Raw genomic sequence first — 288,358 nt, forward strand, 5'->3', positions numbered from 1 at the left:
CTGCTGCGTTTATGCCCCTGTACACATGCTTGATTCTCTTTCGGAGACATAGCAATCCATAGGTTTTAAGATACTTACTAGTCAGGTACATTCTTAGACGTTTAATATGCGGTGTTGAGTCCATTTCGTTGAGCAAGGAGTAGCTCTTGTCTATTCCATATTTGACTTAAGGAACTTTATCTGTGCTCATTTCAATCTCTGGTTTTATGCAGCACCCCAACTCACCTTTCCCCTTAAGCAAGCATAAGTTGGTTTTCTAAATTTGAGACCCTGTTCTGTTCTGTAATTCAGTTCCTGTGTAGCCAAGTTTACATTCCGTGTATTACTGATATCTTATGATGTTTCTTTTTCTGTGTGACTTACTTCGGTTAGAATCATCATACCTGAATCCACTCATTGTGCTGCTAAGGGCCTGATGACACAGATTTCATTGCTGAGTGATATTGCTTTGTAAGTAAATACCACAACTTCTTTCCATTTGTCACTTTCTGCGATGTTGAACTTGTACTGTAAACGAGGTTCTTGCAAACAGAGCCGTTCCAAACTTTGGGGTGGCTGTGTCTTTTTGATTTTAATTTCCCTAAGCTATAGGACCATAAGTGGAAGTGCCCTAGGTTCTGTTGCTTTGTTTTTTAGATGTTTCAGGAAACACCATACACTTCTCCCGAGTGGTTGTTGGCAATTTACATCCCGCCCATCAGCATAACAAGGCTCCCAGTTCTCCATGGCCTGTCCTGCCTTTCTGGATTTTACAATTTTTTCAGATGGCCCTTTTGACCGGGGGGAAGTGAGACTTCATTGTAGTGCAGATTTCCTTTGCAAGCTTGCTTGGTTGGCCAAAAAGGGCGTATGTGTTTTTTCCTGAATATATTCAGGAAAAAACGCATACGCCCTTTTTGGCCAAGTGCATCATTGTGGACGTTCTGCCTCTTTTCCTATGCTTTCAATGCAATTCCAGTCTACCTCCTGAAATCGGTTTCCTGCAATTCTGCCCCGCATTCAAGTCCTCTTGGCAGCCTTACTTCAGTCTATTTTTGGACGATAGCTGTCATTTATAACTCTGCAGGTTTGAGAATTACAGTGCCCCTGAGCTCCTTTCTTCAACTCGCTTTCTTGTGACCTGGCCGCAACACCGCAGGATGGCTTCAGGCCCTAATCTGGTTCCGGTACGGCACGCTGAGCCTTTGGTTATTTCCTCTTCCTGGTGGGAAATGAGAGTTAAATTTGCCCGTCCAGACACCTCCAGCTAGTCTCTCATTGGTTCTCGCTATTTCTGTTCATCTTCCGCAGAAATTGCAAACTGGGCCAAACAGGAGGTTAAAGGCGCTGACTCTCCAAGTGGGGAGAGTGTTAGTAAAGCGTCTGGAATGTTGCACCCGAGTACCAGGGGAGGAAAACTGAGACATATTTGAACACGTCTCCCGTTCACATGGTTGATCATACTTGGGTTCCACATGCATGTTTTAGCTGAAGGAAGAATACCTTAAACCTGGAGAGTTGAGACCCGTGTAATGGGTACCATGCAATATGACTTCAAAGGGTCTTCATTTGCTCACCGAACCTCTCCAATCCTATCACTGCTGCGTTTATGCCCCTGTACACATGCTTGATTCTCTTTCGGAGACATAGCAATCCATAGGTTTTAAGATACTTACTAGTCAGGTACATTCTTAGACGTTTAATATGCGGTGTTGAGTCCATTTTGTTGAGCAAGGAGTAGCTCTTGTCTATTCCATATTTGACTTAAGGAACTTTATCTGTGCTCATTTCAATCTCTGGTTTTATACAGCACCCCAACTCACCTTTCCCCTTAAGCAAGCATAAGTTGGTTTTCTAAATTTGAGACCCTGTTCTGTTCTGTAATTCAGTTCCTGTGTAGCCAAGTTTACATTCCGTGTATTACTGATATCTTATGATGTTTCTTTTTCTGTGTGACTTATTTCAGTTAGAATCATCATACCTGAATCCACTCATTGTGATGCTAAGGGCCTGATGACATAGATTTCATTGCTGAGTGATATTGCTTTGTAAGTAAATACCACAACTTCTTTATCCATTTTTCACTTTCTGCGATGTTGAACTTGTACTGTAAACGAGGTTCTTGTAAACAGAGCCGTTCCAAACTTTGGGGTGGCTGTGTCTTTTTGATTTTAATTTCCCTAAGCTATAGGACCATAAGTGGAAGTGCCCTAGGCTCTGTTGCTTTGTTTTTTAGATGTTTCAGGAAACACCATACACTTCTCCCGAGTGGTTGTTGGCAATTTACATCCCGCCCATCAGCATAACAAGGCTCCCAGTTCTCCATGGCCTGTCCTGCCTTTCTGGATTTTACACTTTTTTCAGATGGCCCTTTTGACCGGGGGGAAGTGAGACTTCATTGTAGTGCAGATTTCCTTTGCAAGCTTGCTTGGTTGGCCAAAAAGGGCGTATGCGTTTTTTCCTGAATATATTCAGGAAAAAACGCATACGCCCTTTTTGGCCAAGTGCATCATTGTGGACGTTCTGCCTCTTTTCCTATGCTTTCAATGCAATTCCAGTCTACCTCCTGAAATCGGTTTCCTGCAATTCTGCCCCACTTTCAAGTCCTCTTGGCAGCCTTACTTCAGTCTATTTTTGGACGATAGCTGTCATTTATAACTCTGCAGGTTTGTGAATTACAGTGCCCCTGAGCTCCTTTCTTCAACTCGCTTTCTTTTGAGCTGGCCGCAACACCGCAGGATGGCTTCAGGCCCTAATCTGGTTCCGGTACGGCACGCTGAGCCTTTGGTTATTTCCTCTTCCTGTTGGGAAATGAGAGTTAAATTTGCCCGTCCAGACACCTCCAGCTAACCTCTCATTGGTTCTCGCTATTCCTGTTCATCTTCCGCAGAAATTGCAAACTGGGCCAAACAGGAGGTTAAAGGCGCTGACTCTCCAAGTGGGGAGAGTGTTAGTAAAGCGTCTGGAATGTTGCACCCGAGTACCAGGGGAGGAAAACTGAGACATATTTGAACACGTCTCCCGATCACATGGTTGATCATACTCTGGGTTCCACATGCATGTTTTAGCTGAAGGAAGAATACCTAAAACCTGGGTAATTGAAACCCGTGGAATGGGTACCATGCAATATGACTTCAAAGGGTCTTCATTTGCTCACCGAACCTCTCCAATCCTATCACTGCTGCGTTTATGCCCCTGTACACATGCTTGATTCTCTTTCGGAGACATAGCAATCCATAGGTTTTAAGATACTTACTAGTCAGGTACATTCTTAGGCGTTTAATATGCGGTGTTGTGTCCATTTCGTTGAGCAAGGAGTGGCTCTTGTCTATTCCATATTTGGCTTAAGGAACTTTATCTGTGCTCATTTCAATCTCTGGTTTTATGCAGCAACCCAACTCACCTTTCCCCTTAAGCAAGCATAAGTTGGTTTTCTAAATTTGAGACCCTGTTCTGTTCTGTAATTCAGTTCCTGTGTAGCCAAGTTTACATTCCGTGTATTACTGATATCTTATGATGTTTCTTTTTCTGTGTGACTTACTTCAGTTAGAATCATCATACCTGAATCCACTCATTGTGCTGCTAAGGGCCTGATGACACAGATTTCATTGCTGAGTGATATTGCTTTGTATGTAAATACCACAACTTCTTTATCCATTTTTCACTTTCTGCGATGTTGAACTTGTACTGTAAACGAGGTTCTTGTAAACAGAGCCGTTCCAAACTTTGGGGTGGCTGTGTCTTTTTGATTTTAATTTCCCTAAGCTATAGGACCATAAGTGGAAGTGCCCTAGGTTCTGTTGCTTTGTTTTTTAGATGTTTCAGGAAACACCATACACTTCTCCCGAGTGGTTGTTGGCAATTTACATCCCACCCATCAGCATAACAAGGCTCCCAGTTCTCCATGGCCTGTCCTGCCTTTCTGGATTTTACACTTTTTTCAGATGGCCCTTTTGACCGGGGGGAAGTGAGACTTCATTGTAGTGCAGATTTCCTTTGCAAGCTTGCTTGGTTGGCCAAAAAGGGCGTATGCGTTTTTTCCTGAATATATTCAGGAAAAAACGCATACGCCCTTTTTGGCCAAGTGCATCATTGTGGACGTTCTGCCTCTTTTCCTATGCTTTCAATGCAATTCCAGTCTACCTCCTGAAATCGGTTTCCTGCAATTCTGCCCCGCTTTCAAGTCCTCTTGGCAGCCTTACTTCAGTCTATTTTTGGACGATAGCTGTCATTTATAACTCTGCAGGTTTGTGAATTACAGTGCCCCTGAGCTCCTTTCTTCAACTCGCTTTCTTTTGAGCTGGCCGCAACACCGCAGGATGGCTTCAGGCCCTAATCTTGTTCCGGTACGGCACGCTGAGCCTTTGGTTATTTCCTCTTCCTGGTGGGAAATGAGAGTTAAATTTGCCCGTCCAGACACCTACAGCTAGTCTCTCATTGGTTCTCGCTATTTCTGTTCATCTTCCGCAGAAATTGCAAACTGGGCCAAACAGGAGGTTAAAGGCGCTGACTCTCCAAGTGGGGAGAGTGTTAGTAAAGCGTCTGGAATGTTGCACCCGAGTACCAGGGGAGGAAAACTGAGACATATTTGAACACGTCTCCCGTTCACATGGTTGATCATACTTGGGTTCCACATGCATGTTTTAGCTGAAGGAAGAATACCTTAAACCTGGAGAGTTAAGACCCGTGTAATGGGTACCATGCAATATGACTTCAAAGGGTCTTCATTTGCTCACCGAACCTCTCCAATCCTATCACTGCTGCGTTTATGCCCCTGTACACATGCTTGATTCTCTTTCGGAGACATAGCAATCCATAGGTTTTAAGATACTTACTAGTCAGGTACATTCTTAGACGTTTAATATGCGGTGTTGAGTCCATTTTGTTGAGCAAGGAGTAGCTCTTGTCTATTCCATATTTGACTTAAGGAACTTTATCTGTGCTCATTTCAATCTCTGGTTTTATGCAGCACCCCAACTCACCTTTCCCCTTAAGCAAGCATAAGTTGGTTTTCTAAATTTGAGACCCTGTTCTGTTCTGTAATTCAGTTCCTGTGTAGCCAAGTTTACATTCCGTGTATTACTGATATCTTATGATGTTTCTTTTTCTGTGTGACTTATTTCAGTTAGAATCATCATACCTGAATCCACTCATTGTGATGCTAAGGGCCTGATGACATAGATTTCATTGCTGAGTGATATTGCTTTGTAAGTAAATACCACAACTTCTTTATCCATTTTTCACTTTCTGCGATGTTGAACTTGTACTGTAAACGAGGTTCTTGTAAACAGAGGCGTCCCAAACTTTGGGGTGGCTGTGTCTTTTTGATTTTAATTTCCCTAAGCTATAGGACCATAAGTGGCAGTGCCCTAGGCTCTGTTGCTTTGTTTTTTAGATGTTTCAGGAAACACCATACACTTCTCCCCAGTGGTTGTTGGCAATTTACATCCCGCCCATCAGCATAACAAGGCTCCCAGTTCTCCATGGCCTGTCCTGCCTTTCTGGATTTTACACTTTTTTCAGATGGCCCTTTTGACCGGGGGGAAGTGAGAGTTCATTGTAGTGCAGATTTCCTTTGCAAGCTTGCTTGGTTGGCCAAAAAGGGCGTATGCGTTTTTTCCTGAATATATTCAGGAAAAAACGCATACGCCCTTTTTGGCCAAGTGCATCATTGTGGACGTTCTGCCTCTTTTCCTATGCTTTCAATGCAATTTCAGTCTACCTCCTGAAATCGGTTTCCTGCAATTCTGCCCCGCTTTCAAGTCCTCTTGGCAGCCTTACTTCAGTCTATTTTTGGACGATAGCTGTCATTTATAACTCTGCAGGTTTGTGAATTACAGTGCCCCTGAACTCCTTTCTTCAACTCGCTTCCTTTTGAGCTGGCCGCAACACCGCAGGATGGCTTCAGGCCCTAATCTGGTTCCGGTACGGCACGCTGAGCCTTTGGTTATTTCCTCTTCCTGTTGGGAAATGAGAGTTAAATTTGCCCGTCCAGACACCTCCAGCTACCCTCTCATTGGTTCTCGCTATTCCTGTTCATCTTCCGCAGAAATTGCAAACTGGGCCAAACAGGAGGTTAAAGGCGCTGACTCTCCAAGTGGGGAGAGTGTTAGTAAAGCGTCTGGAATGTTGCACCCGAGTACCAGGGGAGGAAACCTGAGACATATTTGAACACGTCTCCCGTTCACATGGTTGATCATACTTGGGTTCCACATGCATGTTTTAGCTGAAGGAAGAATACCTTAAACCTGGAGAGTTGAGACCCGTGGAATGGGTACCATGCAATATGACTTCAAAGGGTCTTCATTTGCTCACCGAACCTCTCCAATCCTATCACTGCTGCGTTTATGCCCCTGTACACATGCTTGATTCTCTTTTGGAGACATAGCAATCCATAGGTTTTACGATACTTACTAGTCAGGTACATTCTTAGGCGTTTAATATGCGGTGTTGAGTCCATTTCGTTGAGCAAGGAGTAGCTCTTGTCTATTCCATATTTGACTTAAGGAACTTTATCTGTGCTCATTTCAATCTCTGGTTTTATGCAGCACCCCAACTCACCTTTCCCCTTAAGCAAGCATAAGTTGGTTTTCTAAATTTGAGACCCTGTTCTGTTCTGTAATTCAGTTCCTGTGTAGCCAAGTTTACATTCCGTGTATTACTGATATCTTATGATGTTTCTTTTTCTGTGTGACTTATTTCAGTTAGAATCATCATACCTGAATCCACTCATTGTGATGCTAAGGGCCTGATGACATAGATTTCATTGCTGAGTGATATTGCTTTGTAAGTAAATACCACAAGTTCTTTATCCATTTTTCACTTTCTGCAATGTTGAACTTGTACTGTAAACGAGGTTCTTGTAAACAGAGGCGTCCCAAACTTTGGGGTGGCTGTGTCTTTTTGATTTTAATTTCCCTAAGCTCTAAGACCATAAGTGGCAGTGCCCTAGGCTCTGTTGCTTTGTTTTTTAGATGTTTCAGGAAACACCATACACTTCTCCCGAGTGTCTGTTGGCAATTTACATCCCGCCCATCAGCATAACAAGGCTCCCAGTTCTCCATGGCCTGTCCTGCCTTTCTGGATTTTACACTTTTTTCAGATGGCCCTTTTGACCGGGGGGAAGTGAGACTTCATTGTAGTGCAGATTTCCTTTGCAAGCTTGCTTGGTTGGCCAAAAAGGGCGTATGCGTTTTTTCCTGAATATATTCAGGAAAAAACGCATATGCCCTTTTTGGCCAAGTGCATCATTGTGGACGTTCTGCCTCTTTTCCTATGCTTTCAATGCAATTCCAGTCTACCTCCTGAAATCGGTTTCCTGCAATTCTGCCCCGCTTTCAAGTCCTCTTGGCAGCCTTACTTCAGTCTATTTTTGGACGATAGCTGTCATTTATAACTCTGCAGGTTTGTGAATTACAGTGTCCCTGAGCTCCTTTCTTAAACTCGCTTTCTTTTGATCTGGCCGCAACACCGCAGGATGGCTTCAGGCCCTAATCTGGTTCCAGTACGGCACGCTGAGCCTTTGGTTATTTCCTCTTCCTGGTGGGAAATGAGAGTTAAATTTGCCCGTCCAGACACCTCCAGCTAGCCTCTCATTGGTTCTCGCTATTCCTGTTCATCTTCCGCAGAAATTGCAAACTGGGCCAAACAGGAGGTTAAAGGCGCTGACTCTCCAAGTGGGGAGAGTGTTAGTAAAGCGTCTGGAATGTTGCACCCGAGTACCAGGGGAGGAAAACTGAGACATATTTGAACACGTCTCCCGTTCACATGGTTGATCATACTTGGGTTCCACATGCATGTTTTAGCTGAAGGAAGAATACCTTAAACCTGGAGAGTTGAGACCCGTGGAATGGGTACCATGCAATATGACTTCAAAGGGTCTTCATTTGCTCACCGAACCTCTCCAATCCTATCACTGCTGCGTTTATGCCCCTGTACACATGCTTGATTCTCTTTTGGAGACATAGCAATCCATAGGTTTTACGATACTTACTAGTCAGGTACATTCTTAGGCGTTTAATATGCGGTGTTGAGTCCATTTCGTTGAGCAAGGAGTAGCTCTTGTCTATTCCATATTTGACTTAAGGAACTTTATCTGTGCTCATTTCAATCTCTGGTTTTATGCAGCACCCCAACTCACCTTTCCCCTTAAGCAAGCATAAGTTGGTTTTCTAAATTTGAGACCCTGTTCTGTTCTGTAATTCAGTTCCTGTGTAGCCAAGTTTACATTCCGTGTATTACTGATATCTTATGATGTTTCTTTTTCTGTGTGACTTATTTCAGTTAGAATCATCATACCTGAATCCACTCATTGTGATGCTAAGGGCCTGATGACATAGATTTCATTGCTGAGTGATATTGCTTTGTAAGTAAATACCACAAGTTCTTTATCCATTTTTCACTTTCTGCGATGTTGAACTTGTACTGTAAACGAGGTTCTTGTAAACAGAGGCGTCCCAAACTTTGGGGTGGCTGTGTCTTTTTGATTTTAATTTCCCTAAGCTATAAGACCATAAGTGGCAGTGCCCTAGGCTCTGTTGCTTTGTTTTTTAGATGTTTCTGGAAACACCATACACTTCTCCCGAGTGTCTGTTGGCAATTTACATCCCGCCCATCAGCATAACAAGGCTCCCAGTTCTCCATGGCCTGTCCTGCCTTTCTGGATTTTACACTTTTTTCAGATGGCCCTTTTGACCGGGGGGAAGTGAGACTTCATTGTAGTGCAGATTTCCTTTGCAAGCTTGCTTGGTTGGCCAAAAAGGGCGTATGCGTTTTTTCCTGAATATATTCAGGAAAAAACGCATACGCCCTTTTTGGCCAAGTGCATCATTGTGGACGTTCTGCCTCTTTTCCTATGCTTTCAATGCAATTCCAGTCTACCTCCTGAAATCGGTTTCCTGCAATTCTGCCCCGCTTTCAAGTCCTCTTGGCAGCCTTACTTCAGTCTATTTTTGGACGATAGCTGTCATTTATAACTCTGCAGGTTTGTGAATTACAGTGCCCCTGAGCTCCTTTCTTCAACTCGCTTTCTTGTGACCTGGCCGCAACACCGCAGGATGGCTTCAGGCCCTAATCTGGTTCCGGCACGGCACGCTGAGCCTTTGGTTATTTCCTCTTCCTGGTGGGAAATGAGAGTTAAATTTGCCCGTCCAGACACCTCCAGCTACCCTCTCATTGGTTCTCGCTATTCCTGTTCATCTTCCGCAGAAATTGCAAACTGGGCCAAACAGGAGGTTAAAGGCGCTGACTCTCCAAGTGGGGAGAGTGTTAGTAAAGCGTCTGGAATGTTGCACCCGAGTACCAGGGGAGGAAACCTGAGACATATTTGAACACGTCTCCCGTTCACATGGTTGATCATACTTGGGTTCCACATGCATGTTTTAGCTGAAGGAAGAATACCTTAAACCTGGAGAGTTGAGACCCGTGGAATGGGTACCATGCAATATGACTTCAAAGGGTCTTCATTTGCTCACCGAACCTCTCCAATCCTATCACTGCTGCGTTTATGCCCCTGTACACATGCTTGATTCTCTTTTGGAGACATAGCAATCCATAGGTTTTACGATACTTACTAGTCAGGTACATTCTTAGGCGTTTAATATGCGGTGTTGAGTCCATTTCGTTGAGCAAGGAGTAGCTCTTGTCTATTCCATATTTGACTTAAGGAACTTTATCTGTGCTCATTTCAATCTCTGGTTTTATGCAGCACCCCAACTCACCTTTACCCTTAAGCAAGCATAAGTTGGTTTTCTAAATTTGAGACCCTGTTCTGTTCTGTAATTCAGTTCCTGTGTAGCCAAGTTTACATTCCGTGTATTACTGATATCTTATGATGTTTCTTTTTCTGTGTGACTTATTTCAGTTAGAATCATCATACCTGAATCCACTCATTGTGATGCTAAGGGCCTGATGACATAGATTTCATTGCTGAGTGATATTGCTTTGTAAGTAAATACCACAAGTTCTTTATCCATTTTTCACTTTCTGCAATGTTGAACTTGTACTGTAAACGAGGTTCTTGTAAACAGAGGCGTCCCAAACTTTGGGGTGGCTGTGTCTTTTTGATTTTAATTTCCCTAAGCTATAAGACCATAAGTGGCAGTGCCCTAGGCTCTGTTGCTTTGTTTTTTAGATGTTTCAGGAAACACCATACACTTCTCCCGAGTGTCTGTTGGCAATTTACATCCCGCCCATCAGCATAACAAGGCTCCCAGTTCTCCATGGCCTGTCCTGCCTTTCTGGATTTTACACTTTTTTCAGATGGCCCTTTTGACCGGGGGGAAGTGAGACTTCATTGTAGTGCAGATTTCCTTTGCAAGCTTGCTTGGTTGGCCAAAAAGGGCGTATGCGTTTTTTCCTGAATATATTCAGGAAAAAACGCATATGCCCTTTTTGGCCAAGTGCATCATTGTGGACGTTCTGCCTCTTTTCCTATGCTTTCAATGCAATTCCAGTCTACCTCCTGAAATCGGTTTCCTGCAATTCTGCCCCGCTTTCAAGTCCTCTTGGCAGCCTTACTTCAGTCTATTTTTGGACGATAGCTGTCATTTATAACTCTGCAGGTTTGTGAATTACAGTGTCCCTGAGCTCCTTTCTTAAACTCGCTTTCTTTTGATCTGGCCGCAACACCGCAGGATGGCTTCAGGCCCTAATCTGGTTCCAGTACGGCACGCTGAGCCTTTGGTTATTTCCTCTTCCTGGTGGGAAATGAGAGTTAAATTTGCCCGTCCAGACACCTCCAGCTAGCCTCTCATTGGTTCTCGCTATTCCTGTTCATCTTCCGCAGAAATTGCAAACTGGGCCAAACAGGAGGTTAAAGGCGCTGACTCTCCAAGTGGGGAGAGTGTTAGTAAAGCGTCTGGAATGTTGCACCCGAGTACCAGGGGAGGAAAACTGAGACATATTTGAACACGTCTCCCGTTCACATGGTTGATCATACTTGGGTTCCACATGCATGTTTTAGCTGAAGGAAGAATACCTTAAACCTGGAGAGTTGAGACCCGTGGAATGGGTACCATGCAATATGACTTCAAAGGGTCTTCATTTGCTCACCGAACCTCTCCAATCCTATCACTGCTGCGTTTATGCCCCTGTACACATGCTTGATTCTCTTTTGGAGACATAGCAATCCATAGGTTTTACGATACTTACTAGTCAGGTACATTCTTAGGCGTTTAATATGCGGTGTTGAGTCCATTTCGTTGAGCAAGGAGTAGCTCTTGTCTATTCCATATTTGACTTAAGGAACTTTATCTGTGCTCATTTCAATCTCTGGTTTTATGCAGCACCCCAACTCACCTTTCCCCTTAAGCAAGCATAAGTTGGTTTTCTAAATTTGAGACCCTGTTCTGTTCTGTAATTCAGTTCCTGTGTAGCCAAGTTTACATTCCGTGTATTACTGATATCTTATGATGTTTCTTTTTCTGTGTGACTTATTTCAGTTAGAATCATCATACCTGAATCCACTCATTGTGATGCTAAGGGCCTGATGACATAGATTTCATTGCTGAGTGATATTGCTTTGTAAGTAAATACCACAAGTTCTTTATCCATTTTTCACTTTCTGCGATGTTGAACTTGTACTGTAAACAAGGTTCTTGTAAACAGAGGCGTCCCAAACTTTGGGGTGGCTGTGTCTTTTTGATTTTAATTTCCCTAAGCTATAAGACCATAAGTGGCAGTGCCCTAGGCTCTGTTGCTTTGTTTTTTAGATGTTTCTGGAAACACCATACACTTCTCCCGAGTGTCTGTTGGCAATTTACATCCCGCCCATCAGCATAACAAGGCTCCCAGTTCTCCATGGCCTGTCCTGCCTTTCTGGATTTTACACTTTTTTCAGATGGCCCTTTTGACCGGGGGGAAGTGAGACTTCATTGTAGTGCAGATTTCCTTTGCAAGCTTGCTTGGTTGGCCAAAAAGGGCGTATGCGTTTTTTCCTGAATATATTCAGGAAAAAACGCATACGCCCTTTTTGGCCAAGTGCATCATTGTGGACGTTCTGCCTCTTTTCCTATGCTTTCAATGCAATTCCAGTCTACCTCCTGAAATCGGTTTCCTGCAATTCTGCCCCGCTTTCAAGTCCTCTTGGCAGCCTTACTTCAGTCTATTTTTGGACGATAGCTGTCATTTATAACTCTGCAGGTTTGTGAATTACAGTGCCCCTGAGCTCCTTTCTTCAACTCGCTTTCTTGTGACCTGGCCGCAACACCGCAGGATGGCTTCAGGCCCTAATCTGGTTCCGGCACGGCATGCTGAGCCTTTGGTTAATTCCTCTTCCTGGTGGGAAATGAGAGTTAAATTTGCCCGTCCAGACACCTCCAGCTACCCTCTCATTGGTTCTCGCTATTCCTGTTCATCTTCCGCAGAAATTGCAAACTGGGCCAAACAGGAGGTTAAAGGGACTGACTCTCCAAGTGGGGAGAGTGTTAGTAAAGCGTCTGGAATGTTGCACCCGAGTACCAGGGGAGGAAAACTGAGACATATTTGAACACGTCTCCCGATCACATGGTTGATCATACTCTAGGTTCCACATGCATGTTTTAGCTGAAGGAAGAATACCTTAAACCTGGGTAGTTGAAACCCGTGGAATGGGTACCATGCAATATGACTTCAAAGGGTCTTCATTTGCTCACCGAACCTCTCCAATCCTATCACTGCTGCGTTTATGCCCCTGTACACATGCTTGATTCTCTTTCGGAGACATAGCAATCCATAGGTTTTAAGATACTTACTAGTCAGGTACATTCTTAGGCGTTTAATATGCGGTGTTGAGTCCATTTCTTTGACCAAGGAGTAGCTCTTGTCTATTCCATATTTGGCTTAAGGAACTTTATCTGTGCTCATTTCAGTCTCTGGTTTTATGCTGCACCCCAACTCACCTTTACCCTTAAGCAAGAATAAGTTGGTTTTCTAAATTTGAGACCCTGTTCTGTTCTGTAATTCAGTTCCTGTGTAGCCAAGTTTACATTCCGTGTATTACTGATATCTTATGATGTTTCTTTTTCTGTGTGACTTACTTCAGTTAGAATCATCATACCTGAATCCACTCATTGTGCTGCTAAGGGTCTGATGACACAGATTTCATTGCTGAGTGATATTGCTTTGTAAGTAAATACCACAACTTCTTTCCATTTTTCACTTTCTGCGATGTTGAACTTGTACTGTAAACGAGGTTCTTGCAAACAGAGCCGTTCCAAACTTTGGGGTGGCTGTGTCTTTTTGATTTTAATTTCCCTAAGCTATAGGACCATAAGTGGAAGTGCCCTAGGTTCTGTTGCTTTGTTTTTTAGATGTTTCAGGAAACACCATATACTTCTCCCGAGTGGTTGTTGGCAATTTACATCCCGCCCATCAGCATAACAAGGCTCCCAGTTCTCCATGGCCTGTCCTGCCTTTCTGGATTTTACAATTTTTTCAGATGGCCCTTTTGACCGGGGGGAAGTGAGACTTCATTGTAGTGCAGATTTCCTTTGCAAGCTTGCTTGGTTGGCCAAAAAGGGCGTATGCGTTTTTTCCTGAATATATTCAGGAAAAAACGCATACGCCCTTTTTGGCCAAGTGCATCATTGTGGACGTTCTGCCTCTTTTCCTATGCTTTCAATGCAATTCCAGTCTACCTCCTGAAATCGGTTTCCTGCAATTCTGCCCCGCATTCAAGTCCTCTTGGCAGCCTTACTTCAGTCTATTTTTGGACGATAGCTGTCATTTATAACTCTGCAGGTTTGAGAATTACAGTGCCCCTGAGCTCCTTTCTTCAACTCGCTTTCTTGTGACCTGGCCGCAACACCGCAGGATGGCTTCAGGCCCTAATCTGGTTCCGGTACGGCACGCTGAGCCTTTGGTTATTTCCTCTTCCTGGTGGGAAATGAGAGTTAAATTTGCCCGTCCAGACACCTCCAGCTAGTCTCTCATTGGTTCTCGCTATTTCTGTTCATCTTCCGCAGAAATTGCAAACTGGGCCAAACAGGAGGTTAAAGGCGCTGACTCTCCAAGTGGGGAGAGTGTTAGTAAAGCGTCTGGAATGTTGCACCCGAGTACCAGGGGAGGAAAACTGAGACATATTTGAACACGTCTCCCGTTCACATGGTTGATCATACTTGGGTTCCACATGCATGTTTTAGCTGAAGGAAGAATACCTTAAACCTGGAGAGTTGAGACCCGTGTAATGGGTACCATGCAATATGACTTCAAAGGGTCTTCATTTGCTCACCGAACCTCTCCAATCCTATCACTGCTGCGTTTATGCCCCTGTACACATGCTTGATTCTCTTTCGGAGACATAGCAATCCATAGGTTTTAAGATACTTACTAGTCAGGTACATTCTTAGACGTTTAATATGCGGTGTTGAGTCCATTTCGTTGAGCAAGGAGTAGCTCTTGTCTATTCCATATTTGACTTAAGGAACTTTATCTGTGCTCATTTCAATCTCTGGTTTTATGCAGCACCCCAACTCACCTTTCCCCTTAAGCAAGCATAAGTTGGTTTTCTAAATTTGAGACCCTGTTCTGTTCTGTAATTCAGTTCCTGTGTAGCCAAGTTTACATTCCGTGTATTACTGATATCTTATGATGTTTCTTTTTCTGTGTGACTTACTTCAGTTAGAATCATCATACCTGAATCCACTCATTGTGCTGCTAAGGGCCTGATGACACAGATTTCATTGCTGAGTGATATTGCTTTGTAAGTAAATACCACAACTTCTTTCCATTTTTCACTTTCTGCGATGTTGAACTTGTACTGTAAACGAGGTTCTTGCAAACAGAGCCGTTCCAAACTTTGGGGTGGCTGTGTCTTTTTGATTTTAATTTCCCTAAGCTATAGGACCATAAGTGGAAGTGCCCTAGGTTCTGTTGCTTTGTTTTTTAGATGTTTCAGGAAACACCATACACTTCTCCCGAGTGGTTGTTGGCAATTTACATCCCGCCCATCAGCATAACAAGGCTCCCAGTTCTCCATGGCCTGTCCTGCCTTTCTGGATTTTACAATTTTTTCAGATGGCCCTTTTGACCGGGGGGAAGTGAGACTTCATTGTAGTGCAGATTTCCTTTGCAAGCTTGCTTGGTTGGCCAAAAAGGGCGTATGCGTTTTTTCCTGAATATATTCAGGAAAAAACGCATACGCCCTTTTTGGCCAAGTGCATCATTGTGGACGTTCTGCCTCTTTTCCTATGCTTTCAATGCAATTCCAGTCTACCTCCTGAAATCGGTTTCCTGCAATTCTGCCCCGCATTCAAGTCCTCTTGGCAGCCTTACTTCAGTCTATTTTTGGACGATAGCTGTCATTTATAACTCTGCAGGTTTGAGAATTACAGTGCCCCTGAGCTCCTTTCTTCAACTCGCTTTCTTGTGACCTGGCCGCAACACCGCAGGATGGCTTCAGGCCCTAATCTGGTTCCGGTACGGCACGCTGAGCCTTTGGTTATTTCCTCTTCCTGGTGGGAAATGAGAGTTAAATTTGCCCGTCCAGACACCTCCAGCTACCCTCTCATTGGTTCTCGCTATTCCTGTTCATCTTCCGCAGAAATTGCAAACTGGGCCAAACAGGAGGTTAAAGGCGCTGACTCTCCAAGTGGGGAGAGTGTTAGTAAAGCGTCTGGAATGTTGCACCCGAGTACCAGGGGAGGAAAACTGAGACATATTTGAACACGTCTCCCGATCACATGGTTGATCATACTCTGGGTTCCACATGCATGTTTTAGCTGAAGGAAGAATACCTAAAACCTGGGTAATTGAAACCCGTGGAATGGGTACCATGCAATATGACTTCAAAGGGTCTTCATTTGCTCACCGAACCTCTATAATCCTATCACTGCTGCGTTTATGCCCCTGTACACATGCTTGATTCTCTTTCGGAGACATAGCAATCCATAGGTTTTAAGATACTTACTAGTCAGGTACATTCTTAGGCGTTTAATATGCGGTGTTGAGTCCATTTCGTTGAGCAAGGAGTAGCTCTTGTCTATTCCATATTTGACTTAAGGAACTTTATCTGTGCTCATTTCAATCTCTGGTTTTATGCAGCACCCCAACTCACCTTTACCCTTAAGCAAGCATAAGTTGGTTTTCTAAATTTGAGACCCTGTTCTGTTCTGTAATTCAGTTCCTGTGTAGCCAAGTTTACATTCCGTGTATTACTGATATCTTATGATGTTTCTTTTTCTGTGTGACTTATTTCAGTTAGAATCATCATACCTGAATCCACTCATTGTGATGCTAAGGGCCTGATGACATAGATTTCATTGCTGAGTGATATTGCTTTGTAAGTAAATACCACAACTTCTTTATCCATTTTTCACTTTCTGCGATGTTGAACTTGTACTGTAAACGAGGTTCTTGTAAACAGAGGCGTCCCAAACTTTGGGGTGGCTGTGTCTTTTTGATTTTAATTTCCCTAAGCTATAGGACCATAAGTGGCAGTGCCCTAGGCTCTGTTGCTTTGTTTTTTAGATGTTTCAGGAAACACCATACACTTCTCCCGAGTGTCTGTTGGCAATTTACATCCCGCCCATCAGCATAACAAGGCTCCCAGTTCTCCATGGCCTGTCCTGCCTTTCTGGATTTTACACTTTTTTCAGATGGCCCTTTTGACCGGGGGGAAGTGAGACTTCATTGTAGTGCAGATTTCCTTTGCAAGCTTGCTTGGTTGGCCAAAAAGGGCGTATGCGTTTTTTCCTGAATATATTCAGGAAAAAACGCATACGCCCTTTTTGGCCAAGTGCATCATTGTGGACGTTCTGCCTCTTTTCCTATGCTTTCAATGCAATTCCAGTCTGCCTCCTGAAATCGGTTTCCTGCAATTCTGCCCCGCTTTCAAGTCCTCTTGGCAGCCTTACTTCAGTCTATTTTTGGACGATAGCTGTCATTTATAACTCTGCAGGTTTGTGAATTACAGTGCCCCTGAGCTCCTTTCTTCAACTCGCTTTCTTGTGAGCTGGCCGCAACACCGCAGGATGGCTTCAGGCCCTAATCTGGATCCGGCCCGGCATGCTGAGCCTTTGGTTAATTCCTCTTCCTGGTGGGAAATGAGAGTTAAATTTGCCCGTCCAGACACCTCCAGCTAGCCTCTCATTGGTTCTCGCTATTCCTGTTCATCTTCCGCAGAAATTGCAAACTGGGCCAAACAGGAGGTTAAAGGGACTGACTCTCCAAGTGGGGAGAGTGTTAGTAAAGCGTCTGGAATGTTGCACCCGAGTACCAGGGGAGGAAAACTGAGACATATTTGAACACGTCTCCCGATAACATGGTTGATCATACTCTAGGTTCCACATGCATGTTTTAGCTGAAGGAAGAATACCTTAAACCTGGGTAGTTGAAACCCGTGGAATGGGTACCATGCAATATGACTTCAAAGGGTCTTCATTTGCTCACCGAACCTCTCCAATCCTATCACTGCTGCGTTTATGCCCCTGTACACATGCTTGATTCTCTTTCGGAGACATAGCAATCCATAGGTTTTAAGATACTTACAAGTCAGGTACATTCTTAGGCGTTTAATATGCGGTGTTGAGTCCATTTCGTTGAGCAAGGAGTAGCTTTTGTCTATTCCATATTTGGCTTAAGGAACTTTATCTGTGCTCATTTCAATCTCTGGTTTTATGCAGCACCCCAACTCACCTTTAACCTTAAGCAAGCATAAGTTGTTTTTCTAAATTTGAGACCCTGTTCTGTTCTGTAATTCAGTTCCTGTGTAGCCAAGTTTCCATTCCGTGTATTACTGATATCTTATGATGTTTCTTTTTCTGTGTGACTTATTTCAGTTAGAATCATCATACCTGAATCCACTCATTGTGCTGCTAAGGGCCTGATGACATAGATTTCATTGCTGAGTGATATTGCTTTGTAACTAAATACCACAACTTCTTTATCCATTTTTCACTTTCTGCGATGTTGAACTTGTACTGTAAACGAGGTTCTTGTAAACAGAGCCGTTCCAAACTTTGGGGTGGCTGTGTCTTTTTGATTTTAATTTCCCTAAGCTATAGGACCATAAGTGGAAGTGCCCTAGGTTCTGTTGCTTTGTTTTTTAGATGTTTCAGGAAACACCATACACTTCTCCCGAGTGGTTCTTGGATATTTACATCCCGCCCATCAGCATAACAAGGCTCCCAGTTCTCCATGGCCTGTCCTGCCTTTCTGGATTTTACACTTTTTTCAGATGGCCCTTTTGACCGGGGGGAAGTGAGACTTCATTGTAGTGCAGATTTCCTTTGCAAGCTTGCTTGGTTGGCCAAAAAGTGCGTATGAGTTTTTTCCTGAATATATTCAGGAAAAAACGCATACGCCCTTTTTGGCCAAGTGCATCATTGTGGACGTTCTGCCTCTTTTCCTATGCTTTCAATGCAATTCCAGTCTACCTCCTGAAATCGGTTTCCTGCAATTCTGCCCCGCTTTCAAGTCCTCTTGGCAGCCTTACTTCAGTCTATTTTTGGACGATAGCTGTCATTTATAACTCTGCAGGTTTGAGAATTACAGTGCCCCTGAGCTCCTTTCTTCAACTTGCTTTCTTGTGACCTGGCCACAACACCGCAGGATGGCTTCAGGCCCTAATCTGGTTCCGGCACGGCACGCTGAGCCTTTGGTTATTTCCTCTTCCTGGTGGGAAATGAGAGTTAAATTTGCCCGTCCAGACACCTCCAGCTAGTCTCACATTGGTTCTCACTGTTCCTGTTCATCTTCCGCAGAAATTGCAAACTGGGCCAAACAGGAGGTTAAAGGCGCTGACTCTCCAAGTGGGGAGAGTGTTAGTAAAGCGTCTGGAATGTTGCACCCGAGTACCAGGGGAGGAAAACTGAGACATATTTGAACACGTCTCCCGTTCACATGGTTGATCATACTTGGGTTCCACATGCATGTTTTAGCTGAAGGAAGAATACCTTAAACCTGGAGAGTTGAGACCCGTGTAATGGGTACCATGCAATATGACTTCAAAGGGTCTTCATTTGCTCACCGAACCTCTCCAATCCTATCACTGCTGCGTTTATGCCCCTGTACACATGCTTGATTCTCTTTCAGAGACATAGCAATCCATAGGTTTTAAGATACTTACTAGTCAGGTACATTCTTAGACGTTTAATATGCGGTGTTGAGTCCATTTCGTTGAGCAAGGAGTAGCTCTTGTCTATTCCATATTTGACTTAAGGAACTTTATCTGTGCTCATTTCAATCTCTGGTTTTATGCAGCACCCCAACTCACCTTTCCCCTTAAGCAAGCATAAGTTGGTTTTCTAAATTTGAGACCCTGTTCTGTTCTGTAATTCAGTTCCTGTGTAGCCAAGTTTACATTCCGTGTATTACTGATATCTTATGATGTTTCTTTTTCTGTGTGACTTATTTCAGTTAGAATCATCATACCTGAATCCACTCATTGTGATGCTAAGGGCCTGATGACATAGATTTCATTGCTGAGTGATATTGCTTTGTAAGTAAATACCACAACTTCTTTATCCATTTTTCACTTTCTGCGATGTTGAACTTGTACTGTAAACGAGGTTCTTGTAAACAGAGGCGTCCCAAACTTTGGGGTGGCTGTGTCTTTTTGATTTTAATTTCCCTAAGCTATAGGACCATAAGTGGCAGTGCCCTAGGCTCTGTTGCTTTGTTTTTTAGATGTTTCAGGAAACACCATACACTTCTCCCGAGTGGTTTTTGGCAATTTACATCCCGCCCATCAGCATAACAAGGCTCCCAGTTCTCCATGGCCTGTCCTGCCTTTCTGGATTTTACACTTTTTTCAGATGGCCCTTTTGACCGGGGGGAAGTGAGACTTCATTGTAGTGCAGATTTCCTTTGCAAGCTTGCTTGGTTGGCCAAAAAGGGCGTATGCGTTTTTTCCTGAATATATTCAGGAAAAAACGCATACGCCCTTTTTGGCCAAGTGCATCATTGTGGACGTTCTGCCTCTTTTCCTATGCTTTCAATGCAATTTCAGTCTACCTCCTGAAATCGGTTTCCTGCAATTCTGCCCCGCTTTCAAGTCCTCTTGGCAGCCTTAATTCAGTCTATTTTTGGACGATAGCTGTCATTTATAACTCTGCAGGTTTGTGAATTACAGTGCCCCTGAGCTCCTTTCTTCAACTCGCTTTCTTTTGAGCTGGCCGCAACACCGCAGGATGGCTTCAGGCCCTAATCTGGTTCCGGTACGGCACGCTGAGCCTTTGGTTATTTCCTCTTCCTGGTGGGAAATGAGAGTTAAATTTGCCCGTCCAGACACCTCCAGCTAGCCTCTCATTGGTTCTCGCTATTCCTGTTCATCTTCCGCAGAAATTGCAAACTGGGCCAAACAGGAGGTTAAAGGCGCTGACTCTCCAAGTGGGGAGAGTGTTAGTAAAGCGTCTGGAATGTTGCACCCGAGTACCAGGGGAGGAAAACTGAGACATATTTGAACACGTCTCCCATTCACATGGTTGATCATACTTGGGTTCCACATGCATGTTTTAGCTGAAGGAAGAATACCTTAAACCTGGAGAGTTGAGACCCGTGGAATGGGTACCATGCAATATGACTTCAAAGGGTCTTCATTTGCTCACCGAACCTCTCCAATCCTATCACTGCTGCGTTTATGCCCCTGTACACATGCTTGATTCTCTTTCGGAGACATAGCAATCCATAGGTTTTAAGATACTTACTAGTCAGGCACATTCTTAGGCGTTTAATATGCGGTGTTGAGTCCATTTCGTTGAGCAAGGAGTAGCTCTTGTCTATTCCATATTTGACTTAAGGAACTTTATCTGTGCTCATTTCAATCTCTGGTTTTATGCAGCACCCCAACTCACCTTTACCCTTATGAAAGCATAGTTGGTTTTCTAAATTTGAGACCCTGTTCTGTTCTGTAATTCAGTTCCTGTGTAGCCAAGTTTCCATTCCGTGTATTACTGATATCTTATGATGTTTCTTTTTCTGTGTGACTTACTTCAGTTAGAATCATCATACCTGAATCCACTCATTGTGCTGCTAAGGGCCTGATGACACAGATTTCATTGCTGAGTGATATTGCTTTGTAAGTAAATACCACAACTTCTTTATCCATTTTTCACTTTCTGCGATGTTGAACTTGTACTGTAAACGAGGTTCTTGTAAACAGAGGCGTCCCAAACATTGGGGTGGCTGTGTCTTTTTGATTTTAATTTCCCTAAGCTATAGGACCATAAGTGGAAGTGCCCTAGGCTCTGTTGCTTTGTTTTTTAGATGTTTCAGGAAACACCATACACTTCTCCCGAGTGTCTGTTGGCAATTTACATCCCGCCCATCAGCATAACAAGGCTCCCAGTTCTCCATGGCCTGTCCTGCCTTTCTGGATTTTACACTTTTTTCAGATGGCCCTTTTGACCGTGGGGAAGTGAGACTTCATTGTAGTGCAGATTTCCTTTGCAAGCTTGCTTGGTTGGCCAAAAAGGGCGTATGCGTTTTTTATTCCTGTTCATCTTCCGCAGAAATTGCAAACTGGGCCAAACAGTAGGTTAAAGGCGCTGACTCTCCAAGTGAGGAGAGTGTTAGTAAAGCATCTGGAATGTTGCACCCGAGTACCAGGGGAGGAAAACTGAGACATATTTGAACACGTCTCCCGTTCACATGGTTGATCATACTTGGGTTCCACATGCATGTTTTAGCTGAAGGAAGAATACCTTAAACCTGGAGAGTTGAGACCCGTGGAATGGGTACCATGCAATATGTCTTCAAAGGGTCTTCATTTGCTCACCGAACCTCTCCAATCCTATCACTGCTGCGTTTATGCCCCTGTACACATGCTTGATTCTCTTTCGGAGACATAGCAATCCATAGGTTTTACGATACTTACTAGTCAGGTACATTCTTAGGCGTTTAATATGCGGTGTTGAGTCCATTTCGTTGAGCAAGGAGTAGCTCTTGTCTATTCCATATTTGACTTAAGGAACTTTATCTGTGCTCATTTCAATCTCTGGTTTTATGCAGCACCCCAACTCACCTTTACCCTTAAGCAAGCATAAGTTGGTTTTCTAAATTTGAGACCCTGTTCTGTTCTGTAATTCAGTTCCTGTGTAGCCAAGTTTACATTCCGTGTATTACTGATATCTTATGATGTTTCTTTTTCTGTGTGACTTATTTCAGTTAGAATCATCATACCTGAATCCACTCATTGTGATGCTAAGGGCCTGATGACATAGATTTCATTGCTGAGTGATATTGCTTTGTAAGTAAATACCACAAGTTCTTTATCCATTTTTCACTTTCTGCGATGTGGAACTTGTACTGTAAACGAGGTTCTTGTAAACAGAGGCGTCCCAAACTTTGGGGTGGCTGTGTCTTTTTGATTTTAATTTCCCTAAGCTATAAGAACATAAGTGGCAGTGCCCTAGGCTCTGTTGCTTTGTTTTTTAGATGTTTCAGGAAACACCATACACTTCTCCCGAGTGTCTGTTGGCAATTTACATCCCGCCCATCAGCATAACAAGGCTCCCAGTTCTCCATGGCCTGTCCTGCCTTTCTGGATTTTACACTTTTTTCAGATGGCCCTTTTGACCGGGGGGAAGTGAGACTTCATTGTAGTGCAGATTTCCTTTGCAAGCTTGCTTGGTTGGCCAAAAAGGGCGTATGCGTTTTTTCCTGAATATATTCAGGAAAAAACGCATACGCCCTTTTTGGCCAAGTGCATCATTGTGGACGTTCTGCCTCTTTTCCTATGCTTTCAATGCAATTCCAGTCTACCTCCTGAAATCGGTTTCCTGCAATTCTGCCCCGCTTTCAAGTCCTCTTGGCAGCCTTACTTCAGTCTATTTTTGGACGATAGCTGTCATTTATAACTCTGCAGGTTTGTGAATTACAGTGCCCCTGAGCTCCTTTCTTCAACTCGCTTTCTTGTGACCTGGCTGCAACACCGCAGGATGGCTTCAGGCCCTAATGTGGTTCCGGCATGGCACGCTGAGCCTTTGGTTATTTCCTCTTCCTGGTGGGAAATGAGAGTTAAATTTGCCCGTCCAGACACCTCCAGCTAGCCTCTCATTGGTTCTCGCTATTCCTGTTCATCTTCCGCAGAAATTGCAAACTGGGCCAAACAGGAGGTTAAAGGCGCTGACTCTCCAAGTGGGGAGAGTGTTAGTAAAGCGTTTGGAATGTTGCACCCGAGTACCAGGGGAGGAAAACTGAGACATATTTGAACACGTCTCCCGTTCACATGGTTGATCATACTTGGGTTCCACATGCATGTTTTAGCTAAAGGAAGAATACCTTAAACCTGGAGAGTTGAGACCCGTGGAATGGGTACCATGCAATATGACTTCAAAGGGTCTTCATTTGCTCACCGAACCTCTCCAATCCTATCACTGCTGCGTTTATGCCCCTGTACACATGCTTGATTCTCTTTTGGAGACATAGCAATCCATAGGTTTTACGATACTTACTAATCAGGTACATTCTTAGGCGTTTAATATGCGGTGTTGAGTCCATTTCGTTGAGCAAGGAGTAGCTCTTGTCTATTCCATATTTGACTTAAGGAACTTTATCTGTGCTCATTTCAATCTCTGGTTTATGCAGCACCCCAACTCACCTTTACCCTTAAGCAAGCATAAGTTGGTTTTCTAAATTTGAGACCCTGTTCTGTTCTGTAATTCAGTTCCTGTGTAGCCAAGTTTACATTCCGTGTATTACTGATATCTTATGATGTTTCTTTTTCTGTGTGACTTACTTCAGTTAGAATCATCATACCTGAATCCACTCATTGTGCTGCTAAGGGCCTGATGACATAGAATTCATTGCTGAGTGATATTGCTTTGTAAGTGAATACCACAACTTCTTTATCCATTTTTCACTTTCTGCGATGTTGAACTTGTACTGTAAACAAGGTTCTTGTAAACAGAGCCGTTCCAAACTTTGGGGTGGCTGTGTCTTTTTGATTTTAATTTCCCTAAGCTATAGGACCATAAGTGGAAGTGCCCTAGGTTCTGTTGCTTTGTTTTTTAGATGTTTCAGGAAACACCATACACTTCTCCCGAGTGGTTGTTGGCAATTTACATCCCGCCCATCAGCATAACAAGGCTCCCAGTTCTCCATGGCCTGTCCTGCGTTTCTGGATTTTACACTTTTTTCAGATGGCCCTTTTGACCGGGGGGAAGTGAGACTTCATTGTAGTGCAGATTTCCTTTGCAAGCTTGCTTGGTTGGCCAAAAAGGGCGTATGCGTTTTTTCCTGAATATATTCAGGAAAAAACGCATACGCCCTTTTTGGCCAAGTGCATCATTGTGGACGTTCTGCCTCTTTTCCTATGCTTTCAATGCAATTCCAGTCTACCTCTTGAAATCGATTTCCTGCAATTCTGCCCCGCTTTCAAGTCCACTTGGCAGCCTTACTTCAGTCTATTTTTGGACGATAGCTGTCATTTATAACTCTGCAGGTTTGAGAATTACAGTGCCCCTGAGCTCCTTTCTTCAACTTGCTTTCTTGTGACCTGGCCGCAACACCGCAGGATGGCTTCAGGCCCTAATCTGGTTCCGGCACGGCACGCTGAGCCTTTGGTTATTTCCTCTTCCTGGTGGGAAATGAGAGTTAAATTTGCCCGTCCAGACACCTCCAGCTAGTCTCTCATTGGTTCTCGCTATTCCTGTTCATCTTCCGCAGAAATTGCAAACTGGGCCAAACAGGATGTTAAAGGCGCTGACTCTCCAAGTGGGGAGAGTGTTAGTAAAGCGTCTGGAATGTTGCACCCGAGTACCAGGGGAGGAAAACTGAGACATATTTGAACACGTCTCCCGTTCACATGGTTGATCATACTTGGGTTCCACATGCATGTTTTAGCTGAAGGAAGAATACCTTAAACCTGGAGAGTTAAGACCCGTGTAATGGGTACCATGCAATATGACTTCAAAGGGTCTTCATTTGCTCACCGAACCTCTCCAATCCTATCACTGCTGCGTTTATGCCCCTGTACACACGCTTGATTCTCTTTCGGAGACATAGCAATCCATAGGTTTTAAGATACTTAGTAGTCAGGCACATTCTTAGGCATTTAATATGCGGTGTTCGGTCCATTTCGTTGAGCAAGGAGTAGCTCTTGTCTATTCCATATTTGACTTAAGGAACTTTATCTGTGCTCATTTCAATCTCTGATTTTATGCAGCACCCCAACTCACCTTTACCCTTAAGCAAGCATAGTTGGTTTTCTAAATTTGAGACCCTGTTCTGTTCTGTAATTCAGTTCCTGTGTAGCCAAGTTTACATTCCGTGTATTACTGATATCTTATGATGTTTCTTTTTCTGTGTGACTTACTTCAGTTAGAATCATCATACCTGAATCCACTCATTGTGCTGCTAAGGGCCTGATGACACAGATTTCATTGCTGAGTGATATTGCTTTGTAAGTAAATACCACAACTTCCTTATCCATTTTTCACTTTCTGCGATGTTGAACTTGTACTGTAAACGAGGTTCTTGTAAACAGAGCCGTCCCAAACTTTGGGGTGGCTGTGTCTTTTTGATTTTAATTTCCCTAAGCTATAGGACCATAAGTGGAAGTGCCCTAGGTTCTGTTGCTTTGTTTTTTAGATGTTTCAGGAAACACCATACACTTCTCCCGAGTGTCTGTTGGCAATTTACATCCCGCCCATCAGCATAACAAGGCTCCCAGTTCTCCATGGCCTGTCCTGCCTTTCTGGATTTTACACTTTTTTCAGATGGCCCTTTTGACCGGGGGGAAGTGAGACTTCATTGTAGTGCAGATTTCCTTTGCAAGCTTGCTTGGTTGGCCAAAAAGGGCGTATGCGTTTTTTATTCCTGTTCATCTTCCGCAGAAATTGCAAGCTGGGCCAAACAGTAGGTTAAAGGCGCTGACTCTCCAAGTGAAGAGAGTGTTAGTAAAGCATCTGGAATGTTGCACCCGAGTACCAGGGGAGGAAAACTGAGACATATTTGAACACGTCTCCCGTTCACATGGTTGATCATACTTGGGTTCCACATGCATGTTTTAGCTGAAGGAAGAATACCTTAAACCTGGAGAGTTGAGACCCGTGGAATGGGTACCATGCAATATGACTTCAAAGGGTCTTCATTTGCTCACCAAACCTCTCCAATCCTATCACTGCTGCGTTTATGCCCCTGTACACATGCTTGATTCTCTTTCGGAGACATAGCAATCCATAGGTTTTAAGATACTTACTAGTCAGGTACATTCTTAGGCGTTTAATATGCGGTGTTGAGTCCATTTCGTTGAGCAAGGAGTAGCTCTTGTCTATTCCATATTTGACTTAAGGAACTTTATCTGTGCTCATTTCAATCTCTGGTTTTATGCAGCACCCCAACTCACCTTTACCCTTAAGCAAGCATAAGTTGGTTTTCTAAATTTGAGACCCTGTTCTGTTCTGTAATTCAGTTCCTGTGTAGCCAAGTTTACATTCCGTGTATTACTGATATCTTATGATGTTTCTTTTTCTGTGTGACTTACTTCAGTTAGAATCATCATACCTGAATCCACTCATTGTGCTTCTAAGGGCCTGATGACACAGATTTCATTGCTGAGTGATATTGCTTTGTAAGTAAATACCACAACTTCTTTATCCATTTTTCACTTTCTGCGATGTTGAACTTGTACTGTAAACGAGGTTCTTGTAAACAGAGCCGTTCCAAACTTTGGGGTGGCTGTGTCTTTTTGATTTTAATTTCCCTAAGCTATAGGACCATAAGTGGAAGTGCCCTAGGTTCTGTTGCTTTGTTTTTTAGATGTTTCAGGAAACACCATACACTTCTCCCCAGTGGTTGTTGGCAATTTACATCCCGCCCATCAGCATAACAAGGCTCCCAGTTCTCCATGGCCTGTCCTGCCTTTCTGGATTTTACACTTTTTTCAGATGGCCCTTTTGACCGGGGGGAAGTGAGACTTCATTGTAGTGCAGATTTCCTTTGCAAGCTTGCTTGGTTGGCCAAAAAGGGCGTATGCGTTTTTTCCTGAATATATTCAGGAAAAAACGCATACGCCCTTTTTGGCCAAGTGCATCATTGTGGACGTTCTGCCTCTTTTCCTATGCTTTCAATGCAATTCCAGTCTAACTCCTGAAATCGGTTTCCTGCAATTCTGACCCACTTTCAAGTCCTCTTGGCAGCCTTACTTCAGTCTATTTTTGGACGATAGCTGTCATTTATAACTCTGCAGGTTTGTGAATTACAGTGCCCCTGAGCTCCTTTCTTCAACTCGCTTTCTTGTGACCTGGCCGCAACACCGCAGGATGGCTTCAGGCCCTACTCTGGTTCTGGCCCGGCATGCTGAGCCTTTGGTTAATTCCTCTTCCTGGTGGGAAATGAGAGTTAAATTTGCCCGTCCAGACACCTCCAGCTAGCCTCTCATTGGTTCTCGCTATTCCTGTTCATCTTCCGCAGAAATTGCAAACTGGGCCAAACAGGAGGTTAAAGGGACTGACTCTCCAAGTGGGGAGAGTGTTAGTAAAGCGTCTGGAATGTTGCACCCGAGTACCAGGGGAGGAAAACTGAGACATATTTGAACACGTCTCCCGATCACATGGTTGATCATACTCTAGGTTCCACATGCATGTTTTAGCTGAAGGAAGAATACCTTAAACCTGGGTAGTTGAAACCCGTGGAATGGGTACCATGCAATATGACTTCAAAGGGTCTTCATTTGCTCACCGAACCTCTCCAATCCTATCACTGCTGCGTTTATGCCCCTGTACACATGCTTGATTCTCTTTCGGAGACATAGCAATCCATAGGTTTTAAGATACTTACTAGTCAGGTACATTCTTAGGCGTTTAATATGCGGTGTTGAGTCCATTTCGTTGAGCAAGGAGTGGCTCTTGTCTATTCCATATTTGGCTTAAGGAACTTTATCTGTGCTCATTTCAGTCTCTGGTTTTATGCTGCACCCCAACTCACCTTTACCCTTAAGCAAGAATAAGTTGGTTTTCTAAATTTGAGACCCTGTTCTGTTCTGTAATTCAGTTCCTGTGTAGCCAAGTTTCCATTCCGTGTATTACTGATATCTTATGATGTTTCTTTTTCTGTGTGACTTATTTCAGTTAGAATCATCATACCTGAATCCACTCATTGTGCTGCTAAGGGCCTGATGACACAGATTTCATTGCTGAGTGATATTGCTTTGTAAGTAAATACCACAACTTCTTTATCCATTTTTCACATTCTGTGATGTTGAACTTGTACTGTAAACGAGGTTCTTGTAAACAGAGCCGTTCCAAACTTTGGGGTGGCTGTGTCTTTTTGATTTTAATTTCCCTAAGCTATAGGACCATAAGTGGAAGTGCCCTAGGTTCTGTTGCTTTGTTTTTTAGATGTTTCAGGAAACACCATACACTTCTCCCGAGTGGTTGTTGGCAATTTACATCCCGCCCATCAGCATAACAAGGCTCCCAGTTCTCCATGGCCTGTCCTGCCTTTCTGGATTTTACACTTTTTTCAGATGGCTCTTTTGATCGGAAGGAAGTGAGACTTCATTGTAGTGCAGATTTCCTTTGCAAGCTTGCTTGGTTGGCCAAAAAGGGCGTATGCGTTTTTTCCTGAATATATTCAGGAAAAAACGCATACGCCCTTTTTGGCCAAGTGCATCATTGTGGACGTTCTGCCTCTTTTCCTATGCTTTCAATGCAATTCCAGTCTACCTCCTGAAATCGGTTTCCTGCAATTCTGCCCCGCTTTCAAGTCCTCTTGGCAGCCTTACTTCAGTCTATTTTTGGACGATAGCTGTCATTTATAACTCTGCAGGTTTGTGAATTACAGTGCCCCTGAGCTCCTTTCTTCAACTCGCTTTCTTGTGACCTGGCCGCAACACCGCAGGATGGCTTCAGGCCCTAATCTGGTTCCGGCACGGCACGCTGAGCCTTTGGTTATTTCCTCTTCCTGGTGGGAAATGAGAGTTAAATTTGCCCGTCCAGACACCTCCAGCTAGTCTCTCATTGGTTCTCGCTATTTCTGTTCATCTTCCGCAGAAATTGCAAACTGGGCCAAACAGGAGGTTAAAGGCGCTGACTCTCCAATTGGGGAGAGTGTTAGTAAAGCATCTGGAATGTTGCACCCGAGTACCAGGGGAGGAAAACTGAGACATATTTGAACACGTCTCCCGTTCACATGGTTGATCATACTTGGGTTCCACATGCATGTTTTAGCTGAAGGAAGAATACCTTAAACCTGGAGAGTTGAGACCCGTGGAATGGGTACCATGCAATATGACTTCAAAGGGTCTTCATTTGCTCACCGAACCTCTCCAATCCTATCACTGCTGCGTTTATGCCCCTGTACACATGCTTGATTCTCTTTCGGAGGCATAGCAGTCCATAGGTTTTAAGATACTTACTAGTCAGGTACATTCTTAGGCGTTTAATATGCGGTGTTGAGTCCATTTCGTTGAGCAAGGAGTAGCTCTTGTCTATTCCATATTTGACTTAAGGAACTTTATCTGTGCTCATTTCAATCTCTGGTTTATGCAGCACCCCAACTCACCTTCACCCTTAAGCAAGCATAATTTGGTTTTCTAAATTTGAGACCCTGTTCTGTTCTGTAATTCAGTTCCTGTGTAGCCAAGTTTCCATTCCGTGTATTACTGATATCTTATGATGTTTCTTTTTCTGTGTGACTTACTTCAGTTAGAATCATCATACCTGAATCCACTCATTGTGCTGCTAAGGGCCTGATGACACAGATTTCATTGCTGAGTGATATTGCTTTGTAAGTAAATACCACAACTTCTTTCCATTTTTCACTTTCTGCGATGTTGAACTTGTACTGTAAATGAGGTTCTTGTAAACAGAGCCGTTCCAAACTTTGGGGTGGCTGTGTCTTTTTGATTTTAATTTCCCTAAGCTATAGGCCCATAAGTGGAAGTGCCCTAGGTTCTGTTGCTTTGTTTTTTAGATGTTTCAGGAAACACCATACACTTCTCCCGAGTGGTTGTTGGCAATTTACATCCCGCCCATCAGCATAACAAGGCTCCCAGTTCTCCATGGCCTGTCCTGCCTTTCTGGATTTTACACTTTTTTCAGATGGCCCTTTTGACCGGGGGGAAGTGAGACTTCATTGTAGTGCAGATTTCCTTTGCAAGCTTGCTTGGTTGGCCAAAAAGGGCGTATGCGTTTTTTCCTGAATATATTCAGGAAAAAACGCATACGCCCTTTTTGGCCAAGTGCATCATTGTGGACGTTCTGCCTCTTTTCCTATGCTTTCAATGCAATTCCAGTCTACCTCCTGAAATCGGTTTCCTGCAATTCTGCCCCGCTTTCAAGTCCTCTTGGCAGCCTTACTTCAGTCTATTTTTGGACGATAGCTGTCATATATAACTCTGCAGGTTTGTGAATTACAGTGCCCCTGAGCTCCTTTCTTCAACTCGCTTTCTTGTGACCTGGCCGCAACACCGCAGGATGGCTTCAGGCCCTAATCTGGTTCCGGCACGGCACGCTGAGCCTTTGGTTATTTCCTCTTCCTGGTGGGAAATGAGAGTTAAATTTGCCCGTCCAGACACCTCCAGCTAGTCTCTCATTGGTTCTCGCTATTTCTGTTCATCTTCCGCATAAATTGCAAACTGGGCCAAACAGGAGGTTAAAGGCGCTGACTCTCCAATTGGGGAGAGTGTTAGTAAAGCATCTGGAATGTTGCACCCGAGTACCAGGGGAGGAAAACTGAGACATATTTGAACACGTCTCCCGTTCACATGGTTGATCATACTTGGGTTCCACATGCATGTTTTAGCTGAAGGAAGAATACCTTAAACCTGGAGAGTTGAGACCCGTGGAATGGGTACCATGCAATATGACTTCAAAGGGTCTTCATTTGCTCACCGAACCTCTCCAATCCTATCACTGCTGCGTTTATGCCCCTGTACACATGCTTGATTCTCTTTCGGAGACATAGCAATCCATAGGTTTTAAGATACTTACTAGTCAGGTACATTCTTAGGCGTTTAATATGCGGTGTTGAGTCCATTTCGTTGAGCAAGGAGTAGCTCTTGTCTATTCCATATTTGACTTAAGGAACTTTATCTGTGCTCATTTCAATCTCTGGTTTATGCAGCACCCCAACTCACCTTTAACCTTAAGCAAGCATAAGTTGGTTTTCTAAATTTGAGACCCTGTTCTGTTCTGTAATTCAGTTCCTGTGTAGCCAAGTTTACATTCCGTGTATTACTGATATCTTATGATGTTTCTTTTTCTGTGTGACTTACTTCAGTTAGAATCATCATACCTGAATCCACTCATTGTGCTGCTAAGGGCCTGATGACACAGATTTCATTGCTGAGTGATATTGCTTTGTAAGTAAATACCACAACTTCTTTCCATTTTTCACTTTCTGCGATGTTGAACTTGTACTGTAAACGAGGTTCTTGTAAACAGAGCCGTTCCAAACTTTGGGGTGGCTGTGTCTTTTTGATTTTAATTTCCCTAAGCTATAGGCCCATAAGTGGAAGTGCCCTAGGTTCTGTTGCTTTGTTTTTTAGATGTTTCAGGAAACACCATACACTTCTCCCGAGTGGTTGTTGGCAATTTACATCCCGCCCATCAGCATAACAAGGCTCCCAGTTCTCCATGGCCTGTCCTGCCTTTCTGGATTTTACACTTTTTTCAGATGGCCCTTTTGACCGGGGGGAAGTGAGACTTCATTGTAGTGCAGATTTCCTTTGCAAGCTTGCTTGGTTGGCCAAAAAGTGCGTATGCGTTTTTTCCTGAATATATTCAGGAAAAAACGCATACGCCCTTTTTGGCCAAGTGCATCATTGTGGACGTTCTGCCTCTTTTCCTATGCTTTCAATGCAATTCCAGTCTACCTCCTGAAATCGGTTTCCTGCAATTCTGCCCCGCTTTCAAGTCCTCTTGGCAGCCTTACTTCAGTCTATTTTTGGACGATAGCTGTCATTTATAACTCTGCAGGTTTGTGAATTACAGTGCCCCTGAGCTCCTTTCTTCAACTCGCTTTCTTGTGACCTGGCCGCAACACCGCAGGATGGCTTCAGGCCCTAATCTGGTTCCGGCACGGCACGCTGAGCCTTTGGTTATTTCCTCTTCCTGGTGGGAAATGAGAGTTAAATTTGCCCGTCCAGACACCTCCAGCTAGTCTCTCATTGGTTCTCGCTATTTCTGTTCATCTTCCGCAGAAATTGCAAACTGGGCCAAACAGGAGGTTAAAGGCCCTGACTCTCCAATTGGGGAGAGTGTTAGTTAAGCATCTGGAATGTTGCACCCGAGTACCAGGGGAGGAAAACTGAGACATATTTGAACACGTCTCCCGTTCACATGGTTGATCATACTTGGGTTCCACATGCATGTTTTAGCTGAAGGAAGAATACCTTAAACCTGGAGAGTTGAGACCCGTGGAATGGGTACCATGCAATATGACTTCAAAGGGTCTTCATTTGCTCACCGAACCTCTCCAATCCTATCACTGCTGCGTTTATGCCCCTGTACACATGCTTGATTCTCTTTCGGAGACATAGCAATCCATAGGTTTTAAGATACTTACTAGTCAGGTACATTCTTAGGCGTTTAATACGCGGTGTTGAGTCCATTTCGTTGAGCAAGGAGTAGCTCTTGTCTATTCCATATTTGACTTAAGGAACTTTATCTGTGCTCATTTCAATCTCTGGTTTATGCAGCACCCCAACTCACCTTTCCCCTTAAGCAAGCATAAGTTGGTTTTCTAAATTTGAGACCCTGTTCTGTTCTGTAATTCAGTTCCTGTGTAGCCAAGTTTACATTCCGTGTATTACTGATATCTTATGATGTTTCTTTTTCTGTGTGACTTACTTCAGTTAGAATCATCATACCTGAATCCACTCATTGTGCTGCTAAGGGCCTGATGACACAGATTTCATTGCTGAGTGATATTGCTTTGTAAGTAAATACCACAACTTCTTTCCATTTTTCACTTTCTGCGATGTTGAACTTGTACTGTAAATGAGGTTCTTGTAAACAGAGCCGTTCCAAACTTTGGGGTGGCTGTGTCTTTTTGATTTTAATTTCCCTAAGCTATAGGCCCATAAGTGGAAGTGCCCTAGGTTCTGTTGCTTTGTTTTTTAGATGTTTCAGGAAACACCATACACTTCTCCCGAGTGGTTGTTGGCAATTTACATCCCGCCCATCAGCATAACAAGGCTCCCAGTTCTCCATGGCCTGTCCTGCCTTTCTGGATTTTACACTTTTTTCAGATGGCCCTTTTGACCGGGGGGAAGTGAGACTTCATTGTAGTGCAGATTTCCTTTGCAAGCTTGCTTGGTTGGCCAAAAAGTGCGTATGCGTTTTTTCCTGAATATATTCAGGAAAAAACGCATACGCCCTTTTTGGCCAAGTGCATCATTGTGGACGTTCTGCCTCTTTTCCTATGCTTTCAATGCAATTCCAGTCTACCTCCTGAAATCGGTTTCCTGCAATTCTGCCCCGCTTTCAAGTCCTCTTGGCAGCCTTACTTCATTCTATTTTTGGACGATAGCTGTCATTTATAACTCTGCAGGTTTGTGAATTACAGTGTCCCTGAGCTCCTTTCTTCAACTCGCTTTCTTGTGACCTGGCCGCAACACCGCAGGATGGCTTCAGGCCCTAATCTGGTTCCGGCACGGCACGCTGAGCCTTTGGTTATTTCCTCTTCCTGGTGGGAAATGAGAGTTAAATTTGCCCGTCCAGACACCTCCAGCTAGTCTCTCATTGGTTCTCGCTATTTCTGTTCATCTTCCGCAGAAATTGCAAACTGGGCCAAACAGGAGGTTAAAGGCACGGACTCTCCAAGTGGGGAGAGTGTTAGTAAAGCGTCTGGAATGTTGCACCCGAGTACCAGGGGAGGAAAACTGAGACATATTTGAACACGTCTCCCGTTCACATGGTTGATCATACTTGGGTTCCACATGCATGTTTTAGCTGAAGGAAGAATACCTTAAACCTGGAGAGTTGAGACCCGTGGAATGGGTACCATGCAATATGACTTCAAAGGGTCTTCATTTGCTCACCGAACCTCTCCAATCCTATCACTGCTGCGTTTATGCCCCTGTACACATGCTTGATTCTCTTTCGGAGACATAGCAATCCATAGGTTTTAAGATACTTACTAGTCAGGTACATTCTTAGGCGTTTAATATGCGGTGTTGAGTCCATTTCGTTGAGCAAGGAGTAGCTCTTGTCTATTCCATATTTGACTTAAGGAACTTTATCTGTGCTCATTTCAATCTCTGGTTTATGCAGCATCCCAACTCACCTTTACCCTTAAGCAAGCATAAGTTGGTTTTCTAAATTTGAGACCCTGTTCTGTTCTGTAATTCAGTTCCTGTGTAGCCAAGTTTACATTCCGTGTATTACTGATATCTTATGATGTTTCTTTTTCTGTGTGACTTACTTCAGTTAGAATCATCATACCTGAATCCACTCATTGTGCTGCTAAGGGCCTGATGACACAGATTTCATTGCTGAGTGATATTGCTTTGTAAGTAAATACCACAACTTCTTTCCATTTTTCACTTTCTGCGATGTTGAACTTGTACTGTAAACGAGGTTCTTGTAAACAGAGCCGTTCCAAACTTTGGGGTGGCTGTGTCTTTTTGATTTTAATTTCCCTAATCTATAGGACCATAAGTGGCAGTGCCCTAGGCTCTGTTGCTTTGTTTTTTAGATGTATCAGGAAACACCATACACTTCTCCCGAGTGTCTGTTGGCAATTTACATCCCGCCCATCAGCATAACAAGGCTCCCAGTTCTCCATGGCCTGTCCTGCCTTTCTGGATTTTACACTTTTTTCAGATGGCCCTTTTGACCGGGGGGAAGTGAGACTTCATTGTAGTGCAGATTTCCTTTGCAAGCTTGCTTGGTTGGCCAAAAAGGGCGTATGCGTTTTTTCCTGAATATATTCAGGAAAAAACGCATACGCCCTTTTTGGCCAAGTGCATCATTGTGGACGTTCTGCCTCTTTTCCTATGCTTTCAATGCAATTTCAGTCTACCTCCTGAAATCGGTTTCCTGCAATTCTGCCCCGCTTTCAAGTCCTCTTGGCAGCCTTACTTCAGTCTATTTTTGGACGATAGCTGTCATTTATAACTCTGCAGGTTTGTGAATTACAGTGCCCCTGAGCTCCTTTCTTCAACTCGCTTTCTTTTGAACTGGCCGCAACACCGCAGGATGGCTTCAGGCCCTAATCTGGTTCCGGTACGGCACGCTGAGCCTTTGGTTATTTCCTCTTCCTGGTGGGAAATGAGAGTTAAATTTGCCCGTCCAGACACCTCCAGCTACCCTCTCATTGGTTCTCGCTATTCCTGTTCATCTTCCGCAGAAATTGCAAACTGGGCCAAACAGGAGGTTAAAGGCGCTGACTCTCCAAGTGGGGAGAGTGTTAGTAAAGCGTCTGGAATGTTGCACCCGAGTACCAGGGGAGGAAAACTGAGACATATTTGAACACGTCTCCCGATCACATGGTTGATCATACTCTGGGTTCCACATGCATGTTTTAGCTGAAGGAAGAATACCTAAAACCTGGGTAATTGAAACCCGTGGAATGGGTACCATGCAATATGACTTCAAAGGGTCTTCATTTGCTCACCGAACCTCTCCAATCCTATCACTGCTGCGTTTATGCCCCTGTACACATGCTTGATTTTCTTTCGGAGGCATAGCAATCCATAGGTTTTAAGATACTTACTAGTCAGGTACATTCTTAGGCGTTTAATATGCGGTGTTGAGTCCATTTCGTTGAGCAAGGAGTAGCTCTTGTCTATTCCATATTTGACTTAAGGAACTTTATCTGTGCTCATTTCAATCTCTGGTTTATGCAGCACCCCAACTCACCTTCACCCTTAAGCAAGCATAAGTTCGTTTTCTAAATTTGAGACCCTGTTCTGTTCTGTAATTCAGTTCCTGTGTAGCCAAGTTTACATTCCGTGTATTACTGATATCTTATGATGTTTCTTTTTCTGTGTGACTTACTTCAGTTAGAATCATCATACCTGAATCCACTCATTGTGCTGCTAAGGGCCTGATGACACAGATTTCATTGCTGAGTGATATTGCTTTGTAAGTAAATACCACAACTTCTTTCCATTTTTCACTTTCTGCGATGTTGAACTTGTACTGTAAATGAGGTTCTTGTAAACAGAGCCGTTCCAAACTTTGGGGTGGCTGTGTCTTTTTGATTTTAATTTCCCTAAGCTATAGGCCCATAAGTGGAAGTGCCCTAGGTTCTGTTGCTTTGTTTTTTAGATGTTTCAGGAAACACCATACACTTCTCCCGATTGTCTGTTGGCAATTTACATCCCGCCCATCAGCATAACAAGGCTCCCAGTTCTCCATGGCCTGTCCTGCCTTTCTGGATTTTACACTTTTTTCAGATGGCCCTTTTGACCGGGGGGAAGTGAGACTTCATTGTAGTGCAGATTTCCTTTGCAAGCTTGCTTGGTTGGCCAAAAAGGGCGTATGCGTTTTTTCCTGAATATATTCAGGAAAAAACGCATACGCCCTTTTTGGCCAAGTGCATCATTGTGGACGTTCTGCCTCTTTTCCTATGCTTTCAATGCAATTCCAGTCTACCTCCTGAAATCGGTTTCCTGCAATTCTGCCCCGCTTTCAAGTCCTCTTGGCAGCCTTACTTCAGTCTATTTTTGGACGATAGCTGTCATTTATAACTCTGCAGGTTTGTGAATTACAGTGCCCCTGAGCTCCTTTCTTCAACTCGCTTTCTTGTGACCTGGCCGCAACACCGCAGGATGGCTTCAGGCCCTAATCTGGTTCCGGCACGGCACGCTGAGCCTTTGGTTATTTCCTCTTCCTGGTGGGAAATGAGAGTTAAATTTGCCCGTCCAGACACCTCCAGCTAGTCTCTCATTGGTTCTCGCTATTTCTGTTCATCTTCCGCAGAAATTGCAAACTGGGCCAAACAGGAGGTTAAAGGCGCTGACTCTCCAATTGGGGAGAGTGTTAGTAAAGCATCTGGAATGTTGCACCCGAGTACCAGGGGAGGAAAACTGAGACATATTTGAACACGTCTCCCGTTCACATGGTTGATCATACTTGGGTTCCACATGCATGTTTTAGCTGAAGGAAGAATACCTTAAACCTGGAGAGTTGAGACCCGTGGAATGGGTACCATGCAATATGACTTCAAAGGGTCTTCATTTGCTCACCGAACCTCTCCAATCCTATCACTGCTGCGTTTATGCCCCTGTACACATGCTTGATTCTCTTTCGGAGACATAGCAATCCATAGGTTTTAAGATACTTACTAGTCAGGTACATTCTTAGGCGTTTAATATGCGGTGTTGAGTCCATTTCGTTGAGCAAGGAGTAGCTCTTGTCTATTCCATATTTGACTTAAGGAACTTTATCTGTGCTCATTTCAATCTCTGGTTTATGCAGCACCCCAACTCACCTTTAACCTTAAGCAAGCATAAGTTGGTTTTCTAAATTTGAGACCCTGTTCTGTTCTGTAATTCAGTTCCTGTGTAGCCAAGTTTATATTCCGTGTATTACTGATATCTTATGATGTTTCTTTTTCTGTGTGACTTACTTCAGTTAGAATCATCATACCTGAATCCACTCATTGTGCTGCTAAGGGCCTGATGACACAGATTTCATTGCTGAGTGATATTGCTTTGTAAGTAAATACCACAACTTCTTTCCATTTTTCACTTTCTGCGATGTTGAACTTGTACTGTAAACGAGGTTCTTTTAAACAGAGCCGTTCCAAACTTTGGGGTGGCTGTGTCTTTTTGATTTTAATTTCCCTAAGCTATAGGCCCATAAGTGGAAGTGCCCTAGGTTCTGTTGCTTTGTTTTTTAGATGTTTCAGGAAACACCATACACTTCTCCCGAGTGGTTGTTGGCAATTTACATCCCGCCCATCAGCATAACAAGGCTCCCAGTTCTCCATGGCCTGTCCTGCCTTTCTGGATTTTACACTTTTTTCAGATGGCCCTTTTGACCGTGGGGAAGTGAGACTTCATTGTAGTGCAGATTTCCTTTGCAAGCTTGCTTGGTTGGCCAAAAAGGGCGTATGCGTTTTTTCCTGAATATATTCAGGAAAAAACGCATACGCCCTTTTTGGCCAAGTGCATCATTGTGGACGTTCTGCCTCTTTTCCTATGCTTTCAAAGCAATTCCAGTCTACCTCCTGAAATCGGTTTCCTGCAATTCTGCCCCGCTTTCAAGTCCTCTTGGCAGCCTTACTTCAGTCTATTTTTGGACGATAGCTGTCATTTATAACTCTGCAGGTTTGTGAATTACAGTGCCCCTGAGCTCCTTTCTTCAACTCGCTTTCTTGTGACCTGGCCGCAACACCGCAGGATGGCTTCAGGCCCTAATCTGGTTCCGGCACGGCATGCTGAGCCTTTGGTTATTTCCTCTTCCTGGTGGGAAATGAGAGTTAAATTTGCCCGTCCAGACACCTCCAGCTAGTCTCTCATTGGTTCTCGCTATTTCTGTTCATCTTCCGCAGAAATTGCAAACTGGGCCAAACAGGAGGTTAAAGGCCCTGACTCTCCAATTGGGGAGAGTGTTAGTTAAGCATCTGGAATGTTGCACCCGAGTACCAGGGGAGGAAAACTGAGACATATTTGAACACGTCTCCCGTTCACATGGTTGATCATACTTGGGTTCCACATGCATGTTTTAGCTGAAGGAAGAATACCTTAAACCTGGAGAGTTGAGACCCGTGGAATGGGTACCATGCAATATGACTTCAAAGGGTCTTCATTTGCTCACCGAACCTCTCCAATCCTATCACTGCTGCGTTTATGCCCCTGTACACATGCTTGATTCTCTTTCGGAGACATAGCAATCCATAGGTTTTAAGATACTTACTAGTCAGGTACATTGTTAGGCGTTTAATATGCGGTGTTGAGTCCATTTCGTTGAGCAAGGAGTAGCTCTTGTCTATTCCATATTTGGCTTAAGGAACTTTATCTGTGCTCATTTCAATCTCTGGTTTTATGCAGCACCCCAACTCACCTTTCCCCTTAAGCAAGCATAAGTTGGTTTTCTAAATTTGAGTCCCTGTTCTGTTCTGTAATTCAGTTCCTGTGTAGCCAAGTTTACATTCCGTGTATTACTGATATCTTATGATGTTTCTTTTTCTGTGTGACTTATTTCAGTTAGAATCATCATACCTGAATCCACTCATTGTGATGCTAAGGGCCTGATGACATAGATTTCATTGCTGAGTGATATTGCTTTGTAAGTAAATACCACAACTTCTTTATCCATTTTTCACTTTCTGTGATGTTGAACTTGTACTGTAAACGAGGTTCTTGTAAACAGAGGCGTCCCAAACTTTGGGGTGGCTGTGTCTTTTTGATTTTAATTTCCCTAAGCTATAAGACCATAAGTGGCAGTGCCCTAGGCTCTGTTGCTTTGTTTTTTAGATGTTTCAGGAAACACCATACACTTCTCCCGAGTGTCTGTTGGCAATTTACATCCCGCCCATCAGCATAACAAGGCTCCCAGTTCTCCATGGCCTGTCCTGCCTTTCTGGATTTTACACTTTTTTCAGATGGCCCTTTTGACCGGGGGGAAGTGAGACTTCATTGTAGTGCAGATTTCCTTTGCAAGCTTGCTTGGTTCGCCAAAAAGGGCGTATGCGTTTTTTCCTGAATATATTCAGGAAAAAACGCATACGCCCTTTTTGGCCAAGTGCATCATTGTGGACGTTCTGCCTCTTTTCCTATGCTTTCAATGCAATTCCAGTCTACCTCCTGAAATCGGTTTCCTGCAATTCTGCCCCGCTTTCAAGTCCTCTTGGCAGCCTTACTTCAGTCTATTTTTGGACGATAGCTGTCATTTATAACTCTGCAGGTTTGTGAATTACAGTGCCCCTGAGCTCCTTTCTTCAACTTGCTTTCTTGTGACCTGGCCGCAACACCGCAGGATGGCTTCAGGCCCTAATCTGGTTCCGGCACGGCACGCTGAGCCTTTGGTTATTTCCTCTTCCTGGTGGGAAATGAGAGTTAAATTTGCCCGTCCAAACACCTCCAGCTAGTCTCTCATTGGTTCTCGCTATTCCTGTTCATCTTCCGCAGAAATTGCAAAACTGGGCCAAACAGGAGGTTAAAGGCGCTGACTCTCCAAGTGGGGAGAGTGTTAGTAAAGCGTCTGGAATGTTGCACCCGAGTACCAGGGGAGGAAAACTGAGACATATTTGAACACGTCTCCCGTTCACATGGTTGATCATACTTGGGTTCCACATGCATGTTTTAGCTGAAGGAAGAATACCTTAAACCTGGAGAGTTAAGACCCGTGTAATGGGTACCATGCAATATGACTTCAAAGGGTCTTCATTTGCTCACCGAACCTCTCCAATCCTATCACTGCTGCGTTTATGACCCTGTACACATGCTTGATTCTCTTTCGGAGACATAGCAATCCATAGGTTTTAAGATACTTACTAGTCAGGTACATTGTTAGGCGTTTAATATGCGGTGTTGAGTCCATTTCGTTGAGCAAGGAGTAGCTCTTGTCTATTCCATATTTGGCTTAAGGAACTTTATCTGTGCTCATTTCAATCTCTGGTTTTATGCAGCACCCCAACTCACCTTTACCCTTAAGCAAGCATAAGTTGGCTTTCTAAATTTGAGTCCCTGTTCTGTTCTGTAATTCAGTTCCTGTGTAGCCAAGTTTACATTCCGTGTATTACTGATATCTTATGATGTTTCTTTTTCTGTGTGACTTATTTCAGTTAGAATCATCATACCTGAATCCACTCATTGTGATGCTAAGGGCCTGATGACATAGATTTCATTGCTGAGTGATATTGCTTTGTAAGTAAATACCACAACTTCTTTATCCATTTTTCACTTTCTGCGATGTTGAACTTGTACTGGAAACGAGGTTCTTGTAAACAGAGGCGTCCCAAACTTTGGGGTGGCTGTGTCTTTTTGATTTTAATTTCCCTAAGCTATAGGACCATAAGTGGCAGTGCCCTAGGCTCTGTTGCTTTGTTTTTTAGATGTTTCAGGAAACACCATACACTTCTCCTGAGTGGTTGTTGGCAATTTACATCCCGCCCATCAGCATAACAAGGCTCCCAGTTCTCCATGGCCTGTCCTGCCTTTCTGGATTTTACACTTTTTTCAGATGGCCCTTTTGACCGGGGGGAAGTGAGACTTCATTGTAGTGCAGATTTCCTTTGCAAGCTTGCTTGGTTGGCCAAATAGGGCGTATGCGTTTTTTCCTGAATATATTCAGGAAAAAACGCATACGCCCTTTTTGGCCAAGTGCATCATTGTGGACGTTCTGCCTCTTTTCCTATGCTTTCAATGCAATTTCAGTCTACCTCCTGAAATCGGTTTCCTGCAATTCTGCCCCGCTTTCAAGTCCTCTTGGCAGCCTTACTTCAGTCTATTTTTGGACGATAGCTGTCATTTATAACTCTGCAGGTTTGTGAATTACAGTGCCCCTGAGCTCCTTTCTTCAACTCGCTTTCTTGTGACCTGGCCGCAACACCGCAGGATGGCTTCAGGCCCTAATCTGGTTCCGGCACGGCATGCTGAGCCTTTGGTTATTTCCTCTTCCTGGTGGGAAATGAGAGTTAAATTTGCCCGTCCAGACACCTCCAGCTAGTCTCTCATTGGTTCTCGCTATTTCTGTTCATCTTCCGCAGAAATTGCAAACTGGGCCAAACAGGAGGTTAAAGGCGCTGACTCTCCAATTGGGGAGAGTGTTAGTAAAGCATCTGGAATGTTGCACCCGAGTACCAGGGGAGGAAAACTGAGACATATTTGAACACGTCTCCCGTTCACATGGTTGATCATACTTGGGTTCCACATGCATGTTTTAGCTGAAGGAAGAATACCTTAAACCTGGAGAGTTGAGACCCGTGGAATGGGTACCATGCAATATGACTTCAAAGGGTCTTCATTTGCTCACCGAACCTCTCCAATCCTATCACTGCTGCGTTTATGCCCCTGTACACATGCTTGATTCTCTTTCGGAGACATAGCAATCCATAGGTTTTAAGATACTTACTAGTCAGGTACATTCTTAGGCGTTTAATATGCGGTGTTGAGTCCATTTCGTTGAGCAAGGAGTAGCTCTTGTCTATTCAATATTTGACTTAAGGAACTTTATCTGTGCTCATTTCAATCTCTGGTTTATGCAGCACCCCAACTCACCTTTAACCTTAAGCAAGCATAAGTTGGTTTTCTAAATTTGAGACCCTGTTCTGTTCTGTAATTCAGTTCCTGTGTAGCCAAGTTTATATTCCGTGTATTACTGATATCTTATGATGTTTCTTTTTCTGTGTGACTTACTTCAGTTAGAATCATCATACCTGAATCCACTCATTGTGCTGCTAAGGGCCTGATGACACAGATTTCATTGCTGAGTGATATTGCTTTGTAAGTAAATACCACAACTTCTTTCCATTTTTCACTTTCTGCGATGTTGAACTTGTACTGTAAACGAGGTTCTTTTAAACAGAGCCGTTCCAAACTTTGGGGTGGCTGTGTCTTTTTGATTTTAATTTCCCTAAGCTATAGGCCCATAAGTGGAAGTGCCCTAGGTTCTGTTGCTTTGTTTTTTAGATGTTTCAGGAAACACCATACACTTCTCCCGAGTGGTTGTTGGCAATTTACATCCCGCCCATCAGCATAACAAGGCTCCCAGTTCTCCATGGCCTGTCCTGCCTTTCTGGATTTTACACTTTTTTCAGATGGCCCTTTTGACCGTGGGGAAGTGAGACTTCATTGTAGTGCAGATTTCCTTTGCAAGCTTGCTTGGTTGGCCAAAAAGGGCGTATGCGTTTTTTCCTGAATATATTCAGGAAAAAACGCATACGCCCTTTTTGGCCAAGTGCATCATTGTGGACGTTCTGCCTCTTTTCCTATGCTTTCAAAGCAATTCCAGTCTACCTCCTGAAATCGGTTTCCTGCAATTCTGCCCCGCTTTCAAGTCCTCTTGGCAGCCTTACTTCAGTCTATTTTTGGACGATAGCTGTCATTTATAACTCTGCAGGTTTGTGAATTACAGTGCCCCTGAGCTCCTTTCTTCAACTCGCTTTCTTGTGACCTGGCCGCAACACCGCAGGATGGCTTCAGGCCCTAATCTGGTTCCGGCACGGCATGCTGAGCCTTTGGTTATTTCCTCTTCCTGGTGGGAAATGAGAGTTAAATTTGCCCGTCCAGACACCTCCAGCTAGTCTCTCATTGGTTCTCGCTATTTCTGTTCATCTTCCGCAGAAATTGCAAACTGGGCCAAACAGGAGGTTAAAGGCCCTGACTCTCCAATTGGGGAGAGTGTTAGTTAAGCATCTGGAATGTTGCACCCGAGTACCAGGGGAGGAAAACTGAGACATATTTGAACACGTCTCCCGTTCACATGGTTGATCATACTTGGGTTCCACATGCATGTTTTAGCTGAAGGAAGAATACCTTAAACCTGGAGAGTTGAGACCCGTGGAATGGGTACCATGCAATATGACTTCAAAGGGTCTTCATTTGCTCACCGAACCTCTCCAATCCTATCACTGCTGCGTTTATGCCCCTGTACACATGCTTGATTCTCTTTCGGAGACATAGCAATCCATAGGTTTTAAGATACTTACTAGTCAGGTACATTGTTAGGCGTTTAATATGCGGTGTTGAGTCCATTTCGTTGAGCAAGGAGTAGCTCTTGTCTATTCCATATTTGGCTTAAGGAACTTTATCTGTGCTCATTTCAATCTCTGGTTTTATGCAGCACCCCAACTCACCTTTCCCCTTAAGCAAGCATAAGTTGGTTTTCTAAATTTGAGTCCCTGTTCTGTTCTGTAATTCAGTTCCTGTGTAGCCAAGTTTACATTCCGTGTATTACTGATATCTTATGATGTTTCTTTTTCTGTGTGACTTATTTCAGTTAGAATCATCATACCTGAATCCACTCATTGTGATGCTAAGGGCCTGATGACATAGATTTCATTGCTGAGTGATATTGCTTTGTAAGTAAATACCACAACTTCTTTATCCATTTTTCACTTTCTGTGATGTTGAACTTGTACTGTAAACGAGGTTCTTGTAAACAGAGGCGTCCCAAACTTTGGGGTGGCTGTGTCTTTTTGATTTTAATTTCCCTAAGCTATAGGACCATAAGTGGCAGTGCCCTAGGCTCTGTTGCTTTGTTTTTTAGATGTTTCAGGAAACACCATACACTTCTCCTGAGTGGTTGTTGGCAATTTACATCCCGCCCATCAGCATAACAAGGCTCCCAGTTCTCCATGGCCTGTCCTGCCTTTCTGGATTTTACACTTTTTTCAGATGGCCCTTTTGACCGGGGGGAAGTGAGACTTCATTGTAGTGCAGATTTCCTTTGCAAGCTTGCTTGGTTGGCCAAATAGGGCGTATGCGTTTTTTCCTGAATATATTCAGGAAAAAACGCATACGCCCTTTTTGGCCAAGTGCATCATTGTGGACGTTCTGCCTCTTTTCCTATGCTTTCAATGCAATTTCAGTCTACCTCCTGAAATCGGTTTCCTGCAATTCTGCCCCGCTTTCAAGTCCTCTTGGCAGCCTTACTTCAGTCTATTTTTGGACGATAGCTGTCATTTATAACTCTGCAGGTTTGTGAATTACAGTGCCCCTGAGCTCCTTTCTTCAACTCGCTTTCTTGTGACCTGGCCGCAACACCGCAGGATGGCTTCAGGCCCTAATCTGGTTCCGGCACGGCATGCTGAGCCTTTGGTTATTTCCTCTTCCTGGTGGGAAATGAGAGTTAAATTTGCCCGTCCAGACACCTCCAGCTAGTCTCTCATTGGTTCTCGCTATTTCTGTTCATCTTCCGCAGAAATTGCAAACTGGGCCAAACAGGAGGTTAAAGGCGCTGACTCTCCAATTGGGGAGAGTGTTAGTAAAGCATCTGGAATGTTGCACCCGAGTACCAGGGGAGGAAAACTGAGACATATTTGAACACGTCTCCCGTTCACATGGTTGATCATACTTGGGTTCCACATGCATGTTTTAGCTGAAGGAAGAATACCTTAAACCTGGAGAGTTGAGACCCGTGGAATGGGTACCATGCAATATGACTTCAAAGGGTCTTCATTTGCTCACCGAACCTCTCCAATCCTATCACTGCTGCGTTTATGCCCCTGTACACATGCTTGATTCTCTTTCGGAGACATAGCAATCCATAGGTTTTAAGATACTTACTAGTCAGGTACATTCTTAGGCGTTTAATATGCGGTGTTGAGTCCATTTCGTTGAGCAAGGATTAGCTCTTGTCTATTCCATATTTGACTTAAGGAACTTTATCTGTGCTCATTTCAATCTCTGGTTTATGCAGCACCCCAACTCACCTTTACCCTTAAGCAAGCATAAGTTGGTTTTCTAAATTTGAGACCCTGTTCTGTTCTGTAATTCAGTTCCTGTGTAGCCAAGTTTACATTCCGTGTATTACTGATATCTTATGATGTTTCTTTTTCTGTGTGACTTACTTCAGTTAGAATCATCATACCTGAATCCACTCATTGTGCTGCTAAGGGCCTGATGACACAGATTTCATTGCTGAGTGATATTGCTTTGTAAGTAAATACCACAACTTCTTTCCATTTTTCACTTTCTGCGATGTTGAACTTGTACTGTAAACGAGGTTCTTGTAAAGAGAGCCGTTCCAAACATTGGGGTGGCTGTGTCTTTTTGATTTTAATTTCCCTAAGCTATAGGCCCATAAGTGGAAGTGCCCTAGGTTCTGTTGCTTTGTTTTTTAGATGTTTCAGGAAACACCATACACTTCTCCCGAGTGGTTGTTGGCAATTTACATCCCGCCCATCAGCATAACAAGGCTCCCAGTTCTCCATGGCCTGTCCTGCCTTTCTGGATTTTACACTTTTTTCAGATGGCCCTTTTGACCGGGGGGAAGTGAGACTTCATTGTAGTGCAGATTTCCTTTGCAAGCTTGCTTGGTTGGCCAAAAAGGGCGTATGCGTTTTTTCCTGAATATATTCAGGAAAAAACGCATACGCCCTTTTTGGCCAAGTGCATCATTGTGGACGTTCTGCCTCTTTTCCTATGCTTTCAATGCAATTCCAGTCTACCTCCTGAAATCGGTTTCCTGCAATTCTGCCCCGCTTTCAAGTCCTCTTGGCAGCCTTACTTCACTCTATTTTTGGACGATAGCTGTCATTTATAACTCTGCAGGTTTGTGAATTACAGTGCCCCTGAGCTCCTTTCTTCAACTTGCTTTCTTGTGACCTGGCCGCAACACCGCAGGATGGCTTCAGGCCCTAATCTGGTTCCGGCACGGCACGCTGAGCCTTTGGTTATTTCCTCTTCCTGGTGGGAAATGAGAGTTAAATTTGCCCGTCGAAACACCTCCAGCTAGTCTCTCATTGGTTCTCGCTATTCCTGTTCATCTTCCGCAGAAATTGCAATACTGGGCCAAACAGGAGTTTAAAGGGACTGACTCTCCAAGTCGGGAGAGTGTTAGTAAAGCGTCTGGAATGTTGCACCCGAGTACCAGGGGAGGAAAACTGAGACATATTTGAACACGTCTCCCGTTCACATGGTTGATCATACTTGGGTTCCACATGCATGTTTTAGCTGAAGGAAGAATACCTTAAACCTGGAGAGTTGAGACCCGTGTAATGGGTACCATGCAATATGACTTCAAAGGGTCTTCATTTGCTCACCGAACCTCTCCAATCCTATCACTGCTGCGTTTATGCCCCTGTACACATGCTTGATTCTCTTTCGGAGACATAGCAATCCATAGGTTTTAAGATACTTACTAGTCAGGTACATTGTTAGGCGTTTAATATGCGGTGTTGAGTCCATTTCGTTGAGCAAGGAGTGGCTCTTGTCTATTCCATATTTGGCTTAAGGAACTTTATCTGTGCTCATTTCAATCTCTGGTTTTATGCAGCACCCCAACTCACCTTTCCCCTTAAGCAAGCATAAGTTGGTTTTCTAAATTTGAGTCCCTGTTCTGTTCTGTAATTCAGTTCCTGTGTAGCCAAGTTTACATTCCGTGTATTACTGATATCTTATGATGTTTCTTTTTCTGTGTGACTTATTTCAGTTAGAATCATCATACCTGAATCCACTCATTGTGATGCTAAGGGCCTGATAACATAGATTTCATTGCTGAGTGATATTGCTTTGTAAGTAAATACCACAACTTCTTTATCCATTTTTCACTTTCTGTGATGTTGAACTTGTACTGTAAACGAGGTTCTTGTAAACAGAGGCGTCCCAAACTTTGGGGTGGCTGTGTCTTTTTGATTTTAATTTCCCTAAGCTATAAGACCATAAGTGGCAGTGCCCTAGGCTCTGTTGCTTTGTTTTTTAGATGTTTCAGGAAACACCATACACTTCTCCCGAGTGTCTGTTGGCAATTTACATCCCGCCCATCAGCATAACAAGGCTCCCAGTTCTCCATGGCCTGTCCTGCCTTTCTGGATTTTACACTTTTTTCAGATGGCCCTTTTGACCGGGGGGAAGTGAGACTTCATTGTAGTGCAGATTTCCTTTGCAAGCTTGCTTGGTTCGCCAAAAAGGGCGTATGCGTTTTTTCCTGAATATATTCAGGAAAAAACGCATACGCCCTTTTTGGCCAAGTGCATCATTGTGGACGTTCTGCCTCTTTTCCTATGCTTTCAATGCAATTCCAGTCTACCTCCTGAAATCGGTTTCCTACACTTCTGCCCCGCTTTCAAGTCCTCTTGGCAGCCTTACTTCAGTCTATTTTTGGACGATAGCTGTCATTTATAACTCTGCAGGTTTGTGAATTACAGTGCCCCTGAGCTCCTTTCTTCAACTTGCTTTCTTGTGACCTGGCCGCAACACCGCAGGATGGCTTCAGGCCCTAATCTGGTTCCGGCACGGCACGCTGAGCCTTTGGTTATTTCCTCTTCCTGGTGGGAAATGAGAGTTAAATTTGCCCGTCCAAACACCTCCAGCTAGTCTCTCATTGGTTCTCGCTATTCCTGTTCATCTTCCGCAGAAATTGCAAAACTGGGCCAAACAGGAGGTTAAAGGCGCTGACTCTCCAAGTGGGGAGAGTGTTAGTAAAGCGTCTGGAATGTTGCACCCGAGTACCAGGGGAGGAAAACTGAGACATATTTGAACACGTCTCCCGTTCACATGGTTGATCATACTTGGGTTCCACATGCATGTTTTAGCTGAAGGAAGAATACCTTAAACCTGGAGAGTTAAGACCCGTGTAATGGGTACCATGCAATATGACTTCAAAGGGTCTTCATTTGCTCACCGAACCTCTCCAATCCTATCACTGCTGCGTTTATGACCCTGTACACATGCTTGATTCTCTTTCGGAGACATAGCAATCCATAGGTTTTAAGATACTTACTAGTCAGGTACATTGTTAGGCGTTTAATATGCGGTGTTGAGTCCATTTCGTTGAGCAAGGAGTAGCTCTTGTCTATTCCATATTTGGCTTAAGGAACTTTATCTGTGCTCATTTCAATCTCTGGTTTTATGCAGCACCCCAACTCACCTTTCCCCTTAAGCAAGCATAAGTTGGCTTTCTAAATTTGAGTCCCTGTTCTGTTCTGTAATTCAGTTCCTGTGTAGCCAAGTTTACATTCCGTGTATTACTGATATCTTATGATGTTTCTTTTTCTGTGTGACTTATTTCAGTTAGAATCATCATACCTGAATCCACTCATTGTGATGCTAAGGGCCTGATGACATAGATTTCATTGCTGAGTGATATTGCTTTGTAAGTAAATACCACAACTTCTTTATCCATTTTTCACTTTCTGCGATGTTGAACTTGTACTGGAAACGAGGTTCTTGTAAACAGAGGCGTCCCAAACTTTGGGGTGGCTGTGTCTTTTTGATTTTAATTTCCCTAAGCTATAGGACCATAAGTGGCAGTGCCCTAGGCTCTGTTGCTTTGTTTTTTAGATGTTTCAGGAAACACCATACACTTCTCCTGAGTGGTTGTTGGCAATTTACATCCCGCCCATCAGCATAACAAGGCTCCCAGTTCTCCATGGCCTGTCCTGCCTTTCTGGATTTTACACATTTTTCAGATGGCCCTTTTGACCGGGGGGAAGTGAGACTTCATTGTAGTGCAGATTTCCTTTGCAAGCTTGCTTGGTTGGCCAAATAGGGCGTATGCGTTTTTTCCTGAATATATTCAGGAAAAAACGCATACGCCCTTTTTGGCCAAGTGCATCATTGTGGACGTTCTGCCTCTTTTCCTATGCTTTCAATGCAATTTCAGTCTACCTCCTGAAATCGGTTTCCTGCAATTCTGCCCCGCTTTCAAGTCCTCTTGGCAGCCTTACTTCAGTCTATTTTTGGACGATAGCTGTCATTTATAACTCTGCAGGTTTGTGAATTACAGTGCCCCTGAGCTCCTTTCTTCAACTCGCTTTCTTGTGACCTGGCCGCAACACCGCAGGATGGCTTCAGGCCCTAATCTGGTTCCGGCACGGCACGCTGAGCCTTTGGTTATTTCCTCTTCCTGGTGGGAAATGAGAGTTAAATTTGCCCGTCCAGACACCTCCAGCTAGTCTCTCATTGGTTCTCGCTATTTCTGTTCATCTTCCGCAGAAATTGCAAACTGGGCCAAACAGGAGGTTAAAGGCGCTGACTCTCCAATTGGGGAGAGTGTTAGTAAAGCATCTGGAATGTTGCACCCGAGTACCAGGGGAGGAAAACTGAGACATATTTGAACACGTCTCCCGTTCACATGGTTGATCATACTTGGGTTCCACATGCATGTTTTAGCTGAAGGAAGAATACCTTAAACCTGGAGAGTTGAGACCCGTGGAATGGGTACCATGCAATATGACTTCAAAGGGTCTTCATTTGCTCACCGAACCTCTCCAATCCTATCACTGCTGCGTTTATGCCCCTGTACACATGCTTGATTCTCTTTCGGAGACATAGCAATCCATAGGTTTTAAGATACTTACTAGTCAGGTACATTCTTAGGCGTTTAATATGCGGTGTTGAGTCCATTTCGTTGAGCAAGGATTAGCTCTTGTCTATTCCATATTTGACTTAAGGAACTTTATCTGTGCTCATTTCAATCTCTGGTTTATGCAGCACCCCAACTCACCTTTCCCCTTAAGCAAGCATAAGTTGGTTTTCTAAATTTGAGACCCTGTTCTGTTCTGTAATTCAGTTCCTGTGTAGCCAAGTTTACATTCCGTGTATTACTGATATCTTATGATGTTTCTTTTTCTGTGTGACTTACTTCAGTTAGAATCATCATACCTGAATCCACTCATTGTGCTGCTAAGGGCCTGATGACACAGATTTCATTGCTGAGTGATATTGCTTTGTAAGTAAATACCACAACTTCTTTCCATTTTTCACTTTCTGCGATGTTGAACTTGTACTGTAAACGAGGTTCTTGTAAACAGAGGCGTCCCAAACTTTGGGGTGGCTGTGTCTTTTTGATTTTAATTTCCCTAAGCTATAAGACCATAAGTGGCAGTGCCCTAGGCTCTGTTGCTTTGTTTTTTAGATGTTTCAGGAAACACCATACACTTCTCCCGAGTGTCTGTTGGCAATTTACATCCCGCCCATCAGCATAACAAGGCTCCCAGTTCTCCATGGCCTGTCCTGCCTTTCTGGATTTTACACTTTTTTCAGATGGCCCTTTTGACCGGGGGGAAGTGAGACTTCATTGTAGTGCAGATTTCCTTTGCAAGCTTGCTTGGTTGGCCAAAAATGGCGTATGCGTTTTTTCCTGAATATATTCAGGAAAAAACGCATACGCCCTTTTTGGCCAAGTGCATCATTGTGGACGTTCTGCCTCTTTTCCTATGCTTTCAATGCAATTCCAGTCTACCTCCTGAAATCGGTTTCCTGCAATTCTGCCCCGCTTTCAAGTCCTCTTGGCAGCCTTACTTCAGTCTATTTTTGGACGATAGCTGTCATTTATAACTCTGCAGGTTTGTGAATTACAGTGCCCCTGAGCTCCTTTCTTCAACTCGCTTTCTTGTGACCTGGCCGCAACACCGCAGGATGGCTTCAGGCCCTAATCTGGATCCGGCCCGGCATGCTGAGCCTTTGCTTAATTCCTCTTCCTGGTGGGAAATGAGAGTTAAATTTGCCCGTCCAGACACCTCCAGCTAGCCTCTCATTGGTTCTCGCTATTCCTGTTCATCTTCCGCAGAAATTGCAAACTGGGCCAAACAGGAGGTTAAAGGGACTGACTCTCCAAGTGGGGAGAGTGTTAGTAAAGCGTCTGGAATGTTGCACCCGAGTACCAGGGGAGGAAAACTGAGACATATTTGAACACGTCTCCCGTTCACATGGTTGATCATACTTGGGTTCCACATGCATGTTTTAGCTGAAGGAAGAATACCTTAAACCTGGAGAGTTGAGACCCGTGTAATGGGTACCATGCAATATGACTTCAAAGGGTCTTCATTTGCTCACCGAACCTCTCCAATCCTATCACTGCAGCGTTTATGCCCCTGAACACATGCTTGATTCTCTTTCGGAGACCTAGCAATCCATAGGTTTTAAGATACTTACTAGTCAGGCACATTCTTAGGCGTTTAATATGCGGTGTTGAGTCCATTTCGTTGAGCAAGGAGTAGCTCTTGTCTATTCCATATTTGACTTAAGGAACTTTATCTGTGCTCATTTCAATCTCTGGTTTTATGCAGCACCCCAACTCACCTTTACCCTTAAGCAAGCATAGTTGGTTTTCTAAATTTGAGACCCTGTTGTGTTCTGTAATTCAGTTCCTGTGTAGCCAAGTTTACATTCCGTGTATTACTGATATCTTATGATGTTTCTTTTTCTGTGTGACTTACTTCAGTTAGAATCATCATACCTGAATCCACTCATTGTGCTGCTAAGTGCCTGATGACACAGATTTCATTGCTGAGTGATATTGCTTTGTAAGTAAATACCACAACTTCTTTATCCATTTTTCACTTTCTGCGATGTTGAACTTGTACTGTAAACGAGGTTCTTGTAAACAGAGGCGTCCCAAACTTTAGGGTGGCTGTGTCTTTTTGATTTTAATTTCCCTAAGCTATAGGACCATAAGTGGCAGTGCCCTAGGCTCTGTTGCTTTGTTTTTTAGATGTTTCAGGAAACACCATACACTTCTCCCGAGTGTCTGTTGGCAATTTACATCCCGCCCATCAGCATAACAAGGCTCCCAGTTCTCCAAGGCCTGTCCTGCCTTTCTGGATTTTACACTTTTTTCAGATGGCCCTTTTGACCGGGGGGAAGTGAGACTTCATTGTAGTGCAGATTTCCTTTGCAAGCTTGCTTGGTTGGCCAAAAAGTGCTTATGCGTTTTTTCCTGAATATATTCAGGAAAAAACGCATACGCCCTTTTTGGCCAAGTGCATCATTGTGGACGTTCTGCCTCTTTTCCTATGCTTTCAATGCAATTCCAGTCTACCTCCTGAAATCGGTTTCCTGCAATTCTGCCCCACTTTCAAGTCCTCTTGGCAGCCTTACTTCAGTCTATTTTTGGACGATAGCTGTCATTTATAACTCTGCAGGTTTGTGAATTACAGTGCCCCTGAGCTCCTTTCTTCAACTCGCTTTCTTGTGACTTGGCCGCAACACCGCAGGATGGCTTCAGGCCCTAATCTGGTTCCGGCACGGCACGCTGAGCCTTTGGTTATTTCCTCTTCCTGTTGGGAAATGAGAGTTAAATTTGCCCGTCCAGACACCTCCAGCTAGCCTCTCATTGGTTCTCGCTATTCCTGTTCATCTTCAGCAGAAATTGCAAACTGGGCCAAACAGGAGGTTAAAGGCGCTGACTCTCCAAGTGGGGAGAGTGTTAGTAAAGCGTCTGGAATGTTGCACCCGAGTACCAGGGGAGGAAAACTGAGACATATTTGAACACGTCTCCCGATCACATGGTTGATCATACTTGGGTTCCACATGCCTGTTTTAGCTGAAGGAAGAATACCTAAAACCTGGGTAATTGAAACCCGTGGAATGGGTACCATGCAATATGACTTCAAAGGGTCTTCATTTGCTCACCGAACCTCTCCAATCCTATCACTGCTGCGTTTATGCCCCTGTACACATGCTTGATTCTCTTTCGGAGACATAGCAATCCATAGGTTTTAAGATACTTACTAGTCAGGTACATTCTTAGGCGTTTAATATGCGGTGTTGAGTCCATTTCGTTGAGCAAGGAGTGGCTCTTGTCTGTTCCATATTTGGCTTAAGGAACTTTATCTGTGCTCATTTCAATCTCTGGTTTTATGCAGCACCCCAACTCACCTTTACCCTTAAGCAAGCATAAGTTGGTTTTCTAAATTTGAGACCCTGTTCTGTTCTGTAATTCAGTTCCTCTGTAGCCAAGTTTCCATTCCGTGTATTACTGATATCTTATGATGTTTCTTTTTCTGTGTGACTTATTTCAGTTAGAATCATCATACCTGAATCCACTCATTGTGCTGCTAAGGGCCTGATGACATAGATTTCATTGCTGAGTGATATTGCTTTGTAAGTGAATACCACATCTTCTTTATCCATTTTTCACTTTCTGCGATGTTGAACTTGTACTGTAAACGAGGTTCTTGTAAACAGAGCCGTTCCAAACTTTGGGGTGGCTGTGTCTTTTTGATTTTAATTTCCCTAAGCTATAGGACCATAAGTGGAAGTGCCCTAGGCTCTGTTGCTTTGTTTTTTAGATGTTTCAGGAAACACCATACACTTCTCCCGAGTGTCTGTTGGCAATTTACATCCCGCCCATCAGCATAACAAGGCTCCCTGTTCTCCATGGCCTGTCCTGCCTTTCTGGATTTTACACTTTTTTCAGATGGCCCTTTTGACCGCGGGGAAGTGAGACTTCATTGTAGTGCAGATTTCCTTTGCAAGCTTGCTTGGTTGGCCAAAAAGGGCGTATGCGTTTTTTCCTGAATATATTCAGGAAAAAACGCATACGCCCTTTTTGGCCAAGTGCATCATTGTGGACGTTCTGCCTCTTTTCCTATGCTTTCAATGCAATTCCAGTCTACCTCCTGAAATCGGTTTCCTGCAATTCTGCCACGATTTCAAGTCCTCTTGGCAGCCTTACTTCAGTCTATTTTTGGACGATACCTGTCATTTATAACTCTGCAGGTTTGTGAATTACAGTGCCCCTGAGCTCCTTTCTTCAACTCGCTTTCTTTTGAGCTGGCCGCAACACCGCAGGATGACTTCAGGCCCTAATCTGGTTCCGGTACGGCACGCAGAGCCTTTGGTTATTTCCTCTTCCTGGTGGGAAATGAGAGTTAAATTTGCCCGTCCAGACACCTGCAGCTAGCCTCTCATTGGTTCTCACTATTCCTGTTCATCTTCCGCAATAATTGCAAACTGGGCCAAACAGGAGGTTAAAGGGACTGACTCTCCAAGTGGGGAGAGTGTTAGTAAAGCGTCTGGAATGTTGCACCCGAGTACCAGGGGAGGAAAACTGAGACATATTTGAACACGTCTCCCGATCACATGGTTGATCATACTCTAGGTTCCACATGCATGTTTTAGCTGAAGGAAGAATACCTTAAACCTGGGTAGTTGAAACCCGTGGAATGGGTACCATGCAATATGACTTCAAAGGGTCTTCATTTGCTCACCGAACCTCTCCAATCCTATCACTGCTGCGTTTATGCCCCTGTACACATGCTTGATTCTCTTTCGGAGACATAGCAATCCATAGGTTTTAAGATACTTACTAGTCAGGTACATTCTTAGGCGTTTAATATGCGGTGTTGAGTCCATTTCGTTGAGCAAGGAGTAGCTCTTGTCTATTCCATATTTGGCTTAAGGAACTTTATCTGTGCTCATTTCAATCTCTGGTTTTATGCAGCACCCCAACTCACCTTTACCCTTAAGCAAGCATAAGTTGGTTTTCTAAATTTGAGACCCTGTTCTGTTCTGTAATTCAGTTCCTGTGTAGCCAAGTTTACATTCCGTGTATTACTGATATCTTATGATGTTTCTTTTTCTGTGTGACTTACTTCAGTTAGAATCATCATACCTGAATCCACTCATTGTGCTGCTAAGGGCCTGATGACACAGATTTCATTGCTGAGTGATATTGCTTTCTAAGTAAATACCACAACTTCTTTATCCATTTTTCACTTTCTGCGATGTTGAACTTGTACTGTAAACGAGGTTCTTGTAAACAGAGCCGTTCCAAACTTTGGGGTGGCTGTGTCTTTTTTATTTTAATTTCCCTAAGCTATAGGACCATAAGTGGAAGTGCCCTAGGCTCTGTTGCTTTGTTTTTTAGATGTTTCAGGAAACACCATACACTTCTCCCGAGTGGTTGTTGGCAATTTACATCCCGCCCATCAGCATAACAAGGCTCCCAGTTCTCAATGGCCTGTTGCCTTTCTGGATTTTACACTTTTTTCAGATGGCCCTTTTGACCGGGGGGAAGTGAGACTTCATTGTAGTGCAGATTTCCTTTGCAAGCTTGCTTGGTTGGCCAAAAAGGGCGTATGCGTTTTTTCCTGAATATATTCAGGAAAAAACGCATACGCCCTTTTTGGCCAAGTGCATCATTGTGGACGTTCTGCCTCTTTTCCTATGCTTTCAATGCAATTCCAGTCTACCTCCTGAAATCGGTTTCCTGCAATTCTGCCCCGCTTTCAAGTCCTCTTGGCAGCCTTACTTCAGTCTATTTTTGGACGATAGCTGTCATTTATAACTCTGCACGTTTGTGAATTACAGTGCCCCTGAGCTCCTTTCTTCAACTCGCTTTCTTGTGACCTGGCCGCAACACCGCAGGATGGCTTCAGGCCCTAAACTGTTTGCGGCCCGGCATGCTGAGCCTTTGGTTAATTCCTCTTCCTGGTGGGAAATGAGAGTTAAATTTGCCCGACCAGACACCTCCAGCTAGCCTCTCATTGGTTCTCGCTATTCCTGTTCATCTTCCGCAGAAATTGCAAACTGGGCCAAACAGGAGGTTAAAGGCGCTGACTCTCCAAGTGGGGAGAGTGTTAGTAAAGCGTCTGGAATGTTGCACCCGAGTACCAGGGGAGGAAAACTGAGACATATTTGAACACGTCTCCCGTTCACATGGTTGATCATACTTGGGTTCCACATGCATGTTTTAGCTGAAGGAAGAATACCTTAAACCTGGAGAGTTGAGACCCGTGGAATGGGTACCATGCAATATGACTTCAAAGGGTCTTCATTTGCTCACCGAACCTCTCCAATCCTATCACTGCTGCGTTTATGCCCCTGTACACATGTTTGATTCTCTTTCGGAGACATAGCAATCCATAGGTTTTAAGATACTTACTAGTCAGGCACATTCTTAGGCGTTTAATATGCGGTGTTGAGTCCATTTCGTTGAGCAAGGAGTAGCTCTTGTCTATTCCATATTTGACTTAAGGAACTTTATCTGTGCTCATTTCAATCTCTGGTTTTATGCAGCACCCCAACTCACCTTTACCCTTAAGCAAGCATAGTTGGTTTTCTAAATTTGAGACCCTGTTCTGTTCTGTAATTCAGTTCCTGTGTAGCCAAGTTTACATTCCGTGTATTAGTGATATCTTATGATGTTTCTTTTTCTGTGTGACTTACTTCAGTTAGAATCATCATACCTGAATCCACTCATTGTGCTGCTAAGGGCCTGATGACACAGATTTCATTGCTGAGTGATATTGCTTTGTAAGTAAATACCACAACTTCTTTATCCATTTTTCACTTTCTGCGATGTTGAACTTGTACTGTAAACGAGGTTCTTGTAAACAGAGCCGTTCCAAACTTTGGGGTGGCTGTGTCTTTTTGATTTTAATTTCCCTAAGCTATAGGACCATAAGTGGAAGTGCCCTAGGCTCTGTTGCTTTGTTTTTTAGATGTTTCAGGAAACACCATACACTTCTCCCGAGTGTCTGTTGGCAATTTACATCCCGCCCATCAGCATAACAAGGCTCCCAGTTCTCCATGGCCTGTCCTTCCTTTCTGGATTTTACACTTTTTTCAGATGGCCCTTTTGACCGGGGGGAAGTGAGACTTCATTGTAGTGCAGATTTCCTTTGCAAGCTTGCTTGGTTGGCCAAAAAGGGCGTATGCGTTTTTTCCTGAATATATTCAGGAAAAAACGCATACGCCCTTTTTGGCCAAGTGCATCATTGTGGACGTTCTGCCTCTTTTCCTATGCTTTCAATGCAATTCCAGTCTACCTCCTGAAATCGGTTTCCTGCTATTCTGCCCCGCTTTCAAGTCCTCTTGGCAGCCTTACTTCAGTCTATTTTTAGACGATAGCTGTCATTTATAACTCTGCAGGTTTGTGAATTACAGTGCCCCTGAGCTCCTTTCTTCAACTCGCTTTCTTGTGACCTGGCCGCAACACCGCAGGATGGCTTCAGGCCCTAATCTGGTTCCGGCCCGGCATGCTGAGCCTTTGGTTAATTCCTCTTCCTGGTGGGAAATGAGAGTTAAATTTGCCCGTCCACACACCTCCAGCTAGCCTCTCATTGGTTCTCGCTATTCCTGTTCATCTTCCGCAGAAATTGCAAACTGGGCCAAACAGGAGGTTAAAGGGACTGACTCTCCAAGTGGGGAGAGTGTTAGTAAAGCGTCTGGAATGTTGCACCCGAGTACCAGGGGAGGAAAACTGAGACATATTTGAACACGTCTCCCGTTCACATGGTTGATCATACTTGGGTTCCACATGCATGTTTTAGCTGAAGGAAGAATACCTTAAACCTGGAGAGTTAAGACCCGTGTAATGGGTACCATGCAATATGACTTCAAAGGGTCTTCATTTGCTCACCGAACCTCTCCAATCCTATCACTGCTGCATTTATGCCCCTGTACACATGCTTGATTCTCTTTCGGAGACATAGCAATCCATAGGTTTTAAGATACTTACTAGTCAGGTACATTCTTAGGTGTTTAATATGCGGTGTTGAGTCCATTTCGTTGAGCAAGGAGTAGCTCTTGTCTATTCCATATTTGGCTTAAGGAACTTTATCTGTGCTCATTTCAATCTCTGGTTTTATGCAGCACCCCAACTCACCTTTACCCTTAAGCAAGCATAAGTTGGTTTTCTAAATTTGTGACCCAGTTCTGTTCTGTAATTCAGTTCCTGTGTAGCCAAGTTTCCATTCCGTGTATTACTGATATCTTATGATGTTTCTTTTTCTGTGTGACTTATTTCAGTTAGAATCATCATACCTGAATCCACTCATTGTGCTGCTAAGGGCCTGATGACATAGATTTCATTGCTGAGTGATATTGCTTTGTAAGTGAATACCACAACATCTTTATCCATTTTTCACTTTCTGCGATGTTGAACTTGTACTGTAAACGAGGTTCTTGTAAACAGAGCCGTTCCAAACTTTGGGGTGGCTGTGTCTTTTTGATTTTAATTTCCCTAAGCTATAGGACCATAAGTGGAAGTGCCCTAGGTTCTGTTGCTTTGTTTTTTAGATGTTTCAGGAAACACCATACACTTCTCCCGAGTGTCTGTTGGCAATTTACATCCCGCCCATCAGCATAACAAGGCTCCCAGTTCTCCATGGCCTGTCCTGCCTTTCTGGATTTTACACTTTTTTCAGATGGCCCTTTTGACCGGGGGGAAGTGAGACTTCATTGTAGTGCAGATATCCTTTGCAAGCTTGCTTGGTTGGCCAAAAAGGGCGTATGCGTTTTTTCCTGAATATATTCAGGAAAAAACGCATACGCCCTTTTTGGCCAAGTGCATCATTGTGGACGTTCTGCCTCTTTTCCTATGCTTTCAATGCAATTCCAGTCTACCTCCTGAAATCGGTTTCCTGCAATTCTGCCCCGCATTCAAGTCCTCTTGGCAGCCTTACTTCAGTATATTTTTGGACGATAGCTGTCATTTATAACTCTGCAGGTTTGTGAATTACAGTGCCCCTGAGCTCCTTTCTTCAACTCGCTTTCTTTTGAGCTGGCCGCAACACCGCAGGATGGCTTCAGGCCCTAATCTGGTTCCGGTACGGCATGCTGAGCCTTTGGTTATTTCCTCTTCCTTGTGGGAAATGAGAGTTAAATTTGCCCGTCCAGACACCTCCAGCTAGCCTCTCATTGGTTCTCGCTATTCCTGTTCATCTTCCGCAGAAATTGCAAACTGGGCCAAACAGGAGGTTAAAGGCGCTGACTCTCCAAGTGGGGAGAGTGTTAGTAAAGCGTCTGGAATGTTGCACCCGAGTACCAGGGGAGGAAAACTGAGACATATTTGAACACGTCTCCCGTTCACATGGTTGATCATACTTGGATTCCACATGCATGTTTTAGCTGAAGGAAGAATACCTTAAACCTGGAGAGTTGAGACCCGTGGAATGGGTACCATGCAATATGACTTCAAAGGGTCTTCATTTGCTCACCGAACCTCTCCAATCCTATCACTGCTGCGTTTATGCCCCTGTACACATGCTTGATTCTCTTTCGGAGACATAGCAATCCATAGGTTTTAAGATACTTACTAGTCAGGCACATTCTTAGGCGTTTAATATGCAGTGTTGAGTCCATTTCGTTGAGCAAGGAGTAGCTCTTGTCTATTCCATATTTGACTTAAGGAACTTTATCTGTGCTCATTTCAATCTCTGGTTTTATGCAGCACCCCAACTCACCTTTACCCTTAAGCAAGCATAGTTGGTTTTCTAAATTTGAGACCCTGTTCTGTTCTGTAATTCAGTTCCTGTGTAGCCAAGTTTACATTCCGTGTATTAGTGATATCTTATGATGTTTCTTTTTCTGTGTGACTTACTTCAGTTAGAATCATCATACCTGAATCCACTCATTGTGCTGCTAAGGGCCTTGTTACACAGATTTCATTGCTGAGTGATATTGCTTTGTAAGTAAATACCACAACTTCTTTATCCATTTTTCACTTTCTGTGATGTTGAACTTGTACTGTAAACGAGGTTCTTGTAAACAGAGCCGTTCCAAACTTTGGGGTGGCTGTGTCTTTTTGATTTTAATTTCCCTAAGCTATAGGACCATAAGTGGAAGTGCCCTAGGTTCTGTTGCTTTGTTTTTTAGATGTTTCAGGAAACACCATACACTTCTCCCGTGTGGTTGTTGGCAATTTACATCCCGCCCATCAGCATAACAAGGCTCCCAGTTCTCCATGGCCTGTCCTGCCTTTCTGGATTTTACACTTTTTTCAGATGGCCCTTTTGACCGGGGGGAAGTGAGACTTCATTGTAGTGCAGATTTCCTTTGCAAGCTTGCATGGTTGGCCAAAAAGGGCGTATGCGTTTTTTCCTGAATATATTCAGGAAAAAACGCATACGCTCTTTTTGGCCAAGTGCATCATTGTGGACGTTCTGCCTCTTTTCCTATGCTTTCAATGCAATTCCAGTCTACCTCCTGAAATCGGTTTCCTGCAATTATGCCCCGCTTTCGAGTCCTCTTGGCAGCCTTACTTCAGTATATTTTTGGACGATAGCTGTCATTTATAACTCTGCAGGTTTGTGAATTACAGTGCCCCTGAGCTCCTTTCTTCAACTCGCTTTCTTGTGACCTGGCCGCAACACCGCAGGATGGCTTCAGGCCCTAATCTGGTTCCGGTACGGCACGCTGAGCCTTTGGTTATTTCCTCTTCCTGGTGGGAAATGAGAGTTAAATTTGCCCGTCCAGACACCTCCAGCTAGCCTCTCATTGGTTCTCGCTATTCCTGTTCATCTTTCGCAGAAATTGCAAACTGGGCCAAACAGGAGGTTAAAGACGCTGACTCTCCAAGTGGGGAGAGTGTTAGTAAAGCGTCTGGAATGTTGCACCCGAGTACCAGGGGAGGAAAACTGAGACATATTTGATCACGTCTCCCGTTCACATGGTTGATCATACTTGGGTTCCACATGCATGTTTTAGCTGAAGGAAGAATACCTTAAACCTGGAGAGTTGAGACCCGTGTAATGGGTACCATGCAATATGACTTCAAAGGGTCTTCATTTGCTCACCGAACCTCTCCAATCCTATCACTGCTGCATTTATGCCCCTGTACACATGCTTGATTCTCTTTCGGAGACATAGCAATCCATAGGTTTTAAGATACTTACTAGTCAGGCACATTCTTAGGCGTTTAATATGCGGTGTTGAGTCCATTTCGTTGAGCAAGGAGTAGCTCTTGTCTATTCCATATTTGACTTAAGGAACTTTATCTGTGCTCATTTCAATCTCTGGTTTTATGCAGCACCCCAACTCACCTTTACCCTTAAGCAAGCATAAGTTGGTTTCATAATTTGAGACCCTGTTCTGTTCTGTAATTCAGTTCCTGTATAGCCAAGTTTACATTCCGTGTATTAGTGATATCTTATGATGTTTCTTTTTCTGTGTGACTTACTTCAGTTAGAATCATCATACCTGAATCCACTCATTGTGCTGCTAAGGGCCTGTTGACACAGATTTCATTGCTGAGTGATATTGCTTTGTAAGTAAATACCACAACTTCTTTATCCATTTTTCACTTTCTGCGATGTTGAACTTGTACTGTAAACGAGGTTCTTGTAAACAGAGCTGTTCCAAACTTTGGGGTGGCTGAGTCTTTTTGATTTTAATTTCCCTAAGCTATAGGACCATAAGTGGAAGTGCCCTAGGCTCTGTTGCATTGTTTTTTAGATGTTTCAGGAAACACCATACACTTCTCCCGAGTGTCTGTTGGCAATTTACATCCCGCCCATCAGCATAAGAAGGCTCCCAGTTCTCCATGGCCTGTCCTGCCTTTCTGGATTTTACACTTTTTTCAGATGGCCCTTTTGACCGGGGGGAAGTGAGACTTCATTGTAGTGCAGATTTCCTTTGCAAGCTTGCTTGGTTGGCCAAAAAGGGCATATGCGTTTTTTCCTGAATATATTCAGGAAAAAACGCATACGCCCTTTTTGGCCAAGTGCATCATTGTGGACGTTCTGCCTCTTTTCCTATGCTTTCAATGCAATTCCAGTCTACCTCCTGAAATCGGTTTCCTGCTATTCTGCCCCGCTTTCAAGTCCTCTTGGCAGCCTTACTTCAGTCTATTTTTGGACGATAGCTGTCATTTATAACTCTGCAGGTTTGTGAATTACAGTGCCCCTGAGCTCCTTTCTTCAACTCGCTTTCTTGTGACCTGGACGCAACACCGCAGGATGGCTTCAGGCCCTAATCTGGTTCCGGCCCGGCATGCTGAGCCTTTGGTTAATTCCTCTTCCTGGTGGGAAATGAGAGTTAAATTTGCCCGTCCAGACACCTCCAGCTAGCCTCTCATTGGTTCTCGCTATTCCTGTTCATCTTCCGCAGAAATTGCAAACTGGGCCAAACAGGAGGTTAAAGGGACTGACTCTCCAAGTGGGGAGAGTGTTAGTAATGCGTCTGCAATGTTGCACACGAGTACCAGGGGAGGAAAACTGAGACATATTTGAACACGTCTCCCATTCACATGGTTGATCATACTTGGGTTCCACATGCATGTTTTAGCTGAAGGAAGAATACCTTAAACCTGGAGAGTTGAGACCCGTGTAATGGGTACCATGCAATATGACTTCAAAGGGTCTTCATTTGCTCACCGAACCTCTCCAATCCTATCACTGCTGCGTTTATGCCCCTGTACACATGCTTGATTCTCTTTTGGAGACATAGCAATCCATAGGTTTTACGATACTTACTAGTCAGGTACATTCTTAGGCGTTTAATATGCGGTGTTGAGTCCATTTCGTTGAGCAAGGAGTAGCTCTTGTCTATTCCATATTTGACTTAAGGAACTTTATCTGTGCTCATTTCAATCTCTGGTTTTATGCAGCACCCCAACTCACCTTTACCCTTAAGCAAGCATAGTTGGTTTTCTAAATTTGAGACCCTGTTCTGTTCTGTAATTCAGTTCCTGTGTAGCCAAGTTTACATTCCGTGTATTAGTGATATCTTATGATGTTTCTTTTTCTGTGTGACTTACTTCAGTTAGAATCATCATACCTGAATCCACTCATTGTGCTGCTAAGGGCCTTGTTACACAGATTTCATTGCTGAGTGATATTGCTTTGTAAGTAAATACCACAACTTCTTTATCCATTTTTCACTTTCTGTGATGTTGAACTTGTACTGTAAACGAGGTTCTTGTAAACAGAGCCGTTCCAAACTTTGGGGTGGCTGTGTCTTTTTGATTTTAATTTCCCTAAGCTATAGGACCATAAGTGGAAGTGCCCTAGGTTCTGTTGCTTTGTTTTTTAGATGTTTCAGGAAACACCATACACTTCTCCCGTGTGGTTGTTGGCAATTTACATCCCGCCCATCAGCATAACAAGGCTCCCAGTTCTCCATGGCCTGTCCTGCCTTTCTGGATTTTACACTTTTTTCAGATGGCCCTTTTGACCGGGGGGAAGTGAGACTTCATTGTAGTGCAGATTTCCTTTGCAAGCTTGCATGGTTGGCCAAAAAGGGCGTATGCGTTTTTTCCTGAATATATTCAGGAAAAAACGCATACGCTCTTTTTGGCCAAGTGCATCATTGTGGACGTTCTGCCTCTTTTCCTATGCTTTCAATGCAATTCCAGTCTACCTCCTGAAATCGGTTTCCTGCAATTATGCCCCGCTTTCGAGTCCTCTTGGCAGCCTTACTTCAGTATATTTTTGGACGATAGCTGTCATTTATAACTCTGCAGGTTTGTGAATTACAGTGCCCCTGAGCTCCTTTCTTCAACTCGCTTTCTTGTGACCTGGCCGCAACACCGCAGGATGGCTTCAGGCCCTAATCTGGTTCCGGTACGGCACGCTGAGCCTTTGGTTATTTCCTCTTCCTGGTGGGAAATGAGAGTTAAATTTGCCCGTCCAGACACCTCCAGCTAGCCTCTCATTGGTTCTCGCTATTCCTGTTCATCTTTCGCAGAAATTGCAAACTGGGCCAAACAGGAGGTTAAAGACGCTGACTCTCCAAGTGGGGAGAGTGTTAGTAAAGCGTCTGGAATGTTGCACCCGAGTACCAGGGGAGGAAAACTGAGACATATTTGATCACGTCTCCCGTTCACATGGTTGATCATACTTGGGTTCCACATGCATGTTTTAGCTGAAGGAAGAATACCTTAAACCTGGAGAGTTGAGACCCGTGTAATGGGTACCATGCAATATGACTTCAAAGGGTCTTCATTTGCTCACCGAACCTCTCCAATCCTATCACTGCTGCATTTATGCCCCTGTACACATGCTTGATTCTCTTTCGGAGACATAGCAATCCATAGGTTTTAAGATACTTACTAGTCAGGCACATTCTTAGGCGTTTAATATGCGGTGTTGAGTCCATTTCGTTGAGCAAGGAGTAGCTCTTGTCTATTCCATATTTGACTTAAGGAACTTTATCTGTGCTCATTTCAATCTCTGGTTTTATGCAGCACCCCAACTCACCTTTACCCTTAAGCAAGCATAAGTTGGTTTCATAATTTGAGACCCTGTTCTGTTCTGTAATTCAGTTCCTGTATAGCCAAGTTTACATTCCATGTATTAGTGATATCTTATGATGTTTCTTTTTCTGTGTGACTTACTTCAGTTAGAATCATCATACCTGAATCCACTCATTGTGCTGCTAAGGGCCTGTTGACACAGATTTCATTGCTGAGTGATATTGCTTTGTAAGTAAATACCACAACTTCTTTATCCATTTTTCACTTTCTGCGATGTTGAACTTGTACTGTAAACGAGGTTCTTGTAAACAGAGCCGTTCCAAACTTTGGGGTGGCTGAGTCTTTTTGATTTTAATTTCCCTAAGCTATAGGACCATAAGTGGAAGTGCCCTAGGCTCTGTTGCATTGTTTTTTAGATGTTTCAGGAAACACCATACACTTCTCCCGAGTGTCTGTTGGCAATTTACATCCCGCCCATCAGCATAAGAAGGCTCCCAGTTCTCCATGGCCTGTCCTGCCTTTCTGGATTTTACACTTTTTTCAGATGGCCCTTTTGACCGGGGGGAAGTGAGACTTCATTGTAGTGCAGATTTCCTTTGCAAGCTTGCTTGGTTGGCCAAAAAGGGCATATGCGTTTTTTCCTGAATATATTCAGGAAAAAACGCATACGCCCTTTTTGGCCAAGTGCATCATTGTGGACGTTCTGCCTCTTTTCCTATGCTTTCAATGCAATTCCAGTCTACCTCCTGAAATCGGTTTCCTGCTATTCTGCCCCGCTTTCAAGTCCTCTTGGCAGCCTTACTTCAGTCTATTTTTGGACGATAGCTGTCATTTATAACTCTGCAGGTTTGTGAATTACAGTGCCCCTGAGCTCCTTTCTTCAACTCGCTTTCTTGTGACCTGGACGCAACACCGCAGGATGGCTTCAGGCCCTAATCTGGTTCCGGCCCGGCATGCTGAGCCTTTGGTTAATTCCTCTTCCTGGTGGGAAATGAGAGTTAAATTTGCCCGTCCAGACACCTCCAGCTAGCCTCTCATTGGTTCTCGCTATTCCTGTTCATCTTCCGCAGAAATTGCAAACTGGGCCAAACAGGAGGTTAAAGGGACTGACTCTCCAAGTGGGGAGAGTGTTAGTAATGCGTCTGCAATGTTGCACACGAGTACCAGGGGAGGAAAACTGAGACATATTTGAACACGTCTCCCATTCACATGGTTGATCATACTTGGGTTCCACATGCATGTTTTAGCTGAAGGAAGAATACCTTAAACCTGGAGAGTTGAGACCCGTGTAATGGGTACCATGCAATATGACTTCAAAGGGTCTTCATTTGCTCACCGAACCTCTCCAATCCTATCACTGCTGCGTTTATGCCCCTGTACACATGCTTGATTCTCTTTTGGAGACATAGCAATCCATAGGTTTTACGATACTTACTAGTCAGGTACATTCTTAGGCGTTTAATATGCGGTGTTGAGTCCATTTCGTTGAGCAAGGAGTAGCTCTTGTCTATTCCATATTTGACTTAAGGAACTTTATCTGTGCTCATTTCAATCTCTGGTTTTATGCAGCACCCCAACTCACCTTTACCCTTAAGCAAGCATAAGTTGGTTTTCTAAATTTGAGACCCTGTTCTGTTCTGTAATTCAGTTCCTGTATAGCCAAGTTTCCATTCCGTGTATTACTGATATCTTATGATGTTTCTTTTTCTGTGTGACTTATTTCAGTTAGAATCATCACACCTGAATCCACTCATTGTGATGCTAAGGGCCTGATGACATAGATTTCATTGCTGAGTGATATTGCTTTGTAAGTAAATACCACAACTTCTTTATCCATTTTTCACTTTCTGCGATGTTGAACTTGTACTGTAAACGAGGTTCTTGTAAACAGAGGCGTCCCAAACTTTGAGGTGGCTGTGTCTTTTTGATTTTAATTTCCCTAAGCTATAGGACCATAAGTGGCAGTGCCCTAGGCTCTGTTGCATTGTTTTTTAGATGTTTCAGGAAACACCATACACTTCTCCCAAGTGTCTGTTGGCAATTTACATCCCGCCCATCAGCATAACAAGGCTCCCAGTTCTCCATGGCCTGTCCTGCCTTTCTGGATTTTACACTTTTTTCAGATGGCCCTTTTGACCGGGGGGAAGTGAGACTTCATTGTAGTGCAGATATCCTTTGCAAGCTTGCTTGGTTGGCCAAAAAGGGCGTATGCGTTTTTTCCTGAATATATTCAGGAAAAAACGCATACGCCCTTTTTGGCCAAGTGCATCATTGTGGACGTTCTGCCTCTTTTCCTATGCTTTCAATGCAATTCCAGTCTACCTCCTGAAATCGGTTTCCTGCAATTCTGCCCCGCTTTCAAGTCCTCTTGGCAGCCTTACTTCAGTATGTTTTTGGATGATAGCTGTCATTTATAACTCTGCAGGTTTGTGAATTACAGTGCCCCTGAGCTCCTTTCTTCAACTCTCTTTCTTTTGAGCTGGCCGCAACACCGCAGGATGGCTTCAGGCCCTAATCTGGTTCCGGTACGGCACGCTGAGCCTTTGGTTATTTCCTCTTCCTTGTGGGAAATGAGAGTTAAATTTGCCCGTCCAGACACCTCCAGCTAGCCTCTCATTGGTTCTCGCTATTCCTGTTCATCTTCCGCAGAAATTGCAAACTGGGCCAAACAGGAGGTTAAAGGCGCTGACTCTCCAAGTGGGGAGAGTGTTAGTAAAGCGTCTGGAATGTTGCACCCGAGTACCAGGGGAGGAAAACTGAGACATATTTGAACACGTCTCCCGTTCACATGGTTGATCATACTTGGATTCCACATGCATGTTTTAGCTGAAGGAAGAATACCTTAAACCTGGAGAGTTGAGACCCGTGTAATGGGTACCATGCAATATGACTTCAAAGGGTCTTCATTTGCTCACCGAACCTCTCCAATCCTATCACTGCTGCGTTTATGCCCCTGTACACATGCTTGATTCTCTTTCGGAGACATAGCAATCCATAGGTTTTAAGATACTTACTAGTCAGGCACATTCTTAGGCGTTTAATATGCAGTGTTGAGTCCATTTCGTTGAGCAAGGAGTAGCTCTTGTCTATTCCATATTTGACTTAAGGAACTTTATCTGTGCTCATTTCAATCTCTGGTTTTATGCAGCACCCCAACTCACCTTTACCCTTAAGCAAGCATAGTTGGTTTTCTAAATTTGAGACCCTGTTCTGTTCTGTAATTCAGTTCCTGTGTAGCCAAGTTTACATTCCGTGTATTAGTGATATCTTATGATGTTTCTTTTTCTGTGTGACTTACTTCAGTTAGAATCATCATACCTGAATCCACTCATTGTGCTGCTAAGGGCCTTGTTACACAGATTTCATTGCTGAGTGATATTGCTTTGTAAGTAAATACCACAACTTCTTTATCCATTTTTCAATTTCTGTGATGTTGAACTTGTACTGTAAACGAGGTTCTTGTAAACAGAGCTGTTCCAAACTTTGGGGTGGCTGTGTCTTTTTGATTTTAATTTCCCTAAGCTATAGGACCATAAGTGGAAGTGCCCTAGGCTCTGTTGCTTTGTTTTTTAGATGTTTCAGGAAACACCATACACTTCTCCCGAGTGTCTGTTGGCAATTTACATCCCGCCCATCAGCATAACAAGGCTCCCAGTTCTCCATGGCCTGTCCTTCCTTTCTGGATTTTACACTTTTTCCAGATGGCCCTTTTGACCAGGGGGAAGTGAGACTTCATTGTAGTGCAGATTTCCTTTGCAAGCTTGCTTGGTTGGCCAAAAAGGGCGTATGCGTTTTTTCCTGAATATATTCAGGAAAAAACGCATACGCCCTTTTTGGCCAAGTGCATCATTGTGGACGTTCTGCCTCTTTTCCTATGCTTTCAATGCAATTCCAGTCTACCTCCTGAAATCGGTTTCCTGCTATTCTGCCCCGCTTTCAAGTCCTCTTGGCAGCCTTACTTCAGTCTATTTTTAGACGATAGCTGTCATTTATAACTCTGCAGGTTTGTGAATTACAGTGCCCCTGAGCTCCTTTCTTCAACTCGCTTTCTTGTGACCTGGCCGCAACACCGCAGGATGGCTTCAGGCCCTAATCTGGTTCCGGCCCGGCATGCTGAGCCTTTGGTTAATTCCTCTTCCTGGTGGGAAATGAGAGTTAAATTTGCCCGTCCAGACACCTCCAGCTAGTCTCTCATTGGTTCTCGCTATTCCTGTTCATCTTCCGCAGAAATTGCAAACTGGGCCAAACAGGAGGTTAAAGGGACTGACTCTCCAAGTGGGGAGAGTGTTAGTAAAGCGTCTGGAATGTTGCACCCGAGTACCAGGGGAGGAAAACTGAGACATATTTGAACACGTCTCCCGTTCACATGGTTGATCATACTCTAGGTTCCACATGCATGTTTTAGCTGAAGGAAGAATACCTTAAACCTGGAGAGTTAAGACCCGTGTAATGGGTACCATGCAATATGACTTCAAAGGGTCTTCATTTGCTCACCGAACCTCTCCAATCCTATCACTGCTGCGTTTATGCCCCTGTACACATGCTTGATTCTCTTTCGGAGACATAGCAATCCATAGGTTTTAAGATACTTACTAGTCAGGTACATTCTTAGGCGTTTAATATGCGGTGTTGAGTCCATTTCGTTGAGCAAGGAGTAGCTCTTGTCTATTCCATATTTGGCTTAAGGAACTTTATCTGTGCTCATTTCAATCTCTGGTTTTATGCAGCACCCCAACTCACCTTTACCCTTAAGCAAGCATAAGTTGTTTTTCTAAATTTGTGACCCAGTTCTGTTCTGTAATTCAGTTCCTGTGTAGCCAAGTTTACATTCCGTGTATTAGTGATATCTTATGATGTTTCTTTTTCTGTGTGACTTATTTCAGTTAGAATCATCATACCTGAATCGACTCATTGTGCTGCTAAGGGCCTGATGACATAGATTTCATTGCTGAGTGATATTGCTTTGTAAGTGAATACCACAACTTCTTTATCCATTTTTCACTTTCTGCGATGTTGAACTTGTACTGTAAACGAGGTTCTTTTAAACAGAGCCGTTCCAAACTTTGGGGTGGCTGTGTCTTTTTGATTTTAATTTCCCTAAGCTATAGGACCATAAGTGGAAGTGCCCTAGGCTCCGTTGCTTTGTTTTTTAGATGTTTCAGGAAACACCATACACTTCTCCCGTGTGGTTGTTGGCAATTTACATCCCGCCCATCAGCATAACAAGGCTCCCAGTTCTCCATGGCCTGTCCTGCCTTTCTGGATTTTACACTTTTTTCAGATGGCCCTTTTGACCGGGGGGAAGTGAGACTTCATTGTAGTGCAGATTTCCTTTGCAAGCTTGCATGGTTGGCCAAAAAGTGCGTATGCGTTTTTTCCTGAATATATTCAGGAAAAAACGCATACGCTCTTTTTGGCCAAGTGCATCATTGTGGACGTTCTGCCTCTTTTCCTATGCTTTCAATGCAATTCCAGTCTACCTCCTGAAATCGGTTTCCTGCAATTCTGCCCCGCTTTCGAGTCCTCTTGGCAGCCTTACTTCAGTCTATTTTTGGACGATAGCTGTCATTTATAACTCTGCAGGTTTGTGAATTACAGTGCCCCTGAGCTCCTTTCTTCAACTCGCTTTCTTGTGACCTGGCCGCAACACCGCAGGATGGCTTCAGGCCCTAATCTGGTTCCGGTACGGCACGCTGAGCCTTTGGTTATTTCCTCTTCCTGGTGGGAAATGAGAGTTAAATTTGCCCGTCCAGACACCTCCAGCTAGCCTCTCATTGGTTCTCGCTATTCCTGTTCATCTTTCGCAGAAATTGCAAACTGGGCCAAACAGGAGGTTAAAGACGCTGACTCTCCAAGTGGGGAGAGTGTTAGTAAAGCGTCTGGAATGTTGCACCCGAGTACCAGGGGAGGAAAACTGAGACATATTTGAACACATCTCCCGTTCACATGGTTGATCATACTTGGGTTCCACATGCATGTTTTAGCTGAAGGAAGAATACCTTAAACCTGGAGAGTTGAGACCCGTGTAATGGGTACCATGCAATATGACTTCAAAGGGTCTTCATTTGCTCACCGAACCTCTCCAATCCTATCACTGCTGCATTTATGCCCCTGTACACATGCTTGATTCTCTTTCGGAGACATAGCAATCCATAGGTTTTAAGATACTTACTAGTCAGGCACATTCTTAGGCGTTTAATATGCGGTGTTGAGTCCATTTCGTTGAGCAAGGAGTAGCTCTTGTCTATTCCATATTTGACTTAAGGAACTTTATCTGTGCTCATTTCAATCTCTGGTTTTATGCAGCACCCCAACTCACCTTTACCCTTAAGCAAGCATAAGTTGGTTTTCTAAATTTGAGACCCTGTTCTGTTCTGTAATTCAGTTCCTGTGTAGCCAAGTTTACATTCCGTGTATTAGTGATATCTTATGATGTTTCTTTTTCTGTGTGACTTACTTCAGTTAGAATCATCATACCTGAATCCACTCATTGTGCTGCTAAGGGCCTGTTGACACAGATTTCATTGCTGAGTGATATTGCTTTGTAAGTAAATACCACAACTTCTTTATCCATTTTTCACTTTCTGCGATGTTGAACTTGTACTGTAAACGAGGTTCTTGTAAACAGAGCCGTTCCAAACTTTGGGGTGGCTGTGTCTTTTTGATTTTAATTTCCCTAAGCTATAGGACCATAAGTGGAAGTTCCCTAGGCTCTGTTGCATTGTTTTTTAGATGTTTCAGGAAACACCATACACTTCTCCCGAGTGTCTGTTGGCAATTTACATCCCGCCCATCAGCATAAGAAGGCTCCCAGTTCTCCATGGCCTGTCCTGCCTTTCTGGATTTTACACTTTTTTCAGATGGCCCTTTTGACCGGGGGGAAGTGAGACTTCATTGTAGTGCAGATTTCCTTTGCAAGCTTGCTTTGTTGGCCAAAAAGGGCGTATGCGTTTTTTCCTGAATATATTCAGGAAAAAACGCATACGCCCTTTTTGGCCAAGTGCATCATTGTGGACGTTCTGCCTCTTTTCCTATGCTTTCAATGCAATTCCAGTCTACCTCCTGAAATCGGTTTCCTGCTATTCTGCCCCGCTTTCAAGTCCTCTTGGCAGCCTTACTTCAGTCTATTTTTGGACGATAGCTGTCATTTATAACTCTGCAGGTTTGTGAATTACAGTGCCCCTGAGCTCCTTTCTTCAACTCGCTTTCTTGTGACCTGGCCGCAACACCGCAGGATGGCTTCAGGCCCTAATCTGGTTCCAGCCCGGCATGCTGAGCCTTTGGTTAATTCCTCTTCCTGGTGGGAAATGAGAGTTAAATTTGCCCGTCCAGACACCTCCAGCTAGCCTCTCATTGGTTCTCGCTATTCCTGTTCATCTTCCGCAGAAATTGCAAACTGGGCCAAACAGGAGGTTAAAGGGACTGACTCTCCAAGTGGGGAGAGTGTTAGTAAAGCGTCTGGAATGTTGCACCCGAGTACCAGGGGAGGAAAACTGAGACATATTTGAACACGTCTCCCATTCACATGGTTGATCATACTTGGGTTCCACATGCATGTTTTAGCTGAAGGAAGAATACCTTAAACCTGGAGAGTTGAGACCCGTGTAATGGGTACCATGCAATATGACTTCAAAGGGTCTTCATTTGCTCACCGAACCTCTCCAATCCTATCACTGCTGCGTTTATGCCCCTGTACACATGCTTGATTCACTTTTGGAGACATAGAAATCCATAGGTTTTACGATACTTACTAGTCAGGTACATTCTTAGGCGTTTAATATGCGGTGTTGAGTCCATTTCGTTGAGCAAGGAGTAGCTCTTGTCTATTCCATATTTGACTTAAGGAACTTTATCTGTGCTCATTTCAATCTCTGGTTTTATGCAGCACCCCAACTCACCTTTACCCTTAAGCAAGCATAAGTTGGTTTTCTAAATTTGAGACCCTGTTCTGTTCTGTAATTCAGTTCCTGTATAGCCAAGTTTCCATTCCGTGTATTACTGATATCTTATGATGTTTCTTTTTCTGTGTGACTTATTTCAGTTAGAATCATCATACCTGAATCCACTCATTGTGATGCTAAGGGCCTGATGACATAGATTTCATTGCTGAGTGATATTGCTTTGTAAGTAAATACCACAACTTCTTTATCCATTTTTCACTTTCTGCGATGTTGAACTTGTACTGTAAACGAGGTTCTTGTAAACAGAGGCGTCCCAAACTTTGAGGTGGCTGTGTCTTTTTGATTTTAATTTCCCTAAGCTATAGGACCATAAGTGGCAGTGCCCTAGGCTCTGTTGCATTGTTTTTTAGATGTTTCAGGAAACACCATACACTTCTCCCAAGTGTCTGTTGGCAATTTACATCCCGCCCATCAGCATAACAAGGCTCCCAGTTCTCCATGGCCTGTCCTGCCTTTCTGGATTTTACACTTTTTTCAGATGGCCCTTTTGACCGGGGGGAAGTGAGACTTCATTGTAGTGCAGATTTCCTTTGCAAGCTTGCTTGGTTGGCCAAAAAGGGCGTATGCGTTTTTTCCTGAATATATTCAGGAAAAAACGCATACGCCCTTTTTGGCCAAGTGCATCATTGTGGACGTTCTGCCTCTTTTCCTATGCTTTCAATGCAATTCCAGTCTACCTCCTGAAATCGGTTTCCTGCAATTCTGCCCCGCTTTCAAGTCCTCTTGGCAGCCTTACTTCAGTATATTTTTGGACGATAGCTGTCATTTATAACTCTGCAGGTTTGTGAATTACAGTGCCCCTGAGCTCCTTTCTTCAACTCGCTTTCTTGTGACCTGGCCGCAACACCGCATGATGGCTTCAGGCCCTAATCTGGTTCCGGTACGGCACGCTGAGCCTTTGGTTATTTCCTCTTCCTGGTGGGAAATGAGAGTTAAATTTGGCCGTCCAGACACCTCCAGCTAGTCTCTCATTGGTTCTCGCTATTCCTGTTCATCTTCCGCAGAAATTGCAAACTGGGCCAAACAGGAGGTTAAAGGCGCTGACTCTCCAAGTGGGGAGAGTGTTAGTAAAGCGTCTGGAATGTTGCACCCGAGTACCAGGGGAGGAAAACTGAGACATATTTGAACACGTCTCCCGTTCACATGGTTGATCATACTTGGGTTCCACATGCATGTTTTAGCTGAAGGAAGAATACCTTAAACCTGGAGAGTTGAGACCCGTGGAATGGGTACCATGCAATATGACTTCAAAGGGTCTTCATTTGCTCACCGAACCTCTCCAATCCTATCACTGCTGCGTTTATGCCCCTGTACACATGCTTGATTCTCTTTCGGAGACATAGCAATCCATAGGTTTTAAGATACTTACTAGTCAGGTACATTCTTAGGCGTTTAATATGCGGTGTTGAGTCCATTTCGTTGAGCAAGGAGTAGCTCTTGTCTATTCCATATTTGACTTAAGGAACTTTATCTGTGCTCATTTCAATCTCTGGTTTTATGCAGCACCCCAACTCACCTTTACCCTTAAGCAAGCATAAGTTGGTTTTCTAAATTTGAGACCCTGTTCTGTTCTGTAATTCAGTTCCTGTGTAGCCAAGTTTACATTCCGTGTATTACTGATATCTTATGATGTTTCTTTTTCTGTGTGACTTATTTCAGTTAGAATCATCATACCTGAATCCACTCATTGTGATGCTAAGGGCCTGATGACACAGATTTCATTGCTGAGTGATATTGCTTGTAAGTGAATACCACAACTTCTTTATCCATTTTTCACTTTCTGCGATGTTGAACTTGTACTGTAAACGAGGTTCTTGTAAACAGAGGCATCCCAAACTTTGGGGTGGCTGTGTCTTTTTGATTTTAATTTCCCTAAGCTATAGGACCATAAGTGGCAGTGCCCTAGGCTCTGTCGCTTTGTTTTTTAGATGTTTCAGGAAACACCATACACTTCTCCCGAGTGTCTGTTGGCAATTTACATCCCGCCCATCAGCATAACAAGGCTCCCAGTTCTCCATGGCCTGTCCTGCCTTTCTGGATTTTACACTTTTTTCAGATGGCCCTTTTGACCGGGGGGAAGTGAGACTTCATTGTAGTGCAGATTTCCTTTGCAAGCTTGCTTGGTTGGCCAAAAAGGGCGTATGCGTTTTTTCCTGAATATATTCAGGAAAAAACGCATACGCCCTTTTTGGCCAAGTGCATCATTGTGGACGTTCTGCCTCTTTTCCTATGCTTTCAATGCAATTCCAGTCTACCTCCTGAAATCGGTTTCCTGCAATTCTGCCCCGCTTTCAAGTCCTCTTGGCAGCCTTACTTCAGTCTATTTTTGGATGATAGCTGTCATTTATAACTCTGCAGGTTTGTGAATTACAGTGCCCCTGAGCTCCTTTCTTCAACTCGCTTTCTTTTGAGCTGGCCGCAACACCGCAGGATGGCTTCAGGCCCTAATCTGGTTCCGGTACGGCACGCTGAGCCTTTGGTTATTTCCTCTTCCTCGTGGGAAATGAGAGTTAAATTTGCCCGTCCAGACACCTCCAGCTAGCCTCTCATTGGTTCTCGCTATTCCTGTTCATCTTCCGCAGAAATTGCAAACTGGGCCAAACAGGAGTTTAAAGGCGCTGACTCTCCAAGTGGGGAGAGTGTTAGTAAAGCGTCTGGAATGTTGCACCCGAGTACCAGGGGAGGAAAACTGAGACATATTTGAACACGTCTCCCGTTCACATGGTTGATCATACTTGGGTTCCACATGCATGTTTTAGCTGAAGGAAGAATACCTTAAACCTGGAGAGTTGAGACCCGTGGAATGGGTACCATGCAATATGACTTCAAAGGGTCTTCATTTGCTCACCGAACCTCTCCAATCCTATCACTGCTGCGTTTATGCCCCTGTACACATGCTTGATTCTCTTTCGGAGACATAGCAATCCATAGGTTTTACGATACTTACTAGTCAGGTACATTCTTAGGTGTTTAATATGCGGTGTTGAGTCCATTTCGTTGAGCAAGGAGTAGCTCTTGTCTATTCCATATTTGACTTAAGGAACTTTATCTGTGCTCATTTCAATCTCTGGTTTTATGCAGCACCCCAACTCACCTTTACCCTTAAGCAAGCATAAGTTGTTTTTCTAAATTTGAGACCCTGTTCTGTTCTGTAATTCAGTTCCTGTGTAGCCAAGTTTACATTCCGTGTATTACTGATATCTTATGATGTTTCTTTTTCTGTGTGACTTACTTCAGTTAGAATCATCATACCTGAATCCACTCATTGTGCTGCTAAGGGCCTGATGACATAGATTTCATTGCTGAGTGATATTGCTTTGTAAGTAAATACCACAACTTCTTTATCCATTTTTCACTTTCTGCGATGTTGAACTTGTACTGTAAACGAGGTTCTTGTAAACAGAGCCGTTCCAAACTTTGGGGTGGCTGTGTCTTTTTGATTTTAATTTCCCTAAGCTATAGGACCATAAGTGGAAGTGCCCTAGGTTCTGTTGCTTTGTTTTTTAGATGTTTCAGGAAACACCATACACTTCTCCCGAGTGGTTGTTGGCAATTTACATCCCGCCCGTCAGCATAACAAGGCTCCCAGTTCTCCATGGCCTGTTCTGCCTTTCTGGATTTTACACTTTTTTCAGATGGCCCTTTTGACCGGGGGGAAGTGAGACTTCATTGTAGTGCAGATTTCCTTTGCAAGCTTGCTTGGTTGGCCAAAAAGGGCATATGCGTTTTTTCCTGAATATATTCAGGAAAAAACGCATACGCCCTTTTTGGCCAAGTGCATCATTGTGGACGTTCTGCCTCTTTTCCTATGCTTTCAATGCAATTCCAGTCTACCTCCTGAAATCGGTTTCCTGCAATTCTGCCCCGCTTTCAAGTCCTCTTGGCAGCCTTACTTCAGTCTATTTTTGGACGATAGCTGTCATTTATAACTCTGCAGGTTTGTGAATTACAGTGCCCCTGAGCTCCTTTCTTCAACTCGCTTTCTTGTGACCTGGCCGCAACACCGCAGGATGGCTTCAGGCCCTAATCTGGTTCCGGTACGGCATGCTGAGCCTTTGGTTATTTCCTCTTCCTGGTGGGAAATGAGAGTTAAATTTGCCCGTCCAGACACCTCCAGCTAGCCTCTCATTGATTCTCACTATTCCTGTTCATCTTCCGCAGAAATTGCAAAGTGGGCCAAACAGGAGGTTAAAGGCGCTGACTCTCCAAGTGGGGAGAGTGTTAGTAAAGCGTCTGGAATGTTGCACCCGAGTACCAGGGCAGGAAAACTGAGACATATTTGAACACGTCTCCCGTTCACATGGTTGATCATACTTGGGTTCCACATGCATGTTTTAGCTGAAGGAAGAATACCTTAAACCTGGAGAGTTGAGACCCGTGTAATGGGTACCATGCAATATGACTTCAAAGGGTCTTCATTTGCTCACCGAACCTCTCCAATCCTATCACTGCTGCGTTTATGCCCCTGTACACATGCTTGATTCTCTTTCGGAGACATAGCAATCCATAGGTTTTAAGATACTTACTAGTCAGGTACATTCTTAGGCGTTTAATATGCGGTGTTTAGTCCATTTCGTTGAGCAAGGAGTAGCTCTTGTCTATTCCATATTTGACTTAAGGAACTTTATCTGTGCTGATTTCAATCTCTGGTTTTATGCAGCACCCCAACTCACCTTTACCCTTAAGCAAGCATAAGTTGGTTTTCTAAATTTGAGACCCTGTTCTGTTCTGTAATTCAGTTCCTGTGTAGCCAAGTTTACATTCCGTGTATTACTGATATCTTATGATGTTTCTTTTTCTGTGTGACTTACTTCAGTTAGAATCATCATACCTGAATCCACTCATTGTGCTGCTAAGGGCCTGATGACATAGATTTCATTGCTGAGTGATATTGCTTTGTAAGTAAATACCACAACTTCTTTATCCATTTTTCATTTTCTGCGATGTTGAACTTGTACTGTAAATGATGTTCTTGTAAACAGAGCCGTTCCAAACTTTGGGGTGGCTGTGTCTTTTTGATTTTAATTTCCCTAAGCTATAGGACCATAAGTGGCAGTGCCCTAGGCTCTGTCGCTTTGTTTTTTAGATGTTTCAGGAAACACCATACACTTCTCCCGAGTGTCTGTTGGCAATTTACATCCCGCCCATCAGCATAACAAGGCTCCCAGTTCTCCATGGCCTGTCCTGCCTTTCTGGATTTTACACTTTTTTCAGATGGCCGTTTTGACCGGGGGGAAGTGAGACTTCATTGTAGTGCAGATTTCCTTTGCAAGCTTGCTTGGTTGGCCAAAAAGGGCGTATGCGTTTTTTCCTGAATATATTCAGGAAAAAACGCATACGCCCTTTTTGGCCAAGTGCATCATTGTGGACGTTCTGCCTCTTTTCCTATGCTTTCAATGCAATTCCAGTCTACCTCCTGAAATCGGTTTCCTGCAATTCTGCCCCGCTTTCAAGTCCTCTTGGCAGCCTTACTTCAGTCTATTTTTGGATGATAGCTGTCATTTATAACTCTGCAGGTTTGTGAATTACAGTGCCCCTGAGCTCCTTTCTTCAACTCGCTTTCTTTTGAGCTGGCCGCAACACCGCAGGATGGCTTCAGGCCCTAATCTGGTTCCGGTACGGCACGCTGAGCCTTTGGTTATTTCCTCTTCCTCGTGGGAAATGAGAGTTAAATTTGCCCGTCCAGACACCTCCAGCTAGCCTCTCATTGGTTCTCGCTATTCCTGTTCATCTTCCGCAGAAATTGCAAACTGGGCCAAACAGGAGGTTAAAGGCGCTGACTCTCCAAGTGGGGAGAGTGTTAGTAAAGCGTCTGGAATGTTGCACCCGAGTACCAGGGGAGGAAAACTGAGACATATTTGAACACGTCTCCCGTTCACATGGTTGATCATACTTGGGTTCCACATGCATGTTTTAGCTGAAGGAAGAATACCTTAAACCTGGAGAGTTGAGACCCGTGGAATGGGTACCATGCAATATGACTTCAAAGGGTCTTCATTTGCTCACCGAACCTCTCCAATCCTATCACTGCTGCGTTTATGCCCCTGTACACATGCTTGATTCTCTTTCGGAGACATAGCAATCCATAGGTTTTACGATACTTACTAGTCAGGTACATTCTTAGGTGTTTAATATGCGGTGTTGAGTCCATTTCGTTGAGCAAGGAGTAGCTCTTGTCTATTCCATATTTGACTTAAGGAACTTTATCTGTGCTCATTTCAATCTCTGGTTTTATGCAGCACCCCAACTCACCTTTACCCTTAAGCAAGCATAAGTTGTTTTTCTAAATTTGAGACCCTGTTCTGTTCTGTAATTCAGTTCCTGTGTAGCCAAGTTTACATTCCGTGTATTACTGATATCTTATGATGTTTCTTTTTCTGTGTGACTTACTTCAGTTAGAATCATCATACCTGAATCCACTCATTGTGCTGCTAAGAGCCTGATGACATAGATTTCATTGCTGAGTGATATTGCTTTGTAAGTAAATACCACAACTTCTTTATCCATTTTTCACTTTCTGCGATGTTGAACTTGTACTGTAAACGAGGTTCTTGTAAACAGAGCCGTTCCAAACTTTGGGGTGGCTGTGTCTTTTTGATTTTAATTTCCCTAAGCTATAGGACCATAAGTGGAAGTGCCCTAGGTTCTGTTGCTTTGTTTTTTAGATGTTTCAGGAAACACCATACACTTCTCCCGAGTGGTTGTTGGCAATTTACATCCCGCCCGTCAGCATAACAAGGCTCGCAGTTCTCCATGGCCTGTTCTGCCTTTCTGGATTTTACACTTTTTTCAGATGGCCCTTTTGACCGGGGGGAAGTGAGACTTCATTGTAGTGCAGATTTCCTTTGCAAGCTTGCTTGGTTGGCCAAAAAGGGCGTATGCGTTTTTTCCTGAATATATTCAGGAAAAAACGCATACGCCCTTTTTGGCCAAGTGCATCATTGTGGACGTTCTGCCTCTTTTCCTATGCTTTCAATGCAATTCCAGTCTACCTCCTGAAATCGGTTTCCTGCAATTCTGCCCCGCTTTCAAGTCCTCTTGGCAGCCTTACTTCAGTCTATTTTTGGACGATAGCTGTCATTTATAACTCTGCAGGTTTGTGAATTACAGTGCCCCTGAGCTCCTTTCTTCAACTCGCTTTCTTGTGACCTGGCCGCAACACCGCAGGATGGCTTCAGGCCCTAATCTGGTTCCGGTACGGCACGCTGAGCCTTTGGTTATTTCCTCTTCCTGGTGGGAAATGAGAGTTAAATTTGCCCGTCCAGACACCTCCAGCTAGCCTCTCATTGGTTCTCGCTATTCCTGTTCATCTTCCGCAGAAATTGCAAAGTGGGCCAAACAGGAGGTTAAAGGCGCTGACTCTCCAAGTGGGGAGAGTGTTAGTAAAGCGTCTGGAATGTTGCACCCGAGTACCAGGGGAGGAAAACTGAGACATATTTGAACACGTCTCCCGTTCACATGGTTGATCATACTTGGGTTCCACATGCATGTTTTAGCTGAAGGAAGAATACCTTAAACCTGGAGAGTTGAGACCCGTGGAATGGGTACCATGCAATATGACTTCAAAGGGTCTTCATTTGCTCACCGAACCTCTCCAATCCTATCACTGCTGCGTTTATGCCCCTGTACACATGCTTGATTCTCTTTCAGAGACATAGCAATCCATAGGTTTTACGATACTTACTAGTCAGGTACATTCTTAGGCGTTTAATATGCGGTGTTGAGTCCATTTCGTTGAGCAAGGAGTAGCTCTTGTCTATTCCATATTTGGCTTAAGGAACTTTATCTGTGCTCATTTCAATCTCTGGTTTTATGCAGCACCCCAACTCACCTTTACCCTTAAGCAAGCATAAGTTGTTTTTCTAAATTTGAGACCCTGTTCTGTTCTGTAATTCAGTTCCTGTGTAGCCAAGTTTACATTCCGTGTATTACTGATATCTTATGATGTTTCTTTTTCTGTGTGACTTACTTCAGTTAGAATCATCATACCTGAATCCACTCATTGTGCTGCTAAGGGCCTGATGACATAGATTTCATTGCTGAGTGATATTGCTTTGTAAGTAAATACCACAACTTCTTTATCCATTTTTCACTTTCTGCGATGTTGAACTTGTACTGTAAACGAGGTTCTTGTAAACAGAGCCGTTCCAAACTTTGGGGTGGCTGTGTCTTTTTGATTTTAATTTCCCTAAGCTATAGGACCATAAGTGAAAGTGCCCTAGGTTCTGTTGCTTTGTTTTTTAGATGTTTCAGGAAACACCATACACTTCTCCCCAGTGTCTGTTGGCAATTTACATCCCGCCCATCAGCATAACAAGGCTCCCAGTTCTCCATGGCCTGTCCTGCCTTTCTGGATTTTACACTTTTTTCAGATGGCCCTTTTGACCGGGGGGAAGTGAGACTTCATTGTAGTGCAGATTTCCTTTGCAAGCTTGCTTGGTTGGCCAAAAAGGGCGTATGCGTTTTTTCCTGAATATATTCAGGAAAAAACGCATACGCCCTTTTTGGCCAAGTGCATCATTGTGGACGTTCTGCCTCTTTTCCTATGCTTTCAATGCAATTCCAGTCTACCTCCTGAAATCGGTTTCCTGCAATTCTGCCCCGCTTTCAAGTCCTCTTGGCAGCCTTACTTCAGTCTATTTTTGGACGATAGCTGTCATTTATAACTCTGCAGGTTTGTGAATTACAGTGCCCCTGAGCTCCTTTCTTCAACTCGCTTTCTTTTGAGCTGGCCGCAACACCGCAGGATGGCTTCAGCCCCTAATCTGGTTCCGGTACGGCACGCTGAGCCTTTGGTTATTTCCTCTTCCTGGTGGGAAATGAGAGTTAAATTTGCCCGTCCAGACACCTCCAGCTAGCCTCTCATTGGTTCTCGCTATTCCTGTTCATCTTCCGCAGAAATTGCAAACTGGGCCAAACAGGAGGTTAAAGGCGCTGACTCTCCAAGTGGGGAGAGTGTTAGTAAAGCGTCTGGAATGTTGCACCCGAGTACCAGGGGAGGAAAACTGAGACATATTTGAACACGTCTCCCGTTCACATGGTTGATCATACTTGGGTTCCACATGCATGTTTTAGCTGAAGGAAGAATACCTTAAACCTGTAGAGTTGAGACCCGTGGAATGGGTACCATGCAATATGACTTCAAAGGGTCTTCATTTGCTCACCGAACCTCTCCAATCCTATCACTGCTGCGTTTATGCCCCTGTACACATGCTTGATTCTCTTTCGGAGACATAGCAATCCATAGGTTTTAAGATACTTACTAGTCAGGTACATTGTTAGGCGTTTAATATGCGGTGTTGAGTCCATTTCGTTGAGCAAGGAGTAGCTCTTGTCTATTCCATATTTGACTTAAGGAACTTTATCTGTGCTCATTTCAATCTCTGGTTTTATGCAGCACCCCAACTCACCTTTACCCTTAAGCAAGCATAAGTTGGTTTTCTAAATTTGAGACCCTGTTCTGTTCTGTAATTCAGTTCCTGTGTAGCCAAGTTTACATTCCGTGTATTACTGATATCTTATGATGTTTCTTTTTCTGTGTGACTTATTTCAGTTAGAATCATCGTACCTGAATCCACTCATTATGCTGCTACGGGCCTGATGACATAGATTTCATTGCTGAGTGATACTGCATTGTACGTAAGTACCACAAATTCTTTATCCATTTTTCACTTTCTGCGATGTTGTACTTGTACTGTAAACGAGGTTCTTGTAAACAGAGGCGTCCCAAACATTGGGGTTGCTGTGTCTTTTTGATTTTAATTTCCCTAAGCTATAGGACCATAAGTGGCAGTGCCCTAGGCTCTGTTGCTTTGCTTTTTCGATGTTTCAGGAAACACCATACACACTTCTCCCTAGTGTCTGTTGGCAATTTACATCCCGCCCATCAGCATAACAAGGCTCCCAGTTCTCCACGGCCTGTCCTGCCTTTCTGGATTTTACACTTTTTTCAGATGGCCCTTTTGACCGGGGGGAAGTGAGACTTCATTGTAGTGCAGATTTCCTTTGCAAGCTTGCTTGGTTGGCCAAAAAGGGCGTATGCGTTTTTTCCTGAATATATTCAGGAAAAAACGCATACGCCCTTTTTGGCCAAGTGCATCATTGTGGACGTTCTGCCTCTTTTCCTATGCTTTCAATGCAATTCCAGTCTACCTCCTGAAATCGGTTTCCTGCAATTCTGCCCCGCTTTCAAGTCCTCTTGGCAGGCTTACTTCAGTCTATTTTTGGACGATAGCTGTCATTTATAACTCTGCAGGTTTGTGAATTACAGTGCCCCTGAGCTCCTTTCTTCAACTCGCTTTCTTGTGACCTGGCCGCAACACCGCAGGATGGCTTCAGGCCCTAATCTGGTTCCGGTACGGCACGGTGAGCCTTTGGTTATTTCCTCTTCCTGGTGGGAAATGAGAGTTAAATTTGCCCGTCCAGACACCTCCAGCTAGCCTCTCATTGGTTCTCGCTATTCCTGTTCATCTTCCGCAGAAATTGCAAACTGGGCCAAACAGGAGGTTAAAGGCGCTGACTCTCCAAGTGGGGAGAGTGTTAGTAAAGCATCTGGAATGTTGCACCCGAGTACCAGGGGAGGAAAACTGAGACATATTTGAACACGTCTCCCGTTCACATGGTTGATCATACTTGGGTTCCACATGCATGTTTTAGCTGAAGGAAGAATACCTTAAACCTGGAGAGTTGAGACCCGTGTAATGGGTACCATGCAATATGACTTCAAAGGGTCTTCATTTGCTCACCAAACCTCTCCAATCCTATCACTGCTGCGTTTATGCCCCTGTACACATGCTTGATTCTCTTTCGGAGACATAGCAATCCATAGGTTTTAAGATACTTACTAGTCAGGTACATTCTTAGGCGTTTAATATGCGGTGTTGAGTCCATTTCGTTGAGCAAGGAGTAGCTCTTGTCTATTCCATATTTGACTTAAGGAACTTTATCTGTGCTCATTTCAATCTCTGGTTTTATGCAGCACCCCAACTCACCTTTACCCTTAAGCAAGCATAAGTTGGTTTTCTAAATTTGAGACCCTGTTCTGTTCTGTAATTCAGTTCCTGTGTAGCCAAGTTTACATTCCGTGTATTACTGATATCTTATGATGTTTCTTTTTCTGTGTGACTTATTTCAGTTAGAATCATCATACCTGAATCCACTCATTGTGCTGCTAAGGGCCTGATGACACAGATTTCATTGCTGAGTGATATTGCTTTGTAAGTAAATACCACAATTTCTTTATCCATTTTTCACTTTCTGCGATGTTGAACTTGTACTGTAAACGAGGTTCTTGTAAACAGAGCTGTTCGAAACTTTGGGGTGTCTGTGTCTTTTTGATTTTAAATTCCCTAAGCTATAGGACCATAAGTGGAAGTGCCCTAGGCTCTGTTGCTTTGTTTTTTAGATGTTTCAGGAAACACCATACACTTCTCCCGAGTGGTTGTTGGCAATTTACATCCCACCCTTCAGCATAACAAGGCTCCCTGTTCTCCATGGCCTGTCCTGCCTTTCTGGATTTTACACTTTATTCAGATGCCCCTTTTGACTGGGGGGTAGTGAGACTTCATTGTAGTGCAGATTTCCTTTGCAAGCTTGCTTGGTTGGCCAAAAAGTGCATATGCGTGTTTTTCTGAATATATTCAGGAAAAAACGCATACGCCCTTTTTGGCCAAGTGCATCATTGTGGACGTTCTGCCTCTTTTCCTATGCTTGAAATGCAATTCCTGTCTACCTCCTGAAATCGCTTTCCTGCAATTCTGCCCCGCTTTCAAGTCCTCTTGGCAGCCTTACTTCAGTCTATTTTTGGACGATAGCTGTCATTTATAACTCTGCAGGTTTGTGAATTACAGTGCCCCTGAGCTCCTTTCTTCAACTCCCTTTCTTGTGAGCTGGCCGCAACACCGCAGGATGTCTTCAGGCCCTAATGTGGTTCCGGCATGGCACGCTGAGCCTTTGGTTAATTCCTCTTCCTGGTGGGAAATGAGAGTTAAATTTGCCCGTTCAGACACCTCCAGGTAGTCTCTCATTGGTTCTCGCTATTCCTGTTCATCTTCCGCAGAAATTGCAAACTGGGGCAAACAGGAGGTTAAAGGCACTGACTCTCCAAGTAGGGAGAGTGTTAGTAAAGCATCTGGAATGTTGCACCCGAGTACCAGGGGAGGAAAACTGAGACATATTTGAACACGTCTCCCTTTCACATCGTTGATCATACTCTGGGTTCCACATGCATGTTTTAGCTGAAGAAAGAATACCTTAAACCTGGAGAGTTGAGACCTGTGTAATGGGTACCATGCAATATGACTTCAAAGGGTCTTCATTTGCTCACCGAACCTCTCCAATCCTATCACTGCTGCGTTTATGCCCCTGTACACACGCTTGATTCTCTTTTGGAGACATAGCAATCCATAGGTTTTAAGATACTTACTAGTCAGGTACATTCTTAGGCGTTTAATATGGGGTGTTGAGTCCATTTCGTTGAGCAAGGAGTAGCTCTTGTCTATTCCATATTTGGCTTAAGGAACTTTATCTGTGCTCATTTCAATCTCTGGTTTTATGCAGCACCCCAACTCACCTTCCCCGTTAAGCAAGCGTAAGTTGGTTTTCTAAACTTGAGACACTGTTCTGTTTTGTAATTCTGTTCATGTGTAGCCAAGTTCACATTCTGTGTATTAGTGATACCTTATGATGTTTCTTTTCTGTGTGACTTATTTCAGTTCGAATCATCATACCTGAATCCACTCATTATGCTGCTACGGGCCTGATGACATAGATTTCATTGCTGAGTGATATTGCATTGTACGTAAGTACCACAAGTTCTTTATCCATTTTTCACTTTCTGCAATATTGAACTTGTACCGTAAACGAGGTTCTTGTAAACAGAGCCGTCCCAAACTTTGGGGTGGCTGTGTCTTTTTGATTTTAATTTCCCTAAGCTATAGGACCATAAGTGGAAGTGCCCTAGGCTCTGTTGCTTTGTTTTTTAGATGTTTCAGGAAACACCATACTCTTCTCCAGAGTGGCTGTTGGCAATTTACATCCCGCCCATCAGCATAAGAAGGCTCCCAGTTCTCCATGGCCTGTCATGCCTTTATGGATTTTACACTTTTTTCAGATGGCCGTTTTGACCAGGTGGAAGTGAGACTTCATTGTAGTGCAAATTTCCTTTGCAAGCTTGCTTGGTTGGCCACAAAGTGCGTATGCGTTTTTTCCTGAATATATTCAGGAAAAAACACATACGCCCTTTTTGGGCAAGTGCATCATTGTCGAGTTTCTGACTCTCTTCATATGTTTTCAGTGCAATTCCAGTCTACCTCCTGAAATCGGTTTCCTGCAATTCTGCCTTGCTTTCAATGCCTCTTCATAGCCTTACCTCAATATATTTTTTAAAAATCGTTGGCCTTTATAACTCTGCAGGTTTTTGAATTGCAGTGGCCCTTAGCTCCATTTTTTAGCTCTTATTTTTGTGGTCTTGCCCCGTAACCACAGGATTCCTTGAAGCCCTATTTTTCTTCTGGGGCACCTTGCTGTCCCTTTGGTTAATTCTTCTTACTGATGTGATATTAGAGTGACATGTGCCCATTGAAACCGCTACAGCTAGTTTCTCACTGGTTCCCCCTATTCCCATTCATCCTCTGCACTAACTGCAGACTGTGCGATACCACAACTTAAAGGCATTGACTCCATGTGGGGATGTTGTTAGTAAAGTGGCTGGAATGTCGATCCGGAGCCCCAGGAGAGGAAAAATGAGGTGCGTTTTAGAAACCTTTCCCGATCATATGGTATACCAGTCGCTGGGTTTCCCAAGCATGGTTTAGCTGTAGGAAGATTCCCTTCAACCTGGAGTGTTGGGACCCTTGGACTGAGTAGCATGAAGTATTGCATTAAACTTTCGGCAGTTGCTCACCAAAGCTCACCAATCCTGTCAGCCCCAAGTGTCCAGCCTTATGTCTTATCCAGCTGTGGGTTTATATGTGGTCAATCCAGGTTGCATCACAGCCCCTGAGTGAATTTTGTAAGAATTTTTCTCTCTTTCATTGTTTCAGCGTTTTGTTTTTAAAATTTATTTCTATAATGGGGTTTAGCTCATTTTCACTGCTGTGTTTGTGCCGCTCTGCACACACTTGATTCCCTTATGGAGATATATCAATACATGGGTTTTAAGATTCTTATTACTCAGATATATTTCTCTGCGGTGTATAGGGTGTGTTGAGGCCAGTTCATTGAGCAAGGTGTAGATCTTGTCTAATACCTATTTGGTTTATTGAACGGTATCTGTGCTAATTTCAAACTCTGGTTTTATGCATCACCCCACCTCTCCTTTCCCCTTAAGCTGACATAAGTGTGTTTTCTAAATGTGAGACACTGTTCTGTTCTGTAATTCATTTCTTGTGCAGCCATATTTACCCTCCCTCTATAAGTGATATCTTATGATATGTTTCTTTTTCTGTTTGACTTATTTCAAGTAGTATTATCGGACCTAAATCCACTCTTTATCCTTCTACTAGCCTTATTACATTGATTTCATGGTGAAGAGATATTCCATTGTACATAAGTACCACATCTTCTTTATCCATTGTTCTCTTTCTTGGGGTATTTAAGGTGTACTGAAGTTGAGGTTCTTGTAAACAGAGTAGCCCTAAACTGTGGTGTGCTTGTGTCTTGTTGATTTTTAGACTTCCCTAGATATACTCCCATGATTGGAAGTGTCCTATGCTCTGTAGCTCTGTTTTTTAGATGATTTAGGAACCACCATACACTTCTCCAGAGTGGCTCTCGGCAGTTCACACACTGCCCATCAGCGTATAAAGGCTCCCTGTTCTCCATGGCCTGTCCTGCATTTCTGGTTTTTACAATTTTTTAGGATGGCCCTTTTGACCGGTGGGAAGTGAGACTTCTTTGTTGTGCACATTTGCATTGCTTGCTTGCTTTGTTGCCCATAAAGTGCGTATGCGTTTTTTCCTGGATATAATCAGGAAAAAACGCATACGCCCTTTTGGGCCAACTGCATCATTGTCGAAATTCTGCCGCTTTTCATGTGCATTAAAGACGAGTCCAATCTATCTCTTGAAATCTGTTTCTTGCAATTCTGTCTTGCATTCAGATCCTCTTCTTTGCCTTACCTCAACATATTTTTGGACGTTAGTTTTCATTTATAACTCTGCAGGTTTGTGAATTGCAGTGACCCTGAGCTCCATTTTTTAAGTTGCTCTTTTGTGAGCTGGCCTCAAACCCGCAGGATTGCTTCAGGCCCTATTTTGGCTCTGGCGAGGCAGGCTGAGCCTTTCTTTAATTCTTATTCTTAATGGGAAATTAGAGTGATATGTGCCCGTCCAAACCCCTACAACTCTTCTCTCATTGGTTCCCCCTCTTCCCGTTCATCCTCCTCACAATTTGCAAAATGTGTGAAACAGAAGTTTAAATGTGCTGATTCTCCAAGTGGGGAGATTCTAAGTAGCGTGGCTGGAATGGTGAACAGGAGCACCAGGAGAGGATAAATGAGGTGCATTTTAGACACATCTCCCGATCACAGGGTGTACAGTCCTCTGGGTTTTCCATGCATGTTTTAGCTGTAGGAAGATCCCTTGAACCTGCAGATTTGGGACCCATTGAATGGGTACCAGGTAGTATTACTTTAAAGTGTGTGCATTTCCTCACCCAACCTCACATTTCTCTTAGCGCAAACAGTTTCCAGCCTTATGTCTCATCCTGCTGTGGGTCTAGATGTGTTCAATCCATGTTGCATCACCGTCCCTGAGGAAAAGTTGTAAGAGGTTTTCTCTGTCTCTCTGTCATTTATTTTTTTCAATTTATTACTATATTGGTTACAGCTGATTTTCAAAGCTCTGTTTCTTGCTGCTGTACATCCACTTGATTCACGTACAGAGAGACATCAATAAATTCTTTTTCAGATTCTTACCAGTCGTATATATTCTTTTCCGGTGACTTGAGTGTGCTGAGTGCAGTTCTTTTAGCTACCGTGTAGGCCTTGTTGATTATCAGTTTGGTATTTGGAATGGTATCTTTGCTAATTTCAACCTCCTGGATGATGCCTCACCCCTCCCCACTTTTCCCGTTTAGCAGCCTTATGCGTGTTTTCTACATATTTGACTATGTTTTTGTTTTGTAATTTATTTCATGTGTAGCCATTTTGGATTCCACCTTTAAGTGATATCTTATGATATGTGTCTTTTTCTTTTTGAATTCTGTCACTTAGAATGATCATACGTAACTCCTCCGGAGTTGTTACAACTGGCCATATTTCATTGATTTCCAGGCTGAATAATATTCCACTCTACCTAAGTACCACATCTCTATCCATTTTTTCCCTCCAGAGACATTTAAGTTATATCCTAGTCGAGGATCTTTTAAACAGAGAGGGGGTAAACATTGGGGTGCCTGTGTCCTCTCGATTTTTGTTTTTCCCAAGATATACGCCCATGAGTGCAAGTGCCCTATGCTCTGTAGCTCATTTTTTAGATGCTTTAGTAAACACAATACACTTCTCCAGAATGGCCGTTGGCAATATACATTTCCACTATAAGTCTCACAGGGCTCCCTCTTCTCGTTGCCCTGTCCTGCATTTCTGTTGTTTACGCTTTATGAGGATGGCTCTTCTGACTGATGCGAAGTGATATCTTTTGTAGTATTGACTTCCAGTGCCCACCTGTTTGGTTGGCTAAAAAAGTGTATGCCCTTTTCTTGAATATATACAGAAAAGAACGCATACACCCTTTTTGGCCAACTGCAATGTTGGCAATGTTCAGCTCCTTTTCTTGTGCTTAATGGCGAGTCCTTTCTACCTCCTCAAATCCCTTTCCTGCCATTCTCCCTTGCTTACAAGTCCTTTTCTCTGACTTTCCTCAAGACATTTTTCAGTGATGGATATTTTCAACTCTGCAGTTTTGTGAATTTTACTGCCCCTGAGTTCCATTGTTCAACTCGTGTTTATGGGAACTGGCCACAAAGCAGCGGGATTTCCTCAAGCCCTATACTGTTTCCATGGGCAACCCTAGCTTTTGGTCAATTCATCTTCCTGATTGGAAATTAGAGTGACATGTGCCTGTCTGAACACCTAGGACTTGTCTCTCATTGTTCCTCATCCTTCCGCTTCATCCTCTGGACAAATTCCAAACTGTACGCAACAGGATGTTGACAGTGCTGACATCTCCAAGTGGGGAGACTGTTAGTAAAGACGCTGGAGGGGTGAACCCGAGCACCAGGAGATGAGGAGATGAGATGCCTTTTCCAAACTCTTCCCGATCAGACGGTATACCATCCTCTGGGTGTGACAGACATGTTTTAGCAGTAGGAAGAGTCCCATTCATGTAAGGAGAACACCAGGGCTTTTTCAAAATCAGTGTCTCCCCGAAACCCAAACTGGGGAATTTTTTAAGCTACAGCTACACATATGTTCCTTAAGGGCCTTGGGAAGTAGGCAGAGTCCAAACTTTAGATGATTGAAGTCTTCAGGGTCAGAAGCACTCACCACCAGCTTCCCTTAGGCTACACTTTAACTGTCATTGATAGATGATGTCAATAAAAATATCTATTCTTTTTCAGATTATTTCCCCTTATAGGTTATTGCAAAATGTTGAGTGTAGTTCCCTGTGCTATACAGTAGTTCCTTGTTGATGATCTATTTTATACATAGCAGTGTGTATGTGTTCATTCCAAACTGTTAATTTATCCCTCCTCCCACCTTTCCCCTTTGGTAATAATAAATTATAAGATTTTATACTTCTCAGAAATGGGGGAGCTGAAAGAGAGGTATCATTTTCAATGGAAAAGCATTTAAAACAAGATTGAAGGTTTAACCAAGATTATTAGCTGTACATCCTTGGAAAGAAATCACTTCGTTTCTCTAATATTGACCTGACAAATAAGACAAACCTTTTCACTGAACTTGCTTATAAAAAGTGATGGAAATATCAAATGGAAGTGTTAAAAACATCTTATTTTACCCAAGCCTTATACACTGTTCTATGTTAACTACAGTTTGGCTCACACATCTGTTCATTGAGGTTACAATAGTCTCAATTTCTGTTACTGATCCTCCAGAGTGGACCCCAACAAGTGTCCCCCTGCCCAGTGTCATTGGGGCCAACAGATCGAGACTGAGTTTGGTTCACAAGCAAAGGAAACTTTATATTTTGATCAGAGAATGGAGAGGTGAGAGCATGCACTACCCCGTGGGCTGTGGGCTGGGCTGCTGTGTAGAGATCCTGTCAGAGTCAGTGGGAGGGAGGGAGGTGGCGGAGCTCTCGAGGGCCGGGTTGGCTGTAGCTCAGGCTCTATATCGTGGAGTCTGCACTGGGCCCCAGGAGCTGAGGTGTCGACCCAGCCATTCTGCACTAGGAAATCTGGTCTGAAGTGCCGGGTGTGGAACCTCTGCATGCGGGACCCTAGGAGCACGTGAAATTAGACAAAGCACAAAGGATAAAAAAGGTTAGACTTGACTTTATTGCCCAGATTCTATTTTTATCTCCCAGGGATTTTTAATGGGCTTTGCTGGGGACAAACCCCTCCTCTGCCTTTTGTCCCGTTCCTCATTCTTGGAGTGCTGAGGGTGCAGACCCTTCTTCTGTAACTGCTGAGTGCTGAGTTGGGAGCCCTCATACCCTGGGGCGAGGGTCAGAGCTTCTCCCCAGCAGCCTCCCGGTGACATTGATTGTCCCCAGGACCCCTGCTTCCCTGCTCGTCCACCTGAGCACCAGCATTGGAAGTGTTATAGATTCTAATGACCTTTAAGGGTCCAGGAAAGAGATGTGCAGAGACGCTGTGGGGGCCGGTTTCACCCCGCCCCACATTTGTTCGGCCACCTTAGGCTGACCGTCTCTGCCAGCCTAGATGCTCTGACCAGTAGTCTGCGCTTTCTTCAGTTAGGCCCCTGAATTAACGTACAAACAGCACCAGGTGTCAGAGCCCTGCCCGCTCAACTCCCAGACAGTCCAGGGTCAGTGGTGATCAAGGACCATGATGGCTACTGAGTCAACAGCCTTTTGAAGTAAACAGGAGTCCAGCCGGTCTTATTGGCCACCATCATCACGGTGTCTGTAGGCTTTTCTATGGTGACAGTGTGGTATACTGTTCCCCCACCAAGATTATTAGCTCCCCTCTGGGTGCAGTAAGTCCTGCAAGCAGTAGTCTACTCTTTTGGGACACACTCTTGTTGTTTTATGAGAGAAACTCCAGGTCAAGTGATGTTCACACGAGTCGTCATGGTGCCCTGTTGCCCCCGGTTATCTCTCTGGATGTTGGAGTTGGAGGGCCTCCTCACTCGAGGTCAGTGTGCCCACGGAGCGAACCCTGCAACTTCAGGGCATGGTTGGTGGTTAGGATCACCACGTGGGGTCCTTTTCCCTTAGGAGGGAGGTGGCCTTTTGGGCTGCTGATTTCCAGGTTTTTAGATACCGCCAGTATCTTGGCCAGATGTGGCAGTGGGCCAAGCCCCTTAGTGACCGTAGTTTATCCTACCTGGATGGCATTCTTGCATTGTTCCATTTCAAGTGGTCCCAGTTTTTGCACTAATTCTCCAATGGCGATTCACCTTTCACCGGGAATGTAAAGGTCAAAGGGTTTAGCTAAATTAGGGAGTTCCAGGGCAAGGGTCTGAATTGACTGCTCTTTCCATTCTTGAAAGGCCACTTCTGGATTCTATTCAAAAGGATCATCATCTTTTCCTTTCAGTGTTTCATATAGAGGCCCAGCTAGTAGACTGTAGTTAGGGATCCAGAAGCAGCAAACCCTGGCCTCCCCAGGAACCCCTAAGCTGTCTTCTAGTTTTAGAAAGGGGTAAGGCTGAAAATGGTTTCTTCCCTTTCCTGGGATGGGCTTCTCTGACCTTCTGTGAGAATGAAGCCCAGGCAGGTCACCGCAGTCTGTGATATTTGAGCTTTTTCTTGGACAACTTCTATCCTTTATTGGCTTGGTAGTTCAGAGGCCTCCTTAGTAGGGCTGGTGATCAGAATGTCGTCTGCATATTGAAGGAGGGTTTCCTTTTCCAGAGGTAGAACTTTTAGGTCTTTAGCTAAGCTTTCCCCAAAGATGGTGTGGGAATTTTTGCACCCTTGGGGCCAGACGGCCCGGAAGTATTGTTTTAGTTGTATGTTGAGTCCTGCCACTCACAAGCCAAAATTTCTTGTGACTCTGGGACTAATGGAATACAAAAGAAGGCATCATTGAAGACTAATACAGAATACCATGTCCTGGTGGTTGGTAGAATGACCAGCAGGGTGTAGGAATTAGGAGCAACTGGAGGTATATCCTCGGTGGCTTCACTGACTGTCCTGACATCCTTTACCAGGTCCCCAGCAGCCCATGGGGCTCTCGTGGTCAGACCAATCCCAGAATATGGAGCTCACCTGGGCAGGTACCCCACCCCCACCCCAGCCCACGGGGCTCTCGTGGTCAGGCCCCTCCAGGATACAGAGCTACCCTTGCAGGTACCGTGGCAGGGCTGGGCACACAGGAACCGTGCACATAGCCCTCATTGCAGAGCACCCCCAGCTCACCTGTCGCTCAGAGCTGACACAGAGCACCTCAGAGCAGGACTTGAACTAACAAACAGCAGCTGCGACAGGTCTGTGACCCTGGGCATCACTCCGTGAGGCCTCCCTCCACCTGGTCTTCCAGAGACTTCCACTGCACCCGGGGCACCAGGCCTCTGTCTCCAACCACCACCCACCCCTCCTCTCCCTGACTCCTGGGTTCCTCTCATTAGGAGAGGATTTTCTTGAAGTTGTCTCCCACTCATGGGCCAGATAAAATGATTAGAAAACAAGCCAAAGCTGCAGCCCCTTGTCTATCCTGACTCTCAGGAGCCCACACCTGTTCCTTGAACCTGGCCGGTTCAGCAAGTTCCATTTTCTGCAACTGTGAGCCCCTGAGGGGTGATGATTGGCTGACCTGGGCAGCCTTACCGTGCTGGCCAGCCCTCCCCAGGTGTGCTTGGGTTGAGATCAATATAAATACCACTCCAGGCAGCAAGAGCCCCTGCAGCCGTGCCTGACGCCATTTTCTCTGCCCTGTCAGCAGTCTCGGGGCTGGGCTGGTGGGAGGGAGTGAGAGGCCACGGCTTTGTGGGTGGCCCAGTGTGAGTGGGGCTCTGCTGGACTTTCTGCAGCAGTTGCCAGGCTGCCACCTGCTAAAGAAGAGGATGTGTCACCCATACCTGCTGCTGGAATTTCTCCCTGGGCAGAGGTGAGGAAGGAAAAAAGCAGTGGGGGCAGGGACAGGACGGGTATCTCAGGCAGGGAAATGGAAATCTTCCAGAAGAGCACCCAGGGCCAGGACCATCCTGGCTGGCCTGCAGGCACCAAGTCGGCCGGCATGCTGTCACTCGTGTGGCTCTATGGCCCTTCCTCTAGGCTTTCAAGTCCTTGTATATATTCAGGTGTTTTACCTGGGACGGGTGGGAATAGTTCAGCAGCAACTGGCCTGGGGCTCAGCTCACGTTTACTCACAGATGCCTCGGCACGGTGCCCCAGCTTTGCAATGAGGACGCTTGTTGCGTGGGGGCTGCTGGCTGAATGGGAGACGATTCCCCACCACTGACCAACTTCAGAATTGTTTACAACTGGAGCAAGTGCCCTGATACGGTTTTCCTCTGTGTAACTGGTGGGTTCTGTGTTTTTTTTCTCTTTTTCGTTTTTGGTTCAAGGTAGATTTTATTCCTCTTTTTTGTATTTACAGATATAAGCATGGAAATAATTTATTCATATAAATACATGTATGTGCAGGGAATAATTGTTTTTTCTGTTTTATTTTTTAAATTTTATTTCTTTTTAATTTTGAATTTTATTTTATATTTTTATACAGCAGGTTCTTATTGGTTATCTATTTTATACATATAAATGTATACATGCCAATCCCAGTCTCTCAACTCCTCCCACCACCACCCCCCAACAGCTTTCCCCCCTTGTTGTCCATACGTTTGTTGTCTACATCTGTTGCTCTATTTATGCCTTGCAAAATGGTTAATCTGTACAGTTTTTCTAGGTTCCACATATATGCATGAATATACAAGATTTGTTTTTCTCTTTCTGACTTACTTCACTCTGTATGACAGTCTCTAGATCCATCGACGTCTCTACAAATGACCCAATTTCATTCCTTTTCATGGCTTAGTAATATTCCATTTTATATATGTACCACAGCTTTATGCATTCGTCTGTCTGTGGGCATTTAGGTTGCTTCCATTACCTCGATATTGTAAATAGTGATGCACTGAACATTGCGGTGAATGACTCTTTTTGATTTATGGTTTTGTCTGGGTATATGTCCAGTACTGGGATTGCTGTATCATATGGTAATTCTATTGTTAGTTTCTTAAGAAATTCCATATTGTTCTCCATAATGACTGTATCAATTTATATTCCCAACAATAGTGGGAGAGGGTTCCTTTTCTCCACACCCTTTCCAGCATTTTTTGTTTGTAGATTTTCAATGATGCCTATTCTACCAGGTGTGAGGTGATACCTCATTGTTGAATCCATTTCGTTGAGCAAGGGGTAGCTCTTGTCTATAACATATTTGGCTTATGGAACGGTATCTGTGCTAATTTCAAACTCTGCTTTTATGCAGCACCCCAACTCACCTTCCCCCTTAAGCAGGCATAAGTTGGTTTTCCAAACTTGAGACCCTGTTCTGTTTTGTAATTCAGTTCATGTGTAGCCAAGTTCACATTCCGTGTATTAGTGATACCTTATGATGTTTCTTTTTCTGTGTGACTTATTTCACTTAGAATCATCGTGCCTCAATCCACTCATTATGCTGGTACGGGCCTGGTGACATAGATTTCATTGCTGAGTGGTATTCTGTTGTACATAAGTACCGCAACTTCTTTATCCATTATTTGCTCTCTGGGATATTTAACTTGTGCCGTAGAAGAGATTCCTGTAAAAAGAGCCATCCCAAATTTTGGGGTTGCTGTGTCTTTTTGATATTAATTTCCCTAAGCTATAGAACCATAAGTGGAAGTGCCCTAGGCTCTGTTGCTTTGTTTTTTAGATGTTTCAGGAAACACCATACACTTGTCCCGAGTGTCTGTTGGCAATTTACATCCCGCCCATCAGCATAACAAGGCTCCCAGTTCTCCATGGCCTGTCCTGCCTTTCTGGATTTTACACTTTATTCTGATGGCCCTTTTGACCGGGGGGAAGTGAGACTTCATTGTAGTGCAGATTTCCTTTGCAAGCTTACTTGGTTGGCCAAAAAGGGCGTATGCGTTTTTTCCTGAATATATTCAGGAAAAAACGGATACGCCCTTTTGGCAAAGTGCATCATTGTGGACGTTCTGCCTCTTTTCCTACACTTTCAATGCAATTCCAGTCTACCTCCTGAAATCGGTTTCCTGCAATTCTGCCCCGCTTTCAAGTCCTCTTGGCAGCCTTACTTCAGTCTATTTTTGGACGATAGCTGTCATTTATAACTCTGCAGGTTTGTGAATTACAGAGCCACTGAGCTCCTTTCTTCAACTCACTTTCTTGTGAGCTGGCCGCAACACCGCAGGATGGCTTCAGGCCCTAATCTGGTTCCGGTACGGCACGCTGAGCCTTTGGTTAATTCCTCTTCCTAGTGGGAAATGAGAGTTAAATTTGCCCGTTCAGACACCTCCAGCTAGTCTCTCATTGGTTCTCCCTATTCCTGTTCATCTTCCGCAGAAATTGCAAACTGGGCCAAACAGGAGGTTAAAGGCACTGACTGTCCAAGTCGGGAGAGTGTTAGTAAAGCGTCTGGAATGTTGCACCCGAGTACCAGGGGAGGAAAACTGAGACATATTTGAACACGTCTCCCGATCACATGGTTGATCATACTCTGGGTTCCACATGCATGTTTTAGCTGAAGGAAGAATACCTAAAACCTGGGTAGTTGAAACCCGTGGAATGGGTACCATGAAATATGACTTCAAAGGGTCTACATTTGCTCACCGAACCTCTCCAATCCTATCACTGCTGCGTTTATGCCCCTGTACACATGCTTGATTCTCTTTCGGAGACATAGCAATCTATAGGTTTTAAGATACTTACTAGTCAGGTACGTTCTTAGGCGTTTAATATGTGGTGTTGAGTCCATTTCGTTGAGCAAGGTGTAGCTCTTGTCTATTCCATATTTGGCTTAAGGAAATTTATCTGTGCTCATTTCAATCTCTGGTTTTATGCAGCACCCCAACTCACCTTTCCTGTTAAGCAAGCATAAGTTGGTTTTCTAAATTTGAGACCCTGTTCTGTTCTGTAATTCAGTTCCTGTGTAGCCAAGTTTACATTCCGTGTATTACAGATATCTTATGATGTTTCTTTTTCTGTGTGACTTATTTCAGTTAGAATCATCATACCTGAATCCACTCATTGTGCTGCTAAGGGCCTGATGACACAGATTTCATTGCTGAGTGATATTGCTTTGTAAGTAAATACCACAACTTCTTTATCCATTTTTCACTTTCTGCGATGTTGAACTTGTACTGTAAAGGAGGTTCTTGTAAACAGAGCCGTTCCAATCTTTGGGGTTGCTGTGTCTTTTTGATTTTAATTTCCCTAAGCTATAGGACCATAAGTGGAAGTGCCCTAGGTTCTGTTGCTTTGTTTTTTAGATGTTTCACGAAACACCATACACTTCTCCCGAGTGGTTGTTGGCAATTTACATCCCGCCCATCAGCATAACAAGGCTCCCAGTTCTCCATGGCCTGTCCTGCCTTTCTGGATTTTACACTTTTTTCAGATGGCCCTTTTGACCGGGGGGAAGTGAGACTTCATTGTAGTGCAGATTTCCTTTGCAAGCTTGCTTGGTTGGCCAAAAAGGGCGTATGCGTTTTTTCCTGAATATATTCAGGAAAAAACGCATACGCCCTTTTTGGCCAAGTGCATCATTGTGGACGTTCTGCCTCTTTTCCTATGCTTTCAATGCAATTCCAGTCTACCTCCTGAAATCGGTTTCCTGCAATTCTGCCCCGCTTTCAAGTCCTCTTGGCAGCCTTACTTCAGTCTATTTTTGGACGATAGCTGTCATTTATAACTCTGCAGGTTTGTGAATTACAGTGCCCCTGAGCTCCTTTCTTCAACTCGCTTTCTTGTGACCTGGCCGCAACACCGCAGGATGGCTTCAGGCCCTAATCTGGTTCCGGCACGGCACGCTGAGCCTTTGGTTATTTCCTCTTTCTGGTGGGAAATGAGAGTTAAATTTGCCCGTCCAGACACCTCCAGCTAGTCTCTCATTGTTTCTCGCTATTCCTGTTCATCTTCCGCAGAAATTGCAAACTGGGCCAAACAGGAGGTTAAAGGCGCTGACTCTCCAAGTCGGGAGAGTGTTAGTAAACCGTCTGGAATGTTGCACCCGAGTACCAGGGTACGAAAACTGAGACATATTTGAACACGTCTCCCAATCACATGGTTGATCATACTCTAGGTTCCACATGCATGTTTTAGCTGAAGGAAGAATACCTTAAACCTGGGTAGTTGAAACCCGTGTAATGGGTACCATGCAATATGACTTCAAAGGGTCTTCATTTGCTCACCGAACCTCTCCAATCCTATCACTGCTGCGTTTATGCCCCTGTACACATGCTTGATTCTCTTTCAGAGACATAGCAATCCATAGGTTTTAAGATACTTACTAGTCAGGTACATTCTTAGGCGTTTAATATGCGGTGTTGAGTCCATTTCGTTGAGCAAGGAGTAGCTCTTGTCTATTCCATATTTGGCTTAAGGAACTTTATCTGTGCTCATTTCAATCTCTGGTTTTATGCAGCAACCCAACTCACCTTTCCCCTTAAGCAAGCATAAGTTGGTTTTCTAAATTTGAGAACCTGTTCTGTTTTGGAATTCAGTTCCTGTGTAGCCAAGTTTACATTCCGTGTATTACTGATATCTTATGATGTTTCTTTTTCTGTGTGACTTATTTCAGTTAGAATCATCATACCTGAATCCACTCATTGTGCTGCTAAGGGTCTGATGACATAGATTTCATTGCTGAGTGATATTGCTTTGTAAGTAAATACCACAACTTCTTTATCCATTTTTCACTTTCTGCGATGTTGAACTTGTACTGTAAACGAGGTTCTTGTAAACAGAGGCGTCCCAAATTTTGGGGTGGCTGTGTCTTTTTGATTTTAATTTCCCTAAACTATAGGACCATAAGTGGCAGTGCCCTAGGCTCTGTTGCTTTGTTTTTTAGATGTTTCAGGAAACACCATACACTTCTCCCGAGTGTCTGTTGGCAATTTACATCCCGCCCATCAGCATAACAAGGCTCCCAGTTCTCCATGGCCTGTCCTGCCTTTCTGGATTTTACACTTTTTTCAGATGGCCCTTTTGACCGGGGGGAAGTGAGACTTCATTGTAGTGCAGATTTCCTTTGCAAGCTTGCTTGGTTGGCCAAAAAGGGCGTATGCGTTTTTTCCTGAATATATTCAGGAAAAAACGCATACGCCCTTTTTGGCCAAGTGCATCATTGTGGACGTTCTGCCTCTTTTCCTATGCTTTCAATGCAATTCCAGTCTACCTCCTGAAATTGGTTTCCTGCAATTCTGCCCTGCTTTCAAGTCCTCTTGGCAGCCTTACTTCAGTATATTTTTGGACGATAGCTGTCATTTATAACTCTGCAGGTTTGTGAATTACAGTGCGCCTGAGCTCCTTTCTTCAATTCGCTTTCTTTTGAGCTGGCCGCAACACCACAGGATGGCTTCAGGCCCTAATCTGGTTCCGGCACGGCACGCTGAGCCTTTGGTTATTTCCTCTTTCTGGTGGGAAATGAGAGTTAAATTTGCCCGTCCAGACACCTCCAGCTAGTCTCTCATTGTTTCTCGCTATTCCTGTTCATCTTCCGCAGAAACTGCAAACTGGGCCAAACAGGAGGTTAAAGGCGCTGACTCTCCAAGTCGGGAGAGTGTTAGTAAAGCGTCTGGAATGTTGCACCCGAGTACCAGGGTACGAAAACTGAGACATATTTGAACACGTCTCCCAATCACATGGTTGATCATACTCTAGTTTCCACATGCATGTTTTAGCTGAAGGAAGAATACCTTAAACCTGGGTAGTTGAAACCCGTGGAAAGGGTACCATGCAATATGACTTCAAAGGGTCTTCATTTGCTCACCGAACCTCTCCAATCCTATCACTGCTGCGTTTATGCCCCTGTACACATGCTTGATTCTCTTTCGGAGACATAGCAGTCTATAGGTTTTAACATACTTACTAGTCAGGTACATTCTTTGGCGTTTAATATGCGGTGTTGAGTCCATTTCGTTGAGCAAGGAGTAGCTCTTGTCTATTCCATATTTGGCTTAAGGAACTTTATCTGTGCTCATTTCAATCTCTGGTTTTATGCAGCACCCCAACTCACCTTTCCCCTTAAGCAAGCATAAGTTGGTTTTCTAAATTTGAGACCCTGTTCTGTTCTGTAATTCAGTTCCTGTGTAGCTAAGTTTACATTCCGTGTATTACTGATATCTTATGATGTTTCTTTTTCTGTGTGACTTATTTCAGTTAGAATCATCATACCTGAATCCACTCATTGTGCTGCTAAGGGTCTGATGACATAGATTTCATTGCTGAGTGATATTGCTTTGTAAGTAAATACCACAACTTCTTTATCCATTTTTCACTTTCTGCGATGTTGAACTTGTACTGTAAACGAGGTTCTTGTAAACAGAGGCGTCCCAAATTTTGGGGTGGCTGTGTCTTTTTGATTTTAATTTCCCTAAGCTATAGGACCATAAGTGGCAGTGCCCTAGGCTCTGTTGCTTTGTTTTTTAGATGTTTCAGGAAACACCATACACTTCTCCCGAGTGTCTGTTGGCAATTTACATCCCGCCCATCAGCATAACAAGGCTCCCAGTTCTCCATGGCCTGTCCTGCCTTTCTGGATTTTACACTTTTTTCAGATGGCCCTTTTGACCGGGGGGAAGTGAGACTTCATTGTAGTGCAGATTTCCTTTGCAAGCTTGCTTGGTTGGCCAAAAAGGGCGTATGCGTTTTTTCCTGAATATATTCAGGAAAAAACGCATACGCCCTTTTTGGCCAAGTGCATCATTGTGGACGTTCTGCCTCTTTTCCTATGCTTTCAATGCAATTCCAGTCTACCTCCTGAAATCGGTTTCCTGCAATTCTGCCCTGCTTTCAAGTCCTCTTGGCAGCCTTACTTCAGTATATTTTTGGACGATAGCTGTCATTTATAACTCTGCAGGTTTGTGAATTACAGTGCGCCTGAGCTCCTTTCTTCAATTCGCTTTCTTTTGAGCTGGCCGCAACACCGCAGGATGGCTTCAGGCCCTAATCTGGTTCCGGCACGGCACGCTGAGCCTTTGGTTAATTCCTCTTCCTGGTGGCAAATGAGAGTTAAATTTGCCCGTCCAGACACCTCCAGCTAGTCTCTCATTGGTTCTCGCTATTCCTGTTCATCTTCCGCAGAAACTGCAAACTGGGCCAAACAGGAGGTTAAAGGCGCTGACTCTCCAAGTCGGGAGAGTGTTAGTAAAGCGTCTGGAATGTTGCACCCGAGTACCAGGGTACGAAAACTGAGACATATTTCAACACGTCTCCCAATCACATGGTTGATCATACTCTAGTTTCCACATGCATGTTTTAGCTGAAGGAAGAATACCTTAAACCTGGGTAGTTGAAACCCGTGGAAAGGGTACCATGCAATATGACTTCAAAGGGTCTTCATTTGCTCACCGAACCTCTCCAATCCTATCACTGCTGCGTTTATGTCCCTGTACACATGCTTGATTCTCTTTCAGAGACATAGCAATCCATAGGTTTTAAGATACTTACTAGTCAGGTACATTCTTAGGCGTTTAATATGCGGTGTTGAGTCCATTTCGTTGAGCAAGGAGTAGCTCTTGTCTATTCCATATTTGGCTTAAGGAACTTTATCTGTGCTCATTTCAATCTCTGGTTTTATGCAGCAACCCAACTCACCTTTCCCCTTAAGCAAGCATAAGTTGGTTTTCTAAATTTGAGAACCTGTTCTGTTTTGGAATTCAGTTCCTGTGTAGCCAAGTTTACATTCCGTTTATTAGTGATATGTTATGATGTTTCTTTTTCTGTTTGACTTATTTCAGTTAGAATCATCGTACCTGAATCCACTCATTATGCTGATATGGGCCTGATGACATAGATTTCATTGCTGAGTGATACTGCATTGTACGTATGTACCACAAGTTCTTTATCCATTTTTCACTTTCTGTGATATTGAACTTGTACGGTAAACGAGCTTCTTGTAAACAGAGCCGTCCCAAACTTTGAGGTGGCTGTGTCTTTTTGATTTTAATTTCCCTAAGCTATAGGACCATAAGTGGAAGTGCCCTAGGCTCTGTTGCTTTGTTTTTTAGATGTTTCAGGAAACACCATACACTTCTCCCGAGTGTCTGTTGGCAATTTACATCCCGCCCATCAGCATAACAAGGCTCCCAGTTCTCCATGGCCTGTTGCCTTTCTGGATTTTACACTTTTTTCAGATGGCCCTTTTGACCGGGGGGAAGTGAGACTTCATTGTAGTGCAGATTTCCTTTGCAAGCTTGCTTGGTTGGCCAAAAAGGGCGTATGCGTGTTTTCCTGAATATATTCAGGAAAACACGCATACGCCCTTTTTGGCCAAGTGCATCATTGTGGACGTTCTGCCTCTTTTCCTATGCTTTCAATGCAATTCCAGTCTACCTCCTGAAATCGGTTTCCTGCAATTCTGCCCCGCTTTCAAGTCCTCTTGGTAGCCTTACTTCAGTCTATTTTTGGACGATAGCTGTCATTTATAACTCTGCAGGTTTGTGAATTACAGTGCCCCTGAGCTCCTTTCTTCAACTCGCTTTCTTGTGACCTGGCCGCAACACCGCAGGATGGCTTCAGGCCCTAATCTGGTTACGGCCCGGCATGCTGAGCCTTTGGTTAATTCCTCTTCCTGGTGGGAAATGAGAGTTAAATTTGCCCGTCCAGACACCTCCAGCTAGTCTCTCATTGGTTCTCACTATTCCTGTTCATCTTCTGCAGAAATTGCAACCTGGGCCAAACAGGAGGTTAAAGGGACTGACTCTCCAAGTCGGGAGAGTGTTAGTAAAGCGTCTGGAATGTTGCACCCGAGTACTAGGGGAGGAAAACTGAGAGATATTTGAACACGTCTCCCGTTCACATGGTTGATCATACTCTGGGTTCCACATGCATGTTTTAGCTGAAGGAAGAATACCTTAAACCTGGAGAGTTGAGACCCGTGTAATGGGTACCATGCAATATGACTTCAAAGGGTCTTCATTTGCTCACCGAACCTCTCCAATCCTATCACTGCTGCGTTTATGCCCCTGTACACATGCTTGATTCTCTTTCAGAGACATAGCAATCCATAGGTTTTAAGATACTTACTAGTCAGGTACATTCTTTGGCGTTTAATATGCGGTGTTGAGTCCATTTCGTTGAGCAAGGAGTAGCTCTTGTCTATTCCATATTTGACTTAAGGAACTTTATCTGTGCTCATTTCAATCTCTGGTTTTATGCAGCACCCCAACTCACCTTTACCCTTAAGCAAGCATAAGTTGGTTTTCTAAATTTGAGACCCTGTTCTGTTCTGTAATTCAGTTCCTGTGTAGCCAAGTTTACATTCCGTGTATTACTGATATCTTATGATGTTTCTTTTTCTGTGTGACTTATTTCAGTTAGAATCATCATACCTGAATCCACTCATTGTGCTGCTAAGGGTCTGATGACATAGATTTCATTGCTGAGTGATATTGCTTTGTAAGTAAATACCACAACTTCTTTATCCATTTTTCACTTTCTGCGATGTTGAACTTGTACTGTAAACGAGGTTCTTGTAAACAGAGGCGTCCCAAATTTTGGGGTGGCTGTGTCTTTTTGATTTTAATTTCCCTAAGCTATAGGACCATAAGTGGCAGTGCCCTAGGCTCTGTTGCTTTGTTTTTTAGATGTTTCAGGAAACACCATACACTTCTCCCGAGTGTCTGTTGGCAATTTACATCCCGCCCATCAGCATAACAAGGCTCCCAGTTCTCCATGGCCTGTCCTGCCTTTCTGGATTTTACACTTTTTTCAGATGGCCCTTTTGACCGGGGGGAAGTGAGACTTCATTGTAGTGCAGATTTCCTTTGCAAGCTTGCTTGGTTGGCCAAAAAGGGCGTATGCGTTTTTTCCTGAATATATTCAGGAAAAAACGCATACGCCCTTTTTGGCCAAGTGCATCATTGTGGAAGTTCTGCCTCTTTTCCTATGCTTTCAATGCAATTCCAGTCTACCTCCTGAAATCGGTTTCCTGCAATTCTGCCCTGCTTTCAAGTCCTCTTGGCAGCCTTACTTCAGTATATTTTTGGACGATAGCTGTCATTTATAACTCTGCAGGTTTGTGAATTACAGTGCGCCTGAGCTCCTTTCTTCAATTCGCTTTCTTTTGAGCTGGCCGCAACACCGCAGGATGGCTTCAGGCCCTAATCTGGTTCCGGCACGGCACGCTGAGCCTTTGGTTATTTCCTCTTTCTGGTGGGAAATGAGAGTTAAATTTGCCCGTCCAGACACCTCCAGCTAGTCTCTCATTGTTTCTCGCTATTCCTGTTCATCTTCCGCAGAAACTGCAAACTGGGCCAAACAGGAGGTTAAAGGCGCTGACTCTCCAAGTCGGGAGAGTGTTAGTAAAGCGTCTGGAATGTTGCACCCGAGTACCAGGGTACGAAAACTGAGACATATTTGAACACGTCTCCCAATCACATGGTTGATCATACTCTAGTTTCCACATGCATGTTTTAGCTGAAGGAAGAATACCTTAAACCTGGGTAGTTGAAACCCGTGGAAAGGGTACCATGCAATATGACTTCAAAGGGTCTTCATTTGCTCACCGAACCTCTCCAATCCTATCACTGCTGCGTTTATGTCCCTGTACACATGCTTGATTCTCTTTCAGAGACATAGCAATTCATAGGTTTTAAGATACTTACTAGTCAGGTACATTCTTAGGCGTTTAATATGCGGTGTTGAGTCCATTTCGTTGAGCAAGGAGTAGCTCTTGTCTATTCCATATTTGGCTTAAGGAACTTTATCTGTGCTCATTTCAATCTCTGGTTTTATGCAGCAACCCAACTCACCTTTCCCCTTAAGCAAGCATAAGTTGGTTTTCTAAATTTGAGAACCTGTTCTGTTTTGGAATTCAGTTCCTGTGTAGCCAAGTTTACATTCCGTTTATTAGTGATATCTTATGATGTTTCTTTTTCTGTGTGACTTATTTCAGTTAGAATCATCGTACCTGAATCCAAACATTATGCTGATATGGGCCTGATGACATAGATTTCATTGCTGAGTGATACTGCATTGTACGTAAGTACCACAAGTTCTTTATCCATTTTTCACTTTCTGTGATATTGAACTTGTACGGTAAATGAGGTTCTTGTAAACAGAGCCGTCCCAAACTTTGAGGTGGCTGTGTCTTTTTGATTTTAATTTCCCTAAGCTATAGGACCATAAGTGGAAGTGCCCTAGGCTCTGTTGCTTTGTTTTTTAGATGTTTCAGGAAACACCATACACTTCTCCCGAGTGTCTGTTGGCAATTTACATCCCGCCCATCAGCATAACAAGGCTCCCAGTTCTCCATGGCCTGTTGCCTTTCTGGATTTTACACTTTTTTCAGATGGCCCTTTTGACCGGGGGGAAGTGAGACTTCATTGTAGTGCAGATTTCCTTTGCAAGCTTGCTTGGTTGGCCAAAAAGGGCGTATGCGTGTTTTCCTGAATATATTCAGGAAAAAACGCATACGCCCTTTTTGGCCAAGTGCATCATTGTGGACGTTCTGCCTCTTTTCCTATGCTTTCAATGCAATTCCAGTCTACCTCCTGAAATCGGTTTCCTGCAATTCTGCCCCGCTTTCAAGTCCTCTTGGCAGCCTTACTTCAGTCTATTTTTGGACGATAGCTGTCATTTATAACTCTGCAGGTTTGTGAATTACAGTGCCCCTGAGCTCCTTTCTTCAACTCGCTTTCTTGTGACCTGGCCGCAACACCGCAGGATGGCTTCAGGCCCTAATCTGGTTACGGCCCGGCATGCTGAGCCTTTGGTTAATTCCTCTTCCTGGTGGGAAATGAGAGTTAAATTTGCCCGTCCAGACACCTCCAGCTAGTCTCTCATTGGTTCTCGCTATTCCTGTTCATCTTCTGCAGAAATTGCAAACTGAGCCAAACAGGAGGTTAAAGGGACTGACTCTCCAAGTCGGGAGAGTGTTAGTAAAGCGTTTGGAATGTTGCACCCGAGTACTAGGGGAGGAAAACTGAGAGATATTTGAACACGTCTCCCGTTCACATGGTTGATCATACTCTGGGTTCCACATGCATGTTTTAGCTGAAGGAAGAATACCTTAAACCTGGAGAGTTGAGACCCGTGTAATGGGTACCATGCAATATGACTTCAAAGGGTCTTCATTTGCTCACCGAACCTCTCCAATCCTATCACTGCTGCGTTTATGCCCCTGTACACATGCTTGATTCTCTTTCAGAGACATAGCAATCCATAGGTTTTAAGATACTTACTAGTCAGGTACATTCTTAGGCGTTTAATATGCGGTGTTGAGTCCATTTCGTTGAGCAAGGAGTAGCTCTTGTCTATTCCATATTTGACTTAAGGAACTTTATCTGTGCTCATTTCAATCTCTGGTTTTATGCAGCACCCCAACTCACCTTTACCCTTAAGCAAGCATAAGTTGGTTTTCTAAATTTGAGACCCTGTTCTGTTCTGTAATTCAGTTCCTGTGTAGCCAAGTTTACATTCCGTGTATTACTGATATCTTATGATGTTTCTTTTTCTGTGTGACTTATTTCAGTTAGAATCATCATACCTGAATCCACTCATTGTGCTGCTAAGGGCCTTGTTACACAGATTTCATTGCTGAGTGATATTGCTTTGTAAGTAAATACCACAACTTCTTTATCCATTTTTCACTTTCTGCGATGTTGAACTTGTACTGTAAAGGAGGTTCTTGTAAACAGAGCCGTTCCAAACTTTGGGGTGGCTGTGTCTTTTTGATTTTAATTTCCCTAAGCTATAGGACCATAAGTGGAAGTGCCCTAGGTTCTGTTGCTTTGTTTTTTAGATGTTTCAGGAAACACCATACACTTCTCCCGAGTGGTTGTTGGCAATTTACATCCCGCCCATCAGCATAACAAGGCTCCCAGTTCTCCATGGCCTGTCCTGCCTTTCTGGATTTTACACTTTTTTCAGATGGCCCTTTTGACCGGGGGGAAGTGAGACTTCATTGTAGTGCAGATTTCCTTTGCAAGCTTGCTTGGTTGGCCAATAAGTGCGTATGTGTTTTTTCCTGAATATATTCAGGAAAAAACGCATACGCCCTTTTTGGCCAAGTGCATCATTGTGGACGTTCTGCCTCTTTTCCTATGCTTTCAATGCAATTCCAGTCTACCTCCTGAAATCGGTTTCCTGCAATTCTGCCCCGCTTTCAAGTCCTCTTGGCAGCCTTACTTCAGTATATTTTTGGACGATAGCTGTCATTTATAACTCTGCAGGTTTGTGAATTACAGTGTCCCTGAGCTCCTTTCTTCAACTCGCTTTCTTGTGACCTTGCCGCAACACCGCAGGATGGCTTCAGGCCCTAATCTGTTTCCGGCATGGCATGCTGAGCCTCTGGTTAATTCCTCTTCCTGGTGGGAAATGAGAGTTAAATATGCCCGTCCAGACACCTCCAGCTATCCTCTCATTGGTTCTCGCTATTCCTGTTCATCTTCTGCAGAAATTGCAAACTGGGCCAAACAGGAGGTTAAAGGGACTGACTCTCCAAGTGGGGAGAGTGTTAGTAAAGCGTCTGGAATGTTGCAACCGAGTACCAGGGGAGGAAAACTGAGACATATTTGAACACGTCTCCCGATCACATGGTTGATCATACTCTGGGTTCCACATGCATGTTTTAGCTGAAGGAAGAATAACTAAAACCTGGGTAGTTGAAACCCGTGGAATGGGTACCATGCAATATGAATTCAAAGGGTCTTCATTTGCTCACCGAACCTCTCCAATCCTATCACTGCTGCGTTTATGCCCCTGTACACATGCTTGATTCTCTTTCGGAGACATAGCAGTCTATAGGTTTTAAGATACTTACAAGTCAGGTACATTCTTTGGCGTTTAATATGCGGTGTTGAGTTCATTTCGTTGAGCAAGGAGTAGCTCTTGTCTATTCCATATTTGGCTTAAGGAACTTTATCTGTGCTCATTTCAATCTCTGGTTTTATGCAGCACCCCAACTCACCTTTCCCCTTAAGCAAGCATAAGTTGGTTTTCTAAATTTGAGACCCTGTTCTGTTCTGTAATTCAGTTCCTGTGTAGCCAAGTTTACATTCCGTGTATTACTTATATCTTATGATGTTTCTTTTTCTGTGTGACTTATTTCAGTTAGAATCATCATACCTGAATCCACTCATTGTGCTGCTAAGGGCCTGATGACATAGATTTCATTGCTGAGTGATATTGCTTTGTAAGTAAATACCACAACTTCTTTATCCATGTTTCACTTTCTGCGATGTTGAACTTGTACTGTAAACGAGGTTCTTGTAAACAGAGGCGTCCCAAACTTTGGGGTGGCTGTGTCTTTTTGATTTTAATTTCCCTAAGCTATAGGACCATAAGTGGAAGTGCCCTAGGCTCTGTTGCTTTGTTTTTTAGATGTTTCAGGAAACACCATACACTTCTCCCAAGTGTCTGTTGGCAATTTACATCCCGCCCATCAGCATAACAAGGCTCCCAGTTCTCCATGGCCTGTCTTGCCTTTCTGGATTTTACACTTTTTTCAGATGGCCCTTTTGACCGGGGGGAAGTGAGACTTCATTGTAGTGCAGATTTCCTTTGCAAGCTTGCTTGGTTGGCCAAAAAGGGCGTATGCGTTTTTTCCTGAATATATTCAGGAAAAAACGCATACGCCCCTTTTGGCCAAGTGCATCATTGTGGACGTTCTGCCTCTTTTCCTATGCTTTCAATGCAATTCCAGTCTACCTCCTGAAATCGGTTTCCTGCAATTCTGCCCCGCTTTCAAGTCCTCTTGGCAGCCTTACTTCAGTCTATTTTTGGACGATAGCTGTCATTTATAACTCTGCAGGTTTGTGAATTACAGTGCGCCTGAGCTCCTTTCGTAAATTCGCTTTCTTTTGAGCTGGCCGCAACACCGCAGGATGGCTTCAGGCCCTAATCTGGTTCCGGCACGGCACGCTGAGCCTTTGGTTATTTCCTCTTTCTGGTGGGAAATGAGAGTTAAATTTGCCCGTCCAGACACCTCCAGCTAGTCTCTCATTGGTTCTCGCTATTCCTGTTCATCTTCCGCAGAAACTGCAAACTGGGCCAAACAGGAGGTTAAAGGCGCTGACTCTCCAAGTCGGGAGAGTGTTAGTAAAGCGTCTGGAATGTTGCACCCGAGTACCAGGGTACGAAAACTGAGACATATTTGAACACGTCTCCCAATCACATGGTTGATCATACTCTAGTTTCCACATGCATGTTTTAGCTGAAGGAAGAATACCTTAAACCTGGGTAGTTGAAACCCGTGGAAAGGGTACCATGCAATATGACTTCAAAGGGTCTTCATTTGCTCACCGAACCTCTCCAATCCTATCACTGCTGCGTTTATGCCCCTGTCCACATGCTTGATTCTCTTTCAGAGACATAGCAATCCATAGGTTTTAAGATACTTACTAGTCAGGTACATTCTTAGGCGTTTAATATGCGGTGTTGAGTCCATTTCGTTGAGCAAGGAGTAGCTCTTGTCTATTCCATATTTGACTTAAGGAACTTTATCTGTGCTCATTTCAATCTCTGGTTTTATGCAGCACCCCAACTCACCTTTACCCTTAAGCAAGCATAAGTTGGTTTTCTAAATTTGAGACCCTGTTCTGTTTTGGAATGCAGTTCCTGTGTAGCCAAGTTTACATTCCGTGTATTACTGATATCTTATGATATTTCTTTTTCTTTGTGACTTATTTCAGTTAGAATCATCGTACCTGAATCCACTCATTATGCTGCTACGGGCCTGATGACATAGATTTCATTGCTGAGTGATACTGCATTGTACGTAAGTACCACAAGTTCTTTATCCATTTTTCACTTTCTGTGATATTGAACTTGTACTGTAAACGAGGTTCTTGTAAACGGAGGCGTCCCAAACTTTGGGGTGGCTGTGTCTTTTTGATTTTAATTTCCCTAAGCTATAGGACCATAAGTGGAAGTGCCCTAGGCTCTGTTGCTTTGTTTTTTAGATGTTTCAGGAAACACCATACACTTCTCCCTAGTGTCTGTTGGCAATTTACATCCCGCCCATCAGCATAACAAGGCTCCCAGTTCTCCATGGCCTGTCCTGCCTTTCTGGATTTTACACTTTTTTCAGATGGCCCTTTTGACCGGGGAGAAGTGAGACTTCATTGTAGTGCAGATTTCCTTTGCAAGTTTGCTTTGTTCGCCATAAAGGGCGTATGCGTTTTTTCCTGAATATATTCAGGAAAAAACGCATACGCCCTTTTTGGCCAAGTGCATCATTGTGGACGTTCTGCCTCTTTTCCTGTGCTTTCAATGCAATTCCAGTCTACCTCCTGAAATCGGTTTCCTGCAATTCTGCCCCACTTTCAAGTCCTCTTGGCAGCCTTACTTCAGTCTATTTTTGGACGATAGCTGTCATTTATAACTCTGCAGGTTTGTGAATTACAGTGCCCCTGAGCTCCTTTCTTCAACTCGCTTTCTTGTGACCTGGCCGCAACACCGCAGGATGGCTTCAGGCCCTAATCTGGTTCCGGCACGGCACGCTGAGCCTTTGGTTAATTCTTCTTCCTGGTGGGAAATGAGAGTTAAATTTGCCCGTTCAGACACCTCCAGCTAGTCTCTCATTGGTTCTCGCTATTCCTGTTCATCTTCCGCAGAAATTGCAAACTGGGCCAAACAGGAGGTTAAAGGGACTGACTCTCAAAGTCGGGAGGGTGTTAGTAAAGCGTCTGGAATGTTGCACCCGAGTACCAGGGGAGGAAAACTGAGACATATTTGAACACGTCTCCCGATCAAATGGTTGATCAAACTCTAGGTTCCACATGCATGTTTTAGCTGAAGGAAGAATACCTTAAACCTGGAGAGTTAAGACCCGTGTAATGGGTACCATGCCATATGACGTCAAAGGGTCTTCATTTGCTCACCGAACCTCTCCAATCCTATCACTGCTGCATTTATGCCCCTGTACACATGCTTGATTCTCTTTCGGAGACATAGCAATCCATAGGTTTTAAGATACTTACTAGTCAGGTACATTGTTAGGCGTTTAATATGCGGTTTTGAGTCCATTTCGTTGAGCAAGGAGTAGCTCTTGTCTATTCCATATTTGACTTAAGGAACTTTATCTGTGCTCATTTCAATCTCTGGTTTTATGCAGCACCCCAACTCACCTTTACCCTTAAGCAAGCATAAGTTGGTTTTCTAAATTTGAGACCCTGTTCTGTTCTGTAATTCAGTTCCTGTGTAGCCAAGTTTACATTCCGTGTATTACTGATATCTTGTGATGTTTCTTTTTCTGTGACTTATTTCAGTTAGAATCATCATACCTGAATCCACTCATTGTGCTGCTAAGGGTCTGATGACACAGATTTCATTGCTGAGTGATATTGCTTTGTAAGTAAATACCACAACTTCTTTATCCATTTTTCACTTTCTGCGATGTTGAACTTCTACTGTAAACGAGGTTCTTGTAAACAGAGGCGTCCCAAACTTTGGGGTGGCTGTGTCTTTTTGATTTTAATTTCCCTAAGCTATAGGACCATAAGTGGCAGTGCCCTAGGTTCTGTTGCTTTGTTTTTTAGATGTTTCAGGAAACACCATACACTTCTCCCAAGTGTCTGTTGGCAATTTACATCCCGCCCATCAGCATAACAAGGCTCCCAGTTCTCAATGGCCTTTTGCCTTTCTGGATTTTACACTTTTTTCAGATGGCCCTTTTGACCGGGGGGAAGTGAGACTTCATTGTAGTGCAGATTTCCTTTGCAAGCTTGCTTGGTTGGCCAAAAAGGGCGTATGCGTTTTTTCCTGAATATATTCAGGAAAAAACGCATACGCCCTTTTTGGCCAAGTGCATCATTGTGGACGTTCTGCCTCTTTTCCTATGCTTTCAATGCAATTCCAGTCTACCTCCTGAAATCGGTTTCCTGCAATTCTGCCCCGCTTTCAAGTCCTCTTAGCAGCCTTACTTCAGTCTATTTTTGGACGATAGCTGTCATTTATAACTCTGCAGGTTTGTGAATTACAGTGCCCCTGAGCTCCTTTCTTCAACTCGCTTTCTTTGGAGCTGGCCGCAACACCGCAGGATGGCTTCAGGCCCTAATCTGGTTCTGGTACGGCACGCTGAGCCTTTGGTTATTTCCTCTTCCTGGTGGGAAATGAGAGTTAAATTTGCCCGTCCAGACACCTCCAGCTAGCCTCTCATTGGTTCTCGCTATTCCTGTTCATCTTCCACAGAAATTGCAAACTGGGCCAAACAGGAGGTTAAAGGGACTGACTCTCCAAGTGGGGACAGTGTTAGTAAAGCGTCTGGAATGTTGCACCCGAGTACCAGGGGTGGAAAACTGAGACATATTTGAACACGTCTCCCGTTCACATGGTTGATCATACTTGGGTTCCACATGCATGTTTTAGCTGAAGGAAGAATACCTTAAACCTGGAGAGTTGAGACCCGTGGAATGGGTACCATGCAATATGACTTCAAAGGGTCTTCATTTGCTCACCGAACCTCTCCAATCCTATCACTGCTGCATTTATGCCCCTGTACACATGCTTGATTCTCTTTCGGAGACATAGCAATCCATAGGTTTTAAGATACTTACTAGTCAGGTACATTCTTAGGCGTTTAATATGCGGTGTTGAGTCCATTTCGTTGAGCAAGGAGTAGCTCTTATTTATTCCATATTTCACTTAAGGAACTTTATCTGTGCTCATTTCAATCTCTGGTTTTATGCAGCACCCCAACTCACCTTTACCCTTAAGCAAGCATAAGTTGTTTTTCTAAATTTGAGACCCTGTTCTGTTCTGTAATTCAGTTCCTGTGTAGCCAAGTTTAAATTCCGTGTATTACTGATATCTTGTGATGTTTCTTTTTCTGTGTGACTTATTTCAGTTAGAATCATCATACCTGAATCCACTCATTGTGCTGCTAAGGGCCTGATGACACAGATTTCATTGCTGAGTGATATTGCTTTGTAAGTAAATACCACAACTTCTTTATCCATTTTTCACTTTCTGCGATGTTGAACTTCTACTGTAAACGAGGTTCTTGTAAACAGAGCCATTCCAAACTTTGGGGTGGCTGTGTCTTTTTGATTTTAATTTCCCTAAGCTATAGGACCATAAGTGGAAGTGCCCTAGGCTCTGTTGCTTTGTTTTTTAGATGTTTCAGGAAACACCATACACTTCTCCCAAGTGTCTGTTGGCAATTTACATCCCGCCCATCAGCATAACAAGGCGCCCAGTTCTCTATGGCCTGTTGCCTTTCTGGATTTTACACTTTTTTCAGATGGCCCTTTTGACCGGGGGGAAGTGAGACTTCATTGTAGTGCAGATTTCCTTTGCAAGCTTGCTTGGTTGGCCAATAAGGGCGTATGCGTTTTTTCCTAAATATATTCAGGAAAAAACGCATACGCCGTTTTTGGCCAAGTGCATCATTGTGGACGTTCTGCCTCTTTTCCTATGCTTTCAATGCAATTCCAGTCTACCTCCTGAAATTGGTTTCCTGCAATTCTGCCCCGCTTTCAAGTCCTCTTGGCAGCCTTTCTTCAGTCTATTTTTGGACGATAGCTGTCATTTATAACTCTGCAGGTTTGTGAATTACAGTGCCCCTGAGCTCCTTTCTTCAACTCGCTTTCTTTTGAGCTGGCCGCAACACCGCAGGATGGCTTCAGGCCCTAATCTGTTTCCCGCATGGCATGCTGAGCCTTTGGTTAATTCCTCTTCCTGGTGGGAAATGAGAGTTAAATTTGCCCGTCCAGACACCTCCAGCTAGCCTCTCATTGGTTCTCGCTATTCCTGTTCATCTTCTGCAGAAATTGCAAACTGGGCCAAACAGGAGGTTAAAGGGACTGACTCTCCAAGTGGGGAGAGTGTTAGTAAAGCGTCTGGAATGTTGCACCCGAGTACCAGGGGAGGAAAACTGAGACATATTTGAACACATCTCCCGTTCACATGGTTGATCATACTTGGGTTCCACATGCATGTTTTAGCTGAAGGAAGAATACCTTAAAACTGGAGAGTTGAGACCCGTGTAATGGGTACCATGCAATATGACTTCAAAGGGTCTTCATTTGCTCACCGAACCTCTCCAATCCTATCACTGCTGCATTTATGCCCCTGTACACACGCTTGATTCTCTTTTGGAGACATAGCAATCCATAGGTTTTAAGATACTTACTAGTCAGGTACATTCTTAGGCGTTTAATATGCGGTGTTGAGTCCATTTCGTTGAGCAAGGAGTAGCTCTTGTCTATTCCATATTTGGCTTAAGGAACTTTATCTGTGCTCATTTCAATCTCTGGTTTTATGCAGCACCCCAACTCACCTTTCCCCTTAAGCAAGCTTAAGTTGGTTTTCTAAATTTGAGACCCTGTTCTGTTTTGGAATGCAGTTCCTGTGTAGCCAAGTTTACATTCCGTGTATTAGTGATATCTTATGATGTTTCTTTTTCTGTGTGACTTATTTCAGTTAGAATCATCATACCTGAATCCACTCATTATGCTGCTACGGGCCTGATGACATAGATTTCATTGCTGAGTGATACTGCATTGTACGTAAGTACCACAAGTTCTTTATCCATTTTTCACTTTCTGTGATATTGAACTTGTACTGTAAACGAGGTTCTTGTAAATGGAGGTGTCCCAAACATTGGGGTGGCTGTGTCTTTTTGATTTTAATTTCCCTAAGCTATAGGACCATAAGTGGAAGTGCCCCTAGGCTCTGTTGCTTTGTTTTTTAGATGTTTCAGGAAACACCATACACTTCTCCTGAGTGTCTGTTGGCAATTTACATCCCGTCCTTCAGCATAACAAGGCTCCCAGTTCTCCATGGCCTGTCCTGCCTTTCTGGATTTTACACTTTTTTCAGATGGCCCTTTTGACCGGGGAGAAGTGAGACTTCATTGTAGTGCAGATTTCCTTTGCAAGTTTGCTTGGTTGGCCAAAAAGGGCGTATGCGTTTTTTCCTGAATATATTCAGGAAAAAACGCATACGCCCTTTTTTGCCAAGTGCATCATTGTGGACGTTCTGCCTCTTTTCCTATGCTTTCAATGCAATTCCAGTCTATCTCCTGAAATCGGTTTCCTGCAATTCTGCCCTGCTTTCAAGTCCTCTTGGCAGCCTTACTTCAGTCTATTTTTGGACAATAGCTGTCATTTATAACTCTGCAGGTTTGTGAATTACAGTGCCCCTGAGCTCCTTTCTTCAACTCGCTTTCTTTTGAGCTGGCCGCAACACCGCAGGATGTCTTCAGGCCCTAATCTGGTTTTGGCATGGCACGCTGAGCCTTTGGTTAATTCCTCTTCCTGGTGGGAAATGAGAGTTAAATTTGCCCGTCCAGACACCTCCAGCTAGCCTCTAATTGGTTCTCGCTATTCCTGTTCATCTTCCACAGAAATTGCAAACTGGGCCAAACAGGAGGTTAAAGGGACTGACTCTCCGAGTCGGGAGAGTGTTAGTAAAGCATCTGGAATGTTGCACACGAGTACCAGGGTATGAAAACTGAGACATATTTGAACACGTCTCCCGTTCACATGGTTGATCATACTTGGGTTCCACATGCATGTTTTAGCTGAAGGAAGAATACCTTAAACCTGGAGAGTTAAGACCCGTGTAATGGGTACCATGCAATATGACTTCAAAGGGTCTTCATTTGCTCACCGAACCTCTCCAATCCTATCACTGCTGCGTTTATGCCCCTGTACACATGCTTGATTCTCTTTCGGAGACATAGCAATCCATAGGTTTTAAGATACTTACTAGTCAGGTACATTCTTAGGCGTTTAATATGCGGTGTTGAGTCCATTTCGTTGAGCAAGGAGTAGCTCTTGTCTATTCCATATTTGGCTTAAGGAACTTTATCTGTCCTCATTTCAATCTCTGGTTTTATGCAGCACCCCAACTCACCTTTACCCTTAAGCAAGCATAAGTTGGTTTTCTAAATTTGAGACCCTGTTCTGTTCTGTAATTCAGTTCCTGTGTAGCCAAGTTTAAATTCCGTGTATTACTGATATCTTGTGATGTTTCTTTTTCTGTGTGACTTATTTCAGTTAGAATCATCATACCTGAATCCACTCATTGTGCTGCTAAGGGCCTGATGACACAGATTTCATTGCTGAGTGATATTGCTTTGTAAGTAAATACCACAACTTCTTTATCCATTTTTCACTTTCTGCGATGTTGAACTTCTACTGTAAACGAGGTTCTTGTAAACAGAGCCGTTCCAAACTTTGGGGTGGCTGTGTCTTTTTGATTTTAATTTCCCTAAGCTATAGGACCATAAGTGGAAGTGCCCTAGGCTCTGTTGCTTTGTTTTTTAGATGTTTCAGGAAACACCATACACTTCTCCCAAGTGTCTGTTGGCAATTTACATCCCGCCCATCAGCATAACAAGGCTCCCAGTTCTCAATGGCCTTTTGCCTTTCTGGATTTTACACTTTTTTCAGATGGCCCTTTTGACCGGGGGGAAGTGAGACTTCATTGTAGTGCAGATTTCCTTTGCAAGCTTGCTTGGTTGGCCAAAAAGGGCGTATGCGTTTTTTCCTGAATATATTCAGGAAAAAACGCATACGCCCTTTTTGGCCAAGTGCATCATTGTGGACGTTCTGCCTCTTTTCCTATGCTTTCAATGCAATTCCAGTCTACCTCCTGAAATCGGTTTCCTGCAATTCTGCCCCGCTTTCAAGTCCTCTTGGCAGCCTTACTTCAGTCTATTTTTGGACGATAGCTGTCATTTATAACTCTGCAGGTTTGTGAATTACAGTGCCCCTGAGCTCCTTTCTTCAACTCGCTTTCTTGTGACCTGGCCGCAACACCGCAGGATGGCTTCAGGCCCTAATCTGTTTCCGGCATGGCATGGTGAGCCTTTGGTTAATTCCTCTTCCTGGTGGGAAATGAGAGTTAAATTTGCCCGTCCAGACACCTCCAGCTAGCCTCTCATTGGTTCTCGCTATTCCTGTTCATCTTCTGCAGAAATTGCAAACTGGGCCAAACAGGAGGTTAAAGGGACTGACTCTCCAAGTGGGGAGAGTGGTAGTAAAGCGTCTGGAATGTTGCACCCGAGTACCAGGGGAGGAAAACTGAGACATATTTGAACACGTCTCCCGTTCACATGGTTGATAATACTCTGGGTTCCACATGCATGTTTTAGCTGAAGGAAGAATACCTTAAAACTGGAGAGTTGAGACCCGTGTAATGGGTACCATGCAATATGACTTCAAAGGGTCTTCATTTGCTCACCGAACCTCTCCAATCCTATCATTGCTGCGTTTATGCCCCTGTACACACGCTTGATTCTCTTTTGGAGACATAGCAATCCATAGGTTTTACGATACTTACTAGTCAGGTACATACTTAGGCGTTTAATATGGGGTTTTGAGTCCATTTCGTTGAGCAAGGAGTAGCTCTTGTCTATTCCATATTTGGCTTAAGGAACTTTATCTGTGCTCATTTCAATCTCTGGTTTTATGCAGCACCCCAACTCACCTTTCCCCTTAAGCAAGCTTAAGTTGGTTTTCTAAATTTGAGACCCTGTTCTGTTTTGGAATGCAGTTCCTGTGTAGCCAAGTTTACATTCCGTGTATTAGTGATATCTTATGATGTTTCTTTTTCTGTGTGACTTATTTCAGTTAGAATCATCATACCTGAATCCACTCATTGTGCTGCTAAGGGCCTGATGACACAGATTTCATTGCTGAGTGATATTGCTTTGTAAGTAAATACCACAACTTCTTTATCCATTTTTCACTTTCTGCGATGTTGAACTTGTATTGTAAACGAGGTTCTTGTAAACAGAGCCGTTCCAAACTTTGGGGTGGCTCTGTCTTTTTGATTTTAATTTCCCTAAGCTATAGGACCATAAGTGGAAGTGCCCTAGGCTCTGTTGCTTTGTTTTTTAGATGTTTCAGGAAACACCATACACTTCTCCTGAGTGGTTGTTGGCAATTTACATCCCGCCCTTCAGCATAACAAGGCTCCCAGTTCTCCATGGCCTGTCCTGCCTTTCTGGATTTTACACTTTTTTCAGATGGCCCTTTTGACCGGGGGGAAGTGAGACTTCATTGTAGTGCAGATTTCCTTTGCAAGCTTGCTTGGTTGGCCAAAAAGGGCGTATGCGTTTTTTCCTGAATATATTCAGGAAAAAACGCATACGCCCTTTTTGGCCAAGTGCATCATTGTGGACGTTCTGCCTCTTTTCCTATGCTTTCAGTGCATTCCAGTCTACCTCCTGAAATCGGTTTCCTGCAATTCTGCCCCGCTTTCAAGTCTTCTTGGCAGCCTTACTTCAGTATATTTTTGGACGATAGCTGTCATTTATAACTCTGCAGGTTTGTGAATTACAGTGCCCCTGAGCTCCTTTCTTCAACTCGCTTTCTTTTGAGCTGGCCGCAACACCGCAGGATGGCTTCAGGCCCTAATCTGGTTCCGGCACGGCACGCTGAGCCTTTGGTTATTTCCTCTTTCTGGTGGGAAATGAGAGTTAAATTTGCCCGTCCAGACACCTCCAGCTAGCCTCTCATTGGTTCTCGCTATTCCTGTTCATCTTCCACAGAAATTGCAAACTGGGCCAAACAGGAGGTTAAAGGGACTGACTCTCCAAGTCGGGAGAGTGTTAGTAAAGCGTCTGGAATGTTGCACCTGAGTACCAGGGGAGGAAAACTGAGACATATTTGAACACGTCTCCCGATCAAATGGTTGATCAAACTCTAGGTTCCACATGCATGTTTTAGCTGAAGGAAGAATACCTTAAACCTGGGTAGTTGAAACCCGTGGAATGGGTACCATGCAATATGACTTCAAAGGGTCTTCATTTGCTCACCGAACCTCTCCAATCCTATCACTGCTGCGTTTATGCCCCTGTACACATGCTTGATTCTCTTTCGGAGACATAGCAATCCATAGGTTTTAAGATACTTACTAGTCAGGTACATTCTTAGGCGTTTAATATGCGGTGTTGAGTCCATTTCATTGAGCAAGGAGTAGCTCTTGTCTATTCCATATTTGGCTTAAGGAACTTTATCTGTGCTCATTTCAATCTCTGGTTTTATGCAGCACCCCAACTCACCTTTCCCCTTAAGCAAGAATAAGTTGGTTTTCTAAATTTGAGACCCTGTTCTGTTCTGTAATTCAGTTCCTGTGTAACCAAGTTTATATTCCGTGTATTAATGATATCTTATGATGTTTCTTTTTCTGTGTGACTTATTTCAGTTAGAATCATCATACCTGAATCCACTCATTGTGCTTCTAAGGGATTGATGACACAGATTTCATTGCTGTGTGATATTGCTTTGTAAGTAAATACCACAACTTCTTTATCCATTTTTCAATTTCTGCGATGTTGAACTTGTACTGTAAACGAGGTTCTTGTAAACAGAGCCGTTCCAAACTTTGGGGTGGCTGTGTCTTTTTGATTTTAATTTCCCTAAGCTATAGGACCATAAGTGGAAGTGCCCTAGGTTCTGTTGCTTTGTCTTTTAGATGTTTCAGGAAACACCATACACTTCTCCCGAGTGTCTGTTGGCAATTTACATCCCGCCCATCAGCATAACAAGGCTCCCAGTTCTCCATGGCCTGTCCTGCCTTTCTGGATTTTACACTTTTTTCAGATGGCCCTTTTGACGGGGAGAAGTGAGACTTCATTGTAGTGCAGATTTCCTTTGGAAGTTTGCTAGGTTGGTCAAAAAGGGCGTATGCGTTTTTTCCTGAATATATTCAGGAAAAAACGCATACGCCCTTTTTGGCCAAGTGCATCATTGTGGACGTTCTGCCTCTTTTCCTATGCTTTCAATGCAATTCCAGTCTACCTCCTGAAATCGGTTTCCTGCAATTCTGCCCCGCTTTCAAGTCCTCTTGGCAGCCTTACTTCAGTATATTTTTGGACGATAGCTGTCATTTATAACTCTGCACGTTTGTGAATTACAGTGCCCCTGAGCTCCTTTCTTCAACTCGCTTTCTTTTGAGCTGGCCGCAACACCGCAGGATGGCTTCAGGCCCTAATCTGGTTCCGGCACGGCATGCTGAGCCTTTGGTTAATTCCTCTTCCTGGTGGGAAATGAGAGTTAAATTTGGCCGTCCAGACACCTCCAGCTAGCCTCTCATTGATTCTCGCTATTCCTGTTCATCTTCTGCAGAAATTGCAAACTGGGCCAAACAGGAGGTTAAAGGCGCTGACTCTCCAAGTGGGGAGAGTGGTAGTAAAGCGTCTGGAATGTTGCACCCGAGTACCAGGGGAGGAAAACTGAGACATATTTGAACACGTCTCCCGTTCACATGGTTGATCATACTCTGGGTTCCACATGCATGTTTTAGCTGAAGGAAGAATACCTTAAACCTGGAGAGTTGAGACCCGTGTAATGGGTACCATGCAATATGACTTCAAAGGGTCTTCATTTGCTCACCGAACCTCTCCAATCCTATCACTGCTGCGTTTATGCCCCTGTACACACGCTTGATTCTCTTTTGGAGACATAGCAATCCATAGGTTTTAAGATACTTACTAGTCAGGTACATACTTAGGCGTTTAATATGGGGTTTTGAGTCCATTTCGTTGAGCAAGGAGTAGCTCTTGTCTATTGCATATTTGGCTTAAGGAAATTTATCTGTGCTCATTTCAATCTCTGGTTTTATGCAGCACCCCAATTCACCTTTCCCCTTAAGCAAGCTTAAGTTGGTTTTCTAAATTTGAGACCCTGTTCTGTTTTGGAATGCAGTTCCTGTGTAGCCAAGTTTACATTCCGTGTATTAGTGATATCTTATGATGTTTCTTTTTCTGTGTGACTTATTTCAGTTAGAATCATCATACCTGAATCCACTCATTGTGATGCTAAGGGCCTGATGACACAGATTTCATTGCTGAGTGATATTGCTTTGTAAGTGAATACCGCAACTTCTTTATCCATTTTTCACTTTCTGCGATGTTGAATTTGTACTGTAAACGAGGTTCTTGTAAACAGAGGCGTCTCAAAATTTGGGGTGGCTGTGTCTTTTTGATTTTAATTTCCCTAAGCTATAGGACCATAAGTGGCAGTGCCCTAGGCTCTGTTGCTTTGTTTTTTAGATGTTTCAGGAAACACCATACACTTCTCCCGAGTGTCTGTTGGCAATTTACATTCCGCCCATCAGCATAACAAGGCTCCCAGTTCTCCATGGCCTGTCCTGCCTTTCTGGATTTTACACGTTTTTTCAGATGGCCCTTTTGACCGGGGGGAAGTGAGACTTCATTGTAGTGCAGATTTCCTTTGCAAGCTTGCTTGGTTGGCCAAAAAGGGCGTATGCGTTTTTTCCTGAATATATTCAGGAAAAAACGCATACGCCCTTTTTGGCCAAGTGCATCATTGTGGACGTTCTGCCTCTTTTCCTATGCTTTCAATGCAATTCCAGTCTACCTCCTGAAATCGGTTTCCTGCAATTCTGCCCCTCTTTCAAGTCCTCTTGGCAGCCTTACTTCAGTCTATTTTTGGACGATAGCTGTCATTTATAACTCTGCAGGTTTGTGAATTACAGTGCCCCTGAGCTCCTTTCTTCAACTCGCTTTCTTGTGACCTGGCCGCAACACCGCAGGATGGCTTCAGGCCCTAATCTGGTTCTGGTACGGCACGCTGAGCCTTTGGTTATTTCCTCTTCCTGGTGGGAAATGAGAGTTAAATTTGCCCGTCCAGACACCTCCAGCTCGTCTCTCATTGGTTCTCGCTATTCCTGTTCATCTTCCGCAGAAATTGCAAACTGGGCCAAACAGGAGGTTAAAGGGACTGACTCTCCAAGTGGGGAGAGTGTTAGTAAAGCGTCTGGAATGTTGCACCCGAGTACCAGGGGAGGAAAACTGAGACATATTTGAACACGTCTCCCGATCACATGGTTGATCATACTTTAGGTTCCACATGCATGTTTTAGCTGAAGGAAGAATACCTTAAACCTGGGTAGTTGAAACCCGTGGAATGGGTACCATGCAATATGACTTCAAAGGGTCTTCATTTGCTCACCGAACCTCTCCAATCCTATCACTGCTGCGTTTATGCCCCTGTACACATGCTTGATTCTCTTTTGGAGACATAGCAATCCATAGGTTTTACGATACTTACTAGTCAGGTACATTCTTAGGCGTTTAATATGCGGTGTTGAGTCCATTTCGTTGAGCAAGGAGTAGCTCTTGTCTATTCCATATTTGACTTAAGGAACTTTATCTGTGCTCATTTCAATCTCTGGTTTTATGCAGCACCCCAACTCACCTTTCCCCTTAAGCAAGCATAAGTTGGTTTTCTAAATTTGAGACCCTGTTCTGTTCTGTAATTCAGTTCCTGTGTAGCCAAGTTTACATTCCGTGTATTACTGATATCTTATGATGTTTCTTTTTCTGTGTGACTTATTTCAGTTAGAATCATCATACCTGAATCCACTCATTGTGCTGCTAAGGGCCTGATGACACAGATTTCATTGCTGAGTGATATTGCTTTGTAAATAAATACCACAACTTCTTTATCCATTTTTCACTTTCTGCGATGTTGAACTTGTACTGTAAACGAGGTTCTTCTAAACAGAGCCGTTCCAAACTTTGGGGTGGCTCTGTCTTTTTGATTTCAAATTCCCTAAGCTATAGGACCATAAGTGGAAGTGCCCTAGGCTCTGTTGCTTTGTTTTTTAGATGTTTCAGGAAACACCATACACTTCTCCCGAGTGGTTGTTGGCAATTTACATCCCGCCCTTCAGCATAACAAGGCTCCCAGTTCTCCATGGCCTGTCCTGCCTTTCTGGATTTTACACTTTTTTCAGATGGCCCTTTTGACCGGGGGGAAGTGAGACTTCATTGTAGTGCAGATTTCCTTTGCAAGCTTGCTTGGTTGGCCAAAAAGGGCGTATGCGTTTTTTCCTGAATATATTCAGGAAAAAACGCATACGCCCTTTTTGGCCAAGTGCATCATTGTGGACGTTCTGCCTCTTTTCCTATGCTTTCAGTGCATTCCAGTCTACCTCCTGAAATCGGTTTCCTGCAATTCTGCCCCGCTTTCAAGTCCTCTTGGCAGCCTTACTTCAGTCTATTTTTGGACGATAGCTGTCATTTATAACTCTGCATGTTTGTGAATTACAGTGCCCCTGAGCTCCTTTCTTCAACTCGCTTTCTTTTGAGCTGGCCGCAACACCGCAGGATGGCTTCAGGCCTTAATCTGGTTCCGGCACGGCACGCTGAGCCTTTTGTTAATTCCTCTTCCTGGTGGGAAATGAGAGTTAAATTTGCCCGTCCAGACACCTCCAGCTAGCCTCTCATTGGTTCTCGCTATTCCTGTTCATCTTCCACAGAAATTGCAAACTGGGCCAAACAGGAGGTTAAAGGGACTGACTCTCCAAGTCGGGAGAGTGTTAGTAAAGCGTCTGGAATGTTGCACCCGAGTACCAGGGGAGGAAAACTGAGACATATTTGAACACGTCTCCCGTTCACATGGTTGATCATACTTGGGTTCCACATGCATGTTTTAGCTGAAGGAAGAATACCTTAAACCTGGAGAGTTAAGACCCGTGTAATGGGTACCATGCAATATGACGTCAAAGGGTCTTCATTTGCTCACCGAACCTCTCCAATCCTATCACTGCTGCATTTATGCCCCTGTACACATGCTTGATTCTCTTTCGGAGACATAGCAATCCATAGGTTTTAAGATACTTACTAGTCAGGTACATTCTTGGCGTTTAATATGCGGTGTTGAGTCCATTTCGTTGAGCAAGGAGTAGCTCTTATTTTTTCCATATTTCACTTAAGGAACTTTATCTGTGCTCATTTCAATCTCTGGTTTTATGCAGCACCCCAACTCACCTTTACCCTTAAGTAAGCATAAGTTGGTTTTCTAAATTTGAGACCCTGTTCTGTTCTGTAATTCAGTTCCTGTGTAGCCAAGTTTACATTCCCTGTATTACTGATATCTTATGATGTTTCTTTTTCTGTGTGACTTACTTCAGTTAGAATCATCATACCTGAATCCACTCATTGTGCTGCTAAGGGCCTGATGACACAGATTTCATTGCTGAGTGATATTGCTTTGTAAGTAAATACCACAACTTCTTTATCCATTTTTCACTTTCCGCGATGTTGAACTTGTACTGTAAACGAGGTTCTTGTAAACAGAGCCGTTCCAAACTTTGGGGTGGCTGTGTCTTTTTGATTTTAATTTCCCTAAGCTATAGGACCATAAGTGGAAGTGCCCTAGGTTCTGTTGCTTTGTTTTTTAGATGTTTCAGGAAACACCATACACTTCTCCCGAGTGGTTGTTGGCAATTTACATCCCGCCCATCAGCATAACAAGGCTCCCTGTTCTCCATGGACTGTCCTGCCTTTCTGGATTTTACACTTTTTTCAGATGGCCCTTTTGACCGGGGGGAAGTGAGACTTCATTGTAGTGCAGATTTCCTTTGCAAGCTTGCTTGGTTGGCCAAAAAGGGCGTATGCGTTTTTTCCTGAATATATTCAGGAAAAAACGCATACGCCCTTTTTGGCCAAGTGCATCATTGTGGACGTTCTGCCTCTTTTCCTATGCTTTCAATGCAATTCCAGTCTACCTCCTGAAATCGGTTTCCTGCAATTCTGCCCCGCTTTCAAGTCCTCTTGGCAGCCTTACTTCAGTCTATTTTTGGACGATAGCTGTCATTTATAACTCTGCAGGTTTGTGAATTACAGTGCCCCTGAGCTCCTTTCTTCAACTTGCTTTCTTTTGAGCTGGCCGCAACACCGCAGGATGGCTTCAGGCCCTAATCTGGTTCCGGCACGGCACGCTGAGCTTTTGGTTATTTCCTCTTCCTGGTGGGAAATGAGAGTTAAATTTGCCCGTCCAGACACCTCCAGCTAGTCTCTCATTGGTTCTCGCTATTCCTGTTCATCTTCCGCAGAAATTGCAAACTGGGCCAAACAGGAGGTTAAAGGCGCTGACTCTCCAAGTGGGGAGAGTGTTAGTAAAGCGTCTGGAATGTTGCACCCGAGTACCAGGGGAGGAAAACTGAGACATATTTGAACACGTCTCCCGATCACATGGTTGATCATACTCTAGGTTCCACATGCATGTTTTAGCTGAAGGAAGAATACCTTAAACCTGGGTAGTTGAAACCCGTGGAATGGGTACCATGCAATATGACTTCAAAGGGTCTTCATTTGCTCACCGAACCTCTCCAATCCTATCACTGCTGCGTTTATGCCCCTGTACACATGCTTGATTCTCTTTTGGAGACATAGCAATCCATAGGTTTTAAGATACTTACTAGTCAGGTACATTCTTATGCATTTAATATGGGGTGTTGAGTCCATTTCGTTGAGCAAGGAGTAGCTCTTGTCTATTCCATATTTGGCTTAAGGAACTTTATTTGTGCTCATTTCAATCTCTGGTTTTATGCAGCACCCCAACTCACCTTTACCCTTAAGCAAGAATAAGTTGGTTTTCTAAATTTGAGACCCTGTTCTGTTCTGTAATTCAGTTCCTGTGTAGCCAAGTTTACATTCCGTGTATTACTGATATCTTATGATGTTTCTTTTTCTGTGTGACTTATTTCAGTTAGAATCATCATACCTGAATCCACTCATTGTGCTGCTAAGGGCCTGATGACACAGATTTCATTGCTGAGTTATATTGCTTTGTAAGTAAATACCACAATTTCTTTATCCATTTTTCACTTTCTGCGATGTTGAACTTGTACTGTAAACGAGGTTCTTGTAAACAGAGCCATTCCAAACTTTGGGGTGGCTGTGTCTTTTTGATTTTAATTTCCCTAAGCTATAGGACCATAAGTGGAAGTGCCCTAGGTTCTGTTGCTTTGTTTTTTAGATGTTTCATGAAACACCATACACTTCTCCCGAGTGGTTGTTGGCAATTTACATCCCGCCCATCAGCATAGCAAGGCTCCCAGTTCTCCATGGCCTGTCCTGCCTTTCTGGATTTTACACTTTTTTCAGATGGCCCTTTTGACCGGGGGGAAGTGAGACTTCATTGTAGTGCAGATTTCCTTTGCAAGCTTGCTTGGTTGGCCAAAAAGGGCGTATGCGTTTTTTCCTGAATATATTCAGGAAAAAACGCATACGCCCTTTTTGGCCAAGTGCATCATTGTGGACGTTCTGCCTCTTTTCCTATGCTTTCAATGCAATTCCAGTCTACCTCCTGAAATCGGTTTCCTGCAATTCTGCCCCGCTTTCAAGTCCTCTTGGCAGCCTTACTTCAGTCTATTTTTGGGCGATAGCTGTCATTTATAACTCTGCAGGTTTGTGAATTACAGTGCCCCTGAGCTCCTTTCTTCAACTCGCTTTGTTTTGAGCTGGCCGCAACACCGCAGGATGGCTTCAGGCCCTAATCTGGTTCCGGTACGGCACGCTGAGCCTTTGGTTATTTCCTCTTCCTGGTGGGAAATGAGAGTTAAATTTGCCCGTCCAGACACCTCCAGCTAGCCTCTCATTGGTTCTCGCTATTCCTATTCATCTTCCGCAGAAATTGCAAACTGGGCCAAACAGGAGGTTAAAGGCGCTGACTCTCCAAGTGGGGAGAGTGTTAGTAAAGCGTCTGGAATGTTGCACCCGAGTACCAGGGGAGGAAAACTGAGACATATTTGAACACATCTCCCGTTCACATGGTTGATCGTACTTGGGTTCCACATGCATGTTTTAGCTGAAGGAAGAATACCTTAAACCTGGAGAGTTGAGACCCGTGTAATGGGTACCATGCAATATGACTTCAAAGGGTCTTCATTTGCTCACCGAACCTCTCCAATCCTATCACTGCTGCGTTTATGCCCCTGTACACATGCTTGATTCTCTTTTGGAGACATAGCAATCCATAGGTTTTACGATACTTACTAGTCAGGTACATTCTTAGGCGTTTAATATGCGGTGTTGAGTCCATTTCGTTGAGCAAGGAGTAGCTCTTGTCTATTCCATATTTGACTTAAGGAACTTTATCTGTGCTCATTTCAATCTCTGGTTTTATGCAGCACCCCAACTCACCTTTACCCTTAAGCAAGCATAAGTTGGTATTCTAAATTTGAGACCCTGTTCTGTTCTGTAATTCTGTTCCTGTGTAGCCAAGTTTCCATTCCGTGTATTACTGATATCTTATGATGTTTCTTTTTCTGTGTGACTTATTTCAGTTAGAATCATCATACCTGAATCCACTCATTGTGCTGCTAAGGGCCTGATGACACAGATTTCATTGCTGAGTGATATTGCTTTGTAAGTAAATACCACAACTTCTTTATCCATTTTTCACTTTCTGCAATGTTGAACTTGTACTGTAAACGAGGTTCTTGTAAACAGAGCCGTTCCAAACTTTGGGGTGGCTGTGTCTTTTTGATTTTAATTTCCCTAAGCTATAGGACCATAAGTGGAAGTGCCCTAGGTTCTGTTGCTTTGTTTTTTAGATGTTTCAGGAAACACCATACAATTCTCCTGAGTGGTTGTTGGCAATTTACATCCCGCCCATCAGCATAACAAGGCTCCCAGTTCTCCATGGCCTGTCCTGCCTTTCTGGATTTTACACTGTTTTCAGATGGCCCTTTTGACCGGGGGGAAGTGAGACTTCATTGTAGTGCAGATTTCCTTTGCAAGCTTGCTTGGTTGGCCAAAAAGGGCGTATGCGTTTTTTCCTGAATATATTCAGGAAAAAACGCATACGCCCTTTTTGGCCAAGTGCATCATTGTGGACGTTCTGCCTCTTTTCCTATGCTTTCAATGCAATTCCAGTCTACCTCCTGAAATCGGTTTCCTGCAATTCTGCCCCGCTTTCAAGTCCTCTTGGCAGCCTTACTTCAGTCTATTTTTGGACGATAGCTGTCATTTATAACTCTGCAGGTTTGTGAATTACAGTGCCCCTGAGCTCCTTTCTTCAACTCGCTTTCTTGTGACCTGGCCGCAACACCACAGGATGGCTTCAGGCCCTAATCTGTTTCCGGCCCGGCATGCTGAGCCTTTGGTTAATTCCTCTTCCTGGTGGGAAATGAGAGTTAAATTTGCCCGTCCAGACACCTCCAGCTAGCCTCTCATTGGTTCTCGCTATTCCTGTTCATCTTCCGCAGAAATTGCAAACTGGGCCAAACAGGAGGTTAAAGGGACTGACTCTCCAAGTGGGGAGAGTGTTAGTAAAGCGTCTGGAATGTTGCATCCAAGTACCAGGGGAGGAAAACTGAGACATATTTGAACACGTCTCCCGATCACATGGTTGATCATACTCTAGGTTCCACATGCATGTTTTAGCTGAAGGAAGAATACCTTAAACCTGGGTAGTTGAAACCCGTGGAATGGGTACCATGCAATATGACTTCAAAGGGTCTTCATTTGCTCACCGAACCTCTCCAATCCTATCACTGCTGCGTTTATGCCCCTGTACACATGCTTGATTCTCTTTTGGAGACATAGCAATCCATAGGTTTTAAGATACTTACTAGTCAGGTACATTCTTAGGCGTTTAATATGGGGTGTTGAGTCCATTTCGTTGAGCAAGGAGTAGCTCTTGTCTATTCCATATTTGGCTTAAGGAATATATTCAGGAAAAAACGCATACGCCCTTTTTGGCCAACTGCATCATTGTGGACGTTCTGCCTCTTTTCCTATGCTTTCAATGCAATTCCAGTCTACCTCCTGAAATCGGTTTCCTGCAATTCTGCCCCGCTTTCAAGTCCTCTTGGCAGCCTTACTTCAGTCTATTTTTGGACGATAGCTGTCATTTATAACTCTGCAGGTTTGTGAATTACAGTGCCCCTGAGCTCCTTTCTTCAACTCGCTTTCTTGTGACCTGGCCGCAACACCGCAGGATGGCTTCAGGCCCTAATCTGGTTCCGGTATGGCACGCTGAGCCTTTGGTTATTTCCTCTTCCTGGTGGGAAATGAGAGTTAAATTTGCCCGTCCAGACACCTCCAGCTAGCCTCTCATTAGTTCTCGCTATTCCTGTTCATCTTCCGCAGAAATTGCAAAGTGGGCCAAACAGGAGGTTAAAGGCGCTGACTCTCCAAGTGGGGAGAGTGTTAGTAAAGCGTCTGGAATGTTGCACCCGAGTACCAGGGGAGGAAAACTGAGACATATTTGAACACGTCTCCCGTTCACATGGTTGATCGTACTTGGGTTCCACATGCATGTTTTAGCTGAAGGAAGAATACCTTAAACCTGGAGAGTTGAGACCCGTGTAATGGGTACCATGCAATATGACTTCAAAGGGTCTTCATTTGCTCACCGAACCTCTCCAATCCTATCACTGCTGCGTTTATGCCCCTGTACACATGCTTGATTCTCTTTTGGAGACATAGCAATCCATAGGTTTTACGATACTTACTAGTCAGGTACATTCTTAGGCGTTTAATATGCGGTGTTGAGTCCATTTCGTTGAGCAAGGAGTAGCTCTTGTCTATTCCATATTTGACTTAAGGAACTTTATCTGTGCTCATTTCAATCCCTGGTTTTATGCAGCACCCCAACTCACCTTTACCCTTAAGCAAGCATAAGTTGGTATTCTAAATTTGAGACCCTGTTCTGTTCTGTAATTCTGTTCCTGTGTAGCCAAGTTTCCATTCCGTGTATTACTGATATCTTATGATGTTTCTTTTTCTGTGTGACTTATTTCAGTTAGAATCATCATACCTGAATCCACTCATTGTGCTGCTAAGGGCCTGATGACACAGATTTCATTGCTGAGTGATATTGCTTTGTAAGTAAATACCACAACTTCTTTATCCATTTTTCACTTTCTGCGCTGTTGAACTTGTACTGTAAACGAGGTTCTTGTAAACAGAGCCGTTCCAAACTTTGGGGTGGCTGTGTCTTTTTGATTTTAATTTCCCTAAGCTATAGGACCATAAGTGGAAGTGCCCTAGGTTCTGTTGCTTTGTTTTTTAGATGTTTCAGGAAACACCATACACTTCTCCCGAGTGGTTGTTGGCAATTTACATCCCGCCCATCAGCATAACAAGGCTCCCAGTTCTCCATGGCCTGTCCTGCCTTTCTGGATTTTACACTTTTTTCAGATGGCCCTTTTGACCGGGGGGAAGTGAGACTTCATTGTAGTGCAGATTTCCTTTGCAAGCTTGCTTGGTTGGCCAAAAAGGGCGTATGCGTTTTTTCCTGAATATATTCAGGAAAAAACGCATACGCCCTTTTTGGCCAAGTGCATCATTGTGGACGTTCTGCCTCTTTTCCTATGCTTTCAATGCAATTCCAGTCTACCTCCTGAAATCGGTTTCCTGCAATTCTGCCCCGCTTTCAAGTCCTCTTGGCAGCCTTACTTCAGTCTATTTTTGGACGATAGCTGTCATTTATAACTCTGCAGGTTTGTGAATTACAGTGCCCCTGAGCTCCTTTCTTCAACTCGCTTTCTTTTGAGCTGGCCGCAACACCGCAGGATGGCTTCAGGCCCTAATCTGGTTCCGGTACGGCACGCTGAGCCTTTGGTTATTTCCTCTTCCTGGTGGGAAATGAGAGTTAAATTTGCCCGTCCAGACACCTCCAGCTAGCCTCTCATTGGTTCTCGCTATTCCTGTTCATCTTCCGCAGAAATTGCAAAGTGGGCCAAACAGGAGGTTAAAGGCGCTGACTCTCCAAGTGGGGAGAGTGTCAGTAAAGCGTCTGGAATGTTGCACCCGAGTACCAGGGGAGGAAAACTGAGACATATTTGAACACGTCTCCCGTTCACATGGTTGATCGTACTTGGGTTCCACATGCATGTTTTAGCTGAAGGAAGAATACCTTAAACCTGGAGAGTTGAGACCCGTGGAATGGGTACCATGCAATATGACTTCAAAGGGTCTTCATTTGCTCACCGAACCTCTCCAATCCTATCACTGCTGCGTTTATGCCCCTGTACACATGCTTGATTCTCTTTTGGAGACATAGCAATCCATAGGTTTTACGATACTTACTAGTCAGGTACATTCTTAGGCGTTTAATATGCGGTGTTGAGTCCATTTCGTTGAGCAAGGAGTAGCTCTTGTCTATTCCATATTTGACTTAAGGAACTTTATCTGTGCTCATTTCAATCTCTGGTTTTATGCAGCACCCCAACTCACCTTTACCCTTAAGCAAGCATAAGTTGGTATTCTAAATTTGAGACCCTGTTCTGTTCTGTAATTCTGTTCCTGTGTAGCCAAGTTTCCATTCCGTGTATTACTGATATCTTATGATGTTTCTTTTTCTGTGTGACTTATTTCAGTTAGAATCATCATACCTGAATCCACTCATTGTGCTGCTAAGGGCCTGATGACACAGATTTCATTGCTGAGTGATATTGCTTTGTAAGTAAATACCACAACTTCTTTATCCATTTTTCACTTTCTGCGATGTTGAACTTGTACTGTAAACGAGGTTCTTGTAAACAGAGCCATTCCAAACTTTGGGGTGGCTGTGTCTTTTTGATTTTAATTTCCCTAAGCTATAGGACCATAAGTGGAAGTGCCCTAGGTTCTGTTGCTTTGTTTTTTAGATGTTTCAGGAAACACCATACACTTCTCCCGAGTGGTTATTGGCAATTTACATCCCGCCCATCAGCATAACAAGGCTCCCAGTTCTCCATGGCCTGTCCTGCCTTTCTGGATTTTACACTGTTTTCAGATGGCCCTTTTGACCGGGGGGAAGTGAGACTTCATTGTAGTGCAGATTTCCTTTGCAAGCTTGCTTGGTTGGCCAAAAAGGGCGTATGCGTTTTTTCCTGAATATATTCAGGAAAAAACGCATACGCCCTTTTTGGCCAAGTGCATCATTGTGGACGTTCTGCCTCTTTTCCTATGCTTTCAATGCAATTCCAGTCTACCTTCTGAAATCGGTTTCCTGCAATTCTGCCCCGCTTTCAAGTCCTCTTGGCAGCCTTACTTCAGTCTATTTTTGGACGATAGCTGTCATTTATAACTCTGCAGGTTTGTGAATTACAGTGCCCCTGAGCTCCTTTCTTCAACTCGCTTTCTTTTGAGCTGGCCGCAACACCGCAGGATGTCTTCAGGCCCTAATCTGGTTTTGGCACGGCACGCTGAGCCTTTGGTTATTTCCTCTTCCTGTTGGGAAATGAGAGTTAAATTTGCCCGTCCAGACACCTCCAGCTAGCCTCTCATTGGTTCTCGCTATTCCTGTTCATCTTCCGCAGAAATTGCAAAGTGGGCCAAACAGGAGGTTAAAGGCGCTGACTCTCCAAGTGGGGAGAGTGTTAGTAAAGCGTCTGGAATGTTGCACCCGAGTACCAGGGGAGGAAAACTGAGACATATTTGAACACGTCTCCCGTTCACATGGTTGATCGTACTTGGGTTCCACATGCATGTTTTAGCTGAAGGAAGAATACCTTAAACCTGGAGAGTTGAAACCCGTGTAATGGGTACCATGCAATATGACTTCAAAGGGTCTTCATTTGCTCACCGAACCTCTCCAATCCTATCACTGCTGCGTTTATGCCCCTGTACACATGCTTGATTCTCTTTTGGAGACATAGCAATCCATAGGTTTTACGATACTTACTAGTCAGGTACATTCTTAGGCGTTTAATATGCGGTGTTGAGTCCATTTCGTTGAGCAAGGAGTAGCTCTTGTCTATTCCATATTTGACTTAAGGAACTTTATCTGTGCTCATTTCAATCTCTGGTTTTATGCAGCACCCCAACTCACCTTTCCCCTTAAGCAAGCATAAGTTGGTATTCTAAATTTGAGACCCTGTTCTGTTCTGTAATTCAGTTCCTGTGTAGCCAAGTTTACATTCCGTGTATTACTGATATCTTATGATGTTTCTTTTTCTGTGTGACTTATTTCAGTTAGAATCATCATACCTGAATCCACTCATTGTGCTGCTAAGGGCCTGATGACATAGATTTCATTGCTGAGTGATATTGCTTTGTAAGTAAATACCACAACTTCTTTATCCATTTTTCACTTTCTGCGATGTTGAACTTGTACTGTAAACGAGGTTCTTGTAAACAGAGCCGTTCCAAACTTTGGGGTGGCTGTGTCTTTTTGATTTTAATTTCCCTAAGCAATAGGACCATAAGTGGAAGTGCCCTAGGTTCTGTTGCTTTGTTTTTTAGATGTTTCAGGAAACACCATACACTTCTCCCGAGTGGTTGTTGGCAATTTACATCCCACCCATCAGCATAACAAGGCTCCCAGTTCTCCATGGCCTGTCCTGCCTTTCTGGATTTTACACTGTTTTCAGATGGCCCTTTTGACCGGGGGGAAGTGAGACTTCATTGTAGTGCAGATTTCCTTTGCAAGCTTGCTTGGTTGGCCAAAAAGGGCGTATGCGTTTTTTCCTGAATATATTCAGGAAAAAACGCATACGCCCTTTTTGGCCAAGTGTATCATTGTGGACGTTCTGCCTCTTTTCCTATGCTTTCAATGCAATTCCAGTCTACCTCCTGAAATCGGTTTCCTGCAATTCTGCCCCGCTTTCAAGTCCTCTTGGCAGCCTTACTTCAGTCTATTTTTGGATGAAAGCTGTCATTTATAACTCTGCAGGTTTGTGAATTACAGTGCCCCTGAGCTCCTTTCTTCAACTCGCTTTCTTGTGACCTGGCCGCAACACCGCAGGATGGCTTCAGGCCCTAATCTGGTTCCGGCCCGGTATGCTGAGCCTTTGGTTAATTCCTCTTCCTGGTGGGAAATGAGAGTTAAATTTGCCCGTCCAGACACCTCCAGCTAGTCTCTCATTGGTTCTCGCTATTCCTGTTCATCTTCCGCAGAAATTGCAAACTGGGCCAAACAGGAGGTTAAAGGGACTGACTCTCCAAGGGGGAGAGTGTTAGTAAAGCGTCTGGAATGTTGCACCCGAGTACCAGGGGAGGAAAACTGAGACATATTTGAACACGTCTCCCGATCACATGGTTGATCATACTCTAGGTTCCACATGCATGTTTTAGCTGAAGGAAGAATACCTTAAACCTGGGTAGTTGAAACCCGTGGAATGGGTACCATGCAATATGACTTCAAAGGGTCTTCATTTGCTCACCGAACCTCTCCAATCTTATCACTGCTGCGTTTATGCCCCTGTACACATGCTTGATTCTCTTTTGGAGACATAGCTATCCATAGGTTTTAAGATACTTACAAGTCAGGTACATTCTTAGGCGTTTAATATGCGGTGTTGAGTCCATTTCGTTGAGCAAGGAGTAGCTCTAGTCTATTCCATATTTGGCTTAAGGAACTTTATCTGTGCTCATTTCAATCTCTGGTTTTATGTAGCACCCCAACTCACCTTTACCCTTAAGCAAGCATAAGTTGTTTTTCTAAATTTGAGACCCTGTTCTGTTCTGTAATTCTGTTCCTGTGTAGCCAAGTTTCCATTCCGTGTATTACTGATATCTTATGATGTTTCTTTTTCTGTGTGACTTATTTCAGTTAGAATCATCATACCTGAATCCACTCATTGTGCTGCTAAGGGCCTGATGACATAGATTTCATTGCTGAGTGATATTGCTTTGTAAGTGAATACCACAACTTCTTTATCCATTTTTCACTTTCTGCGATGTTGAACTTGTACTGTAAACGAGGTTCTTGTAAACAGAGCCGTTCCAAACTTTGGGGTGGCTGTGTCTTTTTGATTTTAATTTCCCTAAGCTATAGGACCATAAGTGGAAGTGCCCTAGGTTCTGTTGCTTTGTTTTTTAGATGTTTCAGGAAACACCATACACTTCTCCCGAGTGGTTGTTGGCAATTTAAATCCCGCCCATCAGCATAACAAGGCTCCCAGTTCTCCATGGCCTGTCCTGCCTTTCTGGATTTTACACTTTTTTCAGATGGCCCTTTTGACCGGGGGGAAGTGAGACTTCATTGTAGTGCAGATTTCCTTTGCAAGCTTGCTTGGTTGGCCAAAAAGGGCGTATGCGTTTTTTCCTGAATATATTCAGGAAAAAACGCATACGCCCTTTTTGGCCAAGTGCATCATTGTGGACGTTCTGCCTCTTTTCCTATGCTTTCAATGCAATTCCAGTCTACCTCCTGAAATCGGTTTCCTGCAATTCTGCCCCGCTTTCAAGTCCTCTTGGCAGCCTTACTTCAGTCTATTTTTGGACGATAGCTGTCATTTATAACTCTGCAGGTTTGTGAATTACAGTGCCCCTGAGCTCCTTTCTTCAACTCGCTTTCTTTTGAGCTGGCCGCAACACCGCAGGATGGCTTCAGCCCCTAATCTGGTTCCGGTACGGCACGCTGAGCCTTTGGTTATTTCCTCTTCCTGGTGGGAAATGAGAGTTAAATTTGCCCGGCAAGACACCTCCAGCTAGCCTCTCATTGGTTCTCGCTATTCCTGTTCATCTTCCGCAGAAATTGCAAAGTGGGCCAAACAGGAGGTTAAAGGCGCTGACTCTCCAAGTGGGGAGAGTGTTAGTAAAGCGTCTGGAATGTTGCACCCGAGTACCAGGGGAGGAAAACTGAGACATATTTGAACACGTCTCCCGTTCACATGGTTGATCATGCTTGGGTTCCACATGCATGTTTTAGCTGAAGGAAGAATACCTTAAACCTGGAGAGTTGAGACCCGTGGAATGGGTACCATGCAATATGACTTCAAAGGGTCTTCATTTGCTCACCGAACCTCTCCAATCCTATCACTGCTGCGTTTATGCCCCTGTACACATGCTTGATTCTCTTTTGGAGACATAGCAATCCATAGGTTTTACGATACTTACTAGTCAGGTACATTCTTAGGCGTTTAATATGCGGTGTTGAGTCCATTTCGTTGAGCAAGGAGTAGCTCTTGTCTATTCCATATTTGACTTAAGGAACTTTATCTGTGCTCATTTCAATCTCTGGTTTTATGCAGCACCCCAACTCACCTTTACCCTTAAGCAAGCATAAGTTGGTATTCTAAATTTGAGACCCTGTTCTGTTCTGTAATTCAGTTCCTGTGTAGCCAAGTTTACATTCCGTGTATTACTGATATCTTATGATGTTTCTTTTTCTGTGTGACTTATTTCAGTTAGAATCATCATACCTGAATCCACTCATTGTGATGCTAAGGGCCTGATGACATAGATTTCATTGCTGAGTGATATTGCTTTGTAAGTAAATACCACAACTTCTTTATCCATTTTTCACTTTCTGCGATGTTGAACTTGTACTGTAAACGAGGTTCTTGTAAACACAGCCGTTCCAAACTTTGGGGTGGCTGTGTCTTTTTGATTTTAATTTCCCTAAGCTATAGGACCATAAGTGGAAGTGCCCTAGGTTCTGTTGCTTTGTTTTTTAGATGTTTCAGGAAACACCATACACTTCTCCCGAGTGGTTGTTGGCAATTTACATCCCGCCCATCAGCATAACAAGGCACCAAGTTCTCCATGGCCTGTCCTGCCTTTCTGGATTTTACACTTTTTTCAGATGGCCCTTTTGACCGGTGGGAAGTGAGACTTCATTGTAGTGCAGATTTCCTTTGCAATCTTGCTTGGTTGGCCAAAAAGTGCGTATGCGTTTTTTCCTGAATATTTCAGGAAAAAACGCATACGCCCTTTTTGGCCAAGTGCATCATTGTGGACGTTCTGCCTCTTTTCCTATGCTTTCAATGCAATTCCAGTCTACCTCCTGAAATCGGTTTCCTGCAATTCTGCCCCGCTTTCAAGTCCTCTTGGCAGCCTTACTTCAGTCTATTTTTGGACGATAGCTGTCATTTATAACTCTGCAGGTTTGTGAATTACAGTGCCCCTGAGCTCCTTTCTTCAACTCGCTTTCTTTTGAGCTGGCCGCAACACCGCAGGCTGGCTTCAGGCCCTAATCTGGTTCCGGCACGGCACGCTGAGCCTTTGGTTATTTCCTCTTCCTGGTGGGAAATGAGAGTTAAATTTGCCCGTCCAGACACCTCCAGCTAGTCTCTCATTGGTTCTCGCTATTCCTGTTCATCTTCCGCAGAAATTGCAAACTGGGCCAAACAGGAGGTTAAAGGCGCTGACTCTCCAAGTGGGGAGAGTGTTAGTAAAGCGTCTGGAATGTTGCACCCGAGTACCAGGGGAGGAAAACTGAGACATATTTGAACACGTCTCCCGTTCACATGGTTGATCATACTTGGGTTCCACATGCATGTTTTAGCTGAAGGAAGAATACCTTAAACCTGGATAGTTGAGACCCGTGGAATGGGTACCATGCAATATGACTTCAAAGGGTCTTCATTTGCTCACCGAACCTCTCCAATCCTATCACTGCTGCGTTTATGCCCCTGTACACATGCTTGATTCTCTTTCGGAGACATAGCAATCCATAGGTTTTAAGATACTTACTAGTCAGGTACATTCTTAGGCGTTTAATATGCGGTGTTGAGTCCATTTCGTTGAGCAAGGAGTAGCTCTTGTCTATTCCATATTTGACTTAAGGAACTTTATCTGTGCTCATTTCAATCTCTGGTTTATGCAGCACCCCAACTCACCTTTACCCTTAAGCAAGCATAAGTTGGTTTTCTAAATTTGAGACCCTGTTCTGTTCTGTAATTCAGTTCCTGTGTAGCCAAGTTTACATTCCGTGTATTACTGATATCTTATGATGTTTCTTTTTCTGTGTGACTTATTTCAGTTAGAATCATCATACCTGAATCCACTCATTGTGCTGCTAAGGGCCTGATGACATAGATTTCATTGCTGAGTGATATTGCTTTGTAAGTGAATACCACAACTTCTTTATCCATTTTTCACTTTCTGCGATGTTGAACTTGTACTGTAAACGAGGTTCTTGTAAACAGAGCCGTTCCAAACTTTGGGGTGGCTGTGTCTTTTTGATTTTAATTTCCCTAAGCTATAGGACCATAAGTGGAAGTGCCCTAGGTTCTGTTGCTTTGTTTTTTAGATGTTTCAGGAAACACCATACACTTCTCCCGAGTGGTTGTTGGCAATTTACATCCCGCCCATCAGCATAACAAGGCTCCCAGTTCTCCATGGCCTGTCCTGCCTTTCTGGATTTTACACTGTTTTCAGATGGCCCTTTTGACCGGGGGGAAGTGAGACTTCATTGTAGTGCAGATTTCCTTTGCAAGCTTGCTTGGTTGGCCAAAAAGGGCGTATGCGTTTTTTCCTGAATATATTCAGGAAAAAACGCATACGCCCTTTTTGGCCAAGTGCATCATTGTGGACGTTCTGCCTCTTTTCCTATGCTTTCAATGCAATTCCAGTCTACCTCCTGAAATTGATTTCCTGCAATTCTGCCCCGCTTTCAAGTCCTCTTGGCAGCCTTACTTCAGTCTATTTTTGGATGATAGCTGTTATTTATAACTCTGCAGGTTTGAGAATTACAGTGCCCCTGAGCTCCTTTCTTCAACTTGCTTTCTTGTGACCTGGCCGCAACACCGCAGGATGGCTTCAGGCCCTAATCTGGTTCCGGCACGGCACGCTGAGCCTTTGGTTATTTCCTCTTCCTGGTGGGAAATGAGAGTTAAATTTGCCCGTCCAGACACCTGCAGCTAGTCTCTCATTGGTTCTCGCTATTCCTGTTCATCTTCCGCAGAAATTGCAAACTGGGCCAAACAGGAGGTTAAAGGCGCTGACTCTCCAAGTGGGGAGAGTGTTAGTAAAGCGTCTGGAATGTTGCACCTGAGTACCAGGGGAGGAAAACTGAGACATATTTGAACACGTCTCCCGTTCACATGGTTGATCATACTTGGGTTCCACATGCATGTTTTAGCTGAAGGAAGAATACCTTAAACCTGGAGAGTTGAGACCCGTGGAATGGGTACCATGCAATATGACTTCAAAGGGTCTTCATTTGCTCACCGAACCTCTCCAATCCTATCACTGCTGCGTTTATGCCCCTGTACACATGCTTGATTCTCTTTCGGAGACATAGCAATCCATAGGTTTTAAGATACTTACTAGTCAGGCACATTCTTAGGCGTTTAATATGCGGTGTTGAGTCCCTTTCGTTGAGCAAGGAGTAGCTCTTGTCTATTCCATATTTGACTTAAGGAACTTTAACTGTGCTCATTTCAATCTCTGGTTTTATGCAGCACCCCAACTCACCTTTATCCTTAAGCAAGCATAGTTGGTTTTCTAAATTTGAGACCCTGTTCTGTTCTGTAATTCAGTTCCTGTGTAGCCAAGTTTACATTCCGTGTATTACTGATATCTTATGATGTTTCTTTTTCTGTGTGACTTACTTCAGTTAGAATCATCATACCTGAATCCACTCATTGTGCTGCTAAGGGCCTGATGACACAGATTTCATTGCTGAGTGATATTGCTTTGTAAGTAAATACCACAACTTCTTTATCCATTTTTCACTTTCTGCGCTGTTGAACTTGTACTGTAAACGAGGTTCTTGTAAACAGAGCCGTTCCAAACTTTGGGGTGGCTGTGTCTTTTTGATTTTAATTTCCCTAAGCTATAGGACCATAAGTGGAAGTGCACTAGGTTCTGTTGCTTTGTTTTTTAGATGTTTCAGGAAACACCATACACTTCTCCCGAGTGTCTGTTGGCAATTTACATCCCACCCATCAGCATAACAAGGCTCCCAGTTCTCCATGGCCTGTCCTGCCTTTCTGGATTTTACACTTTTTTCAGATGGCCCTTTTGACCGGGGGGAAGTGAGACTTCATTGTAGTGCAGATTTCCTTTGCAAGCTTGCTTGGTTGGCCAAAAAGGGCGTATGCGATTTTTATTCCTGTTCATCTTCCGCAGAAATTGCAAACTGGGCCAAACAGTAGGTTAAAGGCGCTGACTCTCCAAGTGAGGAGAGTGTTAGTAAAGCGTCTGGAATGTTGCACCCGAGTACCAGGGGAGGAAAACTGAGACATATTTGAACACGTCTCCCGTTCACATGGTTGATCATACTTGGGTTCCACATGCATGTTTTAGCTGAAGGAAGAATACCTTAAACCTGGAGAGTTGAGACCCGTGGAATGGGTACCATGCAATATGACTTCAAAGGGTCTTCATTTGCTCACCGAACCTCTCCAATCCTATCACTGCTGCGTTTATGCCCCTGTACACATGCTTGATTCTCTTTCGGAGACATAGCAATCCATAGGTTTTACGATACTTACTAGTCAGGTACATTCTTAGGCGTTTAATATGCGGTGTTGAGTCCATTTCGTTGAGCAAGGAGTGGCTCTTGTCTATTCCATATTTTACTTAAGGAACTTTATCTGTGCTCATTTCAATCTCTGGTTTTATGCAGCACCCCAACTCACCTTTACCCTTAAGCAAGCATAAGTTGGTTTTCTAAATTTGAGACCCTGTTCTGTTCTGTAATTCAGTTCCTGTGTAGCCAAGTTTACATTCCGTGTATTACTGATATCTTATGATGTTTCTTTTTCTGTGTGACTTATTTCAGTTAGAATCATCATACCTGAATCCAGTCATTGTGATGCTAAGGGCCTGATGACATAGATTTCATTGCTGAGTGATATTGCTTTGTAAGTAAATACCACAACTTCTTTATCCATTTTTCACTTTCTGCGATGTTGAACTTGTACTGTAAACGAGGTTCTTGTAAACAGAGGCGTCCCAAACTTTGGGGTGGCTGTGTCTTTTTGATTTTAATTTCCCTAAGCTATAAGACCATAAGTGGCAGTGCCCTAGGCTCTGTTGCTTTGTTTTTTAGATGTTTCAGGAAACACCATACACTTCTCCCGAGTGTCTGTTGGCAATTTACATCCCGCCCATCAGCATAACAAGGCTCCCAGTTCTCCATGGCCTGTCCTGCCTTTCTGGATTTTACACTTTTTTCAGATGGCCCTTTTGACCGGGGGGAAGTGAGACTTCATTGTAGTGCAGATTTCCTTTGCAAGCTTGCTTGGTTGGCCAAAAAGGGCGTATGCGTTTTTTCCTGAATATATTCAGGAAAAAACGCATACGCCCTTTTTGGCCAAGTGCATCATTGTGGACGTTCTGCCTCTTTTCCTATGCTTTCAATGCAATTCCAGTCTACCTCCTGAAATCGGTTTCCTGCAATTCTGCCCCGCTTTCAAGTCCTCTTGGCAGCCTTACTTCAGTCTATTTTTGGACGATAGCTGTCATTTATAACTCTGCAGGTTTGAGAATTACACTGCTCCTGAGCTCCTTTCTTCAACTTGCTTTCTTGTGACCTGGCCGCAACACCGCAGGATGGCTTCAGGCCCTAATCTGGTTCCGGCACGGCACGCTGAGCCTTCGGTTATATCCTCTTCCTGGTGGGAAATGAGAGTTAAATTTGCCCGTCCAGACACCTCCAGCTAGTCTCTCATTGGTTCTCGCTATTCCTGTTCATCTTCCGCAGAAATTGCAAACTGGGCCAAACAGGAGGTTAAAGGCGCTGACTCTCCAAGTGGGGAGAGTGTTAGTAAAGCGTCTGGAATGTTGCACCCGAGTACCAGGGGAGGAAAACTGAGACATATTTGAACACGTCTCCCGTTCACATGGTTGATCATACTTGGGTTCCACATGCATGTTTTAGCTGAAGGAAGAATACCTTAAACCTGGAGAGTTAAGACCCGTGTAATGGGTACCATGCAATATGACTTCAAAGGGTCTTCATTTGCTCACCGAACCTCTCCAATCCTATCACTGCTGCGTTTATGCCCCTGTACACATGCTTGATTCTCTTTCAGAGACATAGCAATCCATAGGTTTTAAGATACTTACCAGTCAGGCACATTCTTAGGCGTTTAATATGCGGTATTGAGTCCATTTCGTTGAGCAAGGAGTAGCTCTTGTATATTCCATATTTGACTTAAGGAACTTTATCTGTGCTCATTTCAATCTCTGGTTTTATGCAGCACCCCAACTCACCTTTACCCTTAAGCAAGCATAGTTGGTTTTCTAAATTTGAGACCCTGTTCTGTTCTGTAATTCAGTTCCTGTGTAGCCAAGTTTACATTCCGTGTATTACTGATATCTTATGATGTTTCTTTTTCTGTGTGACTTACTTCAGTTAGAATCATCATACCTGAATCCACTCATTGTGCTGCTAAGGGCCTGATGACACAGATTTCATTGCTGAGTGATATTGCTTTGTAAGTAAATACCACAACTTCTTTATCCATTTTTCACTTTCTGCGATGTTGAACTTGTACTGTAAACGAGGTTCTTGTAAACAGAGCCGTTCCAAACTTTGGGGTGGCTGTGTCTTTTTGATTTTAATTTCCCTAAGCTATAGGACCATAAGTGGAAGTGCCCTAGGTTCTGTTGCTTTGTTTTTTAGATGTTTCAGGAAACACCATACACTTCTCCCGAGTGGTTGTTGGCAATTTACATCCCACCCATCAGCATAACAAGGCTCCCAGTTCTCCATGGCCTGTCCTGCCTTTCTGGATTTTACACTTTTTTCAGATGGCCCTTTTGACCGGGGGGAAGTGAGACTTCATTGTAGTGCAGATTTCCTTTGCAAGCTTGCTTGGTTGGCCAAAAAGGGCGTATGCGTTTTTTCCTGAATATATTCAGGAAAAAACGCATACGCCCTTTTTGGCCAAGTGCATCATTGTGGACGTTCTGCCTCTTTTCCTATGCTTTCAATGCAATTCCAGTCTACCTCCTGAAATCGGTTTCCTGCAATTCTGCCCCGCTTTCAAGTCCTCTTGGCAGCCTTACTTCAGTCTATTTTTGGACGATAGCTGTCATTTATAACTCTGCAGGTTTGTGAATTACAGTGCCCCTGAGCTCCTTTCTTCAACTCGCTTTCTTGTGACCTGGCTGCAACACCGCAGGATGGCTTCAGGCCCTAATCTGGGTCCGGTACGGCACGCTGAGCCTTTGGTTATTTCCTCTTCCTGGTGGGAAATGAGAGTTAAATTTGCCCGTCCAGACACCTCCAGCTAGCCTCTCATTGGTTCTCGCTATTCCTGTTCATCTTCCGCAGAAATTGCAAACTGGGCCAAACAGGAGGTTAAAGGCGCTGACTCTCCAAGTGGGGAGAGTGTTAGTAAAGCGTCTGGAATGTTGCACCCGAGTACCAGGGGAGGAAAACTGAGACATATTTGAACACGTCTCCCGTTCACATGGTTGATCATACTTGGGTTCCACATGCATGTTTTAGCTGAAGGAAGAATACCTTAAACCTGGAGAGTTGAGACCCGTGGAATGGGTACCATGCAATATGACTTCAAAGGGTCTTCATTTGCTCACCGAACCTCTCCAATCCTATCACTGCTGCGTTTATGCCCCTGTACACATGCTTGATTCTCTTTTGGAGACATAGCAATCCATAGGTTTTACGATACTTACTAGTCAGGTACATTCTTAGGCGTTTAATATGCGGTGTTGAGTCCATTTCGTTGAGCAAGGAGTAGCTCTTGTCTATTCCATATTTGACTTAAGGAACTTTATCTGTGCTCATTTCAATCTCTGGTTTTATGCAGCACCCCAACTCACCTTTCCCCTTAAGCAAGCATAAGTTTGTTTTCTAAATTTGAGACCCTGTTCTGTTCTGTAATTCAGTTCCTGTGTAGCCAAGTTTACATTCCGTGTATTACTGATATCTTATGATGTTTCTTTTTCTGTGTGACTTATTTCAGTTAGAATCATCATACCTGAATCCACTCATTGTGATGCTAAGGGCCTGATGACATAGATTTCATTGCTGAGTGATATTGCTTTGTAAGTAAATACCACAACTTCTTTATCCATTTTTCACTTTCTGCGATGTTGAACTTGTACTGTAAACGAGGTTCTTGTAAACAGAGGCGTCCCAAACTTTGGGGTGGCTGTGTCTTTTTGATTTTAATTTCCCTAAGCTATAAGACCATAAGTGGCAGTGCCCTAGGCTCTGTTGCTTTGTTTTTTAGATGTTTCAGGAAACACCATACACTTCTCCCGTGTGGTTGTTGGCAATTTACATCCCGCCCATCAGCATAACAAGGCTCCCAGTTCTCCATGGCCTGTCCTGCCTTTCTGGATTTTACACTTTTTTCAGATGGCCCTTTTGACCGGGGGGAAGTGAGACTTCATTGTAGTGCAGATTTCCTTTGCAAGCTTGCTTGGTTGGCCAAAAAGGGTGTATGCGTTTTTTCCTGAATATATTCAGGAAAAAACGCATACGCCCTTTTTGGCCAAGTGCATCATTGTGGACGTTCTGCCTCTTTTCCTATGCTTTCAATGCAATTCCAGTCTACCTCCTGAAATCGGTTTCCTGCAATTCTGCCCCGCTTTCAAGTCCTCTTGGCAGCCTTACTTCAGTCTATTTTTGGACGATAGCTGTCATTTATAACTCTGCAGGTTTGTGAATTACAGTGCCCCTGAGCTCCTTTCTTCAACTCGCTTTCTTGTGACCTGGCCGCAACACCGCAGGATGGCTTCAGGCCCTAATCTGGTTCCGGCCCGGCATGCTGAGCCTTTGGTTAATTCCTCTTCCTGGTGGGAAATGAGAGTTAAATTTGCCCGTCCAGACACCTCCAGCTAGCCTCTCATTGGTTCTCGCTATTCCTGTTCATCTTCCGCAGAAATTGCAAACTGGGCCAAACTGGAGGTTAAAGGGACTGACTCTCCAAGTGGGGAGAGCGTTAGTAAAGCGTCTGGAATGTTGCACCCGAGTACCAGGGGAGGAAAACTGAGACATATTTGAACACGTCTCCCGATCACATGGTTGATCATACTCTAGGTTCCACATGCATGTTTTAGCTGAAGGAAGAATACCTTAAACCTTGGTAGTTGAAACCCGTGGAATGGGTACCATGCAATATGACTTCAAAGGGTCTTCATTTGCTCACCGAACCTCTCCAATCCTATCACTGCTGCGTTTATGCCCCTGTACACATGCTTTATTCTCTTTCGGAGACATAGCAATCCATAGGATTTAAGATACTTACTAGTCAGGTACATTCTTAGGCGTTTAATATGCGGTGTTGAGTCCATTTCGTTGAGCAAGGAGTAGCTCTTGTCTATTCCATATTTGGCTTAAGGAACTTTATCTGTGCTCATTTCAGTCTCTGGTTTTATGCTGCACCCTAACTCACCTTTACCCTTAAGCAAGAATAAGTTGGTTTTCTAAATTTGAGACCCTGTTCTGTTCTGTAATTCAGTTCCTGTGTAGCCAAGTTTACATTCCGTGTATTACTGATATCTTATGATGTTTCTTTTTCTGTGTGACTTATTTCAGTTAGAATCATCATACCTGAATCCACTCATTGTGCTGCTAAGGGCCTGATGACACAGATTTCATTGCTGAGTGATATTGCTTTGTAAGTAAATACCACAACTTCTTTATCCATTTTTCACTTTCTGCGATGTTGAACTTGTACTGTAAACGAGGTTCTTGTAAACAGAGCCGTTCCAAACTTTGGGGTGGCTGTGTCTTTTTGATTTTAATTTCCCTAAGCTATAGGACCATAAGTGGAAGTGCCCTAGGTTCTGTTGCTTTGTTTTTTAGATGTTTCAGGAAACACCATACACTTCTCCCGAGTGGTTGTTGGCAATTTACATCCCGCCCATCAGCATAACAAGGCTCCCAGTTCTCCATGGCCTGTCCTGCCTTTCTGGATTTTACACTTTTTTCAGATGGCCCTTTTGACCGGTGGGAAGTGAGACTTCATTGTAGTGCAGATTTCCTTTGCAAGCTTGCTTGGTTGGCCAAAAAGGGCATATGCGTTTTTTCCTGAATATATTCAGGAAAAAACGCATATGCCCTTTTTGGCCAAGTGCATCATTGTGGACGTTCTGCCTCTTTTCCTATGCTTTCAATGCAATTCCAGTCTACCTCCTGAAATCGGTTTCCTGCAATTCTGCCCCGCTTTCAAGTCCTCTTGGCAGCCTTACTTCAGTCTATTTTTGGATGATAGCTGTCATTTATAACTCTGCAGGTTTGTGAATTACAGTGCCCCTGAGCTCCTTTCTTCAACTCGCTTTCTTGTGACCTGGCCACAACACCGCAGGATGGCTTCAGGCCCTAATCTGGTTCCGGCACGGCACGCTGAGCCTTTGGTTATTTCCTCTTCCTGGTGGGAAATGAGAGTTAAATTTGCCCGTCCAGACACCTCCAGCTAGTCTCTCATTGGTTCTCGCTATTCCTGTTCATCTTCCGCAGAAATTGCAAACTGGGCCAAACAGGAGGTTAAAGGCGCTGACTCTCCAAGTGGGGAGAGTGTTAGTAAAGCGTCTGGAATGTTGCACCCGAGTACCAGGGGAGGAAAACTGAGACATATTTGAACACGTCTCCCGTTCACATGGTTGATCATACTTGGGTTGCACATGCATGTTTTAGCTGAAGGAAGAATACCTTAAAGCTGGAGAGTTGAGACCCGTGGAATGGGTACCATGCAATATGACTTCAAAGGGTCTTCATTTGCTCACCGAACCTCTCCAATCCTATCACTGCTGCGTTTATGCCCCTGTACACATGCTTGATTCTCTTTCGGAGACATAGCAATCCATAGGTTTTAAGATACTTACTAGTCAGGTACATTCTTAGGCGTTTAATATGCAGTGTTGAGTCCATTTCGTTGAGCAAGGAGTAGCTCTTGTCTATTCCATATTTGACTTAAGGAACTTTATCTGTGCTCATTTCAATCTCTGGTTTATGCAGCACCCCAACTCACCTTTACCCTTAAGCAAGCATAAGTTGGTTTTCTAAATTTGAGACCCTGTTCTGTTCTGTAATTCAGTTCCTGTGTAGCCAAGTTTACATTCCGTGTATTACTGATATCTTATGATGTTTCTTTTTCTGTGTGACTTATTTCAGTTAGAATCATCATACCTGAATCCACTCATTGTGCTGCTAAGGGCCTGATGACATAGATTTCATTGCTGAGTGATATTGCTTTGTAAGTGAATACCACAACTTCTTTATCCATTTTTCACTTTCTGCGATGTTGAACTTGTACTGTAAACGAGGTTCTTGTAAACAGAGCCGTTCCAAACTTTGGGGTGGCTGTGTCTTTTTGATTTTAATTTCCCTAAGCTATAGGACCATAAGTGGAAGTGCCCTAGGTTCTGTTGCTTTGTTTTTTAGATGTTTTAGGAAACACCATACACTTCTCCCGAGTGGTTGTTGGCAATTTACATCCCGCCCATCAGCATAACAAGGCTCCCAGTTCTCCATGGCCTGTCCTGCCTTTCTGGATTTTACACTTTTTTCAGATGGCCCTTTTGACCGGGGGGAAGTGAGACTTCATTGTAGTGCAGATTTCCTTTGCAAGCTTGCTTGGTTGGCCAAAAAGGGCGTATGCGTTTTTTATTCCTGTTCATCTTCCGCAGAAATTGCAAACTGGGCCAAACAGTAGGTTACAGGCGCTGACTCTCCAAGTGAGGAGAGTGTTAGTAAAGCGTCTGGAATGTTGCACCCGAGTACCAGGGGAGGAAAACTGAGACATATTTGAACACGTCTCCCGTTCACATGGTTGATCATACTTGGGTTCAACATGCATGTTTTAGCTGAAGGAAGAATACCTTAAAGCTGGAGAGTTGAGACCCGTGGAATGGGTACCATGCAATATGACTTCAAAGGGTCTTCATTTGCTCACCGAACCTCTCCAATCCTATCACTGCTGCGTTTATGCCCCTGTACACATGCTTGATTCTCTTTCGGAGACATAGCAATCCATAGGTTTTAAGATACTTACTAGTCAGGTACATTCTTAGGCGTTTAATATGCGGTGTTGAGTCCATTTCGTTGAGCAAGGAGTAGCTCTTGTCTATTCCATATTTGACTTAAGGAACTTTATCTGTGCTCATTTCAATCTCTGGTTTTATGCAGCACCCCAACTCACCTTTACCCTTAAGCAAGCATAAGTTGGTTTTCTAAATTTGAGACCCTGTTCTGTTCTGTAATTCAGTTCCTGTGTAGCCAAGTTTACATTCCGTGTATTACTGATATCTTATGATGTTTCTTTTTCTGTGTGACTTATTTCAGTTAGAATCATCATACCTGAATCCACTCATTGTGATGCTAAGGGCCTGATGACATAGATTTCATTGCTGAGTGATATTGCTTTGTAAGTAAATACCACAACTTCTTTATCCATTTTTCACTTTCTGCGATGTTGAACTTGTACTGTAAACGAGGTTCTTGTAAACAGAGGCGTCCCAAACTTTGGGGTGGCTGTGTCTTTTTGATTTTAATTTCCCTAAGCTATAAGACCATAAGTGGCAGTGCCCTAGGCTCTGTTGCTTTGTTTTTTAGATGTTTCAGGAAACACCATACACTTCTCCCGAGTGTCTGTTGGCAATTTACATCCCGCCCATCAGCATAACAAGGCTCCCAGTTCTCCATGGCCTGTCCTGCCTTTCTGGATTTTACACTTTTTTCATATGGCCCTTTTGACCGGGGGGAAGTGAGACTTCATTGTAGTGCAGATTTCCTTTGCAAGCTTGCTTGGTTGGCCAAAAAGGGCGTATGCGTTTTTTCCTGAATATATTCAGGAAAAAACGCATACGCCCTTTTTGGCCAAGTGCATCATTGTGGACGTTCTGCCTCTTTTCCTATGCTTTCAATGCAATTCCAGTCTACCTCCTGAAATCGGTTTCCTGCAATTCTGCCCCGCTTTCAAGTCCTCTTGGCAGCCTTACTTCAGTCTATTTTTGGACGATAGCTGTCATTTATAACTCTGCAGGTTTGTGAATTACAGTGCCCCTGAGCTCCTTTCTTCAACTCGCTTTCTTGTGACCTGGCCGCAACACCGCAGGATGGCTTCAGGCCCTAATCTGGTTCCGGTACGGCACGCTGAGCCTTTGGTTATTTCCTCTTCCTGGTGGGAAATGAGAGTTAAATTTGCCCGTCCAGACACCTCCAGCTAGCCTCTCATTGGTTCTCGCTATTCCTGTTCATCTTCCGCAGAAATTGCAAACTGGGCCAAACAGGAGGTTAAAGGCGCTGACTCTCCAAGTGGGGTGAGTGTTAGTAAAGCATCTGGAATGTTGCACCCGAGTACCAGGGGAGGAAAACTGAGACATATTTGAACACGTCTCCCGTTCACATGGTTGATCATACTTGGGTTCCACATGCATGTTTTAGCTGAAGGAAGAATACCTTAAACCTGGAGAGTTGAGACCCGTGGAATGGGTACCATGCAATATGACTTCAAAGGGTCTTCATTTGCTCACCGAACCTCTCCAATCCTATCACTGCTGCGTTTATGCCCCTGTACACATGCTTGATTCTCTTTTGGAGACATAGCAATCCATAGGTTTTACGATACTTACTAGTCAGGTACATTCTTAGGCGTTTAATATGCGGTGTTGAGTCCATTTCGTTGAGCAAGGAGTAGCTCTTGTCTATTCCATATTTGACTTAAGGAACTTTATCTGTGCTCATTTCAATCTCTGGTTTTATGCAGCACCCCAACTCACCTTTCCCCTTAAGCAAGCATAAGTTGGTTTTCTAAATTTGAGACCCTGTTCTGTTCTCTAATTCAGTTCCTGTGTAGCCAAGTTTACATTCCGTGTATTACTGATATCTTATGATGTTTCTTTTTCTGTGTGACTTACTTCAGTTAGAATCATCATACCTGAATCCACTCATTGTGCTGCTAAGGGCCTGATGACATAGATTTCATTGCTGAGTGATATTGCTTTGTAAGTAAATACCACAACTTCTTTATCCATTTTTCACTTTCTGCGATGTTGAACTTGTACTGTAAACGAGGTTCTTGTAAACAGTGGCGTCCCAAACTTTGGGGTGGCTGTGTCTTTTTGATTTTAATTTCCCTAAGCTATAGGACCATAAGTGGAAGTGCCCTAGGTTCTGTTGCTTTGTTTTTTAGATGTTTCAGGAAACACCATACACTTCTCCCGAGTGTCTGTTGGCAATTTACATCCCGCCCATCAGCATAACAAGGCTCCCAGTTCTCCATGGCCTGTCCTGCCTTTCTGGATTTTACACTTTTTTCAGATGGCCCTTTTGACCGGGGGGAAGTGAGACTTCATTGTAGTGCAGATTTCCTTTGCAAGCTTGCTTGGTTGGCCAAAAAGGGCGTATGCGTTTTTTCCTGAATATATTCAGGAAAAAACGCATACGCCCTTTTTGGCCAAGTGCATCATTGTGGACGTTCTGCCTCTTTTCCTATGCTTTCAATGCAATTTCAGTCTACCTCCTGAAATCGGTTTCCTGCAATTCTGCCCCGCTTTCAAGTCCTCTTGGCAGCCTTACTTCAGTCTATTTTTGGACGATAGCTGTCATTTATAACTCTGCAGGTTTGTGAATTACAGTGCCCCTGAGCTCCTTTCTTCAACTCGCTTTCTTTTGAGCTGGCCGCAACACCGCAGGATGACTTGAGGCCCTAATCTGGTTCCGGCCCGGCATGCTGAGCCTTTGGTTAATTCCTCTTCCTGGTGGGAAATGAGAGTTAAATTTGCCCGTCCAGACACCTCCAGCTAGCCTCTCATTGGTTCTCGCTATTCCTGTTCATCTTCCGCAGAAATTGCAAACTGGGCCAAACAGGAGGTTAAAGGGACTGACTCTCCAAGTGGGGAGAGTGTTAGTAAAGCGTCTGGAATGTTGCACCCGAGTACCAGGGTAGGAAAACTGAGACATATTTGAACACGTCTCCCGATCACATGGTTGATCATACTCTAGGTTCCACATGCATGTTTTAGCTGAAGGAAGAATACCTTAAACCTGGGTAGTTGAAACCCGTGTAATGGGTACCATGCAATATGACTTCAAAGGGTCTTCATTTGCTCACCGAACCTGTCCAATCCTATCACTGCTGCGTTTATGCCCCTGTACACATGCTTGATTCTCTTTCGGAGACATAGCAATCTATAGGTTTTAAGATACTTACAAGTCAGGTACATTCTTAGGCGTTTAATATGCGGTGTTGAGTCCATTTCGTTGAGCAAGGAGTAGCTCTTGTCTATTCCATATTTGGCTTAAGGAACTTTATCTGTGCTCATTTCAATCTCTGGTTTTATGCAGCACCCCAACTCACCTTTACCCTTAAGCAAGCATAAGTTGTTTTTCTAAATTTGTGACCCAGTTCTGTTCTGTAATTCAGTTCCTGTGTAGCCAAGTTTCCATTCCGTGTATTACTGATATCTTATGATGTTTCTTTTTCTGTGTGACTTATTTCAGTTAGAATCATCATACCTGAATCCACTCATTGTGCTGCTAAGGGCCTGATGACATAGATTTCATTGCTGAGTGATATTGCTTTGTAAGTGAATACCACAACTTCTTTATCCATTTTTCACTTTCTGCGATGTTGAACTTGTACTGTAAACGAGGTTCTTGTAAACAGAGCCGTTCCAAACTTTGGGGTGGCTGTGTCTTTTTGATTTTAATTTCCCTAAGCTATAGGACCATAAGTGGAAGTGCCCTAGGCTCTGTTGCTTTGTTTTTTAGATGTTTCAGGAAACACCATACACTTCTCCCCAGTGTCTGTTGGCAATTTACATCCCGCCCATCAGCATAACAAGGCTCCCAGTTCTCCATGGCCTGTCCTGCCTTTCTGGATTTTACACTTTTTTCAGATGGCCCTTTTGACCGGGGGGAAGTGAGACTTCATTGTAGTGCAGATTTCCTTTGCAAGCTTGCTTGGTTGGCCAAAAAGGGCGTATGCGTTTTTTCCTGAATATATTCAGGAAAAAACACATACGCCCTTTTTGGCCAAGTGCATCATTGTGGACGTTCTGCCTCTTTTCCTATGCTTTCAATGCAATTCCAGTCTACCTCCTGAAATCGGTTTCCTGCAATTCTGCCCCGCTTTCAAGTCCTCTTGGCAGCCTTACTTCAGTCTATTTTTGGACGATAGCTGTCATTTATAACTCTGCAGGTTTGTGAATTACAGTGCCCCTGAGCTCCTTTCTTCAACTTGCTTTCTTGTGACCTGGCCGCAACACCGCAGGATGGCTTCAGGCCCTAATCTGGTTCCGGCACGGCACGCTGAGCCTTTGGTTATTTCCTCTTCCTGGTGGGAAATGAGAGTTAAATTTGCCCGTCCAAACACCTCCAGCTAGTCTCTCATTGGTTCTCGCTATTCCTGTTCATCTTCCGCAGAAATTGCAAACTGGGCCAAACAGGAGGTTAAAGGCGCTGACTCTCCAAGTGGGGAGAGTGTTAGTAAAGCGTCTGGAATGTTGCACCCGAGTACCAGGGGAGGAAAACTGAGACATATTTGAACACGTCTCCCGTTCACATGGTTGATCATACTTGGGTTCCACATGCATGTTTTAGCTGAAGGAAGAATACCTTAAACCTGGAGAGTTAAGACCCGTGGAATGGGTACCATGCAATATGACTTCAAAGGGTCTTCATTTGCTCACCGAACCTCTCCAATCCTATCACTGCTGCGTTTATGCCCCTGTACACATGCTTGATTCTCTTTCGGAGACAAAGCAATCCATAGGTTTTAAGATACTTACTAGTCAGGCACATTCTTAGGCGTTTAATATGCGGTGTTGAGTCCATTTCGTTGAGCAAGGAGTAGCTCTTGTCTATTCCATATTTGACTTAAGGAACTTTATCTGTGCTCATTTCAATCTCTGGTTTTATGCAGCACCCCAACTCACCTTTACCCTTAAGCAAGCATAGTTGGTTTTCTAAATTTGAGACCCTGTTCTGTTCTGTAATTCAGTTCCTGTGTAGCCAAGTTTACATTCCGTGTATTACTGATATCTTATGATGTTTCTTTTTCTGTGTGACTTACTTCAGTTAGAATCATCATACCTGAATCCACTCATTGTGCTGCTAAGGGCCTGATGACATAGATTTCATTGCTGAGTGATATTGCTTTGTAAGTAAATACCACAACTTCTTTATCCATTTTTCACTTTCTGCGATGTTGAACTTGTACTGTAAACGAGGTTCTTGTAAACAGAGCCGTCCCAAACTTTGGGGTGGCTGTGTCTTTTTGATTTTAATTTCCCTAAGCTATAGGACCATAAGTGGAAGTGTCCTAGGTTCTGTTGCTTTGTTTTTTAGATGTTTCAGGAAACACCATACACTTCTCCCGAGTGTCTGTTGGCAATTTACATCCCGCCCATCAGCATAACAAGGCTCCCAGTTCTCCATGGCCTGTCCTGCCTTTCTGGATTTTACACTTTTTTCAGATGGCCCTTTTGACCGGGGGGAAGTGAGACTTCATTGTAGTGCAGATTTCCTTTGCAAGCTTGCTTGGTTGGCCAAAAAGGGCGTATGCGTTTTTTATTCCTGTTCATCTTCCGCAGAAATTGCAAACTGGGCCAAACAGTAGGTTAAAGGCGCTGACTCTCCAAGTGAGGAGAGTGTTAGTAAAGCGTCTGGAATGTTGCACCCGAGTACCAGGGGAGGAAAACTGAGACATATTTGAACACGTCTCCCGTTCACATGGTTGATCATACTTGGGTTCCACATGCATGTTTTAGCTGAAGGAAGAATACCTTAAACCTGGAGAGTTGAGACCCGTGGAATGGGTACCATGCAATATGACTTCAAAGGGTCTTCATTTGCTCACCGAACCTCTCCAATCCTATCACTGCTGCGTTTATGCCCCTGTACACATGCTTGATTCTCTTTCGGAGACATAGCAATCCATAGGTTTTAAGATACTTACTAGTCAGGTACATTCTTAGGCGTTTAATATGCGGTGTTGAGTCCATTTCGTTGAGCAAGGAGTAGCTCTTGTCTATTCCATATTTGACTTAAGGAACTTTATCTGTGCTCATTTCAATCTCTGGTTTTATGCAGCACCCCAACTCACCTTTACCCTTAAGCAAGCATAAGTTGGTTTTCTAAATTTGAGACCCTGTTCTGTTCTGTAATTCAGTTCCTGTGTAGCCAAGTTTCCATTCCGTGTATTACTGATATCTTATGATGTTTCTTCTTCTGTGTGACTTATTTCAGTTAGAATCATCATACCTGAATCCACTCATTGTGATGCTAAGGGCCTGATGACATAGATTTCATTGCTGAGTGATATTGCTTTGTAAGTAAATACCACAACTTCTTTATCCATTTTTCACTTTCTGCGATGTTGAACTTGTACTGTAAACGAGGTTCTTGTAAACAGAGGCGTCCCAAACTTTGGGGTGGCTGTGTCTTTTTGATTTTAATTTCCCTAAGCTATAAGACCATAAGTGGCAGTGCCCTAGGCTCTGTTGCTTTGTTTTTTAGATGTTTCAGGAAACACCATACACTTCTCCCGAGTGTCTGTTGGCAATTTACATCCCGCCCATCAGCATAACAAGGCTCCCAGTTCTCCATGGCCTGTCCTGCCTTTCTGGATTTTACACTTTTTTCAGATGGCCCTTTTGACCGGGGGGAAGTGAGACTTCATTGTAGTGCAGATTTCCTTTGCAAGCTTGCTTGGTTGGCCAAAAAGGGTGTATGCGTTTTTTATTCCTGTTCATCTTCCACAGAAATTGCAAACTGGGCCAAACAGTAGGCTAAAGGCGCTGACTCTCCAAGTGAGGAGAGTGTTAGTAAAGCGTCTGGAATGTTGCACCCGAGTACCAGGGGAGGAAAACTGAGACATATTTGAACACGTCTCCCGTTCACATGGTTGATCATACTTGGGTTCCACATGCATGTTTTAGCTGAAGGAAGAATACCTTAAACCTGGAGAGTTGAGACCCGTGGAAAGGGTACCATGCAATATGACTTCAAAGGGTCTTCATTTGCTCACCGAACCTCTCCAATCCTATCACTGCTGCGTTTATGCCCCTGTACACATGCTTGATTCTCTTTCGGAGACATAGCAATCCATAGGTTTTAAGATACTTACTAGTCAGGTACATTCTTAGGCGTTTAATATGCGGTGTTGAGTCCATTTCGTTGAGCAAGGAGTAGCTCTTGTCTATTCCATATTTGACTTAAGGAACTTTATCTGTGCTCATTTCAATCTCTGGTTTTATGCAGCACCCCAACTCACCTTTACCCTTAAGCAAGCATAAGTTGGTTTTCTAAATTTGAGACCCTGTTCTGTTCTGTAATTCAGTTCCTGTGTAGCCAAGTTTACATTCCGTGTATTACTGATATCTTATGATGTTTCTTTTTCTGTGTGACTTATTTCAGTTAGAATCATCATACCTGAATCCACTCATTGTGATGCTAAGGGCCTGATGACATAGATTTCATTGCTGAGTGATATTGCTTTGTAAGTAAATACCACAACTTCTTTATCCATTTTTCACTTTCTGCGCTGTTGAACTTGTACTGTAAACGAGGTTCTTGTAAACAGAGGCGTCCCAAACTTTGGGGTGGCTGTGTCTTTTTGATTTTAATTTCCCTAAGCTATAAGACCATAAGTGGCAGTGCCCTAGGCTCTGTTGCTTTGTTTTTTAGATGTTTCAGGAAACACCATACACTTCTCCCGAGTGTCTGTTGGCAATTTACATCCCGCCCATCAGCATAACAAGGCTCCCAGTTCTCCATGGCCTGTCCTGCCTTTCTGGATTTTACACTTTTTTCAGATGGCCCTTTTGACCGGGGGGAAGTGAGACTTCATTGTAGTGCAGATTTCCTTTGCAAGCTTGCTTGGTTGGCCAAAAAGGGCGTATGCGTTTTTTCCTGAATATATTCAGGAAAAAACGCATACGCCCTTTTTGGCCAAGTGCATCATTGTGGACGTTCTGCCTCTTTTCCTATGCTTTCAATGCAATTCCAGTCTACCTCCTGAAATCGGTTTCCTGCAATTCTGCCCCGCTTTCAAGTCCTCTTGGCAGCCTTACTTCAGTCTATTTTTGGACGATAGCTGTCATTTATAACTCTGCAGGTTTGTGAATTACAGTGCCCCTGAGCTCCTTTCTTCAACTCGCTTTCCTGTGACCTGGCCGCAACAGCGCAGGATGGCTTCAGGCCCTAATCTGGTTCCGGTACGGCACGCTGAGCCTTTGGTTATTTCCTCTTCCTGGTGGGAAATGAGAGTTAAATTTGCCCGTCCAGACACCTCCAGCTAGCCTCTCATTTGTTCTCGCTATTCCTGTTCATCTTCCGCAGAAATTGCAAACTGGGCCAAACAGGAGGTTAAAGGCGCTGACTCTCCAAGTGGGGAGAGTGTTAGTAAAGCGTCTGGAATGTTGCACCCGAGTACCAGGGGAGGAAAACTGAGACATATTTGAACACGTCTCCCGTTCACATGGTTGATCATACTTGGGTTCCACATGCATGTTTTAGCTGAAGGAAGAATACCTTAAACCTGGAGAGTTGAGACCCGTGGAATGGGTACCATGAAATATGACTTCAAAGGGTCTTCATTTGCTCACCGAACCTCTCCAATCCTATCACTGCTGCGTTTATGCCCCTGTACACATGCTTGATTCTCTTTTGGAGAAATAGCAATCCATAGGTTTTACGATACTTACTAGTCAGGTACATTCTTAGGCGTTTAATATGCGGTGTTGAGTCCATTTCGTTGAGCAAGGAGTAGCTCTTGTCTATTCCATATTTGACTTAAGGAACTTTATCTGTGCTCATTTCAATCTCTGGTTTTATGCAGCACCCCAACTCACCTTTACCCTTAAGCAAGCATAAGTTTGTTTTCTAAATTTGAGACCCTGTTCTGTTCTGTAATTCAGTTCCTGTGTAGCCAAGTTTACATTCCGTGTATTACTGATATCTTATGATGTTTCTTTTTCTGTGTGACTTATTTCAGTTAGAATCATCATACCTGAATCCACTCATTGTGATGCTAAGGGCCTGATGACATAGATTTCATTGCTGAGTGATATTGCTTTGTAAGTAAATACCACAACTTCTTTATCCATTTTTCACTTTCTGCGATGTTGAACTTGTACTGTAAACGAGGTTCTTGTAAACAGAGGCGTCCCAGACTTTGGGGTGGCTGTGTCTTTTTGATTTTAATTTCCCTAAGCTATAAGACCATAAGTGGCAGTGCCCTAGGCTCTGTTGCTTTGTTTTTTAGATGTTTCAGGAAACACCATACACTTCTCCCGAGTGTCTGTTGGCAATTTACATCCCGCCCATCAGCATAACAAGGCTCCCAGTTCTCCATGGCCTGTCCTGCCTTTCTGGATTTTACACTTTTTTCAGATGGCCCTTTTGACCGGGGGGAAGTGAGACTTCATTGTAGTGCAGATTTCCTTTGCAAGCTTGCTTGGTTGGCCAAAAAGGGCGTATGCTTTTTTTCCTGAATATATTCAGGAAAAAACGCATACGCCCTTTTTGGCCAAGTGCATCATTGTGGACGTTCTGCCTCTTTTCCTATGCTTTCAATGCAATTCCAGTCTACCTCCTGAAATCGGTTTCCTGCAATTCTGCCCCGCTTTCAAGTCCTCTTGGCAGCCTTACTTCAGTCTATTTTTGGACGATAGCTGTCATTTATAACTCTGCAGGTTTGTGAATTACAGTGCCCCTGAGCTCCTTTCTTCAACTCGCTTTCTTTTGAGCTGGCCGCAACACCGCAGGATGGCTTCAGGCCCTAATCTGGTTCCGGCACGGCACGCTGAGCCTTTGGTTATTTCCTCTTCCTGGTGGGAAATGAGAGTTAAATTTGCCCGTCCAGACACCTCCAGCTAGCCTCTCATTGGTTCTCGCTATTCCTGTTCATCTTCCGCAGAAATTGCAAACTGGGCCAAACAGGAGGTTAAAGGCGCTGACTCTCCAAGTGGGGAGAGTGTTAGTAAAGCGTCTGGAATGTTGCACCCGAGTACCAGGGGAGGAAAACTGAGACATATTTGAACACGTCTCCCGTTCACATGGTTGATCATACTTGGGTTCCACATGCATGTTTTAGCTGAAGGAAGAATACCTTAAACCTGGAGAGTTGAGACCCGTGGAATGGGTACCATGCAATATGACTTCAAAGGGTCTTCATTTGCTCACCGAACCTCTCCAATCCTATCACTGCTGCGTTTATGCCCCTGTACACATGCTTGATTCTCTTTTGGAGACATAGCAATCCATAGGTTTTACGATACTTACTAGTCAGGTACATTCTTAGGCGTTTAATATGCGGTGTTGAGTCCATTTCGTTGAGCAAGGAGTAGCTCTTGTCTATTCCATATTTGACTTAAGGAACTTTATCTGTGCTCATTTCAATCTCTGGTTTTATGCAGCACCCCAACTCACCTTTCCCCTTAAGCAAGCATAAGTTTGTTTTCTAAATTTGAGACCCTGTTCTGTTCTGTAATTCAGTTCCTGTGTAGCCAAGTTTACATTCCGTGTATTACAGATATCTTATGATGTTTCTTTTTCTGTGTGACTTATTTCAGTTAGAAGCATCATACCTGAATCCACTCATTGTGATGCTAAGGGCCTGATGACATAGATTTCATTGCTGAGTGATATTGCTTTGTAAGTAAATACCACAACTTCTTTATCCATTTTTCACTTTCTGCGATGTTGAACTTGTACTGTAAACGAGGTTCTTGTAAACAGAGGCGTTCCAAACTTTGGGGTGGCTGTGTCTTTTTTATTTTAATTTCCCTAAGCTATAGGACCATAAGTGGCAGTGCCCTAGGCTCTGTTGCTTTGTTTTTTAGATGTTTCAGGAAACACCATACACTTCTCCCGAGTGGTTGTTGGCAATTTACATCCCGCCCATCAGCATAACAAGGCTCCCAGTTCTCCATGGCCTGTCCTGCCTTTCTGGATTTTACACTTTTTTCAGATGGCCCTTTTGACCGGGGGGAAGTGAGACTTCATTGTAGTGCAGATTTCCTTTGCAAGCTTGCTTGGTTGGCCAAAAAGGGCGTATGCGTTTTTTCCTGAATATATTCAGGAAAAAACGCATACGCCCTTTGTGGCCAAGTGCATCATTGTGGACGTTCTGCCTCTTTTCCTATGCTTTCAATGCAATTTCAGTCTACCTCCTGAAATCGGTTTCCTGCAATTCTGCCCCGCTTTCAAGTCCTCTTGGCAGCCTTACTTCAGTCTATTTTTGGACGATAGCTGTCATTTATAACTCTGCAGGTTTGTGAATTACAGTGCCCCTGAGCTCCTTTCTTCAACTCGCTTTCTTTTGAGCTGGCCGCAACACCGCAGGATGGCTTCAGGCCCTAATCTGGTTCCGGTACGGCACGCTGAGCCTTTGGTTATTTCCTCTTCCTGTTGGGAAATGAGAGTTAAATTTGCCCGTCCAGACACCTCCAGCTAGCCTCTCATTGGTTCTCGCTATTCCTGTTCATCTTCCGCAGAAATTGCAAACTGGGCCAAACAGGAGGTTAAAGGCGCTGACTCTCCAAGTGGGGAGAGTGTTAGTAAAGCGTCTGGAATGTTGCACCCGAGTACCAGGGGAGGAAAACTGAGACATATTTGAACACGTCTCCCGTTCACATGGTTGATCATACTTGGGTTCCACATGCATGTTTTAGCTGAAGGAAGAATACCTTAAACCTGGAGAGTTGAGACCCGTGGAATGGGTACCATGCAATATGACTTCAAAGGGTCTTCATTTGCTCACCGAACCTCTCCAATCCTATCACTGCTGCGTTTATGCCCCTGTACACATGCTTGATTCTCTTTTGGAGACATAGCAATCCATAGGTTTTACGATACTTACTAGTCAGGTACATTCTTAGGCGTTTAATATGCGGTGTTGAGTCCATTTCGTTGAGCAAGGAGTAGCTCTTGTCTATTCCATATTTGACTTAAGGAACTTTATCTGTGCTGATTTCAATCTCTGGTTTTATGCAGCACCCCAACTCACCTTTCCCCTTAAGCAAGCATAAGTTGGTTTTCTAAATTTGAGACCCTGTTCTGTTCTGTAATTCAGTTCCTGAGTAGCCAAGTTTACATTCCGTGTATTACTGATATCTTATGATGTTTCTTTTTCTGTGTGACTTATTTCAGTTAGAATCATCATACCTGAATCCACTCATTGTGATGCTAAGGGCCTGATGACATAGATTTCATTGCTGAGTGATATTGCTTTGTAAGTAAATACCACAACTTCTTTATCCATTTTTCACTTTCTGCGATGTTGAACTTGTACTGTAAACGAGGTTCTTGTAAACAGAGGCGTCCCAAACTTTGGGGTGGCTGTGTCTTTTTGATTTTAATTTCCCTAAGCTATAAGACCATAAGTGGCAGTGCCCTAGGCTCTGTTGCTTTGTTTTTTAGATGTTTCAGGAAACACCATACACTTCTCCCGAGTGTCTGTTGGCAATTTACATCCCGCCCATCAGCATAACAAGGCTCCCAGTTCTCCATGGCCTGTCCTGCCTTTCTGGATTTTACACTTTTTTCAGATGGCCCTTTTGACCGGGGGGAAGTGAGACTTCATTGTAGTGCAGATTTCCTTTGCAAGCTTGCTTGGTTGGCCAAAAAGGGCGTATGCGTTTTTTCCTGAATATATTCAGGAAAAAACGCATACGCCCTTTTTGGCCAAGTGCATCATTGTGGACGTTCTGCCTCTTTTCCTATGCTTTCAATGCAATTCCAGTCTACCTCCTGAAATCGGTTTCCTGCAATTCTGCCCCGCTTTCAAGTCCTCTTGGCAGCCTTACTTCAGTCTATTTTTGGACGATAGCTGTCATTTATAACTCTGCAGGTTTGTGAATTACAGTGCCCCTGAGCTCCTTTCTTCAACTCGCTTTCTTTTGAGCTGGCCGCAACACCGCAGGATGGCTTCAGGCCCTAATCTGGTTCCGGTACGGCACGCTGAGCCTTTGGTTATTTCCTCTTCCTGGTGGGAAATGAGAGTTAAATTTGCCCGTCCAGACACCTCCAGCTAGCCTCTCATTTGTTCTCGCTATTCCTGTTCATCTTCCGCAGAAATTGCAAACTGGGCCAAACAGGAGGTTAAAGGCGCTGACTCTCCAAGTGGGGAGAGTGTTAGTAAAGCGTCTGGAATGTTGCACCCGAGTACCAGGGGAGGAAAACTGAGACATATTTGAACACGTCTCCCGATCACATGGTTGATCATACTCTAGGTTCCACATGCATGTTTTAGCTGAAGGAAGAATACCTTAAACCTGGGTATTTGAAACCCCTGGAATGGGTACCATGCAATATGACTTCAAAGGGTCTTCATTTGCTCACCGAACCTCTCCAATCCTATCACTGCTGCGTTTATGCCCCTGTACACATGCTTCATTCTCTTTTGGAGACATAGCAATCCATAGGTTTTACGATACTTACTAGTCAGGTACATTCTTAGGCGTTTAATATGCGGTGTTGAGTCCATTTCGTTGAGCAAGGAGTAGCTCTTGTCTATTCCATATGTGACTTAAGGAACTTTATCTGTGCTCATTTCAATCTCTGGTTTTATGCAGCACCCCAACTCACCTTTACCCTTAAGCAAGCATAAGTTGGTTTTCTAAATTTGAGACCCTGTTCTTTTCTGTAATTCAGTTCCTGTGTAGCCAAGTTTACATTCCGTGTATTACTGATATCTTATGATGTTTCTTTTTCTGTGTGACTTACTTCAGTTAGAATCATCATACCTGAATCCACTCATTGTGCTGCTAAGGGCCTGATGACACAGATTTCATTGCTGAGTGATATTGCTTTGTAAGTAAATACCACAACTTCTTTCCATTTTTCACTTTCTGCGATGTTGAACTTGTACTGTAAACGAGGTTCTTGTAAACAGAGCCGTTCCAAACTTTGGGGTGGCTGTGTCTTTTTGATTTTAATTTCCCTAAGCTATAGGACCATAAGTGGAAGTGCCCTAGGTTCTGTTGCTTTGTTTTTTAGATGTTTCAGGAAACACCATACACTTCTCCCGAGTGGTTGTTGGCAATTTACATCCCGCCCATCAGCATAACAAGGCTCCCAGTTCTCCATGGCCTGTCCTGCCTTTCTGGATTTTACAATTTTTTCAGATGGCCCTTTTGACCGGGGGGAAGTGAGACTTCATTGTAGTGCAGATTTCCTTTGCAAGCTTGCTTGGTTGGCCAAAAAGGGCGTATGCGTTTTTTCCTGAATATATTCAGGAAAAAACGCATACGCCCTTTTTGGCCAAGTGCATCATTGTGGACGTTCTGCCTCTTTTCCTATGCTTTCAATGCAATTCCAGTCTACCTCCTGAAATCGGTTTCCTGCAATTCTGCCCCGCATTCAAGTCCTCTTGGCAGCCTTACTTCAGTCTATTTTTGGACGAGAGCTGTCATTTATAACTCTGCAGGTTTGTGAATTACAGTGCCCCAGAGCTCCTTTCTTCAACTCGCTTTCTTGTGACCTGGCCGCAACACCGCAGGATGGCTTCAGGCCCTAATCTGGTTCCGGTACGGCACGCTGAGCCTTTGGTTATTTCCTCTTCCTGGTGGGAAATGAGAGTTAAATTTGCCCGTCCAGACACCTACAGCTAGTCTCTCATTGGTTCTCGCTATTTCTGTTCATCTTCCGCAGAAATTGCAAACTGGGCCAAACAGGAGGTTAAAGGCGCTGACTCTCCAAGTGGGGAGAGTGTTAGTAAAGCGTCTGGAATGTTGCACCCGAGTACCAGGGGAGGAAAACTGAGACATATTTGAACACGTCTCCCGTTCACATGGTTGATCATACTTGGGTTCCACATGCATGTTTTAGCTGAAGGAAGAATACCTTAAACCTGGAGAGTTGAGACCCGTGTAATGGGTACCATGCAATATGACTTCAAAGGGTCTTCATTTGCTCACCGAACCTCTCCAATCCTATCACTGCTGCGTTTATGCCCCTGTACACATGCTTGATTCTCTTTCGGAGACATAGCAATCCATAGGTTTTAAGATACTTACTAGTCAGGTACATTCTTAGACGTTTAATATGCGGTGTTGAGTCCATTTCGTTGAGCAAGGAGTAGCTCTTGTCTATTCCATATTTGACTTAAGGAACTTTATCTGTGCTCATTTCAATCTCTGGTTTTATGCAGCACCCCAACTCACCTTTCCCCTTAAGCAAGCATAAGTTGGTTTTCTAAATTTGAGACCCTGTTCTGTTCTGTAATTCAGTTCCTGTGTAGCCAAGTTTCCATTCCGTGTATTACTGATATCTTATGATGTTTCTTTTTCTGTGTGACTTATTTCAGTTAGAATCGTCATACCTGAATCCACTCATTGTGATGCTAAGGGCCTGATGACATAGATTTCATTGCTGAGTGATATTGCTTTGTAAGTAAATACCACAACTTCTTTATCCATTTTTCACTTTCTGCGATGTTGAACTTGTACTGTAAACGAGGTTCTTGTAAACAGAGGCGTCCCAAACTTTGGGGTGGCTGTGTCTTTTTGATTTTAATTTCCCTAAGCTATAGGACCATAAGTGGCAGTGCCCTAGGCTCTGTTGCTTTGTTTTTTAGATGTTTCAGGAAACACCATACACTTCTCCCGAGTGGTTGTTGGCAATTTACATCCCGCCCATCAGCATAACAAGGCTCCCAGTTCTCCATGGCCTGTCCTGCCTTTCTGGATTTTACACTTTTTTCAGATGGCCCTTTTGACCGGGGGGAAGTGAGACTTCATTGTAGTGCAGATTTCCTTTGCAAGCTTGCTTGGTTGGCCAAAAAGGGCGTATGCGTTTTTTCCTGAATATATTCAGGAAAAAACGCATACGCCCTTTTTGGCCAAGTGCATCATTGTGGACGTTCTGCCTCTTTTCCTATGCTTTCAATGCAATTCCAGTCTACCTCCTGAAATCAGTTTCCTGCAATTCTGCCCCGCTTTCAAGTCCTCTTGGCAGCCTTACTTCAGTCTATTTTTGGACGATAGCTGTCATTTATAACTCTGCAGGTTTGTGAATTACAGTGCCCCTGAGCTCCTTTCTTCAACTCGCTTTCTTGTGAGCTGGCCGCAACACCGCAGGATGGCTTCAGGCCCTAATCTGGATCCGGCCCGGCATGATGAGCCTTTGGTTAATTCCTCTTCCTGGTGGGAAATGAGAGTTAAATTTGCCCGTCCAGACACCTCCAGCTAGCCTCTCATTGGTTCTCGCTATTCCTGTTCATCTTCCGCAGAAATTGCAAACTGGGCCAAACAGGAGGTTAAAGGGACTGACTCTCCAAGTGGGGAGAGTGTTAGTAAAGCGTCTGGAATGTTGCACCCGAGTACCAGGGGTGGAAAACTGAGACATATTTGAACACGTCTCCCGATAACATGGTTGATCATACTCTAGGTTCCACATGCATGTTTTAGCTGAAGGAAGAATACCTTAAACCTGGGTAGTTGAAACCCGTGGAATGGGTACCATGCAATATGACTTCAAAGGGTCTTCATTTGCTCACCGAACCTCTCCAATCCTATCACTGCTGCGTTTATGCCCCTGTACACATGCTTGATTCTCTTTCGGAGACATAGCAATCCATAGGTTTTAAGATACTTACTAGTCAGGTACATTCTTAGGCGTTTAATATGCGGTGTTGAGTCCATTTCGTTGAGCAAGGAGTGGCTCTTGTATATTCCATATTTGGCTTAAGGAACTTTATCTGTGCTCATTTCAATCTCTGGTTTTATGCAGCAACCCAACTCACCTTTCCCCTTAAGCAAGCATAAGTTGGTTTTCTAAATTTGAGAACGTGTTCTGTTTTGGAATTCAGTTCCTGTGTAGCCAAGTTTACATTCCATGTATTAGTGATATCTTATGATGTTTCTTTTTCTGTGTGACTTATTTCAGTTAGAATCATCGTACCTGAATCTACTCATTATGCTGCTACGTGCCTGATGACATAGATTTCATTGCTGAGTGATACTGCATTGTACGTAAGTACCACAAGTTCTTTATCCATTTTTCACTTTCTGCGATGTTGAACTTGTACTGTAAACGAGGTTCTTGTAAACAGAGCCGTTCCAAACTTTGGGGTGGCTGTGTCTTTTTGATTTTAATTTCCCTAAGCTATAGGACCATAAGTGGAAGTGCCCTAGGCTCTGTTGCTTTGTTTTTTAGATGTTTCAGGAAACACCATACACTTCTCCCAAGTGTCTGTTGGCAATTTACATCCCGCCCATCAGCATAACAAGGCTCCCAGTTCTCAATGGCCTGTCCTGCCTTTCTGTATTTTACACTTTTTTCAGATGGCCCTTTTGACCGGGGGGAAGTGAGACTTCATTGTAGTGCAGATTTCCTTTGCTTGCTTGCTTGGTTGGCCAAAAACGGCGTATGCGTTTTCTCCTGAATATATTCAGGAAAAAACGCATACGCCCTTTTTGGCCAAGTGCATCATTGTGGACGTTCTGCCTCTTTTCCTATGCTTTCAATGCAATTCCAGTCTACCTCCTGAAATCGGTTTCCTGCAATTCTGCCCCGCTTTCAAGTCCTCTTGGCAGCCTTACTTCAGTCTATTTTTGGACGATAGCTGTCATTTATAACTCTGCAGGTTTGTGAATTACACTGCCCCTGAGCTCCTTTCTTCAACTCGCTTTCTTGTGAGCTGGCCGCAACACCGCAGGATGGCTTCAGGCCCTAATCTGGATCCGGCCCGGCATGATGAGCCTTTGGTTAATTCCTCTTCCTGGTGGGAAATGAGAGTTAAATTTGCCCGTCCAGACACCTCCAGCTAGCCTCTCATTGGTTCTCGCTATTCCTGTTCATCTTCCGCAGAAATTGCAAACTGGGCCAAACAGGAGGTTAAAGTGACTGACTCTCCAAGTGGGGAGAGTGTTAGTAAAGCGTCTGGAATGTTGCACCCGAGTACCAGGGGAGGACAACTGAGACATATTTGAACACGTCTCCCGATAACATGGTTGATCATACTCTAGGTTCCACATGCATGTTTTAGCTGAAGGAAGAATACCTTAAACCTGGGTAGTTGAAACCCGTGGAATGGGTACCATGCAATATGACTTCAAAGGGTCTTCATTTGCTCACCGAACCTCTCCAATCCTATCACTGCTGCGTTTATGCCCCTGTACACATGCTTGATTCTCTTTCGGAGACATAGCAATCCATAGGTTTTAAGATACTTACTAGTCAGGTACATTCTTAGGCGTTTAATATGCGGTGTTGAGTCCATTTCGTTGAGCAAGGAGTAGCTCTTGTCTATTCCATATTTGACTTAAGGAACTTTATCTGTGCTCATTTCAATCTCTGGTTTTATGCAGCACCCCAACTCACCTTTACCCTTAAGCAAGCATAGTTGGTTTTCTAAATTTGAGACCCTGTTCTGTTCTGTAATTCAGTTCCTGTGTAGCCAAGTTTACATTCCGTGTATTACTGATATCTTATGATGTTTCTTTTTCTGTGTGACTTACTTCAGTTAGAATCATCATACCTGAATCCACTCATTGTGCTGCTAAGGGCCTGATGACACAGATTTCATTGCTGAGTGATATTGCTTTGTAAGTAAATACCACAACTTCTTTATCCATTTTTCACTTTCTGCGATGTTGAACTTGTACTGTAAACGAGGTTCTTGTAAACAGAGCCATTCCAAACTTTGGGGTGGCTGTGTCTTTTTGATTTTAATTTCCCTAAGCTATAGGACCATAAGTGGAAGTGCCCTAGGTTCTGTTGCTTTGTTTTTTAGATGTTTCAGGAAACACCATACACTTCTCCCGAGTGTCTGTTGGCAATTTACATCCCGCCCATCAGCATAACAAGGCTCCCAGTTCTCCATGGCCTGTCCTGCCTTTCTGGATTTTACACTTTTTTCAGATGGCCCTTTTGACCGGGGGGAAGTGAGACTTCATTGTAGTGCAGATTTCCTTTGCAAGCTTGCTTGGTTGGCCAAAAAGGGCGTATGCGTTTTTTCCTGAATATATTCAGGAAAAAACGCATACGCCCTTTTTGGCCAAGTGCATCATTGTGGACGTTCTGCCTCTTTTCCTATGCTTTCAATGCAATTCCAGTCTACCTCCTGAAATCGGTTTCCTGCAATTCTGCCCCGCTTTCAAGTCCTCTTGGCAGCCTTACTTCAGTCTATTTTTGGACGATAGCTGTCATTTATAACTCTGCAGGTTTTTGAATTACAGTGCCCCTGAGCTCCTTTCTTCAACTCGCTTTCTTGTGACCTGGCCGCAACACCGCAGGATGGCTTCAGGCCCTAATCTGGTTCCGGCCCGGCACGCTGAGCCTTTGGTTATTTCCTCTTCCTGGTGGGAAATGAGAGTTAAATTTGCCCGTCCAGACACCTCCAGCTAGCTTCTCATTGGTTCTCGCTATTCCTGTTCATCTTCCGCAGAAATTGCAAACTGGGCCAAACAGGAGGTTAAAGGCGCTGACTCTCCAAGTGGGGAGAGTGTTAGTAAAGCGTCTGGAATGTTGCACCCGAGTACCAGGGGAGGAAAACTGAGACATATTTGAACACGTCTCCCGTTCACATGGTTGATCATACTTGGGTTCCACATGCATGTTTTAGCTGAAGGAAGAATACCTTAAACCTGGAGAGTTGAGACCCGTGGAATGGGTACCATGCAATATGACTTCAAAGGGTCTTCATTTGCTCACCGAACCTCTCCAATCCTATCACTGCTGCGTTTATGCCCCTGTACACATGCTTGATTCTCTTTCGGAGACATAGCAATCCATAGGTTTTAAGATACTTACTAGTCAGGCACATTCTTAGACGTTTAATATGCGGTGTTGAGTCCATTTCGTTGAGCAAGGAGTAGCTCTTGTCTATTCCATATTTGACTTAAGGAACTTTATCTGTGCTGATTTCAATCTCTGGTTTTATGCAGCACCCCAACTCACCTTTACCCTTATGCAAGCATAGTTGGTTTTCTAAATTTGAGACCCTGTTCTGTTCTGTAATTCAGTTCCTGTGTAGCCAAGTTTACATTCCGTGTATTACTGATATCTTATGATGTTTCTTTTTCTGTGTGACTTACTTCAGTTAGAATCATCATACCTGAATCCACTCATTGTGCTGCTAAGGGCCTGATGACACAGATTTCATTGCTGAGTGATATTGCTTTGTAAGTAAATACCACAACTTCTTTATCCATTTTTCACTTTCTGCGATGTTGAACTTGTACTGTAAACGAGGTTCTTGTAAACAGAGGCGTCCCAAACTTTAGGGTGGCAGTTTCTTTTTGATTTTAATTTCCCTAAGCTATAGGACCATAAGTGGCAGTGCACTAGGCTCTGTTGCTTTGTTTTTTAGATGTTTCAGGAAACACCATACACTTCTCCCGAGTGTCTGTTGGCAATTTACATCCCGCCCATCAGCATAACAAGGCTCCCAGTTCTCCATGGCCTGTCCTGCCTTTCTGGTTTTTACACTTTTTTCAGATGGCCCTTTTGACCGGGGGGAAGTGAGACTTCATTGTAGTGCAGATTTCCTTTGCAAGCTTGCTTGGTTGGCCAAAAAGGGCGTATGCGTTATTTCCTGAATATATTCAGGAAAAAACGCATACGCCCTTTTTGGCCAAGTGCATCATTGTGGACGTTCTGCCTCTTTTCCTATGCTTTCAATGCAATTCCAGTCTACCTCCTGAAATCGGTTTCCTGCAATTCTGCCCCGCTTTCAAGTCCTCTTGGCAGCCTTACTTCAGTCTATTTTTGGACGATAGCTGTCATTTATAACTCTGCAGGTTTGTGAATTACAGTGCCCCTGAGCTCCTTTCTTCAACTCGCTTTCTTGTGACCTGGCCACAACACCGCAGGATGGCTTCAGGCCCTAATCTGGTTCCGGCACGGCACGCTGAGCCTTTGGTTATTTCCTCTTCCTGGTGGGAAATGAGAGTTAAATTTGCCCGTCCAGACACCTCCAGCTAGTCTCTCATTGGTTCTCGCTATTCCTGTTCATCTTCCACATAAATTGCAAACTGGGCCAAACAGGAGGTTAAAGGCGCTGACTCTCCAAGTGGGGAGAGTGTTAGTAAAGCGTCTGGAATGTTGCACCCGAGTACCAGGGGAGGAAAACTGAGACATATTTGAACACGTCTCCCATTCACATGGTTGATCATACTTGGGTTCCACATGCATGTTTTAGCTGAAGGAAGAATACCTTAAACCTGGAGAGTTAAGACCCGTGTAATGGGTACCATGCAATATGACTTCAAAGGGTCTTCATTTGCTCACCGAACCTCTCCAATCCTATCACTGCTGCGTTTATGCCCCTGTACACATGCTTGATTCTCTTTCGGAGACATAGCAATCCATAGGTTTTAAGATACTTACTAGTCAGGTACATTCTTAGGCGTTTAATATGCGGTGTTGAGTCCATTTCGTTGAGCAAGGAGTAGCTCTTGTCTATTCCATATTTGACTTAAGGAACTTTATCTGTGCTCATTTCAATCTCTGGTTTTATGCAGCACCCCAACTCACCTTTACCCTTAAGCAAGCATAAGTTGGTTTTCTAAATTTGAGACCCTGTTCTGTTCTGTAATTCAGTTCCTGTGTAGCCAAGTTTACATTCCGTGTATTACTGATATCTTATGATGTTTCTTTTTCTGTGTGACTTACTTCAGTTAGAATCATCATACCTGAATCCACTCATTGTGCTGCTAAGGGCCTGATGACACAGATTTCATTGCTGAGTGATATTGCTTTGTAAGTAAATACCACAACTTCTTTATCCATTTTTCACTTTCTGCAATGTTGAACTTGTACTGTAAACGAGGTTCTTGTAAACAGAGGCGTCCCAAACTTTGGGGTGGCTGTGTCTTTTTGATTTTAATTTCCCTAAGCTATAGGACCATAAGTGGAAGTGCCCTAGGCTGTGTTGCTTTGTTTTTTAGATGTTTCAGGAAACACCATACACTTCTCCCGAGTGTCTGTTGGCAATTTACATCCCGCCCATCAGCATAACAAGGCTCCCAGTTCTCCATGGCCTGTCCTGCCTTTCTGGATTTTACACTTTTTTCAGATGGCCCTTTTGACCGGGGGGAAGTGAGACTTCATTGTAGTGCAGATTTCCTTTGCAAGCTTGCTTGGTTGGCCAAAAAGGGCGTATGCGTTTTTTCCTGAATATATTCAGGAAAAAACGCATACGCCCTTTTTGGCCAAGTGCATCATTGTGGACGTTCTGCCTCTTTTCCTATGCTTTCAATGCAATTCCAGTCTACCTCCTGAAATCGGTTTCCTGCAATTCTGCCCCGCTTTCAAGTCCTCTTGGCAGCCTTACTTCAGTCTATTTTTGGACGATAGCTGTCATTTATAACTCTGCAGGTTTGTGAATTACAGTGCCCCTGAGCTCCTTTCTTCAACTCGCTTTCTTGTGACCTGGCCGCAACACCGCAGGATGGCTTCAGGCCCTAATCTGGTTCCGGCCCGGCATGCTGAGCCTTTGGTTAATTCCTCTTCCTGGTGGGAAATGAGAGTTAAATTTGCCCGTCCAGACACCTCCAGCTAGCCTCTCATTGGTTCTCGCTATTCCTGTTCATCTTCCGCAGAAATTGCAAACTGGGCCAAACAGGAGGTTAAAGGGACTGACTCTCCAAGAGGGGAGAGTGTTAGTAAAGCGTCTGGAATGTTGCACGCGAGTAGCAGGGAAGGAAATCTGAGACATATTTGAACACGTCTCCCGATCACATGGTTGATCATACTCTAGGTTCCACATGCATGTTTTAGCTGAAGGAAGAATACCTTAAACCTGGGTAGTTGAAACCCGTGGAATGGGTACCATGCAATATGACTTCAAAGGGTCTTCATTTGCTCACCGAACCTCTCCAATCCTATCACTGCTTTGTTTATGCCCCTGTACACATGCTTGATTCTCTTTCGGAGACATAGCAATCCATAGGTTTTAAGATACTTACAAGTCAGGTACATTCTTAGGCGTTTAATATGCGGTGTTGAGTCCATTTCGTTGAGCAAGGAGTAGCTCTTGTCTATTCCATATTTGGCTTAAGGAACTTTATCTGTGCTCATTTCAATCTCTGGTTTTATGCAGCACCCCAACTCACCTTTACCCTTAAGCAAGCATAAGTTGTTTTTCTAAATTTGAGACCCTGTTCTGTTCTGTAATTCAGTTCCTGTGTAGCCAAGTTTCCATTCCGTGTATTACTGATATCTTATGATGTTTCTTTTTCTGTGTGACTTATTTCAGTTAGAATCATCGTACCTGAATCCACTCATTATGCTGCTACGGGACTGATGACATAGATTTCATTGCTGAGTGATACTGCATTGTACGTAAGTACCACAAGTTCTTTATCCATTTTTCACTTTCTGTGATATTGAACTTGTACGGTAATCGAGGTTCTTGTAAACGGAGGCGTCCCAAACTTTGGGGTGGCTGTGTCTTTTTGATTTTAATTTCCCTAAGGTATAGGACCATAAGTGGAAGTGCCCTAGGCTCTGTTGCTTTGTTTTTTAGATGTTTCAGGAAACACCATACACTTCTCCCAAGTGTCTGTTGGGAATTTACATCCCGCCCATCAGCATAACAAGGCTCCCAGTTCTCCATGGCCTGTTCTGCCTTTCTGGATTTTACACTTTTTTCAGATGGCCCTTTTGACCGGGGGGAAGTGAGACTTCATTGTAGTGCAGATTTCCTTTGCAAGCTTGCTTGGTTGGCCAAAAAGGGCGTATGCGTTTTTTCCTGAATATATTCAGGAAAAAACGCATACGCCCTTTTTGGCCAAGTGCATCATTGTGGACGTTCTGCCTCTTTTCCTATGCTTTCAATGCAATTCCAGTCTACCTCCTGAAATCGGTTTCCTGCAATTCTGCCCCGCTTTCAAGTCCTCTTGGCAGCCTTACTTCAGTCTATTTTTGGACGATAGCTGTCATTTATAACTCTGCAGGTTTGTGAATTACACTGCCCCTGAGCTCCTTTCTTCAACTCGCTTTCTTGTGAGCTGGCCGCAACACCGCAGGATGTCTTCAGGCCCTAATCTGGTTCCGGCACGGCACGCTGAGCCTTTGGTTAATTCCTCTTCCTGGTGGGAAATGAGAGTTAAATTTGCCCGTCCAGACACCTCCAGCTAGCTCTCATTGGTTCTCGCTATTCCTGTTCATCTTCCGCAGAAATTGCAAACTGTGCCAAACAGGAGTTTAAAGGGCCTGACTCTCCAAGTCAGGAGAGTGTTAGTAAAGCGTCTGGAATGTTGCACCCGAGTACCAGGGGAGGAAAACTGAGACATATTTGAACACGTCTCCCGTTCACATGGTTGATCATACTTGGGTTCCACATGCATGTTTTAGCTGAAGGAAGAATACCTTAAACCTGGAGAGTTAAGACCCGTGTAATGGGTACCATGCAATATGACTTCAAAGGGTCTTCATTTGCTCACCGAACCTCTCCAATCCTATCACTGCTGCGTTTATGCCCCTGTACACATGCTTGATTCTCTTTCGGAGACATAGCAATCCATAGGTTTTAAGATACTTACTAGTCAGGTACATTCTTAGGCGTTTAATATGCGGTGTTGAGTCCATTTCGTTGAGCAAGGAGTAGCTCTTGTCTATTCCATATTTGACTTAAGGAACTTTATCTGTGCTCATTTCAATCTCTGGTTTTATGCAGCACCCCAACTCACCTTTACCCTTAAGCAAGCATAAGTTGGTTTTCTAAATTTGAGACCCTGTTCTGTTCTGTAATTCAGTTCCTGTGTAGCCAAGTTTACATTCCGTGTATTACTGATATCTTATGATGTTTCTTTTTCTGTGTGACTTATTTCAGTTAGAATCATCATACCTGAATCCACTCATTGTGATGCTAAGGGCCTGATGACATAGATTTCATTGCTGAGTGATATTGCTTTGTAAGTAAATACCACAACTTCTTTATCCATTTTTCACTTTCTGCGATGTTGAACTTGTACTGTAAACGAGGTTCTTGTAAACAGAGGCGTCCCAAACTTTAGGGTGGCTGTGTCTTTTTGATTTTAATTTCCCTAAGCTATAGGACCATAAGTGGCAGTGCCCTAGGCTCTGTTGCTTTGTTTTTTAGATGTTTCAGGAAACACCATACACTTCTCCCGAGTGGTTGTTGGCAATTTACATCCCGCCCATCAGCATAACAAGGCTCCCAGTTCTCCATGGCCTGTCCTGCCTTTCTGGATTTTACACTTTTTTCAGATGGCCCTTTTGACCGGGGGGAAGTGAGACTTCATTGTAGTGCAGATTTCCTTTGCAAGCTTGCTTGGTTGGCCAAAAAGGGCGTATGCGTTTTTTCCTGAATATATTCAGGAAAAAACGCATACGCCCTTTTTGGCCAAGTGCATCATTGTGGACGTTCTGCCTCTTTTCCTATGCTTTCAATGCAATTCCAGTCTACCTCCTGAAATCGGTTTCCTGCAATTCTGCCCCGCTTTCAAGTCCTCTTGGCAGCCTTACTTCAGTCTATTTTTGGACGATAGCTGTCATTTATAACTCTGCAGGTTTTTGAATTACAGTGCCCCTGAGCTCCTTTCTTCAACTCGCTTTCTTGTGACCTGGCCGCAACACCGCAGGATGGCTTCAGGCCCTAATCTGGTTCCGGCCCGGCACGCTGAGCCTTTGGTTATTTCCTCTTCCTTGTGGGAAATGAGAGTTAAATTTGCCCGTCCAGACACCTCCAGCTAGCCTCTCATTGGTTCTCGCTATTCCTGTTCATCTTCCGCATAAATTGCAAACTGGGCCAAACAGGAGGTTAAAGGCGCTGACTCTCCAAGTGGGGAGAGTGTTAGTAAAGCGTCTGGAATGTTGCACCCGAGTACCAGGGGAGGAAAACTGAGACATATTTGAACACGTCTCCCGTTCACATGGTTGATCATACTTGGGTTCCACATGCATGTTTTAGCTGAAGGAAGAATACCTTAAACCTGGAGAGTTGAGACCCGTGGAATGGGTACCATGCAATATGACTTCAAAGGGTCTTCATTTGCTCACTGAACCTCTCCAATCCTATCACTGCTGCGTTTATGCCCCTGTACACATGCTTGATTCTCTTTCGGAGACATAGCAATCCATAGGTTTTAAGATACTTACTAGTCAGGCACATTCTTAGGCGTTTAATATGCGGTGTTGAGTCCATTTCGTTGAGCAAGGAGTAGCTCTTGTCTATTCCATATTTGACTTAAGGAACTTTATCTGTGCTCATTTCAATCTCTGGTTTTATGCAGCACCCCAACTCACCTTTACCCTTATGCAAGCATAGTTGGTTTTCTAAATTTGAGACCCTGTTCTGTTCTGTAATTCAGTTCCTGTGTAGCCAAGTTTACATTCCGTGTATTACTGATATCTTATGATGTTTCTTTTTCTGTGTGACTTACTTCAGTTAGAATCATCATACCTGAATCCACTCATTGTGCTGCTAAGGGCCTGATGACACAGATTTCATTGCTGAGTGATATTGCTTTGTAAGTAAATACCACAACTTCTTTATCCATTTTTCACTTTCTGCGATGTTGAACTTGTACTGTAAACGAGGTTCTTGTAAACAGAGGCGTCCCAAACTTTAGGGTGGCTGTTTCTTTTTGATTTTAATTTCCCTAAGCTATAGGACCATAAGTGGCAGTGCACTAGGCTCTGTTGCTTTGTTTTTTAGATGTTTCAGGAAACACCATACACTTCTCCCGAGTGTCTGTTGGCAATTTACATCCCGCCCATCAGCATAACAAGGTTCCCAGTTCTCCATGGCCTGTTCTGCCTTTCTGGTTTTTACACTTTTTTCAGATGGCCCTTTTGACCGGGGGGAAGTGAGACTTCATTGTAGTGCAGATTTCCTTTGCAAGCTTGCTTGGTTGGCCAAAAAGGGCGTATGCGTTTTTTCCTGAATATATTCAGGAAAAAACGCATACGCCCTTTTTGGCCAAGTGCATCATTGTGGACGTTCTGCGTCTTTTCCTATGCTTTCAATGCAATTCCAGTCTACCTCCTGAAATCGGTTTCCTGCAATTCTGCCCCGCTTTCAAGTCCTCTTGGCAGCCTTACTTCAGTCTATTTTTGGACGATAGCTGTCATTTATAACTCTGCAGGTTTGTGAATTACAGTGCCCCTGAGCTCCTTTCTTCAACTCGCTTTCTTGTGACCTGGCCGCAACACCGCAGGATGGCTTCAGGCCCTAATCTGGTTCCGGCCCGGCATGCTGAGCCTTTGGTTAATTCCTCTTCCTGGTGGGAAATGAGAGTTAAATTTGCCCGTCCAGACACCTCCAGCTAGCCTCTCATTGGTTCTCGCTATTCCTGTTCATCTTCCGCAGAAATTGCAAACTGGGCCAAACAGGAGGTTAAAGGGACTGACTCTCCAAGAGGGGAGAGTGTTAGTAAAGCGTCTGGAATGTTGCACGCGAGTACCAGGGGAGGAAAACTGAGACATATTTGAACACGTCTCCCGATCACATGGTTGATCATACTCTAGGTTCCACATGCATGTTTTAGCTGAAGGAAGAATACCTTAAACCTGGGTAGTTGAAACCCGTGGAATGGGTACCATGCAATATGACTTCAAAGGGTCTTCATTTGCTCACCGAACCTCTCCAATCCTATCACTGCTGTGTTTATGCCCCTGTACACATGCTTGATTCTCTTTCGGAGACATAGCAATCCATAGGTTTTAAGATACTTACAAGTCAGGTACATTCTTAGGCGTTTAATATGCGGTGTTGAGTCCATTTCGTTGAGCAAGGAGTAGCTCTTGTCTATTCCATATTTGGCTTAAGGAACTTTATCTGTGCTCATTTCAATCTCTGGTTTTATGCAGCACCCCAACTCACCTTTACCCTTAAGCAAGCATAAGTTGTTTTTCTAATTTTGAGACCCTGTTCTGTTCTGTAATTCAGTTCCTGTGTAGCCAAGTTTCCATTCCGTGTATTACTGATATCTTATGATGTTTCTTTTTCTGTGTGACTTATTTCAGTTAGAATCATCATACCTGAATCCACTCATTATGCTGCTACGGGACTGATGACATAGATTTCATTGCTGAGTGATACTGCATTGTACGTAAGTACCACAAGTTCTTTATCCATTTTTCACTTTCTGTGATATTGAACTTGTACGGTAATCGAGGTTCTTGTAAACGGAGGCGTCCCAAACTTTGGGGTGGCTGTGTCTTTTTGATTTTAATTTCCCTAAGGTATAGGACCATAAGTGGAAGTGCCCTAGGCTCTGTTGCTTTGTTTTTTAGATGTTTCAGGAAACACCATACACTTCTCCCAAGTGTCTGTTGGGAATTTACATCCCGCCCATCAGCATAACAAGGCTCCCAGTTCTCCATGGCCTGTCCTGCCTTTCTGGATTTTACACTTTTTTCAGATAGCCCTTTTGACCGGGGGGAAGTGAGACTTCATTGTAGTGCAGATTTCCTTTGCAAGCTTGCTTGGTTGGCCAAAAAGGGCGTATGCGTTTTTTCCTGAATATATTCAGGAAAAAACGCATACGCCCTTTTTGGCCAAGTGCATCATTGTGGACGTTCTGCCTCTTTTCCTATGCTTTCAATGCAATTCCAGTCTACCTCCTGAAATCGGTTTCCTGCAATTCTGCCCCGCTTTCAAGTCCTCTTGGCAGCCTTACTTCAGTCTATTTTTGGACGATAGCTGTCATTTATAACTCTGCAGGTTTGTGAATTACAGTGCCCCAGAGCTCCTTTCTTCAACTTGCTTTATTTTGGCCTGGCCGCAACACCGCAGGATGGCTTCAGGCCCTAATCTGGTTCGGGCACGGCACGCTGTGCCTTTGGTTATTTCCTCTTCCTGGTGGGAAATGAGAGTTAAATTTGCCCGTCCAGACACCTCCAGCTAGCCTCCCATTGATTCTTGCTATTCCTGTTCATCTTCCGCATAAATTGCAAACTGGGCCAAACAGGAGGTTAAAGGCGCTGACTCTCCAAGTGGGGAGAGTGTTAGTAAAGCGTCTGGAATGTTGCACCCGAGTACCAGGGGAGGAAAACTGAGACATATTTGAACACGTCTCCCGTTCACATGGTTGATCATACTTGGGTTCCACATGCATGTTTTAGCTGAAGGAAGAATACCTTAAACCTGGAGAGTTAAGACCCGTGTAATGGGTACCATGCAATATGACTTCAAAGGGTCTTCATTTGCTCACCGAACCTCTCCAATCCTATCACTGCTGCGTTTATGCCCCTGTACACATGCTTGATTCTCTTTCGGAGACATAGCAATCCATAGGTTTTAAGATACTTACTAGTCAGGTACATTCTTAGGCGTTTAATATGCGGTGTTGAGTACATTTCGTTGAGCAAGGAGTAGCTCTTGTCTATTCCATATTTGGCTTAAGGAACATTATCTGTGCTCATTTCAATCTCTGGTTTTATGCAGCACCCCAACTCACCTTTCCCCTTAAGCAAGCATAAGTTGGCTTTCTAAATTTGAGTCCCTGTTCTGTTCTGTAATTCAGTTCCTGTGTAGCCAAGTTTACATTCCGTGTATTACTGATATCTTATGATGTTTCTTTTTCTGTGTGACTTATTTCAGTTAGAATCATCATACCTGAATCCACTCATTGTGCTGCTAAGGGCCTGATGACATAGATTTCATTGCTGAGTGATATTGCTTTGTAAGTAAATACCACAACTTCTTTATCCATTTTTCACTTTCTGCGATGTTGAACTTGTACTGGAAATGAGGTTCTTGTAAACAGAGGCGTCCCAAATTTTGGGGTGGCTGTGTCTTTTTGATTTTAATTTCCCTAAGCTATAGGACCATAAGTGGCAGTGCCCTAGGCTCTGTTGCTTTGTTTTTTAGATGTTTGAGGAAACACCATACACTTCTCCCGAGTGGTTGTTGGCAATTTACATCCCGCCCATCAGCATAACAAGGCTCCCAGTTCTCCATGGCCTGTCCTGCCTTTCTGGATTTTACACTTTTTTCAGATGGCCCTTTTGACCGGGGGGAAGTGAGACTTCATTGTAGTGCAGATTTCCTTTGCAAGCTTGCTTGGTTGGCCAAATAGGGCGTATGCGTTTTTTCCTGAATATATTCAGGAAAAAACGCATACGCCCTTTTTGGCCAAGTGCATCATTGTGGACGTTCTGCGTCTTTTCCTATGCTTTCAATGCAATTCCAGTCTACCTCCTGAAATCGGTTTCCTGCAATTCTGCCCCGCTTTCAAGTCCTCTTGGCAGCCTTACTTCAGTCTATTTTTGGACGATAGCTGTCATTTATAACTCTGCAGGTTTGTGAATTACAGTGCCCCTGAGCTCCTTTCTTCAACTCGCTTTCTTGTGACCTGGCCGCAACACCGCAGGATGGCTTCAGGCCCTAATCTGGTTCCGGCACGGCACGCTGAGCCTTTGGTTATTTCCTCTTCCTGGTGGGAAATGAGAGTTAAATTTGCCCGTCCAGACACCTCCAGCTAGTCTCTCATTGGTTCTCGCTATTTCTGTTCATCTTCCGCAGAAATTGCAAACTGGGCCAAACAGGAGGTTAAAGGCGCTGACTCTCCAATTGGGGAGAGTGTTAGTAAAGCATCTGGAATGTTGCACCCGAGTACCAGGGGAGGAAAACTGAGACATATTTGAACACGTCTCCCGTTCACATGGTTGATCATACTTGGGTTCCACATGCATGTTTTAGCTGAAGGAAGAATACCTTAAACCTGGAGAGTTGAGACCCGTGGAATGGGTACCATGCAATATGACTTCAAAGGGTCTTCATTTGCTCACTGAACCTCTCCAATCCTATCACTGCTGCGTTTATGCCCCTGTACACATGCTTGATTCTCTTTCGGAGACATAGCAATCCATAGGTTTTAAGATACTTACTAGTCAGGTACATTGTTAGGCGTTCAATATGCGGTGTTGAGTCCATTTCGTTGAGCAAGGAGTAGCTCTTGTCTATTCCATATTTGGCTTAAGGAACTTTATCTGTGCTCATTTCAATCTCTGGTTTTATGCAGCACCCCAACTCACCTTTCCCCTTAAGCAAGCATAAGTTGGTTTTCTAAATTTGAGTCCCTGTTCTGTTCTGTAATTCAGTTCCTGTGTAGCCAAGTTTACATTCCGTGTATTACTGATATCTTATGATGTTTCTTTTTCTGTGTGACTTATTTCAGTTAGAATCATCATACCTGAATCCACTCATTGTGATGCTAAGGGCCTGATGACATAGATTTCATTGCTGAGTGATATTGCTTTGTAAGTAAATACCACAACTTCTTTATCCATTTTTCACTTTATGTGATGTTGAACTTGTACTGTAAACGAGGTTCTTGTAAACAGAGGCGTCCCAAACTTTGGGGTGACTGTGTCTTTTTGATTTTAATTTCCCTAAGCTATAGGACCATAAGTGGAAGTGCCCTAGGCTCTGTTGCTTTGTTTTTTAGATGTTTCAGGAAACACCATACACTTCTCCCGAGTGTCTGTTGGCAATTTACATCCCGCCCATCAGCATAACAAGGCTCCCAGTTCTCCATGGCCTGTCCTGCCTTTCTGGATTTTACACTTTTTTCAGATGGCCCTTTTGACCGGGGGGAAGTGAGACTTCATTGTAGTGCAGATTTCCTTTGCAAGCTTGCTTGGTTGGCCAAAAAGGGCGTATGCGTTTTTTCCTGAATATATTCAGGAAAAAACGCATACGCCCTTTTTGGCCAAGTGCATCATTGTGGACGTTCTGCCTCTTTTCCTATGCTTTCAATGCAATTCCAGTCTACCTCCTGAAATCGGTTTCCTGCAATTCTGCCCCGCTTTCAAGTCCTCTTGGCAGCCTTACTTCAGTCTATTTTTGGACGATAGCTGTCATTTATAACTCTGCAGGTTTGTGAATTACAGTGCCCCAGAGCTCCTTTCTTCAACTTGCTTTATTTTGGCCTGGCCGCAACACCGCAGGATGGCTTCAGGCCCTAATCTGGTTCCGGCACGGCACGCTGTGCCTTTGGTTATTTCCTCTTCCTGGTGGGAAATGAGAGTTAAATTTGCCCGTCCAGACACCTCCAGCTAGCCTCCCATTGATTCTTGCTATTCCTGTTCATCTTCCGCATAAATTGCAAACTGGGCCAAACAGGAGGTTAAAGGCGCTGACTCTCCAAGTGGGGAGAGTGTTAGTAAAGCGTCTGGAATGTTGCACCCGAGTACCAGGGGAGGAAAACTGAGACATATTTGAACACGTCTCCCGTTCACATGGTTGATCATACTTGGGTTCCACATGCATGTTTTAGCTGAAGGAAGAATACCTTAAACCTGGAGAGTTAAGACCCGTGTAATGGGTACCATGCAATATGACTTCAAAGGGTCTTCATTTGCTCACCGAACCTCTCCAATCCTATCACTGCTGCGTTTATGCCCCTGTACACATGCTTGATTCTCTTTCGGAGACATAGCAATCCATAGGTTTTAAGATACTTACTAGTCAGGTACATTCTTAGGCGTTTAATATGCGGTGTTGAGTACATTTCGTTGAGCAAGGAGTAGCTCTTGTCTATTCCATATTTGGCTTAAGGAACATTATCTGTGCTCATTTCAATCTCTGGTTTTATGCAGCACCCCAACTCACCTTTCCCCTTAAGCAAGCATAAGTTGGCTTTCTAAATTTGAGTCCCTGTTCTGTTCTGTAATTCAGTTCCTGTGTAGCCAAGTTTACATTCCGTGTATTACTGATATCTTATGATGTTTCTTTTTCTGTGTGACTTATTTCAGTTAGAATCATCATACCTGAATCCACTCATTGTGCTGCTAAGGGCCTGATGACATAGATTTCATTGCTGAGTGATATTGCTTTGTAAGTAAATACCACAACTTCTTTATCCATTTTTCACTTTCTGCGATGTTGAACTTGTACTGGAAATGAGGTTCTTGTAAACAGAGGCGTCCCAAATTTTGGGGTGGCTGTGTCTTTTTGATTTTAATTTCCCTAAGCTATAGGACCATAAGTGGCAGTGCCCTAGGCTCTGTTGCTTTGTTTTTTAGATGTTTGAGGAAACACCATACACTTCTCCCGAGTGGTTGTTGGCAATTTACATCCCGCCCATCAGCATAACAAGGCTCCCAGTTCTCCATGGCCTGTCCTGCCTTTCTGGATTTTACACTTTTTTCAGATGGCCCTTTTGACCGGGGGGAAGTGAGACTTCATTGTAGTGCAGATTTCCTTTGCAAGCTTGCTTGGTTGGCCAAATAGGGCGTATGCGTTTTTTCCTGAATATATTCAGGAAAAAACGCATACGCCCTTTTTGGCCAAGTGCATCATTGTGGACGTTCTGCGTCTTTTCCTATGCTTTCAATGCAATTCCAGTCTACCTCCTGAAATCGGTTTCCTGCAATTCTGCCCCGCTTTCAAGTCCTCTTGGCAGCCTTACTTCAGTCTATTTTTGGACGATAGCTGTCATTTATAACTCTGCAGGTTTGTGAATTACAGTGCCCCTGAGCTCCTTTCTTCAACTCGCTTTCTTGTGACCTGGCCGCAACACCGCAGGATGGCTTCAGGCCCTAATCTGGTTCCGGCACGGCACGCTGAGCCTTTGGTTATTTCCTCTTCCTGGTGGGAAATGAGAGTTAAATTTGCCCGTCCAGACACCTCCAGCTAGTCTCTCATTGGTTCTCGCTATTTCTGTTCATCTTCCGCAGAAATTGCAAACTGGGCCAAACAGGAGGTTAAAGGCGCTGACTCTCCAATTGGGGAGAGTGTTAGTAAAGCATCTGGAATGTTGCACCCGAGTACCAGGGGAGGAAAACTGAGACATATTTGAACACGTCTCCCGTTCACATGGTTGATCATACTTCGGTTCCACATGCATGTTTTAGCTGAAGGAAGAATACCTTAAACCTGGAGAGTTGAGACCCGTGGAATGGGTACCATGCAATATGACTTCAAAGGGTCTTCATTTGCTCACTGAACCTCTCCAATCCTATCACTGCTGCGTTTATGCCCCTGTACACATGCTTGATTCTCTTTCGGAGACATAGCAATCCATAGGTTTTAAGATACTTACTAGTCAGGTACATTGTTAGGCGTTCAATATGCGGTGTTGAGTCCATTTCGTTGAGCAAGGAGTAGCTCTTGTCTATTCCATATTTGGCTTAAGGAACTTTATCTGTGCTCATTTCAATCTCTGGTTTTATGCAGCACCCCAACTCACCTTTCCCCTTAAGCAAGCATAAGTTGGTTTTCTAAATTTGAGTCCCTGTTCTGTTCTGTAATTCAGTTCCTGTGTAGCCAAGTTTACATTCCATGTATTACTGATATCTTATGATGTTTCTTTTTCTGTGTGACTTATTTCAGTTAGAATCATCATACCTGAATCCACTCATTGTGATGCTAAGGGCCTGATGACATAGATTTCATTGCTGAGTGATATTGCTTTGTAAGTAAATACCACAACTTCTTTATCCATTTTTCACTTTATGTGATGTTGAACTTGTACTGTAAACGAGGTTCTTGTAAACAGAGGCGTCCCAAACTTTGGGGTGACTGTGTCTTTTTGATTTTAATTTCCCTAAGCTATAGGACCATAAGTGGAAGTGCCCTAGGCTCTGTTGCTTTGTTTTTTAGATGTTTCAGGAAACACCATACACTTCTCCCGAGTGTCTGTTGGCAATTTACATCCCGCCCATCAGCATAACAAGGCTCCCAGTTCTCCATGGCCTGTCCTGCCTTTCTGGATTTTACACTTTTTTCAGATGGCCCTTTTGACCGGGGGGAAGTGAGACTTCATTGTAGTGCAGATTTCCTTTGCAAGCTTGCTTGGTTGGCCAAAAAGGGCGTATGCGTTTTTTCCTGAATATATTCAGGAAAAAACGCATACGCCCTTTTTGGCCAAGTGCATCATTGTGGACGTTCTGCCTCTTTTCCTATGCTTTCAATGCAATTCCAGTCTACCTCCTGAAATCGGTTTCCTGCAATTCTGCCCCGCTTTCAAGTCCTCTTGGCAGCCTTACTTCAGTCTATTTTTGGACGATAGCTGTCATTTATAACTCTGCAGGTTTGTGAATTACAGTGCCCCTGAGCTCCTTTCTTCAACTTGCTTTCTTGTGACCTGGCCGCAACACCGCAGGATGGCTTCAGGCCCTAATCTGGTTCCGGCACGGCACGCTGAGCCTTTGGTTATTTCCTCTTCCTGGTGGGAAATGAGAGTTAAATTTGCCCGTCCAAACACCTCCAGCTAGTCTCTCATTGGTTCTCGCTATTCCTGTTCATCTTCCGCAGAAATTGCAAAACTGGGCCAAACAGGAGGTTAAAGGCGCTGACTCTCCAAGTGGGGAGAGTGTTAGTAAAGCGTCTGGAATGTTGCACCCGAGTACCAGGGGAGGAAAACTGAGACATATTTGAACACGTCTCCCGTTCACATGGTTGATCATACTTGGGTTCCACATGCATGTTTTAGCTGAAGGAAGAATACCTTAAACCTGGAGAGTTAAGACCCGTGTAATGGGTACCATGCAATATGACTTCAAAGGGTCTTCATTTGCTCACCGAACCTCTCCAATCCTATCACTGCTGCGTTTATGCCCCTGTACACATGCTTGATTCTCTTTCGGAGACATAGCAATCCATAGGTTTTAAGATACTTACTAGTCAGGTACATTCTTAGACGTTTAATATGCGGTGTTGAGTCCATTTCGTTGAGCAAGGAGTAGCTCTTGTCTATTCCATATTTGACTTAAGGAACTTTATCTGTGCTCATTTCAATCTCTGGTTTTATGCAGCACCCCAACTCACCTTTCCCCTTAAGCAAGCATAAGTTGGTTTTCTAAATTTGAGACCCTGTTCTGTTCTGTAATTCAGTTCCTGTGTAGCCAAGTTTACATTCCGTGTATTACTGATATCTTATGATGTTTCTTTTTCTGTGTGACTTATTTCAGTTAGAATCATCATACCTGAATCCACTCATTGTGATGCTAAGGGCCTGATGACATAGATTTCATTGCTGAGTGATATTGCTTTGTAAGTAAATACCACAACTTCTTTATCCATTTTTCACTTTCTGCGATGTTGAACTTGTACTGTAAACGAGGTTCTTGTAAACAGAGGCGTCCCAAACTTTGGGGTGGCTGTGTCTTTTTGATTTTAATTTCCCTAAGCTATAGGACCATAAGTGGCAGTGCCCTAGGTTCTGTTGCTTTGTTTTTTAGATGTTTCAGGAAACACCATACACTTCTCCCGAGTGGTTGTTGGCAATTTACATCCCGCCCATCAGCATAACAAGGCTCCCAGTTCTCCATGGCCTGTCCTGCCTTTCTGGATTTTACACTTTTTTCAGATGGCCCTTTTGACCGGGGGGAAGTGAGACTTCATTGTAGTGCAGATTTCCTTTGCAAGCTTGCTTGGTTGGCCAAAAAGGGCGTATGCGTTTTTTCCTGAATATATTCAGGAAAAAACGCATACGCCCTTTTTGGCCAAGTGCATCATTGTGGACGTTCTGCGTCTTTTCCTATGCTTTCAATGCAATTTCAGTCTACCTCCTGAAATCGGTTTCCTGCAATTCTGCCCCGCTTTCAAGTCCTCTTGGCAGCCTTACTTCAGTCTATTTTTGGACGATAGCTGTCATTTATAACTCTGCAGGTTTGTGAATTACAGTGCCCCTGAGCTCCTTTCTTCAACTCGCTTTCTTTTGAGCTGGCCGCAACACCGCAGGATGGCTTCAGGCCCTAATCTTGTTCCGGTACGGCACGCTGAGCCTTTGGTTATTTCCTCTTCCTGTTGGGAAATGAGAGTTAAATTTGCCCGTCCAGACACCTCCAGCTACCCTCTCATTGGTTCTCGCTATTCCTGTTCATCTTCCGCAGAAATTGCAAACTGGGCCAAACAGGAGGTTAAAGGCGCTGACTCTCCAAGTGGGGAGAGTGTTAGTAAAGCGTCTGGAATGTTGCACCCGAGTACCAGGGGAGGAAAACTGAGACATATTTGAACACGTCTCCCAATCACATGGTTGATCATACTCTGGGTTCCACATGCATGTTTTAGCTGAAGGAAGAATACCTAAAACCTGGGTAATTGAAACCCGTGGAATGGGTACCATGCAATATGACTTCAAAGGGTCTTCATTTGCTCACCGAACCTCTCCAATCCTATCACTGCTGCGTTTATGCCCCTGTACACATGCTTGATTCTCTTTCGGAGACATAGCAATCCATAGGTTTTAAGATACTTACAAGTCAGGTACATTCTTAGGCGTTTAATATGCGGTGTTGAGTCCATTTCGTTGAGCAAGGAGTAGCTCTTGTCTATTCCATATTTGGCTTAAGGAACTTTATCTGTGCTCATTTCAATCTCTGGTTTTATGCAGCACCCCAACTCACCTTTACCCTTAAGCAAGCATAAGTTGGTTTTCTAAATTTGAGACCCTGTTCTGTTCTGTAATTCAGTTCCTGTGTAGCCAAGTTTCCATTCCGTGTATTACTGATATCTTATGACGTTTCTTTTTCTGTGTGACTTATTTCAGTTAGAATCATCATACCTGAATCCACTCATTGTGCTGCTAAGGGCCTGATGACATAGATTTCATTGCTGAGTGATATTGCTTTGTAAATGAATACCACAACTTCTTTATCCATTTTTCACTTTCTGCGATGTTGAACTTGTACTGTAAACGAGGTTCTTGTAAACAGAGCTGTTCCAAACTTTGGGGTGGCTGTGTCTTTTTGATTTTAATTTCCCTAAGCTATAGGGCCATAAGTGGAAGTGCCCTAGGTTCTGTTGCTTTGTTTTTTAGATGTTTCAGGAAACACCATACACTTCTCCCGAGTGTCTGTTGGCAATTTACATCCCGCCCATCAGCATAACAAGGCTCCCAGTTCTCCATGGCCTGTCCTGCCTTTCTGGATTTTACACTTTTTTCAGATGGCCCTTTTGACCGGGGGGAAGTGAGACTTCATTGTAGTGCAGATTTCCTTTGCAAGCTTGCTTGGTTGGCCAAAAAGGGCGTATGCGTTTTTTCCTGAATATATTCAGGAAAAAACGCATACGCCCTTTTTGGCCAAGTGCATCATTGTGGACGTTCTGCCTCTTTTCCTATGCTTTCAATGCAATTCCAGTCTACCTCCTGAAATCGGTTTCCTGCAATTCTGCCCCGCTTTCAAGTCCTCTTGGCAGCCTTACTTCAGTCTATTTTTGGACGATAGCTGTCATTTATAACTCTGCAGGTTTGTGAATTACAGTGCCCCTGAGCTCCTTTCTTCAACTCGCTTTCTTTTGAGCTGGCCGCAACACCACAGGATGGCTTCAGGCCCTAATCTGGTTCCGGTACGGCACGCTGAGCCTTTGGTTATTTCCTCTTCCTGGTGGGAAATGAGAGTTAAATTTGCCCGTCCAGACACCTCCAGCTAGCCTCTCATTTGTTCTCGCTATTCCTGTTCATCTTCCGCAGAAATTGCAAACTGGGCCAAACAGGAGGTTAAAGGCGCTGACTCTCCAAGTGGGGAGAGTGTTAGTAAAGCGTCTGGAATGTTGCACCCGAGTACCAGGGGAGGAAAACTGAGACATATTTGAACACGTCTCCCGATCACATGGTTGATCATACTCTAGGTTCCACATGCATGTTTTAGCTGAAGGAAGAATACCTTAAACCTGGGTATTTGAAACCCCTGGAATGGGTACCATGCAATATGACTTCAAAGGGTCTTCATTTGCTCACCGAACCTCTCCAATCCTATCACTGCTGCGTTTATGCCCCTGTACACATGCTTGATTCTCTTTCGGAGACATAGCAATCCATAGGTTTTAAGATACTTACTAGTCAGGTACATTGTTAGGCGTTCAATATGCGGTGTTGAGTCCATTTCGTTGAGCAAGGAGTAGCTCTTGTCTATTCCATATTTGGCTTAAGGAACTTTATCTGTGCTCATTTCAATCTCTGGTTTTATGCAGCACCCCAACTCACCTTTCCCCTTAAGCAAGCATAAGTTGGTTTTCTAAATTTGAGTCCCTGTTCTGTTCTGTAATTCAGTTCCTGTGTAGCCAAGTTTACATTCCATGTATTACTGATATCTTATGATGTTTCTTTTTCTGTGTGACTTATTTCAGTTAGAATCATCATACCTGAATCCACTCATTGTGATGCTAAGGGCCTGATGACATAGATTTCATTGCTGAGTGATATTGCTTTGTAAGTAAATACCACAACTTCTTTATCCATTTTTCACTTTATGTGATGTTGAACTTGTACTGTAAACGAGGTTCTTGTAAACAGAGGCGTCCCAAACTTTGGGGTGGCTGTGTCTTTTTGATTTTAATTTCCCTAAGCTATAGGACCATAAGTGGAAGTGCCCTAGGCTCTGTTGCTTTGTTTTTTAGATGTTTCAGGAAACACCATACACTTCTCCCGAGTGTCTGTTGGCAATTTACATCCCGCCCATCAGCATAACAAGGCTCCCAGTTCTCCATGGCCTGTCCTGCCTTTCTGGATTTTACACTTTTTTCAGATGGCCCTTTTGACCGGGGGGAAGTGAGACTTCATTGTAGTGCAGATTTCCTTTGCAAGCTTGCTTGGTTGGCCAAAAAGGGCGTATGCGTTTTTTCCTGAATATATTCAGGAAAAAACGCATACGCCCTTTTTGGCCAAGTGCATCATTGTGGACGTTCTGCCTCTTTTCCTATGCTTTCAATGCAATTCCAGTCTACCTCCTGAAATCGGTTTCCTGCAATTCTGCCCCGCTTTCAAGTCCTCTTGGCAGCCTTACTTCAGTCTATTTTTGGACGATAGCTGTCATTTATAACTCTGCAGGTTTGTGAATTACAGTGCCCCTGAGCTCCTTTCTTCAACTTGCTTTCTTGTGACCTGGCCGCAACACCGCAGGATGGCTTCAGGCCCTAATCTGGTTCCGGCACGGCACGCTGAGCCTTTGGTTATTTCCTCTTCCTGGTGGGAAATGAGAGTTAAATTTGCCCGTCCAAACACCTCCAGCTAGTCTCTCATTGGTTCTCGCTATTCCTGTTCATCTTCCGCAGAAATTGCAAAACTGGGCCAAACAGGAGGTTAAAGGCGCTGACTCTCCAAGTGGGGAGAGTGTTAGTAAAGCGTCTGGAATGTTGCACCCGAGTACCAGGGGAGGAAAACTGAGACATATTTGAACACGTCTCCCGTTCACATGGTTGATCATACTTGGGTTCCACATGCATGTTTTAGCTGAAGGAAGAATACCTTAAACCTGGAGAGTTAAGACCCGTGTAATGGGTACCATGCAATATGACTTCAAAGGGTCTTCATTTGCTCACCGAACCTCTCCAATCCTATCACTGCTGCGTTTATGCCCCTGTACACATGCTTGATTCTCTTTCGGAGACATAGCAATCCATAGGTTTTAAGATACTTACTAGTCAGGTACATTCTTAGACGTTTAATATGCGGTGTTGAGTCCATTTCGTTGAGCAAGGAGTAGCTCTTGTCTATTCCATATTTGACTTAAGGAACTTTATCTGTGCTCATTTCAATCTCTGGTTTTATGCAGCACCCCAACTCACCTTTCCCCTTAAGCAAGCATAAGTTGGTTTTCTAAATTTGAGACCCTGTTCTGTTCTGTAATTCAGTTCCTGTGTAGCCAAGTTTACATTCCGTGTATTACTGATATCTTATGATGTTTCTTTTTCTGTGTGACTTATTTCAGTTAGAATCATCATACCTGAATCCACTCATTGTGATGCTAAGGGCCTGATGACATAGATTTCATTGCTGAGTGATATTGCTTTGTAAGTAAATACCACAACTTCTTTATCCATTTTTCACTTTCTGCGATGTTGAACTTGTACTGTAAACGAGGTTCTTGTAAACAGAGGCGTCCCAAACTTTGGGGTGGCTGTGTCTTTTTGATTTTAATTTCCCTAAGCTATAGGACCATAAGTGGCAGTGCCCTAGGCTCTGTTGCTTTGTTTTTTAGATGTTTCAGGAAACACCATACACTTCTCCCGAGTGGTTGTTGGCAATTTACATCCCGCCCATCAGCATAACAAGGCTCCCAGTTCTCCATGGCCTGTCCTGCCTTTCTGGATTTTACACTTTTTTCAGATGGCCCTTTTGACCGGGGGGAAGTGAGACTTCATTGTAGTGCAGATTTCCTTTGCAAGCTTGCTTGGTTGGCCAAAAAGGGCGTATGCGTTTTTTCCTGAATATATTCAGGAAAAAACGCATACGCCCTTTTTGGCCAAGTGCATCATTGTGGACGTTCTGCCTCTTTTCCTATGCTTTCAATGCAATTCCAGTCTACCTCCTGAAATCGGTTTCCTGCAATTCTGCCCCGCTTTCAAGTCCTCTTGGCAGCCTTACTTCAGTCTATTTTTGGACGATAGCTGTCATTTATAACTCTGCAGGTTTGTGAATTACAGTGCCCCTGAGCTCCTTTCTTCAACTCGCTTTCTTTTGAGCTGGCCGCAACACCGCAGGATGGTTTCAGGCCCTAATCTTGTTCCGGTACGGCACGCTGAGCCTTTGGTTATTTCCTCTTCCTGTTGGGAAATGAGATTTAAATTTGCCCGTCCAGACACCTCCAGCTACCCTCTCATTGGTTCTCGCTATTCCTGTTCATCTTCCGCAGAATTTGCAAACTGGGCCAAACAGGAGGTTAAAGGCGCTGACTCTCCTAGTGGGGAGAGTGTTAGTAAAGCGTCTGGAATGTTGCACCCGAGTACCAGGGGAGGAAAACTGAGACATATTTGAACACGTCTCCCGATCACATGGTTGATCATACTCTGGGTTCCACATGCATGTTTTAGCTGAAGGAAGAATACCTAAAACCTGGGTAATTGAAACCCGTGGAATGGGTACCATGCAATATGACTTCAAAGGGTCTTCATTTGCTCACCGAACCTCTCCAATCCTATCACTGCTGCGTTTATGCCCCTGTACACATGCTTGATTCTCTTTCGGAGACATAGCAATCCATAGGTTTTAAGATACTTACAAGTCAGGTACATTCTTAGGCGTTTAATATGCGGTGTTGAGTCCATTTCGTTGAGCAAGGAGTAGCTCTTGTCTATTCCATATTTGGCTTAAGGAACTTTATCTGTGCTCATTTCAATCTCTGGTTTTATGCAGCACCCCAACTCACCTTTAACCTTAAGCAAGCATAAGTTGTTTTTCTAAATTTGAGACCCTGTTCTGTTCTGTAATTCAGTTCCTGTGTAGCCAAGTTTCCATTCCGTGTATTACTGATATCTTATGACGTTTCTTTTTCTGTGTGACTTATTTCAGTTAGAATCATCATACCTGAATCCACTCATTGTGCTGCTAAGGGTCTGATGACATAGATTTCATTGCTGAGTGATATTGCTTTGTAAGTGAATACCACAACTTCTTTATCCATTTTTCACTTTCTGCGATGTTGAACTTGTACTGTAAACGAGGTTCTTGTAAACAGAGCCGTTCCAAACTTTGGGGTGGCTGTGTCTTTTTGATTTTAATTTCCCTAAGCTATAGGGCCATAAGTGGAAGTGCCCTAGGTTCTGTTGCTTTGTTTTTTAGATGTTTCAGGAAACACCATACACTTCTCCCGAGTGTCTGTTGGCAATTTACATCCCGCCCATCAGCATAACAAGGCTCCCAGTTCTCCATGGCCTGTCCTGCCTTTCTGGATTTTACACTTTTTTCAGATGGCCCTTTTGACCGGGGGGAAGTGAGACTTCATTGTAGTGCAGATTTCCTTTGCAAGCTTGCTTGGTTGGCCAAAAAGGGCGTATGGGTTTTTTCCTGAGTATATTCAGGAAAAAACGCATACGCCCTTTTTGGCCAAGTGCATCATTGTGGACGTTCTGCCTCTTTTCCTATGCTTTCAATGCAATTCCAGTCTACCTCCTGAAATCGGTTTCCTGCAATTCTGCCCCGCTTTCAAGTCCTCTTGGCAGCCTTACTTCAGTCTATTTTTGGACGATAGCTGTCATTTATAACTCTGCAGGTTTGTGAATTACACTGCCCCTGAGCTCCTTTCTTCAACTCGCTTTCTTTTGAGCTGGCCGCAACACCGCAGGATGGCTTCAGGCCCTAATCTGGTTCCGGCACGGCACGCTGAGCCTTTGGTTAATTCCTCTTCCTGGTGGGAAATGAGAGTTAAATTTGCCCGGCAAGACACCTCCAGCTAGCCTCTCATTGGTTCTCGCTATTCCTGTTCATCTTCCGCAGAAATTGCAAACTGTGCCAAACAGGAGTTTAAAGGGCCTGACTCTCCAAGTGGGGAGAGTGTTAGTAAAGCGTCTGGAATGTTGCACCCGAGTACCAGGGGAGGAAAACTGAGACATATTTGAACACGTCTCCCGTTCACATGGTTGATCATACTTGGGTTCCACATGCATGTTTTAGCTGAAGGAAGAATACCTTAAACCTGGAGAGTTAAGACCCGTGTAATGGGTACCATGCAATATGACTTCAAAGGGTCTTCATTTGCTCACCGAACCTCTCCAATCCTATCACTGCTGCGTTTATGCCCCTGTACACATGCTTGATTCTCTTTCGGAGACATAGCAATCCATAGGTTTTAAGATACTTACTAGTCAGGTACATTCTTAGGCGTTTAATATGCGGTGTTGAGTCCATTTCGTTGAGCAAGGAGTAGCTCTTGTCTATTCCATATTTGACTTAAGGAACTTTATCTGTGCTCATTTCAATCTCTGGTTTTATGCAGCACCCCAACTCACCTTTACCCTTAAGCAAGCATAAGTTGGTTTTCTAAATTTGAGACCCTGTTCTGTTCTGTAATTCAGTTCCTGTGTAGCCAAGTTTACATTCCGTGTATTACTGATATCTTATGATGTTTCTTTTTCTGTGTGACTTATTTCAGTTAGAATCATCATACCTGAATCCACTCATTGTGATGCTAAGGGCCTGATGACATAGATTTCATTGCTGAGTGATATTGCTTTGTAAGTAAATACCACAACTTCTTTATCCATTTTTCACTTTCTGCGATGTTGAACTTGTACTGTAAACGAGGTTCTTGTAAACAGAGGCGTCCCAAACTTTGGGGTGGCTGTGTCTTTTTGATTTTAATTTCCCTAAGCTATAGGACCATAAGTGGCAGTGCCCTAGGCTCTGTTGCTTTGTTTTTTAGATGTTTCAGGAAACACCATACACTTCTCCCGAGTGTCTGTTGGCAATTTACATCCCGCCCATCAGCATAACAAGGCTCCCAGTTCTCCATGGCCTGTCCTGCCTTTCTGGATTTTACACTTTTTTCAGATGGCCCTTTTGACCGGGGGGAAGTGAGACTTCATTGTAGTGCAGATTTCCTTTGCAAGCTTGCTTGGTTGGCCAAAAAGGGCGTATGCGTTTTTTCCTGAATATATTCAGGAAAAAACGCATACGCCCTTTTTGGCCAAGTGCATCATTGTGGACGTTCTGCCTCTTTTCCTATGCTTTCAATGCAATTCCAGTCTACCTCCTGAAATCGGTTTCCTGCAATTCTGCCCCGCTTTCAAGTCCTCTTGGCAGCCTTACTTCAGTCTATTTTTGGACGATAGCTGTCATTTATAACTCTGCAGGTTTGTGAATTACAGTGCCCCTGAGCTCCTTTCTTCAACTCGCTTTCTTGTGAGCTGGCCGCAACACCGCAGGATGGCTTCAGGCCCTAATCTGGATCCGGCCCGGCATGCTGAGCCTTTGGTTAATTCCTCTTCCTGGTGGGAAATGAGAGTTAAATTTGCCCGTCCAGACACCTCCAGCTAGCCTCTCATTGGTTCTCGCTATTCCTGTTCATCTTCCGCAGAAATTGCAAACTGGGCCAAACAGGAGGTTAAAGGGACTGACTCTCCAAGTGGGGAGAGTGTTAGTAAAGCGTCTGGAATGTTGCACCCGAGTACCAGGGGAGGAAAACTGAGACATATTTGAACACGTCTCCCGATAACATGGTTGATCATACTCTAGGTTCCACATGCATGTTTTAGCTGAAGGAAGAATACCTTAAACCTGGGTAGTTGAAACCCGTGGAATGGGTACCATGCAATATGACTTCAAAGGGTCTTCATTTGCTCACCGAACCTCTCCAATCCTATCACTGCTGCGTTTATGCCCCTGTACACATGCTTGATTCTCTTTCGGAGACATAGCAATCCATAGGTTTTAAGATACTTACTAGTCAGGTACATTCTTAGGCGTTTAATATGCGGTGTTGAGTCCATTTCGTTGAGCAAGGAGTAGCTCTTGTCTATTCCATATTTGACTTAAGGAACTTTATCTGTGCTCATTTCAATCTCTGGTTTTATGCAGCACCCCAACTCACCTTTTCCCTTAAGCAAGCATAGTTTGTTTTCTAAATTTGAGATCCTGTTCTGTTCTGTAATTCAGTTCCTGTGTAGCCAAGTTTACATTCCGTGTATTACTGATATCTTATGATGTTTCTTTTTCTGTGTGACTTACTTCAGTTAGAATCATCATACCTGAATCCACTCATTGTGCTGCTAAGGGCCTGATGACACAGATTTCATTGCTGAGTGATATTGCTTTGTAAGTAAATACCACAACTTCTTTATCCATTTTTCACTTTCTGCGATGTTGAACTTGTACTGTAAACGAGGTTCTTGTAAACAGAGCCGTTCCAAACTTTGGGGTGGCTGTGTCTTTTTGATTTTAATTTCCCTAAGCTATAGGACCATAAGTGGAAGTGCCCTAGGTTCTGTTGCTTTGTTTTTTAGATGTTTCAGGAAACACCATACACTTCTCCCAAGTGTCTGTTGGCAATTTACATCCCGCCCATCAGCATAACAAGGCTCCCAGTTCTCCATGGCCTGTCCTGCCTTTCTGGATTTTACACTTTTTTCAGATGGCCCTTTTGACCGGGGGGAAGTGAGACTTCATTGTAGTGCAGATTTCCTTTGCAAGCTTGCTTGGTTGGCCAAAAAGGGCGTATGCGTTTTTTCCTGAATATATTCAGGAAAAAACGCATACGCCCTTTTTGGCCAAGTGCATCATTGTGGACGTTCTGCCTCTTTTCCTATGCTTTCAATGCAATTCCAGTCTACCTCCTGAAATCGGTTTCCTGCAATTCTGCCCCGCTTTCAAGTCCTCTTGGCAGCCTTACTTCAGTCTATTTTTGGACGATAGCTGTCATTTATAACTCTGCAGGTTTTTGAATTACAGTGCCCCTGAGCTCCTTTCTTCAACTCGCTTTCTTGTGACCTGGCCGCAACACCGCAGGATGGCTTCAGGCCCTAATCTGGTTCCGGCCCGGCACGCTGAGCCTTTGGTTATTTTCTCTTCCTGGTGGGAAATGAGAGTTAAATTTGCCCGTCCAGACACCTCCAGCTAGCCTCTCATTGGTTCTCGCTATTCCTGTTCATCTTCCGCAGAAATTGCAAACTGGGCCAAACAGGAGGTTAAAGGCGCTGACTCTCCAAGTGGGGAGAGTGTTAGTAAAGCGTCTGGAATGTTGCACCCGAGTACCAGGGGAGGAAAACTGAGACATATTTGAACACGTCTCCCGTTCACATGGTTGATCATACTTGGGTTCCACATGCATGTTTTAGCTGAAGGAAGAATACCTTAAACCTGGAGAGTTGAGACCCGTGGAATGGGTACCATGCAATATGACTTCAAAGGGTCTTCATTTGCTCACCGAACCTCTCCAATCCTATCACTGCTGCGTTTATGCCCCTGTACACATGCTTGATTCTCTTTCGGAGACATAGCAATCCATAGGTTTTAAGATACTTACTAGTCAGGCACATTCTTAGACGTTTAATATGCGGTGTTGAGTCCATTTCGTTGAGCAAGGAGTAGCTCTTGTCTATTCCATATTTGACTTAAGGAACTTTATCTGTGCTCATTTCAATCTCTGGTTTTATGCAGCACCCCAACTCACCTTTACCCTTATGCAAGCATAGTTGGTTTTCTAAATTTGAGACCCTGTTCTGTTCTGTAATTCAGTTCCTGTGTAGCCAAGTTTACATTCCGTGTATTACTGATATCTTATGATGTTTCTTTTTCTGTGTGACTTACTTCAGTTAGAATCATCATACCTGAATCCACTCATTGTGCTGCTAAGGGCCTGATGACACAGATTTCATTGCTGAGTGATATTGCTTTGTAAGTAAATACCACAACTTCTTTATCCATTTTTCACTTTCTGCGATGTTGAACTTGTACTGTAAACGAGGTTCTTGTAAACAGAGGCGTCCCAAACTTTAGGGTGGCTGTTTCTTTTTGATTTTAATTTCCCTAAGCTATAGGACCATAAGTGGCAGTGCACTACGCTCTGTTGCTTTGTTTTTTAGATGTTTCAGGAAACACCATACACTTCTCCCGAGTGTCTGTCGGCAATTTACATCCCGCCCATCAGCATAACAAGGCTCCCAGTTCTCCATGGCCTGTCCTGCCTTTCTGGTTTTTACACTTTTTTCAGATGGCCCTTTTGACCGGGGGGAAGTGAGACTTCATTGTAGTGCAGATTTCCTTTGCAAGCTTGCTTGGTTGGCCAAAAAGGGCGTATGCGTTTTTTCCTGAATATATTCAGGAAAAAACGCATACGCCCTTTTTGGCCAAGTGCATCATTGTGGACGTTCTGCCTCTTTTCCTATGCTTTCAATGCAATTCCAGTCTACCTCCTGAAATCGGTTTCCTGCAATTCTGCCCCGCTTTCAAGTCCTCTTGGCAGCCTTACTTCAGTCTATTTTTGGACGATAGCTGTCATTTATAACTCTGCAGGTTTGTGAATTACAGTGCCCCTGAGCTCCTTTCTTCAACTCGCTTTCTTGTGACCTGGCCACAACACCGCAGGATGGCTTCAGGCCCTAATCTGGTTCCGGCACGGCACGCTGAGCCTTTGGTTATTTCCTCTTCCTGGTGGGAAATGAGAGTTAAATTTGCCCGTCCAGACACCTCCAGCTAGTCTCTCATTGGTTCTCGCTATTCCTGTTCATCTTCCGCATAAATTGCAAACTGGGACAAACAGGAGGTTAAAGGCGCTGACTCTCCAAGTGGGGAGAGTGTTAGTAAAGCGTCTGGAATGTTGCACCCGAGTACCAGGGGAGGAAAACTGAGACATATTTGAACACGTCTCCCATTCACATGGTTGATCATACTTGGGTTCCACATGCATGTTTTAGCTGAAGGAAGAATACCTTAAACCTGGAGAGTTAAGACCCGTGTAATGGGTACCATGCAATATGACTTCAAAGGGTCTTCATTTGCTCACCGAACCTCTCCAATCCTATCACTGCTGCGTTTATGCCCCTGTACACATGCTTGATTCTCTTTCGGAGACATAGCAATCCATAGGTTTTAAGATACTTACTAGTCAGGTACATTCTTAGGCGTTTAATATGCGGTGTTGAGTCCATTTCGTTGAGCAAGGAGTAGCTCTTGTCTATTCCATATTTGACTTAAGGAACTTTATCTGTGCTCATTTCAATCTCTGGTTTTATGCAGCACCCCAACTCACCTTTACCCTTAAGCAAGCATAAGTTGGTTTTCTAAATTTGAGACCCTGTTCTGTTCTGTAATTCAGTTCCTGTGTAGCCAAGTTTACATTCCGTGTATTACTGATATCTTATGATGTTTCTTTTTCTGTGTGACTTATTTCAGTTAGAATCATCATACCTGAATCCACTCATTGTGATGCTAAGGGCCTGATGACATAGATTTCATTGCTGAGTGATATTGCTTTGTAAGTAAATACCACAACTTCTTTATCCATTTTTCACTTTCTGCGATGTTGAACTTGTACTGTAAACGAGGTTCTTGTAAACAGAGGCGTCCCAAACTTTGGGGTGGCTGTGTCTTTTTGATTTTAATTTCCCTAAGTTATAGGACCATAAGTGGCAGTGCCCTAGGCTCTGTTGCTTTGTTTTTTAGATGTTTCAGGAAACACCATACACTTCTCCCGAGTGGTTGTTGGCAATTTACATCCCGCCCATCAGCATAACAAGGCTCCCAGTTCTCCATGGCCTGTCCTGCCTTTCTGGATTTTACACTTTTTTCAGATGGCCCTTTTGACCGGGGGGAAGTGAGACTTCATTGTAGTGCAGATTTCCTTTGCAAGCTTGCTTGGTTGGCCAAAAAGGGCGTATGCGTTTTTTCCTGAATATATTCAGGAAAAAACGCATACGCCCTTTTTGGCCAAGTGCATCATTGTGGACGTTCTGCCTCTTTTCCTATGCTTTCAATGCAATTCCAGTCTACCTCCTGAAATCGGTTTCCTGCAATTCTGCCCCGCTTTCAAGTCCTCTTGGCAGCCTTACTTCAGTCTATTTTTGGACGATAGCTGTCATTTATAACTCTGCAGGTTTGTGAATTACAGTGCCCCTGAGCTCCTTTCTTCAACTCGCTTTCTTGTGAGCTGGCCGCAACACCGCAGGATGGCTTCAGGCCCTAATCTGGATCCGGCCCGGCATGCTGAGCCTTTGGTTAATTCCTCTTCCTGGTGGGAAATGAGAGTTAAATTTGCCCGTCCAGACACCTCCAGCTAGCCTCTCATTGGTTCTCGCTATTCCTGTTCATCTTCCGCAGAAATTGCAAACTGGGCCAAACAGGAGGTTAAAGGGACTGACTCTCCAAGTGGGGAGAGTGTTAGTAAAGCGTCTGGAATGTTGCACCCGAGTACCAGGGGAGGAAAACTGAGACATATTTGAACACGTCTCCCGATAACATGGTTGATCATACTCTAGGTTCCACATGCATGTTTTAGCTGAAGGAAGAATACCTTAAACCTGGGTAGTTGAAACCCGTGGAATGGGTACCATGCAATATGACTTCAAAGGGTCTTCATTTGCTCACCGAACCTCTCCAATCCTATCACTGCTGCGTTTATGCCCCTGTACACATGATTGATTCTCTTTCGGAGACATAGCAATCCATAGGTTTTAAGATACTTACTAGTCAGGTACATTCTTAGGCGTTTAATATGCGGTGTTGAGTCCATTTCGTTGAGCAAGGAGTAGCTCTTGTCTATTCCATATTTGACTTAAGGAACTTTATCTGTGCTCATTTCAATCTCTGGTTTTATGCAGCACCCCAACTCACCTTTACCCTTAAGCAAGCATAAGTTGGTTTTCTAAATTTGAGACCCTGTTCTGTTCTGTAATTCAGTTCCTGTGTAGCCAAGTTTACATTCCGTGTATTACTGATATCTTATGATGTTTCTTTTTCTGTGTGACTTACTTCAGTTAGAATCATCATACCTGAATCCACTCATTGTGCTGCTAAGGGCCTGATGACACAGATTTCATTGCTGAGTGATATTGCTTTGTAAGTAAATACCACAACTTCTTTATCCATTTTTCACTTTCTGCGATGTTGAACTTGTACTGTAAACGAGGTTCTTGTAAACAGAGGCGTCCCAAACTTTGGGGTGGCTGTGTCTTTTTGATTTTAATTTCCCTAAGGTATAGGACCATAAGTGGAAGTGCCCTAGGCTCTGTTGCTTTGTTTTTTAGATGTTTCAGGAAACACCATACACTTCTCCCGAGTGTCTGTTGGCAATTTACATCCCGCCCATCAGCATAACAAGGCTCCCAGTTCTCCATGGCCTGTCCTGCCTTTCTGGATTTTACACTTTTTTCAGATGGCCCTTTTGACCGGGGGGAAGTGAGACTTCATTGTAGTGCAGATTTCCTTTGCAAGCTTGCTTGGTTGGCCAAAAAGGGCGTATGCGTTTTTTCCTGAATATATTCAGGAAAAAACGCATACGCCCTTTTTGGCCAAGTGCATCATTGTGGACGTTCTGCGTCTTTTCCTATGCTTTCAATGCAATTCCAGTCTACCTACTGAAATCGGTTTCCTGCAATTCTGCCCCGCTTTCAAGTCCTCTTGGCAGCCTTACTTCAGTCTATTTTTGGACGATAGCTGTCATTTATAACTCTGCAGGTTTGTGAATTACAGTGCCCCTGAGCTCCTTTCTTCAACTCGCTTTCTTGTGACCTGGCCGCAACACCGCAGGATGGCTTCAGGCCCTAATCTGGTTCCGGCCCGGCATGCTGAGCCTTTGGTTAATTCCTCTTCCTGGTGGGAAATGAGAGTTAAATTTGCCCGTCCAGACACCTCCAGCTAGCCTCTCATTTGTTCTCGCTATTCCTGTTCATCTTCCGCAGAAATTGCAAACTGGGCCAAACAGGAGGTTAAAGGGACTGACTCTCCAAGAGGGGAGAGTGTTAGTAAAGCGTCTGGAATGTTGCACGCGAGTACCAGGGGAGGAAAACTGAGACATATTTGAACACGTCTCCCGATCACATGGTTGATCATACTCTAGGTTCCACATGCATGTTTTAGCTGAAGGAAGAATACCTTAAACCTGGGTAGTTGAAACCCGTGGAATGGGTACCATGCAATATGACTTCAAAGGGTCTTCATTTGCTCACCGAACCTCTCCAATCCTATCACTGCTGCGTTTATGCCCCTGTACACATGCTTGATTCTCTTTCGGAGACATAGCAATCCATAGGTTTTACGATACTTACTAGTCAGGTACATTCTTAGGCGTTTAATATGCGGTGTTGAGTCCATTTCGTTGAGCAAGGAGTAGCTCTTGTCTATTCCATATTTGACTTAAGGAACTTTATCTGTGCTCATTTCAATCTCTGGTTTTATGCAGCACCCCAACTCACCTTTACCCTTAAGCAAGCATAAGTTGGTTTTCTAAATTTGAGACCCTGTTCTGTTCTGTAAATCAGTTCCTGTGTAGCCAAGTTTACATTCCGTGTATTACTGATATCTTATGATGTTTCTTTTTCTGTGTGACTTACTTCAGTTAGAATCATCATACCTGAATCCACTCATTGTGCTGCTAAGGGCCTGATGACACAGATTTCATTGCTGAGTGATATTGCTTTGTAAGTAAATACCACAACTTCTTTATCCATTTTTCACTTTCTGCGATGTTGAACTTGTACTGTAAACGAGGTTCTTGTAAACAGAGGCGTCCCAAACTTTGGGGTGGCTGTGTCTTTTTGATTTTAATTTCCCTAAGCTATAGGACCATAAGTGGAAGTGCCCTAGGCTCTGTTGCTTTGTTTTTTAGATGTTTCAGGAAACACCATACACTTCTCCCGAGTGTCTGTTGGCAATTTACATCCCGCCCATCAGCATAACAAGGCTCCCAGTTCTCCATGGCCTGTCCTGCCTTTCTGGATTTTACACTTTTTTCAGATGGCCCTTTTGACCGGGGGGAAGTGAGACTTCATTGTAGTGCAGATTTCCTTTGCAAGCTTGCTTGGTTGGCCAAAAAGGGCGTATGCGTTTTTTCCTGAATATATTCAGGAAAAAACGCATACGCCCTTTTTGGCCAAGTGCATCATTGTGGACGTTCTGCCTCTTTTCCTATGCTTTCAATGCAATTCCAGTCTACCTCCTGAAATCGGTTTCCTGCAATTCTGCCCCGCTTTCAAGTCCTCTTGGCAGCCTTACTTCAGTCTATTTTTGGACGATAGCTGTCATTTATAACTCTGCAGGTTTGTGAATTACAGTGCCCCTGAGCTCCTTTCTTCAACTCGCTTTCTTGTGACCTGGCCGCAACACCGCAGGATGGCTTCAGGCCCTAATCTGGTTCCGGCCCGGCACGCTGAGCCTTTGGTTAATTCCTCTTCCTGGTGGGAAATGAGAGTTAAATTTGCCCGTCCAGACACCTCCAGCTAGCCTCTCATTGGTTCTCGCTATTCCTGTTCATCTTCTGCAGAAATTGCAAACTGGGCCAAACAGGAGGTTAAAGGGACTGACTCTCCAAGTGGGGAGAGTGTTAGTAAAGCGTCTGGAATGTTGCACCCGAGTACCAGGGGAGGAAAACTGAGACATATTTGAACACGTCTCCCGATCACATGGTTGATCATACTCTAGGTTCCACATGCATGTTTTAGCTGAAGGAAGAATACCTTAAACCTGGGTAGTTGAAACCCGTGGAATGGGTACCATGCAATATGACTTCAAAGGGTCTTCATTTGCTCACCGAACCTCTCCAATCCTATCACTGCTGCATTTATGCCCCTGTACACATGCTTGATTCTCTTTCGGAGACATAGCAATCCATAGGTTTTAAGATACTTACTAGTCAGGTACATTCTTAGGCGTTTAATATGCGGTGTTGAGTCCATTTCGTTGAGCAAGGAGTAGCTCTTGTCTATTCCATATTTGGCTTAAGGAACTTTATCTGTGCTCATTTCAATCTCTGGTTTTATGCAGCACCCCAACTCACCTTTACCCTTAAGCAAGAATAAGTTGGTTTTCTAAATTTGAGACCCTGTTCTGTTCTGTAATTCAGTTCCTGTGTAGCCAAGTTTACATTCCGTGTATTACTGATATCTTATGATGTTTCTTTTTCTGTGTGACTTATTTCAGTGAGAATCATCATACCTGAATCCACTCATTGTGCTGCTAAGGGCCTGATGACACAGATTTCATTGCTGAGTGATATTGCTTTGTAAGTAAATACCACAACTTCTTTATCCATTTTTCACTTTCTGCGATGTTGAACTTGTACTGTAAACGAGGTTCTTGTAAACAGAGCCGTTCCAAACTTTGGGGTGGCTGTGTGTTTTTGATTTTAATTTCCCTAAGCTATAGGACCATAAGTGGAAGTGCCCTAGGTTCTGTTGCTTTGTTTTTTAGATGTTTCAGGAAACACCATACACTTCTCCCGAGTGGTTGTTGGCAATTTACATCCCGCCCATCAGCATAACAAGGCTCCCAGTTCTCCATGGCCTGTCCTGCCTTTCTGGATTTTACACTTTTTTCAGATGGCCCTTTTGACCGGGGGGAAGTGAGACTTCATTGTAGTGCAGATTTCCTTTGCAAGCTTGCTTGGTTGGCCAAAAAGGGCGTATGCGTTTTTTCCTGAATATATTCAGGAAAAAACGCATACGCCCTTTTTGGCCAAGTGCATCATTGTGGACGTTCTGCCTCTTTTCCTATGCTTTCAATGCAATTCCAGTCTACCTCCTGAAATCGGTTTCCTGCAATTCTGCCCCGCTTTCAAGTCCTCTTGGCAGCCTTACTTCAGTCTATTTTTGGACGATAGCTGTCATTTATAACTCTGCAGGTTTGTGAATTACAGTGCCCCTGAGCTCCTTTCTTCAACTTGCTTTCTTTTGAGCTGGCCGCAAAACCGCAGGATGGCTTCAGGCCCTAATCTGGTTCCGGCACGGCACGCTGAGCCTTTGGTTATTTCCTCTTCCTGGTGGGAAATGAGAGTTAAATTTGCCCGTCCAGACACCTCCAGCTAGTCTCTCATTGGTTCTCGCTATTCCTGTTCATCTTCCGCAGAAATTGCAAACTGGGCCAAACAGGAGGTTAAAGGCGCTGACTCTCCAAGTGGGGAGAGTGTTAGTAAAGCGTCTGGAATGTTGCACCCGAGTAACAGGGGAGGAAAACTGAGACATATTTGAACACGTCTCCCGTTCACATGGTTGATCATACTTGGGTTCCACATGCATGTTTTAGCTGAAGGAAGAATACCTTAAACCTGGAGAGTTGAGACCCGTGGAATGGGTACCATGCAATATGACTTCAAAGGGTCTTCATTTGCTCACCGAACCTCTCCAATCCTATCACTGCTGCGTTTATGCCCCTGTACACATGCTTGATTCTCTTTCGGAGACATAGCAATCCATAGGTTTTAAGATACTTACTAGTCAGGTACATTCTTAGGCGCTTAATATGCGGTGTTGAGTCCATTTCGTTGAGCAAGGAGTAGCTCTTGTCTATTCCATATTTGACTTAAGGAACTTTATCTGTGCTCATTTCAATCTCTGGTTTTATGCAGCACCCCAACTCACCTTTCCCCTTAAGCAAGCATAAGTTGGTTTTCTAAATTTGAGACCCTGTTCTGTTCTGTAATTCAGTTCCTGTGTAGCCAAGTTTACATTCCGTGTATTACTGATATCTTATGATGTTTCTTTTTCTGTGTGACTTACTTCAGTTAGAATCATCATACCTGAATCCACTCATTGTGCTGCTAAGGGCCTGATGACACAGATTTCATTGCTGAGTGATATTGCTTTGTAAGTAAATACCACAACTTCTTTATCAATTTTTCACTTTCTGCGATGTTGAACTTGTACTGTAAACGAGGTTCTTGTAAACAGAGCCGTTCCAAACTTTGGGGTGGCTGAGTCTTTTTGATTTTAATTTCCCTAAGCTATAGGACCATAAGTGGAAGTGCCCTAGGTTCTGTTGCTTTGTTTTTTAGATGTTTCAGGAAACACCATACACTTCTCCCGAGTGGTTGTTGGCAATTTACATCCCGCCCATCAGCATAACAAGGCTCCCTGTTCTCCATGGCCTGTCCTGCCTTTCTGGATTTTACACTTTTTTCAGATGGCCCTTTTGACCGGGGGGAAGTGAGACTTCATTGTAGTGCAGATTTCCTTTGCAAGCTTGCTTGGTTGGCCAAAAAGGGCGTATGCGTTTTTTCCTGAATATATTCAGGAAAAAACGCATACGCCCTTTTTGGCCAAGTGCATCATTGTGGACGTTCTGCCTCTTTTCCTATGCTTTCAATGCAATTCCAGTCTACCTCCTGAAATCAGTTTCCTGCAATTCTGCCCCGATTTCAAGTCCTCTTGGCAGCCTTAAATCAGTCTATTTTTCGACGATACCTGTCATTTATAACTCTGCAGGTTTGTGAATTACAGTGCCCCTGAGCTCCTTTCTTCAACTCGCTTTCTTTTGAGCTGGCCGCAACACCGCAGGATGACTTCAGGCCCTAATCTGGTTCCGGTACGGCACGCTGAGCCTTTGGTTATTTCCTCTTCCTGGTGGGAAATGAGAGTTAAATTTGCCCGTCCAGACACCTCCAGCTCGCCTCTCATTGGTTCTCACTATTCCTGTTCATCTTCCGCAGAAATTGCAAACTGGGCCAAACAGGAGGTTAAAGGGACTGACTCTCCAAGTGGGGAGAGTGTTAGTAAAGCGTCTGGAATGTTGCACCCGAGTACCAGGGGAGGAAAACTGAGACATATTTGAACACGTCTCCCGATCACGTGGTTGATCATACTCTAGGTTCCACATGCATGTTTTAGCTGAAGGAAGAATACCTTAAACCTGGGTAGTTGAAACCCGTGGAATGGGTACCATGCAATATGACTTCAAAGGGTCTTCATTTGCTCACCAAACCTCTCCAATCCTATCACTGCTGCGTTTATGCCCCTGTACACATGCTTGATTCTCTTTCGGAGACATAGCAATCCATAGGTTTTAAGATACTTACTAGTCAGGTACATTCTTAGGCGTTTAATATGCGGTGTTGAGTCCATTTCGTTGAGCAAGGAGTAGCTCTTGTCTATTCCATATTTGGCTTAAGGAACTTTATCTGTGCTCATTTCAATCTCTGGTTTTATGCAGCACCCCAACTCACCTTTACCCTTAAGCAAGCATAAGTTGGTTTTCTAAATTTGAGACCCTGTTCTGTTCTGTAATTCAGTTCCTCTGTAGCCAAGTTTCCATTCCGTGTATTACTGATATCTTATGATGTTTCTTTTTCTGTGTGACTTATTTCAGTTAGAATCATCATACCTGAATCCACTCATTGTGCTGCTAAGGGCCTGATGACACAGATTTCATTGCTGAGTGATATTGCTTTGTAAGTAAATACCACAACTTCTTTATCCATTTTTCACTTTCTGCGATGTTGAACTTGTACTGTAAACGAGGTTCTTGTAAACAGAGCCGTTCCAAACTTTGGGGTGGCTGTGTCTTTTTGATTTTAATTTCCCTAAGCTATAGGACCATAAGTGGAAGTGCCCTAGGTTCTGTTGCTTTGTTTTTTAGATGTTTCAGGAAACACCATACACTTCTCCCGAGTGTCTGTTGGCAATTTACATCCCGCCCATCAGCATAACAAGGCTCCCAGTTCTCCATGGCCTGTCCTGCCTTTCTGGATTTTACACTTTTTTCAGATGGCCCTTTTGACCGGGGGGAAGTGAGACTTCATTGTAGTGCAGATTTCCTTTGCAAGCTTGCTTGGTTGGCCAAAAAGGGCGTATGCGTTTTTTCCTGAATATATTCAGGAAAAAACGCATACGCCCTTTTTGGCCAAGTGCATCATTGTGGACGTTCTGCCTCTTTTCCTATGCTTTCAATGCAATTCCAGTCTACCTCCTGAAATCGGTTTCCTGCAATTCTGCCCCACTTTCAAGTCCTCTTGGCAGCCTTACTTCAGTCTATTTTTGGACGATAGCTGTCATTTATAACTCTGCAGGTTTGCGAATTACAGTGCCCCTGAGCTCCTTTCTTCAACTCGCTTTCTTTTGAACTGGCCGCAACACCGCAGGATGGCTTCAGGCCCTAATCTGGTTCCGGCACGGCACGCTGAGCCTTTGGTTATTTCCTCTTCCTGGTGGGAAATGAGAGTTAAATTTGCCCGTCCAGACACCTCCAGCTAGTCTCTCATTGGTTCTCGCTATTTCTGTTCATCTTCCGCAGAAATTGCAAACTGGGCCAAACAGGAGGTTAAAGGCACTGACTCTCCAAGTGGGGAGAGTGTTAGTAAAGCGTCTGGAATGTTGCACCCGAGTACCAGGGGAGGAAAACTGAGACATATTTGAACACGTCTCCCGTTCACATGGTTGATCATACTTGGGTTCCACATGCATGTTTTAGCTGAAGGAAGAATACCTTAAACCTGGAGAGTTGAGACCCGTGGAATGGGTACCATGCAATATGACTTCAAAGGGTCTTCATTTGCTCACCGAACCTCTCCAATCCTATCACTGCTGCGTTTATGCCCCTGTACACACGCTTGATTCTCTTTCGGAGACATAGCAATCCATAGGTTTTAAGATACTTACTAGTCAGGTACATTCTTAGGCGTTTAATATGCGGTGTTGAGTCCATTTCGTTGAGCAAGGAGTAGCTCTTGTCTATTCCATATTTGACTTAAGGAACTTTATCTGTGCTCATTTCAATCTCTGGTTTATGCAACACCCCAACTCACCTTTACCCTTAAGCAAGCATAAGTTGGTTTTCTAAATGAGACCCTGTTCTGTTCTGTAATTCAGTTCCTGTGTAGCCAAGTTTACATTCCGTGTATTACTGATATCTTATGATGTTTCTTTTTCTGTGTGACTTACTTCAGTTAGAATCATCATACCTGAATCCACTCATTGTGCTGCTAAGGGCCTGATGACACAGATTTCATTGCTGAGTGATATTGCTTTGTAAGTAAATACCACAACTTCTTTCCATTTTTCACTTTCTGCGATGTTGAACTTGTACTGTAAACGAGGTTCTTGTAAACAGAGCCGTTCCAAACTTTGGGGTGGCTGTGTCTTTTTGATTTTAATTTCCCTAAGCTATAGGGCCATAAGTGGCAGTGCCCTAGGCTCTGTTGCTTTGTTTTTTAGATGTTTCAGGAAACACCATACACTTCTCCCGAGTGGTTGTTGGCAATTTACATCCCGCCCATCAGCATAACAAGGCTCCCAGTTCTCCATGGCCTGTCCTGCCTTTCTGGATTTTACACTTTTTTCAGATGGCCCTTTTGACCGGGGGGAAGTGAGACTTCATTGTAGTGCAGATTTCCTTTGCAAGCTTGCTTGGTTGGCCAAAAAGGGCGTATGCGTTTTTTCCTGAATATATTCAGGAAAAAACGCATACGCCCTTTTTGGCCAAGTGCATCATTGTGGACGTTCTGCCTCTTTTCCTATGCTTTCAATGCAATTTCAGTCTACCTCCTGAAATCGGTTTCCTGCAATTCTGCCCCACTTTCAAGTCCTCTTGGCAGCCTTACTTCAGTCTATTTTTGGACGATAGCTGTCATTTATAACTCTGCAGGTTTGTGAATTACAGTGCCCCTGAGCTCCTTTCTTCAACTCGCTTTCTTTTGAGCTGGCCGCAACACCGCAGGATGGCTTCAGGCCCTAATCTGGTTCCGGTACGGCACGCTGAGCCTTTGGTTATTTCCTCTTCCTGGTGGGAAATGAGAGTTAAATTTGCCCGTCCAGACACCTCCAGCTAGCCTCTCATTGGTTCTCGCTATTCCTGTTCATCTTCCGCAGAAATTGCAAACTGGGCCAAACAGGAGGTTAAAGGCGCTGACTCTCCAAGTGGGGAGAGTGTTAGTAAAGCGTCTGGAATGTTGCACCCGAGTACCAGGGGAGGAAAACTGAGACATATTTGAACACGTCTCCCGATCACATGGTTGATCATACTCTGGGTTCCACATGCATGTTTTAGCTGAAGGAAGAATACCTAAAACCTGGGTAATTGAAACCCGTGGAATGGGTACCATGCAATATGACTTCTAAGGGTCTTCATTTGCTCACCGAACCTCTCCAATCCTATCACTGCTGCGTTTATGCCCCTGTACACATGCTTGATTCTCTTTCGGAGACATAGCAATCCATAGGTTTTAAGATACTTACTAGTCAGGTACATTCTTAGGCGTTTAATATGCGGTGTTGAGTCCATTTCGTTGAGCAAGGAGTGGCTCTTGTCTATTCCATATTTGGCTTAAGGAACTTTATCTGTGCTCATTTCAATCTCTGGTTTTATGCAGCAACCCAACTCACCTTTCCCCTTAAGCAAGCATAAGTTGGTTTTCTAAATTTGAGAACCTGTTCTGTTTTGGAATTCAGTTCCTGTGTAGCCAAGTTTACATTCCGTGTATTAGTGATATCTTATGATGTTTCTTTTTCTGTGTGATTTATTTCAGTTAGAATCATCGTACCTGAATCTACTCATTATGCTGCTACGTGCCTGATGACATAGATTTCATTGCTGAGTGATACTGCATTGTACGTAAGTACCACAAGTTCTTTATCCATTTTTCACTTTCTGCGATGTTGAACTTGTACTGTAAACGAGGTTCTTGTAAACAGAGCCGTTCCAAACTTTGGGGTGGCTGTGTCTTTTTGATTTTAATTTCCCTAAGCTATAGGACCATAAGTGGAAGTGCACTAGGCTCTGTTGCTTTGTTTTTTAGATGTTTCAGGAAACACCATACACTTCTCCCAAGTGTCTGTTGGCAATTTACATCCCGCCCATCAGCATAACAAGGCTCCCAGTTCTCAATGGCCTGTCCTGCCTTTCTGGATTTTACACTTTTTTCAGATGGCCCTTTTGACCAGGGGGAAGTGAGACTTCATTGTAGTGCAGATTTCCTTTGCTTGCTTGCTTGGTTGGCCAAAAACGGCGTATGCGTTTTTTCCTGAATATATTCAGGAAAAAACGCATACGCCCTTTTTGGCCAAGTGCATCATTGTGGACGTTCTGCCTCTTTTCCTATGCTTTCAATGCAATTCCAGTCTACCTCCTGAAATCGGTTTCCTGCAATTCTGCCCCGCTTTCAAGTCCTCTTGGCAGCCTTACTTCAGTCTATTTTTGGACGATAGCTGTCATTTATAACTCTGCAGGTTTGTGAATTACACTGCCCCTGAGCTCCTTTCTTCAACTCGCTTTCTTTTGAGCTGGCCGCAACACCGCAGGATGGCATCAGGCCCTAATCTGGTTCCGGCACGGCACGCTGAGCCTTTGGTTAATTCCTCTTCCTGGTGGGAAATGAGAGGTAAATTTGCCCGTCCAGACACCTCCAGCTAGTCTCTCATTGGTTCTCGCTATTCCTGTTCATCTTCCGCAGAAATTGCAAACTGTGCCAAACAGGAGTTTAAAGGGCCTGACTCTCCAAGTCAGGAGAGTGTTAGTAAAGCGTCTGGAATGTTGCACCCGAGTACCAGGGGAGGAAAACTGAGACATATTTGAACACGTCTCCCGTTCACATGGTTGATCATACTTGGGTTCCACATGCATGTTTTAGCTGAAGGAAGAATACCTTAAACCTGGAGAGTTAAGACCCGTGTAATGGGTACCATGCAATATGACTTCAAAGGGTCTTCATTTGCTCACCGAACCTCTCCAATCCTATCACTGCTGCGTTTATGCCCCTGTACACATGCTTGATTCTCTTTCGGAGACATAGCAATCCATAGGTTTTAAGATACTTACTAGTCAGGTACATTCTTAGGCGTTTAATATGCGGTGTTGAGTCCATTTCGTTGAGCAAGGAGTATCTCTTGTCTATTCCATATTTGACTTAAGGAACTTTATCTGTGCTCATTTCAATCTCTGGTTTTATGCAGCACCCCAACTCACCTTTACCCTTAAGCAAGCATAAGTTGGTTTTCTAAATTTGAGTCCCTGTTCTGTTCTGTAATTCAGTTCCTGTGTAGCCAAGTTTACATTCCGTGTATTACTGATATCTTATGATGTTTCTTTTTCTGTGTGACTTATTTCAGTTAGAATCATCATACCTGAATCCACTCATTGTGATGCTAAGGTCCTGATGACATAGATTTCATTGCTGAGTGATATTGCTTTGTAAGTAAATACCACAACTTCTTTATCCATTTTTCACTTTCTGCGATGTTGAACTTGTACTGTAAACGAGGTTCTTGTAAACAGAGGCATCCCAAACTTTGGGGTGGCTGTGTCTTATTGATTTTAATTTCCCTAAGCTATAGGACCATAAGTGGCAGTGCCCTAGGCTCTGTTGCTTTGTTTTTTAGATGTTTCAGGAAACACCATACACTTCTCCCGAGTGTCTGTTGGCAATTTACATCCCGTCCATCAGCATAACAAGGCTCCCAGTTCTCCATGGCCTGTCCTGCCTTTCTGGATTTTACACTTTTTTCAGATGGCCCTTTTGACCGGGGGGAAGTGAGACTTCATTGTAGTGCAGATTTCCTTTGCAAGCTTGCTTGGTTGGCCAAAAAGGGCGTATGCGTTTTTTCCTGAATATATTCAGGAAAAAACGCATACGCCCTTTTTGGCCAAGTGCATCATTGTGGACGTTCTGCCTCTTTTCCTATGCTTTCAGTGCAATTCCAGTCTACCTCCTGAAATCGGTTTCCTGCAATTCTGCCCCGCTTTCAAGTCCTCTTGGCAGCCTTACTTCAGTCTATTTTTGGACGATAGCTGTCATTTATAACTCTGCAGGTTTGTGAATTACAGTGCCCCTGAGCTCCTTTCTTCAACTCGCTTTCTTGTGACCTGGCCGCAACACCGCAGGATGGCTTCAGGCCCTAATCTGGTTCTGGCCCGGCATGCTGAGCCTTTGGTTAATTCCTCTTCCTGGTGGGAAATGAAAGTTAAATTTGCCCGTCCAGACACCTCCAGCTAGCCTCTCATTGGTTCTCGCTATTCCTGTTCATCTTCCGCAGAAATTGCAAACTGGGCCAAACAGGAGGTTAAAGGGACTGACTCTCCAAGTGGGGAGAGTGTTAGTAAAGCGTCTGGAATGTTGCACCCGAGTACCAGGGGAGGAAAACTGAGACATATTTGAACACGTCTCCCGTTCACATGGTTGATCATACTTGGGTTCCACATGCATGTTTTAGCTGAAGGAAGAATACCTTAAACCTGGAGAGTTGAGACCCGTGGAATGGGTACCATGCAATATGACTTCAAAGGGTCTTCATTTGCTCACTGAACCTCTCCAATCCTATCACTGCTGCGTTTATGCCCCTGTACACATGCTTGATTCTCTTTCGGAGACATAGCAATCCATAGGTTTTAAGATACTTACTAGTCAGGTACATTGTTAGGCGTTCAATATGCGGTGTTGAGTCCATTTCGTTGAGCAAGGAGTAGCTCTTGTCTATTCCATATTTGGCTTAAGGAACTTTATCTGTGCTCATTTCAATCTCTGGTTTTATGCAGCACCCCAACTCACCTTTCCCCTTAAGCAAGCATAAGTTGGTTTTCTAAATTTGAGTCCCTGTTCTGTTCTGTAATTCAGTTCCTGTGTAGCCAAGTTTACATTCCATGTATTACTGATATCTTATGATGTTTCTTTTTCTGTGTGACTTATTGCAGTTAGAATCATCATACCTGAATCCACTCATTGTGATGCTAAGGGCCTGATGACATAGATTTCATTGCTGAGTGATATTGCTTTGTAAGTAAATACCACAACTTCTTTATCCATTTTTCACTTTCTGTGATGTTGAACTTGTACTGTAAACGAGGTTCTTGTAAACAGAGGCGTCCCAAACTTTGGGGTGACTGTGTGTTTTTGATTTTAATTTCCCTAAGCTATAAGACCATAAGTGGCAGTGCCCTAGGTTCTGTTGCTTTGTTTTTTAGATGTTTCAGGAAACACCATACACTTCTCCCGAGTGTCTGTTGGCAATTTACATCCCGCCCATCAGCATAACAAGGCTCCCAGTTCTCCATGGCCTGTCCTGCCTTTCTGGATTTTACACTTTTTTCAGATGGCCCTTTTGACCGGGGGGAAGTGAGACTTCATTGTAGTGCAGATTTCCTTTGCAAGCTTGCTTGGTTGGCCAAAAAGGGCGTATGCGTTTTTTCCTGAATATATTCAGGAAAAAACGCATACGCCCTTTTTGGCCAAGTGCATCATTGTGGACGTTCTGCCTCTTTTCCTATGCTTTCAATGCAATTCCAGTCTACCTCCTGAAATCGGTTTCCTGCAATTCTGCCCCGCTTTCAAGTCCTCTTGGCAGCCTTACTTCAGTCTATTTTTGGACGATAGCTGTCATTTATAACTCTGCAGGTTTGTGAATTACACTGCCCCTGAGCTCCTTTCTTCAACTCGCTTTCTTTTGAGCTGGCCGCAACACCGCAGGATGGCATCAGGCCCTAATCTGGTTCCGGCACGGCACGCTGAGCCTTTGGTTAATTCCTCTTCCTGGTGGGAAATGAGAGGTAAATTTGCCCGTCCAGACACCTCCAGCTAGTCTCTCATTGGTTCTCGCTATTCCTGTTCATCTTCCGCAGAAATTGCAAACTGTGCCAAACAGGAGTTTAAAGGGCCTGACTCTCCAAGTCAGGAGAGTGTTAGTAAAGCGTCTGGAATGTTGCACCCGAGTACCAGGGGAGGAAAACTGAGACATATTTGAACACGTCTCCCGTTCACATGGTTGATCATACTTGGGTTCCACATGCATGTTTTAGCTGAAGGAAGAATACCTTAAACCTGGAGAGTTAAGACCCGTGTAATGGGTACCATGCAATATGACTTCAAAGGGTCTTCATTTGCTCACCGAACCTCTCCAATCCTATCACTGCTGCGTTTATGCCCCTGTACACATGCTTGATTCTCTTTCGGAGACATAGCAATCCATAGGTTTTAAGATACTTACTAGTCAGGTACATTGTTAGGCGTTTAATATGGGGTTTTGAGTCCATTTCGTTGAGCAAGGAGTAGCTCTTGTCTATTCCATATTTGGCTTAAGGAACTTTATCTGTGCTCATTTCAATCTCTGGTTTTATGCAGCACCCCAACTCACCTTTCCCCTTAAGCAAGCATAAGTTGGTTTTCTAAATTTGAGTCCCTGTTCTGTTCTGTAATTCAGTTCCTGTGTAGCCAAGTTTACATTCCGTGTATTACTGATATCTTATGATGTTTCTTTTTCTGTGTGACTTACTTCAGTTAGAATCATCATACCTGAATCCACTCATTCTGCTGCTAAGGTCCTGATGACACAGATTTCATTGCTGAGTGATATTGCTTTGTAAGTAAATACCACAACTTCTTTATCCATTTTTCACTTTCTGCGATGTTGAACTTGTACTGTAAACGAGGTTCTTGTAAACAGAGCCGTTCCAAACTTTGGGGTGGCTGTGTGTTTTTGATTTTAATTTCCCTAAGCTATAGGACCATAAGTGGAAGTGCCCTAGGTTCTGTTGCTTTGTTTTTTAGATGTTTCAGGAAACACCATACACTTCTCCCGAGTGGTTGTTGGCAATTTACATCCCGCCCATCAGCATAACAAGGCTCCCAGTTCTCCATGGCCTGTCCTGCCTTTCTGGATTTTACACTTTTTTCAGATGGCCCTTTTGACCGGGGGGAAGTGAGACTTCATTGTAGTGCAGATTTCCTTTGCAAGCTTGCTTGGTTGGCCAAAAAGGGCGTATGCGTTTTTTCCTGAATATATTCAGGAAAAAACGCATACGCCCTTTTTGGCCAAGTGCATCATTGTGGACGTTCTGCCTCTTTTCCTATGCTTTCAATGCAATTCCAGTCTACCTCCTGAAATCGGTTTCCTGCAATTCTGCCCCGCTTTCAAGTCCTCTTGGCAGCCTTACTTCAGTCTATTTTTGGACGATAGCTGTCATTTATAACTCTGCAGGTTTTTGAATTACAGTGCCCCTGAGCTCCTTTCTTCAACTCGCTTTCTTGTGACCTGGCCGCAACACCGCAGGATGGCTTCAGGCCCTAATCTGGTTCCGGTACGGCACGCTGAGCCTTTGGTTATTTCCTCTTCCTGGTGGGAAATGAGAGTTAAATTTGCCCGTCCAGACACCTCCAGCTAGCCTCTCATTGGTTCTCGCTATTCCTGTTCATCTTCCGCAGAAATTGCAAACTGGGCCAAACAGGAGGTTAAAGGCGCTGACTCTCCAAGTGGGGAGAGTGTTAGTAAAGCGTCTGGAATGTTGCACCCGAGTACCAGGGGAGGAAAACTGAGACATATTTGAACACGTCTCCCGTTCACATGGTTGATCATACTTGGGTTCCACATGCATGTTTTAGCTGAAGGAAGAATACCTTAAACCTGGAGAGTTGAGACCCGTGTAATGGGTACCATGCAATATGACTTCAAAGGGTCTTCATTTGCTCACCGAACCTCTCCAATCCTATCACTGCAGCGTTTATGCCCCTGAACACATGCTTGATTCTCTTTTGGAGACCTAGCAATCCATAGGTTTTAAGATACTAGTCAGGCACATTCTTAGGCGTTTAATATGCGGTGTTGAGTCCATTTCGTTGAGCAAGGAGTAGCTCTTGTCTATTCCATATTTGACTTAAGGAACTTTATCTGTGCTCATTTCAATCTCTGGTTTTATGCAGCACCCCAACTCACCTTTACCCTTAAGCAAGCATAGTTGGTTTTCTAAATTTGAGACCCTGTTCTGTTCTGTAATTCAGTTCCTGTGTAGCCAAGTTTACATTCCGTGTATTACTGATATCTTATGATGTTTCTTTTTCTGTGTGACTTACTTCAGTTAGAATCATCATACCTGAATCCACTCATTGTGCTGCTAAGGGCCTGATGACACAGATTTCATTGCTGAGTGATATTGCTTTCTAAGTAAATACCACAACTTCTTTATCCATTTTTCACTTTCTGCGATGTTGAACTTGTACTGTAAACGAGGTTCTTGTAAACAGAGGCGTCCCAAACTTTAGGGTGGCTGTGTCTTTTTGATTTTAATTTCCCTAAGCTATAGGACCATAAGTGGCAGTGCCCTAGGCTCTGTTGCTTTGTTTTTTAGATGTTTCAGGAAACACCATACACTTCTCCCGAGTGTCTGTTGGCAATTTACATCCCGCCCATCAGCATAACAAGGCTCCCAGTTCTCCATGGCCTGTCCTGCCTTTCTGGATTTTACACTTTTTTCAGATGGCCCTTTTGACCGGGGGGAAGTGAGACTTCATTGTAGTGCAGATTTCCTTTGCAAGCTTGCTTGGTTGGCCAAAAAGGGCGTATGCGTTTTTTCCTGAATATATTCAGGAAAAAACGCATACGCCCTTTTTGGCCAAGTGCATCATTGTGGACGTTCTGCCTCTTTTCCTATGCTTTCAATGCAATTCCAGTCTACCTCCTGAAATCGGTTTCCTGCAATTCTGCCCCGCTTTCAAGTCCTCTTGGCAGCCTTACTTCAGTCTATTTTTGGACGATAGCTGTCATTTATAACTCTGCAGGTTTGTGAATTACAGTGCCCCTGAGCTCCTTTCTTCAACTCGCTTTCTTGTGACCTGGCCGCAACACCGCAGGATGGCTTCAGGCCCTAATCTTGTTCCGGCACGGCATGCTGAGCCTTTGGTTATTTCCTCTTCCTGTTGGGAAATGAGAGTTAAATTTGCCCGTCCAGACACCTCCAGCTAGCCTCTCATTGGTTCTCGCTATTCCTGTTCATCTTCCGCAGAAATTGCAAACTGGGCCAAACAGGAGGTTAAAGGCGCAGACTCTCCAAGTGGGGAGAGTGTTAGTAAAGCGTCTGGAATGTTGCACCCGAGTACCAGGGGAGGAAAACTGAGACATATTTGAACACGTCTCCCGATCACATGGTTGATCATACTCTGGGTTCCACATGCCTGTTTTAGCTGAAGGAAGAATACCTAAAACCTGGGTAATTGAAACCCGTGGAATGGGTACCATGCAATATGACTTCAAAGGGTCTTCATTTGCTCACCGAACCTCTCCAATCCTATCACTGCTGCGTTTATGCCCCTGTACACATGCTTGATTCTCTTTCGGAGACATAGCAATCCATAGGTTTTAAGATACTTACTAGTCAGGTACATTCTTAGGCGTTTAATATGCGGTGTTGAGTCCATTTCGTTGAGCAAGGAGTAGCTCTTGTCTATTCCATATTTGACTTAAGGAACTTTATCTGTGCTCATTTCAATCTCTGGTTTATGCAGCACCCCAACTCACCTTTAACCTTAAGCAAGCATAAGTTGGTTTTCTAAATTTGAGACCCTGTTCTGTTCTGTAATTCAGTTCCTGTGTAGCCAAGTTTACATTCCGTGTATTACTGATATCTTATGATGTTTCTTTTTCTGTGTGACTTACTTCAGTTAGAATCATCATACCTGAATCCACTCATTGTGCTGCTAAGGGCCTGATGACACAGATTTCATTGCTGAGTGATATTGCTTTCTAAGTAAATACCACAACTTCTTTATCCATTTTTCACTTTCTGCGATGTTGAACTTGTACTGTAAACGAGGTTCTTGTAAACAGAGCCGTTCCAAACTTTGGGGTGGCTGTGTATTTTTGATTTTAATTTCCCTAAGCTATAGGACCATAAGTGGAAGTGCCCTAGGCTCTGTTGCTTTGTTTTTTAGATGTTTCAGGAAACACCATACACTTCTCCGGAGTGGTTGTTGGCAATTTACATCCCGCCCATCAGCATAACAAGGCTCCCAGTTCTCCATGGCCTGTTGCCTTTCTGGATTTTACACTTTTTTCAGATGGCCCTTTTGACCGGGGGGAAGTGAGACTTCATTGTAGTGCAGATTTCCTTTGCAAGCTTGCTTGGTTGGCCAAAAAGGGCGTATGCGTTTTTTCCTGAATATATTCAGGAAAAAACGCATACGCCCTTTTTGGCCAAGTGCATCATTGTGGACGTTCTGCCTCTTTTCCTATGCTTTCAATGCAATTCCAGTCTACCTCCTGAAATCGGTTTCCTGCAATTCTGCCCCGCTTTCAAGTCCTCTTGGCAGCCTTACTTCAGTCTATTTTTGGACGATAGCTGTCATTTATAACTCTGCAGGTTTGTGAATTACAGTGCCCCTGAGCTCCTTTCTTCAACTCGCTTTCTTTTGAGCTGGCCGCAACACCGCAGGATGGCTTCAGGCCCTAATCTGGTTCCGGTACGGCAGGCTGAGCCTTTGGTTATATCCTCTTCCTGGTGGGAAATGAGAGTTAAATTTGCCCGTCCAGACACCTCCAGCTAGCCTCTCATTGGTTCTCGCTATTCCTGTTCATCTTCCGCAGAAATTGCAAAGTGGGCCAAACAGGAGGTTAAAGGCGCTGACTCTCCAAGTGGGGAGAGTGTTAGTAAAGCGTCTGGAATGTTGCACCCGAGTACCAGGGGAGGAAAACTGAGACATATTTGAACACGTCTCCCGTTCACATGGTTGATCATACTTGGGTTCCACATGCATGTTTTAGCTGAAGGAAGAATACCTTAAACCTGGAGAGTTAAGACCCGTGTAATGGGTACCATGCAATATGACTTCAAAGGGTCTTCATTTGCTCACCGAACCTCTCCAATCCTATCACTGCTGCGTTTATGCCCCTGTACACATGCTTGATTCTCTTTCGGAGACATAGCAATCCATAGGTTTTAAGATACTTACTAGTCAGGTACATTCTTAGGCGTTTAATATGCGGTGTTGAGTCCATTTCGTTGAGCAAGGAGTAGCTCTTGTCTATTCCATATTTGACTTAAGGAACTTTATCTGTGCTCATTTCAATCTCTGGTTTATGCAGCACCCCAACTCACCTTTAACCTTAAGCAAGCATAAGTTGGTTTTCTAAATTTGAGACCCTGTTCTGTTCTGTAATTCAGTTCCTGTGTAGCCAAGTTTACATTCCGTGTATTACTGATATCTTATGATGTTTCTTTTTCTGTGTGACTTACTTCAGTTAGAATCATCATACCTGAATCCACTCATTGTGCTGCTAAGGGCCTGATGACACAGATTTCATTGCTGAGTGATATTGCTTTCTAAGTAAATACCACAACTTCTTTATCCATTTTTCACTTTCTGCGATGTTGAACTTGTACTGTAAACGAGGTTCTTGTAAACAGAGCCGTTCCAAACTTTGGGGTGGCTGTGTATTTTTGATTTTAATTTCCCTAAGCTATAGGACCATAAGTGGAAGTGCCCTAGGCTCTGTTGCTTTGTTTTTTAGATGTTTCAGGAAACACCATACACTTCTCCCGAGTGGTTGTTGGCAATTTACATCCCGCCCATCAGCATAACAAGGCTCCCAGTTCTCAATGGCCTGTTGCCTTTCTGGATTTTACATTTTTTTCAGATGGCCCTTTTGACCGGGGGGAAGTGAGACTTCATTGTAGTGCAGATTTCCTTTGCAAGCTTGCTTGGTTGGCCAAAAAGGGCGTATGCGTTTTTTCCTGAATATATTCAGGAAAAAACGCATACGCCCTTTTTGGCCAAGTGCATCATTGTGGACGTTCTGCCTCTTTTCCTATGGTTTCAATGCAATTCCAGTCTACCTCCTGAAATCGGTTTCCTGCAATTCTGCCCCGCTTTCAAGTCCTCTTGGCAGCCTTACTTCAGTCTATTTTTGGACGATAGCTGTCATTTATAACTCTGCAGGTTTGTGAATTACAGTGCCCCTGAGCTCCTTTCTTCAACTCGCTTTCTTGTGACCTGGCCGCAACACCGCAAGATGGCTTCAGGCCCTAAAATGTTTGCGGCCCGGCATGCTGAGCCTTTGGTTAATTCCTCTTCCTGGTGGGAAATGAGAGTTAAATTTGCCCGACCAGACACCTCCAGCTAGCCTCTCATTGGTTCTCGCTATTCCTGTTCATCTTCCGCAGAAATTGCAAACTGGGCCAAACAGGAGGTTAAAGGGACTGACTCTCCAAGTGGGGAGAGTGTTAGTAAAGCGTCTGGAATGTTGCACCCGAGTACCAGGGGAGGAAAACTGAGACATATTTGAACACGTCTCCTGATCACATGGTTGATCATACTCTAGGTTCCACATGCATGTTTTAGCTGAAGGAAGAATACCTTAAACCTGGGTAGTTGAAACCCGTGGAATGGGTACCATGCAATATGACTTCAAAGGGTCTTCATTTGCTCACCGAACCTCTCCAATCCTATCACTGCTGCGTTTATGCCCCTGTACACATGCTTGAATCTCTTTTGGAGACATAGCAATCCATAGGTTTTAAGATACTTACTAGTCAGGTACATTCTTAGGCGTTTAATATGGGGTGTTGAGTCCATTTCGTTGAGCAAGGAGTAGCTCTTGTCTATTCCATATTTGGCTTAAGGAACTTTATCTGTGCTCATTTCAATCTCTGGTTTTATGCAGCACCCCAACTCACCTTTACCCTTAAGTAAGAATAAGTTGGTTTTCTAAATTTGAGACCCTGTTCTGTTCTGTAATTCAGTTCCTGTGTAGCCAAGTTTCCATTCCGTGTATTACTGATATCTTATGATGTTTCTTTTTCTGTGTGACTTATTTCAGTTAGAATCATCATACCTGAATCCACTCATTGTGCTGCTAAGGGCCTGATGACACAGATTTCATTGCTGAGTGATATTGCTTTCTAAGTAAATACCACAACTTCTTTATCCATTTTTCACTTTCTGCGATGTTGAACTTGTACTGTAAACGAGGTTCTTGTAAACAGAGCTGTTCCAAACTTTGGGGTGGCTGTGTCTTTTTGATTTTAATTTCCCTAAGCTATAGGACCATAAGTGGCAGTGCCCTAAGTTCTGTTGCTTTGTTTTTTAGATGTTTCAGGAAACACCATACACTTCTCCCGAGTGGTTGTTGGCAATTTACATCCCGCCCATCAGCATAACAAGGCTCCCAGTTCTCCATGGCCTGTCCTGCCTTTCTGGATTTTACACTTTTTCAGATGGCCCTTTTGACCGGGGGGAAGTGAGACTTCATTGTAGTGCAGATTTCCTTTGCAAGCTTGCTTGGTTGGCCAAAAAGGGCGTATGCGTTTTTTCCTGAATATATTCAGGAAAAAACGCATACGCCCTTTTTGGCCAAGTGCATCATTGTGGACGTTCTGCCTCTTTTCCTATGCTTTCAATGCAATTCCAGTCTACCTCCTGAAATCGGTTTCCTGCAATTCTGCCCCGCTTTCAAGTCCTCTTGGCAGCCTTACTTCAGTCTATTTTTGGACGATAGCTGTCATTTATAACTCTGCAGGTTTGTGAATTACAGTGCCCCTGAGCTCCTTTCTTCAACTCGCTTTCTTTTGAGCTGGCCGCAACACCGCAGGATGGCTTCAGGCCCTAATCTGGTTCCGGTACGGCACGCTGAGCCTTTAGTTATATCCTCTTCCTGGTGGGAAATGAGAGTTAAATTTGCCCGTCCAGACACCTCCAGCTAGCCTCTCATTGGTTCTCGCTATTCCTGTTCATCTTCCGCAGAAATTGCAAAGTGGGCCAAACAGGAGGTTAAAGGCGCTGACTCTCCAAGTGGGGAGAGTGTTAGTAAAGCGTCTGGAATGTTGCACCCGAGTACCAGGGGAGGAAAACTGAGACATATTTGAACACGTCTCCCGTTCACATGGTTGATCATACTTGGGTTCCACATGCATGTTTTAGCTGAAGGAAGAATACCTTAAACCTGGAGAGTTAAGACCCGTGTAATGGGTACCATGCAATATGACTTCAAAGGGTCTTCATTTGCTCACCGAACCTCTCCAATCCTATCACTGCTGCGTTTATGCCCCTGTACACATGCTTGATTCTCTTTTGGAGACATAGCAATCCATAGGTTTTACGATACTTACTAGTCAGGTACATTCTTAGGCGTTTAATATGCGGTGTTGAGTCCATTTCGTTGAGCAAGGAGTAGCTCTTGTGTATTCCATATTTGACTTAAGGAACTTTATCTGTGCTCATTTCAATCTCTGGTTTTATGCAGCACCCCAACTCACCTTTACCCTTAAGCAAGCGTAAGTTGGTTTTCTAAATTTGAGACCCTGTTCTGTTCTGTAATTCAGTTCCTGTGTAGCCAAGTTTACATTCCGTGTATTACTGATATCTTATGATGTTTCTTTTTCTGTGTGACTTATTTCAGTTAGAATCATCATACCTGAATCCACTCATTGTGATGCTAAGGGCCTGATGACATAGATTTCATTGCTGAGTGATATTGCTTTGTAAGTAAATACAACAACTTCTTTATCCATTTTTCACTTTCTGCGATGTTGAACTTGTACTGTAAACGAGGTTCTTGTAAACAGAGGCGTCCCAAACTTTGGGGTGGCTGTGTCTTTTTGATTTTAATTTCCCTAAGCTATAGGACCATAAGTGGCAGTGCCCTAGGCTCTGTTGGTTTGTTTTTTAGATGTTTCAGGAAACACCATACACTTCTTCCGAATGTCTGTTGGCAATTTACATCCCGCCCATCAGCATAACAAGGCTCCCAGTTCTCCATGGCCTGTCCTGCCTTTCTGGATTTTACACTTTTTTCAGATTGCCCTTTTGACCGGGGGGAAGTGAGACTTCATTGTAGTGCAGATTTCCTTTGCAAGCTTGCTTGGTTGGCCAAAAAGTGCGTATGCGTTTTTTCCTGAATATATTCAGGAAAAAACGCATACGCCCTTTTTGGCCAAGTGCATCATTGTGGACGTTCTGCCTCTTTTCCTATGCTTTCAATGCAATTCCAGTCTACCTCCTGAAATCGGTTTCCTGCAATTCTGCCCCGCTTTCAAGTCCTCTTGGCAGCCTTACTTCAGTCTATTTTTGGACGATAGCTGTCATTTATAACTCTGCAGGTTTGTGAATTACAGTGCCCCTGAGCTCCTTTCTTCAACTCGCTTTCTTGTGACCTGGCCGCAACACCGCAGGATGGCTTCAGGCCCTAAACTGTTTGCGGCCCGGCATGCTGAGCCTTTGGTTAATTCCTCTTCCTGGTGGGAAATGAGAGTTAAATTTGCCCGACCAGACACCTCCAGCTAGCCTCTCATTGGTTCTCGCTATTCCTGTTCATCTTCCGCAGAAATTGCAAACTGGGCCAAACAGGAGGTTAAAGGGACTGACTCTCCAAGTGGGGAGAGTGTTAGTAAAGCGTCTGGAATGTTGCACCCGAGTACCAGGGGAGGAAAACTGAGACATATTTGAACACGTCTCCTGATCACATGGTTGATCATACTCTAGGTTCCACATGCATGTTTTAGCTGAAGGAAGAATACCTTAAACCTGGGTAGTTGAAACCCGTGGAATGGGTACCATGCAATATTACTTCAAAGGGTCTTCATTTGCTCACCGAACCTCTCCAATCCTATCACTGCTGCGTTTATGCCCCTGTACACATGCTTGAATCTCTTTTGGAGACATAGCAATCCATAGGTTTTAAGATACTTACTAGTCAGGTACATTCTTAGGCGTTTAATATGGGGTGTTGAGTCCATTTCGTTGAGCAAGGAGTAGCTCTTGTCTATTCCATATTTGGCTTAAGGAACTTTATCTGTGCTCATTTCAATCTCTGGTTTTATGCAGCACCCCAACTCACCTTTACCCTTAAGTAAGAATAAGTTGGTTTTCTAAATTTGAGACCCTGTTCTGTTCTGTAATTCAGTTCCTGTGTAGCCAAGTTTCCATTCCGTGTATTACTGATATCTTATGATGTTTCTTTTTCTGTGTGACTTATTTCAGTTAGAATCATCATACCTGAATCCACTCATTGTGCTGCTAAGGGCCTGATGACACAGATTTCATTGCTGAGTGATATTGCTTTCTAAGTAAATACCACAACTTCTTTATCCATTTTTCACTTTCTGCGATGTTGAACTTGTACTGTAAACGAGGTTCTTGTAAACAGAGCTGTTCCAAACTTTGGGGTGGCTGTGTCTTTTTGATTTTAATTTCCCTAAGCTATAGGACCATAAGTGGCAGTGCCCTAAGTTCTGTTGCTTTGTTTTTTAGATGTTTCAGGAAACACCATACACTTCTCCCGAGTGGTTGTTGGCAATTTACATCCCGCCCATCAGCATAACAAGGCTCCCAGTTCTCCATGGCCTGTCCTGCCTTTCTGGATTTTACACATTTTCAGATGGCCCTTTTGACCGGGGGGAAGTGAGACTTCATTGTAGTGCAGATTTCCTTTGCAAGCTTGCTTGGTTGGCCAAAAAGGGCGTATGCGTTTTTTCCTGAATATATTCAGGAAAAAACGCATACGCCCTTTTTGGCCAAGTGCATCATTGTGGACGTTCTGCCTCTTTTCCTATGCTTTCAATGCAATTCCAGTCTACCTCCTGAAATCGGTTTCCTGCAATTCTGCCCCGCTTTCAAGTCCTCTTGGCAGCCTTACTTCAGTCTATTTTTGGACGATAGCTGTCATTTATAACTCTGCAGGTTTGTGAATTACAGTGCCCCTGAGCTCCTTTCTTCAACTCGCTTTCTTTTGAGCTGGCCGCAACACCGCAGGATGGCTTCAGGCCCTAATCTGGTTCCGGTACGGCACGCTGAGCCTTTGGTTATATCCTCTTCCTGGTGGGAAATGAGAGTTAAATTTGCCCGTCCAGACACCTCCAGCTAGCCTCTCATTGGTTCTCGCTATTCCTGTTCATCTTCCGCAGAAATTGCAAAGTGGGCCAAACAGGAGGTTAAAGGCGCTGACTCTCCAAGTGGGGAGAGTGTTAGTAAAGCGTCTGGAATGTTGCACCCGAGTACCAGGGGAGGAAAACTGAGACATATTTGAACACGTCTCCCGTTCACATGGTTGATCATACTTGGGTTCCACATGCATGTTTTAGCTGAAGGAAGAATACCTTAAACCTGGAGAGTTAAGACCCGTGTAATGGGTACCATGCAATATGACTTCAAAGGGTCTTCATTTGCTCACCGAACCTCTCCAATCCTATCACTGCTGCGTTTATGCCCCTGTACACATGCTTGATTCTCTTTTGGAGACATAGCAATCCATAGGTTTTACGATACTTACTAGTCAGGTACATTCTTAGGCGTTTAATATGCGGTGTTGAGTCCATTTCGTTGAGCAAGGAGTAGCTCTTGTGTATTCCATATTTGACTTAGGGAACTTTATCTGTGCTCATTTCAATCTCTGGTTTTATGCAGCACCCCAACTCACCTTTACCCTTAAGCAAGCATAAGTTGGTTTTCTAAATTTGAGACCCTGTTCTGTTCTGTAATTCAGTTCCTGTGTAGCCAAGTTTACATTCCGTGTATTACTGATATCTTATGATGTTTCTTTTTCTGTGTGACTTATTTCAGTTAGAATCATCATACCTGAATCCACTCATTGTGATGCTAAGGGCCTGATGACATAGATTTCATTGCTGAGTGATATTGCTTTGTAAGTAAATACAACAACTTCTTTATCCATTTTTCACTTTCTGCGATGTTGAACTTGTACTGTAAACGAGGTTCTTGTAAACAGAGGCGTCCCAAACTTTGGGGTGGCTGTGTCTTTTTGATTTTAATTTCCCTAAGCTATAGGACCATAAGTGGCAGTGCCCTAGGCTCTGTTGGTTTGTTTTTTAGATGTTTCAGGAAACACCATACACTTCTTCCGAATGTCTGTTGGCAATTTACATCCCGCCCATCAGCATAACAAGGCTCCCAGTTCTCCATGGCCTGTCCTGCCTTTCTGGATTTTACACTTTTTTCAGATGGCCCTTTTGACCGGGGGGAAGTGAGACTTCATTGTAGTGCAGATTTCCTTTGCAAGCTTGCTTGGTTGGCCAAAAAGTGCGTATGCGTTTTTTCCTGAATATATTCAGGAAAAAATGCATACGCCCTTTTTGGCCAAGTGCATCATTGTGGACGTTCTGCCTCTTTTCCTATGCTTTCAATGCAATTCCAGTCTACCTCCTGAAATCGGTTTCCTGCAATTCTGCCCCGCTTTCAAGTCCTCTTGGCAGCCTTACTTCAGTCTATTTTTGGACGATAGCTGTCATTTATAACTCTGCAGGTTTGTGAATTACAGTGCCCCTGAGCTCCTTTCTTCAACTCGCTTTCTTGTGACCTGGCCGCAACACCGCAGGATGGCTTCAGGCCCTAATCTGGTTCCGGCACGGCACGCTGAGCCTTTGGTTATTTCCTCTTCCTGGTGGGAAATGAGAGTTAAATTTGCCCGTCCAAACACCTCCAGCTAGTCTCTCATTGGTTCTCGCTATTCCTGTTCATCTTCCGCAGAAATTGCAAACTGGGCCAAACCGGAGGTTAAAGGCGCTGACTCTCTAAGTGGGGAGAGTGTTAGTAAAGCGTCTGGAATGTTGCACCCGAGTACCAGGGGAGGAAAACTGAGACATATTTGAACACGTCTCCCGTTCACATGGTTGATCATACTTGGGTTCCACATGCATGTTTTAGCTGAAGGAAGAATACCTTAAACCTGGAGAGTTAAGACCCGTGTAATGGGTACCATGCAATATGACTTCAAAGGGTCTTCATTTGCTCACCGAACCTCTCCAATCCTATCACTGCTGCGTTTATGCCCCTGTACACATGCTTGATTCTCTTTCGGAGACATAGCAATCCATAGGTTTTAAGATACTTACTAGTCAGGCACATTCTTAGGCGTTTAATATGCGGTGTTGAGTCCATTTCGTTGAGCAAGGAGTAGCTCTTGTCTATTCCATATTTGACTTAAGGAACTTTATCTGTGCTCATTTCAATCTCTGGTTTTATGCAGCACCCCAACTCACCTTTACCCTTAAGCAAGCATAGTTGGTTTTCTAAATTTGAGACCCTGTTCTGTTCTGTAATTCAGTTCCTGTGTAGCCAAGTTTCCATTCCGTGTATTACTGATATCTTATGATGTTTCTTTTTCTGTGTGACTTATTTCAGTTAGAATCATCATACCTGAATCCACTCATTGTGCTGCTAAGGGCCTGATGACATAGATTTCATTGCTGAGTGATATTGCTTTGTAAGTGAATACCACAACTTCTTTATCCATTTTTCACTTTCTGCGATGTTGAACTTGTACTGTAAACGAGGTTCTTGTAAACAGAGCCGTTCCAAACTTTGGGGTGGCTGAGTCTTTTTGATTTTAATTTCCCTAAGCTATAGGACCATAAGTGGAAGTGCCCTAGGTTCTGTTGCTTTGTTTTTTAGATGTTTCAGGAAACACCATACACTTCTCCCGAGTGGTTGTTGGCAATTTACATCCCGCCCATCAGCATAACAAGGCTCCCAGTTCTCCATGGCCTGTCCTGCCTTTCTGGATTTTACACTTTTTTCAGATGGCCCTTTTGACCGGGGGGAAGTGAGACTTCATTGTAGTGCAGATTTCCTTTGCAAGCTTGCTTGGTTGGCCAAAAAGGGCGTATGCGTTTTTTCCTGAATATATTCAGGAAAAAACGCATACGCCCTTTTTGGCCAAGTGCATCATTGTGGACGTTCTGCCTCTTTTCCTATGCTTTCAATGCAATTCCAGTCTACCTCCTGAAATCGGTTTCCTGCAATTCTGCCCGCTTTCAAGTCCTCTTGGCAGCCTTACTTCAGTCTATTTTTGGACGATAGCTGTCATTTATAACTCTGCAGGTTTGTGAATTACAGTGCCCCTGAGCTCCTTTCTTCAACTTGCTTTCTTGTGACCTGGCCGCAACACCGCAGGATGGCTTCCGGCCCTAATCTGGTTCCGGCACGGCACGCTGAGCCTTTGGTTATTTCCTCTTCCTGGTGGGAAATGAGAGTTAAATTTGCCCGTCCAAACACCTCCAGCTAGTCTCTCATTGGTTCTCGCTATTCCTGTTCATCTTCCGCAGAAATTGCAAACTGGGCCAAACAGGAGGTTAAAGGCACTGACTCTCCAAGTGGGGAGAGTGTTAGTAAAGCGTCTGGAATGTTGCACCCGAGTACCAGGGGAGGAAAACTGAGACATATTTGAACACGTCTCCCGTTCACATGGTTGATCATACTTGGGTTCCACATGCATGTTTTAGCTGAAGGAAGAATACCTTAAACCTGGAGAGTTAAGACCCGTGTAATGGGTACCATGCAATATGACTTCAAAGGGTCTTCATTTGCTCACCGAACCTCTCCAATCCTATCACTGCTGCGTTTATGCCCCTGTACACATGCTTGATTCCCTTTCGGAGACATAGCAATCCATAGGTTTTAAGATACTTACTAGTCAGGTACATTCTTAGACGTTTAATATGCGGTGTTGAGTCCATTTCGTTGAGCAAGGAGTAGCTCTTGTCTATTCCATATTTGACTTAAGGAACTTTATCTGTGCTCATTTCAATCTCTGGTTTTATGCAGCACCCCAACTCACCTTTCCCCTTGAGCAAGCATAAGTTGGTTTTCTAAATTTGAGACCCTGTTCTGTTCTGTAATTCAGTTCCTGTGTAGCCAAGTTTCCATTCCGTGTATTACTGATATCTTATGATGTTTCTTTTTCTGTGTGACTTATTTCAGTTAGAATCATCATACCTGAATCCACTCATTGTGATGCTAAGGGCCTGATGACATAGATTTCATTGCTGAGTGATATTGCTTTGTAAGTGAATACCACAACTTCTTTATCCATTTTTCAGTTTCTGTGATGTTGAACTTGTACTGTAAACGAGGTTCTTGTAAACAGAGGCGTCCCAAACTTTGGGGTGGCTGTGTCTTTTTGATTTTAATTTCCCTAAGCTATAGGACCATAAGTGGAAGTGCCCTAGGTTCTGTTGCTTTGTTTTTTAGATGTTTCAGGAAACACCATACACTTCTCCCGAGTGTCTGTTGGCAATTTACATCCCGCCCATCAGCATAACAAGGCTCCCAGTTCTCCATGGCCTGTCCTGCCTTTCTGGATTTTACACTTTTTTCAGATGGCCCTTTTGACCGGGGGGAAGTGAGACTTCATTGTAGTGCAGATTTCCTTTGCAAGCTTGCTTGGTTGGCCAAAAAGGGCGTATGCGTTTTTTCCTGAATATATTCAGGAAAAAACGCATACGCCCTTTTTGGCCAAGTGCATCATTGTGGACGTTCTGCCTCTTTTCCTATGCTTTCAATGCAATTTCAGTCTACCTCCTGAAATCGGTTTCCTGCAATTCTGCCCCGCTTTCAAGTCCTCTTGGCAGCCTTACTTCAGTCTATTTTTGGACGATAGCTGTCATTTATAACTCTGCAGGTTTGTGAATTACAGTGCCCCTGAGCTCCTTTCTTCAACTCGCTTTCTTTTGAGCTGGCCGCAACACCGCAGGATGACTTCAGGCCCTAATCTGGTTCCGGTACGGCACGCTGAGCCTTTGGTTATTTCCTCTTCCTGTTGGGAAATGAGAGTTAAATTTGCCCGTCCAGACACCTCCAGCTAGCCTCTCATTGGTTCTCGCTATTCCTGTTCATCTTCCGCAGAAATTGCAAACTGTGCCAAACAGGAGGTTAAAGGCGCTGACTCTCCAAGTGGGGAGAGTGTTAGTAAAGCGTCTGGAATGTTGCACCCGAGTACCAAGGGAGGAAAACTGAGACATATTTGAACACGTCTCCCGATCACATGGTTGATCATACTCTGGGTTCCACATGCATGTTTTAGCTGAAGGAAGAATACCTAAAACCTGGGTAATTGAAACTCGTGGAATGGGTACCATGCAATATGACTTCAAAGGGTCTTCATTTGCTCACCGAACCTCTCCAATCCTATCACTGCTGCGTTTATGCCCCTGTACACATGCTTGATTCCCTTTCGGAGACATAGCAATCCATAGGTTTTAAGATACTTACTAGTCAGGTACATTCTTAGACGTTTAATATGCGGTGTTGAGTCCATTTCGTTGAGCAAGGAGTAGCTCTTGTCTATTCCATATTTGACTTAAGGAACTTTATCTGTGCTCATTTCAATCTCTGGTTTTATGCAGCACCCCAACTCACCTTTCCCCTTGAGCAAGCATAAGTTGGTTTTCTAAATTTGAGACCCTGTTCTGTTCTGTAATTCAGTTCCTGTGTAGCCAAGTTTCCATTCCGTGTATTACTGATATCTTATGATGTTTCTTTTTCTGTGTGACTTATTTCAGTTAGAATCATCATACCTGAATCCACTCATTGTGATGCTAAGGGCCTGATGACATAGATTTCATTGCTGAGTGATATTGCTTTGTAAGTGAATACCACAACTTCTTTATCCATTTTTCACTTTCTGCGATGTTGAACTTGTACTGTAAACGAGGTTCTTGTAAACAGAGGCGTCCCAAACTTTGGGGTGGCTGTGTCTTTTTGATTTTAATTTCCCTAAGCTATAGGACCATAAGTGGAAGTGCCCTAGGTTCTGTTGCTTTGTTTTTTAGATGTTTCAGGAAACACCATACACTTCTCCCGAGTGTCTGTTGGCAATTTACATCCCGCCCATCAGCATAACAAGGCTCCCAGTTCTCCATGGCCTGTCCTGCCTTTCTGGATTTTACACTTTTTTCAGATGGCCCTTTTGACCGGGGGGAAGTGAGACTTCATTGTAGTGCAGATTTCCTTTGCAAGCTTGCTTGGTTGGCCAAAAAGGGCGTATGCGTTTTTTCCTGAATATATTCAGGAAAAAACGCATACGCCCTTTTTGGCCAAGTGCATCATTGTGGACGTTCTGCCTCTTTTCCTATGCTTTCAATGCAATTTCAGTCTACCTCCTGAAATCGGTTTCCTGCAATTCTGCCCCGCTTTCAAGTCCTCTTGGCAGCCTTACTTCAGTCTATTTTTGGACGATAGCTGTCATTTATAACTCTGCAGGTTTGTGAATTACAGTGCCCCTGAGCTCCTTTCTTCAACTCGCTTTCTTTTGAGCTGGCCGCAACACCGCAGGATGACTTCAGGCCCTAATCTGGTTCCGGTACGGCACGCTGAGCCTTTGGTTATTTCCTCTTCCTGTTGGGAAATGAGAGTTAAATTTGCCCGTCCAGACACCTCCAGCTAGCCTCTCATTGGTTCTCGCTATTCCTGTTCATCTTCCGCAGAAATTGCAAACTGGGCCAAACAGGAGGTTAAAGGCGCTGACTCTCCAAGTGGGGAGAGTGTTAGTAAAGCGTCTGGAATGTTGCACCCGAGTACCAAGGGAGGAAAACTGAGACATATTTGAACACGTCTCCCGATCACATGGTTGATCATACTCTGGGTTCCACATGCATGTTTTAGCTGAAGGAAGAATACCTAAAACCTGGGTAATTGAAACTCGTGGAATGGGTACCATGCAATATGACTTCAAAGGGTCTTCATTTGCTCACCGAACCTCTCCAATCCTATCACTGCTGCGTTTATGCCCCTGTACACATGCTTGATTCTCTTTCGGAGACATAGCAATCCATAGGTTTTAAGATACTTACTAGTCAGGTACATTCTTAGGTGTTTAATATGCGGTGTTGAGTCCATTTCGTTGAGCAAGGAGTAGCTCTTGTCTATTCCATATTTGGCTTAAGGAACTTTGTCTGTGCTCATTTCAATCTCTGGTTTTATGCAGCACCCCAACTCACCTTTACCCTTAAGCAAGCATAAGTTGTTTTTCTAAATTTGTGACCCAGTTCTGTTCTGTAATTCAGTTTCTGTGTAGCCAAGTTTCCATTCCATGTATTACTGATATCTTATGATGTTTCTTTTTCTGTGTGACTTATTTCAGTTAGAATCATCATACCTGAATCCACTCATTGTGCTGCTAAGGGCCTGATGACATAGATTTCATTGCTGAGTGATATTGCTTTGTAAGTGAATACCACAACTTCTTTATCCATTTTTCACTTTCTGCGATGTTGAACTTGTACTGTAAACGAGGTTCTTGTAAACAGAGCCGTTCCAAACTTTGGGGTGGCTGTGTCTTTTTGATTTTAATTTCCCTAAGCTATAGGACCATAAGTGGAAGTGCCCTAGGTTCTGTTGCTTTGTTTTTTAGATGTTTCAGGAAACACCATACACTTCTCCCGAGTGGTTGTTGGCAATTTACATCCCACCCATCAGCATAACAAGGCTCCCAGTTCTCCATGGCCTGTCCTGCCTTTCTGGATTTTACACTTTTTTCAGATGGCCCTTTTGACCGGGGGGAAGTGAGACTTCATTGTAGTGCAGATTTCCTTTGCAAGCTTGCTTGGTTGGCCAAAAAGGGCGTATGCGTTTTTTCCTGAATATATTCAGGAAAAAACGCATACGCCCTTTTTGGCCAAGTGCATCATTGTGGACGTTCTGCCTCTTTTCCTATGCTTTCAATGCAATTCCAGTCTACCTCCTGAAATCGGTTTCCTGCAATTCTGCCCCGCTTTCAAGTCCTCTTGGCAGCCTTACTTCAGTCTATTTTTGGACGATAGCTGTCATTTATAACTCTGCAGGTTTGTGAATTACAGTGCCCCTGAGCTCCTTTCTTCAACTTGCTTTCTTGTGACCTGGCCGCAACACCGCAGGATGGCTTCAGGCCCTAATCTGGTTCCGGCACGGCACGCTGAGCCTTTGGTTATTTCCTCTTCCTGGTGGGAAATGAGAGTTAAATTTGCCCGTCCAAACACCTCCAGCTAGTCTCTCATTGGTTCTCGCTATTCCTGTTCATCTTCCGCAGAAATTGCAAACTGGGCCAAACAGGAGGTTAAAGGCACTGACTCTCCAAGTGGGGAGAGTGTTAGTAAAGCGTCTGGAATGTTGCACCCGAGTACCAGGGGAGGAAAACTGAGACATATTTGAACACGTCTCCCGTTCACATGGTTGATCATACTTGGGTTCCACATGCATGTTTTAGCTGAAGGAAGAATACCTTAAACCTGGAGAGTTAAGACCCGTGTAATGGGTACCATGCAATATGACTTCAAAGGGTCTTCATTTGCTCACCGAACCTCTCCAATCCTATCACTGCTGCGTTTATGCCCCTGTACACATGCTTGATTCCCTTTCGGAGACATAGCAATCCATAGGTTTTAAGATACTTACTAGTCAGGTACATTCTTAGACGTTTAATATGCGGTGTTGAGTCCATTTCGTTGAGCAAGGAGTAGCTCTTGTCTATTCCATATTTGACTTAAGGAACTTTATCTGTGCTCATTTCAATCTCTGGTTTTATGCAGCACCCCAACTCACCTTTCCCCTTGAGCAAGCATAAGTTGGTTTTCTAAATTTGAGACCCTGTTCTGTTCTGTAATTCAGTTCCTGTGTAGCCAAGTTTCCATTCCGTGTATTACTGATATCTTATGATGTTTCTTTTTCTGTGTGACTTATTTCAGTTAGAATCATCATACCTGAATCCACTCATTGTGATGCTAAGGGCCTGATGACATAGATTTCATTGCTGAGTGATATTGCTTTGTAAGTGAATACCACAACTTCTTTATCCATTTTTCACTTTCTGCGATGTTGAACTTGTACTGTAAACGAGGTTCTTGTAAACAGAGGCGTCCCAAACTTTGGGGTGGCTGTGTCTTTTTGATTTTAATTTCCCTAATCTATAGGACCATAAGTGGAAGTGCCCTAGGTTCTGTTGCTTTGTTTTTTAGATGTTTCAGGAAACACCATACACTTCTCCCGAGTGTCTGTTGGCAATTTACATCCCGCCCATCAGCATAACAAGGCTCCCAGTTCTCCATGGCCTGTCCTGCCTTTCTGGATTTTACACTTTTTTCAGATGGCCCTTTTGACCGGGGGGAAGTGAGACTTCATTGTAGTGCAGATTTCCTTTGCAAGCTTGCTTGGTTGGCCAAAAAGGGCGTATGTGTTTTTTCCTGAATATATTCAGGAAAAAACGCATACGCCCTTTTTGACCAAGTGCATCATTGTGGACGTTCTGCCTCTTTTCCTATGCTTTCAATGCAATTTCAGTCTACCTCCTGAAATCGGTTTCCTGCAATTCTGCCCCGCTTTCAAGTCCTCTTGGCAGCCTTACTTCAGTCTATTTTTGGACTATAGCTGTCATTTATAACTCTGCAGGTTTGTGAATTACAGTGCCCCTGAGCTCCTTTCTTCAACTCGCTTTCTTTTGAGCTGGCCGCAACACCGCATGATGGCTTCAGGCCCTAATCTGGTTCCGGTACGGCACGCTGAGCCTTTGGTTATTTCCTCTTCCTGTTGGGAAATGAGAGTTAAATTTGCCCGTCCAGACACCTCCAGCTAGCCTCTCATTGGTTCTCGCTATTCCTGTTCATCTTCCGCAGAAATTGCAAACTGTGCCAAACAGGAGGTTAAAGGCGCTGACTCTCCAAGTGGGGACAGTGTTAGTAAAGCGTCTGGAATGTTGCACCCGAGTACCAAGGGAGGAAAACTGAGACATATTTGAACACGTCTCCCGATCACATGGTTGATCATACTCTGGGTTCCACATGCATGTTTTAGCTGAAGGAAGAATACCTAAAACCTGGGTAATTGAAACCCGTGGAATGGGTACCATGCAATATGACTTCAAAGGGTCTTCATTTGCTCACCGAACCTCTCCAATCCTATCACTGCTGCGTTTATGCCCCTGTACACATGCTTGATTCTCTTTCGGAGACATAGCAATCCATAGGTTTTCCGATACTTACTAGTCAGGTACATTCTTAGGCGTTTAATATGCGGTGTTGAGTCCATTTCGTTGAGCAAGGAGTGGCTCTTGTCTATTCCATATTTGGCTTAAGGAACTTTATCTGTGCTCATTTCAATCTCTGGTTTTATGCAGCAACCGAACTCACCTTTCCCCTTAAGAAAGCATAAGTTGGTTTTCTAAATTTGAGAACCTGTTCTGTTTTGGAATTCAGTTCCTGTGTAGCCAAGTTTACATTCCGTGTATTAGTGATATCTTATGATGTTTCTTTTTCTGTGTGACTTATTTCAGTTAGAATCATCGTATCTGAATCTACTCATTATGCTGCTACGTGCCTGATGACATAGATTTCATTGCTGAGTGATACTGCATTGTACGTAAGTACCACAAGTTCTTTATCCATTTTTCACCTTTGCGATGTTGAACTTCTACGGTAAAAGAGGTTCTTGTAAACAGAGCCGTTCCAAACTTTGGGGTGGCTGTGTCTTTTTGATTTTAATTTCCCTAAGCTATAGGACCATAAGTGGAAGTGCCCTAGGCTCTGTTGCTTTGTTTTTTAGATGTTTCAGGAAACACCATACACTTCTCTCAAGTGTCTGTTGGCAATTTACATCCCGCCCATCAGCATAACAAGGCTCCCAGTTCTCCATGGCCTGTCCTGCCTTTCTGGATTTTACACTTTTTTCAGGTGGCCCTTTTGACCAGGGGGAAGTGAGACTTCATTGTAGTGCAGATTTCCTTTGCAAGCTTGCTTGGTTGGCCAAAAATGGCGTATGCGTTTTTTCCTGAATATATTCAGGAAAAAACGCATACGCCCTTTTTGGCCAAGTGCATTATTGTGGACGTTCTGCCTCTTTTCCTATGCTTTCAATGCAATTCCAGTCTACCTCCTGAAATCGGTTTCCTGCAATTCTGCCCCGCTTTCAAGTCCTCTTGGCAGCCTTACTTCAGTCTATTTTTGGACGATAGCTGTCATTTATAACTCTGCAGGTTTGTGAATTACAGTGCCCCTGAGCTCCTTTCTTCAACTCGGTTTCTTTTGAGCTGGCCGCAACACCGCAGGATGGCTTCAGGCCCTAATCTGGTTCCGGCACGGCACGCTGAGCCTTTGGTTAATTCCTCTTCCTGGTGGGAAATGAGAGTTAAATTTGCGCGTCCAGACAACTGCAGCTAGTCTCTCATTGGTTCTCGCTATTCCTGTTCATCTTCCGCAGAAATTGCAAACTGGGCCAAACAGGAGTTTAAAGGGACTGACTCTCCAAGTCGGGAGAGTGTTAGTAAAGCGTCTGGAATGTTGCACCCGAGTACCAGGGGAGGAAAACTGAGACATATTTGAACACGTCTCCCGTTCACATGGTTGATCATACTTGGGTTCCACATGCATGTTTTAGCTGAAGGAAGAATACCTTAAACCTGGAGAGTTAAGACCCGTGTAATGGGTACCATGCAATATGACTTCAAAGGGTCTTCATTTGCTCACCGAACCTCTCCAATCCTATCACTGCTGCGTTTATGCCCCTGTACACATGCTTGATTCTCTTTCGGAGACATAGCAATCCATAGGTTTTAAGATACTTACTAGTCAGGCACATTCTTAGGCGTTTAATATGCGGTGTTGAGTCCATTTCGTTGAGCAAGGAGTAGCTCTTGTCTATTCCATATTTGACTTAAGGAACTTTATCTGTGCTCATTTCAATCTCTGGTTTTATGCAGCACCCCAACTCACCTTTACCCTTAAGCAAGCATAAGTTGGTTTTCTAAATTTGAGACCCTGTTCTGTTCTGTAATTCAGTTCCTGTGTAGCCAAGTTTACATTCCGTGTATTACTGATATCTTATGATGTTTCTTTTTCTGTGTGACTTATTTCAGTTAGAATCATCATACCTGAATCCACTCATTGTGCTGCTAAGGGCCTGTTGACACAGATTTCATTGCTGAGTGATATTGCTTTGTAAGTAAATACCACAACTTCTTTATCCATTTTTCACTTTCTGCGATGTTGAACTTGTACTGTAAACGAGGTTCTTGTAAACAGAGGCGTCCCAAACTTTGGGGTGGCTGTGTCTTTTTGATTTTAATTTCCCTAAGCTATAGGACCATAAGTGGAAGTGCCCTAGGTTCTGTTGCTTTGTTTTTTAGATGTTTCAGGAAACACCATACACTTCTCCCGAGTGTCTGTTGGCAATTTACATCCCGCCCATCAGCATAACAAGGCTCCCAGTTCTCCATGGCCTGTCCTGCCTTTCTGGATTTTACACTTTTTTCAGATGGCCCTTTTGACCGGGGGGAAGTGAGACTTCATTGTAGTGCAGATTTCCTTTGCAAGCTTGCTTGGTTGGCCAAAAAGGGCGTATGCGTTTTTTCCTGAATATATTCAGGAAAAAACGCATACGCCCTTTTTGGCCAAGTGCATCATTGTGGCCGTTCTGCCTCTTTTCCTATGCTTTCAATGCAATTCCAGTCTACCTCCTGAAATCGGTTTCCTGCAATTCTGCCCCGCTTTCAAGTCCTCTTGGCAGCCTTACTTCAGTATGTTTTTGGACGATAGCTGTCATTTATAACTCTGCAGGTTTGTGAATTACAGTGCCCCTGAGCTCCTTTCTTCAACTCGCTTTCTTGTGACCTGGCCGCAACACCGCAGGATGGCTTCAGGCCCTAATCTGGTTCCGGAACGGCAGGCTGAGCCTTTGGTTATTTCCTCTTCCTGGTGGGAAATGAGAGTTAAATTTGCCCGTCCAGACACCTCCAGCTAGTCTCTCATTGGTTCTCGCTATTCCTGTTCATCTTCCGCAGAAATTGCAAACTGGGCCAAACAGGAGGTTAAAGGCGCTGACTCTCCAAGTGGGGAGAGTGTTAGTAAAGCGTCTGGAATGTTGCACCCGAGTACCAGGGGAGGAAAACTGAGACATATTTGAACACGTCTCCCGTTCACATGGTTGATCATACTTGGGTTCCACATGCATGTTTTAGCTGAAGGAAGAATACCTTAAACCTGGGTAGTTGAAACCCGTGTAATGGGTACCATGCAATATGACTTCAAAGGGTCTTCATTTGCTCACCGAACCTGTCCAATCCTATCACTGCTGCGTTTATGCCCCTGTACACATGCTTGATTCTCTTTCGGAGACATAGCAATCTATAGGTTTTAAGATACTTACAAGTCAGGTACATTCTTAGGCGTTTAATATGCGGTGTTGAGTCCATTTCGTTGAGCAAGGAGTAGCTCTTGTCTATTCCATATTTGGCTTAAGGAACTTTATCTGTGCTCATTTCAATCTCTGGTTTTATGCAGCACCCCAACTCACCTTTACCCTTAAGCAAGCATAAGTTGTTTTTCTAAATTTGTGACCCAGTTCTGTTCTGTAATTCAGTTCCTGTGTAGCCAAGTTTCCATTCCGTGTATTACTGATATCTTATGATGTTTCTTTTTCTGTGTGACTTATTTCAGTTAGAATCATCATACCTGAATCCACTCATTGTGCTGCTAAGGGCCTGATGACATAGATTTCATTGCTGAGTGATATTGCTTTGTAAGTGAATACCACAACTTCTTTATCCATTTTTCACTTTCTGCGATGTTGAACTTGTACTGTAAACGAGGTTCTTGTAAACAGAGCCGTTCCAAACTTTGGGGTGGCTGTGTCTTTTTGATTTTAATTTCCCTAAGCTATAGGACCATAAGTGGAAGTGCCCTAGGCTCTGTTGCTTTGTTTTTTAGATGTTTCAGGAAACACCATACACTTCTCCCGAGTGGTTGTTGGCAATTTACATCCCGCCCATCAGCATAACAAGGCTCCCAGTTCTCCATGGCCTGTCCTGCCTTTCTGGATTTTACACTTTTTTCAGATGGCCCTTTTGACCGGGGGGAAGTGAGACTTCATTGTAGTGCAGATTTCCTTTGCAAGCTTGCTTGGTTGGCCAAAAAGGGCGTATGCGTTTTTTCCTGAATATATTCAGGAAAAAACGCATACGCCCTTTTTGGCCAAGTGCATCATTGTGGACGTTCTGCCTCTTTTCCTATGCTTTCAATGCAATTCCAGTCTACCTCCTGAAATCGGTTTCCTGCAATTCTTCCCCGCTTTCAAGTCCTCTTGGCAGCCTTACTTCAGTCTATTTTTGGACGATAGCTGTCATTTATAACTCTGCAGGTTTGTGAATTACAGTGCCCCTGAGCTCCTTTCTTCAACTTGCTTTTTTGAGACCTGGCCGCAACACCGCAGGATGGCTTCAGGCCCTAATCTGGTTCCGGCATGGCACGCTGAGCCTTTGGTTATTTCCTCTTCCTGGTGGGAAATGAGAGTTAAATTTGCCCGTCCAAACACCTCCAGCTAGTCTCTCATTGGTTCTCGCTATTCCTGTTCATCTTCCGCAGAAATTGCAAACTGGGCCAAACAGGAGGTTAAAGGCGCTGACTCTCCAAGTGGGGAGAGTGTTAGTAAAGCGTCTGGAATGTTGCACCCGAGTACCAGGGGAGGAAAACTGAGACATATTTGAACACGTCTCCCGTTCACATGGTTGATCATACTTGGGTTCCACATGCATGTTTTAGCTGAAGGAAGAATACCTTAAACCTGGAGAGTTAAGACCCGTGTAATGGGTACCATGCAATATGACTTCAAAGGGTCTTCATTTGCTCACCGAACGTCTCCAATCCTATCACTGCTGCGTTTATGCCCCTGTACACATGCTTGATTCTCTTTCGGAGACATAGCAATCCATAGGTTTTAAGATACTTACTAGTCATGTACATTCTTAGACGTTTAATATGCGGTGTTGAGTCCATTTCGTTGAGCAAGGAGTAGCTCTTGTCTATTCCATATTTGACTTAAGGAACTTTATCTGTGCTCATTTCAATCTCTGGTTTTATGCAGCACCCCAACTCACCTTTACCCTTAAGCAAGCATAAGTTGGTTTTCTAAATTTGAGACCCTGTTCTGTTCTGTAATTCAGTTCCTGTGTAGCCAAGTTTACATTCCGTGTATTACTGATATCTTATGATGTTTCTTTTTCTGTGTGACTTATTTCAGTTAGAATCATCATACCTGAATCCACTCATTGTGATGCTAAGGGCCTGATGACATAGATTTCATTGCTGAGTGATATTGCTTTGTAAGTAAATACCACAACTTCTTTATCCATTTTTCACTTTCTGCGATGTTGAACTTGTACTGTAAACGAGGTTCTTGTAAACAGAGGCGTCCCAAACTTTGGGGTGGCTGTGTCTTTTTGATTTTAATTTCCCTAAGCTATAGGACCATAAGTGGAAGTGCCCTAGGTTCTGTTGCTTTGTTTTTTAGATGTTTCAGGAAACACCATACACTTCTCCCGAGTGTCTGTTGGCAATTTACATCCCGCCCATCAGCATAACAAGGCTCCCAGTTCTCCATGGCCTGTCCTGCCTTTCTGGATTTTACACTTTTTTCAGATGGCCCTTTTGACCGGGGGGAAGTGAGACTTCATTGTAGTGCAGATTTCCTTTGCAAGCTTGCTTGGTTGGCCAAAAAGGGCGTATGCGTTTTTTCCTGAATATATTCAGGAAAAAACGCATACGCCCTTTTTGGCCAAGTGCATCATTGTGGACGTTCTGCCTCTTTTCCTATGCTTTCAATGCAATTCCAGTCTACCTCCTGAAATCGGTTTCCTGCAATTCTGCCCCACTTTCAAGTCCTCTTGGCAGCCTTACTTCAGTCTATTTTTGGACGATAGCTGTCATTTATAACTCTGCAGGTTTGTGAATTACAGAGCCCCTGAGCTCCTTTCTTCAACTCGCTTTCTTTTGAGCTGGCCGCAACACCGCAGGATGGCTTCAGGCCCTAATCTGGTTCCGGTACGGCACGCTGAGCCTTTGGTTATTTCCTCTTCCTTGTGGGAAATGAGAGTTAAATTTGCCCGTCCAGACACCTCCAGCTAGCCTCTCATTGGTTCTCGCTATTCCTGTTCATCTTCCGCAGAAATTGCAAACTGGGCCAAACAGGAAGTTAAAGGCGCTGACTCTCCAAGTGGGGAGAGTGTTAGTAAAGCGTCTGGAATGTTGCACCCGAGTACCAGGGGAGGAAAACTGAGACATATTTGAACACGTCTCCCGTTCACATGGTTGATCATACTTGGGTTCCACATGCATGTTTTAGCTGAAGGAAGAATACCTTAAACCTGGAGAGTTGAGACCCGTGGAATGGGTACCATGCAATATGACTTCAAAGGGTCTTCATTTGCTCACCGAACCTCTCCAATCCTATCACTGCTGCGTTTATGCCCCTGTACACATGCTTGATTCTCTTTCGGAGACATAGCAATCCATAGGTTTTAAGATACTTACTAGTCAGGCACATTCTTAGGCGTTTAATATGCGGTGTTGAGTCCATTTCGTTGAGCAAGGAGTAGCTCTTGTCTATTCCATATTTGACTTAAGGAACTTTATCTGTGCTCATTTCAATCTCTGGTTTTATGCAGCACCCCAACTCACCTTTACCCTTAAGTAAGCATAGTTGGTTTTCTAAATTTGAGACCCTGTTCTGTTCTGTAATTCAGTTCCTGTGTAGCCAAGTTTACATTCCGTGTATTAGTGATATCTTATGATGTTTCTTTTTCTGTGTGACTTACTTCAGTTAGAATCATCATACCTGAATCCACTCATTGTGCTGCTAAGGGCCTGATGACACAGATTTCATTGCTGAGTGATATTGCTTTGTAAGTAAATACCACAACTTCTTTATCCATTTTTCACTTTCTGCGATGTTGAACTTGTACTGTAAATGAGGTTCTTGTAAACAGAGGCGTCCCAAACTTTGGGGTGGCTGTGTCTTTTTGATTTTAATTTCCCTAAGCTATAGGACCATAAGTGGAAGTGCCCTAGGTTCTGTTGCTTTGTTTTTTAGATGTTTCAGGAAACACCATACACTTCTCCCGAGTGTCTGTTGGCAATTTACATCCCGCCCATCAGCATAACAAGGCTCCCAGTTCTCCATGGCCTGTCCTGCCTTTCTGGATTTTACACTTTTTTCAGATGGCCCTTTTGACCGGGGGGAAGTGAGACTTCATTGTAGTGCAGATTTCCTTTGCAAGCTTGCTTGGTTGGCCAAAAAGGGCGTATGCGTTTTTTCCTGAATATATTCAGGAAAAAACGCATACGCCCTTTTTGGCCAAGTGCATCATTGTGGACGTTCTGCCTCTTTTCCTATGCTTTCAATGCAATTTCAGTCTACCTCCTGAAATCGGTTTCCTGCAATTCTGCCCCGCTTTCAAGTCCTCTTGGCAGCCTTACTTCAGTCTATTTTTGGACGATAGCTGTCATTTATAACTCTGCAGGTTTGTGAATTACACTGCCCCTGAGCTCCTTTCTTCAACTCGCTTTCTTTTGAGCTGGCCGCAACACCGCAGGATGACTTGAGGCCCTAATCTGGTTCCGGTACGGCACGCTGAGCCTTTGGTTATTTCCTCTTCCTGTTGGGAAATGAGAGTTAAATTTGCCCGTCCAGACACCTCCAGCTAGCCTCTCATTGGTTCTCGCTATTCCTGTTCATCTTCCGCAGAATTTGCAAACTGTGCCAAACAGGAGGTTAAAGGCGCTGACTCTCCAAGTGGGGAGAGTGTTAGTAAAGCGTCTGGAATGTTGCACCCGAGTACCAAGGGAGGAAAACTGAGACATATTTGAACACGTCTCCCGATCACATGGTTGATCATACTCTGGGTTCCACATGCATGTTTTAGCTGAAGGAAGAATACCTAAAACCTGGGTAATTGAAACCAGTGGAATGGGTACCATGCAATATGACTTCAAAGGGTCTTCATTTGCTCACCGAACCTCTCCAATCCTATCACTGCTGCGTTTATGCCCCTGTACACATGCTTGATTCTCTTTCGGAGACATAGCAATCCATAGGTTTTAAGATACTTACTAGTCAGGTACATTCTTAGGCGTTTAATATGCGGTGTTGAGTCCATTTCGTTGAGCAAGGAGTGGCTCTTGTCTATTCCATATTTGGCTTAAGGAACTTTATATGTGCTCATTTCAATCTCTGGTTTTATGCAGCAACCGAACTCACCTTTCCCCTTAAGCAAGCATAAGTTGGTTTTCTAAATTTGAGAACCTGTTCTGTTTTGGAATTCAGTTCCTGTGTAGCCAAGTTTACATTCCGTGTATTAGTGATATCTTATGATGTTTCTTTTTCTGTGTGACTTATTTCAGTTAGAATCATCGTATCTGAATCTACTCATTATGCTGCTACATGCCTGATGACATAGATTTCATTGCTGAGTGATGCTGCATTGTACGTAAGTACCACAAGTTCTTTATCCATTTTTCACTTTCTGCGATGTTGAACTTGTACTGTAAACGAGGTTCTTGTTAACAGAGGCGTCCCAAACTTTGGGGTGGCTGTGTCTTTTTGATTTTAATTTCCCTAAGCTATAGGACCATAAGTGGCAGTGCCCTAGGCTCTGTTGCTTTGTTTTTTAGATGTTTCAGGAAACACCATACACTTCTCCCGAGTGTCTGTTGGCAATTTACATCCCGCCCATCAGCATAACAAGGCTCCCAGTTCTCCATGGCCTGTCCTGCCTTTCTGGATTTTACACTTTTTTCAGATGGCCCTTTTGACCGGGGGGAAGTGAGACTTCATTGTAGTGCAGATTTCCTTTGCAAGCTTGCTTGGTTGGCCAAAAATGGCGTATGCGTTTTTTCCTGAATATATTCAGGAATAAACGCATACGCCCTTTTTGGCCAAGTGCATTATTGTGGACGTTCTGCCTCTTTTCCTATGCTTTCAATGCAATTCCAGTCTACCTCCTGAAATCGGTTTCCTGCAATTCTGCCCCGCTTTCAAGTCCTCTTGGCAGCCTTACTTCAGTCTACTTTTGGACGATAGCTGTCATTTATAACTCTGCAGGTTTGTGAATTACAGTGCCCCTGAGCTCCTTTCTTCAACTCGGTTTCTTTTGAGCTGGCCGCAACACCGCAGGATGGCTTCAGGCCCTAATCTGGTTCCGGCACGGCACGCTGAGCCTTTGGTTAATTCCTCTTCCTGGTGGGAAATGAGAGTTAAATTTGCCCGTCCAGACACCTCCAGCTAGTCTCTCATTGGTTCTCGCTATTCCTGTTCATCTTCCGCAGAAATTGCAAACTGGGCCAAACAGGAGTTTAAAGGGACTGACTCTCCAAGTCGGGAGAGTGTTAGTAAAGCGTCTGGAATGTTGCACCCGAGTACCAGGGGAGGAAAACTGAGACATATTTGAACACGTCTCCCGTTCACATGGTTGATCATACTTGGGTTCCACATGCATGTTTTAGCTGAAGGAAGAATACCTTAAACCTGGAGAGTTAAGACCCGTGTAATGGGTACCATGCAATATGACTTCAAAGGGTCTTCATTTGCTCACCGAACGTCTCCAATCCTATCACTGCTGCGTTTATGCCCCTGTACACATGCTTGATTCTCTTTCGGAGACATAGCAATCCATAGGTTTTAAGATACTTACTAGTCAGGTACATTCTTAGGCGTTTAATATGCGGTGTTGAGTCCATTTCGTTGAGCAAGGAGTAGCTCTTGTCTATTCCATATTTGACTTAAGGAACTTTATCTGTGCTCATTTCAATCTCTGGTTTTATGCAGCACCCCAACTCACCTTTACCCTTAAGCAAGCATAAGTTGGTTTTCTAAATTTGAGACCCTGTTCTGTTCTGTAATTCAGTTCCTGTGTAGCCAAGTTTACATTCCGTGTATTACTGATATCTTATGATGTTTCTTTTTCTGTGTGACTTATTTCAGTTAGAATCATCATACCTGAATCCACTCATTGTGATGCTAAGGGCCTGATGACATAGATTTCATTGCTGAGTGATATTGCTTTGTAAGTAAATACAAAAACTTCTTTATCCATTTTTCACTTTCTGCGATGTTGAACTTGTACTGTAAACGAGGTTCTTGTAAACAGAGCCGTTCCAAACTTTGGGGTGGCTGTGTCTTTTTGATTTTAATTTCCCTAAGCTATAGGACCATAAGTGGAAGTGCCCTAGGCTCCGTTTCTTTGTTTTTTAGATGTTTCAGGAAACACCATACACTTCTCCCGAGTGGTTGTTGGCAATTTACATCCCGCCCATCAGCATAACAAGGCTCCCAGTTCTCCATGGCCTGTCCTGCCTTTCTGGATTTTACACTTTTTTCAGATGGCCCTTTTGACCGGGGGGAAGTGAGACTTCATTGTAGTGCAGATTTCCTTTGCAAGCTTGCTTGGTTGGCCAAAAAGGGCGTATGCGTTTTTTCCTGAATATATTCAGGGAAAAACGCATACGCCCTTTTTGGCCAAGTGCATCATTGTGGACGTTCTGCCTCTTTTCCTATGCTTTCAATGCAATTCCAGTCTACCTCCTGAAATCGGTTTCCTGCAAATCTGCCCCGCTTTCGAGTCCTCTTGGCAGCCTTACTTCAGTCTATTTTTGGACGATAGCTGTCATTTATAACTCTGCAGGTTTGTGAATTACAGTGCCCCTGAGCTCCTTTCTTCAACTCGCTTTCTTGTGACCTGGCCGCAACACTGCAGGATGGCTTCAGGCCCTAATCTGGTTCCGGTACGGCACACTGAGCCTTTGGTTATTTCCTCTTCCTGGTGGGAAATGAGAGTTAAATTTGCCCGTCCAGACACCTCCAGCTAGCCTCTCATTGGTTCTCGCTATTCCTGTTCATCTTTCGCAGAAATTGCAAACTGGGCCAAACAGGAGGTTAAAGACGCTGACTCTCCAAGTGGGGAGAGTGTTAGTAAAGCGTCTGGAATGTTGCACCCGAGTACCAGGGGAGGAAAACTGAGACATATTTGAACACGTCTCCCGTTCACATGGTTGATCATACTTGGGTTCCACATGCATGTTTTAGCTGAAGGAAGAATACCTTAAACCTGGAGAGTTGAGACCCGTGTAATGGGTACCATGCAATATGACTTCAAAGGGTCTTCATTTGCTCACCGAACCTCTCCAATCCTATCACTGCTGCATTTATGCCCCTGTACACATGCTTGATTCTCTTTCGGAGACATAGCAATCCATAGGTTTTAAGATACTTACTAGTCAGGTACATTCTTAGGCGTTTAATATGCGGTGTTGAGTCCATTTCGTTGAGCAAGGAGTAGCTCTTGTCTATTCCATATTTGACTTAAGGAACTTTATCTGTGCTCATTTCAATCTCTGGTTTTATGCAGCACCCCAACTCACCTTTACCCTTAAGCAAGCATAGTTGGTTTTCTAAATTTGAGACCCTGTTCTGTTCTGTAATTCAGTTCCTGTGTAGCCAAGTTTACATTCCGTGTATTAGTGATATCTTATGATGTTTCTTTTTCTGTGTGACTTACTTCAGTTAGAATCATCATACCTGAATCCACTCATTGTGCTGCTAAGGGCCTGTTGACACAGATTTCATTGCTGAGTGATATTGCTTTGTAAGTAAATACCACAACTTCTTTATCCATTTTTCACTTTCTGCGATGTTGAACTTGTACTGTAAACGAGGTTCTTGTAAACAGAGCCGTTCCAAACTTTGGGGTGGCTGTGTCTTTTTGATTTTAATTTCCCTAAGCTATAGGACCATAAGTGGAAGTGCCCTAGGCTCTGTTGCATTGTTTTTTAGATGTTTCAGGAAACACCATACACTTCTCCCGAGTGCCTGTTGGCAATTTACATCCCGCCCATCAGCATAACAAGGCTCCCAGTTCTCCATGGCCTGTCCTGCCTTTCTGGATTTTACACTTTTTTCAGATGGCCCTTTTGACCGGGGGGAAGTGAGACTTCATTGTAGTGCAGATTTCCTTTGCAAGCTTGCTTGGTTGGCCAAAAAGGGCGTATGCGTTTTTTCCTGAATATATTCAGGAAAAAACGCATACGCCCTTTTTGGCCAAGTGCATCATTGTGGACGTTCTGCCTCTTTTCCTATGCTTTCAATGCAATTCCAGTCTACCTCCTGAAATCGGTTTCCTGCTATTCTGCCCCGCTTTCAAGTCCTCTTGGCAGCCTTACTTCAGTCTATTTTTGGACGATAGCTGTCATTTATAACTCTGCAGGTTTGTGAATTACAGTGCCCCTGAGCTCCTTTCTTCAACTCGCTTTCTTGTGACCTGGCCGCAACACCGCAGGATGGCTTCAGGCCCTAATCTGGTTCCGGCCCGGCATGCTGAGCCTTTGGTTAATTCCTCTTCCTGGTGGGAAATGAGAGTTAAATTTGCCCGTCCAGACACCTCCAGCTAGCCTCTCATTGGTTCTCGCTATTCCTGTTCATCTTCCGCAGAAATTGCAAACTGGGCCAAACAGGAGGTTAAAGGCGATGACTCTCCAAGTGGGGAGAGTGTTAGTAAAGCGTCTGGAATGTTGCACCCGAGTACCAGGGGAGGAAAACTGAGACATATTTGAACACGTCTCCCGTTCACATGGTTGATCATACTTGGGTTCCACATGCATGTTTTAGCTGAAGGAAGAATACCTTAAACCTGGAGAGTTGAGACCCGTGTAATGGGTACCATGCAATATGACTTCAAAGGGTCTTCATTTGCTCACCGAACCTCTCCAATCCTATCACTGCTGCGTTTATGCCCCTGTACACATGCTTGATTCTCTTTCGGAGACATAGCAATCCATAGGTTTTAAGATACTTACTAGTCAGGTACATTCTTAGGCGTTTAATATGCGGTGTTGAGTCCATTTCGTTGAGCAAGGAGTAGCTCTTGTCTATTCCATATTTGACTTAAGGAACTTTATCTGTGCTCATTTCAATCTCTGGTTTTATGCAGCACCCCAACTCACCTTTACCCTTAAGCAAGCATAAGTTGTTTTTCTAAATTTGAGACCCTGTTCTGTTCTGTAATTCAGTTCCTGTGTAGCCAAGTTTACATTCCGTGTATTACTGATATCTTATGATGTTTCTTTTTCTGTGTGACTTACTTCAGTTAGAATCATCATACCTGAATCCACTCATTGTGCTGCTAAGGGCCTGATGACATAGATTTCATTGCTGAGTGATATTGCTTTGTAAGTAAATACCACAACTTCTTTATCCATTTTTCACTTTCTGCGATGTTGAACTTGTACTGTAAACGAGGTTCTTGTAAACAGAGCCATTCCAAACTTTGGGGTGGCTGTGTCTTTTTGATTTTAATTTCCCTAAGCTATAGGACCATAAGTGGAAGTGCCCTAGGTTCTGTTGCTTTGTTTTTTAGATGTTTCAGGAAACACCATACACTTCTCCCGAGTGTCTGTTGACAATTTACATCCCGCCCATCAGCATAACAAGGCTCCCAGTTCTCCATGGCCTGTCCTGCCTTTCTGGATTTTACACTTTTTTCAGATGGCCCTTTTGACCGGGGGGAAGTGAGACTTCATTGTAGTGCAGATTTCCTTTGCAAGCTTGCTTGGTTGGCCAAAAAGGGCGTATGCGTTTTTTCCTGAATATATTCAGGAAAAAACGCATACGCCCTTTTTGGCCAAGTGCATCATTGTGGCCGTTCTGCCTCTTTTCCTATGCTTTCAATGCAATTCCAGTCTACCTCCTGAAATCGGTTTCCTGCAATTCTGCCCCGCTTTCAAGTCCTCTTGGCAGCCTTACTTCAGTATGTTTTTGGACGATAGCTGTCATTTATAACTCTGCAGGTTTGTGAATTACAGTGCCCCTGAGCTCCTTTCTTCAACTCGCTTTCTTTTGACCTGGCCGCAACACCGCAGGATGGCTTCAGGCCCTAATCTGGTTCCGGAACGGCACGCTGAGCCTTTGGTTATTTCCTCTTCCTGGTGGGAAATGAGAGTTAAATTTGCCCGTCCAGACACCTCCAGCTAGTCTCTCATTGGTTCTCGCTATTCCTGTTCATCTTCCGCAGAAATTGCAAACTGGGCCAAACAGGAGGTTAAAGGCGCTGACTCTCCAAGTGGGGAGAGTGTTAGTAAAGCGTCTGGAATGTTGCACCCGAGTACCAGGGGAGGAAAACTGAGACATATTTGAACACGTCTCCCGTTCACATGGTTGATCATACTTGGGTTCCACATGCATGTTTTAGCTGAAGGAAGAATACCATAAACCTGGAGAGTTGAGACCCGTGTAATGGGTACCATGCAATATGACTTCAAAGGGTCTTCATTTGCTCACCGAACCTCTCCAATCCTATCACTGCTGCGTTTATGCCCCTGTACACATGCTTGATTCTCTTTTGGAGACATAGCAATCCATAGGTTTTACGATACTTACTAGTCAGGTACATTCTTAGGCGTTTAATATGCGGTGTTGAGTCCATTTCGTTGAGCAAGGAGTAGCTCTTGTCTATTCCATATTTGGCTTAAGGAACTTTATCTGTGCTCATTTCAATCTCTGGTTTTATGCAGCACCCCAACTCACCTTTACCCTTAAGCAAGCATAAGTTGGTTTTCTAAATTTGAGACCCTGTTCTGTTCTGTAATTCAGTTCCTGTATAGCCAAGTTTACATTCCGTGTATTACTGATATCTTATGATGTTTCTTTTTCTGTGTGACTTATTTCAGTTAGAATCATCATACCTGAATCCACTCATTGTGATGCTAAGGGCCTGATGACACAGATTTCATTGCTGAGTGATATTGCTTTGTAAGTAAATACCACAACTTCTTTATCCATTTTTCACTTTCTGCGATGTTGAACTTGTACTGTAAATGAGGTTCTTGTAAACTGAGGCGTCCCAAACTTTGGGGTGGCTGTGTCTTTTTGATTTTAATTTCCCTAAGCTATAGGACCATAAGTGGAAGTGCCCTAGGCTCTGTTGCATTGTTTTTTAGATGTTTCAGGAAACACCATACACTTCTCCCGAGTGTCTGTTGGCAATTTACATCCCGCCCATCAGCATAACAAGGCTCCCAGTTCTCCATGGCCTGTCCTGCCTTTCTGGATTTTACACTTTTTTCAGATGGCCCTTTTGACCGGGGGGAAGTGAGACTTCATTGTAGTGCAGATTTCCTTTGCAAGCTTGCTTGGTTGGCCAAAAAGGGCGTATGCGTTTTTTCCTGAATATATTCAGGAAAAAACGCATACGCCCTTTTTGGCCAAGTGCATCATTGTGGCCGTTCTGCCTCTTTTCCTATGCTTTCAATGCAATTCCAGTCTACCTCCTGAAATCGGTTTCCTGCAATTCTGTCCCGCTTTCAAGTCCTCTTGGCAGCCTTACTTCAGTCTATTTTTGGACGATAGCTGTCATTTATAACTCTGCAGGTTTGTGAATTACAGTGCCCCTGAGCTCCTTTCTTCAACTCGCTTTCTTTTGAGCTGGCCGCAACACCGCAGGATGGCTTCAGGCCCTAATCTGGTTCCGGTACGGCACGCTGAGCCTTTGGTTATTTCCTCTTCCTGGTGGGAAATGAGAGTTAAATTTGCCCGTCCAGACACCTCCAGCTAGCCTCTCATTGGTTCTCGCTATTCCTGTTCATCTTCTGCAGAAATTGCAAACTGGGCCAAACAGGAGGTTAAAGGCGCTGACTCTCCAAGTGGGGAGAGTGTTAGTAAAGCGTCTGGAATGTTGCACCCGAGTACCAGGGGAGGAAAACTGAGACATATTTGAACACGTCTCCCGATCACATGGTTGATCATACTCTAGGCTCCACATGCATGTTTTAGCTGAAGGAAGAATACCTTAAATCTGGGTAGTTGAAACCCGTGGAATGGGTACCATGCAATATGACTTCAAAGGGTCTTCATTTGCTCACCGAACCTCTCCGATCCTATCACTGCTGCGTTTATGCCCCTGTACACATGCTTGATTCTCTTTCGGAGACATAGCAATCCATAGGTTTTAAGATACTTACAAGTCAGGTACATTCTTAGGCGTTTAATATGCGGTGTTGAGTCCATTTCGTTGAGCAAGGAGTAGCTCTTGTCTATTCCATATTTGGCTTAAGGAACTTTATCTGTGCTCATTTCAATCTCTGGTTTTATGCAGCACCCCAACTCACCTTTACCCTTAAGCAAGCATAAGTTGTTTTTCTAAATTTGAGACCCTGTTCTGTTCTGTAATTCAGTTCCTGTATAGCCAAGTTTACATTCCGTGTATTACTGATATCTTATGATGTTTCTTTTTCTGTGTGACTTACTTCAGTTAGAATCATCATACCTGAATCCACTCATTGTGCTGCTAAGGGCCTGATGACATAGATTTCATTGCTGAGTGATATTGCTTTGTAAGCAAATACCACAACTTCTTTATCCATTTTTCACTTTCTGCGATGTTGAACTTGTACTGTAAACGAGGTTCTTGTAAACAGAGCCGTTCCAAACTTTGGGGTGGCTGTGTCTTTTTGATTTTAATTTCCCTAAGCTATAGGACCATAAGTGGAAGTGCCCTAGGTTCTGTTGCTTTGTTTTTTAGATGTTTCAGGAAACACCATACACTTCACCCGAGTGTCTGTTGGCAATTTACATCCCGCCCATCAGCATAACAAGGCTCCCAGTTCTCCATGGCCTGTCCTGCCTTTCTGGATTTTACACTTTTTTCAGATGGCCCTTTTGACCGGGGGGAAGTGAGACTTCATTGTAGTGCAGATTTCCTTTGCAAGCTTGCTTGGTTGGCCAAAAAGGGCGTATGCGTTTTTTCCTGAATATATTCAGGAAAAAACGCATACGCCCTTTTTGGCCAAGTGCATCATTGTGGACGTTCTGCCTCTTTTCCTATGCTTTCAATGCAATTCCAGTCTACCTCCTGAAATCGGTTTCCTGCAATTCTGCCCCGCTTTCAAGTCCTCTTGGCAGCCTTACTTCAGTCTATTTTTGGACGATAGCTGTCATTTATAACTCTGCAGGTTTGTGAATTACAGTGCCCCTGAGCTCCTTTCTTCAACTCGCTTTCTTGTGACCTGGCCGCAACACCGCAGGATGGCTTCAGGCCCTAATCTGGTTCCGGCCCGGCATGCTGAGCCTTTGGTTAATTCCTCTTCCTGGTGGGAAATGAGAGTTAAATTTGCCCGTCCAGACACCTCCAGCTAGCCTCTCATTGGTTCTCGCTATTCCTGTTCATCTTCCGCAGAAATTGCAAACTGGGCCAAACAGGAGGTTAAAGGCGATGACTCTCCAAGTGGGGAGAGTGTTAGTAAAGCGTCTGGAATGTTGCACCCGAGTACCAGGGGAGGAAAACTGAGACATATTTGAACACGTCTCCCGTTCACATGGTTGATCATACTTGGGTTCCACATGCATGTTTTAGCTGAAGGAAGAATACCTTAAACCTGGAGAGTTGAGACCCGTGGAATGGGTACCATGCAATATGACTTCAAAGGGTCTTCATTTGCTCACCGAACCTCTCCAATCCTATCACTGCTGCGTTTATGCCCCTGTACACATGCTTGATTCTCTTTCGGAGACATAGCAATCCATAGGTTTTAAGATACTTACTAGTCAGGTACATTCTTAGGCGTTTAATATGCGGTGTTGAGTCCATTTCGTTGAGCAAGGAGTAGCTCTTGTCTATTCCATATTTGACTTAAGGAACTTTATCTGTGCTCATTTCAATCTCTGGTTTTATGCAGCACCCCAACTCACCTTTACCCTTAAGCAAGCATAAGTTGTTTTTCTAAATTTGAGACCCTGTTCTGTTCTGTAATTCAGTTCCTGTGTAGCCAAGTTTACATTCCGTGTATTACTGATATCTTATGATGTTTCTTTTTCTGTGTGACTTACTTCAGTTAGAATCATCATACCTGAATCCACTCATTGTGCTGCTAAGGGCCTGATGACATAGATTTCATTGCTGAGTGATATTGCTTTGTAAGTAAATACCACAACTTCTTTATCCATTTTTCACTTTCTGCGATGTTGAACTTGTACTGTAAACGAGGTTCTTGTAAACAGAGCCGTTCCAAACTTTGGGGTGGCTGTGTCTTTTTGATTTTAATTTCCCTAAGCTATAGGACCATAAGTGGAAGTGCCCTAGGTTCTGTTGCTTTGTTTTTTAGATGTTTCAGGAAACACCATACACTTCTCCCGAGTGTCTGTTGACAATTTACATCCCGCCCATCAGCATAACAAGGCTCCCAGTTCTCCATGGCCTGTCCTGCCTTTCTGGATTTTACACTTTTTTCAGATGGCCCTTTTGACCGGGGGGAAGTGAGACTTCATTGTAGTGCAGATTTCCTTTGCAAGCTTGCTTGGTTGGCCAAAAAGGGCGTATGCGTTTTTTCCTGAATATATTCAGGAAAAAACGCATACGCCCTTTTTGGCCAAGTGCATCATTGTGGCCGTTCTGCCTCTTTTCCTATGCTTTCAATGCAATTCCAGTCTACCTCCTGAAATCGGTTTCCTGCAATTCTGCCCCGCTTTCAAGTCCTCTTGGCAGCCTTACTTCAGTATGTTTTTGGACGATAGCTGTCATTTATAACTCTGCAGGTTTGTGAATTACAGTGCCCCTGAGCTCCTTTCTTCAACTCGCTTTCTTTTGACCTGGCCGCAACACCGCAGGATGGCTTCAGGCCCTAATCTGGTTCCGGAACGGCACGCTGAGCCTTTGGTTATTTCCTCTTCCTGGTGGGAAATGAGAGTTAAATTTGCCCGTCCAGACACCTCCAGCTAGTCTCTCATTGGTTCTCGCTATTCCTGTTCATCTTCCGCAGAAATTGCAAACTGGGCCAAACAGGAGGTTAAAGGCGCTGACTCTCCAAGTGGGGAGAGTGTTAGTAAAGCGTCTGGAATGTTGCACCCGAGTACCAGGGGAGGAAAACTGAGACATATTTGAACACGTCTCCCGTTCACATGGTTGATCATACTTGGGTTCCACATGCATGTTTTAGCTGAAGGAAGAATACCATAAACCTGGAGAGTTGAGACCCGTGTAATGGGTACCATGCAATATGACTTCAAAGGGTCTTCATTTGCTCACCGAACCTCTCCAATCCTATCACTGCTGCGTTTATGCCCCTGTACACATGCTTGATTCTCTTTTGGAGACATAGCAATCCATAGGTTTTACGATACTTACTAGTCAGGTACATTCTTAGGCGTTTAATATGCGGTGTTGAGTCCATTTCGTTGAGCAAGGAGTAGCTCTTGTCTATTCCATATTTGGCTTAAGGAACTTTATCTGTGCTCATTTCAATCTCTGGTTTTATGCAGCACCCCAACTCACCTTTACCCTTAAGCAAGCATAAGTTGGTTTTCTAAATTTGAGACCCTGTTCTGTTCTGTAATTCAGTTCCTGTATAGCCAAGTTTACATTCCGTGTATTACTGATATCTTATGATGTTTCTTTTTCTGTGTGACTTATTTCAGTTAGAATCATCATACCTGAATCCACTCATTGTGATGCTAAGGGCCTGATGACACAGATTTCATTGCTGAGTGATATTGCTTTGTAAGTAAATACCACAACTTCTTTATCCATTTTTCACTTTCTGCGATGTTGAACTTGTACTGTAAATGAGGTTCTTGTAAACTGAGGCGTCCCAAACTTTGGGGTGGCTGTGTCTTTTTGATTTTAATTTCCCTAAGCTATAGGACCATAAGTGGCAGTGCCCTAGGCTCTGTTGCATTGTTTTTTAGATGTTTCAGGAAACACCATACACTTCTCCCAAGTGTCTGTTGGCAATTTACATCCCGCCCATCAGCATAACAAGGCTCCCAGTTCTCCATGGCCTGTCCTGCCTTTCTGGATTTTACACTTTTTTCAGATGGCCCTTTTCACCGGGGGGAAGTGAGACTTCATTGTAGTGCAGATTTCCTTTGCAAGCTTGCTTGGTTGGCCAAAAAGGGCGTATGCGTTTTTTCCTGAATATATTCAGGAAAAAACGCATACGCCCTTTTTGGCCAAGTGCATCATTGTGGCCGTTCTGCCTCTTTTCCTATGCTTTCAATGCAATTCCAGTCTACCTCCTGAAATCGGTTTCCTGCAATTCTGTCCCGCTTTCAAGTCCTCTTGGCAGCCTTACTTCAGTCTATTTTTGGACGATAGCTGTCATTTATAACTCTGCAGGTTTGTGAATTACAGTGCCCCTGAGCTCCTTTCTTCAACTCGCTTTCTTTTGAGCTGGCCGCAACACCGCAGGATGGCTTCAGGCCCTAATCTGGTTCCGGTACGGCACGCTGAGCCTTTGGTTATTTCCTCTTCCTGGTGGGAAATGAGAGTTAAATTTGCCCGTCCAGACACCTCCAGCTAGCCTCTCATTGGTTCTCGCTATTCCTGTTCATCTTCTGCAGAAATTGCAAACTGGGCCAAACAGGAGGTTAAAGGCGCTGACTCTCCAAGTGGGGAGAGTGTTAGTAAAGCGTCTGGAATGTTGCACCCGAGTACCAGGGGAGGAAAACTGAGACATATTTGAACACGTCTCCCGATCACATGGTTGATCATACTCTAGGCTCCACATGCATGTTTTAGCTGAAGGAAGAATACCTTAAATCTGGGTAGTTGAAACCCGTGGAATGGGTACCATGCAATATGACTTCAAAGGGTCTTCATTTGCTCACCGAACCTCTCCGATCCTATCACTGCTGCGTTTATGCCCCTGTACACATGCTTGATTCTCTTTCGGAGACATAGCAATCCATAGGTTTTAAGATACTTACAAGTCAGGTACATTCTTAGGCGTTTAATATGCGGTGTTGAGTCCATTTCGTTGAGCAAGGAGTAGCTCTTGTCTATTCCATATTTGGCTTAAGGAACTTTATCTGTGTTCATTTCAATCTCTGGTTTTATGCAGCACCCCAACTCACCTTTACCCTTAAGCAAGCATAAGTTGTTTTTCTAAATTTGAGACCCTGTTCTGTTCTGTAATTCAGTTCCTGTATAGCCAAGTTTACATTCCGTGTATTACTGATATCTTATGATGTTTCTTTTTCTGTGTGACTTACTTCAGTTAGAATCATCATACCTGAATCCACTCATTGTGCTGCTAAGGGCCTGATGACATAGATTTCATTGCTGAGTGATATTGCTTTGTAAGCAAATACCACAACTTCTTTATCCATTTTTCACTTTCTGCGATGTTGAACTTGTACTGTAAACGAGGTTCTTGTAAACAGAGCCGTTCCAAACTTTGGGGTGGCTGTGTCTTTTTGATTTTAATTTCCCTAAGCTATAGGACCATAAGTGGAAGTGCCCTAGGTTCTGTTGCTTTGTTTTTTAGATGTTTCAGGAAACACCATACACTTCACCCGAGTGTCTGTTGGCAATTTACATCCCGCCCATCAGCATAACAAGGCTCCCAGTTCTCCATGGCCTGTCCTGCCTTTCTGGATTTTACACTTTTTTCAGATGGCCCTTTTGACCGGGGGGAAGTGAGACTTCATTGTAGTGCAGATTTCCTTTGCAAGCTTGCTTGGTTGGCCAAAAAGGGCGTATGCGTTTTTTCCTGAATATATTCAGGAAAAAACGCATACGCCCTTTTTGGCCAAGTGCATCATTGTGGACGTTCTGCCTCTTTTCCTATGCTTTCAATGCAATTCCAGTCTACCTCCTGAAATCGGTTTCCTGCAATTCTGCCCCGCTTTCAAGTCCTCTTGGCAGCCTTACTTCAGTCTATTTTTGGACGATAGCTGTCATTTATAACTCTGCAGGTTTGTGAATTACAGTGCCCCTGAGCTCCTTTCTTCAACTCGCTTTCTTTTGAGCTGGCCGCAACACCGCAGGATGGCTTCAGGCCCTAATCTGGTTCCGGTACGGCACGCTGAGCCTTTGGTTATTTCCTCTTCCTGGTGGGAAATGAGAGTTAAATTTGCCCGTCCAGACACCTCCAGCTAGCCTCTCATTGGTTCTCGCTATTCCTGTTCATCTTCCGCAGAAATTGCAAACTGGGCCAAACAGGAGGTTAAAGGCGCTGACTCTCCAAGTGGGGAGAGTGTTAGTAAAGCGTCTGGAATGTTGCACCCGAGTACCAGGGGAGGAAAACTGAGACATATTTGAACACGTCTCCCGTTCACATGGTTGATCATACTTGGGTTCCACATGCATGTTTTAGCTGAAGGAAGAATACCATAAACCTGGAGAGTTGAGACCCGTGTAATGGGTACCATGCAATATGACTTCAAAGGGTCTTCATTTGCTCACCGAACCTCTCCAATCCTATCACTGCTGCGTTTATGCCCCTGTACACATGCTTGATTCTCTTTTGGAGACATAGCAATCCATAGGTTTTACGATACTTACTAGTCAGGTACATTCTTAGGCGTTTAATATGCGGTGTTGAGTCCATTTCGTTGAGCAAGGAGTAGCTCTTGTCTATTCCATATTTGACTTAAGGAACTTTATCTGTGCTCATTTCAATCTCTGGTTTTATGCAGCACCCCAACTCACCTTTACCCTTAAGCAAGCATAAGTTGTTTTTCTAAATTTGAGACCCTGTTCTGTTCTGTAATTCAGTTCCTGTGTAGCCAAGTTTACATTCCGTGTATTACTGATATCTTATGATGTTTCTTTTTCTGTGTGACTTACTTCAGTTAGAATCATCATACCTGAATCCACTCATTGTGCTGCTAAGGGCCTGATGACACAGATTTCATTGCTGAGTGATATTGCTTTGTAAGTAAATACCACAACTTCTTTATCCATTTTTCACTTTCTGCGATGTTGAACTTGTACTGTAAACGAGGTTCTTGTAAACAGAGCCGTTCCAAACTTTGGGGTGGCTGTGTCTTTTTGATTTTAATTTCCCTAAGCTATAGGACCATAAGTGGAAGTGCCCTAGGTTCTGTTGCTTTGTTTTTTAGATGTTTCAGGAAACACCATACACTTCTCCCGAGTGGTTGTTGGCAATTTACATCCCGCCCATCAGCATAACAAGGCTCCCAGTTCTCCATGGCCTGTCCTGCCTTTCTGGATTTTACACTTTTTTCAGATGGCCCTTTTGACCGGGGGGAAGTGAGACTTCATTGTAGTGCAGATTTCCTTTGCAAGCTTGCTTGGTTGGCCAAAAAGGGCGTATGCGTTTTTTCCTGAATATATTCAGGAAAAAACGCATACGCCCTTTTTGGCCAAGTGCATCATTGTGGACGTTCTGCCTCTTTTCCTATGCTTTCAATGCAATTCCAGTCTACCTCCTGAAATCGGTTTCCTGCAATTCTGCCTCGCTTTCAAGTCCTCTTGGCAGCCTTACTTCAGTCTATTTTTGGACGATAGCTGTCATTTATAACTCTGCAGGTTTGTGAATTACAGTGCCCCTGAGCTCCTTTCTTCAACTCGCTTTCTTTTGAGCTGGCCGCAACACCGCAGGATGGCTTCAGGCCCTAATCTGGTTCCGGTACGGCACGCTGAGCCTTTGGTTATTTCCTCTTCCTGGTGGGAAATGAGAGTTAAATTTGCCCGTCCAGACACCTCCAGCTAGCCTCTCATTGGTTCTCGCTATTCCTGTTCATCTTCCACAGAAATTGCAAACTGGGCCAAACAGGAGGTTAAAGGCGCTGACTCTCCAAGTGGGGAGAGTGTTAGTAAAGCGTCTGGAATGTTGCACCCGAGTACCAGGGGAGGAAAACTGAGACATATTTGAACACGTCTCCCGTTCACATGGTTGATCATACTTGGGTTCCACATGCATGTTTTAGCTGAAGGAAGAATACCTTAAACCTGGAGAGTTGAGACCCGTGGAATGGGTACCATGCAATATGACTTCAAAGGGTCTTCATTTGCTCACCGAACCTCTCCAATCCTATCACTGCTGCATTTATGCCCCTGTACACATGCTTGATTCTCTTTCGGAGACATAGCAATCCATAGGTTTTAAGATACTTACTAGTCAGGTACATTCTTAGGCGTTTAATATGCGGTGTTGAGTCCATTTCGTTGAGCAAGGAGTAGCTCTTGTCTATTCCATATTTGGCTTAAGGAACTTTATCTGTGCTCATTTCAATCTCTGGTTTTATGCAGCACCCCAACTCACCTTTACCCTTAAGCAAGCATAAGTTGTTTTTCTAAATTTGTGACCCAGTTCTGTTCTGTAATTCAGTTCCTGTGTAGCCAAGTTTCCATTCCGTGTATTACTGATATCTTATGATGTTTCTTTTTCTGTGTGACTTATTTCAGTTAGAATCATCATACCTGAATCGACTCATTGTGCTGCTAAGGGCCTGATGACATAGATTTCATTGCTGAGTGATATTGCTTTGTAAGTGAATACCACAACTTCTTTATCCATTTTTCACTTTCTGCGATGTTGAACTTGTACTGTAAACGAGGTTCTTGTAAACAGAGCCGTTCCAAACTTTGGGGTGGCTGTGTCTTTTTGATTTTAATTTCCCTAAGCTATAGGACCATAAGTGGAAGTGCCCTAGGCTCCGTTGCTTTGTTTTTTAGATGTTTCAGGAAACACCATACACTTCTCACGAGTGGTTGTTGGCAATTTACATCCCGCCCTTCAGCATAACAAGGCTCCCAGTTCTCCATGGCCTGTCCTGCCTTTCTGGATTTTACACTTTTTTCAGATGGCCCTTTTGACCGGGGGGAAGTGAGACTTCATTGTAGTGCAGATTTCCTTTGCAAGCTTGCTTGGTTGGCCAAAAAGGGCGTATGCGTTTTTTCCTGAATATATTCAGGAAAAAACGCATACGCCCTTTTTGGCCAAGTGCATCATTGTGGACGTTCTGCCTCTTTTCCTATGCTTTCAATGCAATTCCAGTCCACCTCCTGAAATCGGTTTCCTGCAATTCTGCCCCGCTTTCGAGTCCTCTTGGCAGCCTTACTTCAGTCTATTTTTGGACGATAGCTGTCATTTATAACTCTGCAGGTTTGTGAATTACAGTGCCCCTGAGCTCCTTTCTTCAACTCGCTTTCTTGTGACCTGGCCGCAACACCGCAGGATGGCTTCAGGCCCTAATCTGGTTCCGGTACGGCACGCTGAGCCTTTGGTTATTTCCTCTTCCTGGTGGGAAATGAGAGTTAAATTTGCCCGTCCAGACACCTCCAGCTAGCCTCTCATTGGTTCTCGCTATTCCTGTTCATCTTTCGCAGAAATTGCAAACTGGGCCAAACAGGAGGTTAAAGACGCTGACTCTCCAAGTGGGGAGAGTGTTAGTAAAGCGTCTGGAATGTTGCACCCGAGTACCAGGGGAGGAAAACTGAGACATATTTGAACACGTCTCCCGTTCACATGGTTGATCATACTTGGGTTCCACATGCATGTTTTAGCTGAAGGAAGAATACCTTAAACCTGGAGAGTTGAGACCCGTGTAATGGGTACCATGCAATATGACTTCAAAGGGTCTTCATTTGCTCACCGAACCTCTCCAATCCTATCACTGCTGCATTTATGCCCCTGTACACATGCTTGATTCTCTTTCGGAGACATAGCAATCCATAGGTTTTAAGATACTTACAAGTCAGGTACATTCTTAGGCGTTTAATATGCGGTGTTGAGTCCATTTCGTTGAGCAAGGAGTAGCTCTTGTCTATTCCATATTTGGCTTAAGGAACTTTATCTGTGCTCATTTCAATCTCTGGTTTTATGCAGCACCCCAACTCACCTTTCCCCTTAAGCAAGCATAAGTTGTTTTTCTAAATTTGAGACCCTGTTCTGTTCTGTAATTCAGTTCCTGTGTAGCCAAGTTTACATTCCGTGTATTACTGATATCTTATGATGTTTCTTTTTCTGTGTGACTTATTTCAGTTAGAATCATCATACCTGAATCCACTCATTGTGATGCTAAGGGCCTGATGACATAGATTGCATTGCTGTGTGATATTGCTTTGTAAGTAAATACCACAACTTCTTTATCCATTTTTCACTTTCTGCGATGTTGAACTTGTACTGTAAACGAGGTTCTTGTAAACAGAGGCGTCCCAAACTTTGGGGTGGCTGTGTCTTTTTGATTTTAATTTCCCTAAGCTATAGGACCATAAGTGGCAGTGCCCTAGGCTCTGTTGCATTGTTTTTTAGATGTTTCAGGAAACACCATACACTTCTCCGGAGTGTCTGTTGGCAATTTACATCCCGCCCATCAGCATAACAAGGCTCCCAGTTCTCCATGGCCTGTCCTGCCTTTCTGGATTTTACACTTTTTTCAGATGGCCCTTTTGACCGGGGGGAAGTGAGACTTCATTGTAGTGCAGATTTCCTTTGCAAGCTTGCTTGGTTGGCCAAAAAGGGCGTATGCGTTTTTTCCTGAATATATTCAGGAAAAAACGCATACGCCCTTTTTGGCCAAGTGCATCATTGTGGACGTTCTGCCTCTTTTCCTATGCTTTCAATGCAATTCCAGTCTACCTCCTGAAATCGGTTTCCTGCAATTCTGCCCCGCTTTCAAGTCCTCTTGGCAGCCTTACTTCAGTATATTTTTGGACGATAGCTGTCATTTATAACTCTGCAGGTTTGTGAATTACAGTGCCCCTGAGCTCCTTTCTTCAACTCGCTTTCTTGTGACCTGGCCGCAACACCGCAGGATGGCTTCAGGCCCTAATCTGGTTCCGGCACGGCACGCTGAGCCTTTGGTTATTTCCTCTTCCTGGTGGGAAATGAGAGTTAAATTTGGCCGTCCAGACACCTCCAGCTAGTCTCTCATTGGTTCTCGCTATTCCTGTTCATCTTCCGCAGAAATTGCAAACTGGGCCAAACAGGAGGTTAAAGGCGCTGACTCTCCAAGTGGGGAGAGTGTTAGTAAAGCGTCTGGAATGTTGCACCCGAGTACCAGGGGAGGAAAACTGAGACATATTTGAACACGTCTCCCGTTCACATGGTTGATCATACTTGGGTTCCACATGCATGTTTTAGCTGAAGGAAGAATACCTTAAACCTGGAGAGTTGAGACCCGTGGAATGGGTACCATGCAATATGACTTCAAAGGGTCTTCATTTGCTCACCGAACCTCTCCAATCCTATCACTGCTGCGTTTATGCCCCTGTACACATGCTTGATTCTCTTTCGGAGACATAGCAATCCATAGGTTTTACGATACTTACTAGTCAGGTACATTCTTAGGCGTTTAATATGCGGTGTTGAGTCCATTTCGTTGAGCAAGGAGTAGCTCTTGTCTATTCCATATTTGACTTAAGGAACTTTATCTGTGCTCATTTCAATCTCTGGTTTTATGCAGCACCCCAACTCACCTTTACCCTTAAGCAAGCATAAGTTGTTTTTCTAAATTTGAGACCCTGTTCTGTTCTGTAATTCAGTTCCTGTGTAGCCAAGTTTACATTCCGTGTATTACTGATATCTTATGATGTTTCTTTTTCTGTGTGACTTACTTCAGTTAGAATCATCATACCTGAATCCACTCATTGTGCTGCTAAGGGCCTGATGACACAGATTTCATTGCTGAGTGATATTGCTTTGTAAGTGAATACCACAACTTCTTTATCCATTTTTCACTTTCTGCGATGTTGAACTTGTACTGTAAACGAGGTTCTTGTAAACAGAGGCGTCCCAAACTTTGGGGTGGCTGTGTCTTTTTGATTTTAATTTCCCAAAGCTATAGGACTATAAGTGGCAGTGCCCTAGGCTCTGTTGCTTTGTTTTTTAGATGTTTCAGGAAACACCATACACTTCTCCCAAGTGTCTGTTGGCAATTTACATCCCGCCCATCAGCATAACAAGGCTCCCAGTTCTCCATGGCCTGTCCTGCCTTTCTGGATTTTACACTTTTTTCAGATGGCCCTTTTGACCGGGGGGAAGTGAGACTTCATTGTAGTGCAGATTTCCTTTGCAAGCTTGCTTGGTTGGCCAAAAAGGGCGTATGGGTTTTTACCTGAGTGTATTCAGGAAAAAACGCATACGCCCTTTTTGGCCAAGTGCATCATTGTGGACGTTCTGCCTCTTTTCCTATGCTTTCAATGCAATTCCAGTCTACCTCCTGAAATCGGTTTCCTACAATTCTGCCCCGCTTTCAAGTCCTCTTGGCAGCCTTACTTCAGTCTATTTTTGGACGATAGCTGTCATTTATAACTCTGCATATTTGTGAATTACAGTGCCCCTGAGCTCCTTTCTTCAACTCGCTTTCTTTTGAGCTGGCCGCAACACCGCAGGATGGCTTCAGGCCCTAATCTGGTTCCGGTACGGCACGCTGAGCCTTTGGTTATTTCCTCTTCCTCGTGGGAAATGAGAGTTAAATTTGCCCGTCCAGACACCTCCAGCTAGCCTCTCATTGGTTCTCGCTATTCCTGTTCATCTTCCGCAGAAATTGCAAACTGGGCCAAACAGGAGGTTAAAGGCGCTGACTCTCCAAGTGGGGAGAGTGTTAGTAAAGCGTCTGGAATGTTGCACCCGAGTACCAGGGGAGGAAAACTGAGACATATTTGAACACGTCTCCCGTTCACATGGTTGATCATACTTGGGTTCCACATGCATGTTTTAGCTGAAGGAAGAATACCTTAAACCTGGAGAGTTGAGACCCGTGGAATGGGTACCATGCAATATGACTTCAAAGGGTCTTCATTTGCTCACCGAACCTCTCCAATCCTATCACTGCTGCGTTTATGCCCCTGTACACATGCTTGATTCTCTTTCGGAGACATAGCAATCCATAGGTTTTACGATACTTACTAGTCAGGTACATTCTTAGGCGTTTAATATGCGGTGTTGAGTCCATTTCGTTGAGCAAGGAGTAGCTCTTGTCTATTCCATATTTGACTTAAGGAACTTTATCTGTGCTCATTTCAATCTCTGGTTTTATGCAGCACCCCAACTCACCTTTACCCTTAAGCAAGCATAAGTTGGTTTTCTAAATTTGAGACCCTGTTCTGTTCTGTAATTCAGTTCCTGTGTAGCCAAGTTTACATTCCGTGTATTACTGATATCTTATGATGTTTCTTTTTCTGTGTGACTTACTTCAGTTAGAATCATCATACCTGAATCCACTCATTGTGCTGCTAAGGGCCTGATGACACAGATTTCATTGCTGAGTGATATTGCTTTGTAAGTGAATACCACAACTTCTTTATCCATTTTTCACTTTCTGCGATGTTGAACTTGTACTGTAAACGAGGTTCTTGTAAACAGAGGCGTCCCAAACTTTGGGGTGGGTGTGTCTTTTTGATTTTAATTTCCCTAAGCTATAGGACCATAAGTGGCAGTGCCCTAGGCTCTGTTGCTTTGTTTTTTAGATGTTTCAGGAAACACCATACACTTCTCCCAAGTGTCTGTTGGCAATTTACATCCCGCCCATCAGCATAACAAGGCTCCCAGTTCTCCATGGCCTGTCCTGCCTTTCTGGATTTTACACTTTTTTCAGATGGCCCTTTTGACCGGGGGGAAGTGAGACTTCATTGTAGTGCAGATTTCCTTTGCAAGCTTGCTTGGTTGGCCAAAAAGGGCGTATGGGTTTTTTCCTGAGTATATTCAGGAAAAAACGCATACGCCCTTTTTGGCCAAGTGCATCATTGTGGACGTTCTGCCTCTTTTCCTATGCTTTCAATGCAATTCCAGTCTACCTCCTGAAATCGGTTTCCTGCAATTCTGCCCCGCTTTCAAGTCCTCTTGGCAGCCTTACTTCAGTCTATTTTTGGACGATAGCTGTCATTTATAACTCTGCAGGTTTGTGAATTACAGTGCCCCTGAGCTCCTTTCTTCAACTCGCTTTCTTTTGAGCTGGCCGCAACACCGCAGGATGGCTTCAGGCCCTAATCTGGTTCCGGTACGGCACGCTGAGCCTTTGGTTATTTCCTCTTCCTCGTGGGAAATGAGAGTTAAATTTGCCCGTCCAGACACCTCCAGCTAGCCTCTCATTGGTTCTCGCTATTCCTGTTCATCTTCCGCAGAAATTGCAAACTGGGCCAAACAGGAGGTTAAAGGCGCTGACTCTCCAAGTGGGGAGAGTGTTAGTAAAGCGTCTGGAATGTTGCACCCGAGTACCAGGGGAGGAAAACTGAGACATATTTGAACACGTCTCCCGTTCACATGGTTGATCATACTTGGGTTCCACATGCATGTTTTAGCTGAAGGAAGAATACCTTAAACCTGGAGAGTTGAGACCCGTGGAATGGGTACCATGCAATATGACTTCAAAGGGTCTTCATTTGCTCACCGAACCTCTCCAATCCTATCACTGCTGCGTTTATGCCCCTGTACACATGCTTGATTCTCTTTCGGAGACATAGCAATCCATAGGTTTTAAGATACTTACTAGTCAGGTACATTCTTAGGCGTTTAATATGCGGTGTTGAGTCCATTTCGTTGAGCAAGGAGTAGCTCTTGTCTATTCCATATTTGACTTAAGGAACTTTATCTGTGCTCATTTCAATCTCTGGTTTTATGCAGCACCCCAACTCACCTTTACCCTTAAGCAAGCATAAGTTGGTTTTCTAAATTTGAGACCCTGTTCTGTTCTGTAATTCAGTTCCTGTGTAGCCAAGTTTACATTCCGTGTATTACTGATATCTTATGATGTTTCTTTTTCTGTGTGACTTTCTTCAGTTAGAATCATCATACCTGAATCCACTCATTGTGCTGCTAAGGGCCTGATGACACAGATTTCAGTGCTGAGTGATATTGCTTTGTAAGTAAATACCACAACTTCTTTATCCATTTTTCAATTTCTGCGATGTTGAACTTGTACTGTAAACGAGGTTCTTGTAAACAGAGCCATTCCAAACTTTGGGGTGGCTGTGTCTTTTTGATTTTAATTTCCCTAAGCTATAGGACCATAAGTGGCAGTGCCCTAGGCTCTGTTGCTTTGTTTTTTAGATGTTTCAGGAAACACCATACACTTCTCCCGAGTGGTTGTTGGCAATTTACATCCCGCCCATCAGCATAACAAGGCTCCCAGTTCTCCATGGCCTGTCCTGCCTTTCTGGATTTTACACTTTTTTCAGATGGCCCTTTTGACCGGGGGGAAGTGAGACTTCATTGTAGTGCAGATTTCCTTTGCAAGCTTGCTTGGTTGGCCAAAAAGGGCGTATGCGTTTTTTCCTGAATATATTCAGGAAAAAACGCATACGCCCTTTTTGGCCAAGTGCATCATTGTGGCCGTTCTGCCTCTTTTCCTATGCTTTCAATGCAATTCCAGTCTACCTCCTGAAATCGGTTTCCTGCAATTCTGTCCCGCTTTCAAGTCCTCTTGGCAGCCTTACTTCAGTCTATTTTTGGACGATAGCTGTCATTTATAACTCTGCAGGTTTGTGAATTACAGTGCCCCTGAGCTCCTTTCTTCAACTTGCTTTTTTGTGACCTGGCCGCAACACCGCAGGATGGCTTCAGGCCCTAATCTGGTTCCGGCACGGCACGCTGAGCCTTTGGTTAATTCCTCTTCCTGGTGGGAAATGAGAGTTAAATTTGCCCGTCCAGACACCTCCAGCTAGCCTCTCATTGGTTCTCGCTATTCCTGTTCATCTTCCGCAGAAATTGCAAACTGGGCCAATCAGGAGGTTAAAGGCGCTGACTCTCCAAGTGGGGAGAGTGTTAGTAAAGCGTCTGGAATGTTGCACCCGAGTACCAGGGGAGGAAAACTGAGACATATTTGAACACGTCTCCCGTTCACATGGTTGATCATACTTGGGTTCCACATGCATGTTTTAGCTGAAGGAAGAATACCTTAAACCTGGAGAGTTGAGACCCGTGGAATGGGTACCATGCAATATGACTTCAAAGGGTCTTCATTTGCTCACCGAACCTCTCCAATCCTATCACTGCTGCGTTTATGCCCCTGTACACATGCTTGATTCTCTTTCGGAGACATAGCAATCCATAGGTTTTACGATACTTACTAGTCAGGTACATTCTTAGGCGTTTAATATGCGGTGTTGAGTCCATTTCGTTGAGCAAGGAGTAGCTCTTGTCTATTCCATATTTGACTTAAGGAACTTTATCTGTGCTCATTTCAATCTCTGGTTTTATGCAGCACCCCAACTCACCTTTACCCTTAAGCAAGCATAAGTTGGTTTTCTAAATTTGAGACCCTGTTCTGTTCTGTAATTCAGTTCCTGTGTAGCCAAGTTTACATTCCGTGTATTACTGATATCTTATGATGTTTCTTTTTCTGTGTGACTTACTTCAGTTAGAATCATCATACCTGAATCCACTCATTGTGCTGCTAAGGGCCTGATGACACAGATTTCATTGCTGAGTGATATTGCTTTGTAAGTGAATACCACAACTTCTTTATCCATTTTTCACTTTCTGCGATGTTGAACTTGTACTGTAAACGAGGTTCTTGTAAACAGAGGCGTCCCAAACTTTGGGGTGGCTGTGTCTTTTTGATTTTAATTTCCCTAAGCTATAGGACCATAAGTGGCAGTGCCCTAGGCTCTGTTGCTTTGTTTTTTAGATGTTTCAGGAAACACCATACACTTCTCCCGAGTGTCTGTTGGCATTTACATCCCGCCCATCAGCATAACAAGGCTCCCAGTTCTCCATGGCCTGTCCTGCCTTTCTGGATTTTACACTTTTTTCAGATGGCCCTTTGGACCGGGGGGAAGTGAGACTTCATTGTAGTGCAGATTTCCTTTGCAAGCTTGCTTGGTTGGCCAAAAAGGGCGTATGCGTTTTTTCCTGAATATATTCAGGAAAATACGCATACGCCCTTTTTGGCCAAGTGCATCATTGTGGACGTTCTGCCTCTTTTCCTATGCTTTCAATGCAATTCCAGTCTACCTCCTGAAATCGGTTTCCTGCAATTCTGCCCCGCTTTCAAGTCCTCTTGGCAGCCTTACTTCAGTCTATTTTTGGACGATAGCTGTCATTTATAACTCTGCAGGTTTGTGAATTACAGTGCCCCTGAGCTCCTTTCTTCAACTCGCTTTCTTTTGAGCTGGCCGCAACACCGCAGGATGGCTTCAGGCCCTAATCTGGTTCCGGCACGGCACGCTGAGCCTTTGGTTAATTCCTCTTCCTGGTGGGAAATGAGAGTTAAATTTGCCCGTCCAGACACCTCCAGCTAGCCTCTCATTGGTTCTCGCTATTCCTGTTCATCTTCCGCAGAAATTGCAAACTGGGCCAATCAGGAGGTTAAAGGCGCTGACTCTCCAAGTGGGGAGAGTGTTAGTAAAGCGTCTGGAATGTTGCACCCGAGTACCAGGGGAGGAAAACTGAGACATATTTGAACACGTCTCCCGTTCACATGGTTGATCATACTTGGGTTCCACATGCATGTTTTAGCTGAAGGAAGAATACCTTAAACCTGGAGAGTTGAGACCCGTGGAATGGGTACCATGCAATATGACTTCAAAGGGTCTTCATTTGCTCACCGAACCTCTCCAATCCTATCACTGCTGCGTTTATGCCCCTGTACACATGCTTGATTCTCTTTCAGAGACATAGCAATCCATAGGTTTTACGATACTTACTAGTCAGGTACATTCTTAGGCGTTTAATATGCGGTGTTGAGTCCATTTCGTTGAGCAAGGAGTAGCTCTTGTCTATTCCATATTTGACTTAAGGAACTTTATCTGTGCTCATTTCAATCTCTGGTTTTATGCAGCACCCCAACTCACCTTTACCCTTAAGCAAGCATAAGTTGGTTTTCTAAATTTGAGACCCTGTTCTGTTCTGTAATTCAGTTCCTGTGTAGCCAAGTTTACATTCCGTGTATTACTGATATCTTATGATGTTTCTTTTTCTGTGTGACTTACTTCAGTTAGAATCATCATACCTGAATCCACTCATTGTGCTGCTAAGGGCCTGATGACACAGATTTCATTGCTGAGTGATATTGCTTTGTAAGTGAATACCACAACTTCTTTATCCATTTTTCACTTTCTGCGATGTTGAACTTGTACTGTAAACGAGGTTCTTGTAAACAGAGGCGTCCCAAACTTTGGGGTGGCTGTGTCTTTTTGATTTTAATTTCCCTAAGCTATAGGACCATAAGTGGCAGTGCCCTAGGCTCTGTTGCTTTGTTTTTTAGATGTTTCAGGAAACACCATACACTTCTCCCGAGTGTCTGTTGGCAATTTACATCCCGCCCATCAGCATAACAAGGCTCCCAGTTCTCCATGGCCTGTCCTGCCTTTCTGGATTTTACACTTTTTTCAGATGGCCCTTTGGACCGGGGGGAAGTGAGACTTCATTGTAGTGCAGATTTCCTTTGCAAGCTTGCTTGGTTGGCCAAAAAGGGCGTATGCGTTTTTTCCTGAATATATTCAGGAAAATACGCATACGCCCTTTTTGGCCAAGTGCATCATTGTGGACGTTCTGCCTCTTTTCCTATGCTTTCAATGCAATTCCAGTCTACCTCCTGAAATCGGTTTCCTGCAATTCTGCCCCGCTTTCAAGTCCTCTTGGCAGCCTTACTTCAGTCTATTTTTGGACGATAGCTGTCATTTATAACTCTGCAGGTTTGTGAATTACAGTGCCCCTGAGCTCCTTTCTTCAACTCGCTTTCTTTTGAGCTGGCCGCAACACCGCAGGATGGCTTCAGGCCCTAATCTGGTTCCGGCACGGCACGCTGAGCCTTTGGTTATTTCCTCTTCCTGGTGGGAAATGAGAGTTAAATTTGCCCGTCCAGACACCTCCAGCTAGTCTGTCATTGGTTCTCGCTATTCCTGTTCATCTTCCGCAGAAATTGCAAACTGGGCCAAACAGGAGGTTAAAGGCGCTGACTCTCCAAGTGGGGAGAGTGTTAGTAAAGCGTCTGGAATGTTGCACCCGAGTACCAGGGGAGGAAAACTGAGACATATTTGAACACGTCTCCCGTTCACATGGTTGATCATACTTGGGTTCCACATGCATGTTTTAGCTGAAGGAAGAATACCTTAAACCTGGAGAGTTAAGACCCATGGAATGGGTACCGTGCAATATGACTTCAAAGGGTCTTCATTTGCTCACCGAACCTCTCCAATCCTATCACTGCTGCGTTTATGCCCCTGTACACATGCTTGATTCTCTTTCGGAGACATAGCAATCCATAGGTTTTAAGATACTTACTAGTCAGGTACATTCTTAGGCGTTTAATATGCGGTGTTGAGTCCATTTCGTTGAGCAAGGAGTAGCTCTTGTCTATTCCATATTTGACTTAAGGAACTTTATCTGTGCTCATTTCAATCTCTGGTTTTATGCAGCACCCCAACTCACCTTTACCCTTAAGCAAGCATAAGTTGTTTTTCTAAATTTGAGACCCTGTTCTGTTCTGTAATTCAGTTCCTGTGTAGCCAAGTTTACATTCCGTGTATTACTGATATCTTATGATGTTTCTTTTTCTGTGTGACTTACTTCAGTTAGAATCATCATACCTGAATCCACTCATTGTGCTGCTAAGGGCCTGATGACACAGATTTCATTGCTGAGTGATATTGCTTTGTAAGTGAATACCACAACTTCTTTATCCATTTTTCACTTTCTGCGATGTTGAACTTGTACTGTAAACGAGGTTCTTGTAAACAGAGGCGTCCCAAACTTTGGGGTGGGTGTGTCTTTTTGATTTTAATTTCCCTAAGCTATAGGACCATAAGTGGCAGTGCCCTAGGCTCTGTTGCTTTGTTTTTTAGATGTTTCAGGAAACACCATACACTTCTCCCGAGTGTCTGTTGGCAATTTACATCCCGCCCATCAGCATAACAAGGCTCCCAGTTCTCCATGGCCTGTCCTGCCTTTCTGGATTTTACACTTTTTTCAGATGGCCCTTTTGACCGGGGGGAAGTGAGACTTCATTGTAGTGCAGATTTCCTTTGCAAGCTTGCTTGGTTGGCCAAAAAGGGCGTATGGGTTTTTTCCTGAGTATATTCAGGAAAAAACGCATACGCCCTTTTTGGCCAAGTGCATCATTGTGGACGTTCTGCCTCTTTTCCTATGCTTTCAATGCAATTCCAGTCTACCTCCTGAAATCGGTTTCCTGCAATTCTGCCCCGCTTTCAAGTCCTCTTGGCAGCCTTACTTCAGTCTATTTTTGGACGATAGCTGTCATTTATAACTCTGCAGGTTTGTGAATTACAGTGCCCCTGAGCTCCTTTCTTCAACTCGCTTTCTTTTGAGCTGGCCGCAACACCGCAGGATGGCTTCAGGCCCTAATCTGGTTCCGGTACGGCACGCTGAGCCTTTGGTTATTTCCTCTTCCTCGTGGGAAATGAGAGTTAAATTTGCCCGTCCAGACACCTCCAGCTAGCCTCTCATTGGTTCTCGCTATTCCTGTTCATCTTCCGCAGAAATTGCAAACTGGGCCAAACAGGAGGTTAAAGGCGCTGACTCTCCAAGTGGGGAGAGTGTTAGTAAAGCGTCTGGAATGTTGCACCCGAGTACCAGGGGAAGAAAACTGAGACATATTTGAACACGTCTCCCGTTCACATGGTTGATCATACTTGGGTTCCACATGCATGTTTTAGCTGAAGGAAGAATACCTTAAACCTGGAGAGTTGAGACCCGTGGAATGGGCACCGTGCAATATGACTTCAAAGGGTCTTCATTTGCTCACCGAACCTCTCCAATCCTATCACTGCTGCGTTTATGCCCCTGTACACATGCTTGATTCTCTTTCGGAGACATAGCAATCCATAGGTTTTAAGATACTTACTAGTCAGGTACATTCTTAGGCGTTTAATATGCGGTGTTGAGTCCATTTCGTTGAGCAAGGAGTAGCTCTTGTCTATTCCATATTTGACTTAAGGAACTTTATCTGTGCTCATTTCAATCTCTGGTTTTATGCAGCACCCCAACTCACCTTTACCCTTAAGCAAGCATAAGTTGGTTTTCTAAATTTGAGACCCTGTTCTGTTCTGTAATTCAGTTCCTGTGTAGCCAAGTTTACATTCCGTGTATTAGTGATATCTTATGATGTTTCTTTTTCTGTGTGACTTACTTCAGTTAGAATCATCATACCTGAATCCACTCATTGTGCTGCTAAGGGCCTGATGACACAGATTTCATTGCTGAGTGATATTGCTTTGTAAGTGAATACCACAACTTCTTTATCCATTTTTCACTTTCTGCGATGTTGAACTTGTACTGTAAACGAGGTTCTTGTAAACAGAGGCATCCCAAACTTTGGGGTGGGTGTGTCTTTTTGATTTTAATTTCCCTAAGCTATAGGACCATAAGTGGCAGTGCCCTAGGCTCTGTTGCTTTGTTTTTTAGATGTTTCAGGAAACACCATACACTTCTCCCGAGTTTCTGTTGGCAATTTACATCCTGCCCATCAGCATAACAAGGCTCCCAGTTCTCCATGGCCTGTCCTGCCTTTCTGGATTTTACACTTTTTTCAGATGGCCCTTTTGACCGGGGGGAAGTGAGACTTCATTGTAGTGCAGATTTCCTTTGCAAGCTTGCTTGGTTGGCCAAAAAGGGCGTATGGGTTTTTTCCTGAGTATATTCAGGAAAAAACGCATACGCCCTTTTTGGCCAAGTGCATCATTGTGGACGTTCTGCCTCTTTTCCTATGCTTTCAATGCAATTCCAGTCTACCTCCTGAAATCGGTTTCCTGCAATTCTGCCCCGCTTTCAAGTCCTCTTGGCAGCCTTACTTCAGTCTATTTTTGGACGATAGCTGTCATTTATAACTCTGAAGGTTTGTGAATTACAGTGCCCCTGAGCTCCTTTCTTCAACTCGCTTTCTTTTGAGCTGGCCGCAACACCGCAGGATGGCTTCAGGCCCTAATCTGGTTCCGGTACGGCACGCTGAGCCTTTGGTTATTTCCTCTTCCTCGTGGGAAATGAGAGTTAAATTTGCCCGTCTAGACACCTCCAGCTAGCCTCTCATTGGTTCTCGCTATTCCTGTTCATCTTCCGCAGAAATTGCAAACTGGGCCAAACAGGAGGTTAAAGGCGCTGACTCTCCAAGTGGGGAGAGTGTTAGTAAAGCGTCTGGAATGTTGCACCCGAGTACCAGGGGAGGAAAACTGAGACATATTTGAACACGTCTCCCGTTCACATGGTTGATCATACTTGGGTTCCACATGCATGTTTTAGCTGAAGGAAGAATACCTTAAACCTGGAGAGTTGAGACCCGTGGAATGGGTACCATGCAATATGACTTCAAAGGGTCTTCATTTGCTCACCGAACCTCTCCAATCCTATCACTGCTGCGTTTATGCCCCTGTACACATGCTTGATTCTCTTTCGGAGACATAGCAATCCATAGGTTTTAAGATACTTACTAGTCAGGTACATTCTTAGGCGTTTAATATGCGGTGTTGAGTCCATTTCGTTGAGCAAGGAGTAGCTCTTGTCTATTCCATATTTGACTTAAGGAACTTTATCTGTGCTCATTTCAATCTCTGGTTTTATGCAGCACCCCAACTCACCTTTACCCTTAAGCAAGCATAAGTTGGTTTTCTAAATTTGAGACCCTGTTCTGTTCTGTAATTCAGTTCCTGTGTAGCCAAGTTTACATTCCGTGTATTACTGATATCTTATGATGTTTCTTTTTCTGTGTGACTTATTTCAGTTAGAATCATCATACCTGAATCCACTCATTGTGCTGCTAAGGGCCTGATGACACAGATTTCATTGCTGAGTGATATTGCTTTGTAAGTAAATACCACAACTTCTTTATCCATTTTTCAATTTCTGCGATGTTGAACTTGTACTGTAAACGAGGTTCTTGTAAACAGAGCCATTCCAAACTTTGGGGTGGCTGTGTCTTTTTGATTTTAATTTCCCTAAGCTATAGGACCATAAGTGGAAGTGCCCTAGGTTCTGTTGCTTTGTTTTTTAGATGTTTCAGGAAACACCATACACTTCTCCCGAGTGGTTGTTGGCAATTTACATCCCGCCCATCAGCATAACAAGGCTCCCAGTTCTCCATGGCCTGTCCTGCCTTTCTGGATTTTACACTTTTTTCAGATGGCCCTTTTGACCGGGGGGAAGTGAGACTTCATTGTAGTGCAGATTTCCTTTGCAAGCTTGCTTGGTTGGCCAAAAAGGGCGTATGCGTTTTTTCCTGAATATATTCAGGAAAAAACGCATACGCCCTTTTTGGCCAAGTGCATCATTGTGGACGTTCTGCCTCTTTTCCTATGCTTTCAATGCAATTCCAGTCTACCTCCTGAAATCGGTTTCCTGCAATTCTGCCCCGCTTTCAAGTCCTCTTGGCAGCCTTACTTCAGTCTATTTTTGGACGATAGCTGTCATTTATAACTCTGCAGGTTTGTGAATTACAGTGCCCCTGAGCTCCTTTCTTCAACTTGCTTTTTTGTGACCTGGCCGCAACACCGCAGGATGGCTTCAGGCCCTAATCTGGTTCCGGCACGGCACGCTGAGCCTTTGGTTATTTCCTCTTCCTGGTGGGAAATGAGAGTTAAATTTGCCCGTCCAGACACCTCCAGCTAGCCTCTCATTGGTTCTCGCTATTCCTGTTCATCTTCCGCAGAAATTGCAAACTGGGCCAAACAGGAGGTTAAAGGCGCTGACTCTCCAAGTGGGGAGAATGTTAGTAAAGCGTCTGGAATGTTGCACCCGAGTACCAGGGGAGGAAAACTGAGACATATTTGAACACGTCTCCCGTTCACATGGTTGATCATACTTGGGTTCCACATGCATGTTTTAGCTGAAGGAAGAATACCTTAAACCTGGAGAGTTGAGACCCGTGGAATGGGTACCATGCAATATGACTTCAAAGGGTCTTCATTTGCTCACCGAACCTCTCCAATCCTATCACTGCTGCGTTTATGCCCCTGTACACATGCTTGATTCTCTTTCGGAGACATAGCAATCCATAGGTTTTACGATACTTACTAGTCAGGTACATTCTTAGGCGTTTAATATGCGGTGTTGAGTCCATTTCGTTGAGCAAGGAGTAGCTCTTGTCTATTCCATATTTGACTTAAGGAACTTTATCTGTGCTCATTTCAATCTCTGGTTTTATGCAGCACCCCAACTCACCTTTACCCTTAAGGAAGCATAAGTTGTTTTTCTAAATTTGAGACCCTGTTCTGTTCTGTAATTCAGTTCCTGTGTAGCCAAGTTTCCATTCCGTGTATTACTGATATCTTATGATGTTTCTTTTTCTGTGTGACTTACTTCAGTTAGAATCATCATACCTGAATCCACTCATTGTGCTGCTAAGCGCCTGATGACACAGATTTCATTGCTGAGTGATATTGCTTTGTAAGTAAATACCACAACTTCTTTATCCATTTTTCACTTTCTGCGATGTTGAACTTGTACTGTAAACGAGGTTCTTGTAAACAGAGCCGTTCCAAACTTTGGGGTGGCTGTGTCTTTTTGATTTTAATTTCCCTAAGCTATAGGACCATAAGTGGAAGTGCCCTAGGTTCTGTTGCTTTGTTTTTTAGATGTTTCAGGAAACACCATACACTTCTCCCGAGTGGTTGTTGGCAATTTACATCCCGCCCATCAGCATAACAAGGCTCCCAGTTCTCCATGGCCTGTCCTGCCTTTCTGGATTTTACACTTTTTTCAGATGGCCCTTTTGACCGGGGGGAAGTGAGACTTCATTGTAGTGCAGATTTCCTTTGCAAGCTTGCTTGGTTGGCCAAAAAGGGCGTATGCGTTTTTTCCTGAATATATTCAGGAAAAAACGCATACGCCCTTTTTGGCCAAGTGCATCATTGTGGACGTTCTGCCTCTTTTCCTATGCTTTCAATGCAATTCCAGTCTACCTCCTGAAATCGGTTTCCTGCAATTCTGCCCCGCTTTCAAGTCCTCTTGGCAGCCTTACTTCAGTCTATTTTTGGACGATAGCTGTCATTTATAACTCTGCAGGTTTGTGAATTACAGTGCCCCTGAGCTCCTTTCTTCAACTCGCTTTCTTTTGAGCTGGCCGCAACACCGCAGGATGGCTTCAGGCCCTAATCTGGTTCCGGCACGGCACGCTGAGCCTTTGGTTATTTCCTCTTCCTGGTGGGAAATGAGAGTTAAATTTGCCCGTCCAGACACCTCCAGCTAGCCTCTCATTGGTTCTCGCTATTCCTGTTCATCTTCCGCAGAAATTGCAAACTGGGCCAAACAGGAGGTTAAAGGCGCTGACTCTCCAAGTGGGGAGAGTGTTAGTAAAGCGTCTGGAATGTTGCACCCGAGTACCAGGGGAGGAAAACTGAGACATATATGAACACGTCTCCCGTTCACATGGTTGATCATACTTGGGTTCCACATGCATGTTTTAGCTGAAGGAAGAATACCTTAAACCTGGAGAGTTGAGACCCGTGGAATGGGTACCATGCAATATGACTTCAAAGGGTCTTCATTTGCTCACCGAACCTCTCCAATCCTATCACTGCTGCGTTTATGCCCTTGTACACATGCTTGATTCTCTTTCGGAGACATAGCAATCCATAGGTTTTAAGATACTTACTAGTCAGGTACATTCTTAGGCGTTTAATATGCGGTGTTGAGTCCATTTCGTTGAGCAAGGAGTAGCTCTTGTCTATTCCATATTTGACTTAAGGAACTTTATCTGTGCTCATTTCAATCTCTGGTTTTATGCAGCACCCCAACTCACCTTTACCCTTAAGGAAGCATAAGTTGTTTTTCTAAATTTGAGACCCTGTTCTGTTCTGTAATTCAGTTCCTGTGTAGCCAAGTTTCCATTCCGTGTATTACTGATATCTTATGATGTTTCTTTTTCTGTGTGACTTACTTCAGTTAGAATCATCATACCTGAATCCACTCATTGTGCTGCTAAGGGCCTGATGACACAGATTTCATTGCTGAGTGATATTGCTTTGTAAGTAAATACCACAACTTCTTTATCCATTTTTCACTTTCTGCGATGTTGAACTTGTACTCTAAACGAGGTTCTTGTAAACAGAGCCGTTCTAAACTTTGGGGTGACTGTGTCTTTTTGATTTTAATTTCCCTAAGCTATAGGACCATAAGTGGAAGTGCCCTAGGTTCTGTTGCTTTGTTTTTTAGATGTTTCAGGAAACACCATACACTTCTCCCGAGTGGTTGTTGGCAATTTACATCCCGGCCATCAGCATAAGAAGGCTCCCAGTTCTCCATGGCCTGTCCTGCCTTTCTGGATTTTACACTTTTTTCAGATGGCCCTTTTGACCGGGGGGAAGTGAGACTTCATTGTAGTGCAGATTTCCTTTGCAAGCTTGCTTGGTTGGCCAAAAAGGGCGTATGCGTTTTTTCCTGAATATATTCAGGAAAAATCGCATACGCCCTTTTTGGCCAAGTGCATCATTGTGGACGTTCTGCCTCTTTTCCTATGCTTTCAATGCAATTCCAGTCTACCTCCTGAAATCGGTTTCCTGCAATTCTGCCCCGCTTTCAAGTCCTCTTGGCAGCCTTACTTCAGTCTATTTTTGGACGATAGCTGTCATTTATAACTCTGCAGGTTTGTGAATTACAGTGCCCCTGAGCTCCTTTCTTCAACTTGCTTTTTTGTGACCTGGCCGCAACACCGCAGGATGGCTTCAGGCCCTAATCTGGTTCCGGCACGGCACGCTGAGCCTTTGGTTATTTCCTCTTCCTGGTGGGAAATGAGAGTTAAATTTGCCCGTCCAGACACCTCCAGCTAGCCTCTCATTGGTTCTCGCTATTCCTGTTCATCTTCCGCAGAAATTGCAAACTGGGCCAAACAGGAGGTTAAAGGCGCTGACTCTCCAAGTGGGGAGAGTGTTAGTAAAGCGTCTGGAATGTTGCACCCGAGTACCAGGGGAGGAAAACTGAGACATATTTGAACGCGTCTCCCGTTCACATGGTTGATCATACTTGGGTTCCACATGCATGTTTTAGCTGAAGGAAGAATACCTTAAACCTGGAGAGTTAAGACCCGTGGAATGGGTACCGTGCAATATGACTTCAAAGGGTCTTCATTTGCTCACCGAACCTCTCCAATCCTATCACTGCTGCGTTTATGCCCCTGTACACATGCTTGCTTCTCTTTCGGAGACATAGCAATCCATAGGTTTTAAGATACTTACTAGTCAGGTACATTCTTAGGCGTTTAATATGCGGTGTTGAGTCCATTTCGTTGAGCAAGGAGTAGCTCTTGTCTATTCCATATTTGACTTAAGGAACTTTATCTGTGCTCATTTCAATCTCTGGTTTTATGCAGCACCCCAACTCACCTTTCCCCTTAAGCAAGCATAAGTTGGTTTTCTAAATTTGAGACCCTGTTCTGTTTTGGAATTCAGTTCCTGTGTAGCCAAGTTTACATTCCGTGTATTAGTGATATCTTATGATGTTTCATTTTCTGTGTGACTTATTTCAGTTAGAATCATCGTACCTGAATCTACTCATTATGCTGCTACGGGCCTGATGACATAGATTTCATTGCTGAGTGATACTGCATTGTACGTAAGTACCACAAGTTCTTTATCCATTTTTCACTTTCTACGATGTTGAACTTGTACTGTAAACAAGGTTCTTGTAAACAGAGCCGTTCCAAACTTTGGGGTGGCTGTGTCTTTTTGATTTTAATTTCCCTAAGCTATAGGACCATAAGTGGCAGTGCCCTAGGCTCTGTTGCTTTGTTTTTTAGATGTTTCAGGAAACACCATACACTTCTCCCAAGTGTCTGTTGGCAATTAACATCCCGCCCATCAGCATAACAAGGCTCCCAGTTCTCCATGGCCTGTTGCCTTTCTGGATTTTACACTTTTTGCTGATGGCCCTTTTGACCGGGGGGAAGTGAGACTTCATTGTAGTGCAAATTTCCTTTGCAAGCTTGCTTGGTTGGCCAAAAAGGGCGTATGCGTTTTCTCCTGAATATATTCAGGAAAAAACGCATACGCCCTTTTTGGCCAAGTGCATCATTGTGGACGTTCTGCCTCTTTTCCTATGCTTTCAATGCAATTCCAGTCTACCTCCTGAAATCGGTTTCCTGCAATTCTGCCTTGCTTTCAATGCCTCTTCATAGCCTTACCTCAATATATTTTTTAAAAATAGTTGGCCTTTATAACTCTGCAGGTTTTTGAATTGCAGTGGCCCTTAGCTCCATTTTTTAGCTCTTATTTTTGTGGTCTTGCCCCGTAACCACAGGATTCCTGGAAGCCCTATTTTTCTTCTGGGGCACCTTGCTGTCCCTTTGGTTAATTCTTCTTACTGATGTGATATTAGAGTGACATGTGCCCATTGAAACCGCTACAGCTAGTTTCTCACTGGTTCCCCCTATTCCCATTCATCCTCTGCACTAACTGCAGACTGTGCGATACCAGAACTTAAAGGCATTGACTCCATGTGGGGATGTTGTTAGTAAAGCGGCTGGAATGTCGATCCGGAGCCCCAGGAGAGGAAAAATGAGGTGCGTTTTAGAAACCTTTCCCGATCATATGGTATACCAGTCGCTGGGTTTCCCAAGCATGGTTTAGCTGTAGGAAGATTCCCTTCAACCTGGAGTGTTGGGACCCTTGGACTGAGTAGCATGAAGTATTGCATTAAACTTTCGGCAGTTGCTCACCAAAGCTCACCAATCCTGTCAGCCCCAAGTGTCCAGCCTTATGTCTTATCCAGCTGTGGGTTTATATGTGGTCAATCCAGGTTGCATCACAGCCCCTGAGCGAATTTTGTAAGAATTTTTCTCTCTTTCATTGTTTCAGCGTTTTGTTTTTAAAATTTATTTCTATAATGGGGTTTAGCTCATTTTCACTGCTGTGTTTGTGCCGCTCTGCACACACTTGATTCCCTTATGGAGATATATCAATACATGGGTTTTAAGATTCTTATTACTCAGATATATTTCTCTGCGGTGTATAGGGTGTGTTGAGGCCAGTTCATTGAGCAAGGTGTAGATCTTGTCTAATACCTATTTGGTTTATTGAACGGTATCTGTGCTAATTTCAAACTCTGGTTTTATGCATCACCCCACCTCTCCTTTCCCCTTAAGCTGACATAAGTGTGTTTTCTAAATGTGAGACACTGTTCTGTTCTGTAATTCATTTCTTGTGCAGCCATATTTACCCTCCCTCTATAAGTGATATCTTATGATATGTTTCTTTTTCTGTTTGACTTATTTCAAGTAGTATTATCGGACCTAAATCCACTCTTTATCCTTCTACTAGCCTTATTACATTGATTTCATGGTGAAGAGATATTCCATTGTACATAAGTACCACATCTTCTTTATCCATTGTTCTCTTTCCTGGGATATTTAAGGTGTACTGAAGTTGAGGTTCTTGTAAACAGAGTAGCCCTAAACTGTGGTGTGCTTGTGTCTTGTTGATTTTTAGACTTCCCTAGATATACTCCCATGATTGGAAGTGTCCTATGCTCTGTAGCTCTGTTTTTTAGATGATTTAGGAACCACCATACACTTCTCCAGAGTGGCTCTCGGCAGTTCACACACTGCCCATCAGCGTATAAAGGCTCCCTGTTCTCCATGGCCTGTCCTGCATTTCTGGTTTTTACAATTTTTTAGGATGGCCCTTTTGACCGGTGGGAAGTGAGACTTCTTTGTTGTGCACATTTGCATTGCTTGCTTGCTTTGTTGCCCATAAAGTGCGTATGCGTTTTTTCCTGGATATAATCAGGAAAAAACGCATACGCCCTTTTGGGCCAACTGCATCATTGTCGAAATTCTGCCGCTTTTCATGTGCATTAAAGACGAGTCCAATCTATCTCTTGAAATCTGTTTCTTGCAATTCTGTCTTGCATTCAGATCCTCTTCTTTGCCTTACCTCAACATATTTTTGGACGTTAGTTTTCATTTATAACTCTGCAGGTTTGTGAATTGCAGTGACCCTGAGCTCCATTTTTTAAGTTGCTCTTTTGTGAGCTGGCCTCAAACCTGCAGGATTGCTTCAGGCCCTATTTTGGCTCCGGCGAGGCAGGCTGAGCCTTTCTTTAATTCTTATTCTTAATGGGAAATTAGAGTGATATGTGCCCGTCTAAACCCCTACAACTCTTCTCTCATTGGTTCCCCCTCTTCCCGTTCATCCTCCTCACAATTTGCAAAATGTGTGAAACAGAAGTTTAAATGTGCTGATTCTCCAAGTGGGGAGATTCTAAGTAGCGTGGCTGGAATGGTGAACAGGAGCACCAGGAGAGGATAAATGAGGTGCATTTTAGACACATCTCCCGATCACATGGTGTACAGTCCTCTGGGTTTTCCATGCATGTTTTAGCTGTAGGAAGATCCCTTGAACCTGCAGATTTGGGACCCATTGAATGGGTACCAGGTAGTATTACTTTAAAGGGTGTGCATTTCCTCACCCAACCTCACATTTCTCTTAGCGCAAACAGTTTCCAGCCTTATGTCTCATCCTGCTGTGGGTCTAGATGTGTTCAATCCATGTTGCATCACCGTCCCTGAGGAAAAGTTGTAAGAGGTTTTCTCTGTCTCTCTGTCATTTATTTTTTTCAATTTATTACTATATTGGTTACAGCTGATTTTCAAAGCTCTGTTTCTTGCTGCTGTACATCCACTTGATTCACGTACAGAGAGACATCAATAAATTCTTTTTCAGATTCTTACCAGTCGTATATATTCTTTTCCGGTGACTTGAGTGTGCTGAGTGCAGTTCTTTTAGCTACCGTGTAGGCCTTGTTGATTATCAGTTTGGTATTTGGAATGGTATCTTTGCTAATTTCAACCTCCTGGATGATGCCTCACCCCTCCCCACCTTTCCCGTTTAGCAGCCTTATGCGTGTTTTCTACATATTTGACTATGTTTTTGTTTTGTAATTTATTTCATGTGTAGCCATTTTGGATTCCACCTTTAAGTGATATCTTATGATATGTGTCTTTTTCTTTTTGAATTCTGTCACTTAGAATGATCATACGTAACTCCTCCAGATTTGTTACAACTGGCCATATTTCATTGATTTCCAGGCTGAATAATATTCCACTCTACCTAAGTACCACATCTCTATCCATTTTTTCCCTCCAGAGACATTTAAGTTATATCCTAGTCGAGGATCTTTTAAACAGAGAGGGGGTAAACATTGGGGTGCCTGTGTCCTCTCGATTTTTGTTTTTCCCAAGATATACGTCCATGAGTGCAAGTGCCCTATGCTCTGTAGCTCATTTTTTAGATGCTTTAGTAAACACAATACACTTCTCCAGAATGGCCGTTGGCAATATACATTTCCACTATAAGTCTCACAGGGCTCCCTCTTCTCGTTGCCCTGTCCTGCATTTCTGTTGTTTACGCTTTATGAGGATGGCTCTTCTGACTGATGCGAAGTGATATCTTTTGTAGTATTGACTTCCAGTGCCCACCTGTTTGGTTGGCTAAAAAAGTGTATGCCCTTTTCTTGAATATATACAGAAAAGAACGCATACACCCTTTTTGGCCAACTGCAATGTTGGCAATGTTCAGCTCCTTTTCTTGTGCTTAATGGCGAGTCCTTTCTACCTCCTCAAATCCCTTTCCTGCCATTCTCCCTTGCTTACAAGTCCTTTTCTCTGACTTTCCTCAAGACATTTTTCAGTGATGGATATTTTCAACTCTGCAGTTTTGTGAATTTTACTGCCCCTGAGTTCCATTGTTCAACTCGTGTTTATGGGAACTGGCCACAAAGCAGCGGGATTTCCTCAAGCCCTATACTGTTTCCATGGGCAACCCTAGCTTTTGGTCAATTCATCTTCCTGATTGGAAATTAGAGTGACATGTGCCTGTCTGAACACGTAGGACTTGTCTCTCATTGTTCCTCATCCTTCCGCTTCATCCTCTGGACAAATTCCAAACTGTACGCAACAGGATGTTGACAGTGCTGACATCTCCAAGTGGGGAGACTGTTAGTAAAGACGCTGGAGGGGTGAACCCGAGCACCAGGAGATGAGGAGATGAGATGCCTTTTCCAAACTCTTCCCGATCAGACGGTATACCATCCTCTGGGTGTGACAGACATGTTTTAGCAGTAGGAAGAGTCCCATTCATGTAAGGAGAACACCAGGGCTTTTTCAAAATCAGTGTCTCCCCGAAACCCAAACTGGGGAAATTTTTAAGCTACAGCTACACATATGTTCATTAAGGGCCTTGGGAAGTAGGCAGAGTCCAAACTTTAGATGATTGAAGTCTTCAGGGTCAGAAGCACTCACCACCAGCTTCCCTTAGGCTACACTTTAACTGTCATTGATAGATGATGTCAATAAAAATATCTATTCTTTTTCAGATTATTTCCCCTTATAGGTTATTGCAAAATGTTGAGTGTAGTTCCCTGTGCTATACAGTAGTTCCTTGTTGATGATCTATTTTATACATAGCAGTGTGTATGTGTTCATTCCAAACTGTTAATTTATCCCTCCTCCCACCTTTCCTCTTTGGTAATAATAAATTATAAGATTTTATACTTCTCAGAAATGGGGGAGCTGAAAGAGAGGTATCATTTTCAATGGAAAAGCATTTAAAACAAGATTGAAGGTTTAACCAAGATTATTAAATGTACATCCTTGGAAAGAAATCACTTCGTTTCTCTAATATTGACCTGACAAATAAGACAAACCTTTTCACTGAACTTGCTTATAAAAAGTGATGGAAATATCAAATGGAAGTGTTAAAAACATCTTATTTTACCCGAGCCTTATACACTGTTCTATGTTAACTACAGTTTGGCTCACACATCTGTTCATTGAGGTTACAATAGTCTCAATTTCTGTTACTGATCCTCCAGAGTGGACCCCAACAAGTGTCCCCCTGCCCAGTGTCATTGGGGCCAACAGATCGAGACTGAGTTTGGTTCACAAGCAAAGGAAACTTTATATTTTGATCAGAGAATGGAGAGGTGAGAGCATGCACTACCCCGTGGGCTGTGGGCTGGGCTGCTGTGTAGAGATCCTGTCAGAGTCAGTGGGAGGGAGGGAGGTGGCGGAGCTCTCGAGGGCCGGGTTGGCTGTAGCTCAGGCTCTATATCGTGGAGTCTGCACTGGGCCCCAGGAGCTGAGGTGTCGACCCAGCCATTCTGCACTAGGAAATCTGGTCTGAAGTGCCGGGTGTGGAACCTCTGCATGCGGGACCCTAGGAGCACGTGAAATTAGACAAAGCACAAAGGATAAAAAAGGTTAGACTTGACTTTATTGCCCAGATTCTATTTTTATCTCCCAGGGATTTTTAATGGGCTTTGCTGGGGACAAACCCCTCCTCTGCCTTTTGTCCCGTTCCTCATTCTTGGAGTGCTGAGGGTGCAGACCCTTCTTCTGTAACTGCTGAGTGCTGAGTTGGGAGCCCTCATACCCTGGGGCGAGGGTCAGAGCTTCTCCCCAGCAGCCTCCCGGTGACATTGATTGTCCCCAGGACCCCTGCCTCCCTGCTCGTCCACCTGAGCACCAGCATTGGAAGTGTTATAGATTCTAATGACCTTTAAGGGTCCAGGAAAGAGATGTGCAGAGACGCTGTGGGGGCCGGTTTCACCCCGTCCCACATTTGTTCGGCCACCTTAGGCTGACCGTCTCTGCCAGCCTAGATGCTCTGACCAGTAGTCTGCGCTTTCTTCAGTTAGGCCCCTGAATTAACGTACAAACAGCACCAGGTGTCAGAGCCCTGCCCGCTCAACTCCCAGACAGTCCAAGGTCAGTGGTGATCAAGGACCATGATGGCTACTGAGTCAACAGCCTTTTGAAGTAAACAGGAGTCCAGCCGGTCTTATTGGCCACCATCATCACGGTGTCTGTAGGCTTTTCTATGGTGACAGTGTGGTATACTGTTCCCCCACCAAGATTATTAGCTCCCCTCTGGGTGCAGTAAGTCCTGCAAGCAGTAGTCTACTCTTTTGGGACACACTCTTGTTGTTTTATGAGAGAAACTCCAGGTCAAGTGATGTTCACACGAGTCGTCATGGTGCCCTGTTGCCCCCGGTTATCTCTCTGGATGTTGGAGTTGGAGGGCCTCCTCACTCGAGGTCAGTGTGCCCACGGAGCGAACCCTGCAACTTCAGGGCATGGTTGGTGGTTAGGATCACCACGTGGGGTCCTTTTCCCTTAGGAGGGAGGTGGCCTTTTGGGCTGCTGATTTCCAGGTTTTTAGATACCGCCAGTATCTTGGCCAGATGTGGCAGTGGGCCAAGCCCCTTAGTGACCGTAGTTTATCCTACCTGGATGGCATTCTTGCATTGTTCCATTTCAAGTGGTCCCAGTTTTTGCACTAATTCTCCAATGGCGATTCACCTTTCACCGGGAATGTAAAGGTCAAAGGGTTTAGCTAAATTAGGGAGTTCCAGGGCAAGGGTCTGAATTGACTGCTCTTTCCATTCTTGAAAGGCCACTTCTGGATTCTATTCAAAAGGATCATCATCTTTTCCTTTCAGTGTTTCATATAGAGGCCCAGCTAGTAGACTGTAGTTAGGGATCCAGAAGCAGCAAACCCTGGCCTCCCCAGGAACCCCTAAGCTGTCTTCTAGTTTTAGAAAGGGGTAAGGCTGAAAATGGTTTCTTCCCTTTCCTGGGATGGGCTTCTCTGACCTTCTGTGAGAATGAAGCCCAGGCAGGTCACCGCAGTCTGTGATATTTGAGCTTTTTCTTGGACAACTTCTATCCTTTATTGGCTTGGTAGTTCAGAGGCCTCCTTAGTAGGGCTGGTGATCAGAATGTCGTCTGCATATTGAAGGAGGGTTTCCTTTTCCAGAGGTAGAACTTTTAGGTCTTTAGCTAAGCTTTCCCCAAAGATGGTGTGGGAATTTTTGCACCCTTGGGGCCAGACGGCCCGGAAGTATTGTTTTAGTTGTATGTTGAGTCCTGCCACTCACAAGCCAAAATTTCTTGTGACTCTGGGACTAATGGAATACAAAAGAAGGCATCATTGAAGACTAATACAGAATACCATGTCCTGGTGGTTGGTAGAATGACCAGCAGGGTGTAGGAATTAGGAGCAACTGGAGGTATATCCTCGGTGGCTTCACTGACTGTCCTGACATCCTTTACCAGGTCCCCAGCAGCCCATGGGGCTCTCGTGGTCAGACCAATCCCAGAATATGGAGCTCACCTGGGCAGGTACCCCACCCCCACCCCAGCCCACGGGGCTCTCGTGGTCAGGCCCCTCCAGGATACAGAGCTACCCTTGCAGGTACCGTGGCAGGGCTGGGCACACAGGAACCGTGCACATAGCCCTCATTGCAGAGCACCCCCAGCTCACCTGTCGCTCAGAGCTGACACAGAGCACCTCAGAGCAGGACTTGAACTAACAAACAGCAGCTGCGACAGGTCTGTGACCCTGGGCATCACTCCGTGAGGCCTCCCTCCACCTGGTCTTCCAGAGACTTCCACTGCACCCGGGGCACCAGGCCTCTGTCTCCAACCACCACCCACCCCTCCTCTCCCTGACTCCTGGGTTCCTCTCATTAGGAGAGGGTTTTCTTGAAGTTGTCTCCCACTCATGGGCCAGATAAAATGATTAGAAAACAAGCCAAAGCTGCAGCCCCTTGTCTATCCTGACTCTCAGGAGCCCACACCTGTTCCTTGGACCTGGCCGGTTCAGCAAGTTCCATTTTCTGCAACTGTGAGCCCCTGAGGGGTGATGATTGGCTGACCTGGGCAGCCTTACCGTGCCGGCCAGCCCTCCCCAGGTGTGCCTGGGTTGAGATCAATATAAATACCACTCCAGGCAGCAAGAGCCCCTGCAGCCGTGCCTGACGCCATTTTCTCTGCCCTGTCAGCAGTCTCGGGGCTGGGCTGGTGGGAGGGAGTGAGAGGCCACGGCTTTGTGGGTGGCCCAGTGTGAGTGGGGCTCTGCTGGACTTTCTGCAGCAGTTGCCAGGCTGCCACCTGCTAAAGAAGAGGATGTGTCACCCATACCTGCTGCTGGAATTTCTCCCTGGGCAGAGGTGAGGAAGGAAAAAAGCAGTGGGGGCAGGGACAGGACGGGTATCTCAGGCAGGGAAATGGAAATCTTCCAGAAGAGCACCCAGGGCCAGGACCATCCTGGCTGGCCTGCAGGCACCAAGTCGGCCGGCATGCTGTCACTCGTGTGGCTCTATGGCCCTTCCTCTAGGCTTTCAAGTCCTTGTATATATTCAGGTGTTTTACCTGGGACGGGTGGGAATAGTTCAGCAGCAACTGGCCTGGGGCTCAGCTCACGTTTACTCACAGATGCCTCGGCACGGTGCCCCAGCTTTGCAATGAGGACGCTTGTTGCGTGGGGGCTGCTGGCTGAATGGGAGACGATTCCCCACCACTGACCAACTTCAGAATTGTTTACAACTGGAGCAAGTGCCCTGATACGGTTTTCCTCTGTGTAACTGGTGGGTTCTGTGTTTTTTTTCTCTTTTTCGTTTTTGGTTCAAGGTAGATTTTATTCCTCTTTTTTGTATTTACAGATATAAGCATGGAAATAATTTATTCATATAAATACATGTATGTGCAGGGAATAATTGTTTTTTCTGTTTTATTTTTTAAATTTTATTTCTTTTTAATTTTGAATTTTATTTTATATTTTTATACAGCAGGTTCTTATTGGTTATCTATTTTATACATATAAATGTATACATGCCAATCCCAGTCTCTCAACTCCTCCCACCACCACCCCCCAACAGCTTTCCCCCCTTGTTGTCCATACGTTTGTTGTCTACATCTGTTGCTCTATTTATGCCTTGCAAAATGGTTAATCTGTACAGTTTTTCTAGGTTCCACATATATGCATGAATATACAAGATTTGTTTTTCTCTTTCTGACTTACTTCACTCTGTATGACAGTCTCTAGATCCATCGATGTCTCTACAAATGACCCAATTTCATTCCTTTTCATGGCTTAGTAATATTCCAATTTATATATGTACCACAGCTTTATGCATTCGTCTGTCTGTGGGCATTTAGGTTGCTTCCATTACCTCGATATTGTAAATAGTGATGCACTGAACATTGCGGTGAATGACTCTTTTTGATTTATGGTTTTGTCTGGGTATATGTCCAGTACTGGGATTGCTGTATCATATGGTAATTCTATTGTTAGTTTCTTAAGAAATTCCATATTGTTCTCCATAATGACTGTATCAATTTATATTCCCAACAATAGTGGGAGAGGGTTCCTTTTCTCCACACCCTTTCCAGCATTTTTTGTTTGTAGATTTTCAATGATGCCTATTCTACCAGGTGTGAGGTGATACCTCATTGTTGAATCCATTTCGTTGAGCAAGGGGTAGCTCTTGTCTATAACATATTTGGCTTATGGAACGGTATCTGTGCTAATTTCAAACTCTGCTTTTATGCAGCACCCCAACTCACCTTCCCCCTTAAGCAGGCATAAGTTGGTTTTCCAAACTTGAGACCCTGTTCTGTTTTGTAATTCAGTTCATGTGTAGCCAAGTTCACATTCCGTGTATTAGTGATACCTTATGATGTTTCTTTTTCTGTATGACTTATTTCACTTAGAATCATCGTGCCTCAATCCACTCATTATGCTGGTACGGGCCTGGTGACATAGATTTCATTGCTGAGTGGTATTCTGTTGTACATAAGTACCGCAACTTCTTTATCCATTATTTGCTCTCTGGGATATTTAACTTGTGCCGTAGAAGAGATTCCTGTAAAAAGAGCCGTCCCAAATTTTGGGGTTGCTGTGTCTTTTTGATATTAATTTCCCTAAGCTATAGGACCATAAGTAGAAGTGCCCTGGGCTCTGTTGCTTTGTTTTTTAGATGTTTCAGGAAACACCATACACTTCTCCCGAGTGTCTGTTGGCAATTTACATCCCGCCCATCAGCATAACAAGGCTCCCAGTTCTCCATGGCCTGTCCTGCCTTTCTGGATTTTACACTTCATTCTGATGGCCCTTTTGACCGGGGGAAGTGAGACTTCATTGTAGTGCAGATTTCCTTTGCAAGCTTGCTTGGTTGGCCAAAAAGGGCGTATGCGTTTTTTCCTGAATATATTCAGGAAAAAACGCATACGCCCTTTTGGCAAAGTGCATCATTGTGGACGTTCTGCCTCTTTTCCTATGCTTTCAATGTAATTCCAGTCTACCTCCTGAAATCGCTTTCCTGCAATTCTGCCCCGCTTTCAAGTCCTCTTGGCAGCCTTACTTCAGTCTATTTTTGGACGATAGCTGTCATTTATAACTCTGCAGGTTTGTGAATTACAGAGCCACTGAGCTCCTTTCTTCAACTCACTTTCTTGTGAGCTGGCCGCAACACCGCAGGATGGCTTCAGGCCTTAATCTGGTTCCGGCACGGCACGCTGAGCCTTTGGTTAATTCCTCTTCCTAGTGGGAAATGAGAGTTAAATTTGCCTGTTCAGACACCTCCAACTAGTCTCTCATTGGTTCTCCCTATTCCTGTTCATCTTCCGCAGAAATTGCAAACTGGGCCAAACAGGAGGTTAAAGGCACTGACTCTCCAAGTCGGGAGAGTGTTAGTAAAGCGTCTGGAATGTTGCACCCGAGTACCAGGGTATGAAAACTGAGACATATTTGAACACATCTCCCGATCACACGGTTGATCATACTCTGGGTTCCACATGCATGTTTTAGCTGAAGGAAGAATACCTTAAACCTGGAGAGTTGAGACCCGTGGAATGGGTACCATGCAATATGACTTCAAAGGGTCTTCATTTGCTCACCGAAACTCTCCAATCCTATCACTGCTGCATTTATGCCCCACTACACACGCTTGATTCTCTTTTGGAGACATAGCAATCCCTAGGTTTTAAGATACTTACTAGTCAGGTACATTCTTAGGCGTTTAATATGGGGTGTTGAGTCCATTTCATTGAGCAAGGAGTAGCTCTTGTCTGTCCCATATTTGGCTTAAGGAACTTTATCTGTGCTCATTTCAATCTCTGGTTTTATGCAGCACCCCAACTCACCTTTCCCCTTAAGCAAGCATAAGTTGGTTTTCTAAATTTGAGACCCTGTTCTGTTTTGGAATGCAGATCCAGTGTAGCCAAGTTTACATTCCGTGTATTAGTGATATCTTTTGATGTTTCTTTTTCTGTGTGACTTACTTCAGTTAGAATCATCGCACTTGAATCCACTCATTATGCTGCTACGGGCCTGATGACATAGATTTCATTGCTGAGTGATACTGCATTGTACGTAAGTACCACAACTTCTTTATCCATTTTTCACTTTCTGTGATATTGAACTTGTACGGTAAACGAGGTTCTTGTAAACAGAGGCGTCCCAAACTTTGTGGTTGCTGTGTCTTTTTGATATTAATTTCCCTAAGCTATAGGACCATAAGTGGAAGTGCCCTAGGCTCTGTTGCTTTGTTTTTTAGATGTTTCAGGAAACACCATACACTTGTCCCGAGTGTCTGTTGGCAATTTACATCCCGGCCATCAGCATAAGAAGGCTCCCAGTTCTCCATGGCCTGTCCTGCCTTTCTGGATTTTACACTTTATTCTGATGGCCCTTTTGACCGGGGGGAAGTGAGACTTCATTGTAGTGCAGATTTCCTTTGCAAGCTTGCTTGGTTGGCCAAAAAGGGCGTATGCGTTTTCTCCTGAATATATTCAGGAAAAAACGCATACGCCCTTTTTGGCCAAGTGCATCATTGTGGACGTTCTGCCTCTTTTCCTACGCTTTCAATGCAATTCCAGTCTACCTCCTGAAATCGGTTTCCTGCAATTCTGCCCCGCTTTCAAGTCCTCTTGGCAGCCTTACTTCAGTACATTTTTTGACGATAGCTGTCATTTATAACTCTGCAGGTTTGTGAATTACAGTGCCCCTGAGCTCCTTTCTTCAACTCGCTTTCTTGTGACCTGGCCGCAACTCCGCAGGATGGCTTCAGGCCCTAATCTGGTTCCGGCACGGCACGCTGAGCCTTTGGTTAATTCCTCATCCTGGTGGGAAATTAGAGTTAAATTTGCCCGTCCAGACACCTCGCGCTTGTCTCTCATTGGTTCTCCCTATTCCTGTACATCTTCCGCAGAAATTGCAAACTGGGCCAAACAGGAGGTTAAAGGCACTGACTCTCCAAGTGGGGAGAGTGTTAGTAAAGCGTCTGGAATGTAGCACCGAAGTACCAGGGGACGAAAACTGAGACATATTTGAACACGTCTCCCGATCACACGGTTGATCATACTCTGGGTTCCACATGCATGTTTTAGCTGAAGAAAGAATACCTTAAACCTGGAGAGTTGAGACCAGTGGAATGGGTACCATGCAATATGACTTCAAAGGGTCTTCATTTGCTCACCGAATCTCTCCAATCCTATCACTGCTGCGTTTATGACCCTTGTACACACGCTTGATTCTCTTTTGGAGACATAGCAATCCATAGGTTTTAAGATACTTACTAGTCAGGTATATTCTTAGGCGTTTAATATGGGGTGTTGAGTCCATTTCGTTGAGCAAGGAATAGCTCTTGTCTATTCCATATTTGGCTTAAGGAACTTTATCTGTGCTCATTTCAATCTCTGGTTTTATGCAGCACCCCAACTCATCTTTCCACTTAAGCAAGCATAAGGTGGTTTTCTAAATTTGAGACCCTGTTCTGTTTTGTAATTCAGTTCCTCTGTAGCCAAGTTTAAATTCCATGTATTAGTGATATCTTATGATGTTTCTTTTTCTGTGTGACTTATTTCAGTTAGAATCACCATACCCGAATCCACTCATTATGCTGCTACGGGCCTGGTGACATAGATTTCATTGTTGAGTGATATTGCATTGTACATGAGTACCACAACTTCTTTATCCATTTTTCACTTTCTGTGATATTGAACTTGTACGGTAAACGAGGTTCTTGTAAACAGAGGCGTCCCAAACTTTGGGGTGGCTGTGTCTTTTTGATTTTAATTTCCCTAAGCTGTAGGACCATAAGTGGAAGTGCACTAGGCTCTGTTGCTTTGTTTTTTAGATGTTTCAGGAAACACCATACACTTCTCCCGAGTGTCTGTTGGCAATTTACATCCCGCCCATCAGCATAACAAGGCTCCCAGTTCTCCATGGCCTGTCCTGCCTTTCTGGATTTTACACTTTTATCAGATGGCCCTTTTGACCGGGGGGAAGTGAGACTTCATTGTAGTGCAGATTTCCTTTGCAAGCTTGCTTGGTTGGCCAAAAAGGGCGTATGCGTTTTTTCCTGAATATATTCACGAAAAAACGCATACGCCCTTTTTAGCCAAGTGCATCACTGTGGACGTTCTGCCTCTTTTCCTATGCTTGAAATGCAATTCCTGTCTACCTCCTGAAATTGGTTTCCTGCAATTCTGCCCTGCTTTCAAGTCCTCTTGGCAGCCTTAGTTCAGTATATTTTTGGACGATAGCTGTCATTTATAACTCTGCAGGTTTGTGAATTACAGTGCCCCTGAGCTCCTTTCTTCACCTCGCTTTCTTGTGAGCTGGCCGCAACACTGCAGGATGTCTTCAAGCCATAATGTGGTTCTGGCATGGCACGCTGAGCCTTTGGTTAATTCCTCTTCCTGGTGGGAAATGAGAGTTAAATTTGCCCGTTCAGACACCTCCAGGTAGTCTCTCATTGGTTCTCGCTATTCCTGTTCATCTTCCGCAGAAATTGCAAACTGGGGCAAACAGGAGGTTAAAGGCACTGACTCTCCAAGTAGGGAGAGTGTTAGTAAAGCATCTGGAATGTTGCACCCGAGTACCAGGGGAGGAAAACTGAGACATATTTGAACACGGCTCCCGTTCACATGGTTGATCATACTCTGGGTTCCACATGCCTGTTTTAGCTGAAGGAAGAATACCTTAAACC

Source organism: Stenella coeruleoalba, assembly GCF_951394435.1.
Source record: "Stenella coeruleoalba genome assembly, chromosome: 6".
In the NCBI taxonomy this organism is placed as follows: Eukaryota; Metazoa; Chordata; class Mammalia; order Artiodactyla; family Delphinidae; genus Stenella; species Stenella coeruleoalba.